This window comes from Lepidothrix coronata, unplaced genomic scaffold (assembly GCF_001604755.1).
Source record: "Lepidothrix coronata isolate B3197 unplaced genomic scaffold, Lepidothrix_coronata-1.0 Scaffold140, whole genome shotgun sequence".
NCBI lineage: Eukaryota > Metazoa > Chordata > Aves > Passeriformes > Pipridae > Lepidothrix > Lepidothrix coronata.
In genome coordinates this window covers 1635365-1874028 of record NW_016690320.1, presented here as the reverse complement: position 1 = coordinate 1874028, position 238664 = coordinate 1635365, and the positions used below count along the sequence as shown (strand labels likewise).

At 39.6% G+C, this 238664-nt stretch overlaps 7 protein-coding genes across 23 annotated transcripts in view; 1 reads left to right on the top strand and 6 right to left on the bottom strand.

Annotated features, from left to right (window-relative positions):
* PIGB (phosphatidylinositol glycan anchor biosynthesis class B) overlaps positions 1-2883 on the top strand; it is an 8565-nt gene extending 5682 nt beyond the window's left edge. Inside the window, exons 9-11 of one of the 2 annotated variants that reach the window (XM_017827461.1) lie at positions 696-906; positions 1644-1824; positions 2392-2883. In XM_017827461.1, coding sequence (XP_017682950.1) covers positions 696-906; positions 1644-1824; positions 2392-2523 — 524 coding nt within the window. In that variant the 3' untranslated portion in view covers positions 2524-2883. The remainder of the gene's footprint in view (positions 1-695; positions 907-1643; positions 1825-2391) is intronic. The other variant, XM_017827462.1, reaches the window with a different exon arrangement.
* On the bottom strand, positions 1637-24148 carry CCPG1 (cell cycle progression 1). 6 transcript variants are annotated; one of them, XM_017827458.1, is made up of 12 exons: positions 24064-24148; positions 19972-20043; positions 17281-17395; positions 16317-16396; positions 15921-16128; positions 14880-14975; positions 11580-11834; positions 10787-10798; positions 8038-8159; positions 5565-6979; positions 3528-3616; positions 1637-2274 (listed from the first exon to the last, which is right to left on the bottom strand). In XM_017827458.1, the coding sequence occupies exons 2-12, from the start codon at positions 20029-20031 to the stop codon at positions 2237-2239; spliced, it is 2490 nt and encodes an 829-aa protein (XP_017682947.1). In that variant the 5' UTR covers positions 20032-20043; positions 24064-24148; the 3' UTR covers positions 1637-2236. The 6 variants fall into 6 exon arrangements, with proteins under 6 accessions (XP_017682947.1, XP_017682944.1, XP_017682945.1 ...); XM_017827455.1 differs by lacking the exon at positions 1637-2274 and having other exon boundaries at positions 2831-3616; XM_017827456.1 differs by lacking the exons at positions 1637-2274; positions 24064-24148 and adding an exon at positions 22400-22436 and having other exon boundaries at positions 2831-3616.
* A 2325-nt stretch (positions 24149-26473) lies between these two features.
* On the bottom strand, positions 26474-35265 carry DYX1C1 (dyslexia susceptibility 1 candidate 1). Of its 3 annotated transcripts, none has more exons than XM_017827465.1 (9): positions 35152-35265; positions 32741-32888; positions 32213-32346; positions 31225-31465; positions 30377-30522; positions 29917-30026; positions 29057-29210; positions 27942-28047; positions 26474-27023 (listed from the first exon to the last, which is right to left on the bottom strand). In XM_017827465.1, exons 2-9 carry the CDS (start codon positions 32766-32768, stop codon positions 26914-26916), a joined length of 1029 nt encoding a protein of 342 aa, XP_017682954.1. In that variant the 5' UTR covers positions 32769-32888; positions 35152-35265; the 3' UTR covers positions 26474-26913. The 3 variants fall into 3 exon arrangements, with proteins under 3 accessions (XP_017682954.1, XP_017682952.1, XP_017682953.1); XM_017827463.1 differs by lacking the exon at positions 35152-35265 and adding an exon at positions 33499-33656; XM_017827464.1 differs by lacking the exon at positions 35152-35265 and adding an exon at positions 33250-33444.
* Positions 35266-36601: 1336 nt separating this feature from the next.
* PYGO1 (pygopus family PHD finger 1) lies at positions 36602-49898 on the bottom strand. Its single transcript, XM_017827466.1, has 3 exons — positions 49764-49898; positions 45262-45347; positions 36602-43512 (listed from the first exon to the last, which is right to left on the bottom strand). Exons 1-3 carry the CDS (start codon positions 49810-49812, stop codon positions 42406-42408), a joined length of 1242 nt encoding a protein of 413 aa, XP_017682955.1. The 5' UTR covers positions 49813-49898; the 3' UTR covers positions 36602-42405.
* Positions 49899-61705: 11807 nt separating this feature from the next.
* On the bottom strand, positions 61706-140113 carry PRTG (protogenin). Its single transcript, XM_017827453.1, is given in 20 exon segments — positions 61706-62952; positions 64089-64193; positions 65180-65345; positions 66305-66425; positions 67010-67192; positions 70676-70846; positions 71611-71738; positions 73412-73598; positions 74122-74217; positions 98606-98794; positions 99559-99864; positions 100867-101031; positions 104647-104894; positions 105455-105614; positions 106202-106360; positions 107505-107642; positions 107942-108075; positions 109082-109226; positions 139136-139438; positions 140047-140113. Coding segments are annotated over 20 exon segments (3558 nt in total). The 3' UTR covers positions 61706-62565.
* Positions 140114-152131: 12018 nt separating this feature from the next.
* Positions 152132-206448, bottom strand: NEDD4 (neural precursor cell expressed, developmentally down-regulated 4, E3 ubiquitin protein ligase). 2 transcript variants are annotated; one of them, XM_017827544.1, is made up of 29 exons: positions 206392-206448; positions 195308-195381; positions 193620-193698; positions 192428-192466; positions 191877-191930; positions 173491-173541; positions 172596-172657; positions 170681-170783; positions 169829-169998; positions 169187-169304; positions 168883-169050; positions 167013-167078; positions 166301-166420; positions 165651-165857; positions 164622-164699; positions 164340-164394; positions 164186-164244; positions 163226-163291; positions 161713-161942; positions 161058-161179; positions 160888-160958; positions 159219-159314; positions 158110-158183; positions 157911-157971; positions 157263-157322; positions 157060-157167; positions 156375-156471; positions 154067-154139; positions 152132-153989 (listed from the first exon to the last, which is right to left on the bottom strand). In XM_017827544.1, the coding sequence occupies exons 1-29, from the start codon at positions 206434-206436 to the stop codon at positions 153887-153889; spliced, it is 2709 nt and encodes a 902-aa protein (XP_017683033.1). In that variant the 5' UTR covers positions 206437-206448; the 3' UTR covers positions 152132-153886. The 2 variants fall into 2 exon arrangements, with proteins under 2 accessions (XP_017683033.1, XP_017683032.1); XM_017827543.1 differs by lacking the exons at positions 191877-191930; positions 192428-192466; positions 193620-193698; positions 195308-195381; positions 206392-206448 and adding an exon at positions 185761-187703.
* An 8380-nt stretch (positions 206449-214828) lies between these two features.
* Positions 214829-238664, bottom strand: part of RFX7 (regulatory factor X7) — a 76859-nt gene continuing 53023 nt past the window's right edge. For all 8 annotated transcript variants that reach the window (XM_017827505.1, XM_017827504.1, XM_017827503.1 and 5 more), the window contains 7 exons: positions 234728-234810; positions 233792-233914; positions 227599-227715; positions 225742-225826; positions 224874-225081; positions 222993-223288; positions 214829-222084 (listed from right to left, as the gene is read on the bottom strand). In XM_017827505.1, the coding sequence (XP_017682994.1) occupies positions 218770-222084; positions 222993-223288; positions 224874-225081; positions 225742-225826; positions 227599-227715; positions 233792-233901 (4131 nt within the window). In that variant the 5' untranslated portion in view covers positions 233902-233914; positions 234728-234810 and the 3' untranslated portion in view covers positions 214829-218769. The remainder of the gene's footprint in view (positions 222085-222992; positions 223289-224873; positions 225082-225741; positions 225827-227598; positions 227716-233791; positions 233915-234727; positions 234811-238664) is intronic.

Genomic DNA, 238664 nt, shown 5'->3' with positions numbered 1-238664 from the left:
TTAATAAGAGTTTCCAGACTGGCTGCAACATGAAGCTGTTGTCTGTGCCATGTTCATCTAAGTTGTGGTTGTGAGAAACACGTTTCTGCAGTGATCTCCCACCAGGAGAAACATCTTTTCCCATTATTAGCTCCTTCAAGAAAAGAGGGGGAAAGGGGCAGCGATGGGAGATGGGGAAAAATGGAGGAGTGTGCTCTTCCAAGGACAGTAGCTCAAAATTTAATAACAGGAAGGGAATGCTGTAGCTTTCAGCATTTTGGAGAAAAAGAATACACAGCCATGTACATGTAGGCACCATTTATTCTGGCTCTACTCAGACATGCGTGAATCAGAACACAGCAGTAAGTTGCCACATGCCATTCATCCATATTGATTGGACTGTTTTTCACTATAAGAAATTAAATTCTAAAGTCTAAAGAGACAAAGCACTGGTTTGAAAATAGTATTTCTGTACTTCAGAAGACAGGTGTGGGCTTAAGATTTACCCTGTTAAATCCAAGAGTTGAAAAGGGCAAAGTCTAACCTTTGAATTTCCATTCAAAGAGTAAAGACTCAAAGAACACTGTAGTAAAGTATCTGAAAGCAAAGTACTGTTATTGACTGAGTAATGGTTTGCCAGCATATTATGGTACTTTCAAAAATGTGTGAAACTTTAGTACTTGCTTATCTCCCAAACTTACTCAAATTTTCTGCAGGATATTCTTTGAAACACCTGAAAGCATGGAAGAAATCTGCAGTAAGTTTCCTGCTCTTATCCAATCTGCTCCCAGCCCTGTATACAGGCTTGATTCACCAGCGAGGCACTCTGGATGTTATGAGTCACATACAGCAACTCTGTCATAACTCTGACCAGTCACAAACCTTTGTCTTCATCATGATGCCGTGCCACTCCACTCCACTTTACAGGTATTGAAAGAGTTAACAGTGCACTATATTAAAATCCATACACTTTATCAGAAATTAAGATTTCTTTTTCTAAAGCTTAATTGAGAAAGATAAATGTATACAGGAAGAGTTTTGATTTTTCATACAGTTAATACAAATAGGGGACATAAGCAAAACTATTAACAAATAGGGGACATAAGCCAAATGTTTATACCACAGAATAAAATTCAGCATCTGAGCTTTATTCATTTATGTAATAGCTTTGTATGAGGATATGCAGTTAATCTAATGACTTCTCCAAGTACATCACACTGCTTCATTATGGTACTAATTGTTACAATCAAACTGTATTAATTTTACATTTACTTCTGCTGCTAGGCAGTAAAGAAATACAATTACAGTGACTGAGATCACTATTCCAAAAGCTTGTGCAGTAGATCCTGGCAAATAAACAAAACGTTAAAGTGAAGCTGATATGGAAAAGTATCTTTTTAAGAAACTGATGTTGTGCAGATGGTATTTTTATTATGATAAAATTTCTCTGAACTGCAAACAACAAAGTCACAGCAATTTGGAGCTGAATCTGCTTGATCTACTTTGCTTTCGTATGAAGTACTGAAGGGAAGAAAATATGATTGAGAGGAAAAAAACCTAATCAATTTTGGGTTTGACTGAGGTGTCTTTTAAAGTGATGAGTTATTTCAAATCTTAGATACCGATCACTTTATCATGAAACATGTTTTTGTTTTTCTCCCTAGTCACGTTCACTGTCCTCTAAAAATGAGATTCCTTCAGTGTCCCCCAGACCTAACTGGCAATGAGAACTATATTGATGAAGCAGATGTGTTCTACTCTAATCCACTTGGCTGGCTCAATAAGGAGTTTTACAATGACACGTTATTACCCAGTCACTTGATCCTCTTCAATGTGCTAGAACAGGTATGGTAACTGCAAGATGAAATAAGCTACTTTTGAGGATACAAAATAAATTAGAGAAGAGTTGTAGTTAAGATTTTTGAACATTATCATCCACAACTTTTTAATAAAACACAGCTTAAATTAAAATTGAACCCTCTAGCACATGGGGTATTGATACCACTCCAGTGATATATACTTCATGTTCATATATGCCCTCTCCTCTGTGAGAATTCATGCCACAAAGTAATGTTTTATGGAATTCTCCTCAATCCATATTAAAATAAATGTGCCATCTGTTCCCAGACCTTGCACTTTTAAGCAACAGTGAAAAGCAAAAATGCCTGCAGTCACAGTACCTTTTACCCTCTCAAGTCTTTAATGAAGTCCATGCACTCAAACAGTGGTGTCTGGTGAATATCCACTCCGGACAGGATCAAACAGGATAGGTACTTCTTTTCCTAGCAGGCTTTCCTAAAATAAAGGATAAAGCTTCCCAGGGACAGTTGAACTGATGGCTTTCAGAAGACTTTGGTTGTTATGCTCCCAACTGCACTTTCTGACTGTAAACTGGTGTGTGTTTGTTCACAGGAAATATCACCATTTCTAGCTTTAAGGGGCTATGAGAAAACAGCCACTGTCTTTCATACTCATGTGCCTCAAGGACGAGTTGGAAGCCACATCTTTGTTTACAGGAGAAAAGCTGAAATGAATCATACCTGAAGAGTTTCTAGAACTGAGAGCTGATGAGATCAGTTTTGCACAGCAGTAACTGTGCTTAGAAGATCTCATACTGCAGAAAGGAGAGAGTAGTGAGTCTGAAACTGGGTAAGTTGAATGGGAATTCTGATCAGGCAGCCACTGGCTGTCTGGAAACACAGAAACCCCCTCCCAATGGCAACTTCAGCAGCAACAGGGCAGGGTGGGGTTGCTGACCTACCTTACAACACTAGAAAACATTGGGAAGACCAAAGTTACCATATAAATACTTACACAATTAAAAAATAGACAAGATTGGACCATTTTTATAGAACTGTACAGCTATGCTAAGTTTGTTTTATAAATAAAGACTTTTACCCACAATGTCTCTTTATTTTTCTTCTACAATATGCAGATATGCAAGACATTTCAAGTGTTTAAATCAGCAAGCTGATTAGAATGCAGCACAGCAAATTCTTCACAATTCAATAGGCTCTGGAACCACCCCCCGAAGACAGGAAGCAAATATAAGGTTACAAACACTAACAAATACATTACCACAATGTAGACTTATTTTCTGAAGGATGAGATGAAGTTAGTATATCAAACATTGGAGTTAATAGTTGGTACATTATGCATGGTTCAAGCTTCAACTACGCTACTGGAATGCAATTAAGCATATTTTTCATACACAAGTCATTGCATGCCTAGTTTCTGCAACAATACTGCTGGCACCCAAACTATCATCACTTCCAAAGAACAGTTAAAGCAACGGTACAGAATATGCAAATTAGAAAGCTTGACTTCTGCCTGTTAACAAAAATGTGTAAAAATCAAATTATTCAGAAAAAAAACCTTGCATCTTGCTGCTTTGTTGAAAAACGATTAGTTTCCAGAGAGGATGTGAATTCTAATCTTATTTTTACAATAAATTACTCAATATTTTGGATCAAAGGGTAGTTGCCCCAATTCTATTTCAAGGTTTGCCATGTGTCTTCCATTAGTGCGACCATGTTTATGCCATTTACCTTCTCTTTTATTACGGTGATGGTACTTCTGAGCCTGTTTTTCATGTCTGGAATTTTCAGTTTGTGTAAAAGAAGGTCTTTTAGGTCGACTGCAAGGAGTAAACAAAAGCTTATTACTACTCTTATGAAAGCATCTATCTAAAAGCATTTTGAAACACAATTACATTGTCAAGAGCAGCTTTTAACATGCAGAGGTTGACTGAAAACAAAATCAGTACTAAGCAGTCCTTTCTCTTGTAAGCAGCATGTGTGAGGGATTTGTTTGTTTAAATCACCAATAAAGCAGTATACATAAAAGAAATGCTTTCTAAAAATAAAAATGCTCTGCAGTTGGTTGCCCAAAGACCTTTTTAGAATAAAGCCAGGTAAACACCTATTTGATTATTCCTACTGTGATGGCTTGGGTGAGGTCTCAATCTACTTTTCAGTTACTCTCTTACACTCTGCTCTACAGAAATAAGGAAAACTTTACAGGCACTTAGGAAAGGATGCTTTGAGTAAAGATGGACACTTAGAGGTTTTCATGTACAGTAAGTACATTTATACAGAGGGAGACAGCACTGGCAAAACCCTGCTGCTCATCTGTTGCAGTTTTTTTATGCAAACAGTCCCATTACCCTACAGGCTGTTACCATATGACTACTGTTTCTAGCCTTCTGCAAAGTTAAATTAAGAATATTTTCATCACACAAACTTTTGTATAATACTATCAGTAAATGAATTTGCAGTTGTTTTTCTGCAAACTAAAATAAATTCTCAAAAAACTAAGTAATTAAAAATTAAAGTTCTTTTTAATAATAAATTAGGAATATGTATTTGGACTGTAAATAAAAAACATAACAAATATGCATTTGCCAAAACTACGTATTAAAAAGGCTACTTGGTAGCTGATAATAGGATTATCATCCTCATGGTTCAACTTTCTACAGGAGAAAGTACTACCTCACGTAATATTTAGAAACCCCAAAGTATTTAATAATTCAGACTTCAGCTGCAATGAAATGCATGAATTAATAAGCAATACAAGCACAAAAGAGAAACCTGACTGAAGAACTGCACCTTGATCTAAATAGTTAATACACTTTGCACTAAATACCAACACAACAAAAGGTTCTGTTATGGCTACAAGGACAAGTTCTCATGTATTATAAATGAGTTTATACATTGCATTTGTTCTTACCTGATCAGAATAAACACTAGCACAAGGGACTATATAGCCAATTTTGTAAGACAAATGGTAAGTATATATTTTATGTGGCTTTTAATAAGTAGTCCAGAAAAGGCAAGTTCCACACAGTATACTGAGGCTGCTTACTAAGCTTGCTTTCACCAAAGTGTCTGCAGTACTAACAGTCCACCACATGTATCAGCTTTGGGCCAGCCAGGCTGCACACCACAAGTGCCCTGTAGAAGCCCTGAGAATACCTTTAGATACAAGAAAGTTAACACAGGAAACAATTCATGCCAAGGACCTTTGTAAGCAAACCTGAACAAAAGTTAGTCAGGGTCAGGACCTGGACCAAAGCCTGCTATGTGATGAACTCTGCTCTGGGCCTACAGACTAACTTAGTATTATACTAAGCTACAAGAGTAGTGAAATTCCTGAAAAGCCAACAGGGAATATACCTGTCAGAACAGGACTCAGACTGCTCAAATATATTCAAAAACCTCATTCAGGGAAGGACAACAATAAAGTCCTAGTTAATGCTCCTTCCAAGACACTTATTCATTCCATCAGGCAGGCAATGAGAGCTGTTCAGTCTAAGGAAATCCTACTGACAGTTACACTGTTTTCTAAAGAACCCAGCAGAAATATTAGATTGTGCTATTTACACACACAAAATTTATATGTAAGGTACTACAGATCCACTTTATGTAACACAATTAAGTATTTCCACCGAGTCCTTCAGAAAGTCTTCTAGTGTCTATGTCTATCTATCTACCCTCTTGAAGAGCACCTAATAGAACAAGGAGACTGGTTGTCTTTACAAAAACTAATTCATTGTGTTATCAAGTTCAGGAAACATAGAAACACACCTGGGTCCATACTGGGGTGAATTATCATAGTGAAAGTAGTATCTGTAGACGTATTTGTCCAAATCCTCAAAAACCTTCTCATTATTACTCTGGTATTCCTTCATATCTTCCAGGTAATCCTTGACATCATTGACAAAATCAGTGAACAGCATCTGGTCATGTATAAATAACCCATTATGAAAAAACTTATTGATGAAATTTTCTAGTTCTCTCCAGTGATGAAAGTTATGCACAACTTGTTGCAAATACTTCTTCATTAGCCGGTTAAATTCATCCACCCTGATAGGATCCGATACTCTGTTAAAGAGACTAATGAATTCCTGATGAGCACATTCAAAAATACCAGAGCAGCCCTTCGGGACAAAGTGGTGTTTTCTATTACACAAGTCATCACTGAGACATTTCTGAGAATCTGCATCTTTTTCAAATGTTGTAAAATGATGTTTTCTTCCACTTTTGAAATCTTTTGGCATGTTGGGTCCCCTGTAATGTGTGTGCTTCTGATTCTCGTAGGAGTTATGGTCTCGGTAAAAAGTTCGAGCTTTCTTGTGTGCCTCGTATCTTTTATCATTTGATGTCTTCTTTTCATCAAAGATGTTTTTTGTGCTGTCTTTGAAGTGTCTGAATGTAGACTTTACAGAATCAGTGAATTTTTTCAAGTTTTCTTTCACTGCTTCTTTAGCCTGCTTAATCTTTTCTTTATGGTGTCTTACAAACTCTTTCGTGGAATTTTTCATAGCATCAAAAGTTTCTTTAACTGAACCAAAAAATGATTCCTTTGATTTCTTTCTAGTCTTACTTTGCCCTTTAGCACCTTTCTTTTGTCCATTTTCATTAAAAATTTCTTGTTTTTCAGTTTGGTCTTTTGCTTCAACATATAGCTTCTCCCATAAATCAGAGCGTTGTTGCTCGAAGTTCAGCTTTTTCTCTAGTTCTATTAGTCTTCCTCGTAGAGTTTCTATTTCCTGATTTTCTCTTAATGTATCATCATCATCATCATCATTAGCACTGTCAGGTGTTTGACGAGAACTTAACTGTTCCAGTTCTTTTTTCAGAGCTTCTGTAACATGACGTTCTTTGTCCAGTTCTCGCCTTAACATCTGTGCCTCTGCAAAGAGAGTTTCCTTTTGCCTGAGAAAATTGTTGTTTCTTTGCTTTTCCTCTTCCAAATGTTCCCTTAGTTTCTGATTTTCCATTACAATAGATTCAGTGCTAGTGCCTTTATCTTCTAAGTTTCTAATTTGTTGTCTTAGCTTCCTTAATTCTTCCTGAAGTGAGGCCAAAGCTTTTTCTTCCTTCTCTAGAGATTCTCTTAAGTGCTGATTTTCTGCAGCAAGGCTTTTTTTTTGAGAATCGAAGGATTTCTTCTCCACCTCATTAAAGGTCAAACATGTGGCAAGATCTCCCTTGAGTGACTACAAGAAACAAAAAGAAAAAAAGCAAAAATACTACAGTGAGAATTGTTACAATTTTAGCTAGAAAGATGAAAAACCATGGTAGCCCAAACAGAGTTTACTTGTCATTTTGGATGCAGTGAAACATATCACAGCAGGATGCAAAAATAGAGCTGGTTTGTTTATCTCAGCTCAGTTTGTTTATCACACAAACACTTTCTTGGCAACAAAGACCATGTGAGAGACTCCCTCTTCCAACCAGAGGTCATCACCCCTGCTTGTAGTGGTTTAACTGGCTGAAGGATAGTCAGTTGGGTACATGAACTGTAACATCTTAAAAGGAATTCAAGATGTGCATGTTTGCTGCTGATTTATTTTCAGCAAACTGGATTTACAGATTACAAAATCCAAATAAATTAGAAGTATGGGCATTCAACAATTGGGGCAGAACTTCATGCACTGGTTTTGAACCAAATTAGTGGCTGAAAATACATGTTCATGTAACTATATTTTAACACAAAAGGATCTCCCCAGTCTGTTGGCACCAGTGACAAGCTCTAGAACATACTGAATTATGTATAAATGCTGTTTACAGCCACATAAAAGAAAACTTAAAAAAAAAAAAAAGATAACACACATACACAAAGCACTCCCTAATCTCTGTGACTGAGGTAACAGTAAAAAACCAAAAGTACAAGTAAAGTATTTAAAAAATTAATAATCATTGATAATTTAGAAAGCAAATTCACAAAACCTGTAGGTTCAGCCTATAACAGGTTTTCAGCAGCATGTTCTACTTCTGCTGTCTTTATTAATGACAATCTGGCATTATGTCCCAGGAAAAGAGACAGTCCCTGTGTCCAGATAACTCCTAGACTACATAAAACACAGTATGTTTAAACAAATTTGATCAACATAAATCTCTTTCAAGAATTCAAGAGAAAGAAAAACTATGTTCTCAGAAAGAATTTACTAAAGACAAAAATTCAATGGATTTGTGTGATAAATTAATTTCACTGTGTAAAATACAGACATAATGACAGAATAATGCAATGACTTCCAGCTAAGCTCAAACCTACCCCCACTTTGTGGTGCACTTGATCTCCTTGCTCTTGTTGGCACTGGTAAAGGTCATCTTTCATATCTTTGAATTCACGTGTCTTTGTCACCAGCTGCTGCCGTTTCTGGATCTGAACTGTACCTACAAAGATAAAAAACTTTCCTTTGATAGACTGACTCAGAGTAAGTAGTCAGAGGAACAGAGGAACCTAAACATCCTCTTCATTCTCTCTGCAAATTCAGAAGCATTCTTACCTTACCATTTCTGCCCAGTACTTACTAGTAACTGGTTAGCTGTAACAAAATAAAGATTATAAAACCACATTGTTACATACCAACTCTGTTTCTTCCAATAATAAACAATTTCTCAGATCAAAAAATTAGTTACTACACTGTTTTTTATTCGATGACAAATAAAGGAATTTTGGAACACTACACAGAAACAAGCTAGATCCAAAACAACAGAAGTTGTGCAGGAAAGAACATGTGTGACTTCTTTGTAATTTTTTTAGTAACATGCAAGTCAACCAGGATAAAAGGAAGACCACTGATCCATGCATTATCCACTTCAGAACAACAACTCTGACTGTTAAGTAAACTTACATGAATAAGACAGTATTAGCACAGTATTTAAACTTTCATGCAGAAACACAACTATGGCACACTGCTCACAAAGCAACAAGTACTGCAGGCCCTGCCTTGTCATCCTTATCCATGAGCAAAGGCTCAAGAGTAAGCAAATATCCTGTTTTTCACTTGTCAGACAAAGGCTGAGACACTGGTTTTCAGAAAAAATATCTTCGCTGTACTAGACACCACTTTTTTTTTTGTCAAGGACAACTTCTTGACTGGTACTTCCCCACCTATGCATGTGTTCCCTAAATCCTCACACTGCTGTAGTTTTTATTTATATGCTTTTAAGAGTGTCTTGAATTGAGTCTAGAGCAGAAGGCAACAGCAATTTTTAGGTATTTCATTCAAAACCAATGCAGCATGTGCAGAGTTGCATTTCTGTATTTAAAGGCAGGGGGAGATGTATTGTTAAACAGAAAAAATACTATAAATACTATTACATTGAAGCATGTTGTGCTCTCTTAATTTTAATTTAACCTACTGTCAAGTGTGACCTTGAGAACAGACAGTGGTCTATTAAACCAAGTTGAACTTCAATAGTTTAATTCAGCTAAGGGGAAGCAATGTTTTTGCAGAAATGATTTTAAGTTTGCAGAGTCCTAGCAAATACTTTTTGGAAGCATATATCCTTCCACAGGTTAATTTAAAAATACTGACAGTAACTCTGGTTTTAATTTTTATGTTTGACAGGTACTTTTGAAGAATTCCATTGATCCTAACAATCTGAAGACTGCATCTGAAAAATCATCATTTAGTGTAGAGGGTTCATGCTAAGAGGAACCTGAATTACAGAAAAACACTTAAAGCTCTTTTTCTCTCCTCATCAAAAATCATAATTTAGATACAGTAAGCAAAAATGACATTTAGCAACACTGAAAATGAACATAATGAGGTGCCATTCCTCAGTAATTGGTTTGTGTTTCCAGCTGGTACTCTGAGTCACAGTATCCTTCAGATTCTTTAAGTAATCTATCCAAATCCCTTGCATTAGAGCCATAGCCCCCTTTGCAGATTCTGGTGAAAGAAAAATATTTAATATCTGAATGTCCACAAGGAGACATTTTTCTGGCAAGGACTTCCTACTTAACTGTAGCTTTACCTGGAAAGCTTGCCCTCTTTCAGACCTCTTTCCTAGAGCATGATAAAGCCAGTTAACTCAGTTTAATACTGATTAGGATAAAGTTACTGATTAAGATCTAATCCTAGTTGCTTTCTACATCTCAAAGTCTTAAAGGGGTCCTAGATCTTGAGCTAAAGGGAAAACACTATCTTGATATCTACCCAAAAAAAGAGAAGCAATTTCATAAAAAGTAACCCTTTCCAACCCTCTTCCATGACAATCACCCTAATGTTACGAGACTGATGAGGAAAACATTCATTCCAAGCCAAATCATGAAAATGCAAAGTAGGGAGATGGATCCATTCCTAGGGAGATGGATTTCTCTTTGCAAGTCTGTGTTTAGAAAAAACCTAGAGCACAGGAAGATGGAAAGTAGGATGTGATTTCCTTTCTAGTGGTAGAAAGATCAATTATCACATAACCATGGAGAACTTTAACTTGAAGCAAAAACTAAAGCCACACAGTTACTTTCTTTCTGCTCAAAATGCTGCAATCACTGTCATCAGTGATGACAACTTTTATTCTGAAGTACAGATTCAATTAATGAACAAGTGAATTCCTTAATAAAGATATGACCTTGAGTTCATGTTCAAAATGTACTTCTCATCCATCCAAAGTTCTTTAACAGGATAGTATTTATCATTAACACTAATTTAAATACAGTGTGAAGTGATTAACAGAACTGAAATCTCAAGTTACCACCACCAAGCACTACCACAGACTGGTCTAGTCATTGTGCTCCTCTATGCTTCCAACATGCCAACACACATCAATCAGTTTTTGCACTAATTACTACTACCTGCTGCAAGTGCTACATAAAAAGTGTTTTACATTACTGGATTAGTCATTCCTATAATCTCACATATACTAGCAATTCTTGAGACTTGATTTATCATTTTATTTTTTTTAATGTAAATATGCATACATATATGGATGTGTGTGTACACATACATACAATTTAAAAAGTTAATCTGAATGCAAGCACAGCATCCAAAATAGTCATTCATGGCTCTTACCTTCAGGTTTACCTAAGAATAAAAAAATTGGTCAAGCGAAAATTAGTATAAATCTCAAAATAAGTATCAAAACTCAGATGCCTAAAAATCAGTCAAAACCAAATCCAATGGGAATCATATTCCCAGCCTCCAACTGAATGCCATGTCCTCCCTCACTTTTATCATAACACATGCATCTTAGAAAATCAGGAAAGCACTAGGTAGATTCGCATATGGAATGAGTTCTGCTGCTTTGTTACATGCAGTAACAACTTATGTAGTGTTTAACTTTAGGCAAGCCACTGAACACAGAAAAATTGCTGCTATCCTGGATTCCCTAAATGACTCTGGAATTGCAAGGACAAACACAGCACATTTTTCTCAGAGAAAAATATTGATGCTACAAACTCCTGTGAAAAATATGACTTGCTCTTACATTTACCAGACAAGTACATATGGGACAAAAGCCTGAAATGACTCTGAATGCTGTTAGGAATGTTAAGCATTACCACAAGTTTATTCCAAAAGAACATAAGTGGAAAATGAAGGGTACACACTGCATTACGAGAACAACAAGAAATTTCTATCTGGAAGGGCAAGCAAGATGTAATTTCTATTTAGTTACTTTAATTTTGAAGTAGTTTATATTAAACACAGTTGCACCACTGAAGGACCTCCCTGTATTACCAATTCATTAACAGTTGCTTTCTCTCATTTTTAGGTTTAGGTTGTTAGCAGAGAACGAGAAAAGATATCAGAGCCACAATAAAATGCAACAGGTTGATTCTGTGTATTTTGTTTGCTGGGAACTCACCATAGAAGTGCCCAAAGCCCATGCTGATTGCAATCACCAAGGCCAGGACGATGCATCTGTTAAGGCCACTGCTGAACTGGCGCTGGTGCTGCTCCTCCCTGGGGGGCTCAGCCTCCGGCTCAGCCGGGGACGCGCCCTCGGCCTCGGAGCTGGACACCAACCTCTTCCGAGGGCGGCGCTTCCGCACGGCCGGGCTGGACTGGCTGCTGGTCTCGTCACTACTGGATTCCTCACTGCTGGCCTGAGATGGAAAAACTGAAAAACAGCAGAGAACAGTATTTAAAATGCATTAATTGTAGCTTTAAAAACCGATCTGAGCATCAAGATCCATCAGGTTTATGCAGAATGTATTTGGCATTTATCTTAGAGAACGTAAATAAAACAAAATTAAAATTCTCAGTGTTATAGTTTGTGCTTGATGTTATGAACAGACTGCATCATCTCCAAAGTTAAAAATTATTTTTTTTAAAGGAAATGATAGAGAATCAAGAAAACATCAGTAAAAAGCTGTACAGCACTTCCACAAATCTTACCACTAAATCATTAGAAAGTGTTTCTTTCAGACAATTCTGCCTCTTAAAGCATCTACATGTATTGCCTCTTCAAATTCTTCTGAAGTAGAAAGGTTAGGAATTCAGCTTTCCTTCTCTTGCAGCTATGAAGACTGAACTATTTAATAATAAAAGAGCAACATAAGGCTTGCTAAAAGAAAGCCTCCTAGAAGACAAACATGGTTTTATTATATTCTCTCAAAAAACTTCATTCTGTGACCTACATGCAGCTGCAGACAAAATTCCACTAAAATTCTATTAATGTGGCTATTAGAAATATTCAATGTCAATATACAAATTTATTTAAATACACAATTTTGTTTACTTTTAATGTCTGCCATATACTACCTATTAACATCTTTACCTGCCTTTCAAAAAAGCCATTTTCAACCACTGCTGCACAGGAAAATAACTGCTCAGGTGCTTTTCTGTTTGTCCTTCCCCAACACTCCTAATCCAAAACACTTGTATTACCTGACTGATGTTTTGGTAAATTGAACTGGTCAAGATCTGAGATAAGAACAAATTCTAACCCTAAAAAATATCATTTATAGCATTTTTGTAAAATTTATGATACCATTTGTATGTTCATGTGTCTGTGGTCCAAAAGCCATATATTCTAACCAGGAAAGTAACAACTGAGCTGTAATTGCTTGTTCCCATTAGTGGTACAAGTGTTTGCTGCATATACTGTAAATAAATTCAAATAATCCAGTGCATAAGTAATTATTATTTAATCTCCCTCCTTTAAAAGCATAACTTTCAAGTGTAAGGGGAAGCAGTAGTATATTAAAAATGTAGCTTTCAAGTATCTCCATTGCTGTACCTCATTTACATGCCTGAAATGGATTCAATGGGATTGATCAATGGAGCCTCCAGCACATGACAAAGTGCTCCTGCTCGGACACTAAATTTGCTGCTCACAATCACACAGTACTAATGTCCCTTCTAGAAATATGGTTGTTCATTCTTATATCAGAGATCATCACTCAAAATGTAAAAATATAAGTACAGAGTTACTGTCCTTGAACAGTTCTCAACTGAGAAATCATTTGTTTGAGCAAAGCCATGCACACATCACTGAACAGACAAGAATGCCAAGCAGTGCTAGCTATCACCTATAAAAAAGCATTACCACTTAAGATTCTTCACTTAAAATAAATTACAACTTGATAGAAGTGATTACATCAAGCACAGAAAAGATTACCAACTAGTATATGGAATACATGTCTAATTTATGAGTCCACGGACAAGCAACATGCCAGATAATGGAAGACAGCTTTCCCCCTTCCTAAAAAAATCCATTTTAGTCAATTAGTCAAGCCAAACCAACCAAGCAGACTTTGCAATAAAGACAAATCACTTAAACAGCGACTTAGATATCCAGACTCTTAAATGAATTTATATAGCTTGGTACAGAAGGACACTATTTTAAAATCAGTCATTTAAGCAGATGCACACTTCCCCAGTCCTGGAAAATAAAGACAAGCATTCAGAATGCATTACTAGAATGCAGAGGTCAGACATTACAGAGGAATATAGAGGACAGACTCAGTAAGACAGGTGTTACTATTGCTTATCTGTGGGGTTTCTTGGGGGTTTTCAAAAACCAAAGAAACTTAAACACAAGGAGTACAAGAGTGGTTTAAGCAACAAGCTGCTTCTAGACAAATGAGAAAATCTTTGATATACACTGGACAGCAAAGAATAGAAAAGGGAAAAAAAAAAAAGACAATCAGAAAGCAAAATGCTGTAAGACACTTAGAGCCATTCATAAGCATTTACTGGCAAGTTGTCAACAGCAATTACACTTTTAGACCAGCATGACCCTGCCTTACAGCTGCTGTAAGGACTCAGTACAAAGCTGTACTCTGACAATCCCAGGATGGAAAGGACTACAGATGAAACAAAGAGTAACTGCAATAGCAGTCCAAAATTCTAGCTGCTACTAAGTGTCAGATCTACACCAGAAACCAGGTGAAGTAACATCAGTTTAAGAATGTGATTCTCCTTGACATTTCTGCAAGACACGACTCAAGCCCAGACACAATTCACTGCAGCATATGAGCACTTCTGCTCGTTTAACATCATTCACGAAGCAGTATTAAAACATTTCTGTCTGCATGGTGAAGACAGTCTAAACAGGAACTGGTTTGCAAATAAAGGTGGCAGAAAATCCTTGCAGAACATTTTAGTATCTACATTAGAAAAAATCTGAAGTTTTTCCAACACAATAGAAAACCCAACAGGAAGTGGATAGCAAAGATTTCCATTGCCAAAAAGTACCATGAAAATGTCAACTGCTAAAACTTTGGCATTTAAAATAATTGCAAAAGTATTCCAGATATTTTCTGCAATACTTGATCAATTGACTGAGCAGCACTAGACACCATGCTGAAATCAGCTTAAGTTAGAAGGAAGAAATTATTTTTGCCAGTCACACACTGATTTGGAATCCAACAGGAACCATTCATTTAAACAGTCAAGCACATACATACATACATTAAAACGTAGTACAAACCTCACTGATGTCTGTTCCAAATCTCCATGCAAGATTAACGGGTTTTTTGAACACCAAATAAAGCACTGACAGCTTAGCCAATTCTCCAGTGAGGACTGGCTTTCAGCATCTCTCTGGAATATCAGTACTATAAGATCAAGTCAGATTGCTACTGAAAATTGTAAGAACACTCCATGCAAGCCATAAGCAATCAGCTTTACACAAGCTGATCAAATTTAATCACACCACCTTGGAAAGGAAGACTGCGAGACACATGCTCTTTCACCTCATTTCCCCATCCCCTTACACAATCAGGAATCTTCCTCAGCTTCTCCAGCCAACTGACTTTAGTGTACAAAAACATAGAGGGGAAAAAAAAGGCATTTTTAGAACTCATCCTAAAAGAAAAAAAGAAAGTCAACTAAATTTTAAATTAGAAATTAAGTCGAGTCATCCAGAAGACAAAGAAGGCAACTGCTTTGTTACGAATCATCACTGGTTATAACTAGATGCTGTCATTTTCTGTTTCCAGTGGATACTAAACAGATATATAAACATTTAAGGATGCTGCATCCTATTTCTAAGATAAAACAGTATTTTAAGTAAAATCCTGCTCTTGAAATAAACTTAATTTGGAGTAAGAATCAGCAATACAAAACTGCTACAGAGCATAAAGGGAACAGAAAAGACCACAAGCAAGCAGCCAAAAAGAATCATAGAGGAAAACTGCAGAACTAGAGAAGAGCAACACAACAGTAAGAGGTTTTTTTGTTCTTTTAGAAGTTTGTTTGTTTTTAATTGAACCAATATTCATATCACTCCTCCTGAATATGATTATTATTCCAACCAAGTACTGAGAAAATCTTTATATATATATATATATATTCTATGTAGCTATGAAGGTAAATTTTTGTAGTCATGCTGCTATTAGTCCTCATGGCACCAAAAATCATTTCTCTCCCAGTTGCTCTTCATTTAGGCCAACTCTATAAAAGCCAAAAAAATTGCCAGGAGAATTTTACTTCTTCAAGATATGCTACAAATTTACTTTCTACTTAAAATAGTGAATGCTTAATGGGACAGATCACCTTCAAAGAAAAAGGTTGCAGACATACATTCAAACAAAATTTTAGTGTGAGGGCACCTGAAGTTTTTCTAGAGACTCCAAATACTTGGACACTATTTTTTCCCCCTCTCCACACAAAGAAGGTTCCCTAAGCAAAGACTGGTTTGGGGTCTTTTTTTGGTGATATTTTCGCACACAGTTGCTTAGTGATTTCCTGCTCTTACCAGTTTCTACATGGGAAAATGCATATTGACTGCTAGACGAGGAACCCATGTTAAAATCCTCTGAACTCTGAGCTTCTTCACCATCTGCTGGAGCTTCCTCCTGACTCTGAGTTTCTTCTGGCTTTGGAGCTTCAAGTGTAACAATGTCAGAATCATCGCTAATAGTTCCAACGCAGGACCCATCGTCAGGAATTTTTTGTTTCTTTTCCTGAGGAAAGGGACAATGTGAAAATTACTCAGGTATATACAATATAAGGTAATTTTAAAAAAAAAAAGAGATTTGTTAAAGCTTTAAGAAAGGAAAAATCTGTATCTTAATTTTAATGCCTTCAAAACATTTCTTGCCGTTGTCAGATGGGGCTTAGAGAAGCTTCTGAATGACAGAATGTACTTTACCTCTGGAACTGTCTGAGTTTCCTCAAATCCAGACACAGTGTTATCTACCACTGGTATCTCTTCATCATTGCTGCACTGAGCTATATAAATAAAAAGAGGAAAAAAAACACAAGCAAACAAACATGAAATTAAAACCAGTAACCCCAAATTATGCCCACACCCCATAAAATAGATATAATTGTGACATATTTCTATTATGTGCTTGTATCAGAGGCACTAAATCTTGTTTTTATCATACTTCCATAAATATCAGAATCCAGGACACTTAAATCCAAATTCTCATACTGATCATAATGCAAGTAAAATGAAAAGAACAGGTAGAAAAAAAGACATGCGGGGGTAATTCAAGTATTTTCCAGATATTCATTGGAGTTTCTGTGTCTAATCCTGTTTCTACATGGAGACGTTAGGAATTTGGAAACAAAGCCAAATTTAGTCAACTGCACACTGAACCTGTCATGTCTGTGTTCTCACAGCAATAGTCTTAGAGCAATAACACAGCAGTAGTATTAAATTTAGTAATTAAAATAAGTGGAAGGATTTTCATTATATTAATATGCACCAGACTTGCACTTCCAACTCAAGAAATACTAACACAGTGTCACAATGTTATTTTTTAGCAGTACAAGGATTGACTGTTCCTTCCAATTTATTCTTATTTGATCTATGACATTATTAAGGAATACTTCTTTTATCAATAACACTTCCATAAACTATTTTCCAACAGCATCAGTGCACACTATTCTATAACACATCCAAAGTATTGACAAAATGAAAGACATTCATCTATTTCAATAAAAGATACTTTTATAAGGTGATGATTGAATATTTTCCATGACACTGATGAAGCAAGTACTTTGACAGAGGTCTGCAAAGTATAGAAACTGTGAGTTTCTAATTTTGTGCCAATGCTATAATAGATACTTATCTATTTCATGAAATGGTTCCTTTTTTAATATCTTACCTTGCAAATCAACTGCTTGCTCCTCTTCTTGCAAAGAAACATATTCTTCTGAAACAAACTCATGATTATCATTTGTGCTTCCATTTTCTGAAGTCACTGTCTCTATGTCAGAACCCTGAAGGTGAAGAGTTTAAATGGACATTACAGTTACTGGGGTTTCCAACACTAAAGCAGGAGAAAAAGGTTACAGAGAAAACAGAACATTAATAATAAAAACAGAAGAACAATAACCTTTAAAACTGAAGAAAATTTTGAGCAAAAAAAAAGCAAGTGAAACACCAAGTCATTAACTAGAGGAAAACAACTGTTAGTGTGTAATACTCATGACCAAGGCTGAAAAAAGTCAGAGGAGGACAATTCTAGGGGGAAAAAGGACAGCAATTAAGGCATCAATTAATAACTATGCTAAGTATTTTAAATAACTATTTTTATTACCTTTATTAGACCTGTTCATTAAATGGAATTTAGAGAAACAGGGAAGGTTCTGAATATGGGATCTAATTCTTGCACACATGTCCATGTATTTTATGTAAGTACACATCACCTCCCCAAAATGGAACTTTCAAGAGTACCACCATGAACATTAATAAATGCTATTACCAGGAAAAACTATGTATAACTTTCCTCCATCTTGGTTCCTGTCAGCAAATTTGAATAGCTGCTTTAATAGTACATCTTTGACACAAGGAAAACAAATACTTATACAAACTCTAAATTAGATTTCTGTCTTTAATCCAGAAAGGAGTCTTAGTTATTAGTCAGCTGCCAGTCAGCAACACCCTCTGAGCACAACAGGAACTGAAGATTAACAATGCTAGGAGACCAGGGCACTAAAGGCAAACAACATGCTTGACAATTCCAAATATTTAATCTTTATACTGTAATTTTTTTTAAAGGAACTGATGGAACACAAGTAAGGTTCTAGAAAACTACAAACATGCAAAACATAACTGAAAAATACTAAGTCACTGTGATCCATAAATAACTTGAGCTGTTTTTGTAAACAGAGATAAGTTATTTTTGCAACAGCAAGTGTGAAATTACAGTAGTAGTAATACTTCCAGATCAGTTTGCCTGGATGTCTCATTTCAGGGACTCAAGCAAACACGTATGCTTTCATTTTTAAGAGGAGACTGTACTTCACAAAGATTAGATACCTCAAAAAGAATTGCATAAGATAACTTTGTAATGTGATTGCAGAATGTATGCTCCTTTGTAAATGGCTTCAAAAACTACCTGTTTCAGAAAAATGTCTAAAGCTTTATATCTTTCTTCTTTTTGTCTGTAGAAGTGTCACAGTTTTAATCTCAAAAATTTTGCAGAAATTCACAACTCAATTATAAGTAACTTACTAAAATCTGAGAGAAATCTCAGGAAAGAAAATACAAACTAATTTGGGGGTTTTGGCTTGGCTGGGATTTATTGATAGGTATATAGATTTACTATGTGACAACTGATCTCTGGTGTGAAAGAACCGTTACTTTCATTTCTTAAATTGTGAATAAAGAAAATAATAACAAAAATTCAGTCTGCCCAGGTTCTACAACAAGGCAGACATTAGGAATAGTGCTTAAAACAGATTATAATTTTAGCTAAAATTCCAAGAAACTGGGCTACCTGAGTATAGGGTAAGGTAGCCTTTTCTTTAAAACACGCAGGCTGGTGTGAATGCATGAACTCTGATTCACTGTATCTGTTGCTAGACCTCCATCACCCTTCCATTTCAGTAACAGCAAAGAGGTCAAGAAAAGATATTATCACCTCACTACCCTCCTACACAAAATTAGCAAGTCCTTTCTCAGGAGTAGTCCAACAATACACAGCTCTGCCTCTCTGTCCAAAGCAGACACTCAGTTCAGCACACACAGCTGTCAGTTCTCTGCAGTCACAATCTGGACAATGGCCATTTCTTGCCTCTCTTAACTCAGTGCAAAACAAATCCAGAAACGGATTCCACTGTGTCATCACCAACACAGGTCGCAATGATATGTGAGAAATTAACACTACAGTAGTCCACAGCTCTATCTCTTTCCTAAATATCCAAACCACTTCACTGAAGCATACAGAAGTCCACATCACCCCCTTCCTGGGTAACACCTGTGTGAAGGTACCCACCCATCTCATCCATTCTACCTCCTTCACATCCAAGATTCAAAGGGGTCTTACCAGGAGAATGCTGATAATGGCAGCTCCCAAACACCAGTACTTCCCCATTCTTATTACCTTGAACCAGAAAAGAATAACCAGGAACAGAAATCTGTTCTGCTTTGGTTGGACAAACCCCTGCCATCCCATAACCTTGTGTTATGTTAACTCATTTAGACTGCATAATTCACTTGCGGTTACAGTGTAAAATAACCATCCCAAGAATGAAAACAAAGCCTGCAACTCAGAGCTGAGTAATCCAACTGCTGTAGTCAATTTGTAAACCCTTTCCCTTTTATCTGAGCAGAGTCCAGCAGCCTGTGCTCTCCTTTATCCTGTTTGGTGTGCAGGAGTTTTCTGTTTCTTCTGGTGACAGGATTCCAACTTGTCCATCCAGCCCAAAACAAGGAAAAGAAGTTTTAACCTCCTCTTAAATACCAGCTTGCTACCAACAGAAATGGAACCAAGGCCCAACATTTATAAGCCTCAGACCAGCTCTCTTGTGCTTTTGAAACTGAGAGAACTTTACTAATTTGAAACCGGTACCTCATGATTGATGACAGTCCAGCCGCAGGAGGAATCACTGTCACTGGAATTTTCAGACATTTTCAAAACACACTGCAAGTAAAAGTAGATTCTTTTAATACACAAGACACACAAAGCAAACACATACACGCAAAGGTAGTCAATAAATCAAAATCGAAGTTAAAATTTGTCTGTAGTATCATTGTTTTAGAGATGATTCGGTATGGGAAATAATTTCTGGATTGTTACATGCACAGGAACTACAGTTTATTCAAGAAAAACACTGTGGGTTTTTTGAGAATACACAAATCAGGATCTTCTGAGACTAATTCTCTCCAACTACTGGGCAAAAGCAATGTTTTATGTTTCTTTCACTCCTTCCAAGTGCTCTAAAATGCACTGATTCTGAGGAAAATTAAGAGAGTACCTGGTGAGTACAAAACCAGCATGAAAATAACCTGAAGTACAAATTTTAGTTGTTACAATACTACTGGGACTTTGGGAGTTATTTTCAGAAGAAAGCTGTCCAGCTGCAGCTCCCTGCTTATTTTTTCCCCTTTTTACCAGGAATTTACCAGGAATACAGAATATTCATGATTGCTGCATATTCAGATCAATTTCTGAGGTCCTCAACTAGCAAAATGACTTTAAAAAGAACTTTAATGCATTTCTTGTTCCTTGAAATAAAAATATATCAAATTGTTAAATAAAATTCATTATAGATTCATCTTGGTGAAAATCTTCCCAAAACTGAGCAATTTCCAATCAATTGCCTGTTTCATTGTACATCAATGTAATAAAACAGTAAAAGAAATCATGGTTCAATAAAACTTTGGAGAATTTCAGACACCTGCTTTATTTCCCACATCTAATTACTTCCAGTATGAACACAGAGAAAAGCACCTACGTGTTTAAATTAATTAACTCTATTTTATTCTCCATCTTTACTCCCAGTTTGTTAACACCAAAAATATACACAAACCTAGAATGAGAACATACGCCAGTATGGCCAGAAACTGGCACAACAAAATACAAAACTTTCAATTCCATTTAGCCTTCTTACAAAATACAGTAAACATCTGTCTCCTATCTCTGCATTATGGTCGTTATTGTATGTTTTTCTAAGATAATGCTTTTTTCTCATTAACTTCAATTAACATACCTACAGTACCTCTGTAAAAAAGGCAGTGATGACCATAACAACCACAGTTTATAAGGCAAATATATTCACTAATAATCAACTTAGGTATCAAACTTACAGAGAAACTGAATTTCTATTTTTTTTATAAAGCCCTAGATTGAATATGATTGTCATTTTCCTGTAGAGCTTTTTCTTCCTTCATTAGTGCTTTTCCTGGAATCTCAATTAGGGAATGTTAGGTTTGGGAGGGGGAAGTAGGGGGGATGTATTTTGGTTTGGGTTTTTTCCTGTCATACAGCATATAATGATCAAAATTTTTTTTTTAATCGTGATCTATTTAAAAATCATACTTCTTCAATCTTGAAAATAACAAATGCCCAAGTGGCAAAGACTGTGTTCCAGAGTGACAATGACATCTGCTTGCTGTCATTAATTATTGTCAATTTGACCAGGCATCCAGCAGCAGCAGCATTCCTTTCAGAGGAAGGTAATTACCAGCCCCAGAACTCATCACCTGTCAGAAACATCACTGGCTATGCTGCAAAAAGTGAAGAGAACTCTTAAAGGATAACTTCAGGTCACCAGTACAGTTTCTGATACAAGTGCATCTGCAGATGTTGAAAGGGCAGATTTTAACAGCAGATTCTGTGCTGGACTTTGTAACATCTGTCTTCCTCCAGCTACTGCAGCATTTCCTCCTGGGCCCTGGCTAAGTTAACACAAATGCCATCCTGCCCTCCCTCCCCATCCACAGCACAGACTGGCAGGTAACTGAGCACTGCATAAACTCAGTTCTACTGAACACACATGTAAACATCCATCTTCCCTTCCCAAACATAAGTTTCAGGACCTAACTGTGTGGGTACTGACATCATCAAAAAATATTATAAAAAAGCAGAGAAGCAGACAATCATCATTTTCTATTACTTGCTCACTTTGATACATGACTTTGAGTTAAAAGTTATTTATCTTGTATTCAACCAGAATATTATACTAATAGTGTGTAACTGCATACAGGTGATCAGCCTCCAAAATAGAAAAGTTTTTAGTATCAAGAAAAATAATGGAATAAAAACGGAATAATTACAAAAACACTGAGGTTTGTGGGTCGAATTGCTAAATTTAGCCAAACGATGATACATAGATAGCTTGGCATCAGACTGAAGGGCAGCTTTAGGGTCAATGCATTCCTACAAGTACATTCACTAAACATACATGTGTAAAACAGTTATCAAAAGTAAGGCATTTTAATAATTAGTTAGCTCTAAAACATGAAAACAGCCTAAAAAACTTTAATAAAAAAATTACCTAGGTATGGTGTTCCTGAACTTCAATCATCAGCTAAACCTCTTATTTCTGTAAGAGGTTAATAACACACATAGTCATAACTAAATCAAACATAGCCATAACTAAATCTGAGGTCAAATCCGGTCCCTTAAGTAAATTGAAATACAGAAGACCAATATGGACCAAATGGCTAAACTGATCCACTCACAAAAACTTCACCAGCCTTATTCTCCACCAAATGACAAAGATCCAGTAAGAACCAGTATGCTTTTCCTACCAGCCTAAAGGTGCTGGATATGGCTGGCACTTCCTGAATGCAAGTTATTTTGAAAAAGTAGCTTTGAGCTACTAAGGAATTAAACAGACATAAAGCCTGCAAACTTCCTAACGAATCCAGATGACATTAATGGGTTCCAGTCCAATAACGGCAGGGATAACTCGAGGATACAGTAGTGTCACACATCTCCTGTAGGTCAGGCTAAGCCAGAAGGAAAGACTTAGGGAAAAAAAAAGAAAAAACAAAACCCACACCCCTAACACACAGTTTCACTGGTTTTGTATTCTCACTAGATATCTTCGGTGCCACTACTGCCACCACCTTTTTTATTTCTATCTAGTCAAAATAAATATCCATTATATTCAGAGTTCAACTTTATCGTATTTGGAGGGGCAGGGATTCAGAAGTGTGAACTATTTTCCTAACCTTAGTTAAATGCAAACCAGAAGCATAAGGTCTGAAAGCTTACAGCCATATGTATTGTTGCTAACGTAACACAAGTTATCCCAGTTATCTATATAAAAATAAACATGAGATACCACATCCTATTTATCCACTGTGAAGCAGAATAAATACCAGACTCAGAAAGAATAACCACTCCAATCCAAACAAACCCTTAAGTTCTAGCATTTTTAAAAAGAGGATTTCCTAGATGAAAAAAAAAACAACCTTCAATAAGCATTGACAAAGATGAGTAACAGGCACCAACAGGAATGTGAATGTGTTCTGTGGAGTTTGCTGTGCTGTCACTGCAAGTAAAAACTCACAGTTCTCTTCCACAATAGCTTCTTTGTTACACAACAGAAATAAAACCAGGTTTAGAGGCATTACTCTTCAAGGTTCTCCTGCAAGTTTATTATTTCTGCTAAGTGGCAATTTTTTTTTCCCCACAGTAACATTCTTCTCTAGGAATATATTTAGCAACCCATACAGGCTATGATTTTCAGCAAGACCAATGTGGCTTCTGAAAGCCAGGCCACGCCAGCGCCGGACATTCCCTGCTCAGTCCCCACCGCTGCTCTCGCACAGGTGCTCCTGTTGCACCTGAACCAGAGCGCGGCGCGGGGCCAGCGCGGTTAAAGACACAGCGCCGGTGTTTTTGAAACACAGCACCTTGCATCAGCCGGGGCGGCAGCGGCTCAGGATGAGAGGGAAGGAAGTTGGCGAACGCCAGCGCCCAGGGCAGGGGCCGGGGCCAGCACGGCGGTGACCCCCGCGCAGTGACCCCCGCCCGGCCCCGCACAGCAGCGCGGCCGCCCCGCACGGCCCCGCTCACCCGCTCCCCGCAGCACCAACGGCTGCCCCGGCCCCGGCGCCCCGGGCTGTGCCCCGCTCCGGGCAGCCCCTGCCCACGGCAGCCCCTCGGAGCTCCTCGCGGCCGCCCCCGCGGGCCGGACCCGCCGCCTACCTGAGCGCGGCCCCCGCGGGGCCCGGCACGGACGAGGGGCCGCGGCCGCCGCTGACGCCGTCACAAACAACCCGGCCCGCCCGGGCCGGCGCCTGCGCGCGGGGCGGCGCCCGCGGCACCCGGGAGAGCGCGGCCCGCGCCCCCCGCGGCCCGGCGGCCACAGCGCCCGGGGAGCTCGGCGAGCGCAGAGCCCCGGCAACCGCAGTGCCCACAGAGCGACCCGGGAAACAGCGTCCCACGGAGCACAGCGCCCGGCCCGCCCCGGTCACCGCCATGGCAACGCCGCGCCGCCGAGCGCGGGCCGAGCGGCACCGGCCGCGTTTGTGCCAGGGGGAGGTCGCTCAGAGGCACCTTCACGGCGGGGGCGTTGTGCTGGTGTAATCAGGGGATAACCGGGCACAGGGACAGCCCGGCGCTGAGGGGACTCTGCCGGTAACCCTTGTACTTAGGGAAAGGGAAAAACAAACAAGTCACGCACACACACGCCGCCCCCCCCCCAAAAAAAAAAAAACCAACAAAAACCCAAACAAACAAGCATCGCAAAACAAATCCCAAAAAAAACAAACAAAACAACCAACCAACAAAAAGCCCCAAAGAACACTCCAAAACGTGCCCCCGGCCCTCCGCCCCCAAAAAAGTGCCTTATATGGACCACAAATATGTGATTCTTCTAGTCTCGGGTGGAAAAACCGGTGACTAGGAATTAACTAATTGGGAAAGTCTCCCAGAAGCACAGGCCATGCTGCTCCAGGAGAAGCTGTCCTGTCCTAAGAGCCACTCAGACTGGGGGTAAGGCTGCCTACCCCCACCAAACACCTAGACCCCATCTCATCAACACGCACAGCACAGAGCAGATGCGAAATCCCAGAGATTGAGGTCCCAACAGTGCCCTATTACTGGAACAAAACATAAATGGGAGACAACAACAGGCCTCAGTAATAAAGCCAGAATTTCTTACTCGAGGTTTATCTAAACTAGCAGCTTAAACGTTTTCTTCATATCTTACATGACTGAGAAACAAACAAAAAAGATTTCATGGCACCTCTGAAGAACAGCGGGTTGTAAATGGCTTGCTCAGCAACACTAAGGGAGGTTCCTTAGTCGGTGCAGTTTTACCACACGCTCATTAATACAGCACTAGAGCACTTTCCATAAACAGACTAAGAAGTACCTGTCATATGTTAACTCACTCCCTACAGAGGAAAAGAATAAAAATAAAAATTCATGCACATGAACATGAGTAAGTACAGTCACTTGGATGTTTCTTTAGGCCTCTATTTTTCATATTTCTGTATATTAGAAAAAGTCAAAACTAAAACACATCATCCACAAAGCTTCACTATATTCTTAATCTCATTCCTATATTTATTACCCATACTAATTATTTCTGCCACTTATGTTATCTTCTATGCTCAAGATTATCACTAATGCAGAAATCAATGCAAAGTCCAAATTGTATTATCCTCCATAGTCATCATAAGTCCAATTATCACTGTCCACAGTTTACTAAATAAGGTCAAAGTGTTAAGTTCCTCACTCTCCACCATGTATGTATTTCAATACACATCTTGAGCAATATTTGCTCTGACCACAAACGCTCAACAAATTTGAAATGCTTTGTCCTGTTACTTGAAATGCTGAATAAGATGCGTTGAATAAGATGTATCAAAAAGGATGGAGCCTATTTGATGATGCAGTTCTCTGAATCAAACCTAAACCCACAGAAATAAAACTCTGCAACTGGTCTCATAAATGTGGAACTCTAACTTCAGAAAGAGTTAGGTGCAAGAGACATTGACCTGAAGGTTTACTTGTTCTAACTTAAGTATTTTCTGGTTTTAAAAGTCAGTCTCCATATTCTTACATCTGAGGAGATTAAATACCAACATAATGTACATGGTTCAGATGTGGTGTACACACCATCAGCTCAGGTGTTGAAGTTAACAGGTTTAACATGCATTTGCTCCCAACATTATCAGATGAAACAGGCAGATACTGTTCATGCCACCAAGCACATTTGCTTCCCTTTTAAGGGGGAAAAAAAAAATGGTGAACTTACAGCCAGCGCTTGCTTCTTTGCATTTTCTTTCTCCCATTGCCAGTGTGTCTCCTCCTTAGCCCTCACTTCCCCACAGTAATTATATAAAATAGCCATATTTGGGCAAGTATAGCAATACACTCAACTGAGGCACTAAAGCTCCTGCACTGCCCTCCTTCCAGCTGCTATAAAAGAGTATTTGCAGCCCCTTCCAGCAATGCAACAGGTATCTGTAGGAAAGCACAGACAGCAACTACACCAGACATTTCTGACTCACCTCAGCACTCCTCTCAAGGCTCTAACTAAAGCAGCTGGAAGCAACCTTCTCCCTGTTCCAAAAGTACAGAATTTGCACAAAATAATATATATATGTGCATAAAAAATATTTTATTATAAAGACAGAAATCAGTCATAAATGGTATTCAGGAAACAGAAGTCTGCTAAAACTGCTACTGAAACAAGTGTAGTTGAAATGGTCACAGCTTGGAAAGAACTCAACATAATGGAACAGCTTCAAATCCAGTGTTTCAGATTTTCAGGGTAACACAAATGCTAACAAAAAGCAAAAATATGACTACTGTATCAAAATGAGATAAAATCTATCTAATTATGGTTGTTATAATACTATACTTTCAAAAAAAAATTAATATATCCAATCCATTACCAATTCTGTAGGTGTTTTGAGTGAAGCACAAAAAACATCTAGTTAACACATACTGAAAAGAAATAAATAAGAAAAGAAATAAGATTCCTTCTGATGTTCTCAAAAGGCATCTCTGCCAAAGAGTTTCTTTTTTTCGTGTTTATTTGAATTAAGAACCTTGCATTGTTCCTTGAATTAGGTGTCGAATCTTCTCAGCATCTTTTTCTATATTTTTATTTTTAGGATCAATCTTGAGAGCTGCTTCATAATCCTGGAGACCTAATATAGATACATTAATAAGAATGTCAATCAATAATGCAAGAGCATCCTCTTTAGCAACCACCTGGAAATAACTGTTCCCTAGTCATAAGCATGAAGTATTGATTTTGAGTTTTACTCTTAAGATGATGGAATCAGAATGACATCAGATTTACCTTTTGTCAGTAAATAAACTTATATTTTGTTTATATTATTTTACAAACATTTTAGTGGAAACACTCTACTACATAAACTTTTCAGGTTTTAAAACATGAAAGCAGAGTCTCTTCATTTACATATATATACCTATATATATATATATATATATATATATATATATGTGTGTCTGTGCATGACAGGAGTGTTCTGCAGAAGAGAGGAAAAATGAATGACAGAAATGAATATGTGGAAGTAAGGAAAAGAAGACGTGAACGGTGAATACTAGAGCTTGAGGGTGGGGTTAGCAAATAATGAGCACAGGAAGTAAAATCTTAACTGTCTTTTTCACAAGGTTTCCAAGTGCAAATGAAGCTGTAAGGGAATGACAAAGTGATTCACAGATAGAAGAAAGTAAAGAATGGCCAAAGCTTAGCACTTGAACACTGTCATTTTGAATATCCTTCAGTTTCTATTATCAGCTTTCACTCGTAAATTTGCTTTACAAAACTAACTTGATACTCCTGAAGAACTCAGTAGGGACACTGTTAACTCAGGTATTTTTTCAAGATTTTTCAAGTGGAACTGCAATCAGCCAGCAAAATTAAAAAAAAAAATAAGGAACGTGGTATCAAGGTTCATAACAGAGACATAGATTGTATAGAGCTCCTTCAAAGTCATTCCTGAAAACATACAGGTGTGAGCAGTCCCATTGAACTAAACAGAATTACTTGCTTGTCACTCTAAATTCATGTGCACACTTCCATAAAATCAAGGCCTCACCTTCAGTATATAATTCCAGCTGACAAAAGGCTGTTCCACGTCTCACATAGGCTTTCACTCGAGCGCCCTCGTTATCAGGAACAGGTGGTGTCAACAGTTCTAGTGCCTTTAGAAATGAGAACACCCAAAGTATTTATAAGAATATTTGCCATAATTTGAGGGGTTTTCTAGTTTACACACACTTCTCTCACCTAATTACTATTATTATACAGTAACATAATAACTATTCAAATAGAAATAGAAATAACTATTCGAATTCAAACTATACAGCTTGTGAATCTATTCATTAAGATTTGTATCCATCACCCCAGTTTGCTAACTACAGTTACACTGCCATGGCTAAAAACTGACAAATACTATGTTAAATGTTTATTACAGTCAAATAATGTTCTGTTTTCATACACAATATTACATACCATGTTATTTAAAAAAAAAAAAAGACAGCCCTAAAAAAGTATGTGTGTTTTAGTAGTACTTACTAGGAAAAAAAAAAAAAACAAACCACGAAGATTCAAGTACTTATTAGTTCCAAAAATAATAATTCTGGCAAAAATTCCTCCACATTATTCAGGTGCAATTGAGATCACTCCTCCCATTGCACAAATAATGGCTGCTAAAACATCTAGGTGATACCGCCCTTCTTTCAAAATGCCTGGTTTGTTGGGGTTTTTTGAAGGTATCCTGCTCATCACCACCACACCTTTATTTTTTCCTTCCAACAAATGAAGCACACCACAGTGTAATAGAAACGGTATCTGTGTATATTTTGTTTTGGTGTTTTTTTCTGCTCCAAGTTGAGGGTTTTTTGAAGTGTATATATTGCTTTTCAAGTGTATATATTTTTATCTGTAAAGAAACACATGCTAGTCAACACATGGCCATTTGTCCCAAATGTGTAGAAGCATGGTTTAGAGTTTTTTAATTGTTGTTTTGTTTTAAATTTCTGAAACTTCATTAATCACTATCAAATTTCAATATTCCAGCATGGCTTCATTATATCAAGTTTGAATTTTAAAATTCCGAATCGCACTAATATGTATTTACAGATCCACTTAAAACAGAAACATCACAGTAATAAACCACAATAATGCATAAGATGATGGTATTTTTTATACCTTAGAGGAATCTTCAATAGCTTTGTGTAAATTCCTCAGTTTAAGGTGGCAGGCAGCACGATTCAGGTACAGCAGGGGAAGCTTGTTGTTCAGCCTCACTGCGAGGTTATAGGCATTTACAGCTGCCAGATAGTTTCCCATTGCAAACATTTTGCTAAGTGTTAAACAGAAGATGAAACGTGCACTTTAAAGAAGGTGATAAACACAAAATAAATATCTACTTATTACTAACAATTCATTTTCAAATATTTGAAGTTTTAGCATCTTTTCCTTGGAAATGCACATTTATAGCCTTTTCTGAGAATGTCACAGTTGAAGTTCAGTCCAACTTGATGCAGACAATACAACTTGTAGACACACACTAAAAAGTCACTGCTTCCAAGCAGCAAAGAACTGTAAGAGGTGGACACAGTTTTGCAGACACAGGACTAGTTTTGAAAGCTTTGTGTATCTGATTGCCTAATCAAACCTTTCTGTATAACACAGCTATATAAATAAACCAGCACTTTTATAAAATTCCTGAAGTTTGTTTTAGACAGATGTTTCACCTCTCCCTAAAGAGTTCAAATGAAAGGAAATCCACCTAGATATAATGGTGCACTGCCTCAACTGCCTTCAAAGAAGAATGATGTGTTTACAATGATTTTGTTCATCATGGGCTTCAACAATTGTGTCTCACAACTTTATCAGATTCAAACCCCATAAGCTGCCAATAAAATCTCTATTATGACTTCTATGACTACTCTATAGACATTCACCATCTGTGTTTAGGATATATAGAAAATATCAAAACTAACAGTATACAAACACCATAATAATTAATTAAGTTTCAATATATCTTCAAGTGGAATCTAACTTACTTTCCTTTGTCCTTTAACCAATCTGGATTCTTCTCCTCTTCTTTTAAATCTTCCAGCTCAGATAAATCAGCACTTACTGTTCTTCGAGCTTCTGCTTGTTTATGTAGCCACTGTAAGTACAAAATGGGCAAGCATTATTTCTGAAGGAAAAATTCAAATCCAAAAATGGATTTTATCTCTTCACTCACTACTATCAAAAGAATTCTATTTGCCACGTATTTTGGACAAAGAAAAATATTTAATAATGTCAGATATGAAAAAGTTTCCCAATTATTTTATTACCATGAAAAGTCAAGTTACTGCATCACTAATACTTTTTGGTTTACTTGTTTGTTTCTTTATATCTTAATTTAAATGCAACTGCCTTCCTTGGAAGATATATTGCACAGGTTACATTCCTTAGCCCAGCTACCATTTTTGTCAACTTACTGAATACACAATAAACAATTCACTACTTTACCTCCTCCTCTTCTGCGACGCGAGATTCTCGCAGAGCTGTAGGAAAAACTCGTGGGGTAAAGTTGACTTTAATTGTAGCAGCAGATCGAGGAGCTGGTAACTGTTCTTCCTTTACATTTGGTGAAAATATACTACAGGAAGCATGACCTATGAAAAGAATTGGAGTACTGGAAATGAAAAAAAAAAAAATCAAGGAAAAGAGAATTTTCTGGTTTTCTACCGAAGTCCAAAGTACACCTAATTTAGAAATGCAACACATTAGGATTAAACCTCTAATAACTTGAGAAAGGTTTAGACTTGTTCTTTTGAAGGGAAGGTTCAAACAATGTTTCTTGTTAATGTAGCCAGTAAATAAATGGAATGATAGAGCATCTGTCACAAATGAACTTAAACTCCTCTTACACCTCTGTCACTTGTATGATGCTCTGACAACCACAGGAGTTAAAACTAACCTATAAAAGCAAACAAACAAAAAATGAAATATTTTCTGTTGTTTTAGTTCCCTGGATTGGCTCTCCATAGGACCAAGACATGGGATAGAGAGTGAAAGGAGACTGTATATTTCTATGAAATGCAGCAGTAAGGTAACTTAGGGTAACAGGATCTCCACCCCCAGAAAGTCTGCATCACACACTCAGAAAGGCTTTCTGGTTTACTTTTCTAAAGCTTAGAACAAAACCTGCTCTTGTATTTCCAAAGACTTAAACAAGTGCTAAGAACTCACATGCTTGAGCTCAATAAAGTACCCAAAAATAATTTAAAATAACTGCAGACTAATAGAACAGGTTCAGTATGGTGGAGACAAAGATAAATGATGAATTAGAAACATCCAGGAATAAATCATACAACCTTTTGTGGGTTTGGGTCTGCTCTTAGAAGTTCCTTCATTAGGAATTCTAGTTTTGGTCATTTTTTCATTTTTCCTCTCTTTTAATTGCCCTATTTCTTGATGTAATTCCCCTTCTTTTTGTACGCTTTTGTATTTATCAGCATCTTTTTGCTGGTTTTTCCATAACTCCAACTCTTCAGTGACCTTCTGCCGTTCCTTTTCTTTCAGATCTTCAATTCTTTTCCTTTCTGCTTCTTCTAGCTGTTTGAACAATAAACCTCTGAGATCAGATGTTTCATCTGATAATACTAGGATGACTAAGTAAAAGCTACCATTATTTTCCCAGTTTCATATCCGAAGCATAGTGTAACCAGTGTGACCATACAAGCAGAATTAACTAAGATGCTTAAAAATGACTGAGAGAGCAAATATTTTGGATTAGCCTTTACAAGTCTCATTCTTTTAACTAATCCTTCTAAACACAAATGAAGTGACCAGAATTTTTACATACATAAAAATTTTGAAGAAGGTATCTTGAAAGAGACATAAAAAGCAGAAGGACAAACATGCAAACACAAAAAAGACAATGAACAGCAAGTCTGTTATAAAATATAACAACGCAACAAATAAACAAGATTCTTTTTTAAAATCAGTATTTTTGACAGTGCTAAATGTCTAAACACCTGCACTGATGCAAAGGCCACAAAAGACCACAGTTTTTCTACATGACTGTACTCTCCTTTCAATGGCCAAAAATCTGAGCAATGGCCAAAAATCCTCACCAAAAACTTTCTTTAATATTACTAATAGAAATGGTAACTTCTAAGTACTTTTTCTGTATCAATTTCATATTTGGATAATAAATGTGTTTTAAGTGCAAAGAAATAACCATCACTGTAATAAAAATGAGTACTTTTCATATTTTTAAAGTACATTTAACCAAGCAGATGCCAGATTAGTTGGTAGTTATTACATGTATGTGTCTTGTAGAGCCCCTTCTAAACCTACCTTCATTGTGGCCTCCAAAGCATATTTTTTGTGTTCCTCTTTTGTAGCTTTTTTTGCTTCTGTCTCCTCTTTTGCCTTTTGTTGGGCTTTTAGAACAGCATTCTCTCTTAGATATTGCAGTTTTTCCTTGTCAGCTTAAAAAAATAAATAAAAACTATTTTAGTCATTTAGGCCTGGAATTCTACTGGTATGTATCATATTCATAAAAACAGGATTCCTTCTGCTACTTTCTCTGGGAAAATGCAACGTGGTTCCAATTCCACAAAGCAGTGTCTATCAAGCCCATTTCCAAAACAGAAAAATTAAGATTTGCTTACACACAAAATATAAGTTTTACAAGAAACACTGTTTTGTTTCATATGTGCTAGATTCAGTAGATGTTCTTTGTTCTCACATACTTTCTATTTTTAATAACAAGGTTTAACTGAGCAGATATCTACCAGCAGGAGTTTCACATTACAGTTTGTAAAATGTTGGCTCAGAATGGGTTTCTTACAGGCAATCTAACTTTCAGAATAGAGAACTTACCATTTTCTAGGGTTAGGGAATCCCACATGGCCGGTTCTTTTTTATACAAAGTGAAGAAAATGTTTCCATTTCCGATCTTTGCTGTGCTATTTGTGTCATCAATAGGAGCATACAAAATGGCTTCAAATAAAAAGGGAGGGATGCTTACCTACAAAAATATAATTTGTACTAATATTTACTGATTTCAATTAACTCTCACATATTCAAAACACTCAGCACAAGCACACAGTAAATCTCAATCTATTGACAGAACTAATGTGCTTTGTATCCAGTGTGGAGGTTTGTAGAAGCCCAGGGAAGGTGTTTCCTTCCCCTTGAGGGTGGGTCTTCACAAGGTTATATTTTTATTATTTCAATGTATTTCAACCTCTTTATTAAAAGAGATTGAAAAAGTTGGTTCTTCAGCACTCCGACAGAAGCCATGGACTTCATAATTAGAATTATTATTCATAATATAAGCAGATGTGTATAATTCAGTCCATTTATGAGACAGTAAAGGCAGGTGACACCTGTCGAGTAGCAAGAGCATTAGCACAGAGAACGAGCAGGGGTAAAGCCATTATCTGTCGCGGGACGGGCATCTAACAGCCTGCAGGACAGAGAGGGAGAGTATAAAGGCTAAAAGAGTATAAAGGCTATAAGACTATAAGCTCGAGAGCGTTGCCATGGCGTGTGGCGCGTGTGCTCTTCAGCAGAGCTTTGAAGGACATCGCGGGCAGCGACACAAGGCCCGTGCGGGAGCGGGGCGCGCCGCCCACCTTCAGGTACCGCTCGGAGCAGAAGATGTTGGCGGGGGTGGCCCGGGCGCCGCGCAGGGGCAGCGAGAGGAACACGGCGGTGGGGGTCTGGTGCCAATGGTGCTCCCGCAGCCACAGCGGCATCGCCGATCGCGGCCCCGCCCCGGCCGCGCTGCCCTCAGCCGGGCCGGGCCGCGCGGAGCACGCCGGGACATGGAGTCCCGCAGGGCCGGGCACGGCGCGGGCCGCCATCGCTCACACCTGGGCGGAGTGCGGCTCTTACAGCCACTGTTAGCCAAATACGTCTCCGAGAAGAGACGAACTGCTATTAGTTTAGAATTTCTGGTAAAAAAAAAAAAATATTAAAAGAAGAGATTGATTTAGCAATACACAGAGTCAGGTTGGAAGGTACCTCAGTGGGTCCTCTGGTCCAAGCTCCCTGCTCAAGCAGGGTCATCTCAGAGCACATGGCACAGGATTGTGTCCAGATGGTTCTGGAATATCTCTAGTGAGGGAGACTCCACAGTCTCTCTTGGCAATCTGTTCCAGTGCTTGGTCACTGCACAGGAAAGGAGTCCTTCCTCATGTTTAGGTCAAACTTTCAGGGCATCAGTTTCTGCCCATTGCCTCTGGTTCTATTGGCTGACAGCCTGGCTCTGTTCTCTTGACACCCTCCCTTTAGATATTTATACACAGCCTCTTGTTGAGGCTGATCAGGGCCAGATCCCTCAGCCTTCCTGTTCAGAGAGATTCTCCAGACCCTTGACCAACTCTGTTGCCCTCCACGGGACCTGCTCCAGGAGCTCCATGTCTCTCTCGTACTGAGAAGCCCAGAACTGCACACAGAACTCCCAGTGTGGCCTCACCAGGGCTCAGCACACAGGCAGGATCACCTTCCTCAACCTACTGGCAATGCTGGCACTGAAACTTCCAGATGTCCCCTAAAAATAACTGGGTCATACCGGCAGCTCCGTGCTATTGCCTCCCAATGTTGTCTGCGGTACTGTCTCTGCCAAAAACTCAGGAGGTAATTTGCACATTGTTGCTCCACGTTCCTCAAACAAACAGTAACACTGTATCTGCAAAAATAAAGTCTAGTATATAGAAAGTAACTGCTTCTGGGGAATAAGGCTTGAAAGACAAGCCAAGCACAGTTGGATAAAAATTCAGGTATGTGGAAGTTCCTCAAAAGTATGCCATTACCTAGAACTGCCCGGAAAAATCCGGAACCAAAAAGTCTAGTTTTCCCCCTTTCCTTTAAATTATGACCAAGAAAAATGGAGTTTAACATGGCACACATTAGCTAGGATTACTGATGTGTATCACTGAAAACTTAATTTTTATGTTCTATTACCTATATTCCAAAGCAATTAAATGGTAGTGGTTACTTTTAAGTACTGTGTATATCTCTATATATAGAGAGAGAGATATAGATATATAAAAGTAGGTATCACAAATATTTAAAACTTTTTCAGAGCAAGAAATCCATTGTAACTGATACGATTTCTGGGTTATTCTCCACCCTCACTCACCCACATCAATATCATCTGGATGAATGCTTGCATCTATTGGAATCCAAGAAGTGAATTAAATTCCCCATTCCCAGAGTATTCAAAATATATAGGAGCATTGGCTAGAATTGTTATAATGAAATAGTAACTCAAAATCTCCTACCACTCCAGAATGCAGCTGTAGTCATCCAGAACACATCCTTCAGTTATGGAAAGTTCATTCATGGACTGTAAGTCTTAGATTTTTTGAGTGCTGGTCTTCTGCCTTGGTCACCCAGGTGTCATTTTTAGTTTAATCACAGAGAATATACTGAAATGAAGCAGCTTATTATTTATTCCTGCTAGAAGGACTATACTATTCATACATGCTTTACAAGACAGGACACGGTTATGGTTACCAGTATTTGGTGTTCTTAAGTTACACAAAAGAGCTCCAATATAGCAACAAAAAGTCTACTTACTTAAAAGCCAGATCTCCAGTGCAAAGCTTGCAGAAGACACAGCAAATACCACTAACACACTTTTATGCCAAAGTAGCAGATTTAGCTGCTAAAAGAGACAAAAGGGACTCAGCAAGGTCTTGAATCAACCTTAAAAGTCTTGTATTGATGTACATCTACAGAAACACCTCCTCTGTCCCACACACTCCACATTGCAGGCTTACCTGGACAAATGGCTGCGCTCTCACCATGACACACATGCAAAGAGAGGCCCATTCGGGATCGTTCTTCTGTTGGCATTAATCTTATCAGTCAGAAGTTTGTAGTGAAAAGTTTCCAGTGCAAGAAACTTCATAGTGAAAAGAAAAATCATTCAGTTAAAAACCTAATTCCTAAATTCCCATCTCCTGTGCTATGAAGGATAGAGATGTACATTCCACGCAAATCTTAATAATATTAGTAATATTCTGGACCTTCCAGCTGCTAATACACACATCCATCTTTTCCGGGGTTATTTCACTTCTAATGGCATCAGAGGCTTTAATATATGGGGGGAAAAAAAAATCCTTTAAATAGCTTACATTTTCTTATCTTTAATTAACCTTTTTTCCTCCCATCCTTTCTAAATTCTCTCTCTTATCCCTCCCCATCTTTCACAAGAAGAAGGAAAATTTTATGAGACTCTGTTTATTACAATAAAATGCATATGTAGCTTGGGACCGCCTGTATCAGTTGCTTTTAAATAGTATTGGTCAGGTAGTGATTTGGTATGTGTTAGTTCTGGCATTTTAACTAAGAGGAAGAGCTTCGTAATAAATTTATAAATTGGAATAAATAATTCTTTGATTAATCTCTTCCCAAGAGCAGAAAGTTATTTAAAAAAAAATAAATCCATTCAGACAAATGGTGCTCAAGCCTTCCCTCCCATCCTGTAAAGAAAGAAATGGGGCTGAAGGTGCAAGACTTCTAATCTGCTTTTGAAGTTACTTCAGAGTAACACCTTTACAGAACAGCAGGGCTCTCCAAGAGAGGCAGGAACTGTCTTTTCTGATCAGTATGACCTCATACTGTTTCTTGCAGGATTACACCTAATCCAAATGCATTTTCCCAGGCAAAAACGGTAGAAGAGTCAATCTAGGCATTACATCATCTTCATAAAAATCAACAGGCAACTTCCCCGCAAAAATTATCTTTATTTTAAAAACTGAAACCAGACAACAGAAAGCAACAAAGTTACATACAGTGCCAGACAAAATCTACCATATACATTTTCCAAGAACACTTGAATCAGATTCTGATATATGTTCTTCTAAAAGGTAAAAATGTCACACCATTATTAACAAACAAACAAAAAAAATTAAATGTCAACAATCTTAATCATCTTATATTTTGCATTGTTTGGATGGCAGTAGACTGGTAACTTGCCTTTTTCAACTCACCTTTAACACTGAAAGGACAATGTGGACAAAAAAATTCCAAGTCAGAAGGCCCTGAAGAACACAGTATTTGCTCTAAAGGCCACATAAAAAAGCTTGGAGGAAAGGCCATCTTTTAAATAAAAATCCCTAACAACTCTCTTATTTCACGCCTCAGAAAAAAAAACTATCAAGAAAGGAAAAAAAAAAAAAGAGGAAATATATTATAAGCTTGCCCTCCTTAAGTTATATGGAAGTTCAGATTTAGAGCATCCTGCAGAGCAGAAGATGAGTGTCTAGGAACAGACATGACATCTCTCAGGACTCCAATCCCAAACTGTCTCCAGTACAGCAATTCCTGAAATACAGTGCACACATCTCCAAGTAAAAAGGTGGGGTAGGATCAAAAACTATTTTGAGACAGACAGTTTGTTTGAAGATGAAAAGGAAAATTAATCATGTATGGCAAACAATACAGAAATAGGTATTCCCAAGGTGTTGGGATAAGCCATTTCTGAACAAGGAAACTAAGGGCAACACTGAATACTTTCAGTTATAGGCAGCACCTCTAAGGGGCTGAACACCATTCGGAATTAATTACCTCAGAACTGATGACACACAACACTAGGCCACTAAAGGGACCCTTTTTTATATATAAAGTAAGAAATTCAGAGGAGCTCCATATAAAGAAGTGAATGTGCATAACTCAAGATGTACTGTAGGATAGTTATATTGCCTTAAAGAGTTCTGCTAAGTACACTTAGTTTCCAATTTTAAGGAAGAGTCTATTCTAATATAGAAAGCTTCACACAAAACTTAGCAATTGCAGAATAACTTGAAAATACATCCAGTTCTACACCCTCCTGTATATATCTAATCACATCCAATAGATTAAAAAATTATATGTTTTGTAAACCAAGTAAAGAGTGTTAGAATAGAATTTTCACACCCATGAGCTGATTACCAAATATTCACCCATTTGTCAGTGGATAATATTAAAAAATTCATACTTACAGTTATGGTAACAAGATGACAATGCACACCAGTGCTGTGTGTTCTGAAAGGTACTTAGTTTTAATTATCATGAATTGCTACCACCTATCAAACCTCATTCTATGCAAGATACCACACCAGCTACCAATCCATAAACAATAATTTTTCACATACTTCATAGAGTAGCTTAAAACACATCATGGTATGAAATAATTTGTATTACATAGTAATTTAATCCCTGGCCACAGGGCTAATGCTGGACAAAGTCTGGAAACTTTTCCAATTTGAATTACATACATTAACTTTGCCACACACCACAGCACTAATGCATGTATTACATCAGACATGCTCTAATTTAAAATCAAAACAAAAGAGTTGCTGCAAAAATACATGTCACCAATGTGGAACACATTCAAGATTGTATAAAAAGTACTGAACTGATATCCCAAAACAGGTATATTTAAGCAGTACATAAGGAAAGATTAGTTTTAATATGAAACAGTCATTTAAGTCACATACAACATGATAAGAAGCATGACTTTCCTTTTTAAAAATGTTACACCAATACTTTTACTGCCAGGCAATGTTTATTTATAAAATGAAAGGGATGTACTTAATGCAGATAATGTGTTATCGTATTAAGCTGGAATAAAGACAAATGTTAAAAAGGTGCTACATTTGAACACCACTGATTTTGTAAAAATCTCAAACCATAAAAGCATTTCACTTGCAAATATCACAGGCCCCAAACTGCAAACACTTTGAAACATTCCTGACTGTGTGCATGCAGCTCCACGGACTTCATTAATTCTCACATGCTTGAAATTAAGCCTGAAAAATGTGATTACAAAACTGGTTCTTAGATTAAAAACTTCAGAGGTCACAAAGTATAATCTTCTTTGAGCAGCCCCTAAAAATTATATTTTTGTTTTAAGTAGAGCAAACTTCATTACTTTTCTCTAGTTTCTTGCATCTGAAGATCTCAGATAATAACTAGGCCTCTAAACAACCTCGGGAAGTAAGGATTAGTCTAATCTGCTGAAAGAGGAGACTGAGGCAGGCATAGTTAACCTGCTTGTCTCGAGTTGTAGAAGGGGTCAGTAAAAGAGCAAGAAACAGGATTTTTGGTATCTTATATACAGCACTGTCACTTACCCTGACCAATAAAACAAATGTTTTAAAGAGAAAAGTACGTGTTTTCTCATTTACAAGTGATCACTTGCAAAAAACCTTAAAGTATTAAGGACAAGACAATCCAGTTTATACTTATTTATTTCAGCCCGGGGAAAAAAAACAACAAAAACATTTTGGGCAATATAGGCTGCATTTCTGATCACGACAAGGAACTATTTAAAAGGGACACGGGCACTTTCCATAAAAATGTTAAGGTTTGCAAGACTTACAAAATCTTTGCAATATTTTTGGTGTGCAGCACCAGTACAGTCTAAATCACTAGTAATGAAAGAAGCACATGATAGTTCAATACAAATTGTTTCATGTAGAATATTACAAAAACCCTCACCTACTCTAGTCAACCCTCCCTCCCTCCCACCCTTCTATAACTAACTTCTAATTCTAATCAGCTGTCATTTTTCTAGGACCTTACTAATTAAACATGATTGCTGTTTTTCCTGTGCATACTTGAACTACTACTAGTCAATACATGCAGAGAAAAACAAAATATAACCCTCTCTCTAGATAAAGAGTTCAAGTATGCCAAGAGTGTATCAGTAGGGTGAGCATATCAGCTGGATGACTTTTGGAGATCTTCATCAGTCATATCTCCATAATCAGTGTGCTAACAAGTTTGGGTTTTGTTGTTCACTTGGTTTTATTTGATATATTTGACATTTGCTAATGCCTTGAATTTGCAGGTTAACGAATGCAGAAAATTTACTGGGTTACAAACCCAACATAGTACCAGTTTGGAAAAACCAAAATAAATTGTTAGAATAAGTTTCACAAATACACAGTTTAAGGCCTTATGAAATGATATTCCAGTTGACTTTAAGTTTTTAAGAACACTAATGCCTTGACAGCTAATCTAGAAAATACTTGCCTAATTTCATGTAGGGTCAAGGAAGAAATTAAGAAATACACAGTTATTTTAAATAAAATGTCTGCTTCAAAATATTAAACCATTAATTGGACTTCTGAGAAAAAATGCCCTAAAAATCTTCTCACAACAGGCATGGGGTGTGGGAACGGGAACGGTAACAATATCATCACTGGTTTTGTTGAATTTTCACTGAGCACATTTTTTATTTCATTTATGTTGCTGTAGGTGTGAACCAGCTCCACTAGTTTCACAGTGCAAATTGTTGCAGAGATTAAACTGATTCCCAGAGGAACAAATCTATCTAAACAAGGTTTGGTTTAATTGCTACTTTAGGTACCAAAAGCAAATTCTAACAGTCTGTCAGTCATTAGGAAAACTACTGAAGAATAAATCTCTTTAACAGAGGTTGTTGCTTGGTTGGTTTTTTTGTTGTTTGTTTTTAAATATCACACCTCTAACAAAACAAGATTAAGTCTGGTTTCTGTACTAAATTAAAGCAACTGGTGATGAAAACAGAAGCCCTTGATCTGCCTTACAGTTTCTTTACATCTGTACACAGGAAATCCTCAAGATATGAAATATGTCATTTACACTTCAGACATTATTTTCTTTTTCCTGATGAGAGGCAAGAAAAAAAAAAAGGGGGGGGGGCAATACTGCACTTACCCAGCAAAAATTTTCACTTTTAGAATAAAACAAGAAAAGTTATGCAGGTCTGCACAGTGTATCTTCCAGGAATGTACCACAGTAGAGCCCATTTAAAATCAAACACAATGGTGAACTAGCAAACAGGCCTTACTTTTCACTCATTAGCATAGCTTATCATAAAAAGTACCTCTTTACTTTGATGACTGTATTTTATATCAGCTCCTACATCGCTCATCCTCACAGACTTGAAAAATTTATCTCATTAAGGAACGTGACTGGCACCTGTAAGCTTGACATATGATTTAATTCCTGTTTAAAGACTGTTTCCAGCACAGTGGTGAGTATTACAGGCAGAGTCTGTTATTACAATGCCTCCTTTTATTAAGTCAGAACAACACTTCTCTCTAAAGAAACACTTCTTCAGTTGCATATGCAACTTTATCACGCTAAGGCTGAACTGTTCAAGGCTAGATGTTTCCCCACATTAAAAAAAGGAGAGTTATTTTTGAGATCAAGAATAAGATCAAATTACCGATATTAAAATAGAATTCTTAGCATCACACATGAAGCTCTAGTGTCATTCATACTTGTCAGCAGGATATCAGGTTTAGCAAAGAAGCTTAAACTCCTGATTACTTACTCCTGAGCTAAACTCACCTGATATGAAAGCTGTATTTTCTTCCTTCACCCTAGATTTCCCACCCCCTCAGTGCAAGACTGGCTGAGGCAGTGGTGGGAATTTAGTTTTAAGTCTGTGCTGGCCAAATTATCATGCAATTCAGAGCCTGTGCAGAGCACACTCCATTGCCTTGCACCCTCCTTCGTGCCAAGTGGACTGTGTAAGCTCTGGGTGACTGAGCAGGTTCCAGCCGAAAGCCCTGGAAGACGGGCAGGATTTTCCATGCACTAGTTCATTCACAATTCTTAGGCAGCACTGAGGCAGGAGACTGGAACCACCAGTGAGAAAGGATGAGAGAAAGGTGCATAACTGCACAACCATGACACATGCAGACACTGTATCCTAATGTATGTGCTCAAGATAAATGAATTGAGGTTACATATGCAACCCTAGTTTTGGCATTCTCTAGATTTAAAGCACTGGACTTTATAAACTTGATCTGTTCTTTTTCCAATTTAATCATATTTCATAACTATTTCCAAATACTGCAAGACCCAGCAAGAGCCTTCAGCAAGTAAGTGTTTGCTGAGAAGTCAAAAGAGATTATTGCCTTTTCAAGGAAATAGAAATGTGTAAGAGTTAGCGGGTTTCATTGTGTTACTAAGTATGAATTCATCAATTTTTGAATAGCATGTTAATGCTTTACTTCAGAAAATAGGAAAAAGCACATACAAAATTCTCTGTATTTACCCTAAAATAACAACTATTAGTACTGCACATTCCTCCATGTCATCTCCACTATATTCAAAGAAAGGCTAGCAAGAACATCACCATACATTCATGCCAAAAAAAAAAAAAAGTAATGAGTACTTGCAAATATAGTACCATCAAAACTGAGCACTAAATGCTAGTGTTAGTTAACACATTAATACTAGCAAATTAGGGCTATTCATACAGGCACATTTTTTCCTTCAATAAAATTGTCAATGCACATTCTACTTCTGATCAATTGTCAGTTACAGTTCAATCAGAAACAAAAATATTCCATCCTGTGAAACATTTGCACACATAAAACTAAGAATCCAAAAGCTGAGATGGAAGTTTATGAATGAAAACAGATTAGGGGAAAAATAAGATGACAGCAATCAAACACAACTGATTGTCTGCAGAAAGTGAAGTAGCCAATTTGTAACCAAAACTTCACAGAAAGTATTTCATCCACCACCACCACCAACTGAGGCTGTCAGCCTTCTGTGTTCAGTGCAGGTGGTCCTGCAGTCTCTCTCGTGCGCATCAACTGGACATCTTTGTCAGCCATGCAAGTATCACACCCCCAAACTGCCGATGCCTCTGCCGTGAGAAGGCCGTACGCTGACTCCGTCATGCCCGTGCAGATCCGATGAAACCATTTCTGACAAGAGGCTTCACATAGGATGGCATCCTGGTCATCATTAACTTCATGGGTACAGATCCCACATGGATAGACAGGTTCAGAGGATGAGTGACCATGACGACTGGGATGAAGGGGTGTTTTGTTGCTCTTTTCAGAGTTGCATCCTTCAGCAGCACCTCGGGGCTGGCGGGACTTACTCTGAGTCCCATTGGAATGCCCAGCATTGGTGTTATCAGCACTGTTGGAATGGCTATTATCCTGATTTACCACATTGTTTCGAGTAACATTTTTTAGGTCACTGTTACCTTGACTCACAATGTCCTCTGTCCTATGATGATGCTGATGAGCAGCAGTGTTCTGGCTGGATGCTTTGCTTGCACCTTGATTAAAGTCTTGCTTCTGTGCTGATGATTTTGTCTGGTTGTAAGTGTTTGGTGGAGGAACAAAAGAATGGTTTGACTCTAGCTGAGAATTTGGAAAATTTGGATTGTTTCCAGGACCAAAATTAGATGGCACATCAGGGTGAGGTATCTGACCAGAATGGCCAAAGTTCTCCCCAGGATTTGGCCTGAAATGCTGAGCAGGCATACCGACATTTTGATTTATCTGACCACCACTATAAGGGGGCTGATTCCCAAAACCTGGGTTATCATGTGGACCAAAGCTGAAAGAGTGAGGTCGACTAAAACCCATGCCCACAGGGTTTTGAGGAAGAGGATGTGGTTGGTTTCTGAGGGAGTAAGAACCACCGTATGGCGAGGACACTCTGGGCAGCATGTGAGGTGGCATTCTGAAAGTGTTATAGCCTCCAAAGCCAGGATAACCAGGATTACTAAAATATGGATTTCCTGAAGGAACAGTATTATAGTTGTCATCAAATGGATTTGCAGCTACAAGGTGGTCAGAGCTTGGATTCGGCGGTGGAGCATATTCAGATGGAGGAGGAAATGATGATCCCTACAAATATTTTAAATACAACATTTAAATTAGTTTTAGTATTTGCCTGCAAGACAGACCAACCACAAAGGTCCTGGATTACCAATACTACTGCTGAAAGGACTGTTCAGCTGTTGTGTAAAACTCACCCGCTGTATTCTGCCAGGCTGTCTGAAATTTCAGTACAGAGGCAAGAGAGGAGTCTGTGCTCCAGATAATATGATGATTTATAGTAGTCTCTGTGTTTTAAAAATTTTGCAGTTGCACAACCGTGCTTCTGAAAATACTACTTGATATGTGACTTCTATTTCTTAACCTTTTACAAAAGACAAGCAACAATACAGACAGCCAAGTGCCACAAACACATGCACAAAGTATTTCCAAATGTTGAAGAGCAGATTTAAGCATTTCCTTAGTCTCATTTTGGGTTGATGTTACTGAATATAGGCCTCTTAAGACACCCTCCTTCTACAAGGATATAAACCTAATGTTACTATAACCTAAAAAATGCATATAGAATATAGCAGTCAGCAGATTGGTATTTTCTATACTCTGCAGAATATTCTACACTCTGTAGATTTCTGTACAAAAAAAGAGGCCTTCAGTGATTGTGGACAGTCTGCAAAGCATAGTCAGTAGGCATAAAATACAAGGATTATGCTCTGGTTACAGAGCCCAGAAGCTGTTCAAATGTCACCAAAGTGGCTATACAATTGAAATTCATTCTAGACTAGCCTGTAGGGAACATCTACTGAGTTCACCCTACATTAACTGTGCTCACAGAAAGCATTTCCTCATAAGTACTAATAAACTAAGATTGAGCATTTGTTTTTAAAAAAAAAAACAAGGTAAAATTTGCTGCACTGTAAATGCAGTAAGGTACACTGCATTTTCTTACACCAGGTAAGAAAAGAACGGAAGCTAGTCTGCATAGGCTCTGGAGTTATTATCATTCCAGAACACAAGGAAAGCTCCACCATGAGAGAAGTCTGAAACCTTTTAGAGTAACTGAATATTTCTCAGAGCAGGTTTCACCATGACTACTTTAAAACAAAACAAAAATTAAGAGAACAGATCCACATCTCAATGGACTGTGAATAAGCCTAGCAGACAGTGATTGTTTGACCTATATAAGTAAGGTTACTCTCACTGGGCAGTACCAAACTAACAGATACTCTCACTCAAAGGTGAATGAACACACAATGGGAAATTCTGCACTACAAGTATCCAACTGCTTAAGATGTTTTGTATTCAGGTTTTCTTTCCTAGGAAGAAAAACTGCATAGAAATGTCAAATTGCAGGGATTCACTGGAAAGGAGCTATACTTGCCTCACAGCTTTTGCTTGAAAATAACTTCAGAAGTATGCCAAGAATTTAGTCAAAGCATTAACAAACTGTTCTGATTCATTAGCCCACAAACTTACACATAATGAAATGAAAGTAAAGAGAGAAGTAGTCTCATGGCAACTACTCATGCTGTACAGACTTCTACAAATGGCTACAAAGTCATTAAAAAAAAGTCTGTCTCAGAATCAAATCCATATGGTAAAAACACAAGTCACTGCAGTCGCTCTGTGCTCCTGTCTTTATAGGTCTATGGCAACCTACAGAGATTAAAATAACTTTAGTGCCAATAACTAGTATTAGGAATATTTTGTACACAGCTGCTATTTGTGACAACAGACTGATACTCTGAACAATGCAAGACAGTCACACCAGCAAACAACATTTGAGTGCTCTATTTATTAAGAAATCAAAAGAGAATTTACCTGTGTATTTCCTTTGCGTTTTTTCTTATCAGGGCTTCCAAGTTGAACTCCTGGTCCTCCTAACCCATCCAATCCACTGTCACCACCTACAAAATTACAATCAGTGCAATAGTGCATTAGTTTTCTTACAGACCATATTGCAAGTTTGCCTCTGACTGCCATAGCCACAGATATTTGTTACAAATACTGAACTTACATTAACTCTGCTGCTTTACATTGTAAGTCCTTAAGGAGCAAACATCTGGACGTAAGTTAACATATCTCCTATGTGCTCTCTTACTCTACTGCCACTTTAACAGCCAATTCATGCTCATTACCGTGGGAATAAACATTTCCATTTATTTTATGTTTATCTGTCCCTTGGTTCTTAACAACTCCACTTCAACAGTCAGAAGTATTTCTTGTTTGCATAACTCATAAAACTTTCAAAGGAACTGCATAAAGCCATGCCTAAGATTCACCTCTTATTTAACTTACGCAGACACAGCATTTATCAAACTCACTGTGGCAACAGACAACAGTGTGTTACAATCCACCGTGAAGGAAAAGCAAACAGTAGTAGATTCATGAACGAAAACCACCAAAAACCTGCCGTGTTGTTTAGAGAGATCTCCAGTTTATCAGATCTAAATTTCACTAAATGCAAGACTTGATCCAACAAAAAGACACCTGCCAAAAATGAGAGGGGCTCTAAGTGAACCTGCTCTACTCTGCAGAAACCTCACAGAACAACTGAGCAACGCTTTGGCACAAAAAGAAATAAAGAATGTTCATTTCATTGGTCACTCAGTCAGACTTTACCCTGAGCAGTACAAAGAGATATCTGTACTTCACCTGGGATTCTTCTTCACCTTTCATAACAGCAGGACAAGCTCTCAAAGTTGTATAAATCGTGGCTTTCATTTTTAAAGCCCTAGTCAGACTGAAGATGAAAAAAAGAATAAAAAATCTAGCACACTCATTATCCCAGTCAGTCTGTCTTCACAGGGCTCAAGTGAAATTGCCATCATTTGGGAATGCAAAGAAAACCCCGAGCTGAAGCGCAAAAAGCATTATCAGGTGATATGACAGCAACACATGTTACATTAATAACATCATTACATTCATAAACTATGTTAATTCTTTTTTTTTCCCAGGGCCATTAATATAATAGCTTTTTTTCTCTTTTATATAAATATATAGTAACAGTATAGAAGAATAAGCAGGCAATCCAACTTAAAAATCTTACTGTTTTTTGTTTACAACTCATATTCAAAATACAAGTCAAACTTTATCAAGATGCAAGCACACAGCTGAACACACAGGTCTTTATTACCAAAAGCAACCTGAAGATAACTGTGAATTACCAACAGAATTATGCAAAGCAGCATACAACATTATACTGCTCTATGTTAGACAAGTGTTCCCAGCAGACAGGTAAACCAGCTTTAGGACTATTCAGTAAGTAACAAAAAATCTCTTCTCACAGGGGCAAAGCAGACTTACTGTATACAGAATAAAATATCCAACACTTATTTCAAATACTCCTGATCAAAGGAGGCCCGGCAAATTTTCACTCCTTGCACTTCCTTTCTCCTTGCCTCCTTTTTTTTGAGGTTTCATGGAATTTACCAGTCCTACCTCAAGTCACAATCCAGCTCTACCTCTGCTTTATTAAGTTCCTTTTGGCTTTAGCTGTCACTGTTGAAATTTAATTTCATTTTTCATTATACATAAGGAAGATATATGGACATCCCAGATCAACACCTATCAAATTTTAAGTCTGAATTTCAAAGACAAGGGCATGAAGTCACCATCAGGTTCTCAAAATAAACTCACACTTGCACACAGCATATTGTAGTCTAACCTGCCATCAGAAAAACTAGGGATTACTCTTTCAAAGAGTCCTTTTTGCCTTGTTTTAGACTATAAAATCCTGTGTATACTTAGTGTGCTATGACAGATTGCCACTGCATTACCTGTAGATATTAAATAATCACAGCATAAATTTTTACATGAGGAATGATGGCAAATTTCCCTTAAATTTCAACTCTATAAGTCATCTTGATAATCTACTTTCTCAAAACTGTCCCTGCACTTTCATTAAGCTTCTTCTGCAGCATTCATATAAGTTTACACTAAATTCAGTGCAAGATTGTACTGTGAACACCAATCCTCACAACTGCATAAAACACACTCCTGTTCGTGGCCCCACACTTTTAATGCACCAACGACTTTAACCACTGTTAGCAAAATATTACAAATACTTCTTTTAATAAAGTCAACAACTAGCAGCACAGACATTAGTAAATCTGTGATCAAGTAGAATACTGAGGATCATATGCAAATGCTGGTTTACAGTAGCATAAGTTAAAACTTTATAGAATTATGCATAAATTTCCCCCTCAGGGATATCATTCTACAAAAACATAAGTATATGAATATTAGAATTCCAGTGACAAGTTCCATCAACTTCTACCTGAATTACGTATATGGGTGAAGCCATTCATTTGCCTACGTTTACAGAAGTGAGTCCTGCATCTGGAAAGGCACAAAGCTTTTGTATTTTCAGTTCTCACCGTGTGAGGCCAATGATTTGATTCAGTCCTAAGAATTTATATTTTCCCTGTGGATTCTATAATGATTTAATTTATACATGAAAGGAAACAGAGTGTTAGTCCTAGCATACCTCCAAAAAAGAGTGAATAAGGCTCATTTTCATGCAGCCAAAATAAACTTTCCACAAAGTCACTTTTGGTATCTACCACATAGACTTTCATTAAAGGTGTACTGAGCACTTTGGAATGCTGCACAAATGAAAAATTATTTCATTGTCCAAGACTAGTTTTTCAGGCAAAAATACAATCCATTTGACTGGGACATCAAATATCTAACAGATCTAGAGATATAAATTCATATCTGATAACTATGCCCGTATTAAACTACAGAGCAAATTTATTTCAGCCATTCACATTTGGGCAAAGGAGAAGAGGTAAGCCCTGTATTCTTTTTCACTTCATACATGCACAAGATGGACATCTTCAGTGTTAGTCAGAACTGCAATTTCTACTTTTGTTTACACATTAAGAGTTTATGACTCTGCAGTATATTAAGTATGGCATAAATTACATGCAAATACACTATGGAGTATTTTCATACTCACTGACAAATCTCTGTCTAGGTTCCTACAGGAGGGATGCCGGGGTCTTTTTAAACAGTGATTTATCTCAGTAAGAACGTTTTTCCAAGAAACATAAATGGCTGAATAAACTTTTCATGATGGACAGAAGAACTAAAAATAGTCTAATTTCACCCAGATTTGGTGAGCCTATGCTGTGGCCCTGACACTGTAAACAGATTCGATATTAAGTGGTAATCGCGTGGAACTTGGTGGGTAACTCAGGCACGTGAAACCATATATGCTTAAATATTTGCAGAATCAGGGCTTGAGAGTGGAGGAGTCTAATGAATCCCAGTCTCCTTTGTAACGCTGTTGTGTGCTTTCACTCCCTCAAGGTTGCAACCCAGCTGTTACTAGAACAGTTTTAGAAAAGCAAACTGTAAATCAGTGACAATATGCATATCGGAATCTGCACCTTTCCCCACTTACCCAACCAGGAAAAAAGCTTAAAACATCAGGAACAATAGAATGCCAGAGGCAAAATAGGAGGCGAGAAAAAGAGAAGCACTAAATGGCAGATTTTATAATTTTGCCATGGTTTTCACCCAACTCAGTCACTCAGCCTGCCGCCTTTCATTACTTCATTCAGAAAAGCATTTCTGTTTTTAAGGGCTATAAGGACACAACTACCGCCACGCAGGCTGATGTGCCACTGCCATTAAAGTCGGCTGCACTGCCGAACTCAGAGGAGACGCCGCATTTCTACCCTTCTCCCTACACCTTTGAAAGAAACGCACATTCCAAACCTCACCAGAGCCACACACTGGTGCTATTAATAAAGAACACTATTTCGATATTTTTTTTTTTCATTTCCCGAAAAGGGAAAGACAAAACCTCAACAAGACTCAAGCACAAGAGCCGAGACTAGGGGTAGAAGAGCGAACACTCAAGTGTAATTTATGAGCTCTGCATCAGCACGAACTCGGACATGTGGCACCGCCGCCGTATTCCCTTGCACCAGCAGTATGCTCGCTGCATACTAATGCGCCGCACATCCCCAGACACAGCGGAGCCAGGACCGCACGCACCTCCCGCCCCAAGGGACACACCTGCGCGCACCGCCAGCCCCGCCGCCGCTTCTCCAGGCCCGGCGGCTGCGGGAGCCCGCGGGGCCCGGCCGGGCCCCACCGAGCAAACTTCGCGCGGCCCCCGCGCCGTCAGCCCCGCCGCCAGCGCCGGGAGGGAGTGCGGCGGGGGCGGCCCGGCCGGGGCTGCGCGGCGGGAGCCCCGCGGGCAGCGGCGGCGCGGGCGGTGCGCGCATCCCGCGGCTCGGCCGCCGCTCCGCACGGGAGCCAGGCCCCGCCGGCAGCCGCCCCCGGGCCCGGCCCGGCCCTCCCCGTACCTCGGGATCTCTTCAGCACGATGGGGTCCTTCTCCTGTTCCGCTGACATTACAGACAGCAGCGCATGGCTCCCAGGGCGGCAGGAATCGGGGCTCTTTGATGCTGCTGCTGCTGCTGCTGCTGCCGCCGCCGCCGGCCCGCACCCCGCCCCCTCCGCCCCCGCCTCCTCCGCCGCCGCCCCCGCCCGCCGCTGCCGTAGCCGCCGCCGCCCCAGCAGCGGAGCTGCGAGACTTTGCAAAGTTTGGGCGCGGGAGGGCTCCGCGGCCGCCTGCGGCGGGGGCCGAGCCAGGCGGGGGCCGGTGAGCGGAGCGGCGCCGCCCGGGGGTCCGCGGAGCGCCGATCCGCGCCGGGCAGGGCCCCCGCGGGCTGCGGACGGCCACCTCGCCCGGCCCCCTCCGCCGGGGCTGCCGGGCCCCGCGCAGCGCCCCCGCCAGACACGGGCGCCGCTCAGCGCGCCGAGCCCCGGCAGACGCTGCCCGCGGGCTCCCGGGCGGGCAGGGCAGGCAGCGCCCCCGGCGGGGGTCCCCGCGCCCCCGCCATGAGCGCGGCGGGACCGCCGGCCCCGGCCGCGCTGCCGCTCCGAACAAAGGCGCCGCGCCGGGACGGCTCCGCCACCCTCCGCTCGGCCACCGCCGGGGGTCGGTCCGGCCGCGGGGCACCCCTGGGGCGGGAGCGGGGCAGGGACCGCCCCCTGCCGGGGCCGCCGTGAGGGGAGTCGGTGCCCAGGAGCGGGTCAGGGCCGCGCTCCCGGGCCGTCAGGGGTTTCACGGCTCGGCACGTGCCTCACGCCCGCTTCCCGCCTCCGGGCTGCGGCTCCAGGTCCTCCCAGCCCACGCGGGGTGTTTCCTGAGGGGCTGGAGAACCGCGCTCCGGCGGCTCCCGAGCGGGCGGGAGGGCCCTCACAGGTGTCACCCGCCAGTCGCGTCTCTGGCCTGAGGGTACGACACAACCCACTGGGCCCAGCTGGTGCCCTCGCAGTGTTGGTGAACCCTTGAAAAACACACAGTGACTGGTAAAGCACTGACGGTGTCACCGCAATTTTGAGGAAGCACATTCTGCCAAGGTTTTCCATCTTCTGAAGTGGCTGCATTTCAGAGGTGTTACATACGGAGTTCTTGATCTAGATCAAAACTGTTAATCAACTGTATTAAAAATACCTTTTGAATAAGGATTTACCCTCCCTTAGCTAGGATAAAAATGCCCAGCTGTGCAGGGTGGGGTTTGCTCACATGTCTGACTTCACAATTCCCAGCAGTGCTATTTCTTTATATACCTTCTTGTTAGGTACTTTTCCAGTACTTGGAACACTTGCTGAAGGGAGAAGTGATGTTTGTGTACAGGTTAAGATATTGGTACGACTATGTTTTTACTTTTACATGTCTAACTAAATAAAGTGGAGAAAGTAATTCAATTTATGTCGATTTCAGTGCTTCCCTAGACACCACTTTTATTTGTCCACAGTCTCTCACTTTGCAGCGATCCCAGAACACATCTACCTCGAAGTACAGCGTACTGCCAGTGTCCTCATGGGATCTCCTGCTTAATTTTGTGTAATCTTACTGAAGAGAAGTATAGCCTGTTATTAGCAGGGTGGGTGTGAGCTCATCTATATTTGGAGGGAGATGTGCTGCAAAGAGATTTGCATTTTCTGTGCCGGAGCTTGCTGCAGGCCTGGCTGATTCTCCCAGGGCTTCACGAGCTCTGTGCACGGCTGCCGTGTAATGGCATGTAGACTGTAATTATGGATGCGCAGATTGATGTCACTGAGTCTATAAAGGTTCCTACGGGGAGACTGTCTGCATCAGAAATGGGAGCTGGGAATTCAGATTTAACCCAGTGCTCTAGTTGCAAAAAAATTATGTCTGTTTTGCTGTTCAGCCAAATTCAGCCTTAACTTGGACTCAGGTCTTTTGTGAGCAGTCTGAGAATCCTGTTGGATCAACTTTATACTTCTAAACCCTCACTGGAAATAGCTGATGCAATATCTGAAATGAACTTATTTGCTGGCTCAGGTGCCTACACCATCATCTCAAATATTCCCCAAAAGTCTATGAAAGTTCACCACCTGACAAGCCTCACTGCTCCTTGGTTGTCCTTAAAATTACTCCTCTTCCTCTCAAAAGCTGACATTAATTAAGAAAGCTTAGGGGTAGCTAGTAGCAACCTTCCAACACCTTAATGGAAGTTACCAAGGAAAGAGAGACAAAGCTCTTAACAGAAGAGTGTGACAGAAAAATGAGACTCGATTTCAAATGAGCCTCCAACTGGCTGGGAGTGGGGGTAGGTATTTTTCTGAGGCTAAGCCAGCTTTGGGACAAGAAACTAAAGAATTTGTATAACCTCCATTCTGGGAGGTTTTCAAGACCCAACTGGGCAAAACTCAGAAGAGCCTGGCCCAAGTTCAGTGTTAACCTTCCTTTGTGCAGGAGGCTGGACTCAAAGTCAAGACTGCCAAGGTCCTCTGAACTGTAATGATTCTGTCATTCTGAAATAATTTTCTTCTTTTTAACAATAACCAACCCCCCAGAAAGCTCTTCTTCCCGGCCAGTTGTGAACTGTTGTTCAGTATTTCAGAACTCACCCTGACTGTGAAAAGGGTGGCTTTGGTGAGATAACAGTAACTTCAACTAAGTGACTCAGACCTACAAATGTGATTAAGTATAGAGGAGCTGGTTTGATAACTTCTAGGTTCTTTTCCTTCTGAATTCAGGTGGAAAAGAAGGCTACTGAATCTTTCTGTACAAACTACCAGAAGGCAAAGGAAGTTATTTACCGATCGTTGTCGTAGCATCTGAACATTCAACATTGCATTACAGTTTCAGGAGAGAAATATCAATGAAACATGGATCCACAATACAGCATTAACACTTAAAAACAAAAACAAAAAACAAAACCACTTATTGCATCTTCTCACATGTACCTACTGCAAATCTCAGGAGCAGAGAGTAACAGAGCATAGAAGCCCATTTTGACAAGGTATGATTGTATGCAAATGTGCTAATGGAAAAAATATAAACGCCTCAGAGGAATTTACTGATGCTTATGGAATTTAGAAAGGGAAAAAGTGAAAGATTTTTTTCTATTTGAATTTATGGGGGCCAAGATATCATGTCAGAGGAATAAAATTAAAAAAGCAAAAAAAAGCAAGCATAACGTCAGAAGGGAAAAAGTCAGAAACTGACTGAACTGTGTAACTCTGCCACTTCCAGTACTAGGGGAAAATACAGAAGTTTTTCTCTCATGTAAGCCAAATATGTTCTAAAATAAAGCACATAGAGCTTTACTGTCATTTATCAACTCATTGCAGGAGATTCCCTACATAGCAAGACAGAAATGGACCCCTGTGCAATGGACATGGACCTGGGAGTCCAGCAGGATCCTGCAGAAAGGCAGTGCCAAGGTATCCAGCAGCACCTGTGCAGGTTTTCTGGTATATAGACCCAAAAGTTGAGCAGCCAGTAGTCTCTCCCACCTGGACAGAAAGTGCTGAGCTGGAAAAAAGGGACACATTTAATGAAATCTGGATTGCGATCATCTTAGCTCATAAAAGTATTCCAGCATCAGTAGATTTGATTGCCCTACCTGCTGTGAGGGAAAAAATACAATCATTCATTTTTCTAAAGGCTTTCTTTTCACGTCACACAACTTTAAGTGCTAACTCTACAATCTTGTACACGTCTCACAGCACTGCAGTGATAAATAGGACTGTTTATCAAGGCTGGAGGGAGAGTCTGTCAAGCCCGAGACAACAATAAAAACCCGGTTTTGTTGTTCTGCTGGAGTTACACCTCTTCCTCCACACTCGTTTGATCTCATCCTCCACAGCTCCCTTTGTTGGTAGTAAAACTAAACATGTGCATGTTTATAAGTCACACTGAGATGTGCTTTTCATGCCTTTTTAGTCTGGCTGGTTATGCAGCTGATACTGCTTCGGGAAAATGTGTTAACCAGGTCCCTTCTGGGTCTGTCAGATGTAGAGCATCTCTCTGCCCATCTGAGGGATTGTAACTGTAAGTGAAACAGTCTGAGCTCAAGTCGTGGAAGCTATTTCAGCGCAAGCTGCTCCCCTACTGGTGAACACTACATCTGTTCTGGTGATGGAAACCAGGTCTCACCAGCCCACGTCTGTTTTGTTTCTGCTTTTAATCAACAAAAATTAAAACTGTCTAAACTCCTGCATTAGCCGTTCAGCCACAAAATATAAAATACAAAACAAAATCTAATAATTGTTTATTCATGTTTCAACTTTAATCTGAAATGAATATAAAACTGTTAGTAGGGGAAAAGTGGTTTATTAATTGGCCCACGTAAGATTTTTTTCTGTAGTGCATTGCATTTGTTTTCTCAGACACAAGTCTGAGAATGATCATGCCTTTGTCTAATCACAAGGCAAATCATTGGCTGATGGAACACATTTTTCTAAGCTTTGCAAGACTAGTTATTAGAGGACTGATCAAAAAATGTCTCAGAAATGTGTACAAAGGGCACTCCAGTGTCATAGCTATACTGGAACAAAATTTTTAAAGTTCAAAGCCAGCTCTTAGTTCTGAAACTGAGCAAGACTAATTGATTTTTTTTTTTTTTTTGAGTGCACACTTACTTTTTTCAGCTTGCAGTTAAAATATGTATTTGCTCAGGTATTTCAGAAAAAAAGCAACTTTCATGCACTCTTGCCAGCAACACAACTTATAAAGTTAAAACCTACAATTTTCCAAAAGTTATAAATTATAAAATTATATATCAATATATAAAATTAATTAGTATCTAAACTATTAAAATACAAATATGATATTGACTAGGAACTTACATTTAATTATTGTATATTTATTTATTTATTTATTTATTTATTTATACAAACACCAAAGTACAAAAGTTTTGACTTTTGAAAGAAGAAATCCAGTGTGTGTATATATATATATATGCATTAAAAAAACCTCTTTTGATCTTCAAGTCGCCAGGGAACGTAAAACCTCTATAATAAGTAAAAAGGAACTTTCAGTTTGCCATGTTAACACCAATATAATAAATTTCAGAAAAGGACAAATTTATGTTAAACAAACCTTTGTGGGCTTCTCTGAAAAATGGATAACTACTCAAAGAGGTGGTCGCCTGTTGAGCAACGAATAGTGAAATGGGGACACTCTGTGGGGAAAGGAAAGAAATGCAATTTCTTGCACTTTCTGGGTCATTGTCTTGAATCCTTTGCATTTTCCTGTTTATCATGGTCTGATGAAAAGAGAGGCAAGCATTTCCTTCCTACAGTGCATCACTTACAAAACCCCAAATAAAGGAAATATATTACAAACATTTTTAGAAAATCCAGTAAAAAAACTCCACTATGAAATCTCAGCATTCCGACATCCTTTAAGAGGAGCTAACAAATCCAACTTAGTTATCTCCTTTGTTTATTGTGCAACAAAAGTAGGGAAGAACACAAGAACAGATCACTAAATATGCCTAAGTACACCATGACCTAGTTACATAGATGCTGCACTCCCCCATTACAATTGAGAGCAGCTTCCTTAATCCCCAGGCTAAAATTCACATGAAATCCAGGATTTCAAGAAAAGAATGTGGAACTAATTATTTAAAATACATGCACTATCTGTCCACAAACACCAAACTGGATTAAATTGCTTGACATGTATTATGTCTAATGGGGGTGATTCCAAATCTGAACTTTAGAGGCAGAAGTTTTGGGATACTATAGAGATGTTCCTACAGGGATCCTATAATTTAGTTATCTGCAACTGCAGGGCTGGGCTCTAAGTTTTGGCCCAGCTGAGCTACAGAAAAGGAACACCATCACAAACTCTTAAAACCCTGTTGAATGCTAAACCAAGCTGCAGAGTGCTCCTATTAAAAGGCTGTTTTCCAGTCAACCCAACTACAAACAGCAACCTCATAACTTGGGGTGAGACTTCTAAAGCACAGGATATGGCACTGCTGAGTGCCAGTGTGCTGGTCCCATCTCTGGCCAGGGCTCAAAAGCTCGTCATGGTGGTGACTTCTGAGTCTTCACAACGGCACAGGTGAACTCCTGGGTACTGATGGTGATTGCAGGCTGTGCTACAGTGGCTTCTGACATGCTGACCTGCTTCACTAATGTTATCTTACTCTGTGTAGATCACAAAGCTACAGATGCAGTATATTAAAAATGAGACTGCTTTCCTCTTTAATGTAGTTATTTTTCTGTAAAGTGTTGTAAAAGCCAGTATCAGAATTCTTCCTATTATGAACTAGAGGTTGTCTTGCTTTTGATTTGGCAGAAGAATTTTAATTGAAATACTTAGAACTCAAGCCTGGAGTTAACTTACCCTTTGAAGCTGGAAATCTTGATCTCAAGGGATTCATTCTGCCTTGACTGTGGATTTTGTGTAAAGCAAAGCCAGATTGTCTTATTTGGTAGAGACTGAGCAAGCTGTTACTGACTTTTAAATATTCAGGATCTATTCCAAAGCATGACGGTTGCTAACATGAATAATTTTTAATGGATTTTTTTTCATTATTTTACAGTCTGTGCTGTAAACTATCTTACTTCCAACTTCAATTGCATAACCTAATACAGGGAAGGCTATGAGCAAGTAGTTCAGTGGAACTGTTTTAAGCTAATGTCTGTAAACTGCAAAAAGCGAGGAGGCAGCATAGACTGAGCTGTCACTCGTCCCCTGGTGATAGATTTCAGCAAACCAGAGGGGTTAATCTCCTAAATCAGCACACCAAAATGCAAATTGTTAAAAAGCTGTAGTGAGCTGTAGTGTATGCAACACTTTCCTGCTTTCATGTGGTGCAATCGCCTGGCAGTCTAGCCAGAAATCTGCTGCTTTACTCATGAAAATCATTTTTTCCCAGTCTATTGCCATGCAGATAAAAGGAAATTCAAACCCATTCTATTAACATGAACTCTGGGGAGTCCCCAGTCTATTTCCAAGTAAAGTAGACTCCATTGTTCTGGGCACTGATTTAAAATGTCCCATGGAGGAGTATAACAGGAAACATTGTCTTCTATCACACACAGAAATTCACTTTCACCCTTCTAAACTGGGGATGATTACAGTATCTAGCATCCCCTGGACCCACCTGGAATTTTGGTCAACTTCCAGTGACATCTGAGCCATCTCTCCAGTGAAACCTTGAGGAACATGGACCACTTGGCAGCACTGCCAGAAAACCCTCTCAGCTGGTTCTCGCAGGGCAAATGGGGATTCCCACCCAAGAATGGGCAGGAGCCTCTCAGAGAGCAGTTGGCAGCCAAATGGGTGTCAGCCCCCTGGGCCTCCATTGCCAGCCAAGGGAGATCCTGTGGACTAGAGATATCCATGCATGGCATCCCTTTCACTAAGGTACAGCTAGATTCTGAATTCTGAATTATTTGCATTTTCTGTATGCCTTAATGGTGCATTGCTATGTAAATGAGATTTAAACTATGGGATTGAAATAAACCTTACACTCCACCTTCAGGTAGAAACAATATGATGTCTCTGTCAAATCTGAACCCGGGGCTCCAGCATGCAGGTATGTGGAGAGAGAGGTTCAAATACCATCTTCTTCGCTATGTGGGGAGGAAAAGGTGAAGCCAAAGCAGAGACCATGCATGGGTGTTCAACAGTAGTGGGACACAAGAGGTTTTAGGTGGGAATAATTCCAGGTACATAAGTGATAAATGAATACATGCTTGGGAAAGTTCTATGAATTTAAATAATAAGGCACGTGCAGTTTACCTCATTTTATGACTTCAAGTGCCAACATCTCCCTATCTGCCCAGCCTGAAATGAGGCATTGTAATTACAACTTCTTCGCTTTGAGCCAGTCCTCAGACACACTGAAAATAAAGTATTCAGCAAGTAGCACTTTTACTAAGGAAAACTTTTATTTCAACTGTGCAATCAATCAGTATTTAGACAGCAGTTCCATAAACATTTGGCATTTAAACTTCTATTACTTTTTGGCATGACCTTGGGGTAGTATATAAACAACCCTGGAGGGGAAAAATGAACCAACACACTAGGTAACATTTACTAGGATGCTAGAAAAAGAAAAACAAATCCACATTATTAAACAAAATAGTTTTTAAAGGACATTAAAAAGTTACATTCAAATCAGGGCAAACATTAGCTTCCCTCACCCAATGGAATTCACAGAGCTGATCCCCTGAGACAAATATAAAATTAATACAATTCAGCTCCATCCTCCATTAGCCAGTCAGCCATTGCTGCCCTTAGAAGAAAATGGCACACGGAGTGAAAGGATCCAGAACACCACAATATGAGATACATACCTGGCTCCTACACTGGCAAGTCATTCACAACTTAAAAAAACAAACAAACAAACAAAAGAAACCCAACCAAAAACCAAAAGCCAAACAATCAAAAAGCAACATTTGTATAAGTCAGTTTTTCATATACAGTCAGTCTTCACTGAAAACACACCAGGCAGGTGCAGTGTGGGTATATGCAAGCATGAAAACCAGAAAACTTAATTCGAAGGAGCCCAACTCGCAGTGGAACCAGAGGGCCCAACACAACAAAACCTTAAGCCAATGGGAGTTTTAACCATCTAAGAATTCTGTCCTTCTAAAATAATAATACAGTGGAGATTTAAAAAATAAGCAGACAAAAAGCTTATTTTGTCTGTCCCGACTATGCAAACTGAAATACAAATTAATTCTCCCATTGGCTTAAAAAGAAACAGGATGATGGCCCTTATTTGAGTAAAGCAAACAAGATGAAGCTCATAGTCTAAAACATGGGACTAAACCCAGAGAATGAACTATAAGAATAATTAAAACCAGGCAAAGCAATCTCTTGATACCCTTTTCTGTTAAAAATCTCATCAGTTATACAGAAAATGCAGAGCTAATATAGGAAATTACTGAAAGTGATATGTAGATTTTTTAGTTTTCTCTTACAAAAGCAGAACTATTACAAAAATAATCAACTGATATGCCCTGTTCTACACAGCATACACATTCCCAATTTTCTTAGATAATTCCTGAAAGATGAGAATATTTTTTATTTGTTAAATATTAAGAAAGTACACAAGTGTAACTGTGGGCAGATTGAGCACTTAGTTTTGGATCCAGGTTCTGCAGAACAAGCATTGCTGTTGCAGCTGAAGGGCAGAGTGCTCACTTAGAAACATGATTAGCATGGTAAGTTAGCTTTCAAGGTTTCCTCTTTAAGTTTTGGTGGTTTTCAAGTCACATGATTTTTGCTCTTTTTTTTAAAACACGAGGGTTGCATATACACTCATTACACCAGCCATGGCTCCTTAGTTCTCAGTACAGTTAAACAAAATCAATTCTCATAGTGTAACACTAAATTCCACATTTATGTTCATCTTTCAGAACATATTTAGAAAAATTCATAATTAAGATATTATTTTTTTTTCTCCAGGATCCAGTTTCTACAGACATAACCAAGAAAAAAAACACCTGGAAAACCTGAAACCAGTCTGCCTGCTGTGTTCTGCCAGCTCTTTCTAGGCAAATGGAATGAAGACGTTTACATATAAAAAACTCTTTTCCTTAGACAGCCACAGGTACAAATTTTTAAGAAAATTATTATCTGTAATATCATATTCATAATTACCTGTATTGGCTTCAAGGATGGGAAGCATTTAAGCTCTGAGCCCACTTCTGCACTGTTACAATCATGAAGGATTGATTCTGCTATTGAGATCAATAAATAAAGTATCGATTTCTACACAATTTTTCTGGAGATTCCTTTGCTTACCTTGTTGGAGTTTTCAGTTGTAAGACAAATTTTCTACCACAAAATCTTGTGATATATTACTGCTAGGCTATAAATTTTGAGGAGAGGACATTTTCTGTTCTGTAGCAATCACGACTGTGCCAAAGGGAAGCACATGAATGTAGACTGGGTTCTGGAGAAGTGTATTATATTTGGTTAACATAAAAGTAAAGAAAAAGACAGAATAATTAATGCCTAACTAAGCTTGCCTATATGCTGAGGTAACCTTAAATATCTTTGGTTTTCTTTATTTGCTGATAAGAAGTACCTTGATAAAACATTAAGTGATCAATAGAGTTCCGGTCTCTAATACACCGAGTATTTCAACTCTTTGGCTTATTAAACTTAGAGCATCTATAGAAGATTGACAGATTTTATATGAAGTCTTTTTCACTCAAATCATCCATAGGTTAAACTGCAAAGTGGATTTATAGTATTTACCTGTAATGAAGGTTATAAAATTACATCTGATTACCAGTACTTACAGCAAACAAGTCTTTGGAGAAGCAGTTACCATCTGCATATCAGCTCTTTCTGAATGAGACTAACAAAAGAGGCTACTCTGAAAGATGAAGTGTGAAACTTCATGCTACAGTTACACATTCTTACTCTAACTTTGATTAATTCACACTTTTCCTAACTAGAAAGAGTACTCTGCTGTACACTAAACATTCTGCCTGACAAGACCAAAAATAAATCTTTGGTGAAAAGGTTTTCTTTTTCTTCAGCAAGTAGATAAAAAACTGTTCAAAAATATTTTTCTTAATACTGTATTGTTAATCAACTACATGCTGGAGAAAAAAATTACACTTGGAATTCTTTGGAGGTATCTGCTGGTATTATAACTTTCTTTAAAGGCTCTTGTAACAACAAGGTAGTTAAAATTGTAGAAGCATACAATTCACCTATGCAATTGGCTACTACAATCAAGAAGCCCTACTGGTTTTTGTTAGTAACTACTTATACAATAAAATGTATTCAGCTCTTCAAACCTATAATTTTTTACCTAGTTTAATTATTTTTGGACAATATGTGGCTTCCTTCTCTTCTACAGAAAAGTCTTTGGTACAAGATTATTTTTAAAGCATTTGAATCAATGCTGTTATGGAAGGTGAATGTGAACTAGCAAACAGTTCTAAACAGAACTCCAGCAACCAGAGCCAGATTCCTCAGCACAAACCAACCAGAAGAGTAGGGCTTACCAACAGCTTCTCACCTCCTACTGATACATGAGGAACAACACAAGCCAGCCTGGCCCACCTGGAGAGTGACATCTCAGCCCCAGTAAAGTCAATGGAGTTCTGACAGACTTAAATAGAGCCAGGAGTTCCTATGGTTGATTTCTCACCACATTACATTTTAAACATTTTCTTTGAGTAAAAACATATGCCTAATTTTTTTCCTTTCCTTTTCTTTATTTCTTTTTTTTCTTTTTTTTTTTTATGTTTAAGTAAAACAGGGAAAGAGGAGGAGTGAGAAGAAGACTGGATATAGATACAGGCAAGTTTCTAACATTGGATGATTCCAGCCCCCTCCCTGTCTCTCGCTCTCTCCTATTAAAAAACAAAACGATACCCTGTCAGTTTGCTCCACGTTTCTGTGAGGCAGCTTAAAAGTAACAAACTGTTCCCTGAGTACAGGAAAAAACAACATCAACAAAACCCAAAAAACACTAGAATAATTTTTAAAGGAGGTAGTATAAAACAGGAATTGCATGGGTTTGAGGCAGTAGCAGTACTCACCTCTTTAAACAGACTCTTCAACTAAAGCTCTGGCTTTATTATTTCTCATGGTAGCCTACTAAGAGTTTTAGATTGGCATGTGGTAAACTCCCTGAGCTAAAATTCCTGGCTAATAGCACACTAGGTGAAGGCAAGGAGCAGGGTTGCATTCTAACAACAGCTCTGAGACATTACAATGCTAGCAGTGCGTATCAGCACTCAAATCTGGGTAAAAATGAACTATAAACTCATGATACAGTTTACTTTAAAAAATCTAAGAAGGATTTAAGGCATCTTTCTGTACTCCAAAGCAACTTTATGAATACTAAAAAGGCATAAGGCAAATCAGTAATTTCATAATATATAATGCAAGGCACCATTGCTAAGAAGTACTGCGATACTGGAATACTCAGCATTATTATCTCTTCCATGACTCTCAGGCAGAGCCACACTGTTTGTAAATGCTGAGTACTTCTTCATTTTGCCATGCTTTTTAGCCTTAACTGTGAATAAAGGGGCAACATTTGTCACACTGTGGGGAATCCACCGTGTCCCAGAGCCCTAAGGATAGAGCAAACATCCTGTCAGCAGTTGCTGGCACAGGTTTCTGGGGGAAAGGCACTGTCCTAGGCTTACTGGGGTTATAAGAAATCAAGAGGTACAAAAGATTTCATGTGGCTCTACATGTGGAAGCTCCAGTTTTCCCAGTTTTTAACATACTCTGTGTCAACCACATGAAATCCTAACTTTTTATACTCTGAGGTTTCCTTCTTTTCAAAGACAGAGCTTCAGCTAAACAATCTTGTTCACCAACCTATACAACTCCCCGATCGCTGAGCACATACATATGCACGCACACATACACACATTCTACACACAACTGGGGGGGGAAAAAACCAAACCAAACCCAAAAAACTCAAAATAAAACAACACTACTAGGAAGAATCATCAGTTCCATAGCTGAGACCAACTAGAACACAAATGAGGTAAAGCAGTCGTCATTCAGAGTTCACCTCTCGGCAAACTGAGGTAGATAGTCAGCAAAAGGGCCAACAGCCTTCCCTTTGCTCCAGTGACATATTTTTAACTTTAGTCAGAAATCTTCACTCCTTTCACATTTTTTGACCACTGAACATTCAAAATGAGTGAGTTTAAAAAAAAAACCAAATCAAAATTAAGCAAGAAAAAAAAAAAAAAAAACAAACATTCAACAGAAATATGGATCACCTGCTAGGTTAGTCAGGCTTTCCACAATAAAACTTTGGCTCCCTGTTCATTGTCCTTCGAACAGACATACACTGTCAGAATGTCTGGCGTGGCCCCAGGATGTCAGTTTTGCACTGCAGGGTGGATCTGAGGAGGTGAGGTAGGAGTCTGGTCAGCAGCAAACAGCAGGGGAGACTCTGTGCAGTCACTGATGGTCAGGCTCATCACGTTCGTACCCAAGTCACTGCTCACAAAAGGACTGGTGGTGGGAGGGGTGGCACTGGTCACAGAGGAGAGATGTATCTCATCGTTGGATTCATGAGAAAACCTTCCAGAGTCGCCGGTCTCGTGGCTTCCCTCGCTGTTGGCCGAATGCTCCGTGTCGGCAGCAATACTGAAGGGCACCTGGAAGTTGGACTGCTGGCCCGGAGAGCTGGGGGAGTCCTCACTGACCAGCACGGGGGGGCCTGGCTGGTACAGACACACCGCCTGCACAAACCTTCTCGGAGGCTACACAACAAGAGAGAGAAAAGGGTTGTTGAACCTCTGAAAAACTGAGCCATAATTTGGATTTTTACTGCATTTCCTGCCTTCTTGTCCACCAGAGTGCTCCTAACAGCGCTGCTTCAGAACAACCAGGGCTTTCCTACAGGAGTTTAAGAAGAATCAATCTCAAGTCTCGCTCATATTTTTTTCTTCCATAATAGATGAAATAATCCTTCCAGATATGCATGAGTAATCAAAAATTATTCCACTGCAGAGACCTGAACAGTGTTTTAAAACCACACTTGGTAGAGTTCTCTCCTGTCCCCTCATGCATATTCTTTAAGCATTACTCCTGGGGTGATAGCAAATATTTTTCATATAGAGGTATCAGAAATACACAGCTGCTTCTGGAAATACTTTTGAATATGAATTTACAACATGGATATCAAGACTTTCTATTTCTTAAACACACAAGAGCACAAAACAAGTTACAATGAAATAAAGAGTAGTTACATACTCCACAGGTGTGAATTTGCATTACAATGTTCCAGGTTTGGTTGAACACTTCAGTTCTAAACTGTTATTTTTCTCAACCAAATAGCAAATGCTGATAATTGGCAACGATTTCAGCAGCCAGACAGTTCTACTAAGATTCTCAATTTCCTCAGTACTTTGGGTATATCATTTAGTTTCCCTCCTTTGTTTCTCTTCAGCAAACAGAAGTTTTGCCTGTCAGGGTAGGAGAGGATTCTCTATATTTTAATATTATTTTTATTTGCAAATACGTGTTTAATTTGTATTTATATTTATACAGTCTCTGCAGATGTAGTACACGTGATGTACAGACCCAGTACACAGAAATCCTTTTGCTCACAGATAAAAGGGCAAAGGCAAGAAAGTGATCAGTTAATTGTGGAGAGTTGCAGTGTCTGACAACTGTAAAGAGTTACAGTGTCCCGACAATATCTGTCAGAAAATGAAATATTCATAAGACTTTACTATGAGATAGAACACCATCAACCTTAACATAACTGAAACTATCCAATTAAAACTTAGACCATTAGTTACACTTTTCCACAAATGGAGAACTACATATATTCCTTTGCAAACACAGGGTCTAAGAGTAAAGATTGTGCATCTTTGCCCATTGAAGCAATTACCTCCTCAGTCTTCACCTTCTTAGTATCTTGGAAGAACAGCCACCTTTTCTTGCTGTTAGCCTTTGTCACAGGCCCATAGCTGTTAATAATCAGATCAGATCCTCCCTACAACAGAGGAATATGCAGACATTTATTTTAATAAAGTAAATTTCTAAGATATTTGAAAATATTTTTCTATTCCTACCTATTGGCTCCATACTGAAAATGAAGACAAATGAAGTCTCAGTGCTGAGTCACACTGTTTGTGGTCTGGTACTCATCTGCTCGAGACAAGTCAAGAACAGATCCACTAAATCTGGGAAGCCCACCTTCCAGACCCAGCAGCTGTAATACTGCAGACACACAGCAAAATATTCCAGCTGCTGCTCTTGCTCTACTACTTTGGATGTTAACCATTCACATTTAGAGTGTCTGTGCCTGCACTGGGGTCCATTTCCATTCCCCAGCTCTTGCATATATCCTCAGGGAGCAGCCCCATTCAAGTTTGCAGTGTGAACAGAATAAGCTTTAATTCACTATGTCTGCACGTGAAAGGAAGGCCACTGTGGTTTTGTCACAGTGGACTCCTGGGCTTAAGATTGTATACATCCACTGGTACATTCTGCCATCTAAACTAATTTATAGTTTGATCAAATATGAGCTTATAAACTGTAACATTGTCTTTCCAGCAAATATGCAGAAAAAGAATACTTTCTTTAATAGTTGCTTAGTGCCACACTTGACTAGATTGTGCACAGGCACTTGCTGAGCTGGCTGCTGACAAGGACTCTCACTTATCTCCTTGGACGAACAGAGGCCACCGAGCAGCCTCGAGTCTGTGGAGCTTTTATCCTGTGATGCTGTGCCAGAGCCAAACACTGCAATCTGCAGAGTACAGTGTAAGACAAGTCTGAACCAGATCTCTAGCTGAACTTTCAGATAAGTCTTGAAAATTTGAGCCTGGATTGCCAAACCTGTGCTTGTTCCGTTAAAAACAAAACTTCCTGGGGGTTTGTAGTACACATATTTTACATTTGATAAGGACTCTGATGTTATAGGAATTACTTCTAAAGAAAGATTTCTGATTTGGGAGCAAGTAAAGCTCACAGTACCTTAGCATCGATGAAGTTGTTTCCCACTATCATTGGCAGTAAGGATTCTTCATTCTCTGCAACTCCTTCAGTATTCTTCTCCACCTCATTAGCACTGGCTAATGAGATGCTGGTATGTGACAGCTGGTCAGTGTTTTGCTGCACCGGCTTAGGAGCAGATGTTTTCCTACACAGTGTTAAGCAGGAAAAAAATTGACCCACAGGAATAAAATACAAAAAAATCAAGGATAAACTTCAAAGCTACTATTAATCCAGTAATGCTGGTATACTCTCGGCATTTACATTTTGTTATATGATACTCCTAACTCACATGGAATTTAAATGTTATTGCTTGTGATAAAAATAACATCTGCTTCCAGTTAATCATACACAGTAGGCTACAAGCTTATGAGCAGACAGGAATTGTCATGATTAGTAATATTACTTGGAGGAAGTAACCACTAATGATATTAAGACCTTTCTACCATGCTACACAGAGACTGTCTCCCAATCCATATTTTTTCCTGTATGAATGCTAAAAAGCCCTTGTTACTGAAATACTCTGTTAAAGAGTTTTTAATGTATTATTTAAAGTAACTTATATTTTTTCTGATCCCAGAGTTTTGGGCAGTCACTAGGCCAGTTTATACACTATAGCAGCTCATGACAGACAGACAGACAGATGGTGGCTTGCACCACTGCAAAGAAACTGCATCATGGATCTGCTGTGGAAACTGCATCATGGAACTGCTTTATGTCAGAGTTCCTTTTGTCCAGCAACACCCAGGGGGGTTAAAGCCTTGCAAAACCATGTCTGGGCAGGCTGGAGGGTTAAGCAGGAAGAGCAGATGATGGACAGCAGCATGCTCATCTGACTCAAAGGGGGGTTTGCATTTGGAAACATGCCTCATACTTAGTTGTCAAAGCACCACCACTGACTCACTCTGTGGGTTCTTCCTCCTTTTCATTGGAGAAGGGGCTCAGGTAGAGTAGGAAGAGCCAACAAAGTGCTTTGTTTCCAATGCTAGTAGAAACAGGTGAAGAGACAGAGTACTTCAGAGAACTTAGCACTCTTGGAGGAGGAAGCACATCCCAAGAATGAGTGCGTCCTGAAAAAGAGCTCATTCTTCAAGAATAAAAACATACCTGGCTTTACTTCGATAAATTAAGATCAGGATGCAGATAAGGATGCAGGTCAAGGCTATGCAAACCCCAACAACAATGCCAGTCATTGATTTCTGGTCCAGATGGTAATAGTCAGAATAAGCTATATCAAAAAAGAACACAGAAAGGCTCAGTAAATAAGAAGAGCTAACCCCTGCTCCCTTGTCAAGAAATTAATAGGGTTGCAGTCACAACCACAGAGACAAACGCTTCCTTCTAATGAGATTTCCAGGCCTTCTCTGTCATGCATTTTGGCATTTTTGAAAATAAAACTCACAGACCAAACAGAGAAGAGTCTGGTCAGTGCAATCCTGGTGTGGGAGGGGAGGAAGGGAATGCCTCTTGGAATGGACCCAGTGCTACCGGGTATCTCAAGACATAAAGGACTTAGAGGAAATGCCATGGAGGAGTGGCTGCAAAGTTGAATTCAAACCAGTTATGTACTGTCATTTGATAGACAGACTTCCAACTTCTGACCAAGAGCATTAAACCAGCTCTGTGTTGAACTGAGATAAAAATTCCAAAATCATTTCATTTAGAACAAAAAAATGTTTCAGTGTTAGGACTACCTCACATAAACCAGAATGTGAGGTTCTGTGTACCCAAAACACAGTTACAAGCTAAAACAAACAGGGATCTTTTTGCTCCAATACTTGTGACAGCAGTAATTAAAACATTGCTACTGACTTGTGGAATCTCCGGAATCCAAGCGCTTGGGTCTCTGATTAGATTCCGATGTCTCCTTCGGCAGGACAGCAAATTCCACTGCATTTGAGAAGGGTCCTTCTCCCACTTCATTGGAGGCTGCTATTTTAACCAAGTAGATGTTTCCTGCTACAAGGTTTTCCAGCAAAGCCATGGTCATTGCTCCTATAAAAAGATTTGATAGACAGTTCCAGTTAAGATAAAATCTGTGGGAACAGACCAAGATTTAGACACTGGGACCTACACTTTCCTTCCAATAGCACCTGCAAATCTTGTTTGAGGATTGTGATCACTTTGATACCTTCTAACCTGGACATACAAGGAACAGAATGAACACTGGGCTTTGTCTTCTTGTCCCTTCTGTCCTTTCTCTCCATCCGGCTTGAACACAGCACACCGTGAACTTCCAGTGTAGTTCAAAACCAAGAATCAAATACTGGGTACAACACACAGCACACTAATCCTAAATCTGGCATGAGCTGCATTTCGGTGTGGTAGCATTTATGCTGTGATCAGATCTGTGAGCAGGTGAGCCAAGCTCATAAGCAGACTCTGAGGCAGCAAAAGCAGAAATATAGACCTCTCCTCAATCCACTGTACCATGAATGTGAATGCAAATTGTCATAACAAAAGAATTCAGGTTCACTTTATCAAATTTCAGGTGTAGTTGGTTTAATGAACAGGTTAGCTTTGCAAGAGTACATTATACCACAATTTTAAAACAAAATTAAGCCCTATTTAGACCTGCATAGGCTTCCTTGATTACTGTGCATCTGAGCTGTGCTACTAAGAATACTACAGAAAATGCCTTTTTCACATGCTAGGAATTCATTTCCTAAAGTCCCTGAAGGCAGGAAAAGAGATTAAGAACATAAATAGGATTCACTTGCATTGTCCTTAGACAGGCAAAACTCCTATCAAACTCAATGAGAGCTTTTCCTGCCCAGGGACTGCAGACTACTGCTTACAATTCCAGTTCATTTCTAAAATGCCTGTGTTTCTTGCTACCATGGAAATATACTGCTTTTCTTTCCCTAAATAGTGGCAGTTACAGGACCAAATCTCTCTCTTGTTCTCTTTCACATATTCCATTCACTTTCTCAGACTTAAGTCAAAATTTCAACCTTTTAAATCAGTTTGAAAAGCTAGAATTTATAGTATCATGGGAGCCTATATAAAATATAAGCCTGTTTTGTTGACAGAAAAGATTATAAATTTGGCAAAAAAAGGAGCTACTTCAAAAGCTATTTCAGCTCTTCCATAGAAAAAACCCATTAGCTGAAAGCATTTGAAGTAAAATGTGAGGTATCTGTAGCCAAAGGAGCCGTAATATTTAGCACCAGCAGGGGTGAAAGGTCACATTTCAATATTACAGACTCTTTCCCACCAGCTCCTTTCAAATCTGCTACATGGCTGAAGCAAGTGAGCACTTTGTACTGATTTACTGCACACCAAGTGTGTAAAGGCTGTAACTTCTAATCCACTTGAAGAGAACTGTGGGGGGAGGTGGCTGGAAGATAACTCCTATCATGAATCAGCACCAAACTGCAGTTACATTTTTTGGTTTTACCATGCCTAACACAAGCTCAGTAAATTAGAGGGTTTTGGTTTTTAAATTGGTGGCAGGATTGATTTATTTTTTTATTTAAGGGGGATGTTTCTGGAGGTATGAGACTGGAATGGGGTCAAGATTTCACAAATCTTCTGCAGAACAGGTTTAGCATCAAGACAAAACAATGCTATATATTGCATAGGGTTAGCTGAGCTTGTCAGAATAAATGCACTAAAAACTCCAAATCCTGCTTCTATCTCAAATTACCTAAGAAAGTACTGTCACAGGACTATCACAGTATTTGTCCCATTTTACCTCTACATACTAGTTTTCTTTCACAGACTTTTTTGCCTATAATTAATAGCATAACATATTGTCCTAATGTCAAGATATCTGAATTCCATGCCATGCCTCAAACCCTAATATATCTGGCAAAATACAAAATTTGTGACTCTAGCATTGATGGACATATAATACACTGAGATTTACAGCTCTCCATTTGCTCAGTCTCTCCAACTCTTTCAGTATGGGAACACATGAAAATGTTTACTGTTATTGCCATCCCCTCATCCCAAATCTCTGGTGAAATACTATCAGAGATGATGTTCAGGCATGGCTGAGCTGAAGGATATATCTGAAAGCAATTCAGCCACTTTGCTGCATGCAGCAAATACAGTGTATCATCACCAGAATGACAAGATTTATTCTTCGAATGTAAGCTCTCTGTGAATTTAAATCTGCTGGGTTTTTTACCGAGTAAAAATTAATGGTAAATTCATCCTCTAATTTGACAAGTTTACCTCACTGTTTCTTCCAATAATTAAGTGGGACACCTTTATTTATATTATTGTTTCTTTGAACAATTTTGATTGTGAAAAAATACGGGCTCAATCCTCCCCCTATAATTAGACCTGATTGGTATTTCAGAGACTAGCTATTTTTTACAAATTTTGTTGAAGATTAATAGTCATTACCCTGTCATTCTTCACAGGTGACCATTCTATTTGGGGCCAGCCTGACAAATACATTCTGCTCCAGCAAAGACAAAGCAGCACTGCCACCTTTCAAAATGGTTGTTGGTCTTCCATGCTCTCCTCAGGAGCAGGACACCCACCAGCTTTGAACCAAAACAGTTCACTCTCCATGATGATGAAGCAAATTGTCCTCCATGACAGCATACTCATGAAGGTTTTGGAATTTTCTCCACAGAAAATTTAACGCCTCACTCTCTGCTGACGACTAAGCTTTCAGCCAGGTAACAACACAGAACAACAAAATAGTAACTCTTACAGAGCCATCCTCTTAAATGGGCTGCTCAAGCACATGACTTTGCTCTGTAACACTGAGCTTCCCTCTCTGATTTAAGACATCATTAGAACATTATCTATTCTGAACTGCCTCTGTTTATTTTGAATATCAACCAAACGATAAATGCTTTTTTTTTCTTTTCTGGCTAAAGTAGAAATCTCTTTTTGATGCAGCTCTTCAAATCGTAGTATTATTGTCAAAAGTGCCTACAAAAATTTATTCCATCTCTCCACCTAATCACAGAGATGTGACTGCAGTTCACGTCACCATACCCGAGGTACTGCTAAATTAGCTAGCTGGGGCTCAGCAGTAGAATAGAGCCAGAGAGTTAAATTGAATTTGCAGAGCAATTTACTGGGAGTAGGGGAAAGTTCATTAAGCAAACTGAGCTAACTGGATTGGCAGCGATTGACAGAAATATATAAACCCACACAGCTACATTTATACATTTATTTCTGGAGAGCCAGGCATCAGATTTGAAAGAGTGCATTTACAAAATGAAACCATCACAATCATGGTTACAACAGAACTAAGATGGATGTAATTGGATTTACAAGACCTGGTTCCCACTGAGCTCCAAAGCAGCACAGACAGCCCTTCTCCCCTCACCTTCTGAGTATGAACTGGGTTTTAATGCATTTTCCCATGGTAATTATTCTAAACTAATTAGAACTTTTATGTGAACATCTATATATTATTTTATTTCTTACTATAGTCCAAGGGAGCTGAAAGTAACAAAGCATATTATAAGTAGCATCATTGTTCATAGGTTTGTGATTTCAGTTTACCTTCTCTGTGCAACACTTGCCATTCCCCAGCAATCCAAGACTTCCTGGATGCATAGAGGATAGTGTATCGTGTAACAACTGTTTCAGGACCATCAGGTGGCTTCCAGGAAACCAAAGCAGTATTATCCTCTATCAAAGTCACCTTCACTCCTACTGGAGGGCCAGATGGTGCTGTGAGAACAGTAACACAATGCTATTAGGCTAACCCAATTTACATGCAATTAAATTGCTCAGAAAGAAACTGATGTGCAGACCTAATGGCCACTGCTACGTCCCAGAAACCACATACAAACAAACACATGCTGCTCCTCGGGAGACATCCTGTTGACTCTGACCTGGTCAATAGATGAGGTTCTGGAAAAGCAGATTTCATATTTTTTCCTTCAACTCCAGAAGGAAACAGATCCCCACTTCCTTACCCTGTGAACAGGTATATCTTAAACATTGCATTGCGGAGAATATGAAACCAAAGTTTTGGATTTTCCCCCTTCCAAGCTGACAGCAAAGCAAACCAGCTGCTAGAGTGTTAGATGTGTAATATTCCTACAGTTTCCAAAACTTCTGGGGCTTAAAATATGTTTCCATAATGCCTATGAATCAGCCCTACCTCTTCAATATATATTTTAAAGTTTTTATTCAGGTTAGTTCTATTCAGTAGTTGCTAATGGTGAAAGCATATCCCACTTTATATGAAAATCATTGCTGATTTAAGGTGGATTTTGAAAAAGAATTTCACAGTTCCTAACCAAAGATTTTCCTGACAGCATTTTTCTAGCTCTTACCAAGAAGAGCTATCTCAAAGGATCTCAAATGTATCTCAGAGGAAAGGATTTCTCTCTCCTACAGACAGCTGAAGATTAATAAGCAATTTTTCAAGCCATTTGGTTTACAGATCTTTCTTTTCAGAACCACATGGTCCTCTCCTGGTTCCTTACCTTCTGGGAGGGTGGTGTGGTAGACTACAGGACTCCAGGGACTGGAGAGCTGGTCCACATGCAACCGAACTGCAAATTCATACATAGTTTTTGGCTCAAGACCTTGAACTAACATATGAGTCTCTGACCTGTATAGATGAAGGAAAAAAATAAATTTAACAGTAGCAGTTGACTTGAAGATCCCAAACTCGGATGGTATCTCTTGGTCACATGAGTAGATTCTCACTGTCAGCTCAACAAAGGACAAACCAGTTCAAGTCCAGACACGTGGCCCGTCTGTGCTGCCCACCTGAAGTGTACTTGTGCTAACCCTGGAGCTCTCAGGAGGGTGTTATGCCTGCTGTCAGTTGACTTGAGCTCAAGTTTTTATAAAGGTTCTTCGAACAGCTGATGCACAAGCAAGTCCAAGAATACTACTGGCTGGATCACCGGCAGGTATCCCAAACTCAGCTCTTTCCACATTTGTCCATAGGACGTTATGTTTCCAGCTGGAGTAACACAAACTGCAACCAGCATCACAGCTGACAAGGCACATGATATTGGCTCCTGGATCTGCTTCTCAGTTCACAGACAGCCACAGGCTGCATGTGCAATGTCCCCTTCCACTTATGGCCTCTATCACCTCCCACAATTAGGGGATCTCTGTGGAATATGAATGTTCTCTACTCACCTTGTAGCCCCATTTAGTAATTTATTTCTTGCAAAATTGATTATATTAATTATAATATTGCAGTTTACTATTTGTTCACAAAGTTAATTGTAGATATTTCACTTTATTTTAATTCTAGGGGCAGAGAGAAATCTTTCATATATGCCAGTGTTAATTCTGGGTGATAATACGTCAGTCAAGATTAAATCTCAATTTAAAATGGTGTTACTCTACAGATACTGCTTTATTAAATCTCATTTAGTAGTTTTATCTTCCATAGTGCAAAGTCAGTCACCACTATTAGCAATAGTCTCATCCTATCACAAAAAGCAGCACTCCTTGCTATGCTCCATATTGCACACTAAGAACTTTACATGGTGATTATACTGTGTCTAATCATTAAGTCGGGAGTTCTACAGCAGGAGAAGTCTTCTTGGAAGAGAATATCTTGAATATTAGGATGGGAACTATCCTTTAAGACAGTATATTTCTTATTTAGAGGCTCGAGTAAACCAAAGTTTTAAGGCAGCTACACACACACAGATTCCCTCAACGGGTCCCCAACACAGGCAGTCACACGGAACAAAGTCTTCTACTCCCAGAACACCAAGACCAGGAAGACTTTCTTCCCTGTTCTGCCATTCTGTGGCTCAGGCACTGCTTCTCTGAAAAGCAAGTAATCCTACTCAGCTTTCCCCTGGCAGGGTCCCACACCCTAAGGAACATGGCATTCCCACAATAAAATGCTCAATCCCTCAAAAATTCTCATTTCCAGTCTTAAAATCAGACACTGGACTAAGTCCCACCTTTACCCAGACAAGCTACCCATAAAATAGGTATTCTCTCTTGTTTTCTTGAAGAACTTAAAATGAAATTCAACCTAGACAGCTAAAAAGCCATTAAAAAATCAAGAGCTAGCCCAATGATCCAAGGTAAGGATCTCCAGTAGAGAATTAAGCTGTTCCACGAACACATCTTGCAAAATCCAAGAAACTGAACAAGCAGCCACGGGGCAAAACACACAGTCAGTCCTCCATGGGAGATAAAAGTTGTTACAGGTAAAAGACAGTTAAAAGAGGGCAGGAAGAGTAGAACCTGAGTGGGAAGGATGTGGAATTGGCAAACCAAGGCTCACCAGAGCTCTGCACTTACGTTTGGAGGTAGAGCACCAGGGACGCGTTCTGCAGCCCCACGGGGTTGCAGCGCACTGTGTAGTTGATGAGCTGTGCAGATGTAAAGGCAGGTTTCCCCCAGTGGAGGTAGATGGAAGATGAAGTGTTTGCTTTGGCATAGAGGTGGTGAGGAGGCGGTGGAGGTGGCACCATGCGGTCACGGACAGCTGTTTGAAACAAAAAAGGAGCAGGAATTATTTACTGGGTAATGTTAAGAGGTCTGAGCCCACAGTTTAGGTTCAAATCTGCCCTTACCCAGCACTACCTGGTATTCAGATCCAGGAATCTGGTTCAAGCTATTAAAGATCCCTGCTAACCCAACACATGTCACATATTATTTGGGCAGTCCCACTTGTTTAGTCAAAAACAAAGTCAAAACTATCAACAGAGACGAGAGAGAGACATAAATATCTCATAAGATACATGATAGTCACTGTCAGATGATGCAGACAGTCCAACAGAGGAGGGAAATGTGCTTGGCCTATCTTGTTTCTTCAACTGCACTTCACAAACACAGGAAACTATCTCAATTGCAGGATGACTAGGATAGTATTTGTCACAGATATGATCTTTCTGGTTCTCTGTTTTACACTGAATTAATTGATTATTTATAGGTTAAAAACACAGAGCTGCTGGGACCTTGAAACAGCTCAGCTCTCAATAAATTCTTCATGCATCTACAACACTTACAGACACATCCAGGAGTGCTGACTGTTTGGTCTGCCTGATAACCTTCTTCCATACTGTTGTATGCCAGCAGCCTTACATGATACTTTCTTCTAGGATCTGCACAAAAAGAAAAGGAATAATTAGCCTCCGGAAGAAGGAGGGGAAAAAAAAAAAGGTTTTCAGACTTCTACAGATAGTGAAACAAGTGATTCTCCTGCAAGTTTGTTTCAAAACTTATCTGCTACAATCAGTGGACTGATGGAGGGGCTGGATGCCTGGAAACCTGTCTTTTCTCCAGCCCTGTGAATTCCCCTGAATCTTTGCCCAGACTTCAATAGCCTAAACAGCAATCAGTAGGAGTAGGATAAGTATCACATTTCTATCTGTAACAAAGTCACACCTTCACAGCTACAGGGCTAGATTTAATAGTATGATTCAGCATATTGAAGTTCTTTCAGTCTTTTATTAAAGATTTGTTAAAACAAACAGCAGGAGGTCCATAGAAACCAACATTTGTTTCTGGATAAGCCGGATGTAATGAAGCAGGGCAATCAAAGCAAAGGCAAGAAGACAGGACTCTGCAAAGAAATGGGAAATGTTTTGGTTCCAGGCTTTGAGAGGAGATAAACTGTGAAAAAAACAGGGATTGCTAATAATGCTTTGACTAGCAAATTCTGCCTCCATATGTTTCTTGAAAGCTGGTTCTGGCATTCTTGGAGGGTCACTGTTCCCAGCTTAAAGGACCTCCCCATTTCCCTTTCTCTGGCCATGTCTTTGGGTAGCCACATTGCAGTTTGCTGCTTCTCTTGGTTCTGTTAATGACACACTGGCCTTGATCCAAGTGGAAAATTGCTACAGAGCAATGAGTTAGAAAGGGGCCTGGAGCTTTCTGCAAGTGGAGATGTGGTGTGGGGTACAACAGGTGGCTCGGAGTGCAGACCAGCAGGATGGCTGCTCGGCTGCTCTGCAAACTGCTCCCTCACAAGCGTGTTTGCAACCAATCCCTTCCATACAACCACGATCTGCGAGAGGGCAGCGTTTGCTACGAGCTCATATGAGCTCTTTGGGGTTGAGCTAAACTTCACCCCAGCACTGTCACAGCTATCAGGACATTCTCCTCTTCTATCGACATGGACCTATTTCTTTCTATTAAGACTTTCAGAAGGTTCAGACATTATATAAGTGTGCTGATCTTTTTTATTTCTTTTTTCCTTGCCCTAAATTACCACAGTATTAACCCTTCTCAAAATAAGCTCTTCTTGTTCTCATTTTAGCTGAGATTTGACATGGCCTCTCATGAAACAAACAGGAGCACAAATCCTTGACATTTCTTCGCCAAGAATAGGACTGTTGTTTCCATCAGATCGGTGGCTCCCTCTGCAGTCACTGCACCAGCAATACCATCTGAACAGCTCCATCTGATGTTTCTGTAAAGGTGGCAGAGTAGTTTCCTGATAATGCCTTTTCTAAAATCTTTTTATTCTGAATCAGAAAATCTTTTTTTGCTGTAGTTACCCACATCAGCTATAAATGAGATATCACTAGGTAGAGTTTACATTTCTATCTGTGTTTATTTTTTAAAGATTATTTTACCAAAATCTATATATAGCTGTAAAAAAGGGAGGTCTTAAATTTGGATTGAAGTATTTCTCTGAGGTATTTGACACTAATGGTAGAATAGGCAAGAGGAGTCCATTCCCATTTTTTGAATAGATTTTAACATCACAAGCAGAAAATGTAAATAACAAAATGTAAAAAAAAAAAGTTTTTTTTTTTTTTAAACTAGAGTAAAGTTCTCATTTGCTTTGAAGTTTTTTTCACTTTACAATAGCACTTCAACATCAGTTGTTCCTTGACCACAAATTACAAGCAGAGAAAAGAAGGAGATGGACACAAACACAGAGAATAATCAAATGTCACAAAAGAAAACATGGAATTTCAATATTCAAAATTCAGAAAGATTGTGAGATGTTATATGTAAATAATTGCAATCTCTTAACAATTTTCAAAAAATAAAGGTGCATTTAAAAACACTGAGCCCAACTAAAAGGATAAATGTTAAAAATATTTCAAAAGTCCCAAGTGATTTGAATACACAAAAATTATGTTACAGTGACTTGTTTAGGAATGTTACAAGTGCATCTCAGAAAAGCAGAAAAATATATATTCCCAGGTCTTTTAATCTGTGGGAGCAATAAATATATTAGTGTGCAACTGAAATATTCAAAAACAAAGCCAGAATTTAAAAGAAGAAGTCATCAAGACACCTTTAACATCTCACTGGGATTATGCTTTGGAGTTTGTTATTAAAAAATGGCTTTTCCCAGTCATTCTTAGAAAACACTGGAGCTCGAGCACTATTCAGCAGGCCCTTGACCAGATCCCACAGAACCAGGAGGCTTCCAGCTGGCTGAGTGTCGCTGCCTCTCCCTCCCTTCACAAGTTGCCCGGCACAGCCCCCCCGCTGCATTTCCGCAGGACACGGGATGACAGACACCACAATCCATCATCCTGCCCAGCACCTTCAAAAACCCTGCGCCCTTTGAAAGTGCTCACCCAGAACTGATCATCTTCACCGGGAAATGAAGGATAGCTAAGGTCTAGTGCCCTGCTGAGCTGAATGAGGAGCCTCTGAGGTCTGTTTATCCTCACTGCATTTTCTTTTTTTAACTGAATTCCTCATTAACACTTGATTGAGGAGAAAAGGAAGAATAATGGGATGTGGAAGAAAGGCAAAAAAAAAAAAAATCTAACTCCCACAAAAAAATTCAAATGTCTTTGAGAAAAATATGTTTTTAAAATCTTACTTTTAAGTATCCTTAACACTTGACATGTAGAAGCAGCACAATGTTGAATACCATTCCTCTCTCCTGCTCTTATATAACACAAGAGGTTTCAAAGAGAATTATCTTTATATAGAAAAACCTGTTTAAAGTCCCTCAGTTAGTCCCTACCATCTGAAAAACAATGTTATTTCCACTTCAGGACATCATGGTTCAATTGGTATCAAGACTAGTTCAAGACAAAAGCGATGTCCGAATTTTTCAGCTGTCACCCATTACTGTTCTGTGGCTGAAAACCCATCTGCTGGTTTCTGCAATTGAAGTAGCAGAAGGAGGGAGGGCTGTGTTATGGACTGGCCCAGGGAAGCCTAAATGTTAAAGTCATCTAAAAAGAAGAACAGAAAATAATTTAAAGAAATTTATGTGAAACTTGCCTCATAGATTGTGTGCATAACATGAGCAAAGACCAATTCAAAGTACCCACTGAGATGCCATTCCCTGTTGATCAGAGTTTTCATATATGTCAAACACAATAATCCAACATCTGCCACAGATCTGTCTCAGTTCCAACAGATATTACTATTTGTTTTATGAAGTGATGGAAAATATTTTTTGTCTCAAGTAGCCTCTGTTTAGAATATTTTTTAAAATTTCTGAGTTTCATTTTCAGGCTTCTGATATGATTCACTTCTCAGTGGCAATCCCAGTACACACCTGGCATAAACACTTTCATCTCACAGTTCATCAGCTGGATCAAACATTCAAAGCCAGGCACATCCGTAGAGAGAAAACAAACTTCAGGAGCTTTCTTATCTTTAACCAGCAAAGGTATCTTGAATAGTTTACACATAAATCACTGATAAAAGATTGGGGATAGCATGGCCACCTGGGGGTTGACAGTCTCAACTTTACGGTATACCATCCATGCACAGGAGGCTTGGAGGCTCAGGAAACAGGGAAGTGAGCATTGAGGCCATCAGTCCTGCTCATAACAGACCCAGAAGCAACATATCTTTCCACAGATCACTGCTATTCAGAAACAAATTGGGTGCAGTGATTGACTCAACCCATTCGACACATAAATTCAGTGTAATTAAAAAAACTCATATCAAGATTTCATCTCTGCATTTACAAAATTTCTCCGAATAACTGGTAACACTGAATAGTTCTTGAAATTGCCAGCATTTGTGTAGTGGTTGAAGGCTTGTTCACAGACCTAAGATGAAGAGGAGCAATTCTGTAGCCTATTTATTAATCAGCTGGATGATTTTTTTTTCGGTTAATTTGTTTCTGTTGAATATAATTTGGGTTTTTTTAGTGTTGGCATTCGATTGTTTTAAAACTGTCACAGCACCTACAGGTTTTTGATAGGTATTTTTATTGTTATTACTTAAATCAGCTGGTGGAAAGGATGCAAAACCTGCACCATTCATATAAATCAAAGGGCTGGCACTGATGTTGATAGAAACACACTAGGGCTAATTCGTAAATGTTATTACATGAGTGCCTCAAGCACACAGAGACTGTCTTAGAAGACATTATAGGCTGGATGTGATAATTTGGAGTAGTTTCACACAGTTCAATGGATCTGCTTCACACTTCCTTTTTATGTAACCAAAACCTGTCAGTATTAAGAACACAAGAATAACAGTTTCACCAGAGGCACAAATTTCGCCTGGAAATTTAGGAATAAAATATAGGAATATTTTATATTCCTATAAAATAAAAGTGGGAAAAAGCTAAGAAAGCCTTACATTTATTCATTTCAAACTCCCAAAATAGATACTCTCAAAAAAATCACTGTTTGGCAATTTATACTGGATTAGTCTCATTTTCCTATGGCAGTTTTTATAGGAAGGTCACTGCTCTACAGTGATACTCCTCCGGATCCCCATGTCCTGCCATTCACTCTCCATAAAAATTTGCAGTGAGTCCTGCAGATCCAACCCTGATAAGTCTTTCAGTAGAGAGACACATGGGGGAGCCTTCTCTTTGTTTTGTGAGTTGGAGTTGGTTCTGTACCTCATAGTAAAACTGGCAAAGCTAAATACTGCAAATATGAGCAAAACAATTAAGTTGAACTATAATTTAAAACATGGATTGTAACTTGGAAAAACATTAAACATTACAGTAGCTGAAGCTCCAAAAGAGGTTGGGTGACAATGATTTACTTGTATTACTGTATCTCTGAGATATAATCTTAGAGATTACGTTTAGCTTCTCAGGAAGCAGACAGGAAGCTCATAGCAGTTACAAACAGATTCTTCAAGAAAAATACTACAGTTCACTGAGACTTTCCAACCCTGGTGTTGTGACAAGTCATTTCATTCCCCAGCATGGAGGGAGAACCACAGCTGCTCATCTGTCTGGATGTGGGAAACTGAGGGAAACTGCAGAAATATCACCAAGAATTGAGACTTGACCTATTGGCAGTTCTGCTGCTCTACATTTCATTGGAACATCCACATTTTATTGCACCAGCCTAAAGTCATTCAGTATCCTTTACTACCGCCATCAGCCTTGCTTCTATGTAAATCTTTCATTTCTCTTTCAGTGAGGGGAAAACTTGCTACTACAGAGCAGCTGTCAGTCAGAAATACTCATATTCAGTTAGTCACATTTCCTTTCTCACTTGAGATTTTAAGTTCAATTGATGTATATTTATTAGTTAAACATGGATTAAATATTCAGAGCCTAGTTTTCAAAGTCTAGGAAAATATAAATGGTCCAGTAAATACATACAGAGTGGTAAGCAAAAGCAACCACAGAGTTGATATTTTCTCATGTCAGAACTAGTTTTAGTGTGTGTTCATGCATTCTGTGGAATTCCACTGAGCTACTGTCTCAAACTTAGCTCTTCAGTTCTTCTAAAATAGTGAAACAAATACACAGAAATATATAAAACAATCTGGCATTGTTCCTGACCCTTACAGGCCTTTGAAATATATCCACTGAAAACCCAGGTGTTGCTGGGATGATTGCTGTAGCAGCTACCATTATTTGGGGGAATGGCAGGGAAATCAGAAAATAAGGCTCTCTTTTTTGAAGCCATTTCCCTGGTGATAAAGTGACACGGGGAGAGGAAGGAACATCTCTCCAAACACTACAGGTTAGTTCCATCTGATAGAGTTATACCTCATGACTGCCAGGTGGTGTCCTCATGCACTTCCAATGGACACAGCTGGGAAAACTAGAGGCATCAAAGATTAAATGCCTGTATTCACAGTTAAACAACTAAAAACAGAAACATGCTTATAATCACTTCGCAGCTGGTGAAGTACTTTATCATGCAGCAACCTCATTCTTAAATTACCAAGATTGCACAGACCAAGCTTTTAGAAAAAGTTACTAAGAATAAAGTCACTTGCATATTCACAGTGGAACAAAAATTCCACTCTCAATATTCTATTACAAAATTAAAATCCTCTAAGACTAAAGCAGCATGACACTAACCACAGAGCCAATGAAAAATCCTAATTCATCCTCCCTTCTCAAAAGAACACAGAGAAATGCAAATGTCCTGATTAGATTTTAACAGTACATTCAAATCAGTTTTCTGCCAAAGACCAATGTGCCTTTATCCCATTGAGACGTTGATAATTTTTCTTCATACAATTCTTCTCTTCCAGGCAAATTTATAGCAGTAAAGATAAGTATAAAACCTGTAACAGCAAGTTCTACGACCACGCTGTACATGAGACACACCCTGGGTCACTGTTCATTCAGCTGAAGCTTACATTGAATACAAAATGAAGAGTCCTGAATCAAAAGTGTTACAAAGTGCTTGCTGGTATGAACACAGCCAAGATTTTGGCTTTCTGGCAAATGCTTCAGAGAAAGCATCTGTTTACAGGCTACTTAGCCAAGGTTACAAGAGAGTGTAATATTGCAACCCCTAAAAGCCCTGTCATTGTTTCTTTCAGCTGCTGCATGTTTGTGAAGCTCTGAAGGCCTTGAAAGGAGCCAGAGCAGAGCCAACAGGTCAGGGCTAGATAAAATTAAGAAAGAATCCGAGGTCAGACCATGAAAGAACTTTTTTTTTTCCACCCCTCCAGAACAGTGAGTCCACCTCCAGCAGTCTTTCATTCAAGCCTGATAAGAAGAGACAGCACTACACAGTTTTGATTTCAGACATTTTAAGTCCTCTTTGGGGAGAGGAAAAGATAAGGAAGCTGAAAGGAAATGGACATTTTACTATCATTTACTGTTGGAACATACTTTCATACCTGTTTCAAACATCCCTGTTCTCAGCAACTTAGAAGGAAAATATTGATGGAAATGAAAGTACTGGGGGTTTTGTTCTTGTTTCTAAAAGAATTGGGATTGTGTTGAATTTCTAGAGAAAAAAACCAACAAAACAAGCAGAAAAGTTCAGTGTCTTGATGTTTTGGGCCAAGTTCAGTGACTAGAAACCTAGAAATAACTTCTGAAGATACAGCCAGTATGGCAATTCTAATGGCTGAAGAAGGCGATAAGAAAATTTTTTCAGTTTGGTTCTAGCTTACATACAAAATTTAAAATAACACTTTTTTCCTTTCAACTGGAGGTATCAAAACCACAGTACATTCAGAAGGTTGAAAAAAATGGTTGTTCTAAGGACAAAACTTCTGTGCCCAAATGTCCATTTTTAATTTAATCTTTTGTGCTGCTGGATTTTTTGTGTAACCCACAGATCCATTGTTGGGTAGTGGTCCGGCTGGATAGCTCATTGGTCTGGTTTGCCAGGGTGACTGTGCTGCCCCCAAGCCCATCCCTTCAACACAATAAACTCCAGATAATTATTCAAAGAAGAGGCCAGCAGCATGGGCTCCTCTGACATCGGGTCATGGCCTTTGACATCGAATCTGGGGCTAGCCAAAGTCTGCTCCAAGCAACAGAGGTCCAGGGGAATTATTAAGGGGGAAGGGTGGGAAAGGAAGAGCACTGAGAAATACTATCCTTAAAAATGTACTTTTGAAGCAAAGTAATGTAAATACAGCAGAAACTTATTAGGAAAATAAGCAAATACATTTCAAATATACCAGACAAAAGGGACAGAGAGAAGCACATCAAGCCAAACAGTAACATAAATCTGGGAAGCAGAAGGATGATACAGATTCTAGTCTGTTCCTCTCAAAATCAGGTATTCCCTCTCAGATTTTCAGTATTGAATTTTACTTCTCTTTTCTGAAGAATGCCCTTTTACTTTGCTTGAGTACACATGATTAATTAAATAAACACAGTTTAACAACCTTGTTCTATTACTGCTTTTAAAATCTTGTTGAGCCTCTGGATATGCAATTTCTAAGCATTATTACTAGCTTCAAATAATAGTATTTAATTTCTTTTATTTTTAAAGGACTTAGAATTTCAATTGACCACACACTTTAAATAACATCCCTTTAATATCAGATTAAAGTAGTTTGAGCAGTTACAAATTGCCAGCATTTTACATCTCATGGTTTCTTTTTCAATTTAAAGGTAACTTTAAACAGTTAGATGGAACAAAGACTGTCTGTGATACTCATGTTTTCCTTTGTAAACCAAATAACTGAAGTAGAAACTAAGCAATTTGTTCTTTGTACAACATTGTAGAAGTTTATTTTGGTAGAAACTAGAACATATGACACATGTGAATTGATCCAGCTAAACAGTCTGGCTTTCCACGGCTTTGGATGACTCTGGCTTATTTGTCTAAATCTGAAAAGGGTCTGTATCCCTTTTGTAGCTTTGCTCTATCCCCTTAGAGGGCCCCAGGACAAACAACACCTCACACCCCCTTGCAGTAAAAACATCACCTCTCCTACTGCCCACCATCAGCAATAGCAGCTTCATACAGAAAAAAGTGCTGGGGGAGGGCTGGAGGGGCAGGATGAATTCCCAGCACACGGCATTTTGGCCTTTTGGAGCCTAAGGAAACGAAAAATACCTAAATGTCTCTAATCTTTTTAAAATAAGTGAAGCAGATGTCAAGGATTTTAAGTGTGCTCGATTTCCTCACCGGCACAGAACATTCCCCCTCTGCCTGTAAGGTCTGCCATCAGTCCCCATGTTTCTCATGTGTTTCAGAGAACTGTTAAACTGCACAAGCAAAAAGCTGCCTTCCAATATTATTGTACCAGTACTCTCTAAACCAGCAGACACCCTTATGTTAACTAGCCTGGCTCACCGTTTTCAAAGTGAGCCCTCAAAAGCTAACTTGAAAGCAATACCAGAGGCCTGGACAAACACCTAATTTTGATCTTTTGTGCTCGTCTTTTCTTCTGAGAGACCTTTTCTTTTGTTGCTGCCCAGTGGAAAGCACACAGCTCATTGGTCCTGCTTTGAAAGATGAGAGCACTGCCCCTCAGTCCACCCCTCCAAGCACAATCACTTTAATGGAATTATGTAGAGAGGCCATCTCTGGAAGAAGAAAGGGAGGGTGAGGGGGGAGGGAAAGAGTGTCCAAAGGAACCAGCAGAGCCGTAATTACCCCAGTTATTAACACAGATATGTCCACTGAGAATTCATGCAGTGGTCCAAATAGGATGTGCCATCCCATACAACAGGTTCCCTTACATACAGCAACTGAGCCACGCACGAGTGACAGAAAACAGTGAATCAAACATTACAGCAGTGGGTCAGGAGAAAAGACAAGACAATCACACACACAGTGCTGCTACAAACACGCCTCAAAACAGGAGTGTGCTATAAAAGGTTCTTTTCCACAACATGCAAGTGACTGAAAGGATGATCTTCCCAGTGGAGACAAACATTTCTGGGTTGCAGACTGGAGGAAAGTTTAGACAATTTGCCTGGCCTTCATGTTAAGAAGAATGCTTCCAGAAGATGCATCAAAACACAGTGCTGTAAGCACTCTACCAAATTTGGTCTAACATCTGTTTAGGTACCAAGCTCTATCATAGTCAGTATGCACTGACTGCCTGACATCCAGCATCACCTTACAAACAACACATTTGTACACAATGACAAAGGCAATCTGTTCACAGTGCCCAAACTTTCCCCTGGAGCTATGATATAAATTTTCTTTCAGAACCAACATTTTCTGCTGGTCTGTCATGGACTCCTCATGCCATTTTGACCCTTTTGTGCAGCAAAATGAAAACACTATCTATCATTACTTGCACCACAGTGACTTTGTAGGAGGTGCACAGTTTCATTGCAAAAACATCTGTGGTCTGGTGACTCAGATCTCAAGCTTCAGGAGTTGTGCTGTTCCAAGAATGACTGCAAGATGCAAAAGTTATAGGCAGGGCAATTAACAACCAGTCTGGCTCTTTCCTCCTTGAGAGGGCAACAAAGAACTTCGCTAAAACACACTCAACTTGCTAGATATAAAACAAGTCAGTCATGACAGGAAAACAAACAAAATACATGCAAGTGGAAACCACCACTGTATTTTTCTTAAGGCAAATATTGGCTGCATGGACCATATCCAGCTGCAGTTGTAATTAGGGCCCAAACTTCAGTGGGATGTTCTGTTATTGCAGGTGTCAAGGGCCATGTCTGCTCCTGCTCCCGCAGCGTTCCCTGGTATTTGTTGGACACAGGTAGTGGAGGTGCATGACCAGACGGACAGACAGACACCTATCTACACCCTGTGTCCACACACAGCTGTGTGACTGCAGAAATATTATTCTACAGGCCCCTTGCAAATGTAAATAAAGCAACCACTTAATGAAGCTCAAAATTTGGCACTCATTTGTCGAGCACTGGGTAGAGGGGCAAGTTAACCCAGACAGCTGACAAACTTTATAGTGACATTGCTAACCTGACCCATTTGTCATAGGCTGCCAGCTAGTCTGATACATGTACTGCTTCTAATATGACAACTCTCATACTTCATTTGCTGAAGTTAAATTCAGGTGCATTAAAACAAAAAAAACTTAGAAAAAAAAAAGACTGCCATCAAGCTTCCTTTGTACATTACTTTTAATGTAAAGTATTAATTGAAAATCTATCATATAATGCTAAATATTTGCCAATTACACACATTAATAAACCAGGAAGCAGGGAAGACAACTAATAGTATTTGTAAGGAGTTCCCCTCAAATGCCTTAGCTCAGCAGGTAATTTCACCTGAAGCATGATGGCATAAGGACACAGGTCTCTGTTCCCTCAGCCACAAAAGCCTTATCTTGCAATATCTCTCTCCATACATGAACATATCCGTTACTTTTTTCTCACTATCTTCTTAGCAGCCTTATTCCCTACAGTCTCTCTCTGACTAGTTGCATACCTTTGACATTTAGCATTTTAATTACATTTAGATTATGCTGAACCACCTTCCTAATGATTTGGCGCAGCAGGGTTATTTTTAGTCTTTACATTTTCATACAGCATGTCCCAAACTTCTAAAACATGCCCTGAAGAAAATTTCCATCTGTAATGACAATAAAAGTACCCAGGACCCTATAACATCCTTGACTCTAATATTCACAAGCGTTATATTCAATGGCACACTGTCATGACCGATTCATAATGATTTTTGTGGTATGAATTAGCACAGAAAAGTTTATTGAAAGGACACAATAAGTGACCAGGCAATGAAGCCAGTTAAACTGCATACTTATACTCCTTCTTGAATGCTATCAGTATGCTTAAGTTCAGTGAAAATGCCCAACTAGAAGGCCAGGAGAATCTGCTTCTCTGTAAAAAAATCATGACTTTTCATCTCCACAGTGATTCCTCCCAGAACCATCTTGTGTTCATCTCCTTCCATGACCAGACTCTGCTCTTCTGAGATAATTTATCAGGAGGATTACTCAGTCCATATTAGTGGCAGCAGCTGTGTAAGTTAATGTTGTTGGTTTTAGTTAAATAGATGTTAATGGTTTATTTGAAGATTATTTAATTAAGACCAAATTTCTGAAACAGTATTCTTGAAAGCACCATAGACAAATCTTGCAGGTGGTGTAAAAGAGGTTAACATGTGCAATCTGAATTTGAACCTAATATTGTCAGAAATTCAAATTCTTTATACAGAGTAATTCTCTGAACTGTGGCCTGAGTACCCTTGCACAAAGATGTAGTTTAGTGTCCACACAAAGAAGCATCTAAACAAGAGTAGCCCGAAGGATTTCAGGCTTCCTGAAACTTTTGAAAATCTTTTCCTCTTCTGGCTGACAACACAGCACCTACTATTTATTTTATACTTTGTGGTGTTTTATAAAGACAAAAATGTATCTTTCCCTCACTTGGAAATGGATTACAAGATTACATGGTTTTAATGTAGATATTACTTACTACAGGTAAAAACTACGGTATTTTAAAGGATGCCCAGAATAACAATAACAACATGGAAAAGAAAACACAACTTTGCAGAAACTGAAAGAGAATTTTACTCATTTATCCCTTTCTTCACAAATTTTTTTATATGTGTAAAGTATTTTCAACAATTATATACTTCGGAATTTGGTGTAAATTTTTCCTTTAAAATGTTTTTCTTTAACTTTTTTTTAATAAACAAAATCACTTCTCATAGTAAGCAATGCTACTGTTGTCCAAATGTTTGACTACAGACAAGTTGTAATGTCAATCTTTTGCCTTACCCACCATATTTTTGGAATAGTTTTGTGAAGAACAAGAATTGAATACATGTCAAACATTGTGTTAACAAACTGAAAGGTACAGAGTAAAAGACTAGAAGACTACTCATAATCAAGGTTATTTTTGTTAACTTTCCTAATGCATTCAAGATTTAAATCCAAGCTATGTCACTATTTTGATTGAAAAAAGGAGAACAAAATTATCTTGATGTAATTCCTCTGCATATGAAGTTTACACAGCACTTAGAAAATGGAAAGCAGTCTGACTGATTGCTTAAGTAAAATAAACACACAGCTACTTAACTCTTAGCTAGCTATCTTCCTTTGTACAATTAAAAGGGTTCCGCATCATTAATTCAGCTTTACAAATGCTGAGTTGAGCCTGCAGTTTGATGAGCATTTTAAAGCAGCATTAGCCAACGCTGCTGCTGACAGAAGCCAGCCTGCTTGCCCTCAGCCCCAGCCACTCACTCCTGCCACAGCCTTGTTCCACTTCCCACCACGTCCCTGTGCACCCTCACGACTGTCAGGAGCGTGCAAGCACAGAGGAGCAGCACGAATTAGCAGGGACAGGTACACAAGAAGTGTGGGGTGTTTTCTTCCAAAAGTGCCAGCTTTTGCTACTTCATTGTGCTCAGAGCTGAACTTTGATGAATTCTGAGCGCTGAGCAACATCCCAAGGCAACAGAGCGAGCCCCTGGCCAGCTGGCTGGGACACGACACAGCCACCAGGACCCTGTTTCATTTTACGCAGCCTGGTGAAACCCACACAAAAACTCCAATGATTGAAAAGCGTGTTATGAATTTATTAATAAAAGACGTTTCCCTCAAGGGGGAGCTGTTATCTAATAGACTGAACACAAAGCTGGAAATCCGGACATCTACAGCTCAGTTCTGTCACTGATTTCAGAGATATCATATCACACTCAGGTTAAACCATCAATACCTGAACAGCTCCATAAAAATGGCCCTTCTCTTCCCTGTGTTTCAGGTACCCAGTTTGTAAGACAGGACAGTGAACACTCTTCACCTGTGAAACTCCCAGGAATGCTTAACGAAGTGCTGGAAGAACACAGCACGTGTTCTTAGCACAGACAGATGAACACACGTGTTATTAGCAGAAAAGTGGAAAACAAGTAACTGCCTAAAGTGGATTTTTGCCACATGCTCCGGGCAGCGTTTCAGCTGCCCTGCACAGGGGCACAAGAGAAAACACAGGCTTTGGGGGTCCCATTGGGAGACTCCTCCTGGCTCTAACATGAGGGAAGATGACCCTTCAGAGGCAGATCTTCCAACAGGGAGGCTCAAAGAAAAGAGGGAGGTGTAGGCACTGCTGGGTCAACTGCAGTACCATGGGCTTGTGCCTGCACTCTGAATCATACTAAGCAATTCACTTTTCTGTCCTACAACTTGACTGTGCTTTGATGCTTTTCTTCAGGTATTTTATTGGGTTGACTGGAAGCATGATCATTTCTGTCATTTCTGAAGAAGAGGGATGACTATCACTGCCTGTGTGACAGTGACACTCAATCACAGCCCATGTGTGCGTCTACTCTGCTTGGATAACATACAGTGACTTAATACATTCAAACCACCTCTGGGAAAAGTTTTCCAGCACAAATAACTGGCAGGGAGTGCTACAGATACACGTCTTCTAAGGCAAGTGATTGTCACCAAGGCAACAAGGGCTGATGAGAAACTAAGAGAAAGTAAAGGCAGGTGTGAGAAGCAGTGAGAAGGCAGCCAAGACATGAAGAAAGAAAAAAGGCTAAATTAGTCTAACATTAGCAATTATCATGAAAATAAAAATTAATACAAAAGACTAATATAGTAAGAGGTATGACTGTGATGGAGAGGTGTCAGACTACACCAAAACAAGCAGGATCAAGAAGATATCCTATTCTTCTCCCAGCAGTGTCTATATACATGTGCAAATATAGACACACAGATACAGAGCTAAGCAACAGGCTGTGAGCATATCCCTCTCTGCCTCTAAAATATACAAAGGAGAAAGTGGGTAAATGATGGGTAAATGGACACAAGGCACAGCAGTGCAACACCCACCCATCTGCCTCTCTTCCCCCACATACACCAGCCTACCTACTACTACTTCAAAATATCTCCTGCTCAATTGCCTTAAAAAAATCCGGGGGGGCTGATATACAGACCACATTTTCAAGACATATTTGCACACAATATTTTGTGTTTCCTCCTCTGAGTATACAAATGTGTCAGTTGGACAAAGAGCCACAGCACGCACAACTGGATGCCATGAGAGGCAGAAAACTCAAGTCTTTAACTGAGGTACCAAGCAGGATCAAGAACGTATTTCCCTGTCCCAGCTTCTACAAGCACGTGCAGTAACAAATAGTTTTGTTTTGTAATGATAACCATCTTGAGAAGGGGTACAATATTCAGCTATGATAATGGTAAAAACACTGTGAAAGTGAGTATAAATGTTGAAATACATTTTTTATGCAAATATTTTTTCTAGTGAGCCTTTTTCCCAGATGGAAAAAAAAAGTCATTTGGAAGAGAAGTTTTACAGCAAGAGCAGCTTTTTCCAACACAAGATTGTTTCTTTCCCCACTTCCTGCACCCCCCCCTTCATTTGCCACAGAAGTGTGACTCCAGGCAGCCTGAAAAAAACAAACATGGGCTTTATCGAAATTGCATCTTTTCCCCAAATTGAAAAATGCTTCTGTTAGCAACAATGTCTTCATGGCAAATATATAACCAAGGTGTTGCTGAAGGCAGCAAACCTACCACAAAATGTGTTGGCTTAGCTTTAGAAGTGCATTTACTTATCACTAACACAGAAACTGCAAAGATCCCCCTACTTTTACCTTTCCCATACAACTACAACTGGTAACATGACCCAAAAAATTTAATGAAAAAAACCTCAGGATAAATTAACATTTTGATCACAACATCTGGATTGTTGTTTAACAACGGAAGAAAATAATAAATAAAAAGGAAAAGAGTGAAAAAAAAATAAGAAATATAACTAGCCCTGTACAGCAAATGTTTCTTCTGTCCACTCTGAAGTCTCTTTCATGTGCTAATGGTGGCATTTTTTTAAACTCTTCCCCTTTGACTTACTCAGACCTTTAAGGACCTCACACATCTAATGGTTCCTCACATTCACCAAGAACAATCAAGAGAGGTCTGGGGGTTGACATGCAGTATGATTAATGGACAATGTTGATTTAATTTCCTATAACAGGAGTTTTCTCTAAGCTTTCTCCAAGGAGCAGTTTCTTTGCAATCCAGGACTTAAGTATTTTACTAATGAAGTCCAATAAATAGCAAATTAAATAATGCTGTCTCCCAGAGACAAATCCTCTCATTTCAGGAAGAAAAAAATAAATCAACCACTGTATTTAAAGTTCTGATTAAATCCTGTATAGCAGGAATGCACTTAGTTGTTCAGATTTCTGGGAGTTTTTTGTCTGGTTTGCTTTATTTTGTTGGTTTACTTAAGAAATTTTAGCAGTTGTCTGGTCATTCCTGCCATTGTTATCTGCTTGATTGTTTTTACCTTTAAACAGGGGTACACATTTAACAATTTCCAGTTCCAAGAAATTTGTCCTTATTTATTGGTCACTTTTACTTTATAGCTATCAAAATGTATACTATTACATATTCATTATAATACTTAGAAACGTTTCAAAAGCAACTCAGAGGTTTTGTATTAAAGGCATTTACTACTTTCTTCTTGTAAGGAGTGATCAATATGTCCTTTTCATGAAGCAAATTTTAACCTTCAGCTCCAGCAAAGGAACAATGGAACACTATTTGCATACATCCTAACTGTTACTCAATCAACATGACACAATTTCCCGACTGAATTCCCACACAGGTTTAGCTCTAAATGGTGGAATTTCTACCCTGAGAACACAGAGCAGCAGAGAGATTTCCTGCAAGATTCTAATCGCTTTCCCACCACCGAGAAGTTTACCTTCAAGCAGTCTGAAGACACAACACATTTTGCTTTGCTATAGGCTGGTACGTTATCTTGCCAGAGTGCAAAAAATCTCCCCCTCCTACTTGGAAGGCTTTGCAGCACCCTTGATTCCAGTTCTGCAAGTTGTGACACAACTAGTCTGATGTCCTGAGACAAATGCATCCAACCCAGTTATGGGGAGAGCTGATAAAGAGACCGAAAGTCTCTCAAAAATAGGCAACAACCCTCCATTTTACCGGAGTGGGTCAATGGAATATAATCTCTCCTGTTGCCTTAGTAAAGCCCATAACTTTACATTAGTGCTTTTAACATCACTACAAGGCATTGTCCCATGAAACAATGAAACTTCCCTCATCCTGACAGCTCACACTATCTCTTTAGAGAGTCGGGCTTAACTGGTCTTAGCACTCTGTTTTGGTTTTTTGAAGTACAGTACATTCAATCTTTATTCTGCACTTGAGTTCATTGTGTCCTTCCCCTTTAAAGAGCCACTAGCTTGGGAAGTTAAAATGAATTACTGCAAAAGTCAAGGCATGTTTAAATGAGGATGTCAGGACTATTTTCCCAAATAAATGGCTCCAAACTGGAACAGTGCAGTGGGCACGTGCAAGAAGGTTACACAAAAATATATTAAGCAATCCTTCCGACACACAATCTACCTGTTTCTGAAAAATCTTAACTGTCTAAGAGAACAAGAATGCACCTTTCTGACCCAAGATTAAGTGCTTATCATGTTGACAAATTAATAATTTTCCATGAGTTTTAGAGCCATTCCATGACTGCAGTTAATTCAAAGAAAGCCTAGAGATTCCTTGGTGTCTGTCTCATATAACATTTTAATCAGCACCAAAACCAGTTATGCTGCTAATGCAGAGGTTACAGATGTCAGTATTCCAGCACCTACTGAAGTTCATTACTGGCTAAATTGTTAAGCTATTCAGAGGCTTGATGGCATCATTTAAAAATGACAAATACATTAAACATTAATTAAAGCTTTCAATTACAAATGCATTGTATGAAAATAACATTTACTTTCAAAAAGAAAAACACGGGCAGAAGTAACTGTGATGTGAAACTTAAATGCTATCAGAAAACATGCATGATAAGTTAATCTTTTTTTTAAGAACAAAAATTCAGGTGAAAATGTGACACACATCTGCAATATTGCACAATGCAAAACAAATAATGGCAGAACTACACAGGAAGGAAGGCATTGCAGTTTTTTACAGATGTGGCGCTTGAACTGCATAAAAACTATGCAGCATTAGCTGCTGACAGTTAACTGGCTGCTCCCCAGCAAATCTGCTCAGAACAAGCTGATATTTATCTAGGATTCCCACTCAGTCGTGTGCAAGGGTGCTTAACTAAAGCTGAGCCCAAGACCCAGTTGTTGTAATGGATGCCACACCAATAAGCTCCAACAAAGGGCCACAAAGTTCAACCCCAGCTTCAGTTTTGCTCAGTAAGAATTCAATTTACAACCCGAGTGAATCAATTTTTCACCTAAACAGAGCAGTGCAGTATTTTTCTTCCATAAGGGAGGCATGAACCAAGTGGGTGAGTCTGTGAATCTGTGTCTGGTCACCTCGTGTCAGCAGATTTGTGCTGTGCAAGCTCCCGACATTCCCTGCTCGCTTGCCCCAGTGCACCCCAGCTGCACGTGGACCAACAAGTACATGACCAGCAACGCTGCACAAAACAGAGGCTTGATGCTTTCTCTGCCTCTGCCACCCAGCCTAGTTCTTGCACGAGCAAGAACAGTAAATCTCAACCTAGAAGGAGCTCTCTGCTACAAACAGATCTAGAGAAATGACTAACACTGACATACACTGGAAACAAAACACAATGCGACAGTTTGTAATTCACAACAAAACAGAAAATGCAGTTTGATCTCTATTTACACTTACAGCCTGTAAAATGCAATATGGTTCCTTTTATAAAAGAGGTTAAATTCTATCAAAGCAGCATTTGCTTTGATATTTTGCCAGTTAAAAAACTTAGAGTAATAAAGCCTCTTCCACTCTCTCTTTTAATCTATGATCTACCTTTCAAAACCTGAAAGAAAAAAAATTATATGCAGATATGCCACATCTGCATTTGGAAGACAGACTCATTTAGAGTGGTGACAGGTCTGCCTTTCATGATTATGAAGCAAGGAATGTGTGTCTCTTGTTTATTGATGTGCAGCAGAACCGCACTATCACAGCAGGACTAGGCAAGGGCTCGGGTTTGTTAACTACAAATATACATTATCTGTCTTGTCTGCAGAAGAGAAAGAGGTCACAGTTAGCTGAGGAAGAGGTTGATTTTAAACATGCCCAGTTTACTTCTAGGGCTTTTGGTTTTATTACTGTGCAGTATGAGCGATTCCTCCTCCCCTCTCTCAGCAAATCCCTTATGTTTTAGCTGATAAGTAGTAGTAGCAAGCCTGTTACACACAATCAGGAGAATTGACAGATAAGAGGTTTAGTTTAAGGATGTAATCAGCGTGAGTAAACACTAGACTGACCCAGCTGTAAACAGTGGAAATAAATGATAATATTTGTCCTGGTCACCTACTGAGCTATTAGACACTTTCCACTATGTAGCAATGTAAATATAATGACTACAGTATATACAGCAGACAGTGCTATCATCTGGTTTCCTAAGCAAGAAAGCTGAGCTTTTAGTTGAGCTTTATTAAGAACTAAAGTAATTTCTAATTATTTTTTTAACAGAGCTGTCTTCAGCACCCTGCATGTCTGATCCGATATAAAATACCTCAAGCAAAAAAAAGTGTATCTGTAATACTACATTATATTGTACTGAATGCCATTTGAGAACAGTTAACAATAAAACTAAAAAAAGAAGTGTTTCTCAAGAAAGACCTATGTTTCTTTCACATCATTTCATGAAACTGTAAGAATGCCTTGCTCCTTGAATTTGTATGGGAATCACAAGATAAATTTCAGTAGTGACTTATAACCAAAAAGCAGTACCAACTCCCCCCCCTCCAGTTTTGAGTATCCCAGAATTCTCAGTTTCAAGTATGTGAGACTACATTTTGACACCAATAAAACACAAGATAAAACTGAAATTATAACCCTAGCTATCAGAAATAACCACATTAATATATTAAATGCTCTTACAATGTTCCTTCTCTTCTCAGTAATACAGCATTTGCAGTTCTTAATAAGAAAGATGTCATCAGAGCTGTCTAAGATGACATTAAGTTTTTAAAATTTACATTTTTCCAGTACATTCACTTGCAATATGATACAAATGAAACCACTATGTCCTATCTGACCATCATATCAACTGCTTTATGAAAACTGATAAGCACTTTTACAGAATCATTACCAGAGGCACTTGGGTGACATACATCAGGCAGTTTAAGTGGATGAATTCTTTGCATTGACTCTTCTTACACAGCCTTATTTAATTTCTATAGACTACAGAATGACCTTGTCATCTTTGCTGCCCTGGAGTAAAGCTTAGCTACAGTCATGGTTGTAATGTGATATAAATAGATCCAGGGGAAATTAAACAACTGAAGGCCAAGACTCTGGGGGAATCCTAAGTGTTGTAGGTAGTTGGCTAATTCTTCAGCAGAAGCCCCCTTTCCAAAGGGGAACACCACACAGGGTCACAAAATGTGCCTTTGTGTCATTTAGACCTTGACAAATTCTTCACTTGGAAATTTTGTCCGAGTCAAGGAGGGCAGGGAAAGGCACTTTGCTTTATTTCTCCTCTCTGCGACTGGAAAGAGGTAGGACACAGAAGAGCTTTCAGAGAAGTTTCTCCTGATTAAGGTCAAACTTTTTGGAGTAATGATACAGATGAGTCTGACAGAATCTAATTATTTTTCCAAAAGTACTAGACTGGGGCAGGGGAAATGCCACTGGATAATGTAAAACTTGAGTACCAGGAGAAGCAGCAGAGGGTTATGATGCACCTCATGTTAAACAGCATAGAAGAAGCTTTCCCAGAGAGAAAGCTTCCAGTGCCTCCAAGCCTCTCAGGAATCACCAAGGAATTTATTCATTTAATTATTTATTTTAAGCAGATACTCACCGTTTCATGGCCATCCAATCACTTGGCAGCTTCTCCCATCCCCCTGTAGCCCCAAGCCCTGGGGAGCCAGCAGTGCTCCTGGGGGCTGCAGCTCCCAGCGCAGCACACAAAGCCAACAGACCAGTTTTTCCATCCCCTGAGGTGTCCATGTGAAAATGGTTATTTGCTGCGATATCATCACGACAGAGACAAAAGAGCACCTCCAACCTGTGTGCACATCTCTGCCACTGCCTGCTGCCCTCAAGGCTTCCTGTGCATTTAGAAACCCTACCTTTGCCTTGCCACCAAAGTGCCACTTTCTGAAATCCTCACTGTCACTCCATCCCTGAAGGTGGGACAGCTCCCAGACAGCAACCATAGGAGAACGAGTTTAGCAGAGTGAATTCTTGCTTTCCTCCCTCCTTCCAAGCACAGAAGGCTTGGAGGCTAACGGCGGGAACATGCTGCAATCCCCCATCACCAGTGGCATTCATTTAATTAATTGCCAGCATGATAAGAACTGAAAAGTGAAGTTCAGAAAGGGGAACTTCCAGGCAGCTTGAAGAACAGCATTCTTGTGTTACAGCATAAGAATTGATCACACTTTCTTGAGTTTCATAATCAAGAATTTGAATTTGATGTTATCCTCCCAGATAAGCTTCAAATGGGCTCTTGTGAGTCACTGCCCTTCTTGTACAGGCTCCACCTTCCTACCAGTCATAAGGTGCAAATACAGTGAGCCCTGACAGGCCAACAGTCCACTTAGCAGAGTAGTGAGCACCATGGAGGCATGGATGCATATGCACATGCTTAAAATACTCTTGGAAAAAAATTATCTGAACACGTTTAAAGGGGGTGATGAGCTTCTCTGGACGCTCATTTTAACTTTCAAGTTTTGCCAACTCCCCTCCTGCTGCACAGCGAGAAGGTTCCCCAACAAGCTCTTCCACCAGCAAAACTCACTTCAACTTCTGAACACATGTATTCTGAACCATTACAGAAACAGAACCTGTCGACTCAAGTCTCACAGTGAAAGACTTTCTGTAAGGAAAAAATTTCTAGACTAGGAGGAAGCAAAGGAAGAATTAAAAATAGAGGCAAAAATGCATGGTATGCACCCAAGGGTCTGCTCCTGTGGCAAATTCAAGTAATAATGGAATTTTACACTGGACTAGGAAATGGCCTGCTATTGAAAAATAAATGCCAAGACCTTTAACACAAACAAATGTCTGTGTGAAACTGTGGATATTTATTTTGAGAATGGCAGAACTGACTCTGATCAGATCATTTAATTCTATTTACGTGGTGACTATCATACTAAATAATCCCCTTTAAAAATATACAGAGGTAACTGGGTAGACCTACACTGAAGTAAGAGAGGTCAGCTCTCAGAAAACAAGGTAGGAACCAACAAGAGACTAAAACATGCAGCATAACATTCATATTGTTACATTTCCTGTTCAATCACTGTAATCTATTTCACACTAGCATTGCTGAGTCTGATTTACCTGTCATAATTATCCTTCCATCAAGAGTCCTGTAGACATTTGCAATCATTTATAGTAGTTATATCAATGCTATCAACAATCAAGGCAACCAACAAACAGTGCTTATAATAACAATGCTAATATTCTATTTGATTAGAGAATATTATGAATTCTCACTTTGTGATGCACTTCAATCGCCACAAAGTGAACTGTCTTATTTAAACACACAGATTTTGCACAACTGGCATTTGTACCAATGTCTGCAGAAAGTTCCTTGGACTAATGTATTGACATGCTCCAAATGTCACTAGAAGTCTATTTGCAGTTTATTAACTATGCAAAAGAACAGGGAACGGTAGAGCAGCCTTAGGTCATGACAAACTAAGACATAAGGAGGGAGTGTTTGGAAGCCATTTAAATTCACTGGCAACAGATAATGCATGAGAAACTGCTCCATCTTAGCCAAGGGGAAGCACCTAGGACTATTAGTATATTCTTCCAAATTAGGAATAACCTTTCCTTTTGACCATGTTATCCAACATAAACGAAACCAAAAATCTTAAAACACACTTTTCCCCTTCAAGTTTCACCCTTGCAGTATTCTACTAATTCCTGTAGCTCATAATGAAGACATTTATTTTAAAGAGGCTGTCAATAAATCAGTAGTTTAGTGTCCTCAGGAGAGGCAAATGGATGACAGAACATTAGTACTCGAAGCCTCTGTCCAGTTCATGAAGAATCAGTTTACCACAGTCACAAAACCCAGTGTGTGGCTTGTCTTGTTTTATCTCAAATTCTACCAGGTAGGACCGCTTCCTGATAACTAATAATTTTTACATGCATGCATAAATGCCCTAGTCCAAATTATTTAGATTACTCACAAGAAATTAAAAAAGTGCAAATCAATCCCTTTTTAATGTGTGGATATTGCTACAGTCTTCATGGGTTTATATGTTGCTTACAATTCTACCTGTTACATTCTCCACATGTGCAGCTGCTGGGGGCAGAAGAAGGTTGGTTGTGTACTGTTTTCAAAGAAATAATTTAGCATGCACAAGTTATTCAAACAGGCAGCTTGGCAATGGGCAAACACAGCAGCCAGACAGGCACTATCACTATGAGAACTTTGTTCACTGTGTGAACTTTCCAAGCTTCAGCATATTTAATCATCTTAGCAGTGGAAAATCATGACCTAATCAAATTTCCTGTGCTGCCTTTTGTAGCTGTAGCAATGAGTGCCTTTTACTGCAAACAAAAATAAGAAAACAGCAAAGAAACTTACATATGAAAACTTCCCATATTTGATATACACTTCAAATAACTCAATACATCCCATTAAAAAAAAATAAATTACTACTACTAAAGATATTTGAAAAAAATGCTCTTCAGTGGACCTAACCTACAGCAGCACAGATAATGTACATTTAAAATATATAAATTATGGCAACCAGATGATATGTTTTGGTCACCATATTTAGATACTGAGAATTATGATAAAGAATTAGCACTCAACACATCATGTGTACCATGACTGAATAGTTAACTCAAGCATATGAATTATTCCTTCTTGCAATTCAGTTAACTGTGATCATATGAAAGTTGTAATTTCCCAAACTCACTTTTCTTTCATTTTCTCCTGTCTACATGGAAAGAAAAAACAATAAAAACACATAGATAATATATATTTGAACATAAAACTGTAAAACAGTATTTTAATCTGAGGAAGATTAGTGTAGTGAGAAAATCCATATGATGTACATCACACTGTTAATAAATTTGTGTGTGTCTGAAATTACTGCTCTGTAATTCCATACTGAGGAGAGGAAAAGAAATTATTAATTTCTGTCTTAGGACACACAGACACCACATCCTTTCAACCCAATGCTCTTTTGTCTCACAGCTCTGTTAAACAGTCAGCCACTGCCAGATGCTCTGGATAGAAATGGTCACAGATGGTCAGCTGTCCAGTTAACAGAGCAGGATGCTCTCCTCAAATCTTCCCTAAAATAGTATCTCAACTGTATTCAGCAGATGAGAATATCTGAGCATGGTCAAGAGGCCATTTGACCTAGTTAAGACTGCAGGTCAATTTTGATAATTTAGTCCAGATTAATTCTCCACAATAAGTAAACTCCTCAACAGTCAGGTGATCAATGGAAGGACTCCAATGGGACTCAGCAAGTTCTGTGCCCTAATCTTTGTGCTCAGTCCTGCAAATATTTACTGGTACTCCTTAAAATTATTAACAGAATAATAACGTGCACAAGGGCTACTTGCTGCTGTGACGGAGGCTACAAATAACAGAGAAATAAGGTAGAAATACCAGAGAAAAATCTTCGGTATTTTGAATTCATCTTTCACTGTTCCTAAATCAGGCATAAATACAAAAAACTGAAAAAACCTGCATATTAAAAAGACAGGTCATTTACCAGCAGTATTTACTAACTATAAGTTCTGCATCTTGTGATAAGCAGCAGGGTGTCCTTCTTCCAAATTACACAAGATTTACAAGATCTGGTTATCTCAGTGTTGTGCAACACACGTTTTGTGAGAGGATTATTCCCTCAGCAGCCCAACTGCAGCTTGCGAAGCTTACTGCTGGGAAAAGAGATGGTCAAACTAACATTGTTGCCCTGCAGGTCTAATGATTCAAGCTCTCTAAGATGCCGCTCTCTCAAAACAGATGAGAAATATTTTATATATACTCACCTAAACCACTGACAATATATTCAAGATCACTGGCATCCAACAGAATGGGTCCATTCTCCTGCTGCCCCTCTTCCTTGTAATACAGCTTGTACCCCTGAATAGCTGCAGTGTCCTCAGAGTCCTGCTGCCACTGCACTGAAATGGTTGTGCAGTTCATGGGCTCCAAACGCAGCTCGGGAGACTTTGGTGCTGGTTTTAAAGAAATAAACATAATAGTCTTATATTCTAGAAATGACTATTTTTCATGCAAAAATCCAGGTGCCCATAAGTCCAAAGTTCCCTCAAGACTTTGATTCTAACTCATCTGTGTATTCACCTAATTATTTCTTTCTTATGATGTCTGACTCCCTATAAACTAAATCAACAAATTAATTTAGGATAAAACAGAATACTAACAGCTTTTAATTCCATATCTTAATAAATAAATTAATACATTTATAAGGTAGTTATTTTTAAAGAAAAACAATAACACCCCAAAAATAGTTACAAAATTACCTCCTGTTTTAAAGTGAGACAGAGCAAATGTGAATTCAAATTACATATTTTTCAACCTATTCATGCAAAGTTGAATGTTCTTCTGCACGACATTACTAAATAATAATGTAAACCAAAGCTCAATTTTAACAACCCAAATTAGACTTCAAATACCAAGTCAATTTGCATATTCAAAGCATTCGTGCATTTTGTTTATAATACAGACTTACATGCATCAACTCAGACCCTTTAAGTACCTGTACACACTGCTAATGTGCAATGTCCCACTTGGCAGAAATGTATTTTACACTGAAAAAAATGGTGCAGGAAGCTTTAGTTCATGTTTGCGAGCTGATCAAACGTTTTAGCTTGTAGACTCAGTTTTGAAATTAAAAAAAAAAAAAGAAAAAAAAACACAAAACCCCCAACAAGAACCACAAAAGCCATTGGTGCTCAGTGCAAAGTATGCTGAGAGTCACCTTTCACACTGGTAGCCTTGGGAGTTCGGTGCGAAGTCCACAAAGATGCCTCTCCCCAGCCAATCCTTGTCGCAGCAGTGATACGAACCAAGTACACACTGTCAGGCTTCAGGCCCTCAAGGAGATACTCATCTGAAGTCCCTGGCAGCTCCAGGACTTGGATTTTGGTCTCTGTGCTGAGGCGGAAGGACAGACGGTACAGGACGACCTGACCTCTCCTGTATTTTGCAGGAATTGGCAGCCAAGATATGAGAATATCTGTAGGACTCCTGCTCGTCAAACTGATTTCAGGTGCTCTCAAGGGAACTAAGAAGGGAAAGACAAAGTTTTTGAGCTCAGAGAAAAAAAAGATCGAAAATTCTCATCTGACATCTTGGCCTATGCTGAGGTGCCAGTAGTGTAAGAGTAAAGAATCCAGCAAGTTTTGCAGATTCTTGTTCAGGGATAACTTTACACTTCTTATACTCCTCACCTATAGCCTAAGCAACCTTTTTTCTTTAAGGCCCTCAACATTATCTTCTCTTATTGCTGCCAGCAGTAATCAGCATGTTAATGGTCTGAAAACTGCCTATCAAGGTTAGATACAGCAGCTCAAACTGAGTCAGGACAACCACCTGTACTGTCACAGACTCAGTGCATGTTTTCTTCCACCAACCATGTAATGAGGGTTGTAACTCCTGACAAAGAGACAGGCAGACAACTGGAACTGGCAATGTTCCATGCTGCCAAAGCTTAACCCTGTCAGAATTTATTAATCAGTTCTAATGCACAACACTAAACAGTTTGTTATTGCCATGATGTTCAGATTAATTAAATCACTGCACAGAAATAAGTCAGTAGGGTCTTTTAAGACATTCCAATTGTACTAAAAAGCACATAGACACAAAAAACAAATCAAAATGTTTGGGGGGGTGTATAGCAAATTTTTATTTCAAATTTTCCTACAACATCTGCAAAAAAATGGAGTGGATGTGCAGTTTGATCCACATTTCAGTCATAGAGACTAAATCCTAGGTTACTATCAAATTCTCAACATCACGAGACTTCCTAAAGGTCTAGAACAGTGATTAACATGATTTAACAAAATGTCTTTCAAAACAGAAAAATACTCCATGTGATGTACACTGTTGCTCTATCAGAATGTTTTTTGACTCTCATTCCTTTCATTAGTTGGCTGGCTTGCAGGGTGTGTGTCCAGAAGTCTCACTGGTATCGATGGAAATTTGAGATCCTCGAGAACGGTTAGCACTGGATTTCACATTTCTATTCAGTGCAAATAAAAATGTTCACCAAAACAATTTGTCTTACCATCTTCAAGGGTGTGCTGAGTCACATGATCTGACATCTGACTGGCTCCCAGAGGCATATAAGCTACAATATAGAAGGTGTAGTTGCTGGCTGGTTCCAGGTCATCAATAATGTAATGGGTTGTATCATTTCCAATGACCACTTGGTACTCCTCATTATTTAAACCTGGCATAAAACAAGGGTTAGACAATCAAAAATTCCTGAAAATCCTCAAACATCACAGTGTCTTGGCTTTAAGATCTTACAGAGTAAATGTCACTTTCTTCCCCAGCCTACTTTTATGTTTTCAACCCTACTAAGTAAAAACTCTTTCATGCACAGGAATAACTGTGTCTTGCTGTGCTGCAGGTTATGGTGTTTCAGGTTTTTGCTGAATAAGGGATGCTGAATGCAACTCTAAACCCTATTTAAAATTAATCACAACAAACTATGCCCCATGTACAGTAACACAACAAGCTCTAATAGCCTCATCATTCATACCGAGCTTCTAAATCTATTTGTTTAGAATCAGGGAGGTTTTTTCAACACCTATTTACAAAGCCTTTCTATAGCAGACTGCGAGGAATGTGAAGGCTTCAGTCCACCAAAAACAAAACAAACAACCCCCTCCCCAAAAGAAACAAACAGAAAGAATTTATTCAGCAAAAGGATCTCATTTTAGCCCTGCAATTTCTATGTACATTTGATTGACATGGGGGTTTTTTCCTCAATTTGGAGAAAGGCCAATAAGAACAGACCAGAATGAGCTTCAAAAATGTTTGGCTCCTTAGCAAGTTGTTACAAAAGAAAGAATTAAAAAAAAAAGAAAAAAATTGTCAGCAATTCACATTAAAATATGCATAGCAATGCAGGCAGCAGTCCTTGTCTTTGTTGGGCTTTATTCCTATAGAGGAAGGCTATGAAGTGGACCAAGTGTGGTGAAAGCTGCTGTGTTAACGAACAATTCACACCAAGTGCATGTCACCTTAATCAAAACTCTCTAAGAGCCAGCTCCTCCTCTTCACCACTGAATTTATAAACAAAACGAAAGGCAAATTCCACCATTAAGTTTTCCCACATTTATGAATTAACTTGATAGCATTTTAATTAGACAAGATTACGAGCATCTCACAACAGACTAGTTAATGGCTTGTTAATTAGGAATTGCAAGGCACGATTTCTGACCTGCTAAACAAGATCCTTGAGCTCAAATTAAAAGGACTTGTTCTCTCATTGAATGGATTGCTAGGCCTCATGCAGAGGCCCTAATGAAACAGCCATAATAGAGAACAAGGCTTGCCTTCCACCACAATCACTGTTCCCTTTGTGCCTTTTCTAAATCACTAACAAGGAATTAACACACTCCAACATGCACGCTCATCAGACCCTTATTCTTCTTGCTACTATGACCCCGATTTGAATGTAAAATATTCTGCTAAAAGAAACAAAAAACAAAACCACAAAACCCACACCTGTTAGTTTCTTCAACTAACTTGATTAAAACACTAACTTTTTTTTTTTTGTAATAGGAAAGAGAACGTGAACTTGTTTTTACAGTGAAACATCAGAATATTCAGGTTGTGAAATTTAATGATGAGAGATGGTATCTTTTGTAATCAAAGCACCTACCACATAGTGAAGTCTACAGAAAAAAACATAAAACTGCATATCATTCATGCATTACCCATTTTTGCTTTCTGTTTAAGAGTTTATGGAATCATAAAGCATCAGTACAACTCAGGAGACTTAGCAAGCACTGTTTTCCTTTGGCAATACTGTTTTTACTCACGCTTTCAAATGAGGTTCCTAACTAAAACAAGAGGGCAATACGTGAACATAAATGTATAAGGAAAAAAGTTACACACGAGAAGATTTGAGCAAGATAAAATCTATTTACGTCAGATATATCTGATACCATTTTTAACCTTTATTAGAGTCAGAAACAGGGTGTGAGAGTGGAGTGGGGAAAGACAAGCTGAAAGGAATAGTGAAAGCTATACATTCATACAAAACATTTACATTAATACATAATAATCCAGAGCCTTTGAAGCTCAGCACTTTTTTCTACAAAATGAGACAAAAGTGCTTTTTATGTGCTGATGCAAACTTCTGGTACTACACAATCATGTTACCAAATTAAAAATTCATGCAGATCATCTACATTTTGAATCCCATCACCGTAATTACACCTCTTAAACAGCCCTCTCCACTCTCTCTGTGTGGATTTCTTCACAAACATGAAAGGATGCATAACAGCATTACATTAAATAAAGTAAATATCACAAGACAGTCAGGAAAGATGAAAAAAAAGGGTAGTTGAGAAAGTGAGTTCAAATAAATCAGAGGTTTCTGCTTGGTTGGTTGCTTTTGTTTGAAGTTAGTTTTGTTTTTTAAACCAAGACAAGCTACAATCTCATTTCACAGAATACAACCTTTGGATAAGCAAGCAAGGAAAGCAGAGATTGCAAAACGATTTTGCAGAAGACATTCCAGAAGATACCTCCTTTCACTACTGTGCAAGAGTATTTCCTGCACAAATACACACTTCCCTGAGGACAGTTCTGCAGTTTTCTTTGAAGTTACCTGGTCTCTGCTCTCTACAATTATCCAGATAACTTATCTAGTGTGACTTTATTCATATGAGCTTTAAGAGGGGATTGCAAGCACAATACCTCAGTGACTGAAAGAGTAGGGGGTAATTTCCCACACCTCTTGTCCTCATTATCTTTTAAAACTCTTTCCTTCCTTCCTTCCTTCAGACAAAATTCTCTTGTGTCCTGAAATATCCCACTTGCAAAAGCAAAGGCAGCTATTCCTGCATCAGTATTAGAGTAATTAAGCTGTCCTTCCTGTCCTCTGCTTAGCAGATGGCAGGCTGGTATTCCACACAGAGCTGAGCATCTGCAGTCCTGTCCTTCAATAAACCACTTACTGAATAGAAATGGAAACAGAAATCACTCCTAGAAAACAGAGCTGCATGGCAGCTTACTTTAAGCACCTAACAATTTTTCAAGTAATTTATCAATAGTTTCTGCTTTTGAAAAATAGCTGTTTCCTATCACCTTAGATATATCTTAAAGGAATTACATAATACTAAGGGATTTTATAGTGTCTAGTTACTCTTTTTATTCCAGCTACTCATTCCCTTTCATACAGGAATTTGTATATCATTTCAGAGACTGGGATAAACCATTCATGGCTATTCAGCACATTTTAGTGTTTGATTATACTTTTCTCATTACAGAAGACCAAAGGTGAAAGGAGAGTGGATTTTACCACTCGGCCAATATTCATTCTAAGAGACGGTAGGTAAGACAAAGTATCAACTATTCTACTCCAAAATACATGAAAGCTGGTAAAGTCACAAGAATTTGGGGACCTAGACAAAAGAGAAGTCTGTGGTGAAAAGTTCAGCTCTGTAAGCCTCCAAGACCCTGCTGTAAGCTTGTTCTTCCCTGCCAAGCACACACAGAAGAGATTGGTCTGCTGAGGACAGAGGGAAGCCCAGATAGCAGTATGGAGGCCCCAGTTTTTAAAGTCCACTTCTAACTTCAGAATCTGCTCACTGGAGCCATCAGACAAGGGTGAGTTGGAAGAACACTCAGTCCCACAAAATGAGATGATGGGGCAAAGACATTTTTCCCCAGGCATGACTGTTGGTTACAATACACAAGTATGTGCTGCCGTGCTCTGACGCAGCCCTGGATACAAACCATTCAAATCTGATAGTCTTTGCAAGGACATTCGAGTTCTTCTTGTCACATACAAATCATTAGATAGTATTTAAATCCCGCTGCTTACCTTCTGCTTTCATGTAATGCACCGAGTATGCAATCACTTTGTCTGAGTTATACAGCGGCCTCTCCCACGCCAGCAGGATTGCTGAGCTTGACATGGTTTCAGCATGGACGTTGTAAGGTGCACTGGGCCTGTCTTCTGACATAACTACAGTGAGTCTGGCCCTTGAGAGAATAGATCCCTGGCTATTCTCAGCCATGCACTGGTAAATGGCATCGTCTTCAGGAATGATCTGGTTAATCACCAATTTACTGGATCCAAAAGGAAGAAAAAGGTAGGAAAAAAAGCTCACATCTTGGATAAACTTAGCTCAACAACAGGTAAGTTTGCCTCTGCTTCCTAAGTTTAGGGCCACAAACTCTTCTATCAGAAATGGATGCCCAGCTGTGAAATTTAGCAGCTTGAAGTGTTCCTCAAAACCAGCTGTGTTTCTGTTTATGCCTGCAAAGCCAGGCATAGCGAAAACCAACCTGCACATCTATTCCCTCCCTGCAAAACGCAGAACCTTAAACTGCTCACTCTACAGAAGTAGTAGCAATATTCTGCTACACTCTGTATATCTAAAGTAACTTTGTGGTGAAACTCTTCAGTTCATCCTGCCCACCCACCCTGCCTGGTATTGCAATAATCACATAAGCTTTACTGATTTTAGGGGTTGACTAATCTGCATTCCTTCTACCAAGGAAATGCCCCTGACTCCATTTAATGTCTGATTTCAGGTTTACTTGAGTTGTATCTTGATTGGCTACATATAGTTACTGGAATTTCATCTTTTGGTAGCGCAGCTCTCATACAGCAATTACAGTCTTACCTGTTGTACATTTTTATTCTACCATTGGAGTGTATTCTCCTTCCATTCTTTAACCACGAAATTTTAGGGGCAGGATTTCCTTCTGCCTGGCAAGCAAAACGGGCAGTACCAGCTCTAGGCCTTGTTAAGCTTTCCGGCCATTCCACGAATGAAGGTGGAGCTACAGATAAGTAACAAGGAGAAAAAATAATTTTAAAATATTGAGCCCCAAAAATGCAAGGACAGCCATAATAATAATTAATTTTCTACACACAAACCTCTCTCCTCAGGCCTCTCAAATAAACATACACCCATGCAAAAAGCACCTTCCTTATAAACAAAGCACATTTGTTTAAGGCTACAGACTATCTGCACAGATAGTGATATTTCTACACATTTTTATTTATGCATTTATCCATAGAAACAAATCAAACTTCAGCCTATGACATACTGTTCTTGAAGTATAGATATATATCACATATTTCTACTTGACTGCAGGATCCTTTTCTGTGTTGAAAGCCTGTCTTCCCAGAGCAAACATTGCACCTGGGTATCTCCAAGTGCCAGTTCATGACTCAGACGCCGAGTATCTGACACTTCTCATCTAAGTCAACAGACAGAAGAAGGCAGCCACAGTTCTGCGATCTGTTTAACCTCTGCAGTCTTTCCTTGCGTGATGTTTCAGATAAAAAGTGAGCCCAGTATACAGCAGAGCTCAAAAACACAGACACAGGATGTTAAAACACACTGATAATCAAGGCAGCTTACCCAGCACGGTGAGAGTTGCCATTGCTACCGTGAAGTTCCGAGTGCCTGGAATGGTGGCCCGACAGATGTACACACCTGCATGCTGCCCCTTCACATCAGAGATCATGAGGTTCCCGTTGCCAAGGACACGGGTATTGAACACATCAATGGACTTATGGTCTGTTTGGGAAAGCAGCAGAAGTGGGTCACAAGGCTGTTCAACGTATCTAAACACCTTCACTATATAGGGTTGTCTAGGCAGTAATAGCATAGGTTAGAGTTTAAAAGTCAAAAGATGTAAAGGAAATCACAGATGAACTTTCAGAGGTTTTGATTTTGCATTTACTTTTCTCTTCACTCCAGTTATCTGACCATTCAGATGGTTGGGCCTCACCACATCATAAGTGGTTTATATCTGAAATTTACCATCACAGCTAAAAAACTAATACCTTTTCCAATTAGACTCCTCAATTGCCTTGCACTATGATTCAGTTCATCACTACCAACATCCACATCATCTTTACAAACAGTGATCATCCATTTCTGAATTATGCTGTGGATAAAAATCAGTATGTTTGATTACAATGTATTTTCTTCTATTTTCACAGCAAATGCTCTATGACTATTAGGGAAACTTTTTTCTTACTTCTTTGTCTATAAGAGCCACTGAATCAAACAGGAAAGATACATTTATTTCTCACACTTTTAGAAATAAAAATGGAGGAAAACTTTTCATGATTTGTTTCTACACATACAGTCCTGACTTTTTGCATTTAGGTACATGCCAGAATAAAAACAAGGTAGTTTTCATGAAAAAAATACAATGCACTGCTGAATGTTATTATTCTTACTGCATCCCTCTTCTCCCCTTCTTCCCCTTCCAGACTATTCTGGGTTTGTCTACACCTACTCATAGTCCAAATGGTCCATTAACACAAGGTCCAAACCACATTCACATAGTGCTTAAGAGTGGGAGAAACATTTACAGGACTGTTTCACAGGATGCAACCACCCCAACCTGCCCTAACTCACCACTGATCCTACTCCAGTCACAGATCCCTGGAGGTCACCATCCTCCCTGTCACTGTGCCCACCCTGGCTGGGTCAGTGAGGGACTGGCAGTAGAAACAGAGTCTAAAGGCTCAGAAAACCTCGGGGCTTCTTAAAAGCAGCACGGAAGCATGGAACTAAAAGTGTTTCACTTATCCTACCCTAACCTACTACATGAAGCCTCAGAACAGTAACCTAGTTGCTCAATCCTTTCTTTCCACTTTTACTTCCTCTCCACGGGCTGAAGGTTGCATGCTGTAGTTTTGAGACCCACCTAATCGGCTCCATGAGATGATTGGCTTTGGATTCCCTGTGGCTACACACTCCAGTATGACAGTTTGATGAAGAGATGCTGTAATGTTTTGAGGACCAGCTATTATGGATGGCTTGTGAAAAGGCTTCAAGTCAGAGGCTTTGCAGGAGGGGAAAAAAAGAAAAAGAAGTGAGAACAATTTAAAAAATTTCAATTAAATATGAAATAAAACATATTTTTTTAAGGATGCTGAAAGTTAAATTTAAACCAAAGCCTTATTCAGTAATTGTGGAAACCTACACTGAACAATATTTTAGCCACAAGATAAAAGGAGGCAAAATTATTATTTGGACAAGTGGTTCAGAGAACACTTACAGCTCTTTCAAGCACCTTAAGAGTTTTTGCTACAACATAAAAAAGAACATGATGACATCCAAAGACCCTCAGGTGGTGAGTACCTGGGATAACACTCAGCACTGCCTCGGTGCTTTTACGTCTGTTGGCTGTTGTTGTGGCAACACATCGGTAATTCCCAGCATCCCTCTGTTCCACACCATAGATCTGAAGAACTCCTGTAGGCAGAGCCGTTATCCTGGCATAGAAACCAAAAACAGAAATGCAGATCAACGTTCAGCCAGTGAACATCATCATGGAATTAACTGCTTGATTTACAAACAGTCATTGCTACACTGACCTGGGAACAGCAGCCTGCAGGCTCAGAAACATTCCCGATCCATGACTCACCCCCCTGCATTTCTGAAGTACAGGCGAAATTCCCCCCAGCACCAAGATGAGAGCAGAGGAATTTACTTTCAAGAAGCAAATTTTTCTCACCCTCAGAAGGAACCATTCCAGCCTTCTTTAGCCAGCTACTACATTCTTATTATTCAGACTGGTTGATTTTTTACAGCGGGCTCTGATGTAGGGGCATAACTAGTGTATGGTTCCCAGAAACCCATCTATGGTTTCAATTTTTATTTTCTCTTTTCACCTTGCTTTGCACGGCAGGTATCTTAGACATGTTCAACCAAAGTTACATGTCAAAAAGGATGGGAGTCACTTCAAGGAATACAAAGTGGACAGGGAATCTAGCAGGGAGCAGGTTGTATGCTCCAAATCAATCAGCTCAAGAAAGTCCTCCAGCACAGAATTTCCCTGGAATCAACTGTTTTAACTCAGTTTTCTGCACATATAATTCTTTATTGTTCCTCTAAAGAAAAATAGGTTCAGCATCAATTCTTTAGTGAAAGCAATCCTGCTAGTTCAAAGCACCCCCAAAGCCAAAGTTCACCTATTCCATTCCCCACTGCAATTCCCATTCCTGAGGATGCAAATTTCATACAAAATTTACCAGTAAGAATTCAAAGGTGACTGATTACTGTGTAAACAATAGCAGGTGACTCTAGTCTGCACTCACAGCAACTATTCAAAATTAATTAGCAACACAATTATTACCAGCTATTTTAATAGTTGACATACTATATACATGGAAACTTGCTTATGTAGTGGCACTGCCAGTATTCAGATTTTCTTCTCGTAGTAGGGTCAAAATGATAGCAAAAAATAAATTACACTGTAAAACCTCCAACTCTCCATACCTGTCCATGACTAAAGGTAAAGTTGTTCGATTCACTTCCCATGTCACAGTGGCAGGAGGGTTTGCTGTTATTTTACAGGCAAATCGAGCTACTCCACCCTCTTGGACCTCAGTTGAAAGTGGCTGGACTTCAAATGCAGAAATGGCTAAAAATAAGAGAACATAAAAGTTAATGGGCTGAAGTGAGAACAAATTCCCGATTAAATCAAACTCCAGTTCACAGATCAACTTATAAAAACACCCAGAAATACTTCAATAGCCCTTTTTTTTCCTGTATGCAAAAAAAGGTGGATCTAAGTACCTTGTCAACTTTGGTCAATAGCATGTTTTCATTGGTTGAAGGCTTACTTAAAATAACTTTGCTTTAAGCTAAAGCATAAAAAAATGAAATAGAATTAAGCATATAAATTGACTGGCATGCAGCTGGAAACAGTATCAATTATCAAACTAACAAAGTTCAAGTCAATTCAACTAGTTTGGGACTGGCCCTGTTACGCTTAAAAAAAAAATAAAAATTGACTGCAATAGAAAATTTCTGAAACAACATTTGGTTCCTGACAGTCAGATTTCAGTCCCTTAACAATACTCGCTTTAGTAAAAGCATCTGCAGAGTTGTACAAGTTCATGTGTGGTAAGAAAAAGAAATCAAAACCCCATAAAGGTCTCAAAATAAGCTTAAATATGCAAAAACACTTTTATCCCAACAGCCCGAGCAGTCACCACGCAGATGCCTGATGCACAGAGCAGCAATGTGATTTTGAGCATTTACAACTTAAGGAGTTCACAAAATCGAGCCAACTGAAGTGGCAGATCAATAAATAACCTCCAGCCAACAGACAGCTAGGAAAGCCATCAGTAGTTGAATTTCTTTACTCAAAAAATAAAAGCCAAAGGGAAAGGAATACAAAACCCCCTAATTAATTGCTTATTTACTGCCACTTACAACATAGCTAATGGAAAGCACAACTCTTCAGAAGGAACTCCTTCTGGATAACAACACAAGTAATTTCACAGACATTTCTACCCCCTGTAACTGCAGAGGGAACAATGTCTGTAAACTCAGTGGTAGTTATTTGTTTTTTTTTTCTATAAATCAGATTTTAAATAAATTTCAACTCCTGTATAAATTATACAGACACATGATTTCAATAAACCAACACTGTTACCCATCTCTTAATATTCAAGCTTTGTATTTAAATAATTTCTCTATTTTACTTGTTTAAAATCAATACCATTTTTTCATTCTATTTACTCTAACACGTTCTCAATAATGCCCTTCTGCATGATGACACAGCCAGTACTGATGCACACCAGGCTCCTCCCTGCCATTTTCACACTCCTGTACAGCATCCATAGATTAGTACTGGAGTGTGAAGGAAATGCAAACTCATCTGGTTGCTCTCCTCTCCACATGCAAATTAACTCCTAACATGGGCCTAACTACATAACTTAAAGATTCCTGTTACTGGTATGCCTATTTCACTTCTCAGGTCTGAATAAATCTGCTTTTTGCATTCCTGGAGTTGCACCAGCACTGCAGGAATGAGTGTCCCCAGTCATACCAGCAGAGTGAAAGTGTTGCAGCTTTGTGAACAGACCTCCCAAAGACTGTGATTAACAAGACAACAGAACCACCTAGTACAGTAAAATCACCTGAAGGCAGTTGGAGCCACGTGGTGCAAACAACCTGACCACTGGAAACCAGGTCTGGCACCTCAAATGTGGTTCACACACCCAGAATGAAAGCAGAGATGCTCCTGGTACTCATTTTATGACCAACCCCGTGATTTTGGCAGCAGGTGTCCACAACCCCACACACACTGTTCACCTTCACCACAGACAGAACTGGCCTCTCTCACCTCAGAATTTAACCCAGTTCCCCACCTTCCACTATTTGTTCTTTCTTTCCCTTTTGGGCAGTATCAAATTCAAGAATAAGCACATTAAAAACCCCCACAACTTGCATAAAGATGTCACAATAGAAGTCTTACATTTAAAGCCTGTTGGGGGAAACACAAAAGCAGTTCTCCCTTTAAACAGATTTTCTTTTGAGAGCAAAAGGAATTATCAGAACTAAAAAAGAGACATAAGAGGTCCTTGCCTACCTGCAAAAGCTCAGCTTCACAGAACAGACTCAGTACAAGTCAAATGACCTGCACGTACACCAGGTTGTTCCCATGACTCTAAACCTTCTGCATTTGTTTTATGCTGAATTTGTTGCAATCCAACTCTCTTGTAGTCTTCCACCACAGAAGAGAGGCGGAGGGAAAAAAAAAAGGAGGAGGAAAAAAGGGCATCCAGGCTTGTCTGTCTTAACCCCTGCCCTCCTTCTCTGTTTTAATTGCTCCCTACACAGATAATATGTGTTCACCTGGAGTTAAAATAGAATTTCCCTAGTGCTGTTCTTAACAGATTTTCTAGCAGAAAATACAGTGCTTTGCATTCTTCATTTATTTACTGAAGGTATGATGCAGCAACCTAGACAAGTCTGCTCACATTTCAAAATAAAGTCTCTAGGAATGTAATAAAGGCACAGATTATAAGAACAACCCAAACCAGCGCAAAATGAGTTTCAGAGCCATCCTGTAGCACAGCTGCACCACCACTGGCATAAAAAGGGATCATTTCAACAAGACAGAAAGGTAATCACACAGTCTTACTGAAGCAAAGCTCCTACACACCTTTAGAAGTTTCATCTCCATTGGAACCAAAAAAATAGCATCCAGAATTTCCTTATATTGATATGATTATTTAAAGGGACAGAGTGAGACAACAAAACCACAATATTTAGTTTTCAGTTATGTATATACAAAGAGTGATTTATTTCCATGTGTCCGGTACATTACAGCTGAAGATTAAAGACAGAAGTGAGACTCTCAAGAACAACAAAGAAAACTGAGGGCAATTAGTATTTCACAGAACACAAAATGTAATCATGATAGCAGGCAAGAACAGGTTCAGCTACAGAATTTAGAAAGTCCCGTGAAAGTTGTTAATTGAAGCTGATATGTAATGAACATTTTTCCACCTCAGCAGGAACAATGTATTTCCTCTGAAAATTCATCTTTAAAGACAGCAAAAGTCAGAACTACTAAGAACTGCATAAAATATTCAGAAAAACTTATTAATGTCACTAAACACAGTTTTAGAAACAAAAAATCCCCACTTACCTCTCATCTAAATTTATACACTGTCTATCAGTTTAGCTCAATACTTGCTCCTTCTGTATCTTGTTTCTTTATGCAAAACTCTGGTTTCTTCTTAATTCTGACTTTATTTGTTCCAGTAAAATCTGTTTTTACAAGTCTATTGCTGTCTCGTGAAACCTGACCTCTTTGTAACAGGCTTGTTTTCATGGCAAGTGCTGATTCCAGCTCAGAACCCCAAGAACTAGTCATTAAAACAGTGCTGTTAAGAGGCCAGAGCTCTATAAAATGGATAAGAAACAAAATCTCAAGAGACATACGTTGTTCCCAAAAACAACCCTGCAAAACACAATAAATGTAAGTGCCTTTTTATTTGAGTTTTCCTCCCCTCTTCTGCAGTCTATTTAATCATTTTGTTCCCAGATTTATAACCAAAAGAAAACGATTCAATGATACACTGAGAAGCTGATGCTGCCATCCTTTTTAACCTGCAAGATACCAAATGCTGCCTACAGAACCAGAAAACAATATTTACAAACTGTATCTATTTTATAAATTCCTGCAATGTATGTGATGGGAAAGTGTGTTTGTATAGTTACTTTTGAGTATGAATATCTTTGCAGGACAGAACTGTGTGGTTTATGGCATCAGTGTTATCTATGCAGAGAGAAATCAGATTTCAGTTCTGGTAGGAGTTCCCTTGTTTACCATTGAGAAAAATATCCACAGGTTCAAAACCCAAATGATTACTTGCTGTGATTAAACACTGATTAAGTGTTAGAGAACCACTGCTGATGACTCCTGCACCATATACCATATACTGGGACTGAACACTATCCTGCATGCCTGCAAAAACTTCCTCTGTACCTAAACAGGTTTACACAGATTTAAGGTACAAAAAAGTAAAGCTTAATTCCTCACACCTTTTGCTTGTTTGTTTAAATGCAGCAGCAGTCCTCCACTCACTTTAATTCTTAAAAAGAAGAAACACAACACACTCCCATTTCATTCACTCCTGAAATGAAGTCCTGAAGTTTGCTGCAACACAAATCTGGTGACTTGTTCCCTTACACTCTGCACTTTCTACTCACACACTTCATGTCATTCAGTGATTTTCTGAATGAGCTTTCTTAAAAGGCAAAAGAAAGTCCGACAAGCTACATGTTTATTACTGTTCCATCACAGCTGACACTAGCCCAAGACTGTACTACAACTGTAAAATAAAGAAAGGATGGAAGATAAAACCCCTGAACTGAAACAGTAGCACAGTTTTCAACGAACCAGAATGCAGCAAATATTGAGAAACTCAGCAGCACACGACAGTGACCACTTAATGTTTCTCAAGAGATAATGGCCACTCAAGGGGATGAACTGCTCAGCTGGAAAGAACAAAAGTGCATAATGCCATTTGTAGAAGGTATGTGTTAATGCTATTGAGAATTTCACAATAGCCCTAACCCTTCAGGTGGAAACCAAGAATCTTTCCGTTAAACTCTGAGGTGAAGAGGTTTCACTTGAGAAGAATAAACTTGTATATTAAAGAAAATGTCTAGCAGTTTTTCCAAAAAAATGGATTTCAGGGCAGCACATGACAACTTTTCCTTCTTGATCTAATTTTTGTGATGCTCTCTCTCTGAAACAGTTTTGGTGCCAAAGCCAATTTGCAAATATTTTATTGGAGTTTTGTGCAATTTCTCAGTTCTTGCAGGAGCAAGGCTTAAATCAGATTATAAAAGAAGTTGTGCCATGCCTTTTGGCTATATAGACACACATTTCCAATTATTTTTACTCAAATGGCACACTTCGGTCTGGACCTGGATTGGGAATAACCTTTATATGAGTATACACTGACAGATCCAGACCCATCACTATTCCCCTCATTTCTGAACAAGGACTCGGAGTACACAGAGCTGGAGCTGTCATCAAGTGGTCTGATGGGTGAATCTCTCCTGAGTTTCCCAGCTGATGTTAGTAAAATTCTGCTTAGTACATGCAGTTCAGAGGTGAATGTCACACTAATAGAGCAATATGGGTAAAGATTTTCATAACTCTGAGTGAAAAGGCATTACTGTGAAAGGGCATTCTGTATGTGTTACCACAAGCACAGTTATTGTTTTTACACTCGCCCTTAAAAGTTTTATCAAGTGTTGTTTGACCTAGAATTACTACTTCTAAAATGTGAGGCATAAAAATGTGAGATTTCAGAAGAAAACAGAACCTCACCTGTAAGGAAAGATTAAAAGAGCTGGGACCTGATTAGGTCCAGGAAAAGAAACTGAAGAGAGAAGTGACGGTCGTACAAATAGACAAAGAAGATATTAGAGAGAACAGGGGGTGATTACAGTCATTAATCAGTAAGAACAGAAAAAGCAGGAAGAGGTTTTAGCTCCAGCTCGGTAAGATCAGGTGAGGTTGCTAAATGGAAATGTGTTGGCATGGAGTAGGCAAACAAGGGAGGCATCTGCATCTGCAAAGACTTTATCTCACTCATTGTCTGCACAGACCTTTTCCTCCTCTAATGGCTATTATTTAAGGCAAACAACTGAGTTTGAGATGGAAGGGAGTTCCATCTGTAAGAGGAAGTGATATCATCCAGAACACATTTGGCCCTTTCAGGCACAAAGGAAAAGTGTCAGTTCATGATGACTGTAATAAAAGACTGTAATTCAAACACCATACTGGTAATGGCAATCCTGTAAATTGCCAGAGATTTAACTCTTCTGATAAATTGGAAATGTAGCTTTTTTTTGCTAAAGTCAGCTGATATTTTTAATTTCTGCCGGAATGGTTGGAAAAATAACCTTAACTAAAACATGCTTTTTCTAGAACCTTGCATTTTAAAGAGATATTCTGGAATTGCATATTTTTGTGCTACTATTGCTTAAAACTTTACTTTCATATACTCAGTTTTAATCAAGAACCATAGATAAATACAGTGCTGAAAGCCTGACACTTAAACTTAATTGGAAGAAAATCAGACAGTTTTTTTTCCCCAAAAAAATCAGAAGCATCACAAAGTAAACAAATAAAACATACAGGCTGCTGACTTCACCGCCAAGATGTTAAGAACTCAATGAAAATTGTGGAGAGCGCTGTATCAGGTGCTTAACTTATTGCACTAGAATTTTTAAAGTGTCTTTTTCTTTCTCTGTATTAACCCCTGGTAGTAAAGGCTACCACACATTGACATGTTAATGAGCTGCGATAGCCTAAAAAAAAGCAACTGATAGCAGTAAAACAGCTGAACAACCATCCTCTCCTTCTCCTCAAAGTATAAAAACAGGGAGGGGACTGTGGTGTTCATAAAATCATCCCAGGCCTTTTCTCAGACACAACTCGAGGCTCTCAAGATGTTGGTCCTTCTCACTTGCACGCTGAGGAACACCTGTAGTACAAAAGGGAGGAGAATAATGTCCAGTGCTGTTCCAGCTCCTCATGCTGCACACCCCAGAGCCCTTGCAGGAGAGAAGAGCAGAATACTGCACATTACCCTTATCTAATACACAAGCGAGTCTTAATTACAGGCTGAATCTCTAACCCCAGAACCCACAGATTTTAATGTCCTTGAACTAACGTGGGCCCAACCACACTTTCACTCCCAGAAAGACCTGTAACTCCCAACTGCCTTTCCTTACATTTCAAACAAGCTTTTCCAGACAATTGCACTTCCAAAGACAGCACACATTTTAAAGGATTATTGAACCAGTTCACCACAATTTTAAAACCCATACACGTGTGTGTGTGTGTATATGGTGTAACTGCAACAGTCAAGAGAAACCACAATCTTTAAGCCATCCCACTTCACCTCACTGATACCTTGGGAAAAGCTTTGCTAGAATGGCACCTTGCACCCTCTAATCCCAAATTAAGCTAAATCCTTTTAATGTGCAACAAGGAGATTGCTGCTATTAATCCCTGGATTTTAATGAGGTACTAACACTAAACTGTTAGACACGACTTTAAAAATCAGTATTCGCTTGAATTGCCTGGAAATGTGGCCATCCCTGTTAAAGGGCATTCATTTTACCTTTCTGTTTTGTTTCCCAGCTTCATATTTTAGCTTTAATTCCTGTCTTTCCTTTGTTCTATTAAACTGGTTACTAAAAGCTCACTCTTAGAAAGAAGACAGGATACAGACCTAAGATTACATGACAGAAACACACCAGTTTGCTGTTAGAATGACATCCAATTTTCCAATACAAAAAAGAAAATAGTTTTCCTGGAAAACCTGAAGATTGCACTTAAAAAGGCAGGGCAGGGGAACAACACCTAATTCAGATATTATGTAACAGAAGATAAATATCTGAAGGAAGAAAGAAAGAAAAACAAGAGAGATGGAATCTAACAGCAGTGTTAAATACAGAAAAGGACTCCTCAAACCACAGTATCCTGTCAGTTTAAAAGCCCTTATAGCCAGGTGTAGAGTTTTTATTACAAACATTGCCACAAAGCAGTGCTTGGTTGTCACATAAATTAGTCTTTTTACGCTAATTTTACATTATACAGAAATATTTCAGTGCTGTTCAGGCTCTTTGTTAATATTTTTCTCCAGAAACCTGTGAATATGAAGGTCAGTAGCTAGCAGAGAGCATTTCACAAGAAAAAAAGCCCATGTATTTACAGAACAACTACTGTGCTGGCAGGATGAAAATTCTACAGAAAAATCTAAGTGCACATTTAGCTCTAAATATATTCTGCCAATGCCTCAGAAAAATCAGGAGGTTTTCCTCAAGAAGAGTTTTGAAAAACACCTCTATAGTCACTCCAAGTGGTAGTGAAACGTCCACAAAAGAAATGTTTATGCCTTGACTTACTGAAATCAAATCTGAGGAAGAAAATCCTTCCCTTTAGCAGCAAAGCAAAAGGCTTGAGTTTAAATTTATCAAAAATTTTTCCATAAAAAATTCTAGTTCAAGACAAAAATGTAAATTTGGGTATGGTAACAAGTCATGTTTCATTTAGTCTACACCAAAATGAAAAATAGTCACAGAAATAATAATAATGGTAATGACTTTTTTTATAAAGTCTCTCTCTAGATTGTTCAGCAACAGAGAACAAACACCTGCTATGATTACTGGAAAGAGCATTTATCCTATCACTATGTTTTTTGTGAAACAGATTACACTGTGTATTTTCACAGATATTTGTTCGGTTAAACATGTTCACAGGATAAATGTAATACACCAATTTTCTCTTCCTAAAATGAAAAGATAAAAGAAATGTTCCTCTATGACTTTACCACTATGAAGAAATTCTTAGATTGTGACAGTATGAACACCATAGCAGCAGTTTTGAAGATGATAGTTCAGAATTGCTTTGAAAAAGGAGCCCAGACTCAGACTGTTACAATTAAATAACGGGGAGGTTAAACGAGACTGAAACTGCCACATTGATTTGACACTATTATCAATAATTGATATGGGACCCCTTTTAATCTCTCTATCCCACGGATTTTTCTTCACCATTTGCCATGCTGAATCTCCTGGCAGGCATTTTAACATTCTAAGGAAGGTGGATCAGAGTTACAGTTTGTACAGAACAAAATCATATTCAACAGTGACAGTTCTGACACTCTGGAAATCCCTGCAGAGTGGGAAACTACAGAGCTGCAGTTTTATGAGCCACTACCTTAGCACTACACTTGGGTTCCTCTGGCTTTTTTTTTTCCCAAGCTAAAGGACAGATTTCATCAAAGCACGACGACATTTTGGGAGCTCCTGGCACAGCTTATTGGCAAACATGCATTTCAGAGTCACAAATCTGGAGAGTTTGAAAGCCAGACATCCAAGGCTGCTGACTCATATTTCTTCATTTTTTGCAACCTGTTGACCAGTAGGAGTGTTAGTCTTGATAAGCTTTGAATCAAGGCCTTACCTTAGAGAGGAAGAGACCCTTAATTGAGAAAATACTGTGCCTTCCCAATTTTCTAGATGATGTGTGCATTACACCAGAACTCAGGCATGTATTGCTTTGTTGAGATCAGAAGAAGGAATGAAAAAAGATTGGAATGAGAGTCATTCCAGTTTGGTTTACTAATCTTTACCCCAAAAAATTCTTATATGAGTGCCAAGTATACCAACACTTAGCTGAAACACAAACCTAAACAATAAAAAAAAGTAAATCCAAAAGGTGCAAATATTGCAAAAAACAAATAAGATTAGAAATCCCATTTCTGCACTGTGAAAGACACAAGCTCAGAGAATGAGCCAGGTTTGGCCATGAAATTTGACGTTGCCTGTAGACAAAACTGGTCCTTCACACCATGTGCTCCTCACGTTTCAGTTCACAGAACAGTACTGGCAGTTGTAGCTGAGGAACAAATCTTTCTGAGGCATTAGCCTGCAAAACCCTTTCAAAATCACATTCTGAATTTTGGAGGGACCAGCAAATGCTCTCTGGACATGGGGGTAATTACAGAAAGCTTTCACTGATAAATACCAAGAAGATCCCAGATGAGGTAATGAGTGAGGATTTGGGCCATCTGCCCTTTCTGCTATTCTCAATTCATTACTTCTGCTCTGGACAAATCTCCTTCAGGGCCCTGATGCTCAGCTGAAGGGTGAGCTCCTTTGCAGAGCTTACTGCAGTTTACCTCCAACATACTGCCAGGCAACTCCACCTGGGAACTGTTCTGCTAAAACTTATCATCACCTTATTGCAAAAACATGTACTCCTGGCCTACCATACATTTAGTTCTGCCACGAAATTAAATAATGAGAAGGAAATGCAATAAAGAAGGTAATGGAAAAATTAAGAAACAATGGTATGTTCTAATTTTCCATTCCTCCCTCATATTCTTGCCAGCTTGCTGGCAGATCTCTGAGAAGTGCAATGTTTGGACAATGATTTCCAAACTAAGATGCAGATCAGCAGGAATTACTCTCCAATCTCTGATAAGAAGGGAGAAAAGAAAATAAGTCATTAGCCTCAAATCCCATACTGACAAAATACAATGCAAAACTATTTCTTTGTGCATTAAAATCTTTGCGTAGCAATCACCATAATTGCCTTTCCTCCACCCAAAAAAAGGCATTTGCCCATTCACAAACTAGCCACTACTTTTCTGGTGCTGAAGAATGCTGTAATCTAAAGGCAATGAAATGGAGAAGCAAAGAGGTCAACAGCCTGAGCACCCTTGAACAAAAGTTCCCTTGGAGATGTCAGCTGCAATCTCATTTGTTTCCTCTAACACTTTCAGGTCCCCCTGCTCCTTTCTTTAAAGCTCCTAATTCAGTGGCTGACAAATGATCATTTAAAAAATCTCTGTACAGGAATAACCAAGTCCAAATATGTCCACTGAAGATCACTAAGCTCTCCACCATTTGGGCTGGGACTAGATTCTGTAAAAGCCTTCATGGCCACCCACAGACACAGTTTTCACCAGCTTCTCAAAGTTAAGACCAGGCTGAAGTTTCATGTGTAGTATTTTCTCTTCCTGAAAACTTTGAAGTCAATTAGACTATTCTGGACTAGGTTTTTAGGGAAATATACTCATTTATTCTTTCTTTCCTGCAGTATATCTTTCTATTCCTTCATTCTCAGAGTATCCTCAGAAAGTATGAAATTATATCGTCTTCTCCACATACAGAATGGAAGTTATTGTGAGCAAGTTTCTGATCTATTCTAGTGCAGAAAATCAAGAGAAGAGGACTTAAATGGATGTGTGTTGAAAGGAAAGGAGAAGAAACTTCAGAAAAATACCCCAACATCCCAACACCACTCACCACCCCCAAAACTGAAAAGAGCCTTTTCCTTGTCCTGATTTTGCCACATTTGGTCTTGTTTCCATTAAAAAATAAAACAAAACTTTCTTCCCCTCTTGCAAGCACTCTTTAGAAATGCAAGGTCAGGAGACAGGGTCTCAAAGACAGAGAATCATCTTTGGCTGCTCTGGACCAAAAGAAAAAAAAAAAAAGGAAGAAGAAAAAAAGAAAAAAATTAGGCATGTGGTTCTGGAACAGCTTCCCTTTGGTGAGGCAGTTTTGGAAATGCACCCCTTCCTGCACATATGGATATCTCTGGAGGCAGAAGCCAACCTTACCACTGCCATTTATCTATTGGCTCAGAGGTTTTCAGTCCTATAAATGTTTGTTTTCTGGGCACAGGACACATCAAATAGCACAACAGACTCTCAACACTTAAAAATGTGGCTGGCTGTCTAAGCTTCCCTTCTTGGGCAAAACTGTGAATTCAAAATTATTATAATGAGCATCAGGAGTCTCTCTGACACTGATTAGTTTTTTCAAGGATGAAAGCAATCATTTCATCTCAGGATATATTGTACTTTATGAAAGACGCTCTTTCCTTTTGCTAAATGGGCAGTATATGTTCACTGTAAACTTTGCAAAGTGCAAACAGAAAGAGTTCACAATTAGAATGTCCACTGTCAAGAAAAAAAAACTCAAAACAGTCAAAGAAATTTAGCTCCTCAGAAGTCAATAAACACCCCTCAAAAAGTTCTTTTACATGCAAAACAGTAAGTACAATCTGACAAGGTGACTATCAGACTGTACTGTTGCCTCCTCACTTCTTCAAACCACTGGAACAGACACAGAGCTTGTTATCTATGACATATTAATGTGACAATAAATGGGATCCTGGGCAGCACCAATGTGCTACAGAAAATAACAGGAAGATCCTCACTGACAAAGTACCAACCCACAAGTGCCTTATTCTACAGTATTTTAGTTTGTTCTCCCACCCATCAGGAGCTCTTAGAGCCACACCAAGATGAGGATCCAGAATTGCAATGCAAGGGCATGCATCAGAATTCCCTATCTGTGAAGGAAGAAAGGACAGGATAATACACCCAGGTCTTTCTATTTTACTTTGGTCAAAGCAGGTAATGATATTCCAGCAATGCCACTTTCTACCTCTTGTAGCTGGTTGCAAGCTATTCACATGACCACACATAATGCCTTACTACACCTCAATCATTTATTAAGACCCAAAAACATACCACTACCAGCCCTCCCAATGAAATCAGACATACATATCACCTCAGGAGTCATCATTACCACTGTCTTAAAGGAACTAAAAGATTGAGGGTTAGAAAATATGTGGTTCTATATATTCAACAGTTTATTGATGGTGTAACTGCCATACCCTACTGAACCATGTAAACAACCATGAGAGATTTGATCTTTTCACTTCTGAAGGCATCCCAGCTGGGGTTTTCCCTTCTCAGTCTATCTATCATCCAGGCAACAGTGTGTGGCCACAGAAGGCACAATAAATGCTAATGCACTTATCAAGGAATTCCCCTCTGCTCTTCTGCAGACAAGGAGCGTAGGAAATAGGAGAGAAAAGGCACACAGTAAGCCACATTAACCAGCTTCAAAGCTGTTCTACTTGTGTGGCTGCCTGCATTCAGGAGAAAGAACACACCACTTTCTCCCTTGCAAGGCCTGCTTTCCTTCAGCAGTTTGCCAAGTGATTGCCTTCTAGTATCTCTGCTTAATCCTACAGATGCCTTTCTTTGGAGTTGCTGCCATTCTGTGAAGAATTAGTTCTGCTTAATAGCCCAACTGTTGCATAGGGAACATCCAGCACAGTTTTGCACTTTACAACATGAAGACAAGGATCAGAACACAAGCAGGATTTCGCAACAAAAGATGTGTCCCTTCACAACTATCCTAATCTGGCATTAAAAAAAGAAAAAAAAAAAGAACAGCCACACCAAAAAAACCCTCCTACACAAAGAAAAATAGAAATAGGAAATTAAAGATTTACAGATTTACTGCTATGATTCTAAAGATCCTCAAAGAACAACAAAAATGCAATAATCGCTCAGTGCAACACAGAAAAGACAATTTCAACATTGAGCAACAAGAGCCTGCAGCACTGTAAGCATAAATCTGCTCCATTCTGACCAATGAATTTCATTGTAGATGCCAGCAGAAGGGTAAGACCTCTATTTATCAGTCATGTACCTCTAAAAATAAATAAGCGCTATTCCTGGCTAAAATAAAACTAGCCCCTAAGTAGAATGCAAACCCCTCTCTTCACCTCACCCTGCCCAGCTCATCAATCAGGGGCAGCACCACAGAGCACATCCCAGGACAGCAGAGGGGCCCCACACATTCCTCTGCTGCACCGCCCACCTCTGAGCCTCCCCTCACATCTGGGGGAAGGCAGAGGAAGAGGTTCCATTTCATACAGTGGCAAACTGACACCGTGCTCCTATGAATGAGTGTAAGCTGATATGGCAGTGCTGGTCAGCCTTCAGCCTGTCAGAAATGCTATCCTTGAGAGATATGAGCACTCTCCCCGTTTTTTGCTTACAGTGTTTCAGAATCAGCATCCCTCAGGATGAAAGACAATTTCACCGCAAAACGCTAAGGAGAGGGGCTGGGAATTCAAGCCCTTCAGCCTCTCCAAATGTCAACATTTCAGCATTCCCATGGGGAAGGGAAAGAAGAAATGCCTCCACTCTCAAGGGCCAAATGCCTGCAGCTCATTACTCTGTCACCAAATGCCCCACTACTGCATTACACAGCCCAGAGATCTTGCCCCAAGAACAGTCTTTCTACAAAGGGGAGTAACTAACAGCTGAAGTCTGACTGTCCTAAAGTTTGAGAACAGAAGGGAGAAAACCAGAAACAAACTTCACACAAAAAAAAAAAACAAGTACCAAAAGGCATTGTCAGTAATACCTATTTACTGAAGCTACTTAAATCCTCTAATCAGGTGTTTATCTGAAAAATTCCGGAGGTAGGAGAGGGGGAAGAGTTTACAACTCTTCCAATTTTCACATAAAAGAAATCAGAAGTGCATATTGCCTACAGTGTTGTCAGAGTAGGTCACCTTGCTCTGACTATTGACTGTGTGGGTGGGAGGCAATTGTGGGATTGCTGGATTTCCAGTTTGCCCAGTGTGAGCAAACAGCCATGTTCTTTCTCCCTAAGTAGGTAATACCTCTGGTTATTAGATTACCTGTATTTTCTAATACACAATGACAAACCCATTTTTCCTTTCCATGATTTTTTGAAAAGCTCATTATTTATCTCCAATCCAAGGCCACCAGGGAGGCACTGAGGGAAATGTTATCTGGAGCACAGAGAAGCCAATACCCCCATCTCAGACATCAGCCTGGAACAAGCAAGCTCTGAGAAAGGGGAGTGATCCCCAAGAAATGCAGCTGAAGGCACAGAAAGAACACCACCAGATCTCCAAGAAAGAGGCTGCCTAGTCAACAGGTGTTTTATTTATCCCAGATTTCTGACACAGTTAGCAAGGTTATATCATCTCAGAGTTCCTTCCTCTCTTGTGCTCTTTAGTTAAGCCATTCGTTTACCCTGACAAATACAAAATTACCTCTTTTCCCTCAAAAAAGAGGGAGAGAAAAGAATACAACAGATCAAGCCTCACTGTATTTTCTTCTAAATTATGCACTTGAACTTCCATCAGTACAAGTATAACACCCTGGCCTGAAGCCAATCAGAAATCCCTCATAATGTGTCCAATAAGCCAAATCAAAACACTACATAGCTTATGAGAGTGGGGTAAAGAAACTTGAAGGTCGTATTTCATCTGCTGCAGCTCATCATGTTCATTCAAACAGAGGCAGGAGGTTAACTGGGGGGATCTGCTCTTTAATGCCTGTTATTTCCAGTGGAAGGAGCTAAGCAACAACATACTTTTCTCAGTACTTCATGAAGAGGACCAGCAAGAAAATCCTAATGCTAAGGAAACACAACCCAGCTGGAGGGCAGATGGACAGAGGAGCTGGGCAACATGATGAAGCTGAAATGCAGCTCCCTAGTACAACTCAAAGTTGGTTTTTGGATGCGTTAATTATAAAACTGAAGACATGACTTAAGTTTAATAAAGCATGGAAACACCTTCCTTGCTTTTTTTAAAAAAGGGATTCTAAACCAGCAGCTGAAAACAGAAAGACAGCTCTCCTGAACATTTGGAAAATTCTGGGTTTGTACAGCAAACTATTGTTCATCAGGTGAAAACAGGGACTAGAGAGAAAATACCAGGTTCTACCCTCAGCTTTACAGTTGCCTGTGTTTTCTGGAGGAAAGTAATTTATTATTTTGATCCTGTAGAATTTATTCTCTTCTCGGTTTTCTCTTCATATAAAACAGAGGTAACACACTAATCTTTTACTTACTTGATGCTTTCCTGTATTGCTTAAAACCATATATGAGAGGTAGTAGCAGCATTAGTACTCATATAACACACACATTAAAATAAAAAGTGAGATTAATAGAAATTAATATTCTTAACTCTCATATCACTAATGACAAAAATCTGTGGATTTTTTGGCAGAAAAATCGTGGGGTGGACAAATCATGGGGGGGGGAAACAAAAAACAAACCAAACCGAACAACCCTATTGCACTGATGGAATTGAAATCATCTGTCCCTCTACATCAGCACCACACCGCACTGATAAACTAAATCTCTCTTTGATTGAAGGCCGAATTAAAACAGAGCAATGCAGGAACTCTTCTGACCCAAAAGTAATCCACTCAATCATATAATACATCCCCTTCCTTTTAGTAAAATGAATAGCCCTCCATAGAACCTTTTTCTTCCTTGACAAGTCCTTGACAGAAGAATGTGAATCTGGACAGTTAAATGAATCAATCACCAGCTGCTAGTCTAGGGCCAAGATGGTGAGCCGAGAGGCCTGCCAGAGTTCACTGACCACTGGTCAAAGCAGGACAAAGGCTTTGCCTCTATGAATAGTCTGCTTCTGGGATCCAAAGGTCACTGAGCTGCCTTGGAAACGGTCCCCTTTGGTTATTTAAAGTTCTCAGGCTATTCTGCCACAGATATTATTGTTTCAGGTGGTCACCATCTTTCCTCATCACAAGTTTGTGAAAGGCCAGGCAAACATTATTTAGATAAACCAGAGACAATGGTGAACACGGCAGCAACTAAACAGCAATGAAAGGGACAATTAAAATAAATACAAATAATGCTTTACCCTTTCTCATAATTCCAGCTTCCAAACACGCCTGTGAAAAACATTCTCAGAGAAAGAAGGTTCCAGCACCCAAAGGTCCAGATCCCCAAGAAGACCCAGATGTACACATTGCACTGAAGGCACAAGGTCTTGAATACTTCACTGCCTTTGAGATTCTTTACATAAATGTGCCAGGTAAAAAAAAAAAAAAAAAGGAGGAAAAAAAAAAAGTATTGGGGCTTTTCTCTAGTCATGACTGTGGGGCTGTATTTCCAAAAAGCTGCACTATGGTTCAACATTAGGACCTGTAGCCCAACAAGTAGGTGGTACTCTAGGCTATGTGCTGGAGTAAATACTAGAGAGAACAGGCAGACTTGATGAAGGAGGAGGTGAAACCCACCATTGCTAACACCTCCACAGTACTGGAGCCCACAGTCCTGCATGGCACCTCAAAAACCTTCTCCTGTACACCAGCAATAAACCCAATTTCACCTCAGTCAGGTCACAGAGAGAGTAAAGTTTGCACTGACAAACACCAGAGAGTGTATAGATAAAACAGATATATATGTGTATATATATATATATATATAAAGAATATTACCTCAGGACCTTTATTCTCAAGTTAAAGGTATTGCTAAATACATGCTTAGACACCAGCCCATGTTTTGGTTGAATCAAAAAGTTCTGACAAACTTACTTGTCTTAGAAGTTGCCACAGGGCCCTCTGTTAACAAGGCTCTTTTCATGACACCTTGCCCATATAAACTCTAATACTTTGAAGCATCTTTATTACAGGGTTCTTTGTATTACATACATCCTTCGATAAATGCAGCTAATCCCTAAACTTCCTCACTAACACAGCATTCAGTATGTGTGCCTCTTACATATGTATACACACACAGTGTGAAAATCTCCAAACCCAAATGCTCAGAAGTTGGGAAACTGAAGAACCGAAGCTGTTTATGTAACTGATTTGCACTGTTTATATACATGCTTTAGGAAACAATACAACTGCACAATCACACTTCCCTCACTATTCACAGCACCAAATGAATGGTGCTCACATAATGAGCATCTATTCAATATTTTGTTTTCTCCTCTCTGTTCAGTGTGTGGCCTCATTCCCTGTTTATTACACTCTGTTAAGCACTGCCCTGAAAGCAGTTACCAACTTCCCTATGGCCTTTTATGCAGGGCTCTACACTACAGTTCTTCACTAGTGTTAATGCATCTACATTCAAACAACACCTTAAGATTACATTCTATTACTATTTTAATTTTACTGTTGGGTATGGACAAACAGTTGGATGGTGGACTGAAATATTCACTAAATTTATGTGTCCAGGACATTGATCCTTCACAATACTCCAGGTGTTGCAATCATGGACTGCTCTCCCAACTTATTGCAGCTCCAACTGATCAAACCTCAAAACCTCCTATCAAACATTGAGATCATAATAAACCCACAATCACAGACTTCCCACGAAAAGCAGGGACAGGCAGACTCATGTCACATACTGGAGAGGCTTTGGCTGAAGCAGCAATGTATTTTTAATGCTCTAAAGCACCCCTGACTAGGAGGGTATTCTTTGTCTTCCTGAAGTTCCCAAGGGAAGTCCAGGCCTCCTGGGTCAACCTTCCATGTCCTGCAGGATCATCTGCTCTGATGGGCACACTCTCTTGAGTCAGTCTTTCCCAGACCTTTAGTCCTCTCCTACTCCCAACTTGTACCCATGGCCATCTCCAAGCAAAACCAATCCCAGGCCTCTTTCCATAAGATTTTCCTGAGCACCAGCCCCTTCCCACCCATGCACTTCTGTTACCCGCCCTGACCTCCAGGCACATGAGACCGCTCACACCTCCACCTCGCCCTCTTCCCCTCCCAAACTTCCTCTCCAGGTAATTAGACCATTGTTTCCAGCTTTCCATGCCAGCTGGTTTCTCCGGGCAGTGTTAGATCACACTTCAGCTCCTCATTAATGCAGAACAGGAAAAAAAAAGAAAGCAAGTCTACATCTGTCTAGGACTGCTTAGAGGGAAAGCCCAGCTCGGTGTTCACAAGCACAAACAGCACCTTCTGTGTCTCCAGCAAGTCGAGCTGAGTGAGGCCGTGCTGAACATGTGCCCAAAAATAAAAAAGTTTGAGATTTTTTCCTCAGAACTTACAGGACAACCAGTTATAGTCACAGCAACAACAAAAGCTACTGCCAGACACAAAGACCACTTCCCCCACAAATCCCATGTCCCTGTTCCCTAAGTAGACATTCCCATGCTGTCCTGGTGAAAAACAAAAATACAGAGAACACAGTTTCATCTTAGATTTGTTCTAGGGAATAAATGAGTTTAGGATAAACAGTTCTGACAAAGTATTTTGTACTAAAAAAATCTAAAAGCAAAGAGATGGATACTGACATGACAAATTTCTACCCAAAAGGTTAACATCTCAGAAACTTAACTACTACAGTTCTGCAATATAAATATTTAAGAGGAGAATGCCACCAGCCCCCTTAGAATAGAATCATCATTTTCACACACACACACACAAAAAAAAGAAAAAGGCAAAAGAAAAGTCTAGCACTGGTATTTTTTTGGCAAGAATCATGAAAAGCATCAACAGGCTTCATCTCTACTATGCAAAAATAAGGCCTGGCAGTCAATTCTCTTTTTTGGGGCAGGTGTTTTTCCCATTGATACAACCCTGGGCTCTGCTATTCCTTCAGAAACAGCCTTGCTAAGAGGATTATAGCCAGGCCACGGTAACAATTCAAACCTATATCACCTTACCTAACACAAACATTTTGATTATTTTAAATCAAAGTAACACATCAGTGAGGTTATCTTCACACTGCTATTTCTTGAGATGGTCAGAGCTAATCTACCAGTTAGTAGCTCTTCCCAGAAAGTCCCAAACCCACACTACTCCTGCCTACTTACCTCGAGCCAGCTTTAGCAAATCAGTGGAGTTATTAAACTTCATGTTTCACTGCAGTTTCTTTTTTAATAGCTTCATGTTTATGTCATCAGTGGACTTTCATATCTAGTACACAACAAAAATCCCACAGGCTACTTACTACTAATGAAGGGTATTAAAGAAAATGTCAACATTATAAACATTCATCTAAACACAAAGCACAGATTTGGAACGTGCTTCATTCTCTCAGGGGGATCTACTTCCAGTATCACCTCTGGTGCTCAAAGTGTACGTGGCTCTAAAAGAAAAGAAATAAAATTTCTAAACTGAAGTGTAAGGAAATTCTTCATGAAAAATGTTTATTCTGTTCTTAAAACTGACAATTTTCAATAAAGTCTCTGACCATAAAGGAGCCTAATATAGTACCATGTGCTCCATAATGACACCTATTAGCAGATTAGATATGTTGCCTTCTATCCAGAGAGTTTCCTGCAGCTATTTTATGATAGATAATATATAGGTTCTTTTAACATGCATAGTTTTTATTATTTTGGTTTATTTATCTTAAATCTATGCAAACCCAGTAATTATATTGAGGGGCAAAGGGGGGATAAAGCCCTGTTTAGATTTCAGGGATTCACCATCTGAAAGCTTTTATTCTTCCACAGTGAAGGAAAGTTATGACCTTTGACACGTGGCCATGGTGCCAAAGAAACTGCTCATAAATGTGTGTCAGTAAAGAAGCAGAAATCAATAAATTCATTTAATCCACTGAACTATTATGTAGTGAGACACGATATATTTTAAAGAGCCAACTGCTCTACTCTTTCTCTCAAAAGATAAAAATTTTATGTAATGTATTTTTGGATATTCAATTTTTTTAAGGTTTTGAACCTGAATATTATCTCAGACCCATTAATAAATTTTTTAGTCAAATTATACCACAATTTGTGAAATCCATTTAGAAATATCCCTCATAACAGTTGGATTCAGGTAGCACAACAGGAACACTAGCAGGTGGGCAGACACCCTATTAACAACCTCTACCATCATGAGAGATAACAATCCACAGAAATCAAACACTGGCAGGTGTTAAAAGCGGGTATCTTTTTCCACACTGGGAAAAGAGCACACTGCTCAAGAGCAGAATGAATGAAATACTGTTCATTCCAAACACAGAAATTTGAAAAGACCAAGCAAGGCACTGCCCTACAATGTGTATTATGAAGGCTTCCAGCAATGCCTGGTCAGCCACCATACACTCTATGGAGAATCACCAATAAGCAACATCAGGTAAAGATTATGACCATTAAAACCAGGACTAACTGCCACGTGCTGGGGATGTCACAAAACTCCTATCAGCCCTACCAGGAATTCCATAGTTAATTTCCTGTACACTGTGGGATAAAATTGAGCTGCTTTTCTGGCACAGACTGGCTGAACTAATAACAGCAGTATCCACTTTCAACCTCTATTGAAGATCAATGATAAATCTGCTTGCAAACTGTGGGCCACAGGGCTGTTTGCATAAATAAGCATTACAAGCAAGAGGGGAAAAAAAAGCTGGTCATGTGCTCACTTAGGCTTTTGGAGAGGAGGTGGGGGAAGGAAGTCTCACCCTTGTAATTTGGGACACACTATGTACAAAGTTTCTCTCCTCAGGCAAAATGACAGAGTCGTGCCAGAACTCCCAGAGAATATTTCCAGTTAACATCAATTTACCGGATGTCACAGACAAGTTTAATGAACAAAATGATAAATGTCTGTCAATGGCTTCATAAAGTCAACGAATTCTCGTTACAAAGAACATACATAATGCACAGCTCTGCCTGAGGCACATGTTACACTTATTAGAGGTTTTACTAGAGATCTTCATGTGGACAGTGAAATGGTAATTTAATAATTTACACCAGTTAGTTTGCTGATAAGTGACCTAACAATTTATTAGTATGTTGAAGATTGTACAAGCAGGAGTAAGCATTTAAAATTCTTCTGCATGGTCGAAGACTTTAAGATAAATTTTAAAAGTTTCTTTGAAAGATAATGGCTTATTTGATAACTTCCAGTTGTAACAGGTTGTAAAACAAAAAACAATACTGTGTAACACTGAGCTGTTTGATAGCCATCACATTACTGTGATGGCTATCAAAATAGCTTTTTCTTCATCATAATTATTATATGATTTAAGTGACAGACAGACCACCTGAGACAAGATATTATACTTCTGGTCGAATCATTTTTACCTCATCTAAATTTGGGGTCAAAACTGACCTTAAAGTATCTCATGACACTTCCCTCCTCTGCCACAGCTGTGAAAATAAGCTCCACTGGAAAACAGCACCTCCTTCCAGTGATCAAGCAGGAATAAGCAAGCAGGGGTCACCAGAAGCAGTTTTGCAGATCCGAAGCAATGATATACCACATATGTGACAATTTGTAACAGAAAAGGAAAAAACAAAAACTAACTAAATGCAGCAAAACCAGCCTGCACCTGGTGAGAAAGAGAAAAGAATGGGAACATGGGAGAGGACAAAGATGAGAGAATTTTGAATGTTAGAACAGAGCAAATAAATGAAAAGCTCTTTTATTTGATACGTTTTCCTCTCTGTTTTAAGGTGTCCAGAAAGAGAATTACTCTCAGTACAGCTTAAAAGAACTGACCAACCCTCTTTGTAAAATCTGCTGATAGAGGACTTCTATGATTTTAGAGGGAGAAGATGGAACACTGTTGCTTCACAGGAGAAGCTCATGCTGCAAAGGCTGAGATGCAAGTTGTTCATCTAAACTTATTTTATTTCATTTTGTCTTTAATCTGAAATGGCTCAAAGGAGAGCCAAAAAAAAAACCAAAAAAAACCATAAAGGTTTTACACAAGAAATTCTGATCTCCTGAAATGAGAACAAAGAACGCAAGCAATCTATGCAACCAGGATTATTATCTGAAGACACTAAAAATCCAATCTGAAGATACAGAGTTGCTTCTGCTCACAGAACCCCCTCCAGTTTCCAACATTCATCCATGACTATATACAAGACATACACCACAACCTGTAAAGACTTAGTTTAGCTGCCCCCAGCTATGTATTAAAAGAACACCAGATGACACTTTTAATGCTTGTAATGACTTTCACGTACCTCTTATGCCTGGTCAATCAGGTAATTATTTCTTTTAAGGCTCACTCTCATAAGCAAATGATTTCAAAATTCAGCTACTGTGCCTCAGAGTTAAAGAGTAAATTTCCATTACACATACTTCTATAAGATAAATTATTGCTATTAATAAATTCAAAATCCTAATTTTAGCATGTTCTGAGGGTAGGGGACTAGGATAAGTTTTGCTGTTTTGCCATCAATGTACCACTCAGAATAGCCTGCAGCTAAAGAAAACCTCTTTTCTCCTTTCTAAAACATGGTATTTGTCCCACCTAAAGCTGCAACTCAGAAAACCTTGCACAGAATGGAATCTGTTGCCCATTCCAGCACCTGCTTAAAACATGGGCTTGGCAAAGACGTTCCACATCTGAACATAGATACAGTGAATTGCAGTGTTCTGAGACAAAACCCAACCCACCAGCAGTCCCCTGACATCAGTCAGTACATAGGAAGTTTTCTTCCTAAGATTCTCTAGATGGGAAAATATATCAGAGATCCTCTCTAGAGGGTTAGAGTCATGCTTTTCACAAAACATTGCTGTCACCATTCTAAAACAACAACCATCTCAGACCTTGCTGTCCAGGAGAACTTTACCAGGGCTCAGGTGGCAGACACTGCTTTCAAACTTGGTTGTTCTCAAAGGCTGAAAGTGTAATTTACTCAGTGGTATTCCACCACTGAAAAAAAAATTGGTAAAATAGGAGTCAAAATGTAACTGTAAAGTCCCGAGAGGAAAAGTGTTGATCACTATTGTCCGTTTTGTGTTCCAGGGGTCATTCCTTTCCTCAAAACTTTGCCTACATGCAGAAAAAACAACGTCATAAGATCATTTTCAAAGAGTTTATGGGAATGAGTGTATTCTCATCCCTTTAGTCAGAGGAGGAAATCATTTTATGCAGGTATGAATGCAAGAACCACGATTACAGAAGGTTAGATAACAGCACTCTTTGCTGACTTCCTCCCCAGTAGCTTAGTCCCCAGTAACCCTGCCAGGGTTGGTGAAGCAATACCTTGGTACATGGCAACTTTTGCCTCAAATGATTAAATTCTGATAAAAGCTTGTTATCAGCATTTCTATGTTTTTTATAACAAGTTAATTTTCAGTATTTCATTTCTCACATTGCATTCTACTGCTCTGACATCCAGCAAATAAGAGGGTAGTCACTGAATACTACCACAATGGCTACAATGTTCAGCCTAGAAGTAAATGTAACTTCCTCAAGCTTAACTATTGCAAAATTTACAGCTTTCTCATCAGCCAAACTCAGAAAATACCCTCACCACAGTGGGAGTTCTAAAAGTTGTTCACTGCAATAGTGGCACAGAAAGACTCAGGAACCCTGAAATCTTTACCCCATAAAGTAAAAGATTGCACATCCTGTCATTTTTGGGTTATCATACTAAGAATCTAAGAGAACTTCAGGAGCACACAGCAGACCTGTGTGCCTCTGGGGGGGAGGATACTATTTCCCTAGGCTGCAGATGCAGTCATGTATCAGAAACCCCCTACCAGAAGTGCAAGAGATGGGCACCTGAGAAACAAGCACTTTGAACGGGGCCTCGAGGTGCCAACTGTATTATCCAGATGCCACTCAGATTATTTTGCCTTTGTGAGTATTCATGTTGTTAAAACTAAAAAGACTTCCCCTCACCTAAGAAGATCAAATTTGATTTCATTAAAAAAAAAAAAAAAGAAAAAACCCACAGAATTATTACTGAGAGTGATGAAACAAAGTAAAAGCAGCAGAAAAAAAAATCTGTCTAGTAATGTTTATTTATATTTTCCTCTAATAAATTAGGAAGGCCACCTCCCTCCAAAATTTTACATACAGAAAAACCAGAAGAGCTTATAATAATTCCATACAGTAAGTCACAGACAAACCATCCACACTCAGGTGGTTCCACAACCATCTCCTTCCTAAGTCTGCTGTTTACATCTTTACAAAGTAACTATTTAATCCATACAACCAAAAATTGTTTCCACTACAGAAGTAGGTTTTGGAAGGCTGCCAGATCGATTTCTAACTCCCAGCACAAATCATGTAGTGCAATTTTTTTTCCTACCTCTAACTCAATTGCTGAAACAATCAACTTTAAAATGTAGATGCTGTTTAAAATGCTGCTGCTTAAAAGCTACCTAGAGGTTGACCCTGGTAACTAATGCTGACCATACAAACCACACTTACTCAACAAAATGTGGAGTCCTGACATTGTTGATTACTTTTTCACTTAGGTGGTGATTACCAGTTATAAAGACTGGAAGTAATCAATCCCAATTTAACAGCTGGGCCTATTGATGAAGAAAAAAAAAATCCAAAAAACCCAAAACAATGCAAAACTAAACAAAAGATTATGTCCACAATTTTGGAGATAAAATGTGGAAAAAATCCTGAGAAAAACAAACAAAAACTAAGCACAAATTGTCCAACAATGGATATGACCATATTTCTGTAGGAAAAAGCTTAGTAACTTTTAAATTCTTCCTCCAAGATTCTCTTTTGTCATTGCCTTAAATTGTTCTGCACACCATCAATAGCCACAGCTGTTAAATTGTGAAGACGTGACAACAAGTCTCTAGGCAAACAACTGCTCAGAGTGAGATCCTTTTCTTTAGGATAATCAGAGCTGGCTGACAAAAGGGGGCCTTATTGAATGCCCTTTCAACAATTTCTACACCAAGAAATGCAGAGAAAGAGGGAGGGGGAAGAAAGGGAGCAGTGGGGGGGAGCACCACACCGCAGGAACAGAGCAGCATCTTTTGCTGCCATACATTGCTTCACAAGTAGAAAAGAAATCCCCACAGGTTAGTGGACACATCACACACACAACTTGCAGCAGGTAAGAACTGAGTGCTTATAGTCATAGCTCTGAACAACACCTAGCACGGTACTGTGTTTCCCTTCAACATTTCTCATGTAGGTGAAGGTTTTATTAGCTACAGAGTACATTGCCAAAAAGATTGAGCATTCTTTCAAAAAAAAAGCTGGTAAAAACTTTATACATTAAGTTACGGTGATAAAAACTCGTAAAAATCCCAACAGCTTTGGTCTTACTAGCTAGGAAGAAAAGCAAAGGCAGGGAACACCTCAGTTTGGCGTTATGCTTGACACAAATTTGAAAATGGGGTGTTGAGGAAACCCATAAAAAGCTCACTTCTCAAGTAAGGTGGCAGTGGAAACAAACAGTGTTTGTGTGCACTGAACAAAGTTTTATATATATATATTTCTTTTTATCCTGATAACAATATAAAAGCCCATCCTTTAGTCTGTGGAAGAGCTCTTACAAGTGCAGAGCAGTCACTGCTGAAAGTACCAAAAAAAAAAAAGAAGAGAAAAAAAGGAACTAGTGGTTATATCTTAAAAGGATGCTGACAGTGTCTTCTGTAAAAGTGCTGTGGGGCTTCAGGGGGTCAAAAGATGCCTGGGGGAGTTCTAGAGGAAAATCCCACAATGAGAATAGTTAAGAAGGAAAATATTTCCCAGTTTTCTTGTTTCTTCAGGATATTTCAGCTAAAGAACAAAAATCTTACTGTTCTTCTTCACTGTTATCAAGTGACATTGCTAACTAAGACACTGAGCCTCATCGTCCTGCCTTAAATACTGGAATTCAAACGTACTGACATTTCAGCAGCCTTCTGCTGTCCCCACTAAGCCTTCCCACCTCCACATCAGTCCTCTCAGTTACATCAGTGCAATCACTGTGAGTGGCTCCAAGACAAACCATATCAGGGAACTCATTTGGGTTAAACACCATCTTTTGGGTTAACTCTATTATTTTAACCCAGCTCAGTTCCCTGTTCAGTTAGCCACACATGCAGCTGTGCCCACACAAGGAACAGCACAATGCAAAAGTGGGAACAAACAGCTGGAACTGCCAAGAAAACATGATTGTCACAGCACAGAACAAGGCTCAGTTGGATGCACTCTTTAGTGGAAATATTTAAAAGCAGAGCAAAAGATGTTATTAGGCTATAAAAACATAAATATAATCAATTATTGGCAGGAGAGTGGGACCAGCAGTCACATCACTGCTACAGCAGATAAACAAAATTCTGAGTTTTCCCCAAAGTATAGCCTGCAATGTGTAAAGGGCCCAGTGTTTCACAAACTGCAGTGCAGTGAGCACACACAGTTTCCTCCAGGAGCATGTTCCCAAAAACCTTCTGCTTGCATAACCTTTCACTCTTGTGAAATGTAGAAACCTGTACATTTCTTGTAATTCACAAACGTTAAAGTCAATTCAGCCAAGTTAGGAGAGGAGAAAGGGTTATCTAGGAATGTTGTTTATATACCATCCAACCATCTTAAGACTTCCATTTCCACTTTTTTGTGAAAAGGAAATAAACAATGAGCATCCTGTCCAATCACTACACTGAATTACTGCCTTCAGAACATGATCCACTTTCTCCATTTTTCCTTAATACTGTCTTATTGGAAATTTAAGTTTTATTTTTAGACAGGATCTTAGTTAACTGTGGTTAAATTGTCACAATTTAAAAATGCAGGAATACAAAAATCTCAGCTTGTTTTCTTTTGGCTGATTCGAAGTCATACAAAAAGAACTTTCTCCACTGTCTACATTCCTCTTATATTCCATTAAAAGAGACCTCTCAGTAGCAGTGGCAGCAGTAAGTTGAATTTTGAGTAAGTCATATTCTTGACTATTATCACTTTACCCCCACGTGTAGCCTCACAAAGAAGCACACAGGACCTCCTCCTTTCCCCCCACATCAATCAACCTGCTTTGGAAGCAACTACAAGCATGTACTCAAACTAATATTTAGTTTTACCTAAGCACTACCTCAGCACCACAGTTTCCTTTTAAAAAGTAGGGGGATCTCACAAAAAAAAAGCCCTAAATTAGTCAAATTCTTTTGTGCATGGATGAACAACAGGAAAGCAAAGCCTTGGGGCCTCTGGGGAGGAACCCTGTCCCTGCAGACCTACTCTGATGTGCTCAGGAGATAAGGCTCCATAGTGACACTTAAGGAAAGGCCTGCTCACATTTGAATTTCTGCATTCCTCAAGAACAATTCATGGCAATCACTAACTTTGCAGAGGAGCTACATGAAAGCTTTGGCCAATGAATGAGGGTCATCTGCTCTTTATCACAAGGGTAAACCTCATCCTGGCCAGTTTCTAACCTTTTAACCCTGTGAATTCTTAATTTGCACATGAATAATGGGATTCTAGCCAAGAGTGCAACCTTCAGCTTCCAGTTTCTAACTTTAGAAACCAAGACCTGATCTCCTTGTGTGTTCAGATCTTAAACTCTTGGACAGATTAAACTTTTTGATTTCCAAATGCAACACTAAACATTACAATTCTGAAGCAAAAGATAAGCTTATTGGCAAAACCTCTGACCAGGCAAAGTAAAAGAACATCCTCGCACCCTGCTGCTACCAGTAACTGAAGAGAGCATTTGCTTTTTTCCTCCAAAGAAAGAATGCCCATTTAATGCCTATTCTCTCCCTGTTTAATATGTATAGTTCCTTCTGTACCCTGACCACAAGGTAACTTGCCTTTGCAGCAACTGCTTCTAAACAAAATTATAAGGCTACAAAATGCACCACAAGGCTTTCATTTATTTCACTTAAAATGTCAGCAAAGTTCAATCAACTCATGATAGGCAGAAACACTGTGAAAATGAGAGAGAAAACTAATTTTGCATATGTGTTATGGGCTTCAAATTATAACCATACAAACTACTGCCTAATTTCACAGCTTTACAGTAAAGATGACATTCTGAAACCGGTCAGATCGGTGCTTGACTAAAGAGAAGAGACTGCTCCATAGGATAACTTCATGTTTGACCACTAGTTAACCACTTAATCACTAAGTCAACAACACCTACTGTGATCATTATGGATCCGCTATCTCTTCCAGTTTTCTCCAACAGCCATAGAAAACCTTTCAAGTATTCAAAGAAGAAAAAGAAGCCTTTTGTCACAGTCCTACAGAGGAGCAGAGGAAGGGGGGAAAAAGGGCTGCAAAACAAGAGTCTCACTCCACAGCATGTAATCTATTGGTTCACAAGAGAAAATTAACAAAACAAAAATCAAACTATCTTTCTGGTGAAATAATGCACACCCAAGAAATAAATATTTACAGAAGTGCAGCACTATCTGAATAAAATCAGATATTACCACTGCATTACTATGCTGTGCTACATAGCACTCTGTACTATTCCAGAAGTTCTCTGATAGTGAGCAAAGAGCTCATCCTGCAATGTCTCTGATTTAAAGTGGCCCTGAATTTTCCAGTGCTACACACAAAATCCATCAGCCACTGCTTAGCTTTATGTTGGTTAACAACAAAAAAAAAAACCCCTTCCTCTTAAGAAGAGTTTTCTTCAGTCTAATTATTAATGGTGCTGACACTTTGAAACATAGTGATATGAGAATTTAAATGTCAAAAATATTAATACATGTTTCACCATTTCACCGAAAGTCCCCAAGTATTGCTCGGTCTGTCAATCCTGTATGTGAGTGACATGCCATGACACAATGAAATAAGTAGGCAGGTTTTTGAAATCGAGAGTTCAGAGTTTCGCATTCTTACAGCACATGAAAACTCATCACTTACTTGGAGCCACCTGCTTCCAGGCTGGTTTTGAATGGCCCAATGTTCTGGCTCACTGAACAAGGTTTTTCACACCTTCCTGGGGTATCTTATGGACAGTTTTTACAATCAGTTCAGAAGCACACAGAAAAATCTAAGAAATGTCAACAATCACGCATTTTTTAATGTAAGCTAATGTACCAATTGTATTAACTAGTCACAGGTTGAATTTAGGAAAAGCTACAACTTACAACTAATGTGAAGTTTCCACAAAGGTACCAGCACCACAGTTTTGTGCAACTTGCTACTAAGAACAGGGTCGAAGAGGTCAAAGGAAGTCTTTTCCTATTAGATTAAGTTCATCAGTTAAGTCCTATTATAGAGGGAACATGAGAAGACTACATAAACTGTGTACTCTCTGTGTTATACTTTCTTTGAAATGGAAGTTTTCTTTACTTTGAGAAAATTTACTTTTCTTTGAAAGGTACATTCCCACGTACTTTTGGGAAGCAAAAGGTGATAGTGTTGTAGCAGTCTAGTGGCAAAGCTCTGTGCTGCCATGGAAGGAGGCACAGGATTCAGTTCCTGACACACATCTCTTGCTCAATACGTTTAAAGATGGTAAGAAAACAGAGGGTAACAAACACCCGGGGTCAGACTGTTAAAGCCATAAAGGCACTCAGACACAACTATTTCCTTCACCATTGATCCAGCAGTAGGGAGTCACCCTAGAAATGTGACTCTCACTTCCTAGTGGAACCACACAGCAGGCCCAAAAGGGACAGCACCCACATCTGCTTGGCTGAACACACGTGCCAGAAAAGCAAGGCCTTAGTAATATAAGCCTCACAGTTGCCCAGAAAACCTTTCCCCTCTTTTCTCTCGCAAAGATAGACATCTATATTAATCATTCTGCCCTGCCCCAAGATGGAACAACACATCAAGCTACTGAACAAGGAATTTTTTAGATTTTTTTTTTAATCAGATTTGAAGATAACCCTTGTAAGGCTGCCAGAACAGCACCTGGGAAACAAGACCCATGACTTCTGTAGCCCATTGTCAGCATAATTCTGCATCACCACCTGCTCCCGAGATTGGTGACACCCACGAGCCACCCACACGAGGCACCACTGCTCAAGAGGCCTCACAGGTGGCAGAGCCTCTCCTGCCACATCAAGGACCACCGTACGTTTTTCTCATACTCTTTAAACATTGAAAAAGAAACAAAGTTTCTACAGAATTGCTCTGTACTTTTATACTTTAACTTTTCAGGTACATAATCAATATGATAGATTGTTGTGTGCTGTTCAGGGAATTGCCATCACAAACTCATGAGCAGGTTAATAAACAAGAGCTGGGACTTACTTGCTAGAGTGAGGTGGCTTTTTTGGCTGAGAATGGCCCCATATTTGTTCAAAGCTAAACACTGGTAAAATCCTTCATCAGACAGCTCTCCTTTTTTTCCTTCCACCTCACTGATATACAACGAACCATTGGATAAAGTGTAGATCCGTTCATTTTCAGATACTTTGCCTCCATTTTTCAGCCATGTAATAGTTATAGGAGCTTCACCACGGGCTTGGCAGTCTAAAACCACCGGATCCTTCCTTGAGACAGTAACGTCCTGAGGCTCTTTCGCAAAAAACAGTTCACTAAAGCACCACACTCCTGAGAGAGAGAGGAAGAAAAAAACATTTTGCCTGTAAGGATAGACGTGTAAACAGAGACGTGCAAGTTACCAAGCGCACTGCGAGCCGCGAGTCATCCTCGCGGCACGAGGCAAAGCTCTCGCTAACACACGCTCCGAACTCGGACAACTCCCGGCAAACTTGGTGCTGACTCCAAGCAGCGCGGAGCTATCGGGCTGTAAAACGCCCCGGTGTTTGCCCGCTCTATTTCAAACGCGCTGTGCCCCGGAGAACCAGCGCCCTCAGCATCGCCGCGGCCCGGGCGATGCCCCCGCGGGGACCCGCAGCGGAGGGGCGGCCGGGCAGGTGCGGCCGCTCGCTGATTTTACAAGGCTGCCAAAGGAGCCGGAGCGGGGCGCGTCGTAAAAAGGTTGATCTTACAAGGAATCGTCAGCCAAAGCCCCTCGCCGGAGCGCGGAGGGTCCCCCCGGCGCTCCTCCCGCCCCGTCTGCGCGGCGCGAACAAAGCGCGGGGCCGGTGCCGGTTCCCGCTCCCTCCCCGGCCGGTCCCGCCGGGCAAACGCGGGGTAAATAAAGCCACGTGCGGCGGCCCCGGGGCTCGGTCGGACAATGGTTCGGCCGGGCTCACCTGGCAGCGGCAGCAGCAGCAGCGGCAGCAGCAGCAGCGGCGCCATTCAGCGGGACGCGGCGGACATGCCCCGCCGGCCGCCCCACACACACCGGTCAGCGCCCGAGGGGAGGAGACTGCGCACGGACGGAGCGGCCCCGGCGCGCCCGTCCCGGCCCTACTCTCCGCATCCCGTCTCCATTGGCCTTTGGGGATGAGAGGGGCGAGGGGCAGGGCCGGGTGGAGGAGGGAGGGAGGGGAGGGAGGGATGGCGGTGGACGGGGCGGGCCGCGGGGCGGGGGGTCGCGGCGGACAATGCCCCGGAGCGGGGGGCGGTGGGACCGGCCGACCACGAGCACGAGGGGCTGTGGGAGCCGGCGCCATCTGGGCCGAGCACGGTCCCCGAGATGTGGCTTCTCCCGGACAGCACCGGGACCCGACGGCAGCTCCCCGGCGCCGAGCCCCTCCAGCCGGGCAGGAGCTCTTTGCTGGCCGTGCCTTCCCCGAGCATCGGCAACATGTGCGCTTGGCCAGACCCGGCCGTGCCAAAACCAGGGCTGCCCATCCCGAGCACCGAACCGGTGCCTCCCCGCGCGCTGAACCCCGCAATATCCGGTGCGGATGCAGCGGTGTCCAGGAGTGCCAGAGCACCCTCACGCCCAGGTGAAACTGGCTTTCCCCACACACGCAGGCAAATATTCGAACGTGAGGATGGGCTTCGTAAGAAATGAGAAGCCGATTATGTCAGTGGTTCTCACTAACCCCTTCCTACAGCCCCGATAAAAGCAGCTCCAGATGGCCACGCAGGACAGCGCTGTGCTGCCGCGGATGAGCTTTTCTTTACTTGCCTCCTCAAAAAGAGCCTTAAGTTTACCTCTGCCTCAAGTCCAAACTAGCTTGCCAAAATGCAACCTAAACTGCAAACGTATGGCTTGAGAATCATGCTTCACCACCCTCTGGGTAATGTGGATGGGGAGATACCATCAAATGCTGCCGCTATCATTTAAGCTTTCAGTTTCACCCCTGATTTTACTCCATGTTTGCAGCCAGTGATTTCTAAGCTCTTTTGTCTGTTTAGAGTTCTAGTTTCTAAAGATACCACGTAGGAAGGCATCTTCTTACTCAGCAGATTTGCCCCCTGTTTGCATTCATTGTGAGAGCTGCTGACTTCAGTGACAGGCAAGTTTTTACTGCTTTTTGTTCCTGCCAGCGCTGCAAAGCTCACTGAGTCGGGAGCTGGCAGCCAAACCGGTCCCTTCTGCTGCATCATCACCGGGACTGGCTATAGCCTTAGTCAGTGACTCCTCTGAGGGTCTTTGGGAGAAAATCAGAACTACCAAAATGTGACGTAAGCCATAGTCTGACCTACATCACCTTCCTCACTTGTCAAAAATACCTGAGCAGAAGAATTCATCTTGTTCTGATCTTAGCTGGAGTTTTCAGGAAAGGTAATTAGGAAATATTTGATTTACATGCAAAGCACTTACCCAAAAGGCAACCAGGCAGTTTCACAGTCACTTTGCAGAGCAGGACTGCAATGCACGTAGGACCAAATACAGCAACAGGATCCACCTGACCCAGTACTTTTCGATTTTCCTCGGTGTTTTAATTCGTTTAGTTGGAAAAGTGTGAGCTATGAAAAAAAAAGGTATCACCTACAAGCAATTTTGTTTATATTATTTTTGAGCATTAATGATTAAATGTTCATTCTTTCTTGTGGCAAATTCACAACTTCCATCTGCAGCTCTTGCTAGTACTGTACTCTCTCCTGCTAAATTCTGGTTCACCAGTGTGACCTGAGTTTGAGATTTCCTACATGACCTCAGCACATCTAGAAGACAAACACAACCACAGGGAATGCAGTACCTGGTAACATTTCTAAGCTGTGTGCTTTGGTCATTTAGTGGAGTGGCTGGGACCGTCCCTGGGTAGATGTAATTTCCCTGCAGATCTTTTCACTGCTTCCTGCAGGCATGAGTGGGTGGCTGAGCTGTACTGCCCAGCACTGGACACTACCCCTCCTTGCTCAATTAACCAGCCCTTTTTCAAGAAAGAGCTGGTCTCAGTGGAAGAGGGGACAAAAAAAGCCAACAGAGACAGAGCAAGTTGTAGTCCTGTCCTACTTGTGGACTGGTTTGCATTAGCTGTGTCCTCTGTGCTCATGTCTATTCTGGAGTGATGGGGAAACCTCTTTACTGTCTCCTTGGACTACACGGTCCCAGTAGGAGTTTTTGCCTCATGAGATCAAATGCAATATTTGTCTTCAGTGGCTTAACAAAGGAACTGCCTCCCAGTGGAGCACTCCCTGTGCCTGAGTCTGGGCAGCTACAAATACCAGTATTTTCATTTGCACATTTCTGTTTAACAAAACAAGTCATAAAATCCCTATTAGAATTAAGCAGTTCAGTAACTAGATAAGCATAAACTCTCCCCATTTAATTTGTCAGAATTCATTATTTTAACACATTTTCCAGTAATTAATTGGGTTAAAGATAGTGCAGACTTGTGATAACATATCTAAATTCATACTGAGCTGATAAAGTCATTGAACCACAGTTCAAAGGCACTGCCAGTTGCAACTTTGTCAAATACATCTTGTTAGTAAATATGCAGCCAATGAACACAGCTATCTACTTGGCCAACCATCTCAGAAGCATTACCTTGAGAAAGCCAGAAAGGCAGTCCAGGAGTACAAGATGTTGCCAGCCAATATAAACAAAGCTATGCCTACTTTGCTGCAGGGCAGCAATTTTTCTTCTGTCACCAACATAGACTATTTTTGCTTGATTCAATCTGTATTTTTGGCTGTGCAAACTGCCCCAGTTTTTATGGTTCTTTTCAGATCCATGTAAACCCTTCTCTATGCTTTCTCTTAGATTTTTGGGTCTGCAAACAAGCTGCACACATCTTTTAAAGAAATAATGACTTGTAATACTTGAGCAGTCAGCTCCTCAATGTCTTAAAACCCAAATCACTAGTAAGAGCTCTCTTTGAAGTGCTACCAACAGCTCGAATAACAGCATGCTGTCCAGGTTGCTGTCTGTAAATAACCTGATTTACCTTGTGCTGCATTTCAGCCTCAGCCCTGGCCAGACCAGTTTATATGTTTCCTGAAAAGAAAGATTTAAAAAATCTGATTGACATGAACAGATCTAACTCTGGGCTTTTCTCCATGCTCTTCTGCCTGTGTGTAAAGGCAACTGGTAGTCCATCCAGGACTAATAAACTGGGCTGGGGCTATAAAATCCAGAATTTTGGTACCATTATGAACCAGAGAGGGATTTTCCAAATGAATGAAATCTCATGACCATGGTGTCATTTCATCTAAAATGTTACCAACATCTCTAGAAAGTAAACTGGTAGGCAGGAGTCTTCCCTGGGATGGAACACAGCAGCCTCAGGAAAAGGAAAGAAGCTGAAAATTCACTTGTAACTCAAGCTTCACAAGGTGAACTCTGTATTTATAAGATCGCTGCAGCCACAAGCCCAGGGTGGAGAATGCAGTTTCTTCCCAAGTTAGAATAAAGTATTTCTTAGACAATTTATATACCTTTCAGCATTTCATCCCTATCTGAGAAAAAGAATAGCACCATGTTAGTTCTCTTGTCCCTGTGGTCTGGGAGAAGCTGTCACAGCAGCAGGGATGGTGTTTGGCATGGCCACAAACTCCCATGTGCTGCCATGTCCCACCTGATCTAACAAGCTCAGAGATGAGAAAGTTGCTTTGCCCACAAGATCCATTCTCCAGGTTTGGCTTCACATAGCCCTGCTCTAACACCATAGTGTCGTGGCACAGAAAAGCATGGGGACAAACACCCCGGGTGGGAAACAGGAGAGCTGGGAAGAGAGCTGTTTATAGCAGTATGAGCATCCCCGTTGGCATATGTGCAATCACAACACTATCCTCAATTAGCTGTAGCCTACAAGAGGTGGTGGTAGGGTCCTGGAGCCCAAATCCATTTTCAAACCGACATATAATCATCATCCTGGTCTCCTCCCACAGGCTCAGCCCTTCCCTGCTACCAGTGCCACCTCACCCTGCTACCAGTGCCACCTCACCCTGCTACCAGTGCCACCTCACCCTGCTGGCAGGGTCTGCCAGGTGTCACTGCTGCTGTGAAGTAAGCTGAAGCTACAGACACCTAGGGTGGAGGAGAGGTACCATCACCGGGGCAGCTCAGCGTGGCTGCAGCAGTATTGGAGCTGCAGTGCTTTTCCAGGGCAGGCTGAGAGCAGGGGTAATTGCCAGAAACCCATTAACTGCAGGGGAATTACAGCAATTTGCACCAGGCAGCTCTGCCTTCAGACAGTCGTCCTCAAAGCCAAGCTGAGGGGCTGCCACGACGCTGCTCTCCTGGCAGGGTGTCATTAACTCTCCTTCTCAGGGAAGCCTCTTTTGTCTTTACAGTTCTTGCTCTGAGTGTTTTTGATCTGGTGTCACTATAAGCATGTTTAGACACTTTCTTGTTTCTCATGCCAAACTCCCAGCCCAATTACAACTGTATTCACAGATTTTCAGTGTGTTACATACACTAAGTCTATTAAGACCCACCATACAAATGTTGACTTTCGGCACATTTGGTCACTTAGTAGATTCTTGCTTCATTTTGAACCTGTGTACAGTTACCATCTCCATTGCCTTCTCAAAGGAGATTCACTCCTTCCACGAGCAGATGGGCAAACATACTTTGGTCTGAGCCCTTGGGATGCTAATGAACTTTCTCTCCAGGGAGCCTTCCTGTACAGGAAAAGCACACCTTGACAAAGGGATTTTAACACAAATCTCATCTGGTTATAAACCAACAAACACCAAAGTGGAAGGAGTACAATAATTTGCTACACTAGCATTTTTTCCTCCTTCCAGCCACCTTCCACAATAGTGCTCCACTGGCCCAAATCACGGGGTGCACCTTGGCTGGGTTGTTCTAGAGTGCCCCAGAGGCAGCCTCCAGGTGTTTGCCCCCACCCCTGAAGGCTCATCACACCAGAATGAAGAAGAACCCTTGCCATGGATTTCAGCAGGAGAAAGACAACACCCCAACATCCTTCCCTTCTGCTGGAGGTAACCACAGGCAGTGTGGAAGAGCAACTTCACAGGGATCTGGCAAAGTACATTCCCTCATTCTTCCATGCCAACTTCCTGCACAGCACAAAGCTGTGAAAAATACCTAAGTATTTTTGGTCAGTCAGTCAGTCTGCTGTTTCCCAGATGCAAGCCATCAGGTCTTGTTGGTACTTTTAACAAACCACCCAGCTACAGCTACAGAGAAAGGGCCATACCTGATTCCAGAGGCACTCTTGCCCTTACATACAGTGTAAAGACCTTTTGGTGTGGAGTTTGGATTTACCACAGCTTCAAGCTCTCTCTTCTGGCCTTCGCACCACAGCTGATGCTCCTCTGCCTGCAGTGAGCTTCTCTGGACACAATCTGCCGACAGTCCTTTCTGTTTTTCAGTAGAACTTGTTTTCTCCTGGTTTATCTCCCTAGCCTGGCTCTTAGGTGCAGAAACAACAGGGTTGCCACATGCAGCTGAAGGTATGGCAATAGCATGGGACAGTGGCTCCGATCAGCCAAACCACCGGGAATGTTTCCCAGGCCAAGAAGCCTGCACACTTCTGCCATGCCACCTTGGGCTCTCAAACAAGGACCTGAGCACTGTTTACTTCCTCTGAGCTCAGGGGTGCTCAGCACTCCTGGGAGGAAAGTCCTCAGCACTCAGCTGGCTTGGGACTGAGGTGACAGCAGACTGGCAGCAGCAGCTGGAATCTGCACACTGAGACACACAGAATAACTTAATTAAGGGTTTATGCATATGTAGAAACTGCAGTGAGGCGCGGGAACAGCCAGCAGGTGGAGAAGAGCTGCCCCATAAACTGCATTTGCAATGTATATATTTTTTAATTGGCTCAGTGCAGTCCCCTCTCTCAACCTTTTCCCCAATACAGAAACAAACAAAATCCTGGAAATGCTGCAGTACTGTAGTCTGATGTTATCTTCCATTAATCAAAGTGTTTATACTCTGGGTCGATACAATAAGTATCGGACCAAGAATAACTGAACAGAAAGAAAATGTCTCCTAGGTTACCACTCTCTATGTTTGAATCTACAAAGGAATCTCTCAGAGGCAGCTTTTTGTTAGAGTCTGTCATGCTTATCATGACAAACCCACTGTTCTGCAGCTATTTGTTTAGCAACAGGCATGAAATATGGTCTCCTTTCATCCCTGTATAAGTTACCTTCATTCTGCTGTTACAACAGGAAACAGGCAAATAATTTCTTCCTCTTTTCCTCTCTATGTTTGCAATGAGGAAACGAATATTGGAAATAAAATAAATGAAAAACAATGCAAGTCAGAGGCTAGCTAGCATTTGGACATACTCTGAATACACCATGCTACAGATACCTATTTATTTTTGCTGTGAAAGATTGCAGCCCTTTCCTTTGTATTTGCATTCTCAGCCTGTTAACAGTGTGGTCTCTCCTCTTATCTACAATTTATCCCAAGGAACTATTAAAAAGAAGGATTGGAGGAGGCTTCCTGCTGCTCTTGTCCCATTTCATCTCACAGAGACATAAGGAATTGCTGGTCAGGGAGAGGCCACTTGGCCAAAGCAGCCTGTGCCCCATCGGTTTATCTCAGCGCTGCCAGCGCAGCTCCCTCCAGTGCACTGCCCTGTCACGGGAGAGCGATCGCCTCTCAGGAGTGTGAAGATAAACAGATTTGAAGCCTTCAAGGCATGTTCCCAGCACCTCCTCCCCCTCACATGCACACAGGCTCGGTCTGCAAACGCCCCCGTGCACAACATGGCTTTGGGGATGAGACTGGGATGTTTGAAGGGCCACACGAAGCTGTGACTTGCACCAAAACTTTACCAAGAATTCGGGCTGACCCGCTAAAGGCAACACCCCGGTGCAAGGAGAGAGCCGAGGGGGGGTGAACTGAGGGGAGCCAAAAGCTGGGCAGTGCAGGGGGGATTTCTTTTGATGCCCAAATGACTCCCTCCATCAGCTGCAGTCGCTGGGGTTTTATCTCAGCTGGGCTTCGGGAGTCACTTGGGAGCCCATGGGGGTTTCTCCTCTTTTAAAGGCTCTAGAAGAGCTGTCTGCCCAGTGCTGGGCAGGATCTGAAGGAGACATGGCTGGATCATAGTGTCCTGTGCAGCCCAGGGGACTGTGGGGAATCAGAGCAGCCCACCCCAACTCCCCCCTGCCCTGCATTGTCACTAACCTGGCTCCCATCTCTACCTGGCCCCTGCCCAGGTGTACCAGAGCAGGAGGAGGAGATCAGAGGCTCTGCTGGAAGCACATCCACAGGCACCCTCAGTTTGATGCAGTTCAGCATTTAATGCCAACCCAGCATAGGCACTGGAAGATGCAAAGAGCTTGTGTGGCCATGCAAGGAATCAGAGAATAAATCCTGATGGAAATAACTTGCAGGGTAAAAACCAATTTTTTCCCCCCCTGGAATAAGTTCCCTGGTTCAATTTAGTATATGGCATACACAGATGTGCCTGCATAATACATCAGGAGACCAACTAGCAGTTAAAGCTGCTCATAGTATAACTTGGTTTCAGCTGTGCTGTTATCCAGCTATTCATTAGCCTGGGATTACATTTGCTAAATGCTGAATAACATGTTGCTGTCATTTATGCTCAGATACCTCTATAAGATCACAGTGGCAAACGGTAGCACATGGCAGAACATGTATTGTTTAAATAGTACACATATGGAATACATACCAGAATATTCATCCTAAATAACTAAAGTATGTGGGGGGGGTTGGGGGGGGTGCATGACAAGTCAGTGAGTTAAATTGTCCCAATGTGCTCAGCTGAGGACCCAACCAGTGCATGTCACTGAGTGGAAATCCCACCTGGAGTGGCTGGGGCAGCATCCCATTCAGCCTCACCAAGGTGCTGCAGCACTGAGAGATGTTTTGGCCTAACTGGAGAAAACCTTCACCATGCAGACAGCAGACCAAATCTGCCTGAGTATTAAAATTCCTCTTGGCTTCAGGAAGGGCAGAGATGGACAAATGCCCTTTCCAAGGCATCCTGAGTGAGCTGCAGGCCCCCCGCCCCCCGTTAACACCTCTGGAGCAGGACATCCCGAGTCACATCCTGCAGCTCAGCTCCCCACAGCCCAGCCCTGCTGCAGCTGCAGCCCCAGAGCAACAGATTTCGCTGCTCAGTCTTCAATTAGATACAGCCTGATCAGGATTAATTTTTTTCTACAGTGAGAGATCAACTGATCCAGCCTGTTTGCACCTTAAGAGTCCACTAGACTTTTTCCACTAAAAAAATGCATTTACATGACTGAAATGGTTTTCACTTTTCTAATTCAGGTTTATCTAAGTGTGCAAAATTTCAACTTTGCCTCTTACCTTCACACAATTACGTTTCTAGAAATGAAAGTTTGATCTTAGAACGGTTTACAGTCAGACTTTGAATTCTCAGTGTGAAGAAAAGCAAAATTAATTATTTTGTAAAATAGGAATTTTTAGCTACATGTTAATAGAGCTCAATTTTATTATTTTTGCCTTGGATGAAGCAGCACCTCACGTTTTGATAGCTAACTTCTAATTATACTACGAAGAGCACTTGTAATATCCTGATAAAGCACAGATAATTACTTTTTACTAACCTGAGAAGTAATTATTCTGCCAGTCTTCAGCACAGGATATAGGATATACATGATTGATTAATACTTCTTGCACAGGATACCTGTAACCATAGGATTAAGACCCAACAAAGGAATGAACAGCCTCTCAGCCCCCTAGTTTTTGGTCCATTTCTGTCGTCTACATGGAAAGAGAGGCATTTGTTTAAAACTCTGCATTACAGTAAGCAATAGTGCCTGAACAACTAACTAGGAATAAATCTGTTAAGGATGGACAACTAATTGCTGGGCAGGAATACATATAACAGGGGGCTCGTAACTCCATCAAACATTTTCTGAAACTGAATTTATTATAGAATGTATCATAACTAGAAAATAATGTGTTGGAGCTATTCAAAGTAAAGAAAATATTCACAGAAAACATGACTTCAGCTAGAGAGTAATTTGTAATCTCTTCTATATAGAAACTCCATTACTTGGGCAAAGGAAGAAAGCAGATTTTCCAGACAAAGGGATGACATGGTCTGGCCAGGGTAACTTCTATTAAAGTGGTATAGTTTGTCATATCTGACAACCCACTGAAGAAAGTTATCACTAGTTAAGGGCCTGACCCTGCATTCCTTATGTGGACAAAAATCCCTTTGAAGTCAATGAAGCATCCTGCTCAGATAACTATATCAGGATTTGGCAATTAATGAAAACTTTTAATTTCTTAAGTAGATTATAAAGGGTTTTCCCTGAAAAGCAAACTATTACATGTTACTCACAGCGGCTCCTTGGCAGTACGGGTTTGTTTCCAGCAGCTCTTGCAGCACAGGAACTGTTTCTCACTAACTAGGAATTACACAAAGTCAAAACTACATTGTTTTCTATTTGCATTGATCTGCCTAAAGTGTTCTTCTCTAGCTGATGTCTAGTTGAAGATTTTGACAGCTTTGCATTCAAAAGGTCAGTAAGCAGTCCTCAGGGCAATTTGATTTAAACCTTTAGCATTTTGCATACTCCCAAGCAGTAGTGCATAGGAGGACATGTGTGTTCACAGCCTCTGAAAGGTCAGGCTTCCCAGCCCTCAAAACAAAACCCCCAATCAGAAATATTTCAGCTTGTAGAAAATATCAGACAATTATGAAAACATTTTCCGTTAAATTAAACTCAAAAGGGTATAGAAAAACAAATTGTGATGTATGTTTTTAGACTGGTGTATTTCAACAGAAAGTTTTCCATTCTGTCACATTTCGGAAGGCTGCCTTATCTGTCTTTCCTCAAGAGGCAGGCTCACTTACTCAGTGTCTGTTCAAGGTTTTCCAAGCAGACTGGCCTCCCCCCTGCCCGAAATCCCAAGCCTCTCTCTGGGATGAAAACCTGAAACCTACAATGCAAAATTTGTTTGAAGTCTCATTAAGCAAGAAACCTCAAATTAAGGACAGCTCAGCAAACAAAACATTTTTCTACAGAATCACGTGGACATAAACCAAGCATTACATGGAAGTTCTCCCTCATTATCCCCTTTGTGAGCTGTTTGTATTCTGATTAGCGTGCTAATGATATATGTTCCACAGAGAAAAAGCAATTAAGTCTCCACTTCAAAGAAAAATGATTTAGTGTAAGAGTACCAAAGCTTGTGCTTGCATCTCCTACTGATTCTGTGATGCTGCAGAGCAACCTGGCAGCTATTAAATGCTGAATTCCCGTTTAAAACCATGGAAGACAGTAGGTGTTGTTTGCCTTTTAAATATATAGATGTTTCAATAACATGCTTCTATGACACTACAAGTATGGGGTGGTGGTGGTGGTTGAACTGCAGATGAATAAGTGAGCTCCTCTCGGTTCACATCACAAGAACTGCACATTGATTCCTTTAAAGAAATAGCTGATTAAAAGGGGAGACATATTAAAATAAACAAACTGCCTGAAAAAAAAGGAGAATCTCATAGAAAAAAAAAAAAAAATAAGGCCCTATGTGAAAAACCCCCACAACAAACTAATGAGAAACAGAAAGGAAAACACACATGAAAAACAAGAGAAACAACAGACAGAAGAGTTTGGTCTCCTAACAAGTGACATTATTTTTGACCAGAAGAAATTAGTAAAATGAAAAAACTACACATATTCAGTTTTAAGTGCTTCATGTGTGTTTTAGCATGTTACCATTGCAATGATGTAATTCCTACCCTAGAGAATTGATGAGTATCATATATTTGCTAAGTAATGCCAAAGTTGCACCAAAAAAAGTACACAAGAAAAAAGAAAAGGAAATCTGTGCTGATCCAGGACACATTTCACATTGACAGTGTGCCAAAGGCAGCTGTGGATTTCAAGGAGACAAGTGCAGATTTCTGTAAAGACGACATCAATTAGTGAAATAGCACCAAACTGTGCTATGGATTTACAGAACAAATCAAATGTCAAGGCACCAGGCAGCTTAGAAAGTAAGTTTATGTATGAAACAATAGAATAGAAAAGGAAAACGAGCAGTTTACACTCATATATTTTGCCTGGGTTTGATGCATAAGTACTCAACCCAGTCTCTAGTAAAAAAAAAAAAATCTGTTTAATATGCTACAGATGTGACTTATTAATAGTAATTAAAAAGAATTTAAGTCATGTGTCCTTCAAGAAGCGTAAGTGAAGACTCAGTTGCACTTTAAAGAAATTATTGTTTTTAACTTCCTCTTAACCCACAGCTCTGCCTCATGATGCAGCAAAAACGTCGAAGAATCAAATCACCTGCATCACCTTGAGAGACTTGATACAAATTAACACCCAACCTAAAAACCTGTCTACTGAGAGAAATGAACTTTGAATGAAAAAACCACATCCCCCAGTGCCTCAAACCTCCAAGTCAGTGTTGAATGTGTCTTGTTTGTGCCTGAAGTCTCATTTCCCTAACACCAGATGGGACAGCACTTCCACATATATGATAACCTTTGGAGTAAAGGAGAAATTTTAGAGAAAGACGATTTCTTACCAAAACCCTTACCAAACCAAACCAAATTAGTGACACAGACTAAAAACCTAAGAAAGCCTCACCCACAGCAGTCTAAGAAAACCTTTGATTCAGGAACAGTTTACACTGCAAGTCTTTGTTGAGGTTAATCTATACACTTTACACCTTTTTCAGGCTAAATAAGTTCACTTCTTCGACAGCATCGTAGCTATTTACTCAGAAACACCATTAACTGTAGAACAGTAATAATCAATACACAAATAAAGGTCGCCACCATCCTTATCGAAGGTCTGACTTCCCAGAGAAGTTGAGCCCTTGAAAAGTTTCCCAGAGGTTTCACACCATCCTAACACATGTAACCCCGTTGTGCCAGCAGCTCATGGCACTGCCCTGCCCACCCCAGGTGCTGGGAAGGGCCCAAGGGGGGTCGGGGAGAAACCCCAACACAGGGGTGCACCTGTACAAAAGCAGGAGTACTAAAATTCCTCAATTCTTGCTATTTCAAGACTGATTTGTACTTCAAAGAACTGAATCACAACTTATTAGAATAAACTTTTATTTACTGCTCTCAGGATCCTTATTTTATACTTTAAAGTATGCAACAAAACCTGCTACATTCAAATCTATACAGATTTACTGATATATATCATTCACGTTTTACAAAACTGCATATAGATTTGGGAAATTTGTATAAGTTACCTTTATTTACATGTAATATTCTCAGTCCTAATGACTTAGTCAAAGAATAAAACAAAAGTGGGATTTTAAATATCCCTTAAGACCCATTAACATTTGTTACATAATTTACATATCTTCAGAGAGAGATGTGCTACACTTTCTTCTTGCATATTTATAAAGACTGTGACTAACAGAAATTTGCTGGCCAAAGCTAGGTACTGTCATTTCCTCAGATCACAATAAAATGTTAATTGGCATCATAATAAAATGTTAAAATTTGAGCAAGCCAGGTAGATAAACCAATTTTTTTCTTTTAGAACCAACTTTGCTAATCATTTTAACCAGCACTTGCTCAAAGAAAGTGTTAACATTAATACAAAAAATACCCACATTTACAAAAGAAATCAAACTCATATTTATACGACAAGTTGATCTACAATAAATTGCACATTGTTGGTTATGACTTTGGTTATACTGTATTAACAAATTTGGTTTCTAGACTAACAGAGGAGAAAAAAATATAAAAATGCAGCTGTAGAAACTAGCAACCTGTAAACATATCACAGAACCAAATTCTGCACCTGATCACGTGTGCATGACCTCCATGCAGTTCAGAGAAGTTTGCACACAACAGACCGCTGAATTTGGCCCAGAAAACCCTGTAAACATGTTCTTTATTGTTATGTAGTGCAATACTGCAAGAATGGATAATAAAGGCCTCTAACTATCAGTAACTAATACTGAGTGATATCCATACAAATTCCACTTTAAGATTGATTTGTTGCAAAAGGCTGAATTGAAAATATTATCCATCGTTGAACTACAAATTTATCAAAAAAAGTGATGAACACTCAATAAACCAACATCAGTATACAAATTCAAACAAAAAATGGATATAATTTCTCATTAAAACTCAGAATTATGCTGATTATCTGTTTTGTATAAAAATCTTGGGTTTGTTACACTGTTTTAACAGAAGCAAGTTAGAAACAGAAATCTAACAAATGTGTCAGCAAGTCAACGTTCTGCAAACTGATGGCTGATAATGCAAACAAATGCTTTCCAATGTTTTACCTAATATGCTGAATTGTAAAGTGCTTAGAGCAGATCTGTTGCAAACAGCCTGAAGCAGCACAGACTATGATATTGCATTATATGAAGTTTGTTGGGTTTGGTGTTTGTTTTTTTTTTTTGTTTGGTTGGGTTTTTTTTAAAAACAGTTTAACAATTTCAGCTGTTCCTCTTAAAGCAGCAATTCAAATTTAAACCCTCTGCAAAGATTTCTTCACAGCTTTACTTCAGTAGTTTACTGCAGGACAGTCTCAAACATTGTACAAGAGGCAACTGCTTAAAAACATTTTAGTTTTTGACTTAACTTGGCACTGGCCCATCCAATGTGTATATTGTATTTATTAGCAAAGTACGGAAAACTGTGGAAATGACAAAATACATTTTCAAAAGTTAGTGAATTTTTAATACTTACTTATTTTACATGTGATACTATGAAGGTTCAATAGCCATGTGACTAAATACAATGGTAGTCCCTGGAAAAGTCAGCTTTGTTTGTAAACCCTTAAAATGAAATTGCAGCACTGGACCTATATCATTTCTGTGTCTTAATCAACCCCATCAAAACCCTGAGTGTTTTCAATCGCTAGAAGAAGTTTATCCCATAAATCTTCAAATGAGTCGTATGGAGGCAAATCCAAGCGATTAAAGCTGAAAAACAGATGAGAACTCTTAAGTGTTTTATCACTCTTACTAAAGGTCATGATTTATTTAAATTAAATACTCACCAGGTATGAGCTCTTGGCAGCTTTTCAGGGGTACCCCACTGTTCAACTGTGAACAACTGTGGTCCATTTGAACCTGCAGGAAAGAATACATCAATTTTCACTCTGTTATGAGATCCTTTTATAATCAGAAATTCAAATTAATAAGTATTTTGGTTCTTTGTAATCTAATTCTGAGATTAGTAGGAGCTATCTATACGAATCGAATCAATCTATACTCAGTAACTGTCAATAATCCAAAATCACTTGTATTTTAATTATTGCTTGCTATACCTTAATTTCAAGAGACTTTTACAGCTTAAGCTGAGAAGTCTAAGCATATGCATAGTAGTTGGCATTGAAAATTTTACGGAGAAGAAAATTTTATGCTGTATAAATTTTGCATGTAAAAAATTATACATGTTTATCACCATGTGCCAAGTTATTTAACCTAGTAGAAAGTATTCAATGTCCACCTTTACCTACACAGCAACAAAGTTGAGTAACTGAGAACTTTTTGAAACCCAGTGATCATATGTGTGCATCAAGGACCTTCTTATGCATCTGAGAGAACATTTTTGGCTAGCAAGTGCAGCCCCAGCTACCTCTTGCCTTCAACAACTGTCATATCTGAAAGTTTCTTGGACTTCTCAACCCTCACCGAGTAGATGCAAAGGACATTTTGTAACCATTTCCCTCAGCTGTATTTGTGTACGTCTGGAGAAGACTGTGTAGTTTAAAAAAGAGAAAAAAAAAACCACTATCTTGTCAGAGAATGTCTGTTGAGTGTCCCAGTTCTCCAGTTTGGGTGGATTTGCTCCCGGAGTCCAAGCACTGCCGTTTTAGGAGCAGAAATGCCTCTCTGTGCCACGAGAGGGAGATCTCCGCTAGGAAGTCAGATGCAGGGCTGCACAGCAGGGGTGGGAAGGGAACAGCCACGGGGACAGCCCGGCAGCAGCAAAGCATCGCGGACCTGCTCGGAGCACTGAAGAACCACCTACAGTTCTTCAAATAAAAGCTGGTACAGGAAAAGTGATTCTGATCCTCACTGGGGTTTAGTGAGGATGGTAAAACAGAAATAACCACAGGAGAAATAAAGAAAGCACTGTGCAAGACAACTGTTAATTGAATTTTTCATTAATGAGTAAGTGAATAGAATTAATGAAACTGCGACTTGGCCAGAACGCTGCCCAAGGATATCCTAAACCCCAGCCAGAAAGAAGCCAAGAGCTTCAGCAGTTTCTTTCTCCGGATCATTCTTTAGTTCTACCTCTAGTAGTGTTTTTAGACAAAAGAGAACTCCTGAGGCAGCAGAATTCCGATTGGGTTTCCCTGTGATGAGCATGTGCTGTAACACCCACAGTGCCAAGGTTGAGGTGCAAGGCTCAAGTTTACTGAGGGCACTGTCCTCCCCATTGGAACTTACAGCTTATTTACTGAGGGAACACAAGAAATCAACCAAGTATTTACAACGAAAATGAAGACATGGAGAAATGGGAACACGTGGTGGGTGGTATTTGTTCACAATTCTTTTGTTTTATAAACAAATTAATGTGTTGTTTATAAAGAAGAAAATGCTTAATCAAATAGGCAAATCAGGCTATTCAGTCATTTGCACAGGATCTCAAGCACTTTTAGCCTTAATAAAGTAGTCTAGCAGAAAACATAATAGCTGATGGCAGCTGCAAACAGGCTCCCCATCAGCAGAGCATCCCCACCCTCCTGGGCTGTTCTCTCTGCCCACCCGTGGTCGTTCCACAGTGGCTTTTCTGGCTTTGCCATTGAAGTCACTCCCCGCTGTCATCTGCTTGTTTCAGTCTCTGCCTTGTAGGTTCACAGCTTTTCTCCTGGCATTGTGTTTAACTCGTGTCATTGCAGTGGTCCCCTCTGGAGTATATCCTTACAAACAACTGCATCTGTACAACCGTGGCTTGAGAGCAGATAAAAGCAGTCGGGGAACTGAAGTTAACTGCTGATGCCAGCACGTCTTTGTAATCAGATCTTGGATAACAGAATTTTCTTCAAGCTCAATCATGTGTTAAACAGGATTTTTGCAGCTCTTGAGAACTTTAAAAATCCACATTTGTTTGAGAAGTCCTATACATTTAGAAACTTCCAAAACCAGAATCAAAACAAAGTGTTTATATAACATGGGACACACGTGTCATCTAAGTGACTCTTCTCTAACTTTGATTCTTGTAACTACCAATAGATACTAATTTTCAAAGCAAAATTTGAAAAATAATTTGCCTCTGTCTGAAGTCAAACATCAGGACAATTTTGGTTTCAGGTTCTCTATTACTCAGTTGTGAAGATAATCATAAGTACTCACCATACAGCTCAGCAAACCCATTCATGGGAACACGGGATGTGCCAGTGACAAACTGAAGCAATCTTATTCTCTTTTCAGAGTCCATCATTAAGACTGCCTATGTATGATAATGATTACAATTAAAGAGTTATTTTTAAATTAGGGTTTTAAGCTAGTAGACTCATGCAACACAATACCTACCTCTAAATCATTTTCTGTGAGATATAAATACATATTTTTAGTGATACCCCCAGTATACCTCTCTGCCTATGAAGTCAACAATTTTTTAATGGTACTGTAACAAGAGTATGGTTACTGGCTTAGCAGGCTGTTAAAATACTTCCCTTGAAGATCTGGCCCCTACTTTCTTTGAAGTTTCCTGATGTTATGAACTAGCAGCCAAATTCCTGTAATTTATTAAACAGAAGGGTTTAACACCTCTTTAGTGTAACCATGCCAGAAAAACCTACACAGAAATATTTTTAACCCCAGACAGACACAGATTTTTTTGAAAAAGCAAGCATCAGTATTGTATTTACACTCTTACCATGCATCTCATCTTTAGTTTTCTTACTTCCTCAGGAATTTTAATGGTCAAATAATATTTACCTAATCTATTGTTTAATCACACAATAAACTAGCAGAGCAGAAAGGCAGCAGCTTTTGAACAATTTCTAAATGAAAAAATATTAGAACTTCATGATACCTTCCAGAACCACTGTATTACTTGATGGTTTATGTTGTAGCCATTTTTGTATTTTGTATGTAGTTTCCAATCAGCCACGTCCACATCTCCCAATCCACACATTAATAACTACAAAGATAAAAAACCACACAAACAACACCAAAGTTTAAGTCAGTAAAATTAAGTTTCACTGTGATTTGCTTTCTTTTCCATCATACACTTACCTCTAGCTCATTTTCATCAAAAAGTTTAATCAGATCCTGTGGTATTAGTTCAAAAAAGCCCTAAAAAGATGAGGGAAGTTTTTAAAAATCGAGTCAACATTTTTTAAGCATTTTTATTCATTAAGAATGATATTTAGAAGCTTTAGTAAACAGAGCCAAAGCAATACATCAAATACAGATGTTTGGACATCACTAGTCTGCAGTTTGGTTATAGTGCTTTTAACTCTGACTTCTCACATCTTTATTGTGCAATACTGAGTGATGAATATGGAAGTCTGAATATCATGTATGTGATACAATTTATATAAATAAGGATAAGCAACCTAGTTTAAATCAAACTAATATACTTAAGTTTCATTTCTGCAAAGGTCATTAAGTAGTTTGCACTACAGCTAAAGCTGTCAGCCATGATTGAGAAATCAGCAAGTTTTTCAGTATGAATTTAACACCTCAGTAGAAACATATCAAAAAGATTTTTAAGTCTGAAATATTTCACAGCTGACACTACAAAAAGTATCACTGCCTTTTTTTTATACCTTACATTATATACATAACAAAATTATCTGTGGGTCTTCAGGATGTCCAAAAAAGCTTGATATTAGTTGTAACAAATTCTTAGAAGAATTTATTTTGTAATTAAAGCTATACCTCTTTAAAGGCTGTCATTTGTTTCTGTACTCTGCTCACAAATCTCCACTGAATTACAAGACTGTAGGGAAAAAAGAGAGCAAAACCTTTTAAAATAGAAGTGATTTATATACAAAAAGCAACAACTTCCTTTTGTAACCAAAGCTAAACCACAGCCCCTGTAGAGGTGGATACATTGCACACAGTGACCAGTACTCACTGAATGTAGTCTCTCTTGTTCTTGTTGGTGACAACTATTTCTGATCCACCACTCTTCAGTTCATGTTGGTGGGTCTAAATGGAACACACAGAATGGGTGTGAAATGAGACAGGGGTGTAACAGAATTCCTGGGTTACTATCAGGTAATTCAGGGAACTCTGGAATGCTGCAGAGTTTGGAAACCATGAGAAAGAGATCCAGTCTCACAGGTCACATGATAAAGAGAATTTGGTTGATTCTTTTCACAAAAATGTATTATTCAGAGATACTAGACTGCAATGGGGAAACCTCCATTTTTCTGACCTGCTACAATACACCATTCAAGTCAGCACACAAGTTTCCAGTAATGTGGACTTGGCTAACTGCATATTCCATGACACAGCCTTCTTTCCAAATCTCATGGAAAAACAATTACAGAACCACTTCAGCAGTGGTCCCAGTAAGTAAGTGAATCAATATGCATCTCTATTATATAATGATTTATACTGATAGAACCTCAGTAAACAAATATCTGATTTTCAGTTGATCATGGATGCACATTCTCATTGCTCCTACTTAGGATCACTGCAGTTACACAAGACCACAAAGGTTATTATCCTACTTACATCTAGTTGGCAGCTGTCATTTGGAATTTTTATGTAGAAATACCACAGGTTTTGTATGACTTACCTTCGATAGCTTTCTACAAAATAACAAACTTGTTTATTCTATAGGTTTCTAGTACATATTAGAGAAAAAAACCTTATCTCCCAGTGATTCCAACCATTTCCAAAACAGCTCATCCTTTCCATCCAATCACATAAAAACAACCTCTACTCCAGATTAAGTAATGAGTCTATAGATACCTTAATCTTGAGTTGCCTTCACAGTAATAGCTACATTTCAATGCAAGTAGTATTTAAGAAAAAAGCCTAAGCAGTTTTTTAAAACTCTGCTTATTTCCAAGTCGTTTATCAAATCCCAGACAGGTTAAAAGCACTGCATGAGCAAAAAGCAGCTGAGGGAATGAAGGGGTTCTCTTACCACCACACAGGTAAAATCAGCTAATTTCACAGGTCAAATGTTTTCTTTGATGTTTTGTCTATTCTACTTTAAATAAACATACTAACCTGACCAAAAAGTTCTTCATCAACTATAAATCTGAGGTCCAGTTCTGTTGGATCATTTTCAAGAATCCATCTCAGAGAATTGTAATATTCACTATCCTGAGAAAGAATTACAAAATAGTAAACAGAAAATAGAGTAGCCACCTTTTAAGCTGCAATAGGTTCCACTACAGTCCAGTGAATGCTGCTATCCAGGGCAACCCTCTAGTGGACACAGGGATTCTGGAATTGTACAAGGCTCTAAAGACATTTGAAACCTGAAGACTCAGCAATCTGTGTAAATGTCTCACATAGCAAAATGGTGATAAGATGCATTATCTGAAGTAATATATTTTGTGTCTCACCCTTTATTTATCTTCCTTTTATTATTAGGCATTACTATAATGAGCCTTAGGAAATTAAATGAAAATTAAGATAAAGTCAACTGCATCCAAAGCAGTGTGACCAGCAGCTCAAGGGAGGTGATTCTCCCCTCATCTTCACTCTTGTGAGACCCCACTTTGAGTGCTTCATCCAGCTCTGGGGCCAGCAGTGTATGAAGGACGTGGACCTGCTGGAGCAAATGCAGAGGAGACCACAAAGATGCTCCCAGGGCTGGAGCACCTCTGCTTATGGAGACAGGCTGAGGGAGTTGGGGTTGTTCAACCTGAGAAGAAAAGGCTCTGGGGAGACCTTAGAGCACCTTCCAGTGCCTATAAAGGGGCTACAAAAAGTATGGCAAAGGGACTTTTTATCAAGGAGTATAGTGACAGGATGAGGGACAATGGTTTTAAACTGAAAGAGGGTATATTTAGCTTAGATATTAAGAGGACATTCTTCCCTGTGAGGGTGGAGAGGCCCTGGCACAGGCTGCCCAGAGAAGCTCGGGATGCCCCACCCCTGGCAGTGTTCAAGGCCAGGGTTGGATGGGGTTTTGAGCAACCTGGTCTGGTGGAAGATGTCCCTGCCCATGGGGGTTGGAATTGGATGGGCTTTAGGGTCTCTTCCCAACCAAACTATTCCATGATTCCAGAGTACTGAACAAAAACAAAATCAAAACACAAAAAAACCCACCCCCAAAAAATCAGAACACATCTATAAATCAGAACACATCTATTACTACTCAGAAACAGACATTCTGTAGTTTTAAAGGACAACAAAACCAGCAATAGATTAAAGAGATCAAATAACAATCACTTTGCCCATGAGTACTCCAGATAAAAACCATTATCAGGCAACCAACCACCAAGAAAATTCTAAGGGCCATGTTTTCTTCTAAAAATGTTACACTGTTATCACTCAAATATTTTCAGTCTCTTAAAGTATAAGAATACAACTATTTTGAATAATCAAAGACACAAACTAATTTAAAAAACAGGTTAAGACAAGGATCCTGAAGATATTTATATCCAATTTTAAGAACCCTAGTGTCTAGAAATATTTTAAGAAAACATCATAGAAAGTTTAGAGTCAAGTTTCCAGTACAGTTCAACTGACTTAAACCTGAGTCTAAGTATTTGATACTCTCTGGAAGTTTCAATTCCTATACAACTTACAGACTTGTAAGAGATACAGCCTAAAATTTCTTTGAATCATGCCTTTTCAACCTTTACAATGTATTAGACATATATATAGAGAGAAGAATTAAAATGAACATGAAATCTTAACATACATGATAAAGCAAATTACGTACCACAGACTCCATGTCATGTAGTGTTATTGGTTTTTGGAGCATCATCTTGTAAAAAGGACGAATAAAAAAGGCTTTAAAGAAGAAGAAATAAATTCAACAGTATGTAACTTGAGATTCAAACCAGCCACAATAATAATCTAAATATCATATTACACAAAATTAATACTAACCATCCAAAAGTTTGCCATGGTAAACAGCCATGCCAGCCACACGACCTATAAACTTGAAATAAGAGAGATGATCTTCATTGCAAAGTCCAGAGTTTGGATTGATCTGCAGAGTATAGTTATCTCTGAAGTTGAGGGAGGGAACAGGGAAGAGAAAGAAAAACAAAATGTTGTACTATTGGAACAGTCTCATATCTGAAGATCTGAAAGACATCACTAGTTAAATCAGTTATTGCTTTTCATGATGTTAAAATCTAATATTTAACAATACTCAACAGAAGACAATTAGCATATCAGAAACAACCACCACGAAACACCTTTGTAAATTAAAGACATACTAAAGAGAAGGGATTAACTGCTACTAATTTTAAAGTAGTCAGAATAACATACTGTGCATTATTTGTTAAGTGCTGCCTCTTCTGTTAAGCAGGAGATGGCTTATGTTAGACCACTGCAAAAACAAAATGCAGGTACTGCCTCCACAGTATTCTGCCCTCAAGCAACAAGGTGCAGATTATTGCACTTATTAACAACTAAACCCTCCTGTACAGCTGCAGGTGAGGGGGCAGTAATTCCATTTTTAAAGAAGGTCTGAGAAATACATTTGATCTGCTTTCCACAGGTAAGTCTTCATGTCTTCCAGACCTGTATTACTTACGTAGCTGAATATTCGAACAATCCATAATAAGGATTAAACATTTCTTTAGAGAGAAGGAAGAACCATTCTCTGGCCACTCCTCCATAGTCTAAACCTTTTTCCCCATCAAATTCAATCCAAAGTCTTGCTTTAAGGAAATCTGCTCTCTTTACAGCTATAATTCTTCTATAAGAATCTTCAAGGATTGTTGTGCGATGAATTTTCATTTCAAATCTATTTGGAATATCACTCTACAAAAAAGAGAATAGGAAAACATAGAATAATAGAACAAAACCCAGCATCTTACAGCAGAGTACGCAAATTCTGTAAAAAGACACTGAAGGGCACACAAATGTTTTTCTTAAACAACTTGGAAACATAACACAGTATGATTGAGAAGACACTCTATCTACCTACAATTCAACTAGCAAGGGGAATTTCAGATTCTAAGTCCTATTTCATACTAAGAAAGTACAGTTAAAGTAAGTTCTTACCAATAACAGCATATGGGCAGTTGTTCTGCATGCAGCAAGGCATGCAGTCTTTTTTGACAGTGAACATTCATCATATTACAAACTTGATTAAAAAAACTCACAGTTTTACTCACAGTAAAAAAACTCACATAAAATTATTTGGAACCATTTTACCTGGTTTATTTCTCCTTCCAGTTCAATATTCCAACTACAAGGTTAGGTGTCCCATTCTTTTACGTAAGACAAAATGTACAGTTGTATTTAACTCTTAAATTACCACAATTATATTGAGTGGCTGAGCTGTATATAATTTCTCAGATTAGCATAATGACATGTGAATGAATGCCAAGCTTGTTTGATTAGGAACACAAAAAATGAGGTGCATAAATAAGTGTGTGCAACTTACATGTCAGCTCAAAATGCATAGGCAGATCTGGTAAGTAAAAGGTGGATCTAAACTATTTTATTTATTATATATGTAAAATATCTCCCAAGGACACAAAATTTGATTGCACTCGTGCAGAGACTCATTGTTATCTGGCTGTCCAGATGCTATTTACAGTCTTTTATGCTATGTGTTATAAATACACCTGGCACTGCCACTTCAAACTACAATTTGTCAACGAGATTCATAAACTTCAGATTTTAAGGCTGTAAGAAGTTATTTCAGTTATCCAGCCTGATCAAAATGACAGTTCAGATTTCTACATGGATGATGTAAAATCTATTTGGAGAACTTCCATTTCCATATCCTGAGTTTCAAAAACTACTATATGCTTGATCAGCCATTTCCAAACTTCTCTATTGCCGGTCTCCTTTCAGGTTCATAACTTTTGTAAACTTTTGGAACTCCTGCTTTTTCAGTTAGATTGCTTGCAGTCTCATCACTGCATAATGTCACAAACCCTGCTGTTCGATTCAATGCTAGTTGCTACCAAGTTGCTGCTTCACAAATGTATCTGTGATCAGACAGTAAATTTACCTTCCCTGTACCCTAAGCTTTCCCTTGTTCAGGGGCCTAAGTTTCTTAACTTTCTGCTGGACTCCTACTGATAACTGACCTGTTTCTTTAATTTCTTTCTGAAGAATTCATACTTCCGCTTATAGTCCCTGGAGTAAGGCACGGCCTTGGAGGGGAATAAAAAAAGAAAAAAAAAAAAAAGAAAAAGTTTGAGATCATCTAACAATTAATGTCATATAAACTAGTCTACGTTTGTGAAACATAGACAACACATTTAAGTTCTGAGATAACAGGAATACATGCTTTACTGAGTGGCAGGGGAGACTTTCAACTCATAAACATCTGGACTTTCAACTCATAAACTTCTCTGCTCAGAGCAGTTCCATAGAATTTATCCTGAACTTCTCCATCAGCTGATGCAACAAACTGAGATCCCTGCCTGGCCCAGATCAAAGTGACCCAAATGCCTTTGGTGACGTACAGAACGCAGAGTCTTTCCTGCTGTATCATGAGAGACCTGGCTACAAACCCCTCTATTTTCCATGAACAGGGAAGGCTGTTTACATACGTGGGCTATTAATAAACACACATATCAGCTGAACACTAAAACCCATCTATAATTATAATGTGTACCAGCTTTGCAATTAGTCCTGGTGATTTTGCACTTCAGATTAAGTATCAAGGCTAGATAATTATTTTTTCAGTTGGCAATTAATTTCATTCCTTTTTAAGAGATTTTTTTTTTCTTTTTTCTCAAGTTTAATTCTTGAGTTGAGCTAGTGTGGATAAAAAAAATACAGTTTTTTATCCACTTTAAATCCCTCCCCCTCAGGGGGAAACTTTTACTACCATGGGAACTGCTTTTTTTTTTTCTGGCATTTAAAGATCATTTCCACAGAAAGCTTTTTAAATAGTCTTTAAGAAAAAATAAAAATGCTTTGTTCAAAGGCCCTGGAAGTTTCACCTTCTAGACTGAATAACTGATAAATGACAAGAGTTTATTTGGATGCTATTAACAGTATTCTTGAAAAACATGAAAATCTACATAAGGAATGCTTACTGGTCCAGTTATAGCCACATTCTGCAGTCGGGGATCCTCCCATTGTGTTCTCTTTGTATCTGCAAGACATTTCTTGATCAGTCCCATTAAGTTCCATTTAGATAATGTTCAGAAATAAAATGATAAGTGGGGGAGAATACAACGTTGTACATACTGTGGTTTATGAAGAATATTCTTCCATCCGTGTGAGTTCTCTCTTCCCACCCTGGCTGCAAGAATCATAAATTTCTGATCATACAGTTTGCACAGAACTCAACATGATCTGCAGTTGTGGGCATTCCCCCACCCCCAATCTACTGTCAGCACTGGAATTCAAAATAGAGTATTTTTGGTAGGAAAAAGTAGGCCACATTTTATCACGTGCAAATGTCAATAATACTAATTTAAATGATTACACTGTTTCATCTGAAAAACAAATACAAAAGAGTTTACTTACTGGTAATGGGCCCAGGTCTACTGGATCTAGGGAAGTCTTTCTCCTCGGGTGAGCAGGAATTTTCAGTCTTGGATCTTCCTTTGAAAAGAAAACAAGCAGCATGTTAAAATCCTTTTGCTGTTTTGTTCTGCTTTTAATTTTTTCCTCTTTACTAACGATTGTGTAAAGAATACACCTAGCACCAACTAGGTAATTGTTGCATATTCTGCAGCCGGGGGAATCCTTGGGGATTCTCACTACTCCAGTAATTTACAATCATCTTCTAGTGTCCTCTCAGCTTATTCTGTTTACATATATATAACTAAAACTCCCTCATTCAACTCAATTTTTGTGTAATTGAGTCGAATTAGTCTTTCCATACAGTTTCTGGCACACCTTGTGCATTTTAGGTTTGGTGGGGTTTTTTTGTTGTTCAGTTGGGTGGTTGTGTTAAATGAGTTCTTTCCATAAACCTGGAGAAAACCTCATTTTGAATCCATTTAACGCATTTCTCTCTTTCCCTTTCACCTGTCAGTAATACTGACCTACTCCTGAAATGTTTAAGTCCATCTAATAGCACTGCCAAGTGGTGTGCAGTACCACTCTGTGGAACTGCAGCTGTACAACTCCCTCATCCATATTGTAGCTGCACCTGGTCTGCTTTCCTAAATATCCACATTGTTCCCTGTGATAAATTCAAGGTAATGGACTTCATGCTGAAGGTAAGTTTACAAAACTGATTTCTGTTAACAGCACATACAAGCTATCTCAGTTTTACAATGTCATCTAGGAGGTACTTTACATCTGAGAAACAGATTCGTATTTTCCTCCTTCCAAGCTTTCAAATAAACTTTCAAATACCAATACAAGTAGTAAAACTGATAATCTTCTACTCATTTCACGTATTTTAAATTATTTGGCATTACATATGCTCCTTAACAGACACAGCTATCTTGGCACTAAAGATCTATACAGAAGCTTGCTGAAAGTAGCACAGTTTTGATTTGAGAGGAACTAGAATTTCAGTCCATGAGAGCAGCTGCCCATTACCCATGTTGTGGTTTTGGTATTGTGGTCAATAAAGAATGGTCTCCCATTGGGTGCATGTCGGACTTCCCAGCCTTTAGGGAGGAATCCTTGCTCCACTTCAGGCTGCTGCTGAGAAGACTGTTGTGATGAGTCACTTGATGTTGCTTGTGGCTGTCTTCCTACAGAGATATTTTGTGCAGCCGACACCTGACTTGTTTCTGTAGCAATCTATGGTAAATGACCAAAAAAAAAAATCATATCAAATCAAAGCCCTGTAAAGCAATATATTTTTTCTATTAGCCTATATTTTTGACTGATGAAAGCAGTTTCATAAAGCAAGTGCCAGACAGTACACAGATTTGTTTAGTCTAATATCAACATCGACTAAAAATCACTGATCATGCTATCAAGGTTAAAAGAAGCCTTTCGGCCTCCTCAGTCAGCTATCACTCCAGAAAACCTCCTTGGTACATTCACAGTAGAGTGACTTGCCATAAATATTACTGTTCCTAACTCTCCTTGCAGTCTCTCAGATATTTTATGTAGTACTTTACTAGTTTATGCCTTTCATAGGCTCTGTGTCAAAGAGGTCTCTCAACTTCATTTCTATGACGCGAGATGTTTAAAAGGTTAAATGAATAAAAACATCGATATATTAGACGAGACAGTACCTGTACAACTGGCTTTATCCAGGTAGTGGTTCTAGAATTGTGATCTATATAATATGATCTTCCTTTGTCATCTTGTCGTTCTTCCCAGCCTGGGGGTAATCCAGATGAAGTAGGCAGTAACTAAATATAAGTAATAACAGATGAAAAACAATTAAGAAAACCATGAAACTTACTGTGAAAAGGTTTTCCTCTGTCAAATTAAAACAACAAAACTATAATCCAGAAGGTTCATGACTTTTACGAACTGGATAAAATAGATAAGAAGTATTTAGGTCCTTACTGAATAGTTTGGAGTAAGAGACTTTTATTTGTTTGTTTATTTAAAATTCAAGCTCCTCATGTAAAATAATTCGTTTACAAAGCTGCTTTAGGCATGGCTGACCCAGCCTAGTACTTCTGGCTAGCAGCTCATAGTTTGCAGAGTCACCATGAAAACATAATGTAACATGATATAGCTTCTAATTAGAAGTAAACAATTATAAGGCAAACAATCTGAAAAACAAAACTCGTATCTTCATAAGAGCCTTCCTTCTGCAGGCTCTATCCATGCATCAAGCTAATGCTAAAGTTGGAACTTGAAAGCTTTACAACTGAACTAGACTCATAATTGTCATTTTGTCAGGACAGCTGCTGGACATGGAAGGCCAAATCTCATTTGAAATGTCAGCACATAATACACATAAAAGCCTGTGTTTTTTGGAAAATGACATACCACTGGATGTGCAGGCTGCTCTTCAAGTCTGTATGTTTGCAGACTACCTCTTCTGCCGGAATGGTTCTTTAAGTAGTGAAGAGAAATGACACGTTAGCTATTATTATTATTATTAGCAGCTTTAAGGATGGCAGCAAACAGTCAACAATGGTTATTACACTTCAAACTATTACAGTTCTCATCTGGAACAAAGTGTTGTATTTGTTTTGAAACAGTGATTTAATATATTTTTGAAACTCCTGTTTTAACACTGCTAGAAACATTAAGTTCACAGTGTCTATTATAATCTTAAAACAGAATAATAGAGGCTTGTGAAAGTTCAGAAAACCACAGCAATAGATGTTTTGGCATGTAAAACATTAGAGTTAATTACAACTAGTTACATCACAGTTGAATTTACAGCATAGAACTTACCGTGTTATCTTGTCAGTAGAGTAAAGCCTGTGATACATCACAGCTAACACAACTTTCCAGAGAATAGATTAAGTGAATAATGACAAGATGTGAGAGTCCAACACAGCCAGTTTGAGAAGAGTAATTCAATCCCTTGACTTTGCATAAGCGTTCACCTTTCTGTCTAGTGCCATATTTAGACCTCATTTGCTACAATTAAGCAACTGTAATTCATCTTGCTCCAGGATTTCCCTGATTATTTGAAGGATTTTTCCCTGTCTACGTACCCTTTTAGAATACTTCAAAGAAAAACCACGATTAAGTCTTTAATTTTTTTTTTTTTGTGGGCAGTGGAGGTGAAGAGAGGCAGGAATGTCATTCTATCTGACTCTAGCAAATAATTTGAACATCAGCCTCTGTCTTTGCTCAGGCCACCCAAGCAAGCTGGGTTTTCTTGCTACCCACTGGATGCTGAATAGCAGAGATCAAGTAAAGTCTTGTTACTCAGTTGGCTATTTCCAGCAACACCAGTGATGCATTTGTACAAACTCAGATGAACACTGTCAATCCCAAATTTACATTTGGAATGGCATCCTCAACATCACAAAAGCTAATGATTACTTCACTACCCAAATCTAACAGACTAGATGGTCTGGGTCACCTCTATGGGCTTTCCTCAATGGACAGTGGATTTCTCAGGTCATGTATCAAGTTACAGGGCTGTTTGTGGAGCTCGGCTTTCACAAGACAGCTGAGCTTAATTGCTTGCTACCATGAAAAAGACAAGTTTTATCTCTGGCTATGTACTCCTGCTGCTTTCCTTTGCCACCATAGTATTTGTCAGACAACTCAGCATGCTGTTTCAGCTTGCTATAGCTGCAAAAAAACAGAGTAGGGGAAAAGAGAGAATAGTTTTCTGCTGGTTTAGCAAGCTGAACAGACTCAGTCAGAGGTCAGACAAGTTTCACAACTGGCACAAGGGCTGTGGAATTGTATGGCAAGCTCCCTTTTTCACTGCTATGGAATCAGCAGGTCTGCTCAGCCCAATCATAAAACCTTATCCCAATATTCACAAAGAAAAATTATCTATCTTAAGAGTTGTTGTAGTGGGAAAAGGCACCCCCATAGCACAACTCCTTTAGAAATAAGCTGTCAGGATATAGACAGCTTTCTTCATCCCTCGTTTTCAGCAGCCCTATGACACTGGACTAAGAAGTAGATTTACAGACTGAAAAGCAGTTCACACAAGCCTGTTTTAACCTCAGGCAGAAATTCATGTAAGCAAAGTAGGGAAGAATAAAATGTTTGTTTAGATGGGTTTCTATAGTAAAAAGACTAGTCTTAAAATCTCTGCATTCGAGATAAAATTAAAAAATTGCTAAATGAAATATTTACGGATCTAAATCTACCAGCAGTAACATTTTGTGCAAAATACTGTAGATATTTCTACATTAGAACAACAAGAAAAATAATTTACAGTGTAGGCTGCTGACTGGCCAGTAGCTGAACTTCCAGAGGTAGTAAGTCTGTTACTCAATTCTTCTGCAAGATGAGTCTGAATGTCACAACTACTCTGCGAGAGAGGTATTTGAAGGTTCTGACTGCTATACATTGTTGCCTCGTCTTCAGTTATGATTTCCCAGCTCTTTAAAAAGAAAATAAAGAAAAAATGCTTTTAGAAAGTAGTTTCAAGTTACAATGAGTTAAGACAAGCTTTTTGAGTAGACTAGATTAAAAAGCCATTTGCATTTCAGGAACACTTAAGAGATTTACTCTTTTACCTCGGGGGAATCTCTGTTGTCCACATTTTCTGTCTCCTCTGATATCTGTCGCCGGTGAGTGAACACGTGCTGGGCCTCCAGCTGCACACTGCCCATATCTGCCACAGCCACATTGTCCCTGGTGGGGTGGAAGGGGAGAACTCAGCACACAGCAGCCACATTTTATCTCTCAACAGTAAGCCAGGCTAACAGCTAAAACACACATCACAGTCGTTCTGGCAGAGGAAAAAGGAACAGTCTGGACTATAAAACTTCATGTAAGCTGTTTAAAATGAGCAAGCATTTGTGTCAACGTGAAGTGTAAGTTAAAATAAAGAAACAGGTAGCATTCCAGAGGAAAAAAATAAGGGAAATAATTTAATGAAGTCCCTGACGGGAAGGAAGAACCAGGCTTGAAACCGAAAAATTTCCTTTCCATTACTATAGTTCTTATCTCTTTAATTGCAACCAGTTTCTATTTGGGCACATACTTCCAGAGCAAAGGAAGTGCACGGTGCAGTCAAAATGACCTCCAGCCAGTGACCATTGCCCACATAGGCTTGAAAGTTAAGCTACAGAAAGCCCTCCACTAATTCCCCTTGCTTTCAATGTAATTAGAGCGAACCAGCTACAAGACTTGAATTTTCAGGCCAAAACACATACTGAGCAGTTGGTCTTTTCCACTGTGTCCTTCTGAATTCATGATTGACATAGTAGGTCCTGCCAAGGATGTCCTGCCTTTCTTCCCAGCCTGCAGGCAGTGGAGGAGATTCCTGCTGCTGCTGTTGTGGCTGGCTAGCAGCATCTGGTTGGTCCAAGATAATCCATCCAGGCTAAGAGATATCACATAAGTGCTTTTAATATTACCAAAGCTGAAAAAAGTATCTCAATTTATTAAGCCACTCTCCCCCTTTTTAAGGTGTAGTTCCATTATATCTCAAGCCAGTAAGTTTGGCTTGGCCTGTTCATTTCTCAAAAATGAACAGGGCAAATCATGCATGCAGAAATCTTATTTAAGAAATTTAGAAAACTTGGTTAAGTTCCTTAAACATATTAGTATCAGAAGTCGTTATTCCAGGAAAATAAAGAGCATTCACAGAATACATTAAAAAAAGTGAACAAATGTCATTTCATACACATGCTGCCAATGTCCTAGGTGGATGAGGATACCCTTTCGTAACAAAGTTTAATTACAGCAAAGGTGGTGATGCTGAATAGAGGTAAGCCTTTAAAAGAAATCCATTAATTTACACTGGATGTGCTTACAAAAGGTTACATATACACAGCAGTTAAAATCAAAATATCTCTACGAATTGGAGAGAGTTGAAATTCTAAAACCAGAAAGATGTTGTGTCTGCGGTCAAACAACATTAAACCTACAACAGAAACTCAGACTTACAATTTTATGCAAGATACAAGCAACTGGTTTGTTTCTAAAACACTATTTATAGCTCATTTATATTTAGAGTGATTCCTAACATTTGTTTTTCAGCAATAAACACATTTTTCTCCCACCTCTAATTCTTCAGCCTGTTCTGTGGTTTCTTCTTCCGACCCGTTGTTTTTAGGTAAGTAAGTCATTTTTAATCTAAGGTGGCCTTTAACTCTTGATTTATGGCTGCAGAAGAGAAAATAAAATTATCTGATTGTGCACTTGTGAAATTGTTCTCAGGAAATAAAATAGCTGACTAGAGGATTATTCTTAAGTTTCTCCACCCAAACTTGCCTTTTTATAATTAATTAATTGAGTTCTATTAATTAATTGAGTTCTATAATGGTATTGAGTTTTTAGATTTCCAGATGCATCTTGATATTATGCACCATAACTGGAAAACTTTCTTTCCAACTCACTCTACTGAAAACTTCCCTAGTATCCAAGGCATAACTATAAAGAACAAGAACATAAAGACAAGTTAATTCATATATTTATAAGAATTCAACTGTGTGCAGATAATCTATCAAGCATTATGTCAACCTGCAGAACTACTTTTCCTAACACTAAGTTACAGCAAGCTCACACACTTCAGCATCTGCCTCTCTGTATTTAGCATAATACAACATTAGAAGCCTGAAAAAAGCATTTCCCCATGTTGATTTTATTTAGTATTTTGAATTGGTAAAGAAATCTGCCAAATTTTCTCATTTATTTGACTGTTGGTGTAAAATAAAAAAGTAGGAGTCCTGAAAATATCACCAGTCAGTTAACTGGATACTCATCTTATCAAAATGGGAAAACAACCCAAAAACGGATCACAAAGGTCTAATGTTTATCTAGGTCTGAGAAAAGTCCACATCCACTTGAAAGAGGAAGTCACCAACTCTCTTACTTTCCAATGCAAACAGTAAAAGTCATGCTTTTCAGGTATTGGGAAGGTAGTAACCTTACTATTAATATTCCTCTCTAAGTAAATGCAGATATGAGCAGAATTGAAGAACATGCATTAGCAGTACTAAAGCATCTAAAAATTACCATAAGATTTCAAGGCAGAAAAGTGCCTGAACCTGTGGCAGAACCTCTAACTGTAAAGTACTGCCAAACTCATGTGGCAGCCACCACGAGAAGAGGTCAGGTCCTTGATAAAAAACTACTGAAGTTCATTCATGTAGAGACAATAAATATTCTTCATTCATTCGCAGAATAGGAAATGTTAAATTCAGAAAAATAGGAGGTCAAATTGAAGCTTGATATTCGATAACTCTTTTAAAACCATTGATCTACTAAAAATCAAAAAGTGTAAAATACTTTAAAAATACCTCTGGCTGAGGAAGATCTATAGATCCCACATATTCTGCTGTTATTTCTAAATTGGAACCTACTAACTGAAAAATATTGATATGCATTTCATGTATTTTATTTCTAAATTGCTAAAAATTGCTCAGATTTAGGTTAAGAAGCTGCATTTTAAAAACAAACATGAAATGCTTAACATTAATATCAGTGTCCAAATGTTACCTATAATTTAGAAATTCCTTGTCTTTTTTAACATAGGCCTTCCTAAATGTTTAGCTGCTTTTCAGTGTAATTTTTTATATGTTTATTATAAAGGTCACATGAAACTGTTCACATGAAACAGGTAAACAAAAGAGACAGGAAGGCAGGAAACAATTTTAAGTTGAAAAGGGATAAATGAGTTAATGCACAATACTGGCCTCCGTTTTCACTGTTCAGTGAAACAGTAAATTGGGCAGATGAAGTTACAATGCAAATTATATCGTGGCCTGAAGAAAAATGATTTATTCTTAACAAATAATCAAGAAGTATTTAAACAAATTCTGACTTTTTAGTAGAACCATAATATCTTACAAATGGACACTCAAATTTCTTTGATGAAAAGAGACAAATTTAGACAATATTTACATATTTACAACTAATTACACAACAACACTGTTTAGATATGAAAGTTAGAATTTCCATGTGCTATTTACTAACCTTCTTGGATGAAGAACAAAATCCTTAAATGTATATGGTCTCTCCATACTTGGATTTTCTGTCTGGAATAAGACAAGTTTTTTCAAGACAAATCTTTATCAAGCACTTGAAGTTAAAGAAAACTATCAGAAACTTACAATTAATTTCTTTGTAACATTTTAAAATTTAAATCACAGGTTCAGGTACAGTAACAGTAATACCAGTTTTAATCTTAGTAATAAGCCTAACACTCTGGTTCAAGAAAAAAAGTTACTTCTCAGTGTCTAGAGAACAAAACAACAACTGCTCTTGGAAAGGTTTTGCCATGATTACTATTCTGTCTTTAAAACACTTGCTGATGAACCTGTTAGTATCTACTAATGTTTTGAAACCTCAGAGGATAATGAAAAAGCTTATTTGTTTCAATGTTCTTGGTGATTTTTTTAAAAAAACTAATCATGTGCTTTGCAAAAGGAATATAAAAAACAGAAAAAACATGTCCAAAGCAACACTAAGCTCTATTTCCCACTTACCTTTTTTTGTATCTGGTTACATGAATAAGAAACATTAAAAGTAAATTTACAGACTTTAAAGAAAATATTTTAAGAAATTACAATAATTACAATCTCTTCTTATCTTTAAAACTGTTAATCTATGAAAAAGCTAAAAGCACTTTTAACTCTTGTAGCAGCAGAAACCAATATCTAATCCCAAGGTAACCTCCATTTTTAAATAAATATCAGCACTGAAAAACCCCTAACAAATCCACAAAATAAAACTAAGAACCCACAGAGCAGGAGAACTTAATCACATGTATTATCAGTACAGTTAACCTCCTCAGATGACTACCACAGTGCATACAGAAATATTTATTCCCTATCATAGTCGTGAAACACAAGCAAACAAAAATACAAACCGGTAGCTGATAAAGAGGAATATCCACTTGTCCAAGAAAGTCATCTCGAGTCTACAGAAAATAAAAACAAACAAAAACCACAGAAAGCTGAAAGCTGCAAAGTGTTTTAAAAACCATGTCCCAACACCCCGCTAGCACAGCAATCCTCTCTAAGAACCTGAAGGCAACTTGAAATTCTAGGCAATAAAAGTTGTTCTGTACAGAACAACTTCTGATTGACCCAACACTCAAAGCCTTGGACAGTTCTGCCTTCTTCAAAGTGAATTTTGAGGGAGCTGGGGGTGGAGATTTAGATTGTTTATTAAATAAGACAGACTAATGTTAAGAAAAATGAGGAGAGTTGTTCAGCATCTCCAGCAGAAAGATCGTCCTAAAAGACCCTCCACCTAAGAGCACCTGACAGTGTCTATTAGCCCAGGCAGCTGTTCAAAGCAGGCATGTATAAACATGTTTTTTCTTTTCCAAATAATACAGCTACTGTCAAAGATAACATGAAGCAAAAATAAGTTTAATCTGTGATAAGTGCTTTGGAAGTTCCAGAAATTCTGGTGGTCCCAAGCCCGGCACAGGAGCTTCAAGTTTGGCATCAAAATCTGTTATAACTATGAAAAATTACCTCTTGTCTACACACATGGCAGAGTTTAGTTTTAACAAGTACTATCTGAAAGATTCTGCCCTGACTTAGACGTCTGGACTGTCTGACTCCAACCAGAGTATGAATGCAGCAGCTTCACAGCTTGATTCCCTCCAGCCTGTGCTGCTGGACCAGGGCAGGGACTGACAGTACACAGTTGTCACTGTACATTTTACTTCTGATCATTGATTCCTGCTTGCCAAAGAAATTAAGACTTTAGTAATCCACGTAGGTAATTTCAGTATTCAGCAATAACCACCATCAACAAAGTACTTGACTTGACTTCTTGCAGGATTACTGGAGCATGTGCTGAGTTGCTTCAAATCCATTGGTGATCTGAAAACCTTTGCAAGCCTCCACAAAAGCAGGAAAATGTATTATATGGGTCATTTAACATGAAGACAAATCCCTGCCTGTGTGCTAAAATCAGGACAGCACACAATTTTTTGAAGGTATATATAAACCTACAGTTTTAAAAATACCTCCCTGTAACAAGACTACACTTTTTTGCGTTGACTGAGTAAGGAGCTGTGAGAGTCTTCCACAGTATGGTCTGTGCAGCCTCTGGAATTTTAGGCTTCCTGATTTTTCTAGCTAACAAAAGATTTGGTGCCTATTCTGTCCTAAATGCGTTGCTGTACCACAAGCTTTTATTCAAACTCATCACCCCAGGTGATGGTGTTCGTCCACAAAACTTTCCCACCACAAGGCTCTGCATTTTGCCAATATCTATTCCCTTCAATTCAGGACAAAACCGTGTTTCACCTTCCTTCTAGCACAACTATATTTTAATTTTCAATGCCAGTGTTTTACGGTATTAACAAGTCCAGTCCAATTCTATCCATTTTTTGGTCCCACTGACAGCATTCTCCACTCAAACAGCCCAGACATTGAAGGCTATAGGTATTTCCTGAAGCAGTTCTTTCTCCCTTAATGATTCTGGTACCTTTGTTCTTTACCTCTGTTGCCCTAAGTTTGACCATTTCATCTTCAAATCACACATGTATATGGAAAATCAGTGCCTCATATTTGCCTCTAATTTTTACATCTCCAAAAAGCACAACTAGAGCTGCAGACTTGTCATAGGTGATATCATGCTAGAAATTTAGAGATACATAACTTCAAATTCAATTTGCTGCAGCTATGTCTTATGTTCAGATTTGAAGGGGAGGAAAGCAAAATTAAATACAAAACACCCAACTTTTTGCTTCACAAACTTCTTTGAGATAGAAAGCTACAACAGGTTTCCATACCTGAAAAGTCTGAGACTTCCCTGCACTACTGAAGCAAAGCTTTCTGTGCTATTATAGACCACGGGTTTCTGGAAAAAAATAGCTATCATTTTTGCCTATGAGGTTCTTTTTAAAATGGCACAGCACATACCTTAGACATGTTAAAAGGCTTAGTATTTGTAAAGTTCTTGGCAATCCTCAAGTGGAACATGCCTTCCAAATAAATTATTGGAATGTGGGACAAAAGTTTTCTCTATTTTAGAAAACCTCAGAACACTGTGTTTGTTACCAGCATAATTCGAGTACAGGTTCCTGTTATTCACTTTATTATTCTGCTGTCTTTCCTGCTATTTTTAGCAGAGCTAGCCCCGATAACCAACCCTTTAACACTACTTTCTCCTCCAGCTAGAGAGGAAAATCCTCCAGTGGAGATTTCTGCTGACCTCCGAACAACTAATAGATAAATCAGAGAGCAGGAACGATCTCCAGCAATGTGCCCCACTATGACAAGCTGAGTATCTGCCTTCAAAGAAGTGCCAAAGAAGTTTCAAAACAGACACGGCACACATGAACAACTAAATGCCAGTGGAGCTGAAACTGTTTGGATCTCTGTTTCATGAGAGCAGGCAAGACAGACAAGTGGGTCAGTTGTTCTTGTCAACTTCTGATTTCTTAACAGCCACAGAACTCAAACTTTTGCTTGCCAAACCATAAGTGCATAAACCTCAATTAATGATACAGTACACTAACAGAGAGGCCTTGTATTTTACTGATTCACTGGTTTAGTCTATAGAAAGTTATTAAAAACATGTGAGGACAGACAGCTGCTGTACACAATAAAGAACTCCAGTGCAATGCCAAAGCGAGCATTCAAAGAAAAGCACCAAAAGAAAATAACCAAGTCCAAACCTCATTTTCATTTATTTTATTAAAATAGACTTAATAAGCTTTAACAGTTAAGATTTTGGACTTTTTTTTCCTGCAATTCCCACCAGAAATTGGATAAAAGCAGATTTTAAACAGACACGCTTATCTGGGCCAGATGCTTAAGAGCAGTACTGAGAACATTACCCATAATTTATCAGGTTTGAAGACAGTTAACTGAATTTAATGCCTTTCTTAATTGCTGGATTCACCACACAGCCTTTTGAAACAGTTCCTGCACAAGACCAGGGCGTTGAAATAACAGGTATTTTCCCTACCAACTTTAGTGACACACGTTATGTGGTATTAGTGCATGAATTAGAACTCAAGTATATTCCCAGCCTTTTTCTGACTAAACAGGCAGCTAGTTGTGCATATGTTGGTCTTTGCACAGAAATCTACAGCTGTACGGCAAAATGTGAAAGCACACAGCTTTTATTGGAGGGAATATAAGTATCAATTCAAACTGAAAAAACAAACTGATCTGGACTATTGCTGCTTAAGAAAACAAGAGCTCAATAGATCCCTTATAAGACCAACATTCTTCTTGCTTAAACACCCAAACATCAACATTAGTTACAAGCTTGATGAGAATGAAAAAAACTTGCCTGAGCTAGACTAGCAACTTCAAGTATTTTTCTTTTCATGCTGCTCTGAGTATATTATTTGGTTCTCTTGAACTCTAAATCGAGAGAAGTGAGCTTTTTTTCCTTCCAGAAAATACTGCCAGCATATGCTATTCATCATGGGAAAGCAACGGTTTCAAAAAAGCAAAATTCAATTATCACGTTAAGATTGTACCAAATTCGTAGATTCCAAAAGTAATGTTTTTTCTATCTTGCAAAGCAATAAATACTTGGTTGCATGCAATCCATTACAGGCTCAGGTTCTGGTATTTTTAAGGGGGAGAAGTAGATGGTGAGGAGATTTATCTTTTTTCTATTACACGTAGGCATTTCTTTTGAGTTGGCATCTATGGCAATGAGATATAAGACCCCCCAGCATTTTCAAAATAGAGAAAATACATACTGTTAGATCAAGGGATATTATACAACATGTGTTTCTGCAGGACCTTCAGCCCTCCTGGCTGTTTCAACAGCAAGGTATCAGCACAACATGCCTCAGCAGTTTTACCATCTGCTTAACAGAGAGAATTTAGAAATGACACTGAAGTTATTTTCACTAATTCTCCCTCATTTCCAAAGATATTTTCAGAGAACTGTTTATCTAAAGATCAGAGCAAAAGCATCATCTGTTTCTCCATTTACAGCTTACGTATTTTATACAGAACCAGCATCTTACAGCTTTCTTAAAAATTCATATTTAGTCTACAGTAGTTTTATAACAACATTCAAACATTCATATATTAGTCTGCTCAATGTGTGCTACTTTGAGAACTTGTGCTTCAAAGTTCATTAACAAAGCAATTTAAGATAGCTTTTTTTTTATACAAGAATTCATTTTCACATAGGCCACAGGAAGGCAAAAAGCTGTCTAACATAACCAAAGCATACTTCAGCACCATATTAACAAAGAACATGTCAGAAGTTAATAATGCATTGGTTTTATTCAACAGGAATTTGAGTTCCTTTGGTTTATGTACAGATGTGCCAAATAAGTTACCATATAAAAAGCAGAAATATAAGATTTTATGAAAAGTCAGGAGTCAATCCAGACTTGTCTTGTGTTAAATCTGCCAATACTCACCACAAAAAATTCAGAAAACAGTACCAAATATTTAATTAAGAACTATTTCAACAAGTGGTTCCTGACATCAAGTCAGTTATCTTCACAGTAGTTGCATTTACTTGTGAAAGTTTTTGTACCAAATCTTAAGACTTCAAATAAAGTTTGAAAAACAAACTCTTGTAAGTAACAATTCCAGGTGCACTTTTACCTTCACCATTGAACACTGTAAAGCTTAATACACTCAAAAAAAATGTAAAACCCTACTGAATGTTAAAACTGCACGTGTAATTTGCTTCCCTGAAAAAACAACTGGTAAACCACACTGGCTAATTAATACACTCAGCTGAAGGACTTGATACAGTCAGTCAGTGTTTTGCTTTTCAGAGCAAGAGGGAACAAACAGAATTAAAAAACCCAACAAACTACTTGTCCCCAAAAGGCAGACAGACAATTGGAGCATCTCTGCATTATGGTCTCATTCCTGGGAATTAGTTCGATCCGGTACATTGTCACCCAAAGGCACAAAGGTTGAGCTTGGAAGCTCCTTTCCAGCCCTAACTCAAATCAGTTGGCCAAAGTTAGTCCATCTGGTTTTAAAAACATTCTTAAGTCTACTGTTGATCCAAATTCAACATCAACACCAACTCAGGACTTCGCTGTACCCTTGCACCATCACACACACCGTGGCCATTGCCAGCCACGCTGCAGTTTTCCACACTCTACAACAGTCCTCAGCCATCACTGATTGGAACAGGAGCCCCAAGTCCTACCTATTGACCTCTCCCAGCTCCAAGCCTAAACCTGCTGCTGCCAAGCCTAAATGTAGACACATGACCTGGCTAGAGCAAAACTCAGTGGTTTGGTTTGTCTTAAGCTCTGCTATGCCCAAGTTATAAATCCTACCTGTCCAAAACCAGTCTGCGTGAACTGACCTTGGAAGTTCAACCTCTAATGGCACAAGGCAACTACAACACAAATCATCCAACCACAATTACTTTTCCAACAAAACTGTATTACAATTTATTTCAGACATGCTCAATGACATTACTGAACTTACATTACACTTCCCACATTAGACATGGCTTTACTGGCCTATAATCTGCCAAATGTTAACCACTTTAGTTTTCTCATTTATAAACTAAATATTTGTCCCAAATTGAGCTTACTAAAAACAATGATTAGTATAATAACTGGCTAAGGTAGAAACTCTATTAAAAAATAAGTAACATTCATAATAAATTCTGGAAACCCTTTTCCTTCAAAAAGCCCTTGTGCTTTCACATTGCTGAACAGGGCCTTCTCCCTTATCTCAGAAAATCACTGATTGCCAGAGAAATCATCTAGGTCTAAAAGAATCCACATTCCTCTTACTGAGTAGCTGGAATGTGCCATTTGCATTTTAATATGCCCTAACTTCAATGACTGTTTGTATGTAATTTCAGCCAGGAACTTGCCAATGTCCTTCTCTAAATTCTGTTTGCTTATGTTACAGTTGATACAGCTGAAAGCAGCCCAAGGTCTCAAACAATAATTGCATCTATCTGTAGACTTTTCGATTTATTGTAAACCATCATGACAAGAAAAAAAGAATTATGCATTCTCTTGAAACAGAGATGACTATACACCCATAAACTAACACTGAAATGAGCTACAAACATTTCGCTGGCTGCATTCCCAAATCAGCATGTTCTGTTTGTCACAGAGAGTGAGGAAAAAAGTTCACTTGAAACAGAAGACACTTAACAGAAATAACCCCCAGTTTCTAATGAATAAGTGGTCATGGACCTTTTGATCCTGATGTTAAAATACATACTGCAAATGTAATACTCTTTGACGGACCTTCAACTTATCTAGGCCCTTCTTAAAATCCATTTCTTCTTTTGGTACACACATCTTGAGACAGTGAGCTGAGCAACACCTAAGAGCATACTTGGTTTTTAAGAGTGGAGTGGAATCTCTGTTCAAATTCACCTCCCCTGAACTAGTTTTATAAACTCCCTTTACACCATTTTTTTTTCAAAGCTGAAAAGCACCTGATCTACTTAGTGTCTCTCATCACATAAAACTTATCCCAATCTTGTGACCCTTATTGGTATTTTTTGAGTTCTGTTATACATGCTTCCTGAAAAAGGATGACCAGAAATATGCATGCCATGCACCTCTGTGGGTTTGTACAATTCCATAACGGTGGTTTTAAATTTCTTAGTTTATTTCTTCACTAATAAATCCTAACCTTTTATTTGCCTTTCAACTGTCAACAAGATCTGAGCTGACATTTTCAGCGAGTCTCTCCCCACGACACAAACTATTTCCTGACTAGTTTAAGAGACCATCACCACACAAGCATCATCAGCTGTTTTTCCTGTGTGTAATGCTTGGCATTTTTCAACAGTGATTTTCAAATTTTCTACTGTTTAGTCACTCACTAGCATGAGATTTTGTGCAAGTTTTGAGGTGACAATTTAACCCTCACTTGTGTTTCTTATAGTTTAGTTGCCACCAATGAGGAAGCCTTTTTCTGCACTTATGAGTGTTTTTCAGTACTTCTGCTAAGGGTTCTTGTAAAATAATTTTAAAAGTTAAGTGTCCTGCATTAATCAGCTCACCTATCTTCACATGTCGTTGCTTAGTTTGATTTGTAAGACAAAATTTCCTTTTATAAAAGTAGTGCTCAGTCTCCTCCCTGTAGACATCAAACATGTCATTTACCTACTAGATCTATTCCATGTACTCTTGCTTCCATACCAGCCTGTTGCAGTAGCCTGTAGTTCCCCTTTTGGTCATTTTGAAATATTGCCATAACACTTACAATCTTCCTTCAGTAAGAGAATCTAATAGATTAAAAGATTATTTCTTGTAGTTAGTATTTCAAACATTTTATAGCTGAGCTTTGCAACAATTATTGGGAGAATGCCTGCAGGTACAATTAGTTTTGTTAAGGGCTTCTGTTTTATGCTATAATGCCTACAAAGACTACGATTTCTACATCACCAAAACATTTCCAAGAAATATTTTGTTTAACCTAAAGTGTTGATCTAATTTCTCACAGGAAGAAAAAAGAATGTACCATCCAAAGAAAAACCATCATAGTCTCATATCTGAAAGCCTGCAAGTCCTTTGGCTAGTCAGGAGTAAAGGAAAAATGTCTCTAGCCTGGCTTGTGAAAAAGTTTTACTTTAACACATTCTTATATCTATACTAAGTCTTAAGAGACAGAATAACTATAGCCTGTGGCTCCATTAGAGAAGCCACAGCATCAATGCTTCCCACTCTCTCGTGGTAGATTAAAAGGACATGAATCAGCCTGAAGGCTGGATAATTACATATTTACATAAGCTGTTTCAGGAGGTTTGCTCTGCATGGTTTTGCAGTTTTAGTTTCCCCATTTGCTGGCATGAGAAACGTACCCAGGCTTAGTTCAGCTGCACACTATAAACAGAATGAGGCTCATCATAATTTGTACAGAGCACAATCAAACAAAACTTCTCCTTATTATGTACATGCAGCGTTTCCTGGGGACTGCAAAGTGCTAGAGCTTGGATAAGCTGGCTTGATCAAGTATCTGCTGCAGTCCAGACACTATTCCTTAGAGCATGATCATATTCTCAAAGTTACTTATGATTAACCACTGTTAAATACAACTTGCTAAAACTGACAATGAAAAGTTTTAGGGACGGAACTATTACCAAATATTACTTGACTGCTTACTTTGCTAATCCATCCATGTAGCAACCATTCACAGATGAGGCTGTAAGATTTATCACATCCTTTGTGTGCAATCTTTTTATTCCCTGAATAAGATCAAAAGCTAAAGCATGAAAAAAACTAGAGAGGAAGGTGTAACAGAAACTCCGCATTTAAGCAAGATGAAAAATATAAGAAATTACTACAAACTACTAAAGCACTACAGGTGATTGTTACATAAAGGATGAAAGTAGGAAATCACCTACAACTAACTATAAGTTGTTTATTATTGTGATTAACACTGTCTTCCCTTTAATGTTTTGATGGATATTGCAACTTGTAAAATTTGTCTGAGACACAACATATACACTCTTATGTGATTAAAGTCTAACATTGTTGTCACCATGATTCCTCAGGAAGATCCCACCTTCTTTTCAACCCCAAGTCTCCCTGAGTGAACTGACAGAGCATGACACAGCAATGTGCCAGAGACACAGTCCTGTAACAAGATCCTTTAAAATACGCAACACTGAACAATATGAGAGTTATTAATGGTGAGGTTATTACAGCACAGCAGCATAAAGCACTGTCAGTTTGGGCTTTGCCTTGTATTGACTCCATAATCTTTTGCTTTACCAGCCCCTTTTCCACCTCACTTCCCTGCACAGATTTGGGACACTGATACCCATGCAGCTCCTTTGCTCAATATGCAAAGATGGAGATAAGCCACAGCTGTCCTTCCCTTCTCTTGGCACTTCTCCCTGCTCAGATCACTATTTTCCATGAAGGAGTTTTGCTAGGAAGGAAGCTCTCAGAGGGTGCAAGAGAGAAGACAACCTCAGGCTACTCAGTGCTAGCTTGTGGTGCAGCATTTATCAAGGGAGTCACAATCTTCCAGACACAGCTTCTGGTCCCCTCAGCATGTTCACATCAGCTGGGAAGTCAGTCAGTCAGGAGAGAAATCTTTGCACAAAGCCCCCTCAAATTACTGTTTTACTAAATTTAAATTTAGTACAGCAAGGTTCAAATAGCACTTCCTTTTATGAATATAAAAGGCAAAGTTCCAGAATCTGGTGAAAAAAGCTCAAGAGTTCCAACTAAGGGTTTCCTTACCGTGGATCTGACAGTAGAAAAGCATTGGGTTGTTTTATACCACCTCTGAAAGTTTTGTTGCTTCAAAATGTGTATTTCAGTAACTAGAGACAAAATTTGAGTAAAATTACTTGTCAACAGAAGGACAAGAACAAAATTGATTCCCTTAATTGTATAAGAAATTATTGTAAAGGCACACAGCTGCTGAAACAGATTTGCATATGCATTTACAATACTCACATTATCCAATCAGGAGTGATACTGTAGAGGAAGGGATAGCTGATGTCCCCATAGATGTCAGCATCATATTGTACTTGTGGCAGAGATTAACACAGCTTTATTTTTTAGAAGGCTGTTTACGGTCTACAAGAACTGGAACTGTAGTCACTGTTTCTGCCTTTCTCTGCACCTCACAGAGGTACATTTACATATGTACAATGACAAGTAACCTGTTCCCTTACTCGCTCCTACCCTCCCAGTCCACACCTGGGATTGTCAAAGTGCTTTAGTTGCAGATTTATTTCTACCCTAAGCAAGAGATAGATGCATTAAAAAAACCCAACAAAACACATTAAAAACAGAAATACAAAGTCAAGGACAACCTTCAGTGCTGCAACCATGGACTACCTCTTCCTCCTGCTTCACATAAATGAAATTCCAGTCTCTGCTGCAGAACCTACTCAATAAGTTTCCAATGAAGACCAGGAGCAGTACATGGGCCATCACCATTCCCCATTTTTCAACTTAATTAAAAATAATCCAAGGCCAGTTGTCATAGAAATGGTGTTATGATTTTTTTTTTTTAAGTCAGTCTTTAACAAGCTGTTGATTATGGAAAGCAGGAAATGTGACCCGAGGTGGCTGAAGGCTGGTAGCAAGGCATGTAAGAAAAGAATGCATAGACCTTTTGGCTGCTTCAGCCTCTGGAGGCCCTGACCATAGCACTGATTTGATTTCATGCCTGCTCTGCACAGATAGCTGACATTACTAAATGCTACTCCAGTATCAGCTTGTTAAATTTGAACCCAGACTCAGCATATCAATATACTAGGCCAGACTAACTGGAGTCAAGGGAAATATTTTGGGAGTTGTTTATTTTTAAATGAGTCACAATACACCACGATAATTAACTGCACTATGCAATTAAATGACTGCCATAGAATCTGTTATGTTGGTCACAAAGACTAATAGGAAATACAATGGTATTTCTCTACTTTATTCCAGGGAATTGCTGAACTGCTATAAGGTCAACTATGGTTTTTGCTTAGTTTGGTGGGGGAAGCTTTTACATTTTTTATAACATATTTTATAGGATATTAAAAAAACTGAAAAAGGCCATTTGAGGACTGAAAGGCTCCTGTACCTGCTGTTGCATAAAAGAATCTCAAACAACTGTACTACCGTAAAACCTTTAGTGCTCAGTTTCCTGAGGTCAGAGATCTCTTTTATTTGTATGTAGACATGGCATAAATCTAAATACTTACAAATACATGAAAAGTACAAGATTACAACAATTTTGGATTCAGACTCTTTTTTTTTTCTATTTTTTATTTTTAAAATTGTCTCTCTCATCTTCTAGTCAAAAGATGAAATCTTAAAGGATTCAGGAGGCTTAAAATACGCTGCCACAATAACACAGTAAAAGTGCCACATGCTATCAAGTGTTTTAAAAAGACAAGTCTAAGATTTTGTGTCAATCCATTGTAAACATCACTCCTGGGAACCAAAACAAACTATTGTCAACCCAGTGTCCTGGGAGATTTTCTGGAAATGTCAGCTAACGTGTCTAATCCTGAACTTGGATTCTATCTAAACAGAATTTATTAAAATTCACCCAGTACTAAAATATAGAATATCTTTTATATCAACTGCCATTAAACATAGAGGCAGTGCAAGTTAATGAGAAATGTACTTGAAGTGCATGACTCAATATTTTTTTTCCCCCAATATACTTTAAAAATAGTCTTACTAGTTTAGAAGAGGACTGTCATAACTATAGATCTTTGTCATAAAGCCTTTTGCTTAAACAAGCAGGTTAGCTAAATGGTAGTAGTGCCAAATTATAGAGAATGAGATCATAAAACACATTTAGTAACCATCAATTGCTGCACTTTTATCAGCATTCATAATTAAAACTAATATAATATTCAGATTATTTAAGTCTTCACAGCGTTATTTAAACGAGTCTTAAAATCCACCTTTCATGTGGCTTATGCTTTACTAACAAAATAAATTGCCTTAAGAGTTAATAAGAGCAAACACTTCTGTCATGTAGCTGGATATGAATTTCATTACAAAAAAATATATATTTAATACAAGCCTTCTAGACCCAAGTACTACAGTTTGAGCAGCAATGTTGTTGGGAGAGGTATTAAGTTACAGTGTACTGCTCAGGCTGGGCTAGTGGTTGGAAGGAGGAAAAAAAAAAAAAAAGGAGAGGAAACTCTGAAAATTCCTGTGGTTCAGGGTGTATACAGAAACAAATGGTATTTACAGTTTCTCTGCTCAAATATTACTTATCTTTAATTCTACATACAGCAAACTGTTCTGTAAAGTAAAGCCTATATGAAATAAATCTAAAACACTACAGTAATCCACTCATTTTATATGCAAACTTTAGTAATTACTATTCATTTACTGAGAAGTTATGTGTTTAAACCTACAAAACTTAATTTCAAGTTCAATAACTCCCATGTCTAGGTAACCAGAAAAGAAATCCCTTTGAGTTCAAGTAAACAGGAAATTATTGTTTATAATGTATTAAATACAGGTATTTCACTGTAAGACCTAATCACCTATGCTATCATATGTGATTGTATCATATTCTAAGAAAAAAATCTAAACCCCAATTTTTACAGATAATATGAAAATTAACTTCATAATGGTGACAATTTGACACCGATAGGAAATTCTAAAATCATTGCATTTGAGTCTCAATTGCCAACTTTTATTATTTTCCAGCTAAATTTCAGCTGTAGAATTGTGTCACAGTTTCCTATAAACCAGAACACTCACCTTAAGGGGCCTCCACAAAGAAGTGCTAGACATTTCCTTCTTAGAGGTTCCATATCTTTTCTTAACACCAGTTGTTTTTCCTTCATTCCCAGGTCTGAACTGTATGTGCAACTGAGACGTCCTTGCACTGTGACACTTGTATTTAAGGCTGGTTAAGCAGCAAGAAACTTTTTGATGTGATCCTTCCAAGGAAACACTTCTTTGCAAAACATGGTGAGTTTTGCTCATCTGAACGTTCGGTCTTTCTAGTTCATTTATACTAATCTGATATTCTGAATCTATTTTTGAGGGCAGACATGCAGATGTGCTACGTTCCAGTTTTAAATGAGGGTATTTTGCACCGGAGTTCAGATTTAACTCTGGACTGCAACAGCCATTAACCGTTTCACTGCTCAATGCAAACGGCCTTTGATTGAGATGAACTGAAGTGCAAGAGAAGCCACCAGACACCTCTTCACAAGCTGTCTGCTCAGAACCACTCAAAGTTTGACTTTTGTCCTGTAGTGACGGATTCAAATAAAGTGGTCGGATGTCTCTGACTTCGCCAGAAGAGCAAACTGTTTTAGACAGTTTAAGTCCATTGACTGCTGTTGAAAGGAATCCCTTGGAAGTGGTTGGATCTTCTTTTTGTGCCAGCTCACTAGGAGAAATAATCAGTCTATGAGACGTTTGATACACGCCTCTATGTGGTAGCTGACCTGAGCTTACTGGAGAAGCTGGAGGAGTGCTGGAAGGACTCCTAGGGAAAATAACCAGTGATGAACAACGCCGCAATGGAATTTTAGATTTCTTCCTCACTGACAAAGCATCTTGGTCAAAAGTAGTGCTACTTCTACACAGAGTTTCCTGAGATGAGGTACTCCTGTAGGGGTTACATTTGTTTGCAGTGCTTCTATATGAAGAATCACCATGTACAACACCACTACAGAACGTGCTGTCACTTGTCCAAAGGGTGCCACTGCCACTGTCACTGATGACACTGTTACTATAGGAACCTCCATCACTTGTGGTACTTGCACATGATCCATAGTCACTGCCAGCACTGCTGAAGGATCCGCTGTCACTTGCTGCAATACTGCTGAGGCTGCCTTTGCACAGAGCAGCACTGCTCAGGAGGCTGTCATTAGATCGATGATCGACCACGATCCGAGCACAATTCCCTTCATTATCAATTCCAATGAATGGAGTGTCCTCTCCAGCAGCTAAGGCATCACCAAACCGAGAACATCCACTGTGCTTTCTAGACTGCAGGGAAATGTGCAGTGAACTGCTCTTTTTTATTTGCAATGAAGAAATAGTTGGTTTTTTCTCCTGATTAATGACTTGTTGCACTACAGGTGCATAAGCAACTCGCCTGGGAGTCAGCTTCACTTGGGTAACATTAGGTGCAGAATTCTGCGATTTTTTGAAGTATATACAACTATTACTGTCCAAAACATCTTCAGAGGTTTCTGATAATGGATCTGTGTTGCTTCTTTGGGTAGCAAAATGCAATCTTAACCGCCGTGCCATTTGTTCTTATTTCCACGCATGTTAGCAAACGAAAACCACAAAGATCCTTCAGCAGAAAGGCTACAGCCAGCTGCACGGAACCCAGAGCTAGTACATCCCAACAGTAAAAGCCCATAAAAGTTGCAGTCTTTGTCCTAATTTCTACAAGATACTAGCATTTAAAAAAAAAAAAAAAAAAAAAGTACCTCTTGAAATGTCAGCCATTCCTTGAACTGCAGCTTCTGGACTGTCGTTGATTGCTGGCAGTCAGAGAGCACTCATTTAAAAAGCACTTACGTTCCAACGACCTCAGCTGCGACACACTGACAAACACCACCGACCTTCTTTCAACTATACCTTCTGTAATTTGCATAAATGAACACAAGTAATAAGCTTCCAGAACTTCCAAGTTTAAAACAGCAACGCCTGCTGCGGCTGCATGAGCTGAGTCAATGTGTCCGTACTTTCCTAGCAGCGTATGACTACTAATATTTTTACCCATAGGTTTAGAATTACAGGAAGTTGGTAGGAATGAAGTCCCATATAATTGAGTATCAAGTCCAGGATTGAATTTCCAAATAGTAACCATGCTAGCAAACTGCTGAAGTCTGAATTATGTATAAACCAGCAAAATAAGCCTCCTCCTCCCCTTAAGAAAAAGTTTTTCTGCACTCTTTAAATAAAACTCGAAAGGAATCTGGCATTATCTCACAATCCACATGCTGCTAAGCAATCGCACTTTCTACAGATTTGCACATAGCAGAACCCTCTCCTGTCTGTTAACTCATAATTTTCAATGAGGTGCAACTGAACTGGAGCAACAAAAAGTTATTTTGGTTAATAATTTGGCATTTATTTTCAGCCAACCATGTTAACCTTCTATTTCTATTTTGACCTTTTCAAACTACAGCTGTTAAAGGCAGAAAAAAACCCAATTACTCCTACAAAGTGAACTACCTCATCCTGTTTGCTGGAAGCCCACAATAAGGAGACATTCATTAGAGCTCAGTATGGTTTGCAGATATATGACCAGCTACACAAACTTTAGAACACTGAGCTAAGTATGCACAGAGATAAATAGCATTACCAAACACTATTACAGAAGAAAGTTATTCTGTATAATTATATACAAACTGTCTCAAACATTCATAGCTAATTAGTATTTTTTAATTTTTATTTTTTAAATAAAACGATCAGCATGTCAAGAAGTTAATATGTACTGTCAACTCTCACAGAAGTAATGGGATTGAGAATTCCTACAAAATGTTTCACTGGCTCACATAACTGAAAAGGTCCTTTGCTGGCACCTAGTGGGACTTTTGAAAAAAGACAATCTCGAATCTTATTGTTGAGTGGGATTTTTTTGTTGTGGGCTTTATTTTAAAAAACACAAACATTTGGCTATGAATGTACTTTTGAATCCATAAGCCACATACGATGCAGCACTGAACATGACTGCACTGACATGAAATTACTTAGTGCTGCTGAAAAAGTACAAACAGAAGAGAACAGTAGGCCATTTATACTTTTATAGGTCATACTACTTGGAGTTTTTTCTGCTTCATATTTATTTAACCTTTACTGTATTTTAAGCTAGAAGGCAGTAAAATTAACATTTATACCTCCTTCTCAAAAAAGAGCCAAGAATCAAATTCACAGTACCTTGTTTGCAAGCAACAAATTTGTTTTCTAATTATACTCCAGGGCTTACTTAACCTCCGTTACCTGAATTCCATTATTAGAATGCAGTAATAAATGAATACTGGCTTATTCATAAAAAGCCAACAAATACAACACTTCATTTATTTCATTATGCTTAACCAACGGGACTATTTCTAATATTATAGTTTGGTGGTGGACTGGGATGGGGAGAGAAGAGGAAAGGAAAAAACCATAAAAGATTCTTTTGATCAGTTTCAAAAAGTTACATTTGAACCTCAAGCAATATATTTAAACAAACAAACAAAGAAACCTCACAAAAAACAGCAAGAAGCCACCTTAAGATACGTGAGTGAAAAGTGCATTTCTCAAGGCTCCTTTTCTCCCCAACAACTAGTGTACAGGTATAACCAGCCAACTATAGCTTCCTTTGGCAACATAAAATGACATTTAAAATGCAAAACTCAATCTTACTGAATTAGAGTTGACATAAAAATAAAATAATTCTTTTTTTTTAAATACCAATAGTCCCATTCAAATCTTCTTCAGTATCAGTAACAGATTTAGGCACTTTGTTTGCAATATATATAGTTGTGACAAGTTACTGCAAGACAGAGAGAGGAAAAGGTTGTCTAGTCCCTTCAGTGATTTATCTCCTAGGTGATCTCATGTCCTTCTTGACAGATTTGTCTAATGTGTTTTTCAAAACAACCATAATTAAAGACTCCACAAACTGCTCAAGCCCTTTATTCCACTAAGGGTTTGCAACAAGTCAGAAGAACAAACTAGATTTAGTGTTCCCTTACCAAATCCAAGACAAGTGATCTTTGAGAAGTTTTAAAGCTATTACAGAAAGCTTTTACAACTCTGACTGTTGGTGATATAACCAAGGTAGCAAGACTGAATTTAAGCCAAACGCTGAAGAAAAGTTTTGAGGCTGGCTTTCAAGAAAACAACATTTCTTGAAAACAAAAAGCAGACATTTCAAGCTTCCACTTATCCCCAAAAGTTACAGGGAATAAAAGCAATTGGGATAAAATTTTGTAAAAAGGAGAATTATCCATTGAGAAGACAGTCTCACAAATGTAAGAATATTTCAGTTTTATCAGCCTGATCATATCTGGAGTTTAAACAGTCATCCAACAGGTAGACAAAAGAACACTAAGGTCCACTAAAATAATGAAAAACTACACAAATTTTGATCATACATGCTTAGCAAGGCACCTATGATTTTTGACATGTGAGAATGAATTAATAGAAGTGGGGGAGCTTATCAATGCTAAACAACAACCACAGTTATGGCAACAATTTACTTAAAACAGCTCAAGACATCTTGGATAAAACCACAGTGTTTCTGAGAGAAAGCTAAAGAGGAACGGGGAGATGGTCTGTTCCATTCACCAAATGAGGAGATGGAAGTGATGAAAAATATAGGGCATTTTACTGTAGAACTATACAGTGACTGATGAGGTCATGATGCTTTGACCTCTAAATACAATCATACATGGGAAACAAAGCACCATTTCCTAGTTGATGCCAAAAAAACGTTTAGTTGCTTCTTCTCCCATAAGGAAAACAGTCAAACAATTTATCTACTCTAGATTAGAGAAAGAATGCAAAGGAGTTCTCTTGGTGGAAACCACAAAGTAAACAGTGCCCTTCTTCCAAAAAAATGAGGAATCTGGCTTTCTAATCATGCCTTGTGGCTTCCAGGCAGTGGCAGTAACGTTCCAGTGAGGTGTCCCAATGGACAAAGCACTTGGACCTCCTGAGGGATACACTGCACCCCATAACAATGTCAAGATGAAAATCTGAGCATCCTGACAAACCATATTTAACCATCTGTGTAAGCCACAAATGCTGGTGATTCCTTTTAACATTGCTTTTAAATAAATCAAAGAGACATCATATTTGAAATACTTGGGACAGGTAATACCACCAGCTAAGAAGCAAAAGAGTTTGGGGACTGTGTAATGCCTACGAGCAAGAAACAAGCCTCCTCTTTCTTGAATCTAGTAATTCTAGAGAGTTTGTACTTATGTTTACATATGTTTTCACTCTTCCCAATTTTAGCAGAGCAGCACCTCCACAAAAGATACAATGGATTACTGAACATATGCAGAAAGCTTTAGGGAAAAAAATAATGTTTTTCATGGCCAACACACTACTCAAGCACAAAGCACAAAGAGACCCTTTATAACAGCTATTCAGAACGAAACTGTGTTAGGAGTGCAAGAGCACTCAATCCCTCCTATAAGTTTCAAACTACTGCAGAAGGAAAAGGAATATATTCCAGTGAGAAGCAATGCCTGTGAAATGGATACAAGTGTCATGATTGTACTGCTACAAGTTTAGTCATTAGCAATAAAACACACAGACAGAAGGACAGGTAAGTAGACACCTTCACACCGAAAATGAGAGCTTAGTCAGAGGAGGAATTTGGATTTTGCTGAGATAAATGCCCAAGCTATTCCTGTCTCACCAACGTCCTGCCATTCAGAGACACCTATTTACAGGATTACAATCCACTTCTTGAGTATTCCAAAGAAAATACAGACATGTTTTCTCTTGTGCTACTCCTCACACACTGAAGAAGCTTCTCACACCATGCAGAGATACCTACATTACCAATACTGCTTTGTTTGTGGGGAAAAAATAAACATCTAAAGCGAAGCTTTCAATATCACCAATGAATTTGGCCATGCCAAGTGAACTACAACATACCATAACTATAAAAGAATGATGCTCTCATGAATTAAAACACATTAGAAGTTTAGAGTAATAATGTAACTGCTTCAGAACTGTACAGTGTGGTAACATCAGATAAGTAAATGAATCAGGTCTGCCTTCAGCATTAGGTTTCATTATAAAGGCTGTTTGGGGTGGGTTTTTTATCCATGTCAAAGCCTGGTGAACTTACTTTCATTCAAGTCTTTACATGGCAATATTAACAGGAAAAGACCTACCAAACGGTTTTCATCAAATACTTCAAAAAGGAGTCTGTGTTTCTGAGGATTAACCTAGGAAAAAGAAGTATAGTAACAGTCAATATATATACTGAATTCCAGCATTTTTCTTCAGCAAAATCTCTGTGTTTATGCAGGAGGAAAGAAATACCTAAGACCGGTATTAAACAGCAAATGTACACCTTGCTGCCATTTTACTGTGCAACACATTTCTATCAGAACCAATAAACCATGACTGGTGTTATCCCAAACTCTTTCAACATTCCATGTTCAGGTTTTTAAACATCCACAGAATGAAGAACACAATATTAAGACTGAAAATGTAACATTTTTATTAGTGCAAGAGTTAACAACTTTATTCCTAAGGAAAGCAGTTTGTGAGCCTTTTAGAACATTAATTACAGACTTATTTCTGAATTAGGGAAGGTGTTCTGAAGTAGGGAGAGTAGTTAGTAGTTTTTTTCTCAATAGGGAGAGTAGTTAGTAGTTTTTTTCTCAATGTATTATTATAATATCCAACAGGTAATAAGTGTGTAAACAAAATCACTTACTCTAAATAAGAGTTCTTCATTCCACTTTGGATTTATGGACTATGTAGGAAGGAAGAAAAAAGAAAAAAGGAAGAGAGCATTAGTTTTACTGACAATTCCATATTGCTGCCTGTTTTGATATTTTACACGTTTTATCCCATGTAACAATCCAGTTTAGAAGAAAATACAAAAGCTTTAACCTTGATATTGCAGGAAAAGTCAGAGGAGTCTTGTGCTGTTTAATACAGTGCAGAATGGAGCCACTTTATGCAAGTATTCTCAGATTTTTCCTATGCCATGGATGCACAGAAGGCACGAGACAGTCAAAAAAAAGTTAATTTATGGCATGTCTCTTCAGTAATAATCACTGCCTTCTTCTCAGTCCAATACCCACACTACTTACATGCAAACATACGTTAATCCTGAGATTATGAACTCTTAGCAAATGCCAAATCTCTAACCAATATAATCTAGACAGACCAGGCACAGGCAGGTCAAACACATCAGAATCTGCTCAACTAAACACATCTTTCAACTGTGATTATTTTTAAAAATACTAGAGCTAGTTTAGCTACGATGAGAGTTTAATGTAACCATTGTCAACATGAAGGGAAAAATGCATGAGTGATCTCATTACATAAATCACAGACACTGTACTAAAGCAACAATTTGGAAGAGTGCTTTCTCATGTATACAGATTTTCATTTTTAGTTAATCTAAGATAAATCAGTAGTACTAAAACTGACCTTTTTCCAGCAGGTATTCTAGAAAAACAAGTACTATCATGATTCAGGTGAATGGTGCAATTTGATATGTAAATAAAACAAACTGTGTTTGTGTTTTTAACATAAAAAAAGATAAAAGTTGTACAGCAAGAAAAAGACATTTTTATATCATTAAAATCTCGGAAAATCAGAACAATCCAGTATTTCCATTAACCATGTAGCTTTGAATCAGTACTCACCTTATATTCCTTAGTTTTTCCTCTACCTTTCAACAAATTTATTAAAGAGAAAATACCACAACAATGCCACGAACAGAGAAACAGAGCAGGTCATGGAACATTTCTTTCCCTATGTCCATTCCCTCGAATGACATATTAATTCTCATATTTCCTGTAGTGTTAACTTCTCCTTTAGAGAGTGATTTAAAAAAAAAACAACAACACAATATCACAAAACCCAAACCCACCACACCCACAAAAATAACTAACCTTTCTGATAGTTTTTGTCTGAACACTGGTAAGGACTCCATTGCCTGGTTCATATGCTGTCACCTTCACATATGGGTCACTGGGAAGGGGGGGAAAGAAAACAGATAAGCATGGTGCTGTATGTCCTTTTAGGTCAGCATTATTAGCAGTCAAGTTTTAAAAGGCTTAAATTAATAGAAGCTATGAAACTGTAGCTATGAAGCTACAATTACTTTATGAACACCATACGCATTTGTAATTACAATTATTTCCTAAACAGTTTTAGAGATAAAACTAATCTAAACACTGTTACTGCTTATAACTATACCAGCTATGCCATTTCATATTCTATATATCAGCACAATTTGATTCTCTGTCCTCTTTCACAGTTACTTCAGGAGAACAGATTTAATAAATTTTTTCGCATTTCAACAAGACATGCATGAAAAAAATCAGTTGTGATTGAAAAATCTTGAAGTATTAAATATCTTGTTTTTAACACTGGAATTTGAGGTACTTCCTTGAACACGTAATATTTTTTTCTAAATGTTCTATCAGTTTCACAGAGCTTTTCTATTACTGAAGATGTCCTAATATGATTGCTTAAATGTCGTACTGCCTTTTCCCTTCCGGTGGTACAAAAAACCCAACAGATTATATGAATATCTACTTTTCATAAACAGAGTTAAGGCATAATTGCTCAAACAGACTAGTAACAAAAGGTGACCAAACTGTCTGCCATACAGCAAAAGAGCTGTATGGTTTTCACAGACTGAAGTTATGATGAGAAGACCTGACCTATTTTTGTTTGAAGTAAAAAAAAAAAAGAAAAAAAAAAGAAAAGAAAAATTGCACATGAACAAAAAAAATTAGAGAGAGACTGTCTGGCTTTGAGGAAAATATGAATATCAGAAGAGAATTTTTTCTAATGCTAAACTGATGTCACACGTAGCAATTTTGTAAGTGCTAAAATAACAACATTCCTGCACATAGGCCAAAGCAGGGACAGAACTAGTACTAAACCCATCAGTACTTCTCCAGACCCTCTGTACAGGGGCCAGAAGCAAAAGTGGCTTTAGTACAAACTGCATTTTCCCACTTGCCAACTCTAAAAGATCAAGCATTTCAGCTCCCAGTTCAGAAGCCTGATCTTTCCTTTGCTAAATGTTAACCCACTTTGACTGTTTCTTTTCTTATATGGATTAACTTTTTAATCAGTGCATATCCAGAACCTGCAGTCAGTCCTGAGTCTACCATATCTCTAGAATTGGTGGATGCTGTTCCTCTGCACACAAATTGAGTTGAAATAGTCCTGTTGCTGCCAGTGTTTAGTATTGTGTTCATTCCAAGTCTTTAAAACACAGCTGAGAAAATTTTGACTATAAACTCTTGTTATTTTAGCTGCAGTCCACATGAAGTAAAATACATACATGGATCCATTCTCCATGGCAAAACTGTTTTACCATGCAGAGAATGAAACATTCCCACACTTTGTTTTGCCAATGCATAAGATCTGTCCAAATGACTCTTGGACAAGAAAACTGGTATCTTCATGTTTATATAATCTCCAATAATTTTATAAAGTTATCAGTTAAAACAGTTGTGATTTTTTTTTTAAGAGGCACAGCAGGATTTACTAAGAACTAAAAAGCAGTAGAAAGAAAATAAAGAAGCAGCTGTCCCTTAATACATTAACAAGACATTCTTACCTGGCTCCTAAGAGATCCTTCTTGGCCAGGCCAATGCCAGCTATAACCTTCACTCTGACGATTCGTGTGTTCTCCTTAAACACAAAGTAACATATTCAAGTTGCATTCAGATTTATTTTTCAGATCTATTTTTAATTTATAAAGCTAAAAGCAATTATTGGCATAATTTTGAATTTGCATTGAAAACTATAGACTAAGTAATGCAGTTACTTTGTCTGATAGAAACAGCTTTATCAGTAGCAAATTTAGTCTGATCACCATCATATTCACACCTGATAGTAGACACGGAATTCAAAAAAATGTCAATACAGTAGGGCTTTGGGTTTTTTAAATAATTTAGCTTCTTGGCACTCTATAGGAGTGGGTTTTTGTTTTGAGTTAAAATCCCACAGGACAGCTGACCTAGCAAACAGCTGTTCCTGCCAGCCTTCTTTCCCAAACTCCCAATTGTTCCAGCAGTGGCAGCCATTCCTTTCCCCAGGGAGCCCTGCACTGGATGCAGCATTCACACACTGCAGGGCACACCCAGGGCATTGGTAAGGAAGGACAAGTTGCTGTTGCCAAAGCCAGAGAGCCCAGCAACTTCCACTGCTCCAGGTGCCAACAGGAACGCGATCACTTGGGAACAATTTCCATGAGTAGCTCCCATGTTTCTCAGCTGGCAATTCCTACCTGTCCTTTCTACAGAGCAAGCAAAGACCTTTGTGAGAACACACTCTGAACAGTGTAACAGCTTTTGGTGCATGACCTATGGGACTGCAAGGAACAGGCTGCCATTTACGCCCCACCAGCCAGTCACGCCAGTGGCACTGAACACTCACACAAATGCACAGGGACCACACGAGTTTGCAACTAATGGTATCTGGCATCCATCAGAGAGTGGGAAATAGATCCTGACAATATTTATTTCCTGGGCAGAATGAAAAGGGTGTTGAATTTATCAGAATAGATTGATAAAGAAATAAAGATCTCCGGCAGAAAAAAGGCATGAATAAAGAATTCTTGCATCTATTTTTCTTTAACACCACAGAGAGGTCACACTCAAAATATCAGGATTTCTAATATGACCTGTCAGTAGGGTATGAGATTTTTAAGGCACCAAAGAGTATTTCAATTACACATCATAGAAATTAGCCTCACAGGAGTGAGATAAGTGATTGCACTCCTCCTGTTAATTAATACAGCTGTACAGTCCTCCATGGCTCATCTGATAAGATACTGAATTCGGGGGGAGGAGGAGGGAATCCCAACAGCTGTGACCATGTCAAAGGAAGAAGACAAATGAGCACTGTTTCTCTGAAAAGCAAAAAGCTTCCCAGATGAAGGGCTGTTTGTAGGCCATGGAGAGCCAGAGGCACTTGTGAGGAAAGCTGATCCAGTCTGGGTGGTTAAGGAGTTAAACAGATACCAAGAGCAATGGCTGAAGCAGCAGATGTTGCCCCTGGGGCCTTCCTGAATTCCACACACTACTGAAAGTCCTTTCTAAAGGAGACTCCTAGGAAGCACTAAGGATACTTTATCTCTGGTCTCCTATTCAACCACAAGGCTGGATTCCCTAACCAATCCCAAGTGGAGTGGTTCTTAAACTAATGGAGGGAACTGCATGCTAATCCTGAGGCAAAAACTACTGGGTAACAACATAAAACTGAAAACAGACCACTAAATTAAAATAAAATAATAAAAAAGTAAGCAAGTTGCTCCCACCCTCTTTAGTTGGAGGTGATTGCCTGGGAACTGAGATGGACAAAACAGTCAATTGTCCAAGACAATTCCAGCCAAATCACAAGTCTATCTTCTCTCTTCACCTCGAAGAACGTCTCCTACTAGAAAATCTAACATTTCAGAAAAGAAAGACCTAACAACCAACCTCACCCAGCACTGACCACTAATACGTGGCCTAAGCTTTCAAAATTCTTAGTCATGATCAGGTTTTTAAGGTGCATAACATTATCAGTGTGTTTTATGACAGTAATAGAACTGACCAGATTTAGGAAAAAATAAGTAAAAATCTATGTTGGCATCAAATTAAAAAGAGCCATTTGTTAATATATCACAAATATTCTAAGATATCCATCCTTGTCTTGCATATAAAACAATGCCCAAATCATCTTCTATCAATTACTTGGCTTCAATGACACCAACATGAGTGAGTTTCTGAGCGGGTTCAAGTGAAGAGCCCACATGTGTGTTTCTGCTCTCCCTGAGCACCTCTGCACTTCACTGAGTGCACCACCACCCTCTCCCAACACGAGGAAGGTCCTCAGTCCCAGCCCACAGGGCCCAACTGACAGAAACCAGCTGGACAAACAACCCCACCTTTTCCTTCTCAGAAGAAGACCAAGAGCAGATGCTGATGTAGGACACACAGCCCTAAAAGACAAATAGCTCTTCTCGTACCTGCATTTAGCTGTTCAGACCACGAGATTTGCTCCGTTACTCAAGCACGAGAAAAACAAAGACAATTAGATGCTTTTGGGCACAGGCATCCCAGAGTCAGGTTTAATAAGGCATCAATGTAGTCCACACAGGGGAGATCCCAAAAATAGCATCCACACTCCTGAGATTTGAAAGTTGGCTTAATCACATGGTTTATTTACTTGTATCACGTTAGAGATATGAAAGCTATTTTATAAAAAGACAAATTGCTCTGTACATTGCCTCAGGAAACCGGAAGCCAAAAACCCAGCGCTGGCATGCTGAAGGTTGATTTAAACATGCCTTACTGAAAGCAAGGCTGTTATTTATTTGGGGTCAGTGCCAAACTAGGACAGCTACAGGATTTTAGTTAGCCCAGCAGAACAACTAAGCAAGCCAACATCCACATATGAGCTGCCTCGTAGAAATACCCTTCTAGATTAACAAAAACAGTTTAAAAAAATTCCTGAATTGTTCACAACAATCTTTCCTACAGCTCTCCTGTTTTCACTTTCACTTTTTTGACTAACTGCTCTCACTGTCAAAAGCCACCTCACACCTTTTTGTATTTTTCAAAATGACAGGTGATACTGAGGGATCCGCTTCTTCCTTTTCTAAGCTATGGAGACCAGAAACTTCAGAAAAAAACCCCACGCTAAGTGAAAGGGCAACACATAATCCCAAGAGATGAGGTTCCCCATTCTCTGGTCACAGCAGTGTCCAAGGCACATCAGGATAAATTCAGACAGTTCGATCCAAACGCAGAAGTGCCTGACAGTGGAAGGACCCACAGTGCTGTGACCTCGCACATCCTGAAGAGGCAGAGTCCTGCCGACAGGATACCGGGCTGTGCTGTGACCAGCTGACCTCTCCTCCCCACTCACTGATGACAGGCAGGATTGCTGAGCAACTGCTGCCACAGCTCAACAAAGCTGCCCCAAACACACCGATCCCAGAAAGAAACGAACAGCCAAAGAGCTCCAGGACTGTTTGAAGCTCGTTACATGCAGACACAAAGGAGCTGATGCAAACTCCACATGGAGATAAAGCATCAGATACTTGATTCTGGCACCCATAGGGAATAGATTCAAAATGAAAAATTTATTGTTTCAAAGGCAATTTTGAACCTTTTCCTCTTCATTCACCCTGCTCAGGAGATCCTTATTTGCCTCCTTCGTAGCCACACATACAATAAATTCTGGGTCAGTAACTCCTGTAGATCCACAGGCAGCTGCAACACGAGTGGTTCTGTGGTCAAAAAAATACACAGGCTGCAAACTGTACCTCTTCTACTCTTCCATATTGACTGTAGACATCCTCCAGCTCCCCTTGCTACTCCTTTACACCACTGCTGTGCTCCCAGTGGTTCTGGTGACATAGGAGGGGACAGGCACCTAGCCAGTAACCAAGAACACACTATCTATGTCCAGCAGCACTGCAGCTTTTCTAAGAAACTGCTCTCTCAGCCCAGTCTATCTCCCCAAGAGTCTCTTCCTGGATATAAATGTCTACCCACGCTTTTGCAGTCCTGACATTAAGTTGAAGGGGTCAGTTTGAATTAATTCCATCTGTACAGGCAAGGAGATGGAGCATTTCCCTGCTGCTCTGCATACACGGGGAGTCTCCCAGGTTTAGTGCCCCAGTGCCCAGCTGCCCTGTGACACAGACGGGCACACACAGCCCGTCAAAGGCAGCAACTCTGGGCACAGAATTGTTCTGGGATTGTTTTTATAGATGGAACAAAGACATTCAGCTTCTTTTGACAACTTCTGACTGCCAGCCACTCCGGAGACTGGAAGCAAAAACAAACAAACAAAAGAACACAATAATATTACAACTGAGCTGTTAAGCTGCTCCCTCCGAGAATACAAGTAACCCGATATAAACCAGGTAAAAACTGTGTGCAAAAAAGAAATATTTCTTAAAACTGCTGAATCTGCCAGGGAGCGGCTGCACACAATGTTTATATCAGTTAGTCTGCTCCCAATAAATTCGAGCTTCAATTGTTTGTAGGGGTTATGTAATGTTTTAAAGCTAAGGGGTGGGGGAATAAGGCTGTGACGTGTTACAGAGACTGAACTATCCAAAACCTCTTGGTCTAATTAAGTCAGACAAAACATCCTCTACAGAGCTGAGTCAGCAAGATAGTTATCTTATTATCAACTTCCAGGTTTTATCGTTATTCTATTGTTAATCATATTAGTATATTCTAAGAGTACACATTCAAGATGAACTGGTCAAAATAGCTGGGACTGCTAAAACATGCCATTTTCATAATCTCTACTAATTTATTTACTAACAGATACCATGTCACAAGCTGATGAAATAGGTTTCTGAGCCAGTATGTAGACAATCAATAACTTAAAGCTGTAAAGGCAATGCTTGCCAGCTTGTGATTCTGTGAACTGATCATAAAACAGAAATCCTTTTTACGTATGCCTATTAAAATAGTTTAAAACGTGTTCTCAGAACAGCAAAGCAAGCGTCAAACTAATAAAGTGGCACTTCCAGAAGTGGATAGTGTTTCATTTCCACAAAAGTCACTATGAATCTACCTATATTCAATGAATATATATTAAGGTTAGAAGTTCATTTTGGGCAAGAAAACAGCACTTGGAAAGAAATTTCAAGCTTATAAGGAGTTTAAAACTTGCTCACAACTTAGATCTTGCCTGGGCTACAGCAGTTTGCAGTCAATAATTACTATTGGAAGGACAACGATTAACACTGTCCATTCTCACCCCCATTCCTTCCAAACTCACACGGCAGGAAAATAACACTAATGACAACTGGGAGAAAAACTCCTGCTTTAGGATAGACGTCCAAGACAGAGCAGAAGACAGAAGGAAAGGCATAAGCAGGAAAAAAGGGTGAGAAAGAAGGCACAAATTAAGAAATGGTGACATGTCGACGACCATAGCACAAGATACTGGACAAGCAAGTGTGATCCTCCTCTGCACCCCCAAAGGCAGGCTCTGGTCTGTGAGGGTGCACAGGCAGGTACAGACACCTGTATGTGCAACCTGGAACTGATGCAAATGACCAAATATTTCCTACACAAACTAAATGTGATAAGATTCACAACAAGATTACAACATGTTTAAGCTGATGCCTACACCTGAGTCAGGGGAGGGTGAGAAAAGCCTGACGTTTTTCATGTTGTGCATCACAATGCTACAATTTTACATCAGCAGGAGGCATTTACCTTTGCCAGCAGTTCCTATCTGCAACATCCAATAATTCAAGTAGGAACATACTGCACTTCCAACTCTTCTCCTTCACTTTAAGCAGTAAGACAAAACACATAACATACTATGATCTAACTTGGTGGCTAGAAAGGCTCTCTCTGATGTTACTGTAGACACTTCAAGTCCAAACATCTTGACAGGAGTTTCCAGCAAGTTGCAATCCATTTCTGAGGTTGAACTATGATTCTTGACACACCTCAGTCAGCAGAAGGCAACTGATTAGGTCAGATGAACAGAAAAAGCAGCTTAACATGTGTAAGACACATACAAAAGTCAGATAAATTAAAGTAATTGCTAGTAATAAAAGAGAAAGCTTTTATTTAGTGGAAGGGTTATTCAGAGGACAGATTTGATTAGTATTGAAAAATTAATTTTATTGGCTTTCTTATTTTAATATTTGGTTCTAGTTTTGGCTTCAGTTTTTCGATTTCATTTTTTGAAACGACTCACACAGGATGTAAGGAAACACTAAGACCAGGATGGTTAATCCAATGTAAAACATAAAATGGCAGTATCTCCTGGACTACTAGAGAGCTTTTTTTTGAGGAAGCCAATATAAAAATGACTGAGTACTCTAACAGAGAACACTCAGTTGTAAACAATTCCTCTAGGCAATAACATCCTGTTATTCTTTTGTTCCAGTTAGACAGGTCAAGAATCAAGTACCACTAAAGTCAAGGAAAAAGCATCAAAGCTTATTACAACGATAAAACAGTACAGCAGCATCACCTTTTAAGATTCAGACAGCATCAGGAACCATATATTAAGGTTTTCTTAAGCTTCATATCATGTCTGCATATAGTTCTCATTTGAAAGAAAGCATTTCCCACAGAATGGGAAGCCTTAGCTGGAGAAAAGTAACTCCTGCAATAATCAGACCTTGCAAGTGAGGCAGACATATATGTTAGGGTACATCTAAATGATAATAAATCTTTTTCAGCATCATCAATTCAGTTTACCAGGAGATGGAAAACAGGAAGGAGACTTTGCTGTCTTGACCACTGCTTCACAAACCAGGGAGCACTCTCTTCCCTCTACAGTTTTTCGTCCATAAATAAGAAAGTCTCATCCTTCAAGAAATGCTGGCTGTTACTATAGGTTGTATTTAACACCTGCATTTGATTGCAAATTAAGGAAAAGATTCATGAAGACAAAAGTTCACTAATGCAGTTACCCATTTGTCAACAGAATTAAAAAAACACAAACAACAAAAAGCAACACAACAAATAAACCCCAACCAACCACCAAGCAATCTTTCAACATGTGCAACCCAATATCCATAACACTCCCATTTAGTGTGTTAGTTCAGTGTGAAAGACAGGCTTTAAAAAAACAACACAAAGCAGACCCAGGTACATAAAACAGCTTCTGGAAACCACCAGATCTACACAAATTATATTGCTGTTCAAAAAAAACCCAACCACACACCAACCAAACCCAAAACAAACCCAGAAAACCTCTCAAGACTTCAAGCCAGCAAGCATCACTATTTCTACAAGTGTCTTCACTAATCAAGACACACTGGATTCCAGAACGTGGCTCGCAATGGTAAAGTCCTTCACAGCCTAGAAAAAATGGAGAGCATTTCTGAAGCACAGAGTTGTGCATGTCTGTGGTTCTCAGTTTGAGTGCCTGTACAAGAACAGTCACAGGGAACAGACACCTCGTGCAGAGACGCTGGGCACACCGTGGGCTTTGAACAGAACAGAACAGAAGCACTGGGCTGCCTCAAGGTCAGGCACAAACAAGCCAAACAAAACTACTGGTTTTGTCAGAAGCAAACCAGAGGAAGAATAGCCCATGCAAGTCTCTGAAGCAATGTTTGAAAGATTTCTGATCGTCAGCATCACCTCCAAGACAGCATCATGAGAAGGGCTGGGGGGTAAGGTGTGCAGAAGTAGAGAAGACAAACCATATATCTCAGACATTCAATTAACCAGCTAAAAGCTAAATAACCATAAACAACCTACTCCTGTAGTAGATCCTAAAGGAATATAAAAATATACCTAAAGCTTTTCAGAATGAAATACCATATGTTTATGAGAAATCTTATGCGACCTGTTGCAAACAAAAACACTTGTTCTACACAGGACAGCTCTCAAGTGACTGAGAAAGCTGAAGTGGAAAATGTATTCAAGTGGGAAGTGTACTTTCGCCTGTGAGAAGTTTCCATTTCTGGTTTGATCCCTGAAACCGATTAAACATAATAGACACAACAGGTCTGAAAAGATATCTAATTTGGAATGTTATTTAGGCAACATTAAAAGAGCTAACAAAATAAGAAGTTCTTAATTCGGGATGGGAGTGCAAGAACTCTGACATACAGAAATTTTTTAATCAAACCGATTATCAAATACATGTGTAAAGCAGTGTCATTTTACTGAATGCCATTCCACAGTGCAAACAGGTATTCTAATAGAAAACAGAAATAAATACTGAACAACTCTTTAGCAATTATATTTTTAACATGGCAAACCACTCAAAAAACATAATTCCTTCTGTAACCAGGGAAATAATTGTGCATTAGCTGAGATATCAACAACTCTTCCTTCAGTCTTTGAAAGATCATTCCACAATTACTGTTGGAAAATTCTGCACTTAGTATTGCAGTCAACAGTCACAGAAACACAGTAAGTGGAAGTGAATACTTCATTAGGAAATGCTTGATTGAAGTGTTTAATCTACAGAAATCCAAGTCTTAACAATCCGAAAGTTTTGTATGAGGAAGCCCTTCAACGAAACCCTGTAGGTACACACACTCCATCTCAGCAAGGACATCTAAAAGCACCAGCAAAGAGCACTGTGAGAGAAGTCTGACCTGGAGGTGGGAAGAACACTTTATGGCACTTCTTTCCACTCTAACAGAAGTTTATAAGAGGATAAAAAGTAACTTGTTTTTCATATTATTAGAAATTTTCATTTTTCTATAGCTAAGACCCTGCTCTGAATACAGAACTATCAGTTTTTTCCCCATTGACCTTACTAGTGCTCATGATTTCAATACTCACCTAAGCCATAAAAAGTCCTATGGGTGACACAAGGATACTTTTACAGAAGAAAAACTGAACAAGAGAAATTAAGGACAACTGCATCTGCTTGATTCAGGCACTGCAACTCAGATACCTACATACAGCACACACAATAATCCACAGAATAACCTCAATTACAGGTTCCTTTTTATCCAGCTTCTTTTTCTTTGTATCAGAAACATCATATTAGCAAACCTTTATTAAGTCCAAGTGATTAATACACCATTAACCAAGTGATCTGTCATAAATGCCTAACTCTCATGGTGGTGGGGGAATCCACACTCTAGTACTGCATTCAACTGTCTCAACAATTACACCAACTTCTCCTCACCCGCCTTATTTTATTAACCATTTATTTATAATTATTATATTTAGCACATGATCATACCCAAAAGCTGCAACAAGTAAAACGGTTCTGCAGATAACATCGCTTTTGCTTAACCAGACAATTTTAATTCATACCCCAAGTAAACCCATCTTGGAGAACAGCCCCAGAGCAGCCCTGGGAAGCAGCAGTGTGCAGATATAAACTATAACAAGCCTGCAAAACAAGGCGGGGGATGGAGAACTCCTTGCTGATACTCTCAGTATGACTTGGGTTTCTGACTGTGCAAACACACAATCACAACCAACACGATCTTCCAGATTTAAACTCTCAGAAGACAGAAAAAGACCATCCAGGGTGGGAGAACTCTTATTTTCCATTCTAGTACCCTAAGGCAAAAGCAGCTGGCAGAGCAATTCTCCTATAACCCTAAGATCATTTGTTTTGCCATTCGTGCCTGCAGAATCTCACATGAAAACTATGAAGAAAACTAAGCAAGCTCTTCACATGTGCATCAGTAAGTACCACTGAATATTAAAGTCTCTGATCATAAACAAACTGCATTTTTTCACATTTGTAACTTGAAAAGGTTTGGTTAAGCTTTTGAATTACATAAAAAGTTGGATCTGATAGATTTATTACATGCTCAAACTTCCTCTCCCTTCCCCTAGCTGTTCCAAACGAACTTATTTATGCTCAAAAGGATAGAGGGAATATCAGAATTGTTCCATTTTAAGCAGATTTCAGAATATTTTCCCCATAGCAAGAAAGGCTAAGAAGCAGCTAAACTGAACAAAGCTTAATAAAGTTAAAATAGAGAGCCTAAGGCATGGAATGTTTTAGTCCAACTACACAGTCTCAAAAAGTTACTAGCAAATGAAAACAGGATCTTGCAATAGGAAGTGTTATGCAACCCTTGAAACATTCAGTGCTTATTTTCTACTAGAAATCCTATGTAATTCAAGTATTAGGATGAAGAAAAAATTAATTTAAGAGCTTTTTAGTTAATTCTCCAGAAGTGAAGCAAAACTTGAGAAAAAAAGCCATGCTAACAGACCAGGAATACCATTTCAGAGCTTTAACAAACTGAATTCCTGTTAAGGCAACAAGTGTGCATTGACACAGAGATAATCACTGCCTGAACACAAAAAAGAGCTGATCAAAGACAGCCTTGGTAAAATACTCTGTTGGCTCAAAGACAATATTACTGACATTTCACACAGGTCACCAAACACCTTTCAGGCAGATACGGATTTTAGTCTTCCTGCACCTGCAATTAAAAAAGTGAGTTTCTTTCTTCTTGATTAAGTTAACTATTCCATAACATCCTGCCCTATGCACAAGCCACAGTTGCGATGTGAAATCCACATCACCTGTCTACAACGTACACCCAGTAACAGGTATCTCAGTCTCAGCCACCTAATAAAGATCCACATGCTCAGGACCTACGACCTCAGGACAGAGGCCGCCGCAGGAGTCACTTCCAGTCACCCACGGGTTTGTTGCCAAAAAACTCTGAACCGCACCCAGGATTTCCCACTGCCGCTCACGGCAACGCCGGGATGAGCCCCATCGCTCGGGCACCCAGCTACATTTTGTACCGCTCCAATGCACGCACCGCTCCCGTGACACCACCTGCCACAAAACCTCGAACAAAGCCTCGATTCTTCGCTACCGGGGAGGGCGCGGGGGGGACAAGAAATCCCGCTTGGCCCCGTCACGCGGAAGTTGGGAGCACACGCGGATCCCTCCGTCCACGGGGGAGGCTCCTCAGCTCCCACCGGGAGGAGCCGGGAATGCCGGTGCTAGGCGACACGGCAGCCGCCAGCTCACCGCGCTCCCCCCTCCGGGGCGGAGGGGAACCAGCCCCGGGGCTCCGGCCCCGCCGGGACCCCCCTCACCGCCTCACCCGCTCCCCCGCCCCGCGCCGCGCCGCAGCGGGCCCGCAGGAAACCCCCGCCCCGAGCGGAGACCCGCCCGGCCCGGCCCCGCAGAGAAGCCGTCGCCCGTCCGCGCTCCGCGCAGAAGGGAACGGGGAGCGCTGGGGGCGGCCGGGGCCTCGCTCACCTCGTCGGCCGGCAGCCCCAGCACCTCCGCGGGAGACGCCGCCATGGCCGCGCCGCCCGCCGCCGTGTTTACCCGGGCCCCGCCCCCGGCCCCGCCTCGCGCCCGGCCCCGCCCCGCCCCGCTTGGGCTCCCGCCCCCGCCTGGTCTGATTGGCGCAGGGGGCCGCGGCACCGCCCACCCACCAGGCGGCGGCGCCTTCCGATTGGCTCCCGCCCCGCGCCCCGCCTGGAGACACGCGCGGCGCGGGCAGCCCGAGGGGGCGCGCGGGACCCGCCCTCGGCCCCGCCCTCGGCCCTACCGCCCCTCAGGGCGCCGCGGGAACAGAGCTGAGCTCCGCCCTGCCCTCCGCCAGGTCCTGGGGGAATAACGTAGGCGGTCTGACATTGCTCCCGCTGGTTTACATTGTCGAGGTCTTTTCTCACAGATTTACAGAGTCAATTAGATTGGGAAAGACCCCTGAGACCATCGAGTCCAACCTGCGACCGAACACCACCATGTCAACCAGACCATGGCACCGAGTGCCACGTCCAGTCTTAAACACCTCCAGGACAGCCCGTTCCAATATCTAATCGCCCTTGTCTGTGAAGAAATTCTTCCTAATGTCCTCCCCTGCCGCAGCTTAAGACTTAAGGCTATTTTTGCATCTCTGAGAGCCAGGCCCAAGCCGTGGAGCTCTTGCCTAAACCCCTGGCACCCAGGGAACCTGGAATTGCTAAAATTTGGGGAAACTGAGAGGAAAAAATCCTTGTCAATGCACAGAAAGGGCCTTGCCTGTCAGGACGAGGCAGTGCTGCCTTCCAGGGTGCTGGGAGGAGGAAGTCCCAGCTGTGTGAGGACCTGACCTAACACCCAAGCAGGGAGAATGCCAGAGGACAGAAGAAACTGTAAAAGCCTTGTCTGAAATCAAAGCAACAAAGATGTCAAGACTTTTCTGAAGAGAAAAATCTCTTCGCTCCCCCACACCCCATTCAAGCTCACAAGCAGTATGGCAGCACCTTAGAAAAGGAGCAGGATAACATTTCGGGGAGCAGGACAACATTTCTGCTGAGCACTTGATGTCATTCCCAAATCACCATTCAGTGGTACTTTCCTGCTGTCACCCACACTCCCTTGGAAGGACTTGCTTCCATGATGGTTTTGTAAATGTCTTGAATTCACGCTGCCTCCAACAGTTGCCTGTGAATCAATCCCTCAGGAGTCCCTCCTGCCCACCAGCCCTTCCAGCAGGCAGAGGATAACAGCCAAGAGCTGTGCTAAAAAAGCTACAAATTAAGTAGGGTGGCTTAATCTTAGCTCTGTAGCCATAAGCCTTTCTACAAGCCTGAGCCAAACTCCCCTAGGCGCTGCACAGTCTGCAAGTGCAGAGAACATACCTTCATCTTAGGATGAACACGTGGAAAATCACGTCACTAACAATGAACAAATGTAGCAGTACCTGTACTGGCAGGGAACCAGAGTCTTTTGTCATCTTTCAACTTATCCAACCTGGCTCCTCATGACCTGGGTGACCTACCTCTGTCATCATCTGATGAGAAACTCTTCCCTTTCTAAAGCAAACAAAGACCCCTCAGCCCTTTGGACTGTGACCCAGGCAGATCACTAAACACCCAGGTAGCACCTCCTCAGCAGGGCTCAGACAAGCCCGTGCCCGTTACCACACACACTGCCGCTCTCCTCCCACAGGTGAACTGGGTGCTCCAAGGAAAGGCAATCTCAACAGCAACATCAGCTTGTGCATGTCTAAAAACCATTGTAGGGTATTACCTATGAAAAGTCAGATGAGTGTCTGACAAATAGACAAAGTGGCACTGGGCAAGTGTCTTCATATGAACAGGTAGATTTACATGGGAAAACAATGTCTGTTATAAGATCAACTGAGAAAGTTTGGGGAAAAAACCCAGATCAACTTTGGGGTTATTTCAAAAGAAACAACCCTATTCTGTTTCTAGGTTGACCCTCTGAAAACCCAACATTTTGACTCCTTTCACTCAGCCTTGCCTATAGCACTCTTCCAGCACAAGTTTAGACGCTTGTCCAAATTTCAGTTCCCGAGTGACAGCCAAGCAAGGAAAATCTGCCAAAGTTACAGCAGCCATGATTTCTAGGTCCAGTTGTTTCTGGGATTGAGCATAACAATGATTAGTAAATTGTTCTCAGAGCTTGCTAGAAAAAGCGTGTGCGTTTGTGGCTGTCAAGCACGAATACCTGGTTTTGCAGTGCTGTCTCTCATACTCTGCTACAGTGTACAAACCATGTCAGACAGAAAGCATCAAAGCCCCAAAAGCTCATGTGTCTTATCTTTGCTGTAGAGTCTTTAAGAAGAACTATCCTAAAGTCCTGTTTAACAAAGGTTTTGTGTGAATATTTTATTAGCACATTACTTATTATGCTTTTTTGTGAGACATCAAAACTCATTAAATTCCAACTAATGTGCCATTTCAATAACTTTGAAATTTAAAATAATGCCCTTTTGAAATATACAACAGGACACTGACATAATCAATTTGTTATATTATGATTTTTAAGTAGCCGAGTGTAACACAGCACTGACTCATTTTTTGTGTGGAAAGACCACTGACTGTCCAGAACAGCAGTTACAACACAGTCAATGCCCAAATCCATAAATACATGACCTGCTATGAACAGGTCTGAAAGACAGAATTTGTGTTTCTGGGTTTGTTACCCAGAGGCATCCATACAGTAAGGTAAGGTCTATGTGCATTTTCAGTGGGATCAATAGTTATCTTCAATATTCCAGCAAGATATCTAGCAATTCACTCAAAATAGAATAATTTTCAATTAAAGTATTCTTTTACTTAAAAACAGAGGAACATAAATCACAACCTGTTTGCTAACAAACATTCCATTCTTATGCTAGATATATATCTCCACCATTTAATATTTTATGGTCTTACACCATTACAAACTACTAGTGGAAAACAGCTCCTCTGAAAGCAAACAATTGATTTCTAGTTGCAGAGAATAACTTACATTTGAATCATCTGAGTGCAATGGAACACTTTGTATATGCAGACCATTAAAAACATATTAATATTTTATCTCATTATTCCATCCCAATAGTGAGTTCTCATCTGGTAACAAAGACATTTGACTTCTCTTGCCATCTAAATTAACCTTCAGTCTCATGTAAGATCAAAAAATTTACAAACTTTAAAAATATTTTCCATCTCTTAGCTTTTGGCATTCATCCTGTTGGACCCAATTTATGGTTTGAATTTTATATACATTTCCAATATTTGGTTTGTGTCTTCATCACAGATGCTTTTTAGGCCAAAGAGAATCCATACACCATAATACTTTGAAAAAAAACCCAAAGCCATATTTGTTCTTAAAGGAGGAAATTATGGAGATTTGTTTCAGAATTCCGAAGGGTTATCATAATGATTTTTAGTTTAGGAATATATATTAACTCTAGTCATGGTTAAGTGACAAAAGCTAGGACATCGAGTGACATCAAAGGATGTTTTATGTTACTAAATATAGGATGTGCTTTTGCTACAGAGGATTTTAAATTGAATTGGATACATTATCTTCACTGGTCTTCCTTTAAACGAGAGGAATCACAAGTCATTTTAACTGCAGTTAAACAAAAAAATGGATGCAAATGGAGGAAACAGATTTTTGTCCTATTGTCTTTTGTTCTACTGAGTCATACAATAGAAAATGTTGTGAAGCCTTCACAATGTCACAGTGACAGGTAAATGGAAAACTGCATACAGTGGTGAATTAATGGAAAAAATTTGTATTTCTAGTGAGTCACTGCTATGACTAAGAGAAGTAAACACCTATTGGTAGCCCAGTAATCTCAATTTCTCTACTATCATGACAGTGACTCACTAATGAGACTAATAAATAAGAGCCCAAGACTTAACACTCTTCTTGGTTCTACTGTTATGTCCAAATACATGCTAGATCCTGTTCTTAGTACTAGATTTCAAACACCACAGTAACAAGATGCAAAACTGAGACAAAGATGAAGGCCTAACTTTTGGAAGCAAGAACTTCAGTCTGGTAAAAGCCACAGAGCCTGGTGGCTGTCTCTGCATTGCATTGCAAGTGGGCTGGGTTAGCTCACACTCAGGTTTTCAACAGCCCCTTCCTGCTCCTTTTCATTCCCAATTCTCCAAGGTCACAGCTTCTGTTTTCCTCAACTTTTCTTCTTTCCCTTAAAAGCAACATCTCTTCTGTTTGGATATGTGTGCTTTGTGTGTTGCCTGCAGCCAAGCCGCTGCCTCCAGCTGTCTCAAAGCCTGCAGCTCTACCTGTCCCTTCAGGATGACAGCAAGGTGTGACATCACCCAGGGACAGACCAGATGTGCATCAGAAATTCTCCACTCAAGTAGCTTATTTTCAGAGCAAACTGTAGACAAAATTTAACACTGCTCTCCAAGCAAGGGTCTGTGTTCCCAAGGCATTAACACCTGCCCTGGGCCAGCTCCCTAGTCCCTGTCTCCCAGGATAGCTGCTGAGATTTTCAGCTCTCCAAAAGGAAAGCTGTGAGAAGGGGAAGATATAAAAAATGTTTTTTCCTAATTTCTGTGACTGGTATAACAGTTTACAAGCAATTTCTTTTGGAAATTTCTCCGTCTTGATGAGCAAACTTGCATAGTAAGAAGAGCAACTGAAGTGGAGGTGGAAAGTCACACTCATGTTGTGCATATGCATTTGAATGAAGTGGTAAACACTTGTCTGAATCACCACCGCTCAGATGTCATCTTTCTCTCCCTATTTTCAGCTTGAGGGGGAGGAGAGCTGCCAGAACAGAAACCCGGAGGTGCTGAGCTCCAGTCAACTGCTGTCATGCTGTTCCCAGATTAATTATCCACCAGTGATCCCATGGTTAACACGGTAATTGTGGATATTTTTGCTAACAGCTCAACCCATCACAATGTTACAGAAGTAAGATCTTTCTGGGGATGACACAATTGGGTTTTTCTTCTTTAAATACCTTGAAATTATCATTCTCCATATGTGTATGAAGTAGTACGTGCTATTTGCTTTTTGCCAGTGCCTAAAACATCAATAAGACCAGTGGAAGCTACTGTTCTGACTTGGAGCATCACTCATGCACTCCCATCTTTCCACATCTCATTTTCACACAAGATGCTCCTTCTTATAGTGTGTCTCTCTTATTTCATTAGGAAACTAGGAATAGTAAATAGTTGTCATTATTGGTTGGTTTGAACTACTTCTGACTTTTTTTAATATTCAAATACTTTTGAGCACACAGATTTCCAGTGTGTCATCTTTGGTCCATTGATTGGCTTCCAGTTATCTTGAAAGTGTTGTCACTGGAAATTAATTACTGATAAGGCCAAACTACACTTAATAGCATACCATCCAAGAAGTGTCCACACATCCTCAGGTCTGGCTGGCATAGAAAGTAATCTCATAAGAAAGTACTCCTAATAAACAGGATGACTGTCAAGGATGTAGGGCTGTAAAAGGATACTTATTAGTGATGAGTAAATTGTTCTTACAGCTTGCCAGAAGAAGTGTGTGGGTTTGTGGCTGAAAATTTTCTTCTAACAGGCATCACCTAAATAGGCAGTGTGGATAGGCAAACTTCCAATGATACATAATTTACCCTAATCCATAGAAAAGCAGGTTATTTAAAAGGAAGCTGACAGCAGAGAAAAGATGAGCCACAGGGACAAAAATGAACCTTTTTAATGATTTCAGAGCTGAGGTATTACCAGATATAGAAATGGGTAGGCAGGCCCAGGAAGAACAGACTCAGGAGGAGGCATGACAATAGATATGCAAATATTCCAACACATCTGAGTATTTACATCACTAGTAGGATATCTCCTACCAATCCAAAGCACATAGCAGGAATGTTGTGAGCTATCAGGAACTATACTCACTTGGTTATGTATTCTGCATTGTATCAAGGTGGTCTTTTATTTGGGGTATTTAAACACTGTAATCTGCATGAAACTGCTGTCTTTTTACCTTTCTAAACAAATTTTTCCATGTCCTCAGTTCACCTTTGACTTACTTGATCTGGTCTTGCTTAGTTTATATTTCACCCTTTTCTCCTTTTTTACCAAGCTGAGTAGAAAGAGCAAAAGAGACTGAAAGATTTGCAATTTCATCAGCTAATGTTAACAATGCACTAGGAGGTGCTGGTGTGTTATAACAGCAGTAACAAAGGTGCTCAGATTCTGTGAAGTAATGCACAAAATGCCCTTTGCTAGAGTGAGCACTACAAAGAAAGAGAGGACAGTGTAGACAGCCTGACATCCCTTCAGATCCCCCAACTGTGCAGCACTGAATGGGCCTCAGAGCTACAGGCAGATGTTGCCTGTGGAAGGCATTTCAGTCCTTTGAGCTATTACAGGATTTTCTTACAAGAAAACAACTCTGCTCATCACTTCAAAGCTCAAGCAGAAGGGATGTTCACATGAGAACTTCTTGCTACACTTTCAGATAAAGGCACGGACACTCAAGTGGCCTCTCTGCTGGCAGCGAGTGGGAGCTGCCTGCAGGCTCCTGTTTTGGTGACCTGGCCAAGGTTTCCCTGCAGCAAGGGGATAAACACAACACAACACAGGGACAGCACAGGCCTGGGCACATGCAAGGTAATTTTTAACTGTTATGTGGATCCCCAACTCAGAAAAACCTTAAGCATACAGTCAGGTCACTGCTCATTCCTTAAGTTTGGAATCACTTTCCAGAGTTTCTCCACAATTTGTAACCCTCACTATACATTTTTTTTTCTATTTTGTCTCCTTACCCAAGCTTAACTTGTATCATTTTTAAGAAAGGGATGAGGGCAGCAAGATCCAAGCACTGGTTAACTCTGACCTAACACATCAGAGGACCCCTAGATAATTACAAGTTTGCTGTCACATGAATCTGATAGCCATCAAATATTATCCTTAAACTTTACCTGAATGAGAGCAGCCATGCTACATAGTCAGATCCAGTTAGGTTTACTCAACCCTCCAGCCTCGCTGCACATGCTGCCAAAGTGAGGTTGTAAGGGAGCTCCAGAGGTGTCCTAACCCAGCTCCCTGTACTCCCTCTAGCGCTCCAGCTTCAGACCCAGTCTTGGGTCTAGCAGAAAACCTTCACAGAGGCAGTTTACTCTGCAACCACCTAGTAATGCAGGGCTTCTTTCTCTGGAGAAGACAGTGGTATCAATTACCAGAAACGACAGGAACCACCAGCTAATTTGACACAAGAATCCCTTTCACATTAGAAGTGCAATTCTGTTACCAGAGTACCAGCTGCATTCATATATACAGATTTGTATTTCTGGAGATGTAAAAATATTTCAAAGCAATTGTTTAGAATTTCCTCTGGATGTCTTTATTAAGGAAGTAAGAGTCTAATCTTTTGAAACCTACAAAGCTCACGAATTGAACATTTTGAAGCCTTTAGTTCCAACATTCCTACCTTCTTAAGTCTTTCCTGCTAGGACATTCCCATTTACAGATTTGTTTGCTCTTTTGACCGTTTTTATTAAACATTAAGGCAAATTCTTTCCAGCCTGCAGCTGAGAGGTTCCAATTAAAACCTGTTATTATTTCAGATGAACAATAAATTTCTAATATAGCCTTTTATATCTCCTACATTATATTCCATCTCATTCCTTGGCAGTTTTTAATTTGCATTTTTTGTGACTGTGGAACATGAAGAAATTGTGTTTCTGAATTTTTCATTGAGAACTCTTTGTAAAGCATGTTAATTTAGAATCCAGTGAGATATATTAATAGCATTTCCTCCAAATTAATGTCTGATTCTCTTTCACTTATGTTATCTCATGTCTCCCTGAGAATTCTTTTTCTTTGTTGATGAACCTAAGTGATTTTGTGCCACCATCAAATGTGCCAGCTCATCTCAGCACCTCTGTAGTCTGGGATGTAATCTGTTAAACAGTGCTACCTTTTTGGCATCAAAACCTGAATATTTATACTCACCCATTTTCTCGTGGCCAGTTTCTGCTCTGTGGCAATGCTTTTCCATCACTGGAAAATCCCATCCACACAGACTGTGCTGGCAACAGTGCTGGGTTCACATACAATTTTACAACCCAAACAAAGGACTCCACAGATAAAAACGTACATTTTCCCCTTTATGTCAGCAAGCCAAACCACTGTAACAATGCAGTTTAAGAATGCCTTACTAGTATGGGAAAGCAAAACCAGGCAACACCAGCAACGGGTTGTTGTGTCACAAGAGCAAGAGCCATCACCCAGGCATGGAACCAACACCTGGACTCTAAGACAGACCACCCAAGGCACCCCAGCGAGGAAGATTCACCTTCACGCTCAGCTCGGAGTGTGTGACTTGGCTCAGCAACTGCAGGAAGTTGGTTTAACTGGGCAGCTCTCATCTGTCATCACACAAACTAGAGAATTGTGTATTTTAAAAGCACATTTTCCATGTAAAGAAAAAATTCCAGAAATAATTTTAATATAAAATGTTTTTATTGTTTTTGAAAACATTTAAAAAACAATTTTTGAGCACTTTCAATAAAAAAAATAACTGAAATGCTACTGCAATATTCAACTACTGTAGTTTCAGCAGTACAACAGACAACAAAACACCGGGGAAGAGGGGAGAAACTGGATTTCCTGCACTAAATGAAAATGTGGAACAGGGATTTTTCTTTCCTTACGGTGCAGTAAATAAAGCACAGTATAGTACAAGACTATTATATGAACCTCAGATGCACTGCACAAGAAACGCTTTCCTTCTTTTCAGTTCAGAAGTCAGTGCTTATTGCAATTATTTGCAAATTATTTACTTCATGAATTCTTATCATGATAAAATGATGCAAAAATGTTTTTCAACACCAGAACAATAAAAAATAATCCAAGAAAGGAACATATTCAACAATAACTAAGCTGAATTAGTTAACATAAAAAAGTAAATAACTTGTGAATAACTATGCTCACCTGGTTAACACTGAACCAGCTTCAATACAGCAAAAGAATAAAAAAAATAAAAGTGGTTACAGGAATATATCTAGTACTGTACAAGATTAAGTCATTAACACTCATGCACGTTTTGTGATCATGTATTAACATGGTGAAGCAAACTAAACTTAATTTTTCCTGCTGCAATATTCTCATGTAAGAGAATCAAAAATAGAAATATCTCATTGAGATCAATGCACATTGCTACATAAGACAATTTCACCTGTCACTTTTAATGACATTTTGCCTTTTAATAATGAAACACATTAAAAAGTTTTTTTTTTGTTTTGCCTTTTTTTTTTTAATCTGTGGGCCGTATTTGTTGCATTTATCCTAAGGAATGTGCCTGCCACAGGTTCAACAGAATTTTAGTGCAATATATGAACCCAGAAAGTTTGCTGGACTAACCAAGCAACCAAATTTAAAGTGTTTGCTGCAATACTGTACACAGGGTACAAATTCACTAGTTTGTATACTTTAGCAAAAACTGCTATCAAAATAATTTATTTCTCATGTTAGTAGGAAGCCAATAATGTAAACAAGGGGTCAGAACTGTCTCAAATTCTTAGTTTTGGAGTATCTGACAAAGACAGGCTTCCATTTGTTAGAATCACAGAATTTTCCTTTGGGTATTGCATACTTTGGTGTGCAGTAGTGCTCTGTCTCAATGTATTGTAAAGAACTAACTAGCACTAAGTACAGGGACCTAACATTAATTATAACACCAACACACAAACATCTCTAGAATGATACATACCAATGTACAAAGCTGTGCCTGTGCCTTGGATTTTACTTGAAACAATTCTTATAGAATTTAATACTTTTTAAACTAAACATATTTTTGCTTTAAACCCACTGATTATAGAGTATTTCTGCTAATTACGTCACGTTAGGCCCAATGTAACGCTTGTATTCAAAAATAATTTTAAACGCACTTTTAAAAACCTTTGGTGATGGCTGCATAATTTAGAACGCATCAGCTTTAAATCTACTCTCGCTTTTCTGAGAAATCTTTGTAAAAAAAACTAGTAGTTGGGCAAAGCCCTACTTCCCCCAGGCCCACCTCAGTTCAATGTGAGTGAGCCGAGGTGGGGCTGAGCACGCGGCTGAGCAGCACCTGTGCAGCTTCTCCCCACAGCGCAGGGTCACAGAATCAGAGAATCTGCTGAGCTGGAAGGGACCCTCCCCCCTCCGTCAGAGTAGGTTTCACCTATTCACAGTAGTGCTGGCACTTCACACAGGGTCAGGAAAGAGAAACAAAATGGTGCTGAGTGTCTCTCAGACCCATCCTCTCAACCAGGGAGAGAGGATGTTCAGCACATCTCTGGCAAAAGGCCATGGGCAGGTCCAGTACTCCAGCCCTGCCTTCAGCAACTTCAGTCTACAAGAAAAATGGTTCAAGTCTTACTGACAGACACCTGGCAGGATAACAAGCAGGCGGCTACCACACAGCTTTTAGTCTCCTCCCCATTTCTTTAACAAAACTTAAAAGAGTCACTTGGTCTTAAAGCAACACACACTATCACACATCCCCGCACTTCCAGGAGGGATCGGAACTCTCCAAGCTTGTTTCCAATGAAGTGGCAAAACTTCTGATGCGAGCACAGTGAAATCAGGCCCTCAATAAGGTGCTATAGCTTGGCACAACTGTTTGTCCCTGCAGAAGAGGCCACGGACTGGTGATGAACTGGGGCAAGAGCAAGAGCACCTCCAGTGCCAATGCAGCAGCACAAGTTGTATCAGCACCACCAAAAAATCTGACCAGTACTGGGATCTCGAGTCATTTGCAAAAACTGAAGAAACAGAAGACCACCAAGACAGTTGTAGGAAAACACTAATCACATGAAAAATATGAACATCATTCCCTTAAGGAAATCTATGGTGGGGTTACTGAACCTCCCCTTCACAAATTCATGATCACTCATTCAAAGTAATGCAAATGAGGAAAATTTTTCCTGCTCAGTTTTCTGCTTAAGGGATGGTATTGTGGCATACTCAGTGCACCACTTCTTTTGTAAAAACCTGCCTCTGCAAGTCCTCTTTCTAGCATCAGGGCCATGGCTGGTTAAGTACCTCCCTCTTTTGATCATCAGAGAGATCCATACCATGCTGATAAAATGAAAGGTCTTTTTTGGTTCAAGTGAACTAGTGAGGCAGAAGTCTAATTCTCATTTTCCAGAGGGGCAGCTAAGGACTTAAAAAAAAATTAGATTCACCAACCCTGTCAAATCACTTTTGAAAATGGAGTTCAGGCTTCTAAAACAGTAAGCACTTTTAAAAGAAGTTTTACCAAAAGAAAAAACACGTCTTACTGTGTATCTGTAAAGTGCCTGGCAGTATTATGGCTCTGTATGAAATATTTTTAGATCAACCACATTTTCTAATATTTTAATAATCTTATGTTTGAGGGAGAGTGAGCAAGAAGGACAGAAAGGCTCAACCTACTGAAACACAGAGAAAATAACATCTTCCTACACCCTCCACTAGGTGAGGAAAGAGCAAACGTGAATAAACCAATCTTTAAAAACAATATTTTAATGAGCTCCAGCAGTTCTTTATTTAAAAAAAAAAAAAGAGGGAAAATATGTTCCTTCTCTAGCATTGATAAACAGTACCTATCACTTTAAAATAGGGTGTTATGCCTAGATTAAATCTCAGTGCTTAAAATCTTTTTGCATGAATTTTACCTAATATAAAAACACTGATGTAAGAACTAAAACATCAAGTATGTAATGGATATTAATGGATAAAATAAACTACATAGATTTATTTCTCTTAAATAAAAAAATTTAGTGCATCTTTCTTTTTCCTTGATCATCCCCGTTAGCTTTTCCCATCCCTGTGTTTTACAAGAGATGCCAATGGCACCAGTGCGACAGAGATTTCCCACAGTTCACCACTGAGCAGTGCTCCAGACAGCTACACAATGATGAGGCACCTGCAAGTCACCTGGTCCACTTGTACCCACTCCCCACCCCTACCTACCTGCAGGCACCCTGCATTTCAAACCTGAACAACAAAGGTCAGTAAGGATCATCTACTAAGAAGTAACAACCAGTACAAGGTATGGAAAGCCTACTAAAGAGCTCGACTTAAAACCCTCCCAGAGCATCAACCATAGCTGTCATTGCTGGCTGGCCATTAACCACTTCTTTATTTGCTAAAACGAGAAATGTTGAATGGGAAACACTATAAAGTTCAAATTTTAATACTGGCTCTTTGATAGCCCATCACCTTCAGAGATTTGTGTAAAATTGGTAAGACTGCCTTTTCCTTGCTGAAGAATGAGCAACAGGTACAGCAAACTTTTTTTAAAATGCCATAATACATAGCAAGTGTTTCTGCTGCGGGAGGCACTTCCATTAAGACAAATACAATACGTCTGTCTTTTAGATACAGTGTGCTACATACATATTATAAAACAAGATTAACCCAACATTTCAACAGCAGGATGATCCTTACTCTCCATCCACTCAAAACCTGATGCAGTCATTGAGTTAATGGATTCATTGCAGATTTGTTGAAACAAGGGGTCATTTTTTAATTCCTCCAGTGTAGCATCATCGTCTTGTCCCTGCTGACGACCTGGATCAAACAGTAGATTTGTGTCTAAAGTGTTCAGATCGTTAATGCTGCCTGAGAGCTCGGAAGACAACCTGATGTCGCTGGGAAAGACAGATGCAACGTTATTGAGATCTGATGCCACCTGATTCACCAGCTGCTGGTTTGTTGGCAGACTGTCCTCCCCTAAAAGGTCTTTTACAGTGCTGCTAAAATCTAATTGCTGCTCTCCGATGTCTGATTGTGCTTGGTTATCTCCAGAAGAAAAACTGATCTGATCGGTGCTGCTGTTTTTTGTGAGGTAATTTGGTGTTTGGAATTCATAAACTGAAGTGCTGGAATTGATCATACTTTGTGGGTTGGCACTAGGAAAAGCAGCGGATGTCTCCAAAATCTGAGTGAGATTCATCCTGGCTGTGTAATTTGAGGGCATGTTGTTCATTCCCAAACCTCTCACTGCATCATCGCTATCAGAATCAAGTTTGTTTAACAACACATTTGTTATTTTTTTAGTGTTTGTTTGTTTCTGAAGAGACGGGAAGGCCGTCTGCATCATCACAGTCAAGGGGACTGACTGGCTTCTCTGTGCTATGTTATTGGCACTGGTGTCTGCATGGATATTAGCAAATACATTGTGAACTTCAGGAGTTACCGGACTTCCAAAGGGTGTCATATTAGAGCGTGGTATATTTGACACGGGATAAACAGTGCTCCCACTGAGATTGCGCTGGCGATGGACAGCAGGGCTCACGCTCCGGCACCTCAGGCTGTTGTTGAGAGAGGAACCAGTTCCTTTGTTGTCCAAGGGAGCAGGCACAGCAAAGCCCTCCTGCTTAGTGGTGCTGCTGACAGGGGCTGCCTGGTGCTGCACAGGTGACACCGGAGTCACGCGGCCGAAGTGAGTGTCGTGGTGGCGCGGCTGGGACTGGTAGGACTGGCCGGGGACGGCGAAGGCGTGAGGTTTCCTGAAGCGATCTTCCACCAGCTCCTGGTAGCTCGTGAGGATGCCATGGTTTGCAACCGAGGAATTGCTCACACCGCTGTAGCCGTTGTTCATCCACTCCAGCTTGGTTTTGTCGGGATGGGTCGCCATAGGCCGCTGCATTGGCTTCACGGGACTGCTTGATATAATGCTGGCATCGTGGTAAGCCATGCTGGAGCTGATGGGAGTAAATGCAAACGGGTTTCGGCATTCCACAGGACTGGGAGGGACACTGCTGCTGCAGTTTGAGTGTGGTGTGCCAATGGGCGTGTGCCGGCTGCTCCCTAGAGCACTGTCCACGGGAGTCGTCTGAGCCAGCCTCGAACAAGGGCTCTCTCTCGACATGTTCTGAGATCCAGCAATCATTTCAGAGGTGGGTGTTGGAGTCGGAGTGGGGGTGGGAGTGGGGGTGGGTGTGGGTGTGGGAGTGTGAATTGGAGTGCTGTTGTTGTGGATCGAATGGTAAAAGTGCGTGTTGCTTGGGTGAGATGACACGGGAGCTCCTTGAGCTGCAGTCTGACTCTGAATTGCCATTCCTAGACAACCACCATAAGGATGGGAATTATTCATGGACATTTGCTCCTCCATGAGCACCAGCTCCTCCACAATGCTGTCCTGGGTAAGGTCATCATCAAATGAAAAGAAGTTTTCATTTGATTGAGGGACTGTATGCTCAAACTCTTTCAGCTCAGACTGCAGAGGTAACTGATTTGAAGACTGTGCTTGTATTTGACTCAAGGAGTCCTGGATCTGGCTCTGTAGCTGCTGGCTGTACACATCCTGCTGTATCCCTTCGCAGTGCACCGGCTCCCACACAGATTCCTGCAAGTCACTGGAGCCAGAGTGCCCAGCCATAGTCATAACACTGATATCTTGCTGCTGATCACAATTCACAGATGCAAAGTCAGAGGTTTTGGTGATATGGTGCCATGTATTTGGGTTAAAGCTGCCATCAGATTTTGAATCATTTTCTATGATAAATAAGTTTCCTTCCAATTTTACTTTTATATCTGGAGATGATGCTGATGCAAGCTGCTGTTCTAAAGTAGGATCACTTGTATTTAAACTGGTGCTGTTTAAGGAAAGGTCTGTTGCTAAGTTTGCTGCAGCTGCAGAAGGTACAGGTACTGTCACAGGTACCGTGCTGGGGACTTGAGCAAGTGTTGCTGTACTGTCACTGTTAGCTAGTGATCCAACCTTCAGAGCCTTCTTAACACTGTTTGCTTTTTGACTCTCCACAGCGTTACCAGCTGAAAACTGCTCCACTAGTGGTTTCTTTACAGGTGGTACCTGGGAATCCTGAACTGTGGAAGGTTGTCTCTTTCTTGGACTTTTAGTGCATGTTTTATCTTTAATCGTAGACTCACCAGAAGGAGGTGAACTGATGCTGGTGCTGGACAAGTTTTGACTGGCAACTGTGAGCTTAAGAGTGCTTTGATTATTGCCTGCTGAAGAAACTGGTGTGATCTCATTAGACTGTGTTTTATATTTGGTCCCTGCTTCTTCAGCTCCCTGATCACAGCCCTTACCTGGTTTTGCCTCCATGACATCATCAGTTGAAACCTTCAAGGCTGCAACCTCAAAATTAATTAGCTGTGCAGGAGGCAGGTCAGGGGTTGCCTTTATGGATTTAGACACATCGGAACTCTCTTGGCCCTGTACTGAGTTCTCATCCAGCAATGCTTCCGGTTCCATTTTGATCTTGACTGCAGGAGCAGCTACAACAGTACTAGGCTTGGATCCTGGAGACTGAAGTGAAACCACAGACCCATTTTTGATCTGAGGACCAGTCCTCCCTTCTTCCGCTGCTCCCGCACTACTGCTGACCGAAGGCGTCTGTTTGACGGGCACGCTGCTGCTGCTCGGGGCGAGAGATATTGCTGTCATTTTCACCACGTTTAAGGAATTCACGTGTGGAGCTGGCACAACAGTCTTGATTGGGCTACTGGTGAAGAGCACCGTGGTGGGAGAGCGGATGGTGAGAGCACTGGTGTTTGCTGGCTTCGGTAAGATCTGCGGGTAGCGATGCCGGGCAGAGCGGTCCCCGACGGGGCTGGCGGGAACGTTCTGGGGAGTCTTTGGTGGCTGCTTGACTGATTGCATGTGCTGAGTGACCACCTGAACGTTGAGCGGCAGGACCTTGCTATCAGACGATCCCATAGGACTTGGAGACGTCACCAACTGTCTGGTCCTTGGCACCTGGACAGAGAAAAAAAGAACAGGTGTGGCATTGAAGCAGCAAGTCCCCAAAGCCCACGGACCACCTAGGCCCCAAGCATTTCAAAGGTGAAGGACCACACAGCTCAATCACCCAAGCCAGTGAATGTCAGTTTGAAACAAAATAAGCTCTTCTACTACATACAAGACATTTTCTACTTGTCTGCCTAAAGACTGGTAGATATGTAACCTCTATTTTTAGGGCACAGGGCAATGGTCTACACACTACTCTGCACTTCTGCTAATGAAATGGTCATTCTCAGAAAATCCTTCACCACGTGGGACAAAAAGACAGACATACAAAGGCTAAAGAGGCAAGGATGTGTTCAAAACACTGCTCATTGTTAAGGTTTCAAAAGTGAGTTAAATACAAACTATCAGGCAGAAAAACTGGCTTACCTGTGGAAATCAACAGCAGAGTGAACATCTGAAAAACAACCAAGCTTCCCCCACTGCCCAGCCCAGTTTTGTATGGCCGAAAGACAAAAATGTTCCATACTACAGACATTCACTCAAAAATAAAATTGTAGCTGTCAATAAATGCAGTGGGCCAATAAAAGGCAATTTAGATTCCATATTAAAACCTCAGTGACTCACACAACTGGTGTCAGCTCTCTCATCTGGTTAAATTTCATCTCAAGGCTAGCTTAAATCCCCCTGTCACAATGACTTCAAAGACAAACTTGGCCTTTGCTATGCGATCACAATTCTGATGCCTCCATATCAATCCTGTGACTCATGTGTATAACACAGCCAGGACAGAAAAGCATCAAGGGACCCAAGCCTTTGAACAGAAACTATTCTTCTAGCCCTCTGACACCACTTAGTTACTGTCAGTGTACAACCTTTTCATCAGGTGGTTTCTCTAGAGAATTGCTGGAGAGCATTACCGGAATGGGGCTGGGGACAGCTGCCACAACAATGCCAATAGGTGGAGGAGACAGGATGGCGGGACTTCCATTAGATATACTGGTCACACCGTTGGTTGTGGCACCTTCAGTTTTCTTTGCTGGAGACTCTCCTGGCAAAGGAGACTGCAGTTTCTGTTCCTGCTGCTTCTTCTGGATCTTACGCTGCAGCTGCTGCTTGGCATCAACAGGAGATGGCAGAGTTTTCACTTGTGGTTGAAAGGAATTACTTTCAGCAGTAGGTATAAAAGCTGAGGGCTGGGGGATCCCTTTTATTCCTGAATAGAAAAGAAGAAGGATGAACTATAACCAAACATACCCTGTCTGCTGTGTTGCCACTTCTGTATTTAACAACATAGAATACATGGCAGGCACCTCCACAACCTTTCTGGGAACATCTCCTTCATGAGGTACTCCCACCCACAGTTTACTTCCACATTTGTGGCAAAGTCTGTTAGACAAGCTGGGCATTAGCTGCTAAAATACTAAAGTACTGGCCTCTTGTTTCTAGTAATCCCAAATGGCAACTTCTGTGTCAGCAAAATCTCAACCCAGTGCACTTCACTAAACTGGCAGCAGAGGGCGGCGGGTACGTTTCAGATAAATCTTTAAAATCCATTATCTGCTGCGGTTTTGTTTTGTTACCTGTGTCTAAGGCAGCTTTAAATGAAAAATGTTTCCAGAAAGCCACAGAGGAGCAGCTCTGAGCAGACAATACTATCTAATGGCCAAGGCATTAGATGCATCTAATATCAGAATGGATCAAAACCTCTGTGTGGTCAGGGATAGTGGTGAAAGCAGGGCAAGAAGAGAAGTGTCCAGGGAAAAAAGGAAAAAAGAGAAGTAGGGAAAGTTGAAAGAACTATGGAAATTAGAATGGGAGAACATTTTTTTCTGGAGAAACTACTTTGCTGATCACAAGCAAGCAAGTGGTGCTTCCAGGGAGAAAAACAGTGCAGCCGGTACTAGTTTCTCTTACAAAATCACATCACAATTATGATCTTTGTTTATTAAGAGTCAAAAGGAATAGCATGCTCTTTCAATGACCAAATAACCTTGCTGAACTGCTCCTCTAAAAATTCTTTAACATTGTTTCATTTACACTTTGAGGTTACACAGTTTTAAAATACCTCCTAATTATAAATTAATCAGCATCATTTTACTACGTTACTAATTTTATTAATGCTAATCCCAAGTATTTGGTTTTAGATGCTCAGCACATGCTTAGGAACTGTGATCTGAACATATTTTGCTTGATAGGCCTAGGCAGTACTTTCCAGAGGCAAGTCTGGGGGCATGCTGTGCCCCTGCATTTCCCTCCTCATCCTTTATTTTTGTCATTTACTTCATCCACAGCCACCAAAACACACTTAAGATGATTAGGTGACTCATTCTGAGCATGCAGAAGGAAACAAACCACACAAAAAAAAAAAATCTGCTCTTGACAGAAAATTAAGACAGACAATTGTTTCCAAATTAGGGCAAGGTATCAGACAGAAACACAGCTACACCAGCAGTCTGTCTACAAACCAGCACTGTAGCAGCACCAAACTCCTGATCTAGCCAGGTACATAAATTCAGCAAGTACTCACACGCCCCAAAGTGCTTTAAAAAAACCAGGTTCCTCATGGGAGAAATGGGAAAATCACAGACTAAACCTGAGCCCGCTGCTGATTTTCACATCTTTACCCAGAGTACCAGCATGTCATTTGCAGCAATGTGACCAAAATCACATAACTGCATGCTCAATGCTCAGAGTCATGTTTAAAGTTTGCCCTGAAGAGAAGTCCCTCCTCAAACCAAGATGTTTCTACTATTAATAGAAAGATCCCCCATCTCAACAACTGAGCAATATCTCATTACCTGCTGGTGCCCCTGCCATTACTGTTAAAGCTGCCATGGACTTGGTACCGATATAGTGACTTTTTACAAGGAAACGAGCCAGTTCCAAGACTGTGTCAAAAGGCTGGCTCAGCACTTTCTGGGCCCATTCACAAACAAGCCGGCAGGCCGCAGAGATGACTTCCTCATCAGCACTCTGCAGCTGCCCAGATGGCTCTGCTCCATCCAACTAAAACAAACAAACAAAGGAGGAAAGGTTACTTTGATTATTAAGGGTCATTGAGGCACAAAAACAAAAACAGAGCAAACAATCATCAGAATCACACAAAAAGTTAAGTATGTTCACAGTTTTTCATGAAGTTGAGAGAATGAGATCACATCAATGTAATACAAAATTAAATGTCTCAGTGTTAAATCTAGTGGTTGTTTCCAAAGACATCAGATGGAGCTGACGTCTCTGGAAGAAACCGCAAACAGAGTCCCAATATCTGGACCACCAACAGTTGATGCTCCCTGTATCCAGAGTCTTGTCAACTCAGCAGTCACTGCTACCCAGGATCTGCTTCTTTCAGTGGGATATCTCTTCCCTAGCATTGACTTGAAAAAAATAAAAAAAACCCCAGTAAAATCAAAACACAATCATATCTTATGGGTGGCAACACTGTGGAAGTCTGCTTCACCGCCTGAATTAGTTTAATAGCACTGTAATTCATTATGAACTTTACAGAAAAAACAGCAAACGATTCAAAATATAAGGATCACAAAGAAAAATCTTAAAAGCTACACAGCACTTTGTTTTGAAAACATCAGAAAGAAAAACAGTGCAATAAATGTTAATTTTCAGAAATATACATATATATATATAAAAAGAAACAAATATGTATCATACCCCATCTCCAGTCTTATGAAAGTCAAGGTTGGGCAGTGTTGGCATATGCACAAAAGCCTTCTTCCTCAGTCCACTGTAGCAATATGTGAACAACAATTAAGGTTTAAATTGTGTCCTTGTTAACTGGGGGATGAGAGGGAAGGGCAGTAATTTCTCTGATAACTCTCACAAGCTTTATAAGCAAACTCCACACAGAACTAAGAATTACTGTCACTAACATGGTCTCACAGCCAGAATGAAAAGCCTGTCAGTGGCTGTGTTCTGGGCAGGTCCTTGAGTTTCTCCATCTGTGCAGAGGTGCTGGGTGTGATGAATTGCACCTGATCACCCAGAACAACGACTAAACCAGGCCAAGCAGTTTCAATTAGCTACTCAATATTCAAATAATTAACATAAATTTGGACTAAGCTCTCTTCCTAAAACAAGATGGGAGAATGAATTTCCAAAAGTTAATCACTATTAAAATATGCAGTCCCAAATTTAGGACCTACTTTATTTCATTCTCCTAAGGGACTTCCACATGAAGTTCCCCATGACAAGGATAAAGTGTCTGATGAGGGTATGTCTTCCTAAGATTTCACACAATGTTTGAGGCACTCTCTCCCCGTGATAATTTTTCTTCTGTAAAAATATGAACACAAAGACCCAGACTGATCCCATCAAATCAGTACACAAAAATACACTCCCTCCATTCTTTGTACTCACTTGTTTATAGGTCTAAATATCAAATCAGCCTTTTTCTAACTCTCCACAGAATTACTCTGGGAGTTCACATATGGTGTCTCTTCTCTGTGACACACAAATCCTTTTCAGAATCACTAATTTTTCACATTCTGTAAAGATGTTTGTATTTCTCTTTCCTAGACCATTTGCTTGCATTAACCTGGATGGAGCATGATTACAGTAAAAGAAATGTAAGGAGCCTGGGTATTACAGTAAGTGTGAGACAAGGTCATATTTTAATCATTCTATATTAGAAACTTAGGAAACAGAACTTAAAGAGATCCCTTGGGTCAAGCTACAATTACATCATATGATTTCTCCCTTAACACCTCTCTAGCTTTATCCAGAACATGACTACTAAGTTTCGGATTCCACTGCTTGATAATCCAACACTGTATTTTAGGAAACAGTTTAACTGACACACATCATCTCCATTTACTACAACATGGAAGGTTTTCTTCCTCTACAGAAGACAAATAACTCTGGGTTGCCCACTAGCATTCAATTCTCTCTATAAGCACATGCTTCAAGTGAGACCTGGCAAAGGGCAGTACTGCAGCACATCCCTATCATCACTGTTAGTTCTTTGGAGTGGTTTTTAATTAGAGCCTACAAGCACCTCAATGCCTTTTAGTCTTTTCATGCTCTCCCTTCCCTGCTTTACTGCAGTGGCTTTGCCTGCCCAGCACGTCAGGACCCAGCAAGAGCTGACCCTGGGGAATGCAGCAGGTATTACATTACTGCACGAGGGCTTCTAAGGACTCTCAAGGGAAGGTGTAATTCTCAACTTGGAAAAGACAAAATTGGTGCTGATGAAAAAACTGCTTTGAAAATCACTAACAGTTCTGGTTCCTTTATTCCAATATCTCTCTTTGCACTAAATTATAAAACTTCTTTGATTCCTCGCTGCTGTGACAACTGAGCGTCAGAACCTAAATTTAAGTACTTGTTTCCAAAGTTATATCTTGCAACACAACACTGCCACAATTAATAATTTTTAAAGAACGTTGGAAAAGTGTCTGCATTTTTTATTTAACATTACTTCCACATTTAGCTGGTAGTTAAGCCATAACGACAGATGTTCCCCAGGCAAGTGCAGAACAAGTCACTGAGAAGTGTTCTAGCAAAGGATATTTTGATTTGCCTCTTGTGCCCAGACGACGGGCCTTCATGTTTGGAAAGACATTTTTCATGATCTTTCCAAAGTCAGCAGCGCTTAATGGGTGGTAGCCAAGATTGTCACAATAGCTCCTGCAACAAAGAGAAAGAAAGCGTGAATGGAATCAAAGTTAATACAAGAGGCCAGCCTACATGCTAGACCCCATCAAAGGTTTTCAAAAGAAAACACTTATACCCATCCATAGTTAGAATCACATTTAACATTAATGAAGCTATCCACAACGAATTGAGTGCATTAAAAATGTATAAACAAGAGCTATTAATACCATAGTTTTTGCCTTGTTCTCTACTGAGTTCAAAGACAAGTCATGTGGAGACATAACAAGCACTGGCATTATCTAGAGCACAGTTAAGATTTACTCCACAACTTAGTTTGAAGCATATGTTTCAGTTCACTTATTTTAGGACATAATAGAAACAGAGATGCTGTTCTAGCAAGAAGCACAGCTTGAGTGTAGTAAGGCCTGAAGTCCTGCAAGAATATTAGAAAAGCAGTAGTTAAGTGCAAGTGCAGATATGTCAGTGTCCAGAGAAAGATTCTGTCCATACAACCTCAATTAATTAGACCTTAAGAGAACTACATTTAAAACAGACTTTCCCAGGGAACCAGCTTCACCTTTATAGATGTAACACAAGCATGTACTGAGGACCTAGTCCTCCTACCTCTGTACCACTACTGAACTATGAGAATGTTTGATTACAGACAACCCTATATAAGTCCTTATATTACTAACAGAGATTCCAACTGCTGCTGCCAATGAAGATCATCATGTGGCTCAGAATACCACCTGATGATACAGGGGAATAAAGAAACAAAAGGTAATTATTTTGCCAAGTTTACTTATTCTAGTAAAATGAGTTTATCTGCCTTCAGTTCTAAAAAATAGTAGAAGGAATTTTGTTTCAACATCTGAGACATTTAAAAAATATGTCCATGAGGCAGAGAACAAAAATCGTTGATTTTGCTGCAAAAGGTGAATGCTCTGGAAAATCACAAACCTATAAAGCAAAAGAGGAAACCATGAACTGCCCTGGAAGGTTTACCTGCACCACGAGGGCTTGAGGCTGCACAAAGACAGGAACGCCGTGCGCTGTGGCACAGACATTGATGTGCTCTGGCCTGAACTGCACCGTTAAAGCCTTCCCAGCCACAGAGCCAGCACCAGACAGCAATGACCTCCTTTCCCATGAGAAGTCCTACCAGCAATACACAGAAACAACCTGCCTCTAAAAAGAAGAGGTGACTGCACACAATCCACTGTGGGTATCAGCAGGAGTGCAGAAAAACAATGACTTCATACCCCACAGTTGCCTGCTATAATCAGGTACACACACGCAAACAAACCTCTGGAAGGTCAGGCAGACAAAGAAAAAGCAGCAGTCTGAAACAGATGCTTCATCCCCAGCATCACCCAGCAACAATCTGCATCCAAGTAGGCCAGTCAAAATGTCTTCTCTGCAAGCTGTAGCTCTATAGAAAGCTGTATGTATTTCTTGAGATACTTTCTCAAGAAATTTGCATTTACTTTCTGCAAAAATGCTAGTTACTACAGAGCGAGTATCTGCTGCTTTTACCCTGGCTGTATGTTGGTATCCTCCCCTCGAAAAGCACCACCACAGATGTAATGATTGTGATGATGATAAACAGGAACATTTATGCTCTTTGGTTCTGACACCCCCTGCAGAGCCTGTGTGCACCCAGCCACCCCAGTAACCAGGGCCACTGTCCAAACCAGGACACGTTGCCTACAACACAGTCAGGCATTGGTCTAGTTTCTATATGGGACATCAAGAAGCTTCATATCCAATTTATATACCAACACATTTCATTTCAACATATGTCAGTCACAGAAGCTGGATTCTGGATATGTCCCTTTGAAGTTATTACAAAGGAATTCTTCTCCCGCCTCACTGTACCCTCTTAGGAATCAGATGTTGATTTATGTGTGATAAATAGATCTCTGTGCGATTTTTGTCCCTTGCATCTTGCCAAGCCTCAGTGGATTTAAACTCTACTCTGAAAATTCCTAAAAGGTGGGTCTTTGTTGCTCACTGATGCTGATTACAAGACTTTAAGTCTCAACTAGCATGCAAAGGAGAGCTCTCTGAATTTCTCTGCCAGGGTCAGCAGAATCTTTGACTGAAACTCAACAATGTCAGCAAAATAAATTAAAAAAGCCCAAAAAACAACCCAGCAAAACAACAGGATTAGGGACCTACCAATCTATCAACTTCAAAGTTAAAATTACTGCCTCCCTTGGAGAAAATAAATAAATAAAATAGGAATAAAATTATCTGCTCCTCAAGTCTAGCACATCTGGTGTAAGACAATCACTTGCTAGCAGCAAAAACAGTTACACGGTCCCCTCGTATCCATACTGGCAGCTCCTGCAAGCTTGTGATTTCTGGGCTATCAGTATTATCCCGGAATTTCAGTCTCCAGACAGATCATCCCACATGGCCCCTCCCCCTCCTGGCTTGGCCGAGAACCCTCCATGTCCATCTGTGGTCTCTCATTGACTTGACAACATAAACCAGGAGTCTCTCCCCTGGAGCTCTTCTCTCTGCTCCTTGCACTCTTGGCACATCGCTGAGCCCAGGAGCTGTCTCGCTGTTGGAAGGGTGGGTGGGAAACAGACGGGGGGAGGGAAGGTCTACACAGAGACAGGAATGACAATGGACACGCGGTCGCTTTGTTCCTTTGTACAGAGCTCCCCTACACAATAACCAGAAAAGGCTTTTTTTTTTTTTATAAGATCTATGAATTGAATGTACTCCAGACCTAACAAACACCAGAAGTGCACCTGAATTAAACCACGAAAAAAAAAATTAACCCAAAAGCTAATGAAGATGGTCAGGGTATACAGCCCAGCTTACAGCTTCCTGGGCAGCAAAAACCATCATGAATAGCAAATGATAAAAAACCTACAGAATGAAACAGAAAGTTCTTGGTTTATCCACTCTAACCAAAACAACTGGTCCCCAAAAGAAACCAAGAACCTTAGGAAGAGGTAGGCTCTCATTAAGCTGATGAACAACGCTGGCACAGAAATAAGCCCTAATAATCAGGTAGGATGGAAATCAGATGTCTGAAAACCAACAGAGAAATTAAATTGCAGGTCAGACTCCCAAGAGCAGGGGGCAGAGGTGGGAACAACTGCTTTAGTTGAAGTTTGATTGGTTTTCAAAGGAATATATAGGTAGTTGCTTATGACCTAAGACTACATTTTGTAACACAAGAGAGCCCATTCTGTTCCTATCAGGGAATTTTATATAAAAACACTGGATAAGCACTACCAAACAATATTTGTATGTACCTTGTGTCCTTTAGGTGCTTAGTAGATGTGGTATTCCTATACCTACTGCCCTCTTCTGTGTTAGCTTCTGAGTATTCCTCTAAGTTGCTGGTTAATATTCCTAACACTTAGTGTACATAATCTATGCATCAGGTGGCATCGAGTGGCCCAGCAGCCAGTAAAGCAAGGATTAATGATTTACAGACTAAAGGAAAGAGATAGGGGATGACTCCAAGACCTCCTAATCCATATTAAGCGTATCAAGTGAATCTTCAGGGCACCAAACTTAAATATGAAAGACTTTCTTCCCTTGCGTCACAGCAGCAGAAGCAAGATAAGAGGACTCGAGTGTTTACTGAAGGCTCAACAAATCGTTTTATGGGCAAATAGGGATTTTGCCTGCATAAATACTGCAGGACTGCACTTGGACTTGAAATCTTAAATCTCTAAACTCTAAAGACAAATCTACACCTGGCTGTGTCCAGAAGAGTGTTTACTAATAGGGACAAGATATCCAAGTAAAACTGACTGACAAGAAAACACTGAAAGGATGTGATGGGAAGCAGCGTCCATTCACTGCAGGCTAGATAACATGTTAGGCAGCTCCCCTTGAGCTCCCATACTTTCCAGCCTGTATTCCTCCCTCCCAGAGGAAGCTGGCAGAAGAACTGTGTGTGCCCAACAGAAACACAGCTTCTTGCAGGTCACTGTATTCTGTCAGTGCAAGTGGCATCACAGCAACAACAAGAGGTGAACCAGCTCTCATCTACCTCCTTTCTGAAATTCAGCTGCAAGCTCTCAGCCTCCTCAAGTGCTACTGCCTTATATTAATGATGCATTTTCAATTTATTTTATCCCTTTCAAAAGAAAGATGAATCCATTCACTTTTATCCAGTTGGAGACATGAATTCACAATTAAACTGAAGAGTAACTAAGCAGAAAGAGGAGTCACTGTCTTGAATAGGCTTAGTGAGAACAGGCTACTGAGACATGGAGGAGCTGAAAACACTCAACATCTGCCAACAGTGGAACTTGGGTGGAGTGCAAGCTTCTGACTCTCCCTCTTCACGGAAAAAAACCATGAAAGGTGATGCAGAAGGCCAGTAGTTTTGCAAGACTTATTTTGACCAAAATTTACAGCAGGACTGGAGATGCTGGTATGATGCAGCATCTTCTGAAGCCTTGCACTTTTGATTTATGCATGCAGAGTGTATAAGCTTGCTCACTGTGAGCTCATGCAACATCTATCTCTGCACATAGAAGAGAGAAATTGTAACCTGTTAATATAACGGAATAAGGTTTGAGAGATCTTAACACCCTTAGGTAAAGAAAAATTACTTATAACTAACTCTTATGTATTTATATGCCTGTTCCCTACATCCCACTCCAAGACTACTTTTCCTTTGGTGTGCAAGAATAGCTCATGAAAATATTCAAAGAAACTGAATGTTTTAAAAACAGAACAGAAGCTTTCAAAGGAGAACAGATTCCAAACATTTGATATTTTCCTGAATATTTGCTTACTACCCTTATTTTGTTAGGGGGGGAAAAAAAATACAATATACAAATACTAGATGCAGCTACATACAAAGCCATCCAAATTTCACACTCCACAATCTGTAGATGATGATTTTTCCGGGCATCTGCAGCTTGGCACAGCAAGGAAGCCAAGCAGATTTGTTGCTGAAGCAGGCCATAAATTATTTAATAAGAAATATATTTAAGAATAACGCTCCCATCTCTCTCTCTCCCGCACAGCAGCTGCCGCTGTTGCCGTGTCTGCGCGAGCGGCTGCTGCTCCGGGATTGGCCATCCCGGCACGTCGGTGCCATTGGCTGCACTTCCCGGCTGCGTCACCGCTCCAGTCCATGGCGAGATCTCAGAAATAGGTGTGTGCATGTTTATCAACCCCAGGCAAGCGAATGCCATCATGCTTCAGCTCAATCAGGGTAAAAACACTTGAGCAGAGAGAGTTAATTAAAAGGAGGTATTTGCAGAAGGCAGCCCTGCAATAACAATTACTACGGGGTGAGTCCTGTAGGCACTCAGGAGGTGAAGGGACTCAGCTCGCTGCAAATTACTGTAATCGTTCAGATTATGGAAATATTCATACTAGATCATAAATCTGCTATTCATCTTCAGGCAACTGGGCTGAGGATGATTATTTTTTCCCCCTCCCCCGTGGGGTATGTTCTGTAAATGAATTCAAATCCAACTTTCATCAGACAGCTCCCTCTCCCTTGCTTCTAATCGCTTTCTCATTACATGGTAGCTTTGAGACTTGACAACACAGACTCGCAGTGGCCTTGGTTACTGGTTTCATACATATTCAGATATACTGTGCCTCTGTAGAAATCAGGTTTGCTGCAGGAAGGTCCAATATTTATGCATTATTCTGGAAAGAAAGGTGTAATGGGCAAGACCCTGTGTGCAAAATAGCTGCATTTCCAGAGGGAACAATTCAGCCCCTCATCCTTGTTAAGGCAGTCAGGTATGTATGTAAACACAGGCAGACCAAAACGTATTGTAAGATAGTAACTGATGCTTTTTACCTGTGCTGCTCTGTCCACAAAACAAAACCAATATTCATACAGATATTTACTTGCTAAGAAGTACTTGTACCTTTCCTTCAGTACATACAATGCACAATTTAAACAGCACAGCCTTATCTCCAGTGGCAGAAGCAATGAACACAGTTTGCCCCACTGCAGCTCGTGTGTTCTCAGGCACAGCAGCGTGGAACACCAGGCCCTGGCCGTGTACACCAGTGGGGGACCTGCAGGGTCAGTGCCACAGAACACTCTACACTTGCTAAAAAGCCATATGCACGGATCCAGTCCGGGAGCACTCACTTGTATTCATCATAAACCTCCTGCTTGGGAAGGGACGTCTCAGGGTGCTCTTCCAGGGTGTTCCGTATCCACGAGAAGGCGTGCATCTGCTGGGCACGGCTGGATGACATGGAGATCTGATCACTGGGGAAAGAAGAAGCAGTGCTGATGAAGTTTCTATAGTTCCTCCTCAGTTACAAGACTTAATAACTGTCTGCCTACACAGGTGGAGACACACCAGAGACAACAAGGGCCAGCACACCTCGCACATTCAGCTATTTCTTGAGCCACGGGCAGCAGTTATCCCCTTTCATCCATGATTTAAGGAAGAGACTCCACGCTCCAGTGGAGTACAGATATGAGTACACAGTGGCAGGCAAGGGTTCTACTTCCCCTCTTAAATTTATTATTCCTTACTGGCCACCTCTAAGCTTTTGCCCACTTAGTTTGCCAGCTGCCCTTTGGAAACACCCAGCTTTCCCAGCAGATACTTAGAGTGCTTCCTATAGGCACTTGCCTGCCTATAACCATCCTGCTGGGAACATATGCTAATTTTGTGATGCTGTGATCTGCAAGTTGGCTTTCTAGACCTTCCTTTAGTCAAACAAATGTTACCAGAAATACTACTAGTTTTTTCCTTCACCCCCCATGACATTTGTGTTGCTATTTTATCACTTCACACATAAATAGCGAAGGAACGATTACACTTGGACTGTGAAACACTTTCTGTGATGACTCTTGCATTTTAGGAGACTTATATTTACAAGCTATTCATGCAATAAGGATTTTAAAGTTTAAAAAACCCACAACTAATCTTCAGGAAGAGTCCTTAATGTTTAATAAAGGCTGCTTCTGCTACCAGCCATATGATGTGAATGAATCCTCAGCAGTTAAGCGGCACAGGAAGTAAAGCCAGTTTTCAGTACTAGCTGATCACATTTACAGTCACACACATACCTTTTGTCTCCATTGTTGGGACCCGAAGGCAGCTGAAGGTAGAGGTAGAGTTTCTCTAGGTCTGTAAACTTCTCAACTTCTTGCTAGATAACAAAGGTGTTTTGGGTTGCAAAATACGGGGTGGGGAGGGGGAGAGAAGAAAAAGCAAACAATAAGAGTTGAGCTAAACAGCTAAAAACTGTCATCTGACAATGTATTCCTAAATAATACAATTTTAAACAAGAAAATATTTACTTAAGTGAAAGAATGTGACTGAGCACTCTGGGACTAGAAACATGATTGCCTATTTTAAATACACTTGTTACAATTACAAGATTCACATGCAACAAAAGCAGAATCTGGAAAAATGTCAACAACAGATCACTTCTGCAACCAGACACAAAACACGAAAACTTTGTCTTCTCCAAGCACACATGAAGCACCTCTGAGCATCCAGCAGCACAACCAGCTGTGCTGTAACAACACAGGACGTCAGCCCTGATCCTGCAATCCACTATGCATGTTAACAGTTAAGTGCCACAGACTTCAGCAAAGACATTTTAAAACCTATCTATCTACATATTGTATTTTTTTGTTTCCTTTGGGAATCAGTTTATGAACTTGTTACTGCAGACAAACTATTCTGTTACATCAATCTCGGTGATGCCAGACTCTTCCAGCTGAAGATCAGACACCAGAGGGAGTTTTACCTGGTGTTTGCAAACAGTGATTGCTACACACAAACTAGGTTTTGATCATCTGAAACCAGTTACATGGACTTAGAATATCAGGAAAATCAGTTGTGGTAACGTGCTCAGGCCTGCTCAGCAGCAGCAGTGCAAGTAAAGCCATGCAACCAGGAGCAGAGGGGTTCTCCTTCGGGAAGATGTTGCAGAAGGAGTGCTTGAGGTGGGGCACCATCAGTACTGAGTCAGAGACTCACAGGATTCCCTTTTAAGTCAGAATGCAGCTTTTGAATTACTGTTAATTCTCTTTTTCTTTACTGGTGTCTTACTACCAATGTAACCTTTTCCAAAAGGAAGAGAAGAGAGAGGGATCAACAGGCAGTGAGGCCTGGTTGTGAACTTCAGCAATGAGCAGAATGAAGAGTGAGGAAATTAAAAACCTGAACTTCACTTCAAACCCCTCCCTGTCCCCAGACTTTAGGCAAGGACCAGCAGGACATGCTGTCCAGGGAAGGGTCTGGGAGAGTCCAAGGGCTGGATAATCCCTGCCAGCTAAACCCACCACAGAACTGCCGCACAGAACTGGGCCACCAACGATGGAGAGACATTCTCAGAGCCAAGACAAACATTTCCAGCAGCACACAGGTAACAGACACTGGATTTGTTGCTTTTATAAGCAGCAAACCACAACATTTGGTTGGATTTTTTTTTCCTCTGACAAACTTCTGAAATTTGCTGACACTGACTTCTGTGTGGCTCTACAGCAGCTTACACAGCAGTGGTGCTCAGACCACCAAATATCCAGAGAGGTATTTCTTAATAATGGGTGCATTCTGTCAAATTCTCTGTTCTTCCTTTCCTGCATGAATCACGGCATTTGAACTGGCGGGTTTTCCTATAGCAAACCCATTACTGAAAATACCAGTGTTCTTCAAAGAAGTTACAGCAAATTAACCATTTTTGAGGAGACTGAAATTTAACAACTACAACAAAAGTTGTACTTCTTTATTAGACATCCCCTCGTTCAAGGAATTTAGCTCTTTTTGTTTGAAATGGCAAAAGCCCAATCAGCACACCAAAGGACCAGGTTAGGGTGGGATTACCTTGCACAGTAAGCACTAATCCATGAGACAAAAGCATCCCATCCAAAACAAAAAACCCCTGATGACTCTGACACCAAAGGAGAAGACAAGCTCTCTCTTCCAAATCTAATGTGCCTGCGTGCAGCATAAAACGTGAAGTTTTAAAAGAAATATTAAACCTTTCATCAAAATACACTCAGTGCCCACTGCAGTTGAAGCAACTTCTGACACAGCAGGATGAAGGGGCTGTGTGGAAGGGCCCTGTCTGAGCCACTCCGCTACACAGGCCCTGCTTGTCAACCCCCAAATTCAAGAAAAACAAAAAAACCCCAACAACATATGGGTAAAGAAAAAATTTGAATGGGACTATGTTAGCAGAACCTTTTCCAAAGGATGCCAGTGAGCCAGCCACTCTCAACAGCAAGACTCCATCCCTACAGCTGAGGCAGCTGAGGATTAGGGCTTCCTCACATCCTCAGTAGAGGCAGCTGGACAGTGATGTTATCTCACTGTTTGCACCCAAACTCACTCCTGTCCATGCACTTTCCTAGGTAGCAGTTTTGGCACAACTCCTCCAGCTTCCAGCAATGGCTGCAGGGAAGCCCTGGGAAGGCAGGACCTCCTCAGAGCAGGAGAGTTAACAGGAGTCACAGGCAGTTCACAGAGGTAAATCCTACCTGGGTGGTAATTAGATAAACCTAAGCTTATTAGATGAGACTGAATCTATTTAGAGAAAATCATCTTAAAACTGAAGAAGTGGCAGCGAAGAGATAGAGTGTGACAGTCAGTGCAAGTAGATTCAGGAAAGACTGCATTTTGTTTAGTTTAAAGATTTGTTAAACATTGTTTTGTTTAGCCTGTTTTCTCTAAACATTTCTAAAACCCTCAAAACCTGGTTTACAGTCTCGATAAGTACAGTCTCTTCTTCAGTCTCAGCTGTCTGGGTGAATTCAGTAAAAATTGCAATTACTGTTACTAGACTGTTCAAAGCATCAAAACTTTCAAATTTTTTAATGCAATCAGCAGCACAGAATTCGGGGAAGTGGGGGAACATTTCAGCTGGCCTAGTAACTACTGACCAAGAAGAAAAAGATTCATTCATTCTCAGTTTTTCTTTATGCTAATTTGGATACATATGGAAAGAAATAAAAAGAAACAGGAACACAAAATATACTATAAATTCCCACCCCCCAAATAGGTCAATAGTGTGGAAAAAATAGGTCATTAGAGTGGAAGAGAGTCACAGCATCAAAAGGAAGAATGTGATTCTGGCATCATCTTGGACAAATTCCCCTTTGTGCAGCCTGTTAAAGCTTATGCTACTGTTGTTCTAAAAACCATACAGCAACTACAGTGTCTGGGGAATCCTTTTCTGATACTTAAAAGGATCTAAATAAAAATCCTGCTTGAAGTTTCTTGACCTTGATTGACTGGTTCTATCAAATCAGATGAAGACTGCCTAATTCTCCAAAGGCTATTTATAAATCATATTTCTTGAAGCTGCATTAGAGACATGCATAAGCATGTAAACTGCTTGCAGGACTGAGGTGGAAAGCCAGCACAAAGCATTGCCTCTGGTACTCCTGCTCTTCACTCATTGCCTTTATCTTCTGTAACCAGAACCATATGAAACAAAGGAAGGTGCAATGAAGATGGGGAGCAAGCAGTGTTCATACTTATTTTCACCACTTGGCTTCAATTTAGCCAAAAATCTATCAAGTACTCAAAATATCTGAGTGAACTTACATTGTGAGGCAGAAAAACTAAGGACAAAGAATTAGGAACCTCAAGTCACAGCTATGTAAAGACTTTCAGTAACATATAAGGGAGCAGAAATCTCTGATATTTCTGTTTTGACAGTTACCAAATATAGACAGTTCACTACAGAAATGCACAAAATATGTAGCAAACAAATTAAACCAGAGATCAGTGGCCACACAGATCTGCTCCAAATGGATCTGTCCTTTTGCTGCCTCAGACAGACACAGAACAAGATTCTCATAGAAACAGATGCAACTTTTTCAAGCATTTTGATTAAGCAAATAAACAGCTGTGATATAAACCAAGATGGCCAAAATGTTGTGGGGTTGGTTAGTTTTTAAACAAAAATAGCAGGTTTTGATATCTGGTTCCACTCTGGGAGACACTGACTAAACACTGCAAAATTGTCACAGCACAAAGATCTGTTTA

Excerpts from the sequence above, each read along its gene's own strand:
- PYGO1 (XM_017827466.1), bottom strand. The coding sequence starts at position 49,812 with ATGTCAGCGGAACAGGAGAAGGACCCCATCGTGCTGAAGAGATCCCGA. Across the intron at positions 45,348-49,763 it reads CGTGCTGAAGAGATCCCGAG|GTGGTGACAGTGGATTGGAT; the intron begins GTACGGGGAGGG and ends GTAATTTTGTAG. Across the intron at positions 43,513-45,261 it reads AACGCAAAGGAAATACACAG|GGATCATCATTTCCTCCTCC; the intron begins GTAAATTCTCTT and ends AAATATTTGTAG.
- CCPG1 (XM_017827455.1), bottom strand. The coding sequence starts at position 20,031 with ATGTCTGAAAATTCCAGTGACAGTGATTCCTCCTGCGGCTGGACTGTC. Across the intron at positions 17,396-19,971 it reads GGACTGTCATCAATCATGAG|GGTTCTGACATAGAGACAGT; the intron begins GTACCGGTTTCA and ends CTTCACCTTCAG. Across the intron at positions 14,976-15,920 it reads ATTTTCCCATGTAGAAACTG|TCAGTTGGCTGGAGAAGCTG; the intron begins GTAAGAGCAGGA and ends TGTACACTAAAG.
- NEDD4 (XM_017827543.1), bottom strand. The coding sequence starts at position 187,272 with ATGGCACGGCGGTTAAGATTGCATTTTGCTACCCAAAGAAGCAACACA. Across the intron at positions 160,959-161,057 it reads CCATGGCAAACTTTTGGATG|CCTTTTTTATTCGTCCTTTT; the intron begins GTTAGTATTAAT and ends TCTTCTTTAAAG. Across the intron at positions 159,315-160,887 it reads TACATGACATGGAGTCTGTG|GATAGTGAATATTACAATTC; the intron begins GTACGTAATTTG and ends ATTCTTTCTCAG.
- DYX1C1 (XM_017827463.1), bottom strand. The coding sequence starts at position 33,621 with ATGCCGCTGTGGCTGCGGGAGCACCATTGGCACCAGACCCCCACCGCC. Across the intron at positions 30,027-30,376 it reads GCGTCGCAGAAGAGGAGGAG|TGGCTACATAAACAAGCAGA; the intron begins GTAAAGTAGTGA and ends TTGTACTTACAG. Across the intron at positions 29,211-29,916 it reads TGGTTAAAGGACAAAGGAAA|CAAAATGTTTGCAATGGGAA; the intron begins GTAAGTTAGATT and ends TTTAACACTTAG.